The sequence below is a fragment of the Schistocerca gregaria genome, chromosome 2 (assembly GCF_023897955.1).
Source record: "Schistocerca gregaria isolate iqSchGreg1 chromosome 2, iqSchGreg1.2, whole genome shotgun sequence".
Lineage (NCBI taxonomy): Eukaryota > Metazoa > Arthropoda > Insecta > Orthoptera > Acrididae > Schistocerca > Schistocerca gregaria.
Genome location: NC_064921.1, coordinates 86,303,007 through 86,586,321, shown reverse-complemented (window position 1 = coordinate 86,586,321; position 283,315 = coordinate 86,303,007). Strand labels below are relative to the sequence as shown.

Genomic DNA, 283,315 nt, shown 5'->3' with positions numbered 1-283,315 from the left:
GATTGGTCGTGATGGGCCAACGGTTTGGCCTCCACGCTCTCCTGACATAACCCCATTATACTTCTTTTTATGGGGTTATGTCAAGGACGAGGTGTACCGAACACGTGTACCAGATCTTGAAACCCTGCCGCAACGGATAACCACAGTCGTTGAATCGATCCCTCCAGTGATGTTGGCTAATGTGTGGACGGAAATTGAATATCGCCTAGATGTGCTATGTGCTACCAAGGGTGTTCATGTGGAAGTTTACTGATGTGTGAAAAAAATTTGACAGTTTGTAAACAATTAGACACCAGTTTCATATTTGTATCTTACTCCTAGCCTGAGTTATCAATTAATGTAATCAGGGAAAGACTTTTCGGACACCCTGTACTTAGGTGATTTACTTACAGATATATTCTTATATTTAATTTAGCCATGGAAACTCATTAAGAAGCGGACAGGTGCGTGCCAGCAGGCTTTTCATACTTTTTTTTTTGTTGTTATTCGATGCTAACGATAATGCTACATCGTGTGGCTGTCAACATGCGCACAGTGCACGTAGAAAATCCGTCAATTCCGTTGCTGTTTCTCTACTCAAACAGTGACCGGTACCTCAGCTAGCGCTCTGGAATGCAGTACTGTTTTCATAGTGTATTTCCTTCAGTTGGTGTTGACAACAATAGGCTCTTCTACACAAAGTCCCTTAAGCTTTTTTTTTTTCTTTTTTGTATGGTTGTGACCGACGTAACGTTACTGGATGGGTGCGTAAGTTCGTAGCGTTTTCCCATACGTTTATTAAACACCATAGATACAGATAACACATACTTTAGTCATCAGTAATATATTATCCTTCAATATGAACAACAGACTATTAACGCCAGGTCAACTTTTCGATTCCACGACTGTACAAATCTCGTGGTTTTGAGGCGAGGAACTCGTTTGGTCATGTTCGGAGCGCATTTTCATTTTGAAAGGAAGTTCATGGTTGTTTTGTAGGGAGTGGAAAAGGTGAATATCTGAGGTCGCAACTAATGACTAGTGTTTTTTTCACTGTAGCAGAATGCAGGCGGGCATTATCGTGGAGTAGAATCACTTCACGCAGTCTTCCTGGTCGTTGCATCGGCAAGACATCTCAGTTATTGACAATAAATGTCAGCGGCGGTGGCAACACATCGGGGAAGCAATTCGTAGTAGACCACACCACTGGCGTTGCACCAGAAGCATAATATTATCTTTTATGTATGGGTACAGGTCTTGGTATGGGGGTTGGTACGTTGTTTGAACTCAAGCATTCCTTTCTTTTCCTTATGGTAGGATGAAGACACCATTTCTCGTCACCAGTAACGATGCAGGATGGGAATGGTCGGTGTTGTTTGCGAGGCATCTGATTTATTTATTTAATCGTGTGTGAGCTACATCTGTAATTAATTGATAGGCTATATATACTAGCTTATAAATACAACTAAGTTATAGTTATGGATTCATATATACATTCATGATCTTCACATATCGTAAGTCGTCATTATTGTGTATAGCAAGGCTCATATCTCTCTCCAGTGTTTGGCACACTTCACTGCAGCCCGCGAAAGGCAAAGGTCCCGAGTTCGAGTCTCGGTCGGGCACACAGTTTTAATCTGCCAGGAAGTTTCATATCAGCGCACACTCCGCTGCAGAGTGAAAATCTCATTCTGGAAACATCCTAAAGGCTGTGGCTCAGCCATGTCTCCGCAATATCCTTTCTTTCAGGAGTGCTAGTTCTGCAAGGTTCGCAGGAGAGCTTCTGTAAAGTTTGGAAGGTAGGAGACGGATACTGGCAGAAGTAAAGCTGTGAGTACCGAGCGTGAGTCGTGCTTCGGTAGATCAGATGGTAGAGCACTTGCCCGCGAAAGGCAAAGGTCACGAGTTTGAGTCTCGGTCGGGCACACAGTTTTAATCTGCCAGGAAGTTTCAGGTGTGTCATCGTTTGTTTTCCTCTACACTGGTAGGGCCCTTCTTCGGCATATCACCTCTTGAACAGGTTACGTTTTAATCTTCCCATTTGACAGATAAGTCTTTTTAGGCTCTTCCAGACTTTCCATTCAAACTGTGATCCAGCAGGAGTTTTATTACTTTTTTTTAATGTTCCAACTAGTCAGGCTGCCTTTATCCAATTTCTGTTTTCACTTTGATTCTCTGGTTGTAGATTGACTTTCGTTTAGTGGGCGTTCAGCCTCTATGAAATCTTTCCTAGATTTAAGACTTGCCACCACTGGCTGATGTGGGTACAAGCGATGTCTTCTATCTTCGCACTGCCAGCTTCGTTCGGCCGTCGCCAACGTTTGCCGTCTGATCCGTGGGGGGGGGGCTATTCCAGCGCACATGTAAAGCAGATCACGGTTTGTAGGCTTCAGGCATCCCGTGATTAATTGACATGAGTCATTCAGTGCTGCATCTAGCTTCTGGGCATGTGTCGATCTTCTCCATACGGGGCATGCATATTCAGCTAGAGCAAAGCATAATGCCAGGGATGACGCACATAGAATTTCAGGATTTGCTTCCCAGTGTCAGTTGGTAAGTTTGCGGATTATACCGTTCCGTTTGGAGTCTGATGACGAGCAAACACAGAGGTGCATATGGCCACCTGCTGATTTTTATGTTTTTGGCACGGACGACAGATTATGTACTTCACACACGATTGGGCCATTATGCGTCATATTTAACCAAAATTATCTCTTGTTAGAAAACTCTGACAGAGTTCCGGTTTGGAGTAGATGAAAATGTTATGTATTTCTAAGCTTTTGTTCGCACAATGTGTTCACCTAACTTCAATATAAAAAAGTTTCCCGCATGTCAACAATTCGGTAACATCATTAGAAAATGCATTTTCATAAACTGTCAGTGTGTCGACTTAATAATTTGTTTCCTCACGTAAAACTAAAATCGGAATGTAGTGCAGCTCTTCTAGAACACATTTATGCCAGTTCCATACTTGCATTTTGAATAGTTTGCCTGTTTGAGCGAGTTTAATGAAATACAATATTACGTGTGAGTTCTGTTCCAGACACAGGCAGAAAACCTTCTCAAGGAGGTGAGGTACTGTAGAAGAACTCGGAGAATATGCTTCAGATATTTTATTCATACGTAACTGAGAACTTTTGCTTTGAGAATCTACTCCGGATAATGTTCTATTTTTCTTCCATACGACTGAGTGTCAAAATGGCTCTGAGCACTATGGGACTTAACAGCTGAAGTCATCAGTCCCATAGAACTTAGAACTACTTAAACCTAACTAAGCTAAGGACATCACACACATTCATGCCCGAGGCAGGATTCGAACCTGCGACTGTAGAGGTCGCGCGGTTCCAGGCTGAAGCGCCTCGAAGCGCTCGGACACTATGGCCGGCGACTGAATGTCAAAGATATGACGGGTGATTTGGCATGTCAGTCATTAAAACAATGGCGTTTTCGTTGTGGCGAGATCTTTTCACGAAATTTTAGTCTCTAACTTTCTCCCCCAGATACGTAAATATGTTGTTGACGTCCACCTACATAAGGAGAAATGGTCATCGTAATAAAATAAGAGAAATCAGAGCATGCACGGAAAGATTTAGGTGTTCGTTTCTCCCGCACGCAATTCGAGAGTGGAACGGTAGAGAAATAGGGTGAAAGTGGTTCAACGAACCCTCTGCCAGACATGTAAGCGTGAATCACAGAATAGACATGTAGATGCAGAATTTGTTTATGCACTGTATCCTATGTTACGTCACTTTAGATAGAGAACATTTAAATATTAATTATTGCCTCACAGATTACAGTATTATAAAATAACGTCTTAATTTAAATTACACATAAAAGATTTATTTAAATATCTTGCCTTTTTAAAACTTTAACAAAGAAGCAGGTAATGTAACTAAACTCACCATTTTTTTAAAAAAAAATCTGATGTCCCATTGATGATTACAGTAACTTCACCAAAAAATCACAAACTTGGTAACTGATATATTCAAAAAAATGGTTTTCAGAACTAATTCTCTGTCTGGAATTCTGGTTTCTGTCATTGCGGTGCGCACGTCTTTCTTGGCGCTGGCGTTTGGAATATTTACGTGACACATTAACCTTCCGTTGTTAACGTGGCAACCATATACATTGTGAAATTTGATTAATTAATTAATTAATTAATTCAGATGAAGCACCTCCTTTCCGCAGCTGCTACCTCTTCTTGTGGTGGTTCGTCATTAGCAGCAGATGTTGATCCACTGGTTTATGGTGCCCTTTGGCGAATTTTTCTGGGTAAGCAATCCAATATTTCCCTCTTCTTTAGCTGTTTTTGTGCCAAGCCGAATCCAATTGCCCAAAGAAAATCCTTCCTTGCCATTTTAAGCAGGATAAGTCGAATCTGCACCTACTTATTCGACATCATCTTGTAACGAAAATGCTGATGTGGAGTTCTAGGAAATTCCCAGCCACTAAATAACAGTCAGACGCTAATAACAATGAGCAGCACAAGAACGAAAAACTGGTGACCCAAAATAAACACATGTGAGAGGCGATTGCTACATGGTAGGCAGTGTTGGCAACTTCGTTCATATAAATCTAGCTACACTAAATGTGTTGGGGATCTGTCGGACCTCATGTTAACAATTAAAGGTTATCCTGCTGCTGCGTGCAGACGGAAATTTATTTTGATTGTTGCTCGCAGGACGTCGTTGTGGAATGCTCGCTGTAATTGTTGTATGAAGAAAGGTATGATGAGTTTACCGGTATTGTCGTTTTTGTTTTCCATTATTTCAAGTACTTCGATGCAGAGCATAATTTGTATGTAAAGGTGACTGTAGAGTCTTAAGCAATACTAGGCTGTGCTTCTTTAAGCTATAATTTGCACGATTGTTACACAAAAGAAACTGAAATTTTATTTAATATTGCCATAGCATTCAATGTTGGAAGGAATTTTGTTGTTGGAATTATGTAGAAAGGACAATCTGAATGTAGCAAACCATTGTATTTGTGCTTACTATTTCCAAGAGTCTGGTTAAGTAGGAAACTTTCGTCGACCATAATCGATGAAGTTATTGTATGAAAGAGTGTTTCAAGTTCCTCACTATTCATTCAATAATAATAAAGTTTCAGAATGCGAACATTCATCCCTCATGCTGTCGTCAAAAACAAATACGAAAAGCAGCTCACCTCAGAAAAGAAGAACATGTTTTTTTTTGCTGCTAATAGGGAATAACTGGATAAAAATTTGGGGAAATAAAAGTGCTATAGAGAACTTCAATTCGCATCATAACTGTAATGCAAACAGCGTAGCTCTACTAAGGTGCGTGTATCCCTCTCTCAACAAATCCTCAACTGAAAATGTTGTACTATGATGTTGCAACACACAGTCCTTGATTGTGACATGCAGTTAATCTACATGTCTTAACAGTATTGTCATTGGCAACAGTTTTATAAAATAACCGAAACTGATCAAGGGCAAAATAAATGTTTAGGTGGAACTGATCGATGTTTCTTGTTCTTACAATATGGTTCCAATTGTTTCGCAGCATTACAAGGCTGATAATCCGAAAGATTGTCATTTTACCGCACTGCATGATAACGACGCTGAAAGGAAGGTAAACTCACATTGTTTTCTGTAGGTCGTAGCGTGCAACATTTAATTCCTTGTGTTAGCGTATTTCAATATGTTGTGTTCAATAGGTTGTGTCAACGGTTCGAATCAAAAGATGGGCCAGTTTAAAAATATTTATGTGATTTGATCTGCTACAAGAGTACAGGGATAAGTCTATCTTCGAAAATGAAACCTTATTAATATTTTTGCAGCAGGTAAGTATTTTATATTTAAGAAAGCTGGGAGAAATTGTTGTTCACGCTGAAGTCACAGTGCCTAGAAGTCGCAGAGCAGATTGCTTATTGCCAAAATTTATATTTTGATAAACTCCCCAGCCGACAGCCATTGCCGGCGATCTAAAACACTGGCATGGTGTCTGTGTGTGTGTGTGTGTGTGTGTGTGTGTGTGTGTGTGTGTGTGGGAGGGGGGGGGGACACAGGTCGACATAACGACATTATAAGAGGGCAAGTCAATTATCATCCGCAAGTTAGTTATATTTTTGTTTATTTTGGTAGTACTGTCGTTTTACGTTGAAGACGCATGCTTTGTTTATTTGTTGTTATATCTTTACAATTTTCAAGCTGCTAGGTTGGTTTCGTATCAGAGGCCAAAATTCATCGAAGACTTTCGGTACAGTACGGGAACAGTATGCTGCCACAACTGACTGTCTACAAATGGATTGAAAAAATCCGAAGTGATGCGCACGATGAAGGAGCCGGACGACCGTTTACTGCCACAAATGAAGGAAGCATTGAGTGTTCACATGAAATATTTCTCTTAGACAGACGATTAACTATTGACGAAGTGGCACAGCGTCTGCAAATTAGTCACGATTCTAGAATGAGATTTTTACTCTGGAGCGGAGTGAGGGCTGATATGAAACTTCCTGTCAGATTAAAACTGTGTGCCGGACCGAGACTCAAACTCAGGGCCTTTGCCTTGTGCGGACAAGTGCTCTACCACCAGAGCTACCTAAGCACGACTCACGCCCCGTCCTCGAGACGAGGTGCTGGAGGAAGTTAAGCTGTGAGGATGGGGCGTGAATCATGTTTGGGTAGCTCAGATGGTAGAGCACTTGCCCAAGGAAGGCAAAGGTCCCTAGTTCGAGTCTCGGTCCGGCACACAGTTTTAATCTGCCAGGAAGTTTCAGTCACGATTCTGCCTACGAAATCATCCACAACAGACTTGGGTTTCATAACATTTGTACAGGATGGGTCCCGAAACAACTCACACAGTTGCATAAACAAATGCGCGTGGACATCTTGCAAAAAACATTAGGATCGCTATGGTAACAGAGGGGACAACTTATTACACAGGATCATTACTGGTGACGAAACATGGATCCACCATTACAAGCCGAAGAGTAAACGGCAGATTATGGAATGGAAACATACAAATTCGCCGTGCAAGAAAAAGTTCAAGACCCAACCGTCTGCAGGAAAAGTGATGCTTACAGTTTTTTGGGATGCACAGGATCCAGTACTGGAACATTATGGGGAAAGGGGCACAACAATAAACGGTATACCGTACAGTGAGATACTTACTGACAGGCTAAAGCCTGCAATTCGAAGCAAACGCCGAGGATTGCTGTCAGAAGGTGTTGTGTTGTTGCACGACAATGCCCGTCCGTGAAATGCTGAAACGCTCCAGAAACTCAAATTCGAAGTACTGGATCATCATCCATATAGTCCTGATCTTGCCCCTTGTGACTATCACTTGTTTGGTCCACTCAAACAGGCATTAAGGGGCTGTCAATTTGCCTCGAATGAAGCAGTGAAAGAAGTGGTGCATTCCTAGCTCGCAGCTCAACCAAGAATCTTCTTTTATGAGGGCATCAGGAAGCTTGTATAACGATGGACCAAGTGCGTTGAAACGGAAGGAGACTATGTCAAAAAATCATGCTCTTCTAAGTTTCCTATTTGATTACAATAAAATTTTATAACTACATTGCAGATAATAATTGACTTATCCTCATAATAGGGAATGGAGATATATTATGCCCATTCCTAGTAATAAATGGTCTCGATGTGGAATATCTCCTCAGCATTGAATTTTTTAGAGAAAAGGTCGCATTGAACGATTTTTCCAAAGGAATTTTTTTTATGCATGAGGGTAAACAAATAAAATTTGATTTATTGCACATGCTTTAAGGACAAGGTACGTTTTGTCCGAAGACAAGGTAACTTTTCTCCAAGGTTAAAGGTATGGTTTCTCAAATACAGAAGCGGCCGATGTGAATACACTATGACTCAAAATGAAAGTAGTGTGAACAACAGAGAATACATTAAAGATAAGATCACAGAATCCACATATTTAAGTAAAACACAACGAAAAGAATGGAAAGTTGTGGTTATTAAACATTTACACATGTTTAACTAATAACCAGGAATAGTTAATATGTATCTGTATGAAACAAATGTCATACCACATGAAACATACCAGTACCATACTGTAGGAAATCATATCCCATTCTGTGGACCAAGTGAGAGGCTGTTGATAGTGAAATGAAGAAAATAATTATGTGGAAGATTATGGTACTGTCTACCTCCGTACTGTACCCACTGCTTGCAGTAGTTTAGCCTACTGCTTCGAGTAAACAAAGAAATGGACAGGTAAGACTCGTTTTAGACTGGAGCCTTTAATAAAATTATTGTACCAGTTCATACTCAACTGGAGAATTTAGACAAAAAATTACAAAAATTCTATGTTGTAAAATCTCCCACTAGCTTGGATCCCAGGGGTTCTTATTGGCCAGTAAAACTTCATGAAGAGTGAAGAAAATACACTGCTTTTGTTCATGCCAGAAGGAGTTACCAATTTTGTGACTAAATGTATAAGTGCAGCAATTTCCATTGCGACACTTGACACAGTGCTTGGTCCTGATCTTTTAGATAAAGTGGTGGTGGTGGTTGTTGGGATGTTTAAGGGGGACTAAACAGCTAAGGCCATCAATCCCCCATTAGATAAAGTAACTGTATATGTTGATGACATTCTCATTGCTACTGAAACATGATCAGAGCGTCTTGACAGAATTGTTCATAGATTCTTCAAAACACATGTTACAGCTAACTTACAAAAATCTAAATTTGATGAAGAAGAAATAAAATCAAATGTGATCCTGGTAAGGTACATGCTATAAGAAACTTCCTCCATCCTCCAACGAAACGGTAATTAAAAGCATTTTTGGGATTAACTTCATTTTTTCATAGTTTTGTTCCTAAATAACTACTAAACAGTCCATCACTTTTGAAAATCTTGCAAAAGAATGTCTTTTGGTGCTGGACAGACATTTGTAAAAAAGATTTTAAGGCTATAAAAAAGCCTTAGTAAATTCTAATATTTTATGCCATCCAAATAATAGTCTAATTAATCGAATAATTAACTAATTTAGTCATAAATAAATTAATAATAATTAATAATAAATAAATAATAGTCTAAATTGCAAAACTGTCTAATTACTGATTCTGAAGTCTTATTTAGGGTTGAAGTTTTATTTTACACTGAATTTTTTTTTCTTGTTTTTTGACTCTAATTTACTATACTCGATGTTCAGTTTATTAATACCTTGCACAACTGATTTATGTTATTTGCAATGTAAAAGTATAATATGCATTCTAAATCTTATCCCTCTCTTGGTACTGGTATCAGAACTTAATTTAATTTCATATTATTTGCCACAAATAACTATCACAATTAAGTGTGAATGACTCTGTAAAGAAGTGCTACCATGAAACTGTATTTCTTATGTATGTGTGTGCCACATTTCTACCACATGTAGTAGTTGATCAGTATGATGCAAAAAGCATATGTGTGTTCTCAGCAATGAGCAAGATGGTGAAAATTATTATTCCTGCATCGTTCCTCACCATTGCGACAGTCGTCACTCAACCTTTCTCATTCAGTAGAGGAACCCCTGTTCTGTGTGGTTACTAAAGTCAGCCTGTGGAATATTTGAACATGTCATTGTGTGTAATTTCTCACTTTTCAGATTACAAATTAGAAAACACTTGTTCTAGATAATCAACTTACTTAGCCTATTTCCTTAACAGACAGCATTTATGATTATTTTAGCTCTACAAAGCCACAAAATTTCAACACTAAACATTTCATATACTATTTTTAGGAACTATCATGTGGCCAAGAGCTCAAGAAGGAACTTCACAAGCACAAATTAAATTATTCTTTTAGAGTAAAATAGCAAACCTGGAATTACACAGTAAAGACATTAATGTGACGAAGATGTTAAAAATACAGGGAAATAGTTCTAACAATACCAGAGAAGGAAAGTTGCTACTCACCACATAGCGGAGATGCTGAGTCATGATAGGCACAATAAAAAGATGCACACAATTATAACTTTCGGCCATTAAGCCCTTTGTCAGTAGTAGACACACACACACACACACATCTGCAGTCTCAGAGAGCTGAGACCACACTGTGAACGGCAGCACCAGTGCATGATGGGAGTGGCGACTCGTTGGGGGTAAGGAAGAGGCGGGGGCGGGGAGGGGGAGGGATAGTATGGTGGGGGTGGTGGACAGTCAAGTGTTGCAGTTGAGATGGAGGGCAGGAGAGAAGATGCGGAGGGGGGGAAGGGGTATGTAGCGGAAAAGAGAGAAAATGAAAGACTGGGTGTGGAGGTGAAATGATGGTTGTGTAGTGCTGGAATGGGAACAGGGAGGGGGATGGATGGGTAAGGACAGTGACTAACAAAGGTTGACACCAGGAGGGTTAGGGGAACGTAGGATGTATTGCAGGGAAAGTTCCCACCTGCGCAATTCAGAAAAGCTGGTGTTGGTGGGAAGGATCCATATGGCACAGGCTGTGAAGCAGTCATTAAGATGAGGAATATCATGTTCAGCAATGGGGTGGTCCACTTGTTTCTTGGCCACAGTTTGTCGGTGGCTGTTCATGTGGACAGACAGCTTGTTGGTTGTCATGCCTACATAGAATGCAGCACGGAGGTTGCAGCTTAGCTCGTAAATCACATGACTGGTTTCACAGGTAGCCCTGCCATTGATAGGATACGTGATGTTAGCGACTGGACTGTAATAGGTGGTGGTAGCAAGATGTATGGTAGATACTGGCCATTAAAATTGCTACACCATGAAGATGATGTGCTACAGACGTGAAATTTAACTGACAGGAAGAAGATGCTGTGATGTGCAAAGGATTAGCTTTTCAGAGCATTCACACAAAGTTGGCGCCGGTGGTCACACCTACAATATGCTGACATGGGCGAATTTCCAACCGATTTCTCATACACAAACAGCAGTTGACCGGCGTTGCCTGGTGAAACGTTGTTGTCATGCCTCGTGTAAGGAGGAGAAATGCGAACCATCACGCTTCCGACTTTGATAAAGGTCGGATTGTAGCCTATCGCACTTGCCATTTATCGTGTCGCCACATTGATGCTCGCATTGATCGAGAACCAATGGCTGTTAGCAGAATGTGGAATCAGTGGGCTCAGGAGGGTAATACGGAACGCTGTGCTGGATCTCAACGCCCTCGTATCACTAACATTCGAGATGACAGGCATCTTATCCGCATGGCTGTAATGGAGCGTGCAGCCATGTCTCGATCCCTGAGTCAACAGATGGGGACGTTTACAAGACAACAACCATCTGCATGAACAGTTCGACAACATTTGCAGCAGCATGGACAATCAGCTCGGAGACCATGGCTGTGGTTACCCTTGATGCTGCATCACAGACAGAAGCGCCTGCGATGGTGTACTCAATGACGAAAATGGGTGACCGAATGGCAAAACATCATTTTTTCGGATGAATCCAGTTTCTGTTTACAGCATCATGATGGTTGCATCCGTGTTTGGTGAACGCACATTGGAAGTGTGTATTTGTCATCGCCATACTGACGTATCACCCGGCGTGATGGTATGGGGTGCCATTGGTTACACATCATGGTCACCTCATGTCCGCATTGATGCCACTTTGAACAGTGGACGTTACATTTCAGATGTGTTATGACCCATGGCTCTACCCTTCATTCGATCCCTGCGAAACCCTACATTTCAGCAGTATTATTTACGACCGCATGTTGCAGGTCCTGTACGGGCCTTTCTGGATACAAAAAATGTTCGGATGCTGCCCTGGCCAGCACATTCTCCAGATCTATCACCAGTGGAAATTTCTCCCGATCTATCACCAGTGGAAAACGTCTGGTCAATGGTGGCCGAGCAACTGGCTTGTCACAAAACGCCAGTCACTACTGTTGATGAACTGTGGTATCGTGTTGAAGCTGCATGGGCAGCTGTACCTGTACACTGCATCCAGGCTCTGTTTGACTCAATGCCGAAGTGTATCAAGGCCATTATTACGGCCAGAGTTGGTTGTTCTGGGTACTGATTTCTCAGGAGCTGTGCACCCAAATTGCGTGAAAATGTAATCACATATCAGTCCTTGTATAATATATTTGTCCAATGAATACCCGTTTATCATCTGCATTTCTTCTTGGTGTAGCAATTTTAATGGCCAGTAGTGTATATTAGGTTTAGAGGAAATATCTTCAAAGTGATGATACATCAAAAATGTTATCATATAAAAGTTGAAATGCAATTAACATTCTTGAAAACTGTATAATCAACTTTTGTAATAATTTGAAATGTTGCAAAATATCCTACTCTCTTTAATTAAATTTAAAAAAATTGAAACTTCTATTACAATATAAATTAAAGAAGCTTTCAATCCACATACATCCATGTGTAATAAAGCTGGTTTCTGAAACAGCATTTTTGAAAAATAGGTTGTAAACAGTGTATGTTCAACATACAGTCTTAAAATATCTAAAGATTCATGATTATTCTATTTAATTTACTTATATTTGTTTTACGTTTTAAACTATTGTTTTACATTTTAAATTCATGTTTTTTTTGTTTTTTTAAGCGTTTCATACATATGTATTTTGTTAATTGAAAACAATAAGAACTCATTATTGTGATACATTACAATAATGATAACCAATAAGAAAGTCTTAGAATTTAACGTTGTTGTACAATAAAATGAACGAAATTTCTTCATAATACACATGATGGAGAACACAATATAAAACAAATTTCAACAGAATTTTAAATTGTCATGGGTGATGCTCTAAATATCCTGATTTTGATCAGGCTATTTCAGTACATCAGTAAGCCATGCAAAGATAACCGATTATGTTCTAGTGACTGCAGCATGATTATATTATTTCTCAAGTGGAGATTAACATCATAATCATTAAACAGAACTAGATCAGAAAATCTCCTCACAAAATACTTCCGGCATCAAAAGTTGTATAGGTCCCATTGGGATCACCAGGAGAACAATGTTTTTGTCCTTTGGTATGACACTCAAAGCAGTTATTTCACACTGACCCACTGCCTTTTCATAGTTTGAAAAAAACTTTGAGTTTGGACTGAGGATTCTAGAGTCTCATCTTGATGCCTGAAATGGCCTTGTGACAGCATTAAAATCTGGTAAACAAAGGTGTGTCCAGGTCAAAAGATATTTGAAAGATGTTTTCTTTCGCAGTGACAAAGAAAAATCTGTACTATTGTTAGATTCTTGATGTGGTCAATGTGATAGAACCATTTAGAGCATCATACCAGAGAACATGGAACCTGTTCATCTAGTGATCCCAATGGACTCAATGGCACAGCCATAGCATGTGTACAGCTTTCGATGTTGGAAGAACTTCATGAATAGATTTTCAGATCTAGTGCTACTGAATGATTGTGTTGTCAATCTCCACTTGAGAAACAATACAGTCAAGCTGATACAAATCAGGAGATTTAGAAGATCACATATGACAATCCAAAATACTGCTGAATTTTGTTTTATATTGTGTTCCCCATTATGTATATCACCATATGTGAAGAAATTTTGTTCATTTTATGTGCATCGTGTAAAAAAGTTTATGTTTTAAGAATTCCTTTGCAGTTTATCATTATTGTAATGATTTTGTATCACAATAAGTTCCTTATTATTTTCAATTACAAAATACACATATGTATGTGAAATGGTATACTAAAAACAAGGAAAACAACATAAATTTAAAACAGAAGGTAACAATTTAAAACATAAAACAAATATAAGTAAAATAAATAATTAGAAATGAATGTTTACATATTTTAATTATGTATGTTGAAAATACCATTCCCCCCTGAACCATGGACCTTGACGCTCGTGGGGAGTCTTGCATGCCTCAGCAATACAGATAGCCGTACCGTAGGTGCAACCACACGGGATGGGTATCTGCTGAGAGGCCAGATAAACGTGTGGTTGCTGAAGATGGGTACCAGCCTTTTCAGTAGCTGCAGGAGCAACATGTTGGATTATTGATTGATCTGGGCTTGTATCATCCACCAAAACAGCCTTGCTGTGCTGGCACTGCAAACGGCTGAAAGCAAATGGAAACTTCACCCGTAATTTTTTCCGAGGGCATGCAGCTTTACTGTATGGTTAAATGATGCTGTCATCCTCTTGGGTAAAATATTCCGGAGGTAAAATAGTCCCCCATTTGGATCTTTTGGTGGGGACTACTCAGGAGGACCTCATTATCAGGAGAAAGAAAGCTAGTGTTCTATGGATTGGAGAGTGAATTGTCAGATCCCTTATGCAGGTAGGTAGGTTAGAAAATTTAGAAAGGGAAATGGATAAGGTTAAAGTTAGATATGATGGGAATTAGTGAAGTTCAGTGGCAGGAGGAACAAGACTTCTGGTAAGGTGAATACAGGGTTATAAATACAAAATCAAATAGGGGTAATGCAGGAGTAGGCTTAGTAGTGAATAAAAAAATAGTAGCATCGGTAAACTACCATGAGCAGCATAGTGAATGCTTTACTGTACCCAAGATACACACGAAGCCCACACCTATCACAGTAGTACAAGTTTATATGCCAACTAGCTCCGCAAATGATGAAGAGATTGAAGAAATGTATGATGAGAAAAAAGAAATTATTCACATAGTGCAGAGAGATGGAGTTTTAATAATCATGGGGGACTGGAATTCAATAGTAGGAAAAGGAATAGAAGCAAAAGTTGTAGGTGAATATGGAGTGGGGGTAAGAAATGAAAGAGGAAGCCACCTGGTAGAATTTTGCACAGAGAATAACTTAATCATAGCTAACACTTGGTTTAAAAATCGTGAAATAAGGCTTTATACATGGAAGAGGCCTGGAGACATTGGAAGGTTTCAGATAGATTCTATAATGGTACAACACAGATTTAGGAACCAGGTTTTAAATTGTAAGACATTTCCAGGGGCAGACGTGAACTCTGGCCACAGTCTATTGCTTATTAAAACTGAAGAAACTGTGAAATGACGGACATTTAAGGAGATGGGATCTGCATAAACTGAAAGAACCAGAGGTTGTAGAGAGTTTGAGAATGAGCATTAGGGGACAATTGACAAGAATGGGGGAATGAAATACAGTAGAAGAAGAATGGGTAACTTTGAGGGATGAAATAGTAAACACAGCAGAGGATCAAGTAGGTAAAAAGATGGTGGCTAGTAGAAATCCTTGGGTAACAGAAGAGATATTTAACTTAACTAATGAAAGGAGAAAATACAAAAATGCAATAAATGAAGTAGGCAAAAAGGAACACAAACTTCTCAAAAATGAGATGAGCAGGAAGTGCAAAGTGGCTAAGCAAGGATGGCTAGAGGACTAATGTTAGGACGTAGAGGCATATGTCACTAGGGGTGAGATAGATACTGCCTACAGGAAAATTAAAGAGACCTTTGGAAAAAAGAGAACCACTTGTATGAATATCAAGAGCTCAGATTGAAAACAAGTTCTAAGCAAAGAAGGAAAAGCAGAAAGGTGGAAGGAATATATAGAGGGTCTATATAAGGGTAATGTACTTGAGGGCGATATTATGGAAATGGAAGATGACGTAGAGGAAGATGAAATGGGAGATATGATACTGCATGAAGAATTCGACAGACCACTGAAAGACCTAAGTTGAAACAAGGCCCCAGGGGTAGACAACATTCCATTAGAACTACTGGGAGAGCCAGCCCTGACAAAATTCTACCATCTCTGAGCAAGATGTATGAGACAGGCGAAATACCATCAGACTTCAAGAAGAATATAATAATTCCAATCCCAAAGAAAGTAAGTGTTGACAGGTGTGAAAATTTCCGAACTATCAGTTTAATAAGTTATGGCTGCAGAATACTAACACAAATTCTTTGCAGACGAATTGAATAACTGGTAGAAGCCAACCTCAGAGAGGATCAGTTTTGATTCTGTAGAAATGTTGGAACACGTGACGCAATACTGACCCTATGACTTATCTTAAAAGATAGATTAAGGAAAGGCAAACCTACATTTCTAGCAGTAGTAGACGTAGAGAAGGCTTTTGACAATGTTGACTGGAATACTTTCTTTCAAATACTGAAGGTGGCAGGAGTCAAATACAGGGAATGATAGGCTATTTACAATTTGTGCAGAAACCAGATGGCAGTTATAAGAGTCGAGGGGCATGAAAAGGAAGCAGTGATTTGGGAAGGGAGTGAGACGGGGTTGTAGCCTATCCCCAATGTTATTCAATCTGTATATTGAGCAAGCAGTAAAGGAAACAAAAGGAAAATTTTGAGTAGGAATTAAAATCCAAGGAGAAGAAATATAAACTTTGCGGTTTGCCGATGATATTGCAATTCTGTCAGAGACAGCAAAGGATCTGCAAGAGGAGTTGAATGGAATGGACAGTGTCTTGAAAGGGGGATATAAGATGAACATGAACAAAAACAACATGAGGATAATGGAATGTAGTCAGATTAAATCAGGTGATGCTGAGGGCATTAGATTAGGAAATGACACTTAAAGTAATAGATGAGTTTTGCTATTTGGGGAGCAAAATAACTGATGATTGTCGAAGTAGGGAGGATATAAAATGTAGACTGGCAATGGCAAGGAAAGCGTTTCTAAAGGAGAGAAGTTTGTTAACATTGAGTATAGATTTAAGTGTCAGGAAGTCTTTTCTGAAAGTACTTTTATGGAACGTAGCCATGTCTGGAAGTGAAACATGGACGATATCTCGTTTGGACAAGAAGAAAATAGAAGCTTTCAAAATGTGATGTTACAGAAGAATTCTGAAGATTATATGGGTAGATCACGTAACTAATGAGGAGGTAGTGATAGAATTGGGCAGAAGAGGAATTTGTGGCACAACTTGAGTAAAGAAGGATTGGTTGGTAGGACATGTTCTGAGGCATCAAGGGTTCACCAATTTAGTATTGTAGGGCAGTGTGGAGGGTAAAAATTGTAGAGGAAGACCAAGAGATGAATACACAAAGCAGATTCAGAAGGATGTTGGTTGCAGTAGTTACTTAGAGATGAAGATGCTGCGCAACATAGAGTAGCAATGAGGGGCTGCATCAAACTACTCTCTGAACAGAAGACCTCTACAACAACATTGAAAATGGTCTGACAGTAGATTGTGTACATATTATTTTCAAAAAATGGTATTTCAGAAACCATCTTTTCACACATTGTCATTGCTGGAAAGCTTCTTTAGTTTATGGTGTAACAAAATTTTTCATTATGATTAATTAATAGTGCTGGGACATTTTTCAAAATTTCAAATTATTACAAAAGTTGTTTATATAGTTTTCAAGAATGTTAATTACATGTCAACATTTACTAAAAACATTTTTTATATATCATTATTTCAAAGATATTCCTTCTAGACGTAAAATCCCAAATTACCTCTTGGGGAGTGGTTTATCCCTTAAAAGTGAAATTAGGCATAAACAAAAAATATATTTATTGCATAACTTTGCCCCTCTACACACCTACCAGGTTTTATCATGGTAATTTATTTACAAATGGGAATGTTTGCTTGTGAGCCTGATGGGAAATACAATGATTTTTAGGAATCACTCAACAGGGTGTTTCAACACTTGACAGAAAACCTTCAGAAATGGAATCCTCATATAACAAGAAGGGAAAAGTCTAGTAGACATGGGCTCTAAAATTCATATTTTTGGAGGAGGTAGAATGGGCCAAAACAAGGAAAAAAGTGTCCAGTAAACATATGCTCTAAAAATGCATGGTTCTCAACTTTACTGGCATCATTACTTCTGAGTACCCCTCCCTCCGCCTCTACACCACTATCATCAATGGAAGCACCTAACAAAAGAAAGAAAAAGAACTTTCCATGAAGAAGACTTCCAGTTTTTAAATGATGAAACATAAATGTTATCTGGTCCTGGTAGATTTTTGCTAAACTGTCAACTAATGAGTCACTGAGACAATTGTTACAACTTATTTCTAATAACTTGTTTTATAAAATGATGAAGGCATTTTCAGTGCATTATAGGTAATATCTAAAATTTCCACCAAGAAAAGAAAGCTAATTATCCACATTGAGGGTAGATACTTGTTACAAAACATGAATCCTTTGCACCAATCGCCTTCTTAGCAACACTTGTTTTATCCACAACCAGCACCACCATTAAACTCAACCTAATTAAAATGTGTGCACTATACTTAAGCCTACTGTTTGTAAATAACTTGATTACTAGATCCGTACTTCTGAACTGGTGGTAATTTCTTTATGTCTGACCACTGCCACTAATAATAATAATAATAATAATAATAATAATAATAATAATAACTATTATTATTATTATTATTATTACACAGTATAGGTTCTGCAGCAGTGTAGTAGCCATTACATAGTTATTGTTGTACTGTTAATTACTTTGTTTATTGTTGTGAGGCGAATAATGAAGCAATTTCCTGTCAATTTTGGGCACTACTGTAACTCAGAGAAGGCATTTTCACGAACCATTTAAGCATTTGTGATGTATTTGTCTCAGTTTTACTGTCATAAATGCATAATACAAAGTATTTGTGTAGAGTGTCACTACATGAGGGCAATGTTTATACATTTGTTTCACAAGCTTTAATTTAACACCCACAATGTTGTCACACGTCGATTGCAGACATACAGTCCTAAAACATCGACTGCACACCAACCAGGGCAGCACTGCAAAATAGCATAAAGAAGGTGCTGATCCGCATGCCAGTGGAAAGAACAGGCAGTGCCAGCTGCCAATTACTGGTCAGGCCCAGTTTGGTTGCAGACTTCAAGGGCATCAGAATTGAGTAATAGGAACTTAGCCTGAGTTCTACTAGTAGTAACAGAGAGAAAAGTAATTGCATGTAGGAGATGCAGGAAGTACATCAAGCCATTTCGTAATGAGAAATCAAGTTATGTTTCTTTCCTTTTTAGAAATAAAGAGTTCTATTAATTTGAAAGTTTAATGTACAGATCATTGTGGATTCCTGCTACTGGCCATTACAATTTCTCTCCTTCTTTGTTTGTGTTGGTGCTGACTCATTTGAAAGAAGTGATTATTGGTAACTTATGTAATTGCTGATGATGAAGATGGTGTTTGGTTTGTCGGGTGCTCAACTGTGCCATCATCAGCACCTGTACAAAGTTCCAATCTTTGTGCAGTACACTCTAGACACTTTCATGAATGATGATGAAATGATGAGAACAACACAAACACCCAGTCCCCAGGCAGAGAAAATCCCCAGTCCAGCCAGGAATCGAACCCAGGACCCTGTGATCCAGAGGCAGGAATGCTAGCCACTAGACCACAAGCTGCAGAGTTATGTAATCGGTGTTACAGCCTTATGAAATAGTGATAATAGTAATCATTTTTAAGAAAGAACTTAGATTTGTTAACAAAACACAGTTGAGCTCAAAAAGTGGCCCTCTTCAGGAACGGGACCCTCTCGCCATGCAACACAGCACCAAATGCAGTCATAGAGCAAGTTCTGCAGTTGGCCTGACTGCACAATAGAGTGACAAACCAATGGGGGGAGGACTGTCTCGTTTCAGTCTTACAAGGGAATGGTCCAACATGTCAAAACCTACTCAGTAATTTTCCACACAGGAAGAATACACTGAAAGAAATACACTGTCAAGATTTCATCTGTATAGCACCTGCAGGTATTAATTAAGTTAATATGTTTTGCAACATGAAGAACCACTTATAACAGTGGTGTGTAAAGCCCTTCCTGCCCAGCATGCAATCTGGCCATTAAGCAGACCATGGTTGTCAAGTATAGGATCAAGATCATATGCATACCATAATTTCAAAATGGTTCATATGGCTCTAAGCACTATGGGACTTAACATCTGAGGTCATCAGTCCCCTAGACTTACAACTACTTAAATCTAACTAACCTAAGGACATCACACACATCCATGCCCGAGGCAGGATTTGAACCTGCGACCGTAGCAGCAACACGGTTCTGGACTGAAGCACCTAGAACTGCTTGGTCATATCAGCTGGCCCATAATTTGAAGTCCTTTATGATCCTAAGTTAAGGATTATATGTGAATAATTTTGGGAAATTTACTTTCTGAGCAAGAAACCATTGTGAAACAAATCAACTCTACATACATGATTAGATAACTATTATGAAATTATGAAGCATGTGCTCAACAATGAACTACACTCATGTCAAAATTACTTCTCGTCCAATCCACAAATGATGGTGGTTCACGCAGCTTGAGATGTGGACGGGGACTGCATTATTGTAAATTCCAAGTGACAGCTGTAGTAAGAGCATACACATACTCTGTGCTTGAAGAAAGCATGTATGCATCAAATCATGTCTCTTACTTGCAAGGGCACCCATACATATGTACAAGGAGGGGCTGAAAATTTTTATAGCTACTTACAGGTCGTCGTTTTTCTTCCAAAATATTAAAAACATACCATACCCCCAGGTATAGCAGGTATAGCCCTAGAACCCCCCACCCCTCCCCCAATATACTACGGTAATGGGCTCCCTTCTTCCTTGCTTGTGCATAATTTGTCGCTTACCACCACTATCAGCCATGACAGCTGAAAACAAGTGGAATAGAAATTCACTAAATAGCTCGCCACTATTACATTTAATGCTCACATTGGCTACAACATTGACAGCAGGGCATTGGGAACACTATTGAAAGCTCACTGGTTGTGCGAGAATGCATGACGTACATGTGCAAAACAATCCTAAACTCAACTTCTGTCTTTTGTGGTTCCAACTATAACCGAGTGTCAGAAATTTTTCCAATACATGCACCTCGGGGGGACCTTGTTGTGCAATAAGGTTCACATTAGTGCTGTGTGTCCATTACAGTTCGGCTAACACTTGATTGTTTAACTAATAATGGACTTCAACTATGTGCTTGTGTAGTGTATGATTTTCTTCATTACACATGCTTACACTGGCAGTTGCGCTGAGCTGTTCAAAGATCATTCTTAGCTCTTTGTGCTCTAGTTTGGTAGGTAGTATGCCTTGTCAAACAACATATATCATTAATATCTTGTCTTAATTTGTGTAAATTATTAAGAGGATGTAATGTCAAGTAGTGATGATGAGATGTGCAGTATTTCTACGCCAAAGAAAAGAAAATGCAAAGAGTGAGTTGCCAAAAAGAAAGAATCCTCACCGTAGCCTTAACAATATTGCATTGTGTGGGAGAAGGAGGCAGCATTTCGTTCATGCATAGCAAGTGATCCTAATAATTGCTATATGGCAAAATGCAAACTCTGTAATGATTCTAAAGCAGTTACTCTAACTATATTAAACAAAGATATGCAGTCACAAAAGGAAATTAACAAAATGAGTGTTATCACTGAGAAATCATGTGCAACTTTCCCAAAGTTTTTGTAAAAGGCATTACAATGCTCGACAAACTAACTACGGAACCCGAGCTTAAAATTGCAGTGTTCCTAGCATCTCATGAGATTCATTTTATTGCAGCTGACTGTTTGACAGCAATGTTGAAGTGTGTGATTCCTGATTCTAAGGTAGCACAAAATGTTTTTATTGAAAGGAATAAAAGTGCAACTATGATGAGAAATGCTGTTGTACTTTCTCATAAAAATGAACTTATTTCGAAGTTTCAAAACATAAAATTCTCCATTTTGATACATGAAAGTATTATACGTGCAAACAAAGTTGACACTCGATGCGGTGGCTGATGGGAGCAACCTGAAGCCATATCCAGTTTACAGTCCCTCCCATCAGCCACAGTGCTGAGTGTCAACTTTGTTTTTGCAAGTATTACAGATATTACATCAATCAGTCTGGATTGCATTGTTGTTTGTTATTATGAGAAAATGGAAGGCCAAATATTGAGTAAACCATTTACTTTGACTGAATTAATGACATGTGTGTAATTGGGGCTAATTTGTTTGAGAAACTCATGCAAGCCTTAGTACTACATAATATTCCATTAGAAAATGTTGTTGGTTTTGGGTGAGATGGTGCAAATGCTGTGGTGGAGGAGAGCAATACAGTATCTAGTTGACTAACACAGTTTCTTCCTGGAACCATATCAACAAAATGCATTTGTTATTCAATTCACTTGTGTGCTAATGACGGTTGCAAGGCACACATTTTGAGGAACTAACAAGAGATGTACATAATTACTTAAAACTAAGCTGCAGACAGCAATGTCAGCTAGCTCAATTTCCAAAATATTCACTGCTTAAAGCACATAAAATACCACATCCAATACAGACTCGTTTGCTTTCACTTCTTTCTGTCATCAAAAAAATGTTGGTGCAGTAGGATGGATTAATTATATTTTTTTGTTGATCAGTGGGTAACAGAAAAGGTAGTAAGTCTAAAGAGATTCTAAACTTGCTCCATGATCCCTTTATTAGACTGTATTTCCAGTTCCTAAAGGAAATTTTACTCAAATTTAATACAATGGATGCTTACTACCAGTCTTCGAAATTGTACTGTTACACTTAAAGAAATAAATGGAAAAATCTTTTAAAGACAATTGCTAACCTAAATGAAACAGGATAATGTTCACAAAGAATATTAGACAGAATTGTTGTGGATCCTGTAGTGGCTGTAGATAAGACTAATTTTTGGACATTAACAAAATGTATTTAGGTGTAGTAACCCTCCCATGAGACATGGACCTTGCTGTAGGTGGGGTGGCTTGCGTGCCTCAGTGACACAGATAGCCATACCATAGGTGCAACCACAATGGAGGGATATCTATTGAGAAGGGAGACAAATGTGTGGTTTCTGGAGAGGGGCAGCAGTCTTGTCAGTAATTGAGTAATTGCAGGGGCAACAGTGTGGATGATTGGTAGATCCGGCATAATAACACTACCAAAATGACCTTGTTGTGCTGGTATTGCGAACAGCTGAGAGAAAGGGGAAACTACAGCTGTAAATTTTTCCAAGGACATGCAGCTGTGTATGATGGTAGCGTCCTCTTGGGTAAAATATTCTGGAGGTAAAATAGTCTCACATCTGTATCTATGGGCGGGGACTACTGAGGAGGATGTCATCATCAGAAGGAACAAAATGCTCTACAGATAAGAATGTGTAATGTTATATTCCTTAATCTAGCAGGTAGGATAAAAATTTAAGAAAGAAAATGGATAGATTGTGGTATGTAGTGTGAATTGGTAAAGTTTGGTAGCAGGAGGACCAGGACTTCTGTTCAGGTGAAGACAGGGTTATAAGTACAAAATAAAATAGAGACAATGCAGGAGTAGACTTGATAATGAAAAAAAAATAGGAATGCATGTAAGCTACTATGAACAGCATGGTAAACATATTGTAAGCAAGATAAACATGAACTTCACATCCACCAAGTAGTTTATATACCAGCTGCCTCCACAGGTGATGAAGAGATTGAAGAAATGTATCATGAGATAAAAGAAATTATTCAGATAATTAAAGGAAACAAAAATTTAATCATTATGGGGGACTGAAGTTTGATAGTAGGAAGAGGAAGAGGAGAAAAAATTGCAGATGAATATGGACCGAGGGAAAGGAGTGAAAGAGGAAGCCACCTGTTGGAATTTTGCACAGAGCATAATTTAATCACCATTAACACTTGGTTTAAGAATCATGAAGGCAGACTGTACACATGGGAGAGACCTGGAGACACTAGATGGTTTCAGATTGGTTATATAATGGTGAGCCAGAGATATTGAAACAAGATTTTAAATTTTAAAACATTTCCAGGGGTGGATGTGGACTCTGATCACAATTTATTTGTTGTGAACTGTAGATTAAAACTGAAGAAATTGCTAAAAGGTAGGAATTTAAGAAGATGGACCTGTATGAGTTGAAGGAACCAGAAGTTGTTGAGAGTTTCAGAGAAGACATTAGGGAACAATTGACAAGAACAGAGGAAATGAATGGAATCCTTAGATAACACATGAGAGATTGAATTTAATTGATGAAAGGAGAAAATATAAAAATGAAGTGGGTAAAAAAGAATACAAATGTCTAAAAAATGAAATTGACAGGAAGAGTAAAATTGCTAAACAGGAGTGGCTAGAGGACAAATGTAAGGATTTAGAAGCATGCTTCACTAGGGGAATAATAAATACAGGAAAATTAATACTTTGGAGAAAAGAGAAGCAGCTGTATGAATATCAAGAGCTTTGTTGGAAAACCAGTCCTAACCAAAGAAAGGAAAGTTCAAAGGTGGATCAAGTATGTAGAGGGAGATGAACTTGGAGGCAATGTTATAGAAATGGAAGAGGACATAGATGAAGATGAGGTGGGAGACATGATACTGTGAGAAGAATTTGACAGAGCATTGAAAGACAGAAGTTAAAACAAGGACCTGGGGATAGATGACATTCTGTCAGAGCTACTGATAGCCTTGGGAGAGAGCCATCATGAAACTCTTCCATGTGGTGTGCAAGATGTATGAGTGGGGCAAAATACCCTCAGAGTTAAAGAAGAATGTAATAATTCCAATTCAAAAGAAAGAAAGTAGTTGCTGACAGGTGTGAAAATTACCAAACTATCAATTTAATAAGTTGTGGTTGCAAAATACTAACCCCATTTCCTCACAGAAGAATGGGAAAACTGGTAGAGCCTCAGGGAAGATCAGTTTGGATTCTGGAGAAATGTAGGGACATGTGAGGCAATACTGACTCCATGACTTATCTTGGAAGATAGAGTAAGGAAAGACAAACCTATATTTATAGCATCTGTAGATGTAGAGAAAGCTTTCGACAGTGTTTACAGGACTATGCTCTTTGAAATTCTGAAGGTAGCGGGGGTAAAATACAGGGAGTGAAAAGCTATTTACAACTTGTACAGAAACCAGATGGCAGTTATATGAGTTTTTGGGTGTGAAAGAGAAGCAGTGATTGAGAATGGAGTGAGACAGGGTTGTAGCTTATGCCTGATATTATTCAGTCTGTACACTGGGCAAGCAGTAAAGGAAACAAATAAATAAATAAATGAATAATAAATAAATTTGAGTAGGAATTAAAGACCAAGGAGAATAAATAAAAACTCTGAAGTTTGCTGATGACACTGTAATTCTGTCAGAAACAGCAAACAATTTGCAAGACCAGTTGAAGAGAATGGACAGTGTCTTGAAAGGAGGATACAAGATGAACAGATCAACAAAAGCAAAACAATGATAAGGAAATGTAGTCGAATTAAATCAGGTGATGGTGAGGAAATTTGATTAGGAAACAAGATGCTCAGAGTTGTAAATGAGTATTGCTATTTTGGCAGCAAAATAACTGAGGACAGCTGAAGTAGAAAGGAGATAAAATGTAGAGTAGTAATGGAAAGAAAAGTGTTTCTAAAGATGATAAATTTGTTAACATCAAATATAAATTTAAGAGTAAGGAAGTTTTTTCTGAAGGTATTTGTTTGGAATGTATGCATGTACAGAATCAAACATGGGCAATAAGCAGTTTGACAAGAAGAAAATAGAAGCTTCAAAAATGTGGTGGTACAGAAGAATGGTGAAGGTTAGATAGTAGATACATAACCAGTGATGAGATACTGAATAGAATTGGGGAGGCAAGAAATGTGTGGCACAACTTGACCAAAAGTGGGGCTCAGTTGATAGAATACCTTCTTAGACATCAAGAGGTCATCAATTTAGTGTTGGAGGGAAGTGTGGGGGATGAAAACTGTGGAGGGAGGCCAAAAGACGAATACAGCAAGCACTCTCAGAAGGATGTTGATTGAAAAAGTTATTCAGACATGAAGAGGCTTGCACAGAATAGGGGAGTTTGGAGAGTGGCATCAAATCAGTCTTTGGACTGAAGACCACAACAATATTTAGGTACAGAACTTCTGGAAGTAATGGAGTTGAAGAATTTTTTGGCCCTGCCTCAACTTATAAGAGAATTTAGGGAGAGATGCCAAAAGTTCTTATTATGGATGTAAGGGAATTCTGATGCAGCTTAAATATAATGACCCTCTGATAGAACATTTATGTGTACTATGTCCAAAAAGAGTCTTGTATCATCCAGAGAGAGAAGTCAGACCTGACGTTAATGGCACTGGCAGGTCTTGTACCACAAGTTTATGATGAATGGTGCTCTTTGCCCTTGAATGTGCTTCCAGAAAATGTTTCTTCTTGGCACAAGTTAAGTACAGTTTTTCATAACAATATGGTGTGTACACCTTGTTATTATGAAAACTGCTGTCCCTCGCTACACTTTTTCCAATCAACTCAAAAAATGTTGCTTTCAGTACACATTTTATTCACCTCTAGTTATGGTAGTTAACATTAGAAATCAAAAGCATGGAAGTAATGCAATAAACACATTAATGTGATCAGACATGAAGTTTTGTAAGCTCACAAAGAGTCACAGATGTAATCAGAGTTAAATAAGTCTTAGTTTTAGTTTGTTTATTGTTTCTCCAATTCGTGGAACATTAAAGAGGCACTTTTGGTTGGTTATTTTTGTTGAAATCCGACAGGATTTTCTCAGAAACTCTGAACTTTTTATATTTCATATTTTTAATGCCAGTGTCAGCCTAACATTATGGTGCAGGATTGTACAGTGGCAACTTGTGCAAAATTATACCAAAGTGCTACAATGTGGTGGCATATAGCTTATTGATTGACAATAGTAATAATCATAACTAAATTGACTATATTAATTTTACATCTGTAAACTGAAATTTGAAACATATTTAAATTTTATAATTAAAGACACGAAGCCCACGCCTACTACAGTAGTACAAGTTTTTTTGCCAACTAGCCCCGCAGATGATGAAGAAATTGAAGAAATGTATGATGAGATAAAAGAAATTATTCAGGTACTGAAGGGCGACAAAAATTTAATAGTCATGGGTGACTGGAATTCGACAGTAGGAAAAGGGACAGAAGGTAACATAGTAGGTGAATATGGATTGGGGCTAAGAAATGAAAGAGAGTTTTGTACAGAGCATAACTTCATCATAGCTAACACTTGGTTAAAAAATCATGAAAGAAGGTTGAATACAAGAAAAAATCCTGTAGATCCTAGAAGGTATCAGATAGATTATATAATGCTAAGACAGAGATTTAGGGACCACGTTTTAAATTGTAAGACATTTCCAGGGGCAGATGTGGACTCTGACCACAATCTATTGGTTATGAACTGTAGATTAAAACTGAAGAAACTACAAAAAGGTGGGAATTTAAGGACATGGGACCTGGATAAACTGAAAGAACCAGAGGTTGTACAGAGATTCAGGAAGAGCATAAGGGAACAATTGACAGGAATGAGGAAAAGAAGTACAGTAGAAGAAGAATGGGTAGCTCTGAGAGATGAAGTAGTGAAGGCAGCAGAGGATCAAGTAGATAAAAAGACGAGGGCTAGCAGAACTCCTTGGGTAACAGAAGAAATATTGAGCTTAATTGACGAAAGCAGAAAATATAAAAATGCAGTAAATGAAACAGGCAAAAAGGAATACAGACGTCTCAAAAATTAGATCGACAGGTAGTTGGTTGGTTGGTTGTTTGTGGGAAGAGACCAAACAGTGAGGTCATCAGTCTCAGAGGATTAGGGAAGGATGGGGATGGAAGTCGGCCGTGCCCTTTCAAAGGAACCATCCCAGCATGTGCCTGGAGTGATTTAGGGAAATCACGGAAAACCTAAATCAGGGTGGCTGGACGCGGGATTGAACCGTCGTCGTCCCAAATGCGAGTCCAGTGCGACAGGAAGTGCAAAATGGCTAAGCAGGGGTGGCTAGAGGACAAATGTAAGGATGTAGAGGCTTATCTCACTAGGGGTAAGATAGATATTGCCTACAGGACATTTAAAGTGACCTTTGGAGAAAAGGGAACCACTTGTATGAATATCAAGAGCTCAGATGGAAACCCAGTTCTAAGCAAAGAAGGGAAAGCAGAAAGGTGGAAGGAGTATGTAGAGGGTCTATACAAGGGCGATGTACTTGAGGACAATAATATGGAAATGGAAGAGGATGTAGATGAAGATGAAATGGGAGATACGATACTGCGTGAAGAGTTTGACAGAGCACTGAAAGACCTGAGTCGAAACAAGACCCCGGGAGTAGACAACATTCCATTAGAACTACTGATGGACTTGGGAGAGCCAGTCCTGACAAAACTCTACCATCTGGTGAGCAAGATGTATGACACAGGCAAAATAGCCTCGGAATTCAAGAAGAATATAATAATTCCAATGCCAAAGAAAGCAAGTGTTGACAGATGTGAAAATTACTGAGCTATCAGTTTAATAAGTCACAGCTGCAAAATACTAACGTGAATTCTTTACAGACGAATGGGAAAACTAGTAGAAGTCGACCTCGGGGAAGATCAGTTTGGATTCTGTAGAAAATTTGGAACACGTGAGGCAATACTGACCTTACGACTTATCTTAGAAGAAGGATTAAGGAAAGGCAAACCTACATTTCTAGCATTTGTAGACTTAGAGCAAGCTTTTGACAATGTTTACTGGAATACTCTTTCAAATTCTAAAGGTGGCAGGGGTAAAATACAGGGAGCGAAAGGCTATTTACAATTTGTACAGAAACCAGATGGCACTTATAAGAGTCGAGGGGCATGAAAGGGAAGCAGTGGTTGGGAAGGGAGTGAGACAGGGTCGTAACCTCTCCCCGATGTTATTCAATCTGTATATTGAGCAAGCAATAAAGCAAACAAAAGATAAGTTTGGAGTAGGTATTAAAATCCATGAAGAAGAAATAAAAACTTTGAGGTTCGCTTATGACATTGTAATTCTGTCAGAGACAGCAAGGGACTTGGAAGAGCAGTTGAACGGAATGGACAGTGTCTTGAGAGGAGGGTATAATATGAACATCAACAAAAGCAAAAGGAGGATAATGGAATGTAGTCAAATTAAGTCGGGTGATGCTGAGAGAATTAGATTAGGAAATGAGACACTTAAAATAGTAAAGGAGTTTTGCTATTTGGGGAGCAAAATAACTGATGATGGTCAAAGTAGAGAAGATATGAAATGTAGACTGGCAATGGCAAGGAAAGTGTTTCTGAAGAAGAGAAATTTGTTAACATCGAGTATAGATTTAAGTGTCAGGAAGTCGTTTCTGAAAGAATTTGTATGGAGTGTAACCATGTATGGAAGTGAAACATGGACGATAAATAGTGTGGACAAGAAGAGAATAGAAGGTTTCGAAATGTGGTGCTACAGAAGAATGCTGAAGATTAGATAGGTAGATCACATAACTAATGAGGAAGTATTGAATAGAATTGGGGAGAAGAGAAGTATGTGGCACAACTTGACAAAAAGAAGGGACTGGTTAGTAGGACACGTTCTGAGGCATCAGGGGATCACAAATTTAGCATTGGAGGGCAGCGTGGAGTGTAAAAATCGTAGAGGGAGACCAAGAAATGAATACACTAAGCAGATTCAGAAGGATGTGGGTTGCAGTAAGTACTGGGAGATGAAGAAGCTTGCACAGGATAGGGTAGCATGGAGAGCTGCATCAAACCAGTCTCAGGACTGAAGACCACAACAACAACAACAATTAATAGTTTAACATGTTAGGAATAAATCAAAATAAAATGGAAAAAATGGAAGTATCAGTGGGAATCAATGAGATCCACAAATTACCAGTTTACAGTATAGCTCACTCATTTTTTCAAAATTTTATTTAATGGAATTACGCTACACAAGCCCATCACAGCAACATAATTATGAGCAAATTAATTAATTTATGAACTGTTGTGCATATTGTAACATATAAGTGAGGATAGTTGTGAGAATACACTTTCCATTTGTTTCAATAGGGTTTGTGTGCATAAAGTATCATCAACTTTTAATGTATATCCGTCATCAAAGCCGGATGGCTTTTGAAATGCAGAAATAACTTCAGAGAAGTGTATTAGGAGCCTTGCTGTTTATGTTGTTTATTAATGACCTTGCAGACAATATTATAATGAAGTACTATCTGAGAGAAGTTGCATAAATATTCAGTCAGTTCTTGATAAGATTTCAGTATGGTGCAGAGATTGGCAACTTGCTGTAGATGTTTAGAAATGAAAACTTTGCACTTCACAAAATGAAAAACTAAGTATCCTATGATTATAATATCAACAAATCACTGCTGGAATCAGCCAACTGAGACAAATACCTGGATATAACACTGGATATAACACTTAGTAGGGATGTTGAATGAAATGATCACACAGGTTCAGTTGTTGGTAAGGCAGGTGGTAGACTTCGGTTTATTGGTAGAATACTGGGGAAGTGCTATCGGCCTACAAAAGAGATTGCTAACAGATCAGTCATGCGACATGTCCTAGAATATTGCTCAAGTGTGTGGGACCCATACCAGACAGGACTAACAGTGGATATTGAACAAATACAGAGAAGGGCAGCACAAATAGTCACCAGTTTGCTTAATCCATGGGGAAGTGTCACAGAGTTGCTGAAGGAATTGAAAGGGCAGACTCTTGAAGACAGACATAAACTATCCTGAGAAAGGCTATTAACAGAGTTTCAAGAACTGGTTTTAAATGATTACTCTAGGAATATACTACAAACCCCTACGTATTGCCCACACAGGGATCATGAAGCTAACATTAGAATAACTACTGCATGAACAGAGATGTTCAAACAATCATTCTTCCCATGCTCCATACATGAATGGAACAAGAAGAAACCCTAATAACCAGTACAATGGGACATACCCTTTGCCATGCTCCTCATGGTGGTTTGCAGAGTGTAGATGAAACTTTTCAAATTTACTTTTATGTACTTTTATTTTTTCTAGTCAGATTTGTGAACATTTCCTTATTTTTTTGGTTTTCCTTAGGTTGTGATGTTGTGTAGTTATTTACAGCCAAAAATCTTCATTGCTTTTATTTTCTTCTGTCAGAATGTAGTACACTGCATGTCCACTGAGCAATGGTGAAATCATAAGAATACCACGTTGAAAAACCCTTGTACTGTACATTTGCACAATACGCTACACACCATTTCAAAGAAAATACTGAGCTGGTGCTATGAGCAATGTAGCACTCAATAGTGCTGTAAAGGATGACATCACGTAAGAGCATGCACAGTAGAAGACAGGCAACTGCATCAATTTTCTGAGTTGATCGTAGTACTACTATAGTGGCACTCACCTGAAGATGGCCAGAAGACTGCACCGAAATATTGTGGCAGGACGTTACTGATATCTGACAGTTCTCCCGTGTTTTTGTGGAACAGCCATTACATATGTTCAGAATTTCTATGGGTTCTGTGAAATATCACTTGACAATATTCTACTACAGTAGTCACTGAAGGCATCACACATTGCTCTCTTGCAACCAAATGCATTTATTCAGAATCTCTCTATGTGTAGCCCTATGCTTTGTTTTACACCTATTATGCAGTTTCTTGTTTCTTTAGAAGTTTCTTTACAGTGTCTGTATACCATGGAGGTTCACACCCATTATGAACTGTTCTCCTGTGTACATATACATCCAGCACTTGATCAACTATTCTTTTAAACGTGACCCAGAGTTCCTCTACATGCTCCTGCCCTATGCTGAAAGTTTCAAGTTCCTCACTCAGACATGACACTACTGATTGTTTATCTAGTTTACTGAACATACACACTGAAGCACCAAAGAAACTGCCATAAGCATGTATATTCAAATACAGAGATATTTAAACAGGCAGAATACGGCACTGCTGACTGCAGCATGTTAAATCAGTTACTGCTGCTGCAATGGCAGGGTATCAAGATTTAAGTGAGTTTGAACATGGAGTTGTAGTTGGCACATGAGCAAAGGGACACAGCATCTCTGAGGCAGTGATGAAGTTTTATGGGCTTTTCCCATATGACCCTTTAACTAGTGTACCATGAATATCATGAATCTAGTAAAACATCAAATCTCTGACATATTTGCAGCTGGAAAAAGATGATCCCTCCAGAATGGGACCAACAATGACTGCATAGAATTGCTCAACGTGACAGGAATGCAAACATTCTGCAAACTGCTGCAGGTTTCAATGGTGGGCCATCAAGAAGTGTCAGCATGTGAACCATGGAATGAAACATCTTTAATATGGGCTTTCGGAGTCGAAGGCCCACTCGTGAGCCCATGATGATTGCACAACACAAAGGTTTATGCCTTGCCTGGGCCCATCAACAACAACGTTGGATTGTTGATGACTGGAAGCATGTTACCACGTCGGAGGAGTCTCATTTCAAATCGTATCAAGCGGATGGACATGTACAGGTACGGAGACAACCTCATGAATCCATGGACCCTGCATGTCAGTAGAGGGCTGTTTAAGCTGGTAGAGGCTCTGTAACGGCATGGGGCATGTGCAGCTGGAGTGATATGGGACCCCTGATACATCTAGATATGACTTTGGCAGGTGACATACATTGGCATCCTGTCTGATCACCTGTCCATTGTGTATTCCAAGGGACTTTGGCAATTACAGCAGGACAATGTGACACCCCCCCCCCCCCTCCCCCACATCCAGAATTGCTACAGAGTGGTTCTAGGAACACTATTCCACTGGCTACCCTACTCCCCAAAAATGAACATTACTGAGCATATCTGGGATGACTTGCAATGTGCTGTTCAGAAGAGATCTCCACCCCCTCATACTCTTATGGATTTATGGACAGCCCTGCAGGATTCATGGTGTCAATTCCCTCTACCACTACTCCAGACATTAGTTGAGTCCATGCCACATTGTCTTGCAGCACTTCTGTGTGCTCACAGGGGCCCTACACAATATTAGGCAGGTGTACCAGTTTGGCTGGCTCTTCAGTGTATGTCATTCTTCTTGATGTAGTTGTCTTTTGTACTTTGGTAATCACTGTTGGTTGCCACAACCGGGTTATCATCACTGATACCAATTTCAATGTGGACGTCCTCAAAGAGGTTGGGTATATTTGTTTTAATTAGATCCAATATATTTCCATCATATATGGGGTTGCTATCTGTTCTAGGTAGTTTTTAGAGTAAAGTTTCACAGGATGTCTTATCATGCCCACCACTAACAAAACTGTAATTTTCCCAATTAATTTTTAAATGATTAAAATCCTCATCGATGATTACAGTATGATTTGGGAACTTACTTACAAGTGAAATGAGTTTTGCTCTAATGTTTTTGGTTACATCAGGAGATAAATCTGGTGGGCAATAGAAGGATCCAATTATTGTGTTATGCCCACCACTGATACTGAGTCTTGCCCAAACAATCTCACATGCAGTTTCTATTTCTACCTTGGTGGATTCGAGTTTCTTGTCTACTGCAACAAATACACCACCTCCATTTCCCATTTGTCTATCCTTTTAATATATACTTAAATTTTCCACAAAAATCTCACTGCTATCAATTTCAGGATTCAACCAGCTTTTTGTACCTAGTATTATGCTGGCTTCACTGCTTTACATGAGTGCTTCAAACTATGACACTTTGTTGCAAATGCTTCAGCAATTTACCGTTAGGATTTTAATACTCTCACCTGTGGGACGCATTTCTTTCGATCTTACACTGATACTTCCATGTTTCCTACAGCTATCGTTATCTAGATTGGATGGGGTGTCACCTAAACTAAAGAACCCCTGTGTGCACCTCGACACAGTCAGCTACCTGACTAGGAGCCTCTATGCATAGTGCATATCTGACCCATTTAGGGAGACCTACAGTTCTCAACCCTATGCTGCAAACTGTGAGCTTTGTTGAAACTCCGTGCACAAGACTGTTCTTCTCAACCTTCTCTGCCAGTTGTTACGAGTGATCTTGGAGCCCAGACGACACACATCATTTGTTCCAACATGTGCAACAATCTGCAATTGGTTGCACGCTGTTCCCTCAATGGCTGCTGGAATACACTCTTCACCATGTTGAATGAGGTTGCCAGCCACACACACTGAGTGCGCCAGGTCTGGTGCCATGTATTATAAGACAGTGAACAAATAACTTTAAATTAAGCCTGCCAGTTATCTTTTAATCTGTTATGCTAAAAAGTTGCTAATTCGCTATAAGAATTGAAGCAAGTACACAAAATGAGATTCCCATTAATGTGAAACAAAAATATGTGGTTTAAACTGCTAGTTTCTTTAAATGTTTTGAGGTTAATTATAGTTGTTAGCAAACTTTAAAACAGAGTTAATTGATGATAAATGCAGATAATATAGAGGATACTCCTCTTTAAGGGAAAACTGGATGCAACATAATATGTTAGTTAAAAAATCTGCTACAGTAACTAAATCACAAATGCTGATTTGGTACAAACTACTCACAGATTACACAAAGGACAGTGGTAGCTTTCAAAAATTCTCAAAAATCCATGTTTATTTGCATTAACATTCTCTCCAGCATCTCAATATTTCTTGCCTATCAGTGAAAATGATGATACTTTCTGCATATTTCAGGAGCAGGTTATCTGACATCAGATAACCTATGATATTTTGGCCTTTTGGCATCATCAGTTGTTCTTGTTTTTGCTCTGTTTGGTCTGATATTTGTATTTCAATTCTACAAATTGTGTCTCTTTAATTATAGAGGATGGGTTCTTAGTTAAATAGAATTAGGATTCTCTTTTGGCATTGATATAGTTTGAAATTTCCCTATGGCCTTCAGTACTCTTGGATTTTCTTTTCCTGAAAGCAAATAATAGTTTTGTTGATTCTGCTATCATGTTTCAAGATTTGGTGCATTTCAGATTTAATTCTTTTGTTTGACTGCATATGGTTGGCCTACATAGTTTTTGTAGTGGGTTGTAATAGTTTTAATTTGAAGTTTTAATATGTGGAATTATGCACCAAAGAGGGTGATAAATGAGAATGAAGGTTTCGATGGATGAGTAAAAAGTCATTCTCCACAGTAATGAGAACATCTATAATGCGGAGTCTGACTGGAGCATGGCCATGTGGGGGTAGACCGAGGTACAGTGCTAGGAGCATAACTGTTTCTTTATAAATAATGGAAAATCCAGGTTGGAATGTAACAGTATTATTTATAGCCTACTTGCTACTCACCATTTAGCGGAGATTTGCAGATAGAAATAACAAAAAGGCCGTCACAAAATGAGCTTTCAGCCAACAAGGCCATTGTCAAAAATAGACAACACACACAAACACACACACACACAAAGGTGGGTGCACATACACAACTCAGACTCACATGATCACAGTCTCAGGCTGCTGAAGCCAGTTTGGCTGTGTGTGAGTTGTGTTTGTTTTGTGTGTGTGTGGTCTATTTTCAACAAAGGCCTCATTGGCCAAATGCTCATTTTGTGACAGTCTTTTTGTTGTGCCTATCCGCAACCCAGGATCTCTGCTATTGGGCGTGTAGCAACTATACTTTTCATAATACTGTTTCTTTTTACACATGTGACATGGCTTCTAATATGATAGGTGATTCTAAAATATTTCTCTTTACTGATGACACTAATTTGGTAATGAAGGATGTTGAGTGCAACACTATTAATGAGAACATCATTTGTGAGAAGACAATGATTTTTCACTGACCTCATTAAGGAAATGCTAGGATCACCAAATGGCCAAAGAAATGTTTCTGGGAAGCCATTGGTGGTTTGAGAAGTTCAGAAGAAGAACCAGCATCTCCAGTGTTGTGAGCATGGTGAAGCAGCCAGCTCCGACACAAAGGCAGGAGAGAATGTCATCATCAGTTTCAATATGCTCATACATTCTGGGGGTTTATCAGCTGCAACAGGTTTTCAGTTGTGGTGAGATGGGTCCATTCTGGAAAAAGATGCCAAAGCATGCCTTTATAGCAGCAAAGGGAATGCAATGGCAACTCACTGCTACTCTGTGCCAGTGCAAGCAGCAGTTTGAAAATTTGCTGCTTGTTTACCATTCAGAAACTCCACAAGCCTTCAAGAAGTGTACAGTCTGGAAGAGCAGGATAATGTGATGTGGAGGTCCACAACAAGACTTGGGAGACACTTGATCTTTTTTGTGCTTGGATCAATGAAGTATTCGGTCCTTCAGCGAAAAAATATTTTCTTGAGATCAATCTGCCACTCCATGTCTTGCTTGTTATGGACAATGCTCCTGCCCATTCTACAGGCCTACAAGACCACCTCCTTAAAGAATTTCAATTCATCAAGATCCAATTTCTGCCCCAAATGCCACCCCAGTACTTCAGCCTGTGGGCCAGCAGATTACTTCTAACCTTAAGAAGCTCTGCACTAAAGCACTCTTTGAACATTGCTTTTTGACTAAAGCTCCCAATTTCACTCTCAGAGAGTTTTGGAAATATCACTTCAAAATCGTTGCCTGTGTCAAGATGACTGAAAAGGCATGGGAAGGGATTACCAAGAGCACTCTCACTTCTGCTTGGAAGAAGCTTTGCCTGGAGTGCATTGTTGAATGTGACACTGAGGCATTTGAGTCAGTACTTGTGGAGGCTGTAGTTAACAAGATTATGTCTTTGGCCAAGAGCCATGATTTTGCGGAAGATCACAGCCAAGAAATTGCCATTGCAGAGTCTATGGAGTTGCACTGTATTTCACAGCAGGAAGTTAAGGAATTATTCAGAGGAGGAGGAGGAGGAGGAGGAGGAGGAGGAGGTGCAGGCTGTAACAGCAAAGCAGCATTCTTGTGGCACAATAAGAGAAATGCTGAAAGCATGGGAATGGGTTGCATCGTACATTGAAAATCAGGAGCTACATATAGCAGAGGCTAAATGTGCAACAAATTTATTTGAAGATAATGCTGTGTCGCACTTTCGCGAAGTGTTGCCAGAAACAAATGACTGTTGGAAGCTGCCTAGTAAAAAAAGAATTAGTTATGTATCATGAATAATAAAGTACATAATGCAGTATGTATTATTTTCTTTGGCTGAATGGCATTGATAAGATAAATCTTTTAGTACTTTTTCTACATAAAGCACGTTATCATATTTTAGTTTTTCTTCTGCATGGAGCACAGTAGCATATTTTACGTTGATTTATAAGGGATAAATTATTTCACTTAACTAGTGTTTTGCACTATGAGTAAGATTCTGGAACAAAGTATGCTCACTATGCGAGGTTCCACTGTATGAGTTTATTCCCATGAGTCAGCAGCTTTCACTTGGTTAACACTAAGCAGAAATCCTGTCTTCATCTGGATCACTCCTCCTTGACTCTCTTGGAGAAAGGAATCCAACATTCAGTATGCTACCACAAGAATTACACAATGTTTGCAGTAACCCACAAACTTTTAAGTCCAAACTGTAGAATTCCCTCCTGGCTCACTCCATTTTTTCTCCATTTCCTTGAGAAATTAAGCAAATTTCTATGTTATGTTATTGATTATTATAGTGTATTCTAAGCAGCTTTTCATCTGCATAGGATTTGTGAAAATTTTATTTTATCTATTATTAACTTTTCTGATGTTACTTTTATGTACTGACTCATTTCATGACCATGGAGATTTGCTCTTCAAGTTGGTCCTATGAAACTAAATGTGTAAAATTAAAACACAAAGAGAGATAATTGAAAGGAAGTTTGTGGTTTATCCAAAACTTGTCCATGTTCTTTCTGATCAGGATCAATATATTGTAATGTGATGGCCTAAACAGATAGATGCTAGTGTATAGAGTGTCGGAGTATTTTGAAACATTCTGGTAGAAGGAACTGGTGTTAATGATGAAATATCTGTGTTCAGTGTAACCAAGAAGTAGTGATTTGTTGGCATTGAAGTTTCCCTGCCAGTGACACACAGTCACCCCTTCTCCTCCCAAAACTGATTATCTTCTCCCTTACCAGCACTAAAAGCAAGTAAAGAAAACAGAATTTGTGTGTCAAGGACAGCTTGCTGAGAACAGTATAGAGCTGGTCAATAAAAATTGTTCTTAGAACATGTATTGTCATTAATGTGGGGCTATAAGGAACTGAGTATGTTGTTTGCAGAGAGAGGAATATGAAAATTTGTGATCTGTTCACTCTTCTCCTACATGAGCAAGGTGGTGTTCATTTTCCAAGATAGTATTCACTGCAAAACCAATTCCATTAGTACGACACTTTCCTTCTACCTTTCAAAAGGTGGTGTAGCTTGCACTGGTCTTAGTAATCCTACCTTTGCCCACCCAGTTAGCTGTGCAGTCTAATACATGGCTTTCAGGATTGGGAAGGAGTGTCTGGTCCCCGACACGAATCCGTTCGGTGGACTTGTTTCAAGGTCCAGTGAGCCGGCCAGTCTGTGAATGGTTTTGTAGGCAGTTTTCCAACTGCCTCGGCGAATGCGGGCTGGTTCCCAATATTCTGCCTCAGCTACACTATGTTGGCGATTGCTGCGCAAACAAGTTCTCCATGTACGTGTACACCACCATTACTCTACCAAGCAAACATAGCGGTTAGATTTGTCTGGTGTGACATGTTCCCTAGGGGGGTCCACTGGGGGCTGAACCGCACAATAAACCTAAAAGAGTGGTCGGTGTGGGGTGGCAGATGGTTGAAGGGGACTGCGGTAGTCGTTGTGGGGTTGTGGACCACTGCAGCTGTGGGAGGGATGGAGCCTCTCGGTGATTTCTAGGCCCCTGCTTAACATACAATACAATACATACAATACAATCCTACCTTTATCCAATAACTTAATTTCACTCAGAGCAGTGTATTGCAGTGTAGGTGTACTAAATCATGAGCTACAAGAGCTGTTCTTCTGTCTGATTATTTGTTGTTATCCACCAAATCCAGTAATTTTATCATATTCCATTTTCAAGTTATGATTCTGAATAAATTTGGAGAAAATATTAGATAAGGAAAGTTGCTACTCACCATATAGCAAAGGTGCTGATTTGCGATAGGCACAACAAAAAGATTCACACAATTATAGCTTTTGGCCACCAAGACCTTTGTTAGCAATAGACACACATACTCTCTCTCTCTCTCTCTCTCTCACTCACTCACACACACACACACACACTCACACAAATGCAACTTGCACAAACTGTGGTTTCAGTTGTCTGAGATTGCAGACGTGTGTGCAAGTTGCATTTGTGTGAATGTGTGTGTGTGCATGTGTGTCTATTGCTGACAAAGGCCTTAATGGCCAAAAGCCATAATTTTGTGAATCTTTTTGTTGTGCCTATCACGACTCAGCATCTCCTGTATATGGTGAGTAGCAACTTTCCTTTTCTAATATTGTTACATTCCATTCTGGATTTTCCATTGTTAAATTTGGAGTCAATATGATCATCTGGAAATGGCTGTCTAGCTGGACTTAAATGTGCCTGCTGATGTTTAGTACCCCTTTTACTGGGCTATCTCTGTGTGTAGCGAGCAGCGTTATTCCTAAATAAGCCTGCTCAGACACAGATGCCTAAATAGTCATACATCTCAAGGAGGTGACCACACACCTGCTGTCAAATTTCAGATTGGGACTATATACTCACAGCTTCATCCCATATCTCTTTCTGTTGGCCCTTATCATCCCAACATGTTTGACCTTAAGAAGCAGAAATAATGAAGGAAGGAAAGAGAGAAAGAAACATTTGGAAGGAACACCACTGCCTTGACTTTATTTAAGGCAGATCTTAAACTGGCAAAAGTAGCTCACACACCGTGATTGGGAATACATTCATTGTGACCCATGTAGCATGGAACAGGTTATGTCAAACTGAAAAACTGCAATGAACTCTGTGGAGTGTAGTAGGTTACATGACTTACTTCTTCGTACCAAGTCTATCTATCTGTATTCTCATACTGCACTCCATCTACTGAGAGCCAAAACACATCTAATAATTTAAGACTTTGATTTAATTAGCCCAAAAAATCCTGTCACCACATAAACCCTGCTGGTGTTACAAAGTTTCCCATCCCAAACTCTCAGGAAGGGTGATATCCAACACCTATTTATTTCAGTGCCTGGCCTTCAGGCAATCTGAGTGTACAGATATTCCACGAAGAAATATGAAAGATCCATCACCAAAAAAATATTTAAATAAATAAATAAATAAAATTTATTATTTCCTGTAATAAAAATTACATAAATCACATCATATAACAAACTTCCATAGCAAATTATTCATACTGTAGACTAGAGTACATGACGTCTCTATAGTTTTCTTACACTTGTAACATGTATTCTAAAGGGGGACTAAAAAACTCAGATTAACATTTTTTTTGTATAAAACATTTATAAAATGGCCATTTGACATTGAGACATAAAAACTGAACAAAACTGTTATGTAAAGGTTTCCTTGTCTGAAATTTTAATTTTGTCTGTGACTTTTGTTGTTGAGGTCATCACATCCCTGTCTGCAGTGGCATCTGATAAAAAACAAAGAAGCAACATCTACAACCAAAATCTGAATTTGAAAATTTGCACTCGGAATCATGTTCTGTGAAAATATTGTAACTGTAATATTATTTCCTTCCCTAATTTACTTACATGGTCATAGCAGAACCTATGTGATAGAACAGTATTAAAACTTGTAATAATACATGTGACATATCTGACAGAACAGACACCACACAAATATATACATTTCTATAAAAGAGGGTAACAACTCCTCGTCACTTATTTCAGTGCGAATGCACAGATACCATTTGAACTACTATGGGAATCAGGATTTGCAAGTAGAGGGTGTAATGAATGAGGGAGGCTACATTGCAGCATGTGACAAGTTTGAAATTTGGGTTGGTCAGGGATAGTATCTGGCTGACCAAAGCAGTTATGGCAACAGGTCATGAGAAGCGATAAATTTGGATTCCAATCCTGGTCCGGCACAAATTTTCAACTTCTGCATTGCATTACCACAATGCCCCATGAGGCTAGCCATCACAATTTCTCATCCAAACTTCCCCTTTCCTTCTCTTTCCCCTGCCTACATTTCATGTTTACATGTATGTACCAGCTCTGTTGGACATTCCCAACAGAACAGATACCACTTAGATATACACAAGTAATAATATGCTACACAGAGGAAGTTAAGCTAAACACAATATTTTCAAACTGAATATTTTCAATCAATGATTCTTTGAAACCAATGTTTTTAGTTTTCTTGTTTAATTACTTCTATAATAGACATCTTATGCAAGGCCTATACAAACATAAAACTGAATGTACAAATATTAGAGTCCAATGAAACCTGAATTTTCTTCCAAGACATTCAATTTTTTTAAAAATTAGTTTAATTTGAAAATTTTCTCATGCACAAACTTAGTCACAAAACATACTTATAAAATTACTACAGTTATTTTATTAATATTATCCTTGAATGAAATACTCTTAGTATCCTAACCAGGTCAAATATAAATTTACAATGTGTTTCAAGAGGCAAGTCACTCCTTTCCTTTAGGAAATTAGTTTTTCTGTGGGTGTATCTATGCAGATTACTGTTATTTCTGTAAGCCAGGATACTGAAATAAAAAGTGTACAATACATACGTCAACCTAAGGACACAATGTATCAACAGAGTTACATGTTTCATCAGTCTATGATCAAAGAAAGGCTATAAGGACTTCATGTTGAGTTAGTATTCGTTTAATTAATATGCTGTTCTCAGGAATCACTTAGACCTTGGTATTTGTCTACATTTATGTGATGTAAATGGTAATCCTGTTCTCAGAACTTAATGTAAATGAGTGCTGAACTGGGAGCAAATGCTGAGGTTGTAATATGGAACTTCAAATTCAGAGGCAGTGTTAGTGTGTGGAACAATCCATGTTCCACCTTGTAGTGTGACATTCACTCAAAGGTCCAAGCTTAATTTATACAAGATCCTATGCCCAAAGTTGTAAGAGAAAAGAAGGGGTTTCACAGATGGTGGATGTAAAAAAAGATGAATGTCCAAAGAAAGAGGCACAAAAAGGGTTGTCTGATCTAAAAACTTGAGAAAATTTAAAGTAGCTTACATGTATGTAGATCTTGGGAAAACATGAGCTATCTGTCTGTGTCAGCAAATAAGGAATAGTATTAGTATTTACCTCATGTTTACTGTTTTATCTGAGTACAAAAACAAACTATCCCTTGTGGAATTATATATTTCTCACTAATTGGACCCGTAAAATTATTGTCAATACAAGCAGTGTTTTTTCTGCTGTATATAACAGATTATTGCCTTGTAGCTTCATTTTATGCATTATTCTGCTGTACTTAATATGCAAATAATTATTTGCAAACACAGGCATATACAGTATGTAAGTAACACATTGAATGTATAGTTGTACCACTTGTATATGACAGGGGCTCTAGCTGGTTCACCTACATTCCAAATTCTTCATAACCCCACACTGACAGCATCAACCCAACAGCAACACAGACTACTGTCTGCATAAAGAATGACTGTGTGATTTCTTTGTCAGAAAATTATTTTAAAATCATAAAGAAGATGGAGGTAAACCTAACCAACTTGAAGGCCAACTCCAGTTTGATGTAATTAGAATGCTTAGAGTATTTAATCCAAGTTTTCACAAATACATTTTAAAATCATTGTCAAATCTAAGCAAATGTAAAAGAAAAAAATGTTGTATTAAGAGAAAGAAAACATTTCTGTAGTTAATGGAAATGACATGGCAAATTTATTTTTAGAAAATCATTAGCACAATCAAAGTTTTGGATAATTATTAACCAAACAACTGGTTTCAGCCACCATGGATCATCTTCAGAAGTGAAGTATTGCAACAGTGTGTTTGAATACACTGGCGATATGAAGATGGGCCACAGTGGTTGAAACTGATTATTTGGTTAGTCATTACACAAAGTAGTGACTGTACTACAGTTTTCCAAATAAATAAATTGTATTGATACTTGGTAATAACTCAATTACTGATAAGCACAAGAAAAAAAAAAAGAAAAAAGAAAAAAAAAAAAAACAGACGAGAAACGTTAAAATACTTAAAGCCCTGTGTGCTGAACCATCAAATTTTGAAATGACTCTCTTAACTAGTTTTATCCCACGCTAAAGTTTTAACAATACAAAAAGTTACAATCTTGTGTAGCACAAGCTAGTACTTAATATTTCAGTTTGTATTAATGTAGGTAAGTTAACTATCCGAACAGTATATTTACACCTTACACGACAAAGTACTACAGTAAACAATTTATGGATACATACATCCAAAACACCCACTTAATGCTTCTACCACAATTTTTTTTTTTCAAATTATAGCTAATTTATGGTTACAACTGTATAAAATATTATGGTATATACATAGATATCCAAAGCAGCAATACTCGGTGTAAACTTTATAGCTTAGCATTTAATCAACAGCACATAATTTACATTTTATAAGTATAAACAAAAAAGTCAAAAATATATTTATTGTTTAATTTTTGAAAAAAAGTGTGATTTCATATATTAATACAATAAGGGGCCTGTTTCTAATTATTGTGTATTTTAAACAAAATGCAATGCACAGTATTGACACACAACCATTTTTATTAGCTTTGTTGTGGATCCAGATCTCCTAATTAAAAATCAAAGGTAAATGATGAGTTCTCTCATGCATATTAACTTAAAAAAAAGGAATAGAGAGAGATTACTTACAGCACTTATAAAATACGAGAATGAAGTGTTTGAAGTGCCAATCAAAGAGTTATCCCATAACAATTAATGTTTGTGGATAGTGATCATTGAAAAATGTGTACTGTCAAAAACTGTCATTATTAACAACAACCCTATTGATATGTGGCTAGAATGTGTCACTTGGCTTATGCTGCCACAGGATTGGTACTTGGTAATAGCTGAATTACTGATAGGCAGAAGAAAAGACAGAAAAAAACAAGATGAGAAAACATTTACTTATATGCAAGTGTTCAGTACTGAAGAAATTGGATAATTTTTCATTTAATCTGTCTCAGTTGCACTGATATAAAATTGTGCTGCAGTGGTTACGGGTTTTGGGCTGACACGCCCATTCTCAAACCACAACGTATAATTGCAAAGTACATTTCCTATAATAATGTGTACATACAGTGTGTATGTCCGTATTACAGGTACTCATATGATTATAAACATACCTTGTTATTAACTGTAATTATTAATACAATAAGGTGTCAAAAGGCATGAACAGCTCCTGTACAGCAAAATATACTGTGAGCAACAGTTACCCTCATTCATCTTAGCCTATGTGTCTGTTTCAACTGACTGACGCAACGAAACTGACAAATGTTATCTACAGTAGTCAACAGGATACATTGGTAGGTGTCGCCCTCATATCAAAATTGACAAAATGTCATATAAAATTGATATTTATTCATGCTTTAAAAATGTTATCAAGAAATGATAATGGTTGTGGTAGCACCATAGAAAATTAATAGATAGCCATATGTGCATGTGCGTACTATTATGCAACAGCCTCCCTCAAGATCATTATGAACTGTCCAATACCACCTTTCTTATATGCATCCGTGTATTTACCATACAATTCAGTGATTTATAGGGCCTTTATGTGTATTTTTATAGGTAGCGTTCAGTTCAGTTTGCCCAAAAACCTATTCTTCTTTGTAAATACATATCGAATATTCTGAAATGATGTACATTCTCAATATTGTTAATAGATTGTTTTCATTAACAAAAATATGTTCATATGCCAAATTAAATATCAGATTGTGAAATTGAAGTAAAAATGTTTAACAACAAATATTAAGAGGCTGTGGAAATGTTAGCATAAATAACTAATGCCTCTAATTACCATAATTGCAATTTGTAAATTCGCTAACACAAAAACCTCATTACAATGCAAATCAAAATGAAAATCATTATCCAGTGACGTAATTTCATTTGTTATTCATTTTTATGTCATTCATTGTAATTTAATTTATGTAATCTGGTGAAACATGATGTGTATACTTTGAACAAATATTAGCAATAAAATCCATACAGTCACTAATTATAAAATTAAAGTAAAATGAAAATAATTGTTGACATCAGATTGTGAATTAATTTTCACACATAAAACCAAGATGATGATAAAAATATTATGATATTTGACATTATATTTTATAACCTGCACAAATATAACAGCAGTTAGTTTAGTTGAAATTGTTTTTAATTGTAAGTTACAATTTGTAATAAATTAAGTGGTAGTGATTGTTAAAATTGTATTTAAAGTGATGCGGCGATGCTGTGCAAGGCAGTCAGTCAAGTTTTGTTTACTTCAGGAGCTCAGTCTGGTTTAGCTCAGTTTCGTCAGTTGTTTTGCAGTTATGTCACTTTTGTTGATCAGCTGATGTCAATAAATAATTTGTCAGGCTTGAAATTTTTGTGATGTTCTCATTATTCGCAGAATCCACATCAATGAACCATAGGGCAATGCAAGTTAAGTAGTAACGTTTAAAGATTGTTACAATACATATGAAGGCAACACCTGACAAAGTGTCCTGTTGACAACTGTGGGTAATATTTGTTAGTTTGGTAGCATCATTTCATTGCAACAGACACATGGGCTAAGATGAATTAGGGTACCTGTGGCCCACAGTATACTTTGCTGAACAAAAGCTGATCATGCCTTTTGGCACCACATTGTACTGAATAACTGTGGTTAATAACAAGGTATGTCTATAAGCATGTGAGTAACTGTAATATGGAGATACACACTGTGTGTACACATTATTGTAAGACATGTACTGTGTAATTTAAGGTGTGCGGTTTGAGAATGGGTGAGTCAGCCCGAAACCAATAACCACTGAAGCAAAATTTTATATCAACAACTGAGATAGACAAAATAAAAATTATCCAGTTTCTTCAAATATATTAAATGACATCCACAACATATTTGAGAGTAAGCAGACATTAAAAGATAAAGGTCATTTTTTCACCTAATTTCCCTCTCATCCTGGAGTCTGAGTGAGTTGCCCAACTGCATCCCTGAAGAATGACATAATTGTTAGAAGATCTTGGATAGTTTTTTTTGCACTTTTATATGGGTCTGTTGGCAGTACACAGAATTTCACCTGCTGAAGTAAGCACTGACCAGTCATTCTGTTTTTTTGTAGTCATAGGCACTCATAAGTGACTTGTCTAAAGGCCACTCACAAAGTCCCATTAACCCCATATATTACACAGATGCTCATGAATTGTTGTTTTCTATTGTTGTGAGTGCTGATATACATCTAAATCATGGCTGGTAAGTCAACTTATACCATGGAGGAATGGACTGTAATGAGCAAGGGGGGCTCACAAATGGCCTCATGTGGCAAAATCAATGAAAAATATTCAGCAGGATTGCACTGTAAGGTTTTGAGAAACCTAACCCACCTACACCAACAATTTTGTGGCATGATAAAAAGCTCCTTGCAACTGGTTGCATAAAAGATAAGCCCCACGCAGGACAACCATCCACACAACTGGAAAAACTTGTGGAGGCTGCAATGCCTATCAAACATTCACCAAAAAAGTGGAGTTCATGTGGTCACAGGAATTGGTAGTCCCATACTCGACTTTACAAAAAACATATGATTAAAAGTTAAAGGAATTTAAACCTTCATTTGTAAAATTTAATTAATTGATTGATAATGATTTACGAAAATGGCATCAGTCTTGGGGGCAAATGCTTGATGTCTTTATGACTCTTCCTTCAAGGGGAAAGGTGTTTTTCTCAGATGAGTGTGCAATATATTGCAGTGCGAAAGGGAAACCATTTATTTCGGGAGTAAAGGGAACCCATATTTTTGTGAAGAACTTTCAACACAACCCACCATGTGTCACGATATGGACTGCAGTGCCTTGCGTTATGGGGTTTCATTAAACAAAAGGTTGCTACCACACATTATTAGATTTGATGAACTTAAGGATGCTGTTTGATGAGCATTTACCGCCATCAGCCAGCAATGTTGAGGATAATCATATTTGTATTCTGTTATGAAAACAATGGTGTACACACAGACACTCTGGAGTTAATAATCATACTACCTCAAAGTTGTCCTCTATCATGATCTCACAGTAATACAATGTGACTATCTGTAAACATGTGGACAGTGCCATAGGGGGTACTGGGACTTAGTAATCACTCCATACATACGTGATATTGATTTTTCAATTTTTATGGCACTCCATTAGCACTCCATTTTTGCCATAAATTAAGTGGATGAATGCAAAAGAAAACATGTAACATTATTCCAAACTTATCACCTATTGTACTAAATAGGAATGAGAGTTTTTCAATAATACTCCATCAAAAATTGTGTAAGTCACACAAAATATTTTGTTACATCTGTTTAATGTTGAGTCACTTAAAGTAATTGTGCACAAAAGGAACAATTTATCATCTGAAACATTTTAGATGAATGTAAATCTACTATAAGAAGCAATATGAAGTTTTGCTTTGTTCAGAATTTTACAGGATATTGCCGGTAATACTAACCCAAGAGTTTCCCATAAATTAATATTTTCTTTTATTTACAGTTGAAAAGCAAATAAGCAGAGTTTTCTTCTACTGATATATGTTTATTATGATCCAGTATTCAGCTTATTATAACTTCACTAGGTAACAACAGTTGTTATAAAATGTTGCCCTAATAAGGAGAAAACTGGTTCATAATAAACAAATATTGCTGTAAGAAAATTTCCTTTCTTTTCAATTTATAACTTAAATATGAATTGTTCTAACAAGAAATGATGAAAGAATCCATTAACCTTCACTTTCAATGGCTCATACGATTATAATGTAAATTTGGCATGTGCACTTATAATATAATATATTAAATTAAACAGCATATGCATGCATAAATCACACTTACTTAGCTTAGGAAACCTGAGATGAAAATTCTCAGTTTCTTATAACCTAGGGATGCAGAAAAAACAACTTTGAGGGAGCATACACACCAATTAATGTTACACCCACACTAAGAGTAACTGTGCTTTTGCATAGATGACACAGACACCTACAGTAGTTAGAAGCACAAAATGTAAATTGATATTATTGAATAGAGTTTTTTCTGCACTAGACTGACAGCTCAGCAGAATGAAGCACCATTTATGGCCTCCTGGAAAGTCCAGAAACTCTCCGTACAGCCAGAATATTATGAACTAAACACTCGCCAGGCATGTCAGGGTCTGCTAATTCATCCTCAAGTACTCTGTCTGGATCAAGTCCAAAGTGTTCACTGCAGTAGCCCCAAACAACTGCCATTTGTTGAATTCTGTTGTCCAGGTCTCGGAAACCTAATTTTCGTAGATCATCTGTTAAACTCTCATCTTCACTATCAGTGTCTGTATCAATGTCTGCATCAGATGAAATTTCATTTCGGCCCTGTAAACCACCCAATTATTATTATATTTGTTGATGCTTTGATCATTTCATAAAAACATATTGACAAGCTACAGTATGAGTAAGTATGCAGTCTGCCTCATAGTACATAAATAATAATTGAGTATGGAAACAAATGAGTGTATCTTAAATATGTAAAAATAAAATTAATCATTACTTTATTATATTTAATAATAACTATTATTATTTCCAAATCAGACCATTGGAATATATTTTGATTTTTTACAATGAAAAACCAAAAGTAAGTGGCATTTCAATATAAAAGCACAAAAAACAGTACTAAACAACACATGACACTGAGATATCCACTCTCATGTAATGTGTACTCTGATAAGATTCTTGCTGTAAAATGCCGATAGCAAGAAAATAAACTGAAAAAATTAATAACTCATATTAATGCATCTTTCACCAGCTGGCAAGGAGGGTAAATTTCAGATCTCATATCCAAAGTTTTAGGGTTCAGTCATCAATTAGTTCTAAGATTTTTTGCGTCACTTCTTTCTTAAAAAGATTTGTGTATATAAAAGCTGCTAAGCTGCATCTTGGTTCAGAGTACTGTGGTGTTCAAATCAAACTTAGGATTGAAGATACTGTTAGTTGGTAAGAAACAATTTACAACAGGTAATTTGAAAAGGCATGGTATTGGCATGTTTCATGCAACTCTGAGATATATTCTTGCATCATAAAAACTTGTGTGTTTAATTTGTTCATATCAGCCCAGTCTTTGAGGAAGAATATAACTTGGCACAAGCCACATTGTATACCAGTGTAGCTTCCCCCTTTTCCTATTCTGGTCACGAACAGTCGGCAGAAAGAACTGCTGTTGGTAAGCCCATGTGTGAGCCTGAATCCCTTTGATTTTACCTTCATAGTCTTTTCATGAGATATACACTGGAGGAAGAACTATATTGGTTGACTCATCTAGGAACAGTAAACCATGACGTGATGCACAACACTTCTCTTGTAGAGTGTGCCACTGGAGCTGACCGGGCTTCTTCATGCCAACTTCAAACTTACTAAACACCATGTAATCAAATGTGTTTATCTTCCCTATTTCCTCTCTCAGTCCCATCTGGTGTGGTACCCAGATGGTTGATAAATATTCAAATATTGAGCAAAAGAAGTTTTTGTAAGTTACTGCCTTCGAGGGTGAACTGCAGTTCCTGAAGATTCATGCTACAACTGTTTGTATGGCACCTTCTTTTCCAATGATTAGCTTCATGTTTTTGTTCAACTTAAAATCGCTCTATCTGCCTCTTCCTAAATATTAACATATATGATTGCTTCCAGTGATAGTTTGAAAGATGGCGGTGCCTTCCACGCAGGCCACTGCCATAATAATACCCTTCAGACACTTCCCCTTTCATTTTGTTTCAGTGATTATCATACAGTTTCATTTGTCTTTGGTGTATTTCCCCTGATTGATAGTAATATGAAATTTTCCCTGATTGATATTAACCTGATGGACTATTATGGTTAGGATAAACCACTAATTGATCTCACAGTACTTGTGTGGCTTGAGTAGCATTAGTAGAATTAAACTCGGCTGTAGAGAGAGATTTTTGGATGCTGGAGGTGACCATTGCATTAGGGGCAGCTTGAGAACTTTCCCTGAGCAGCAGGCAAGTTCTCAGGATCTTTTCATAGCTAGCCTTCCCTTTGTAGTAAGTGGCCATACGCCCTGCAGGGCCGGCATTGTCCTGTTGGCGCCCAAGCAAGGGACATTAATCTGCTAACTCCACAACTGTGACTGCATCTGTAACTGTAGTAACGTACCTACAAGTAAAGGCTTTTGTAATTCTGCTCATTGTATTAGCACTGTCTAATGCAGTTACTGAATAAAGTAACATATTTATTGCTATTTATTCTTTTTTATTTCATTTATTTTTATGTTTTTTGACCTATGTCCTCAGTTATTTGTTAGATCTATTCCAGTCTTTGTCTTCCTCTACAGTTTTTACCCTCTACTCCCTCTAGCGAGCGGTTCTAGTCGGGAACTGCGCTGCTGCCACAGTCGCAGATTCGATTCCTGCCTCGGGCATGGATGTGTGTGATGTTCTTAGGTTGGTTAGGTTTAATTAGTTCTAAGTCTGAGCGACTGATCACCCCAGATGTTAAGTCACATAGTTCTTAGTTCCATTTGAACCAGCTCCCTCCACTAAAACGAAAATTATTCACTGATTTCTTAACGTATGTCCCTTCTTCTTGTCAGTATCTTCCATATATTCCAGCGATTCTGCGGGAAAACACTTCATTCCTTATCTTATCAGGAACCAAATTTTCAACGTTCTTCTGCAGAACGAAATCTCAAATGCTTCACTCTCTTCAATTCCAGTTTTTCCACAGACCATATTTTATTACCTGTGCTCTAGTCATGCATTCTCAGGAATTTCTTCCTCAGACTAACGACTACGTTTGACACCAGCTGACTTCTCCTGGCCAGGAAGGCCCTTTTCTGCTGGTGCTGGTCTACTTTTTATGTTCTCCTTGTTCCATCCAAAATTGGTTATTTTCCTGCCTAGGTAAACAGAAGTGATTTCTGGCATTCGCCAAAGTAGTGTTATAGGCCCTTTGCTGTTTCTTATCTACATACATGATTTGGGAGACAATCTTCGGTTGTTTGCTGATTACACTGTCGTTTATCGACTAATAAAGTCATCAGAATATAAAAAAAATTGCAAAACGATTTAGAAAGATATCTGAACAGTGCGAAAAGTGGCTGTTCATCCGAAATAATGAAAAGTGTAAGGCCATCCACATGTGTGCTAAAAGCAATTGGTTAAACTTCGGTTACACGATAAATATAAAAGCCGTAAATTTAACTAAATACCTAGGTATTACAATAACGAACAAGTTAAATTGGAAAGAATACAGAGGAAATGTTGGGGAAAGGCTAACCAAAGGTTGCGTTTTATTGGCAGGGCACTTCAAAAACATAACAGACCTACTAAGGAGACTGCCTACACTACGCTTGTCTGTCCTCATTTAGAATACTGCCGCGCAGTGTGGGATCCTTAACAGATAGGAAAAAGTTCAAAGAAAGGCAGCATGTTTTGTATTAGTGCGAAATATGGGAGTGAGTATGGTAGAAATGATACAGGGCTGGAAATCATTAAAAGGAAGGCTTTTTCGTTGCGACGAAATCTTCTCACGAAATTCCAATCACCAACTTTCTCCTCCGAATGCGAAAATTTGTGTTGAAACTGGCATACATAGGGAGGAACCATCACCACGATGAAATAGGGGAAATCAGAGCTCATACGGAAAGATATAGGTGTTCATTCTTTCTGGGTGTTATACGAGACTGGGATAATAGAGAATTATGAAGGTGGTTCAATGAACCCTCTGCCAGGCACTTGAATGTGATTTGCAGAATATCCATGTAGATGTAGATATAGATATAGAGTGGGAACGCTGTGGCTGAATGCGAAATGACACTTCTTTATAGACTGGTGGCATCGGGCATCCTGGTGCCAGCCTAGCTGCTTTATTAGCGAGTGGATGTGGTGTGGGAGCCTGGTCTCCTTATCTCCTGTGTGGGTCCAGGTAAAGCGGGGTTGGGCTAGAGGCATTGGGCTGGCACCCAGCTAATGTGTTTATTACAAGGACAGCATACCTTGTAAGACAGGACGACGAATTTCTCCAGATGTCACATTTCTTAGATGCCGCCATGCCACACCCAAACGGCACCCACTAAATTGTTTCATGGTTGAGACACAGCTTGTTTTCACTAGGAAGCTTTCCTCGTCTAGCGAAATGTGCTGCGGGCTTGGCTGCAGGACTTCCAGGCATTGTGTGCTGTTGTTTTGGATAACAGAATGTGTATTGCACTACAGTGACTGGTTGAGGAAGATCAGGTCTCACGATTGACACAGTAATCACTGCTGGCCCATGATAGGTTTATTCAACAACATCAGGGGGGAATGGCTGTCTTTTGGAAGGTTTTGAACAACGAGAGAGAGCAGGACTTGCTTCTCGACCATCGCGGAGTACGGTCACTCTTCCATTTCTACGGAAAGAGCAGTTACTTGTAAACTCGTCTGAACACCCACGTGAAACTTTAATATTTTTGTGGACATGAGACAATCACTGGTAGATGTGAGGTCGTCTCCTGCAGTATGATGTGTCATCGAACCTACCAGCTTTGACAGCGACCGCACATGGATGACAGTGGCTTATCTTTCACCGGCTATTTCGGTAACATTGCACAGCTTCGGCAAATTCAGATGGTTATCAATCATTTTCATGGCCATAATATTTTACAGCAGCCTTGTAGTCGAATTTGATGTGTGAGACCAATCAGTGGAACGATACAGCAGTGTGTGCTGGCCTAGATTGGCATTCTTCCACTCACAGTAGCCAGTCTCATCTACACATAAATTCCAGTTAGGTTCCCCAAGTCTATTGCCAACCAACCTGAGTTTGTGTTAATGAAATGTTATACAGTTGAAGTTTCTGATTATATGTTTGTTCTCTCTTGAGCTTGATATTAGTTAATAAATCTCTTTGTGATACCGTAGGTTCTTGTTATTAATTTTTCAATGACGCCTATACTCATTCCCTAAGATGTCATTTATTTTGCTGTGGGTTTGAAGGAATTAAATTAATTTTATGCCAAGCTAGTCAACTCATTAGTTGATCCACACAGGTACCACTACTGAACAAATGTCAGATTACCTTGCGCTGTTGATAAACGTGGCACCTCTTAGGTGTAGTGGTTAGGACTTTTTAGTCTTTTGGCAGATAGAGAACTGCCATCACCATAGGCTAAGTAGCAAGTTCTGCAGTCACATAATCATACTAGAATGGGTGTTTCTGCCTACTTATGCACAATAAATTGCATTAGTTTATGGTGAGGGTCAACTGCCAACCCTGCACCAAACACAATCCCTCTGTAGGTCTTCACTCATATCATTACAATTTCTAGTGTTGCAACTTTGTTGTATACAACAACACAATACATGAAAAACCTCATTGAACTTCTGGTGTTATCCACTTAATTATTTACATATAGGGTCCAAAGAAACTGTTGTTGTTGTTGTGGTCTTTAGACCTGAGACAGGTTTGATGCAGCTCTCCATGCTACTCTATCCTGTGCAAGCTGCTTCATCTCCCAGTACGTACTGCAACCTACATCCTTCTGAATCTGCTTAGTGTATTCATCTCTAGGTCTCCCTCTATGATTTTTACCCTGCACGCTGCCCTCCAATACTAAATTGGTGATCCCTTGATGCCTCAGAACATGTCCTACCAACCGATCCCTTCTTCTAGTCATGTTGTGCCACAAACTCCTCTTCTCCTCAATTCTATTCAATACCTCCTCATTAGTTATGTGATCTACCCATCTAATCTTCAGCATTTTTCCGTAGCACCACATTTCAAAAGCTTCTATTCTCTTCTTGTCCAAACTATTTATCGTCCATATTTCACTTCCATACTTGGCTACACGCCATACAAATACATTCAGAAACAACTTCCTGACACTTAAATCTATACTCTATGTTAACAAATTTCTCTTCTTCAGAAATGCTTTCCTTGCCATTGCCAGTCTACATTTCATATCTTCTCTACTTCAACCATCATCAGTTATTTTGCTCCCCAAATAGCAAAACTCCTTTACTACTTTAAGTGTCTCATTTCCTAATCTAATTCCCTCAGCATCACCCGACTTAATTTGACTACATTCCATTATCCTCATTTTGCTTTTGTTGATGTTCATCTTATACCCTCCTCTCAAGACACTGTCCATTCCGTTCAACTGCACTTCCAAGTCCTTTGCTGTCTCTGACAGAATTACAATGTCATTGGTGAACATCAAAGTTTTTATTTCTTCTCCCTGGATTTTAATACCTACTCCAAATTTTTCTTTTGTTTCCTTTACTGCTTGCTCAATATACAGATTGAATAACATCGGGGGGAGGCTACAACCCTGTCTCACTCCCTTCCCAACAACTGCTTCTCTTTCATGTCCCTCGACTCTTATAACTGCCATCTGGTTTCTGTACAAATTGTAAATAGCCTTTCACTCCCTGTATTTTACCCCTGCCACTTTTAGAATTTGAAAGAGAGCATTCCAGTCAACATTGTCAAAAGCTTTTTCTAAGTCTGCAAATGCTAGAAACGTAGGTTTGCCTTTCCTTAATCTTTCTTCTAAGATAAGTCGTAAGGTCAGTATTGGCTCTCGTGTTCCAGTATTTCTACGGAATCCAAACTGATCTTCCCCAAGGTTGGCTTCTACTAGTTTTTCCATTCGTCTGTAAAGAATTCGTGTTAGTATTTTGCAGCTGTGGCTTATTAGACTGATTGTTTGGTAATTTTCACATCTGTCAAAACCTGCTTTCTTTGGGATTGGAATTATTATGTTCTTCTTGAACTCTGAGGGTATTTCACCTGTTTCATACATCTTGCTCACCAGATGGTAGAGTTTTGTCAGGACTGGCTCTCCCAAGGCCATCAGTAGTTCCAATGGAATGTTGTCTACTCCGGGGGCCTTGTTTCGACTCTGGTCTTTCAATGCTCTGTCAAACTCTTCACGCAGTATCGCATCTCCCATCTCATTCTCATCCACATTCTCCTCCATTTCCATAATATTGTCCTCAAGTACATTGCCCTTGCATAGATCCTCTATATACCCCTTCCACCTTTCTGCTTTCCCTTCTTTGCTTAGAACTAGGTTTCCATCTGAGCTCTTGATATTCATGCAAGTGGTTCTCCTTTCTCCAAAGGTCTCTTTAATTTTCCTGTAGGCAGTATCTATCTTACCCCTAGTGAGATAAGCCTCTACATCCTTACATTTGTCCTCTAGCCATCTCTGCTTAGCCATTTTGCACTTCCTGTCAATCTCATTTTTGAGACGTTTGTGTTCCTTTTTGCCTGCTTTTTTTACTGCATTTTGATATTTTCTCCTTTCATCAATTAAATTTAATATTTCTTCTGTTACCCAAGGATTTCTACTAGCCCTCATCTTTTTACCTACTTGATCCTGTGCGGCCTTCACTACTTCATCCCTCAAAACTACCCATCCTTCTTGTACTGTATTTCTTTATCCCATTCGTGTGAATTGTTCCATTATGCTCTCCCTGAAATTCTGTACAACCTCTGGTTTAGTCAGTTTATCCAGGTCCCATCTCCTTAAATTCCAAACTTTTTGCAGTTTCTACAGTTTTAATGTACAGTTCATAACCAATAGATTGTGGTCAGAGTCCACATCTGCCCCTGGAAATGTCTTACAATTTAAAACCTGTTTCCTAAATCTCTGTCTTACCATTATATAATCTATTTGATACCTTTTAGTATCTACATGGTTCTTCCATGTCTACAACCTTCTTTCATGATTCTTAAACCAAGTGTTAGCTATGATTAAGTTGTGCTCTGTGCAAAATTCTACCAGGCGGCTTCCTCTTTCATTTCTCTCCCCCAATCCATATTCACCTACTATGTTTCCTTCTCTCCCTTTTCCTACCACCGAATTCCAGTCACCCACGACTATTAAATTTTCGTCACCCTTCACTGTTTGAATAATTTCTTTTATTTCATCATACATTTCTTCAATTTCTTAGTCATCTGCAGAGCTAGTTGGCATATAAACTTGTACTACTGTAGTAGGTGTGGGCTTCGTATCTATCTTGGCCACGATAATGCGTTCGCTATGCTGTTTGTAGTAGCTTACTCGCATTCCTATTTTCCTATTCATTATTAAACCTACTCCTGCATTACCCCTATTTGATTTTGTGTTTATGAGCCTGTAGTCACCTGACCAAAAGTCTTGTTCCTCCTGCCACAGAACTTCACTAATTCCCACTATATCTAACTTTAACCTATCCATTTCCCTTTTTAAATTTTCTAACCTACCTGCCTGATTGAGTGATCTGACATTCCATGCTCCGATCCGTAGAACGCCTGTTTTCTTTCTCCTGATAACGACATCCTCTTGAGTAGTCCTCGCCCGGAGATCCGAATGGGGGACTATTTTACCTCCGGAATATTTTACCCAAGAGGACGCCATCATCATTTAATCATACAGTAAATCTGCATGCCCTCGGGAAAAATTACAGTCGTAGTTTCCCCTTGCTTTCAGCCGTTTGCAGTACCAGCACAGCAAGGCCGTTTTGGTTATTGTTACAAGGCCAGGTCAGTCAATCATCCAGACTGTTGCCCTTGCAACTACTGAAAAGGCTGCTGCCCCTCTTCAGGAACCACACGTTTGTCTGGCCTCTCAACAGATACCCCTCCGTTGTGGTTGCACCTACGGTACGGCTATCTGTATTGCTGAGGCACACAAGCCTCCCCACCAACGGCAAGGTCCATGGTTCATAAGGGGAGGAAGCTTGGACTATAGAAACATAAATGACAGGTATAATTGGCAGTATAAAGGGCAGAACACTCCTACTGATGCTTTAGTACTTCAGGGAAGACCTGATTCAGACAATAAGCGGCACAGTTGAAATGTCATAAAAAGAAGACACAAGTTGCTGCTGGAAAAAATTAAATTAAACATCATCAACTGCCTTTCACAACAAAATTGTGGTTTGATATTTTTGCTTGTAATCAGACCAGGGAGTGTAGATCACATGGGCTACTGAAGTCTCATCTGTTCTATATAACTGATTTTTGATAAAAATAACAACAGTTATTGTGAAAAGACATGCTCATTGATCTGACCAAGGGAAAGTGTAACTACAAACTCACTTAAACAACAAAGAATTGTAAAATAAGTTAGTACCTGACTACAGAATTTCTGTTTTACACATCAAACTAACGTTCTTTAGCTGTTATAAAAAAGCATTTGAGTAGCATAATAAATAATCTTCAAAATGAAATTCAACTGGTTTTTAAACGCACACAATTATTTTTTAACCTAATGGACAGCCTTATGGCATGTACCTGATGGTAAGTCACTCCCCTGAAGTAGCCACTGTCCCATGAGTCTGTACTGTCATCATCACTGCTCTCGTTGTATTCCCCATGGTCACTCTCTTCATCACTGCTGCTCGATCTGTCCAGTGTTTCCAAAGATTCCAGACTGGGTGGCCGATAAGCGGTATTGGTTGTCAAATATTGAGCCAGGCCTTCTTGTAGTGCTCCTGCCAGGTTGTTTATTATTGGTCCATTTCCCTGGAAAAAATTATGGATATCATAAGTTGTTTCTAGAAAAAAAATTAAATTTTGAATAACATTATTTAGTAAATCCAAACTGTAGCATATACAAATACTTCATGGTTATACATCATAGTGTAATGGAACACAACAACTACTTTACAATATTACTCACTGTGATTTTATAGTGATGTCACATCAGAAATGGTAAAGTTAATAGAAAATTCTCCATTCACATGACACTATGTTACGTAGACTCACAGATCACAGAATGAAGTTATTTTGAAACTAAACTGTTTGTGCTGTCTTTACACTGGCATTTATTATTTTGTTTACTTAAAGTGACAAAAGAAAATGCTGGGGAAAAGAAACCCAAAGAAACCACGGATTCAAGAAAGGAACAATATGACACTCAAGGAAAGATGCTATAAAATCCACAAGGAAATGTAACAAACCCTATGGCAGAGAGAAGGGAATACTACTACAATAGGATAAGACATGCAGAGGATGATTTCAAGCATTACATCACAAGTCAGATGTACCAAAATACACAATTGTTGTTGTTGTGGTCTTCAGTCCTGAGACAGGTTTGATGCAGCTCTCCATGCTACTCTATCCTGTGCAAGCTTCTTCATCTCCCAGTACCTACTGCAACCTACATCCTTCTGAATCTGCTTAGTGTATTCATCTCTTGGTCTCCCTCAATGATTTTTACCCTCCACGCTACCCTCCAATACTAAATTGATGATCCCTTGATGCCTTAGAACATGTCCTAACAACTGATTCCTTCATCTGGTCAAGTTGTGCCACAAACTTCTCTTCTCCCCAATCCTATTCAATACTTCCTCATTAGTTATGTGATCTACCCATCTATCTTCGGCATTCTTCTGTAGCACCACATTTTGAAAGCCTCTATTCTCTTCCTGTCCAAACTATTTATCGTCCATGTTTCACTTCCATACATGGCTACACTCCATACAAATACTTTCAGAAACGACCTCCTGACTCTTAAATCAATACTCGATGTTAACAAATTTCTCTTCTTCAGAAATGCTTTCCTTGCCATTGCCAATCTACATTTTATATCCTCTCTACTTCAACCATCATCAGTTATTTTGCTCCCCAAATAGCAAAACTCCTTTACTACTTTAAGTGTCTCATTTCCTAATCTAATTCCCTCAGCATCACCCGACTTAATTTGACTACATTCCATTATCCTCGTTTTGCTTTTGTTGATGTTCATCTTATATCCTCCTTTCAAGACACTGTCCATTCCATTCAACTGCTCTTCCAAGTCCTTTGCTGTCTCTGACAGAATTACAATGTCATCGGCAAACCTCAAAGTTTTTATTTCTTCTCCATGGATTTTAATACCTACTCTGAATTTTTCTTTTGTTTCCTTTACTGCTTGCTCAATATACAGATTGAATAACATCAGGGAGAGGCTACAACCCTGTCTCACTCCCTTCCCAACCACTGCTTCCCTTTCATGTCCCTCGACACTTATAACTGCCATCTGGTTTCTGTATAAATTGTAAATAGCCTTTCACTCCCTGTATTTTACCCCTGCCACCTTTAGAATTTGAAAGATGGTATTCCAGTCAACATTGTCAAAAGCTTTCTCTAAGTCTACAAATACACAAAACAAGAAAAAAACAAAAAATTCCATGAAGGAATTAGCCAAATGGGCTGGAAAGCAGTAGATGTGTTGTATGTGTAGACAAACAAATAATTACAACTTCAGAAAAACTGAATGGTTTATTCAAGAGAAAGAGCTTCACAAATTGAGCAAGTCAGTAATGCATTAGTCCACCTCTGGCCCTATGCAAGCAGTTATTTGGTTTGGCATTGTTTGATAGAGTTACTGAATGTCCTCCTGAGGTACATCATGTCATCTGCTATCATAGCCCATTAATGCCAAATGTTACAGTACTCTTCTAATGGATGCATTCATCACACATCTTACAATGATTTCTGTGCTTACTTCATGCAGTGTTGCTTGTCTATTAGCACTGACAAACGCAAACACTGCTGCTCTCGGCCATTAAGTGAAAGCCATTGGCCACTACATTGTCTGTGGTGAGAGGCAATGCTTGAAATTCGGTATTCTCAGCACACTCTTGACACTATGGATCTCAGAATATTGAACTCCCTAGCAATGTCTGAAATGGAATGTCCAGTGCATCTAGCTCCAATTACCATTCCATGTTCAGTGTCTTAATTCCCTTGGTGAGACCATAATCATGTTGGAAACCTTTTTACATGAAACGCCTGAGTACAAAAGAGCTCCAACAATGCACTGCCCTTTCATACCTTGTGTACACAATACTACAGCCATCTGCATATGCACATACTGCTATTCCATGACTTTTGTCTCATCAACACACACACACACACACACACACACACACACACACACACAAATTAAAATTCCAGGCAAATCAAACTGAACTCCCAGACAGCAGTAGCAGTGAGACACGTGTTAGGAGATTAAAATCAATGGTTACTAAATTCAAGGAATTCTTCCTGGCAGTAGCTTAAAGCACAGGGAAAAAACTTGTCCATTAAAAGCAGATCCAATACACTTACTCAGACAAGTAATGCATGCTCAATCACTAGACATAATTTTTGCCATCTCATGTGTGCTAGCTACGATGGTATCACAGGTGAAGTATTAAAATCTTGTACTAACTTGGTAGTGTTATCTTTGATTTGCTTTTGCATTCGGTCAAAGAGTCAAGGAGTGGATGTAAGCAACTGACCTCTAATTACAGACCAATCTTACTCCTTGATGTGTTCTTCAAACTTTTGCAAAACCAGCTTACAACAGTAAACTGAATCATCTTCCTCAGAATAAACTTTTAACAATAGCTCAGTTTGGTTGCCATGAAGGCTTCTTTACTGAGAGTGCAATATGTGCTTCCACAAACTCAGTTCTAGTATAACCAAACATCAAATAATTGTCCTGTTAGCATTCTCTGTGATCTTGTCAAGGTCTTGTACTGTACAAATCATAAAATTCTGCTATGGAGGCTAAAATTTTATGACATTAAATGTCTTCCCCTTGCACAGATAATCATATCTTAACAATTGTTCAGTGCTTGGCCAGCTCCTTTTCTTGGTGTACATAAGTAACTTACCAGCGATGTTGGGGCACTCTTCAAATACTGTAATGTTTGCTGATGACACAAGTGTATTACAAGGCCTGTTCAGAATGCAAGCACAATTTCATTCTACCAGCATCACAGTTCCACACATCTGCACTTGGCTCTCTGGTTCATTGTGTTTCCACTGATGCCATTACAGCCAGATTGTGTTGTGTTTACATTTCTTAGGTATCATACTAGATATTTATGACAGCCACTGAGTCCTCCAACTGTGGGGTGCATTCTGTAATACAGTTTTTGAATGTAAAGAATGTCAAGCCAGTTGAAATTCATCAACTTGTAAAGATTTATGGTGAAAATGTAACGATTGATGGAATAGTGAGAAAGTGAGAGAGACAGTTCAGTGATGGATGAACCAATCTTCATGACAAAGGATAGAGTAGACAGCCTTCTGCTGAATGAGAAAATTCTTTGTGATGAATTTCCACAAATTTCAAAAACTGTTTTCCATGAGACTGTCACAAACTGCTTAAATTTTCACAAATTATGTTTCCTTTGGGTTCCGAGAATGCCTACAGATGTTCACAGAATGAAGTGACTTGGCAGTGCTATGACATTTCTTACCCAATACAGTGATGAGGAAGATGAATTCTTAAACAGAAAAAAATGGTTCAAATGCCTCTGATCACTATGGGACTTAACATCTGAGGTCATCAGTTCCCTAGAACTTAGAACTACTTAAACCTACCTAACCTAAGGACATCACACGTATCCATGCCTGAGGCAGGATTCGAACCTGCAACTGTACCAGTCGTGCGGTTCCAGACTGAAGTGCCTAGAACCGCTTGGCCACACTCGCCGGCTCTTAAACAGAACATGACTAGTGATGAAACTTACGTTTGTCATGTTACTCCAATGTCTAAACAACAGTCGATGGTTTGGGGGCTCTCATAATTCCCCAAAAAACCAGAAGTCAAAACAACATTGTCAGCACAAAAAATCATGTGCACTGTGTTCTGGCATAGAAAGTGCATTCTGCTTGCCGAGTTCCTTCCAAGAAGTGAAACTATCAATGTGGGATGATACTGCAAAACATTGAGAAAACTTCAGTGGGCAATTTAAAACAAATGGCATTGGAAGCTCAGTCAAGGCATTGTGTTGTCTCATGACAATTCACATACCCATTCTGCTGGTGTCACTCAAAAGCTTATTCAACAATTCCGGTGCGAGCAGTTCAGCCACATATAGCATAGCCCTGATCTCTCATCTTCTGACTACCACTTGTTCTTGAACCTGAAGCATGATTTTGGAGGCTTTGACAGCGATGGTGATGCAACAAATGATGTTCAGCACTGACTGTCTTCACTGGTGGCATTTTTCTATGAAGAGATCATAGAAAAGTTGGTTTTCTGCTCCAACAAATGTCTGAACAATGGGGGCAACTATGTAGAAAAATAGTTTTAGAAGTGCTCTTTTTTAAAAATAAAATTTGATTTGAAAAAAAAATATTTTTGTGTGGTTTTTTTCCAAAACAGTACTTACTTTACAGACATGCCTCATAATAAAAGGTCCAAACAATACAAACCAGGCACAGCCAGGGGAATAATGGAAAAGGCTTACAACTGGTTCACAGCCAACAGTGTAATTCTAATCCTGCAAAAACTTATAATATGCAAATCCATATAAATAAAAACTACTTACAGGTACCAGAAGCAGATATCAGTGGGCATGCACTGGATGCCCCTGTATGTGACATTGCTCGGCATTCCGACAGATAATAAACTGAGGTGGAACGAGTTAACCAAAAAGCTTGGTTCTGCCTGTTTTGCACTCACAAATGTCTCTTATTATGTTGACCACAGGCAAGACTGCTAACATACTTTGCAAACTTCCACTCAGTTCCGCCTTGTGACATAATCAGCTGGAGCATAGCAGCTAAGGTGAAAATAGTTCCATTCTACAGAAGAGGGCAATAATGATACTACAGAAAGTTGATAACTGAAAATAAGTAGAAGTCTCTTCAGGCACGAGCATTTACATACTAAAACTTATATCCCACAATGGTATTTGTTGTTAATAACAAGAGCGAATTATGATGAACTCAGCAATTCACAGCCAGAAATAATTTCCACGTACAGCATGCAACTCTCTCTTCAGTTTAGAATGCAGTGTTACATTCTGAAGCAAAAGTCTATAACAGATTTCCTGTGGACATCAGGTACGAAAATGAAAATCTCTAGATAGTTAAACACAAAGTAAAATAATACCTTGTATTCCCTCCTCCTACAATATATCAGAACACTTTGACTCAAGAATGTAAATTCTGCCTAATTTTAATATTTTTATTCAACAGATCCTGATTTTGTTAGTATGTAGACAGCTAATAGTTGTCTGTGTAAAGACAAAATACTGTGCTTGAAGTATCAGATAGTAACAGCAGCTGTTGTGAGGAGCAGTGGCTATTTCTTTCTTTTTTTTTTCTTTTTTTTTTCAAAATGGCTGTTTCTCTCCTAACACAGATATATAAAGTAATCCAGAAGTATTACTGTAATTACCAATTTGAGTAGATTAATGTCATTCATAATTTGTTATTAGTATAATCAGACCAGTTATAGAACATTTTACCACATATCATTTAGCACCCTCCCTCCCCCCCCTTTCCCTCTGCCCCCTTCACTTTTGCAGACAAGTTGATTTGATGCCCCTCTTCCTTTCCCCAGGGAAATGTGTTGTTTTTGTTACTAATTACAATGAACCTGTGTATAAATTCTGCACTACGTGTGCTTTAGGGGCACACCTCAGCTTGGCACTCCAGGTGGCTGCTTGTGTCACCTGGGCCAGCCCTGAGTATAATTTACATAAATATCCAGAAGTCGTTGCCTCTGTCTCTTAATGTATAAGGGGACTCAAGGCTGTCCTTCATTATGGGATTACATAACATGTGACTGAACAAACAAATGAATTTTGTCAAAGTTTGCGATCTAGTGCTTGGCAGACTGAGGGTACAGCAAGAAGAGGATGCACTCCAAGAGTACCTGACCTACCCCACCCCCCCTTTTCCATCACACGCCACCCCCCCCCCCACTCTGCCCCTCTCTGCAGTGGTCACTGCTGAGGACTGATTACCGATAAGAATATATAGCGTTGTAACAGTGGATCAAGAGATCATTCCTCAGACAGTAACCTAAAGATGACAGCAACTCTCATTGCTGAAAGTCCATCAATGACTACAGCTAACTGAAAACCCAAAAAGAATGTAAATAATAATAATTATTATTATCATTATTGTTGTTCATAATAATAATAAGAAGAAGAATAAGAAGAACTAAAACTACTTTACTGCACTTCTACAAAAACTGAAAACTATCTCAAGACTCAAACAGGCTATTGTTAATTTTCATTTCTCCTGTCACTTGTGAAGTATTCACAAAACAAACAGTGTGTCACAGGGAATGAGCACTTCTAAATATACTTGTGTCACAAGTAAAACTGAAATACTGGGTGAATGAAGTAGAGAAGAATATATAGATACAAATAAGTTTTCTCTATTTGTTTATCTCCATTAATTATGAACTCTTCATTACATTGTTCAAATACTTCAAATGCCTTTCAGTGCTGTCTGGTTACATTTGGCAGCTCTGTACCTTCATATCAAAGTTTACAGGGACCAATAAATACAATACTGGGGTATAACTCCTCATGATTAGTAACATTGTTTCCTTTCGTGCAGTAATCCATCTATTTTGCACATATTGAAACAGGATATGAACCCTCAGTAATTTATTATTTACACCAGTGTCTCTGATCCTGCTAAGGAAGTATTAAGCACTCTGCCTACAGGCCACAAGTGGCCCGTCTGTACCATCCGACCGCCGTGTCATCCTCAGTTGAGGATGCGGATAGGAGGAGCGTGTGGTCAGCACACTCCTCTTCCGGTCGTTATGGTGGTTCTCTTTGACCGGAGCCACTACTATTCAGTCGAGTACCTCCTCAATTGGCATCATGAGGCTGAGTGCACCCAGAAAAGTGGCAATAGCGCATGGCAGCCCGGACAGTCACCCATCCAAGTGCTGGCCACGCCCGCCAACGCTTAATTTCGGTGATCTAACAGGAACCGGTGTATCCACTGCAGCAAGGCCATTGCCTTAAGAAAGTATTACACTATCATAAAAGGTTAAAGTTCTTGTTTTAATGTCGGCAAAATACATCAATTATCACCAATTTTCTGAAATTTTGTGAAAAACTGTGATATTTTATTATATAATTATTTTGAAAATCAATTGTATGGTTCTTACAAAATTGTTGTCATCTCATCTTTATTTATACTGTTGTCGTTATGATTGTGTATCCCTTGTATACTGCTCTTAAATAACTTCCAGTGGTGTGTTGATGCATTTCCATGTAGTGGCTGATTGCAGTGGATCCACAGCTGCACAGTTCATTTTACAGAGAAGGGAAACTGCCACGAAGGTATATCTTTTATGAAAATCATTAGCAGACTGGCTATAAATCTTTCAAACTAATCTGCTAATAAATTTCATAAAAATTGTAGCTGTTTAGTGGATTTCTTTTCTCCAAAAAATTCCAGAGTCTGGTTTAGCGTTCAAGCATCTTAGGAGCAACCATTATTTTCATATTTCTTTACCTGGTGTTGAGATGACTCCTCGTCAGAAAGTGAGGAAAAACCATGAAAAAGTTCCCTCTTCTCTGTTTCTATAACACTACAATCTATCTTTGAAGTCAGGTTAGCATCTTCTGTGTGCTTCCACAGCTGGCAACAATTTTCTTCTGAAAGGGGTTGGAGGGGTGCCCAAATATTGCTTTCTGGAGACAACGGATCATCCATTTGCCACTGCACTGCTTTAAACCATGAAGCAGCTATATGATCATCCACTGAAAGAAATATATGAAATCAGCTAAAAAATAACAATAAAGGAAATAAACAATAGTGTGACATACTGCCATTCATCATATACAGCGGAAGGAAAAAAACTGCAAATACCATGATAAATGCATGTTTGAACATAAATGCAGACATGAGCCAAACCTACAGTTTGCATTGTTGTATATGACTACAAACAGCAACTGTGCAATGCCCTCAATATGATACAAGTATTAGCCATGGTCAGACCTGTGTTCAGTGTAGTTGTGAGTGTATTATGTACTAGCAAAGTGACTTCGAACAAGGACAAATTGTTGGTGTTTGTATTGTGGGTGCTTCTATAGCTAAGATAGCTGAAGTGTTTGGTGATCCAAGTGGCGCCATATCTACGATTTCTGCAGCACGTGGGGAAAGTGGAAAAAAATCATTCACTAAATCACAACACATACAAAAACATGTGCTGAGTAATCATGACAAATGGTCATTGAAGAGGTTTATGATGAAAAATAAGAGTATGGCAGCTACAAAAATCACTGCAGAGCTAAATGTTGCTCTCGCGAACCCTGTCAGTACCACAAAGGAAGCTTCATAAGCAGGAAATTGCAGAATAAGTAGGAATTCCAAACATACAGAACAGGAAACTGTGGTACCCAAGCCATAAAACCTAGACTATGGAGCAAGGGAAGAATGTTACTTGGATCAGTCTTGTTTCAGAATGCTTCCACAGTTTATGTCCCAAGAGTGGGTAGGCATTTGGTGGTGATATGAGCAGCCGTATTGTGGTATTCTATGGGCCCCACCGTTGCTATGCGAGGTCACATTGTTGCCAAGTATCATGTGACCATTTTGGCCAGATATGGCTATCCCACAGGAGAAAGTTTGTTCCACAGTGGTGATCGCGTATTTCGAGATGACAAGGCACCAGCTCAAACAGCTTGCATCATCCAGGACTGGATTTGTGAGGACAAGGATGAAGTGCCTCATCTTCCCTGGCCACTTAAGTCACCAGATCTCAGTATGACCCTTTGTGGTCTACTTTCAAGAGAAGTGCACATGATCACTATCCACTTCCATCAGTATCACGTGGACTTGTCACTATTTTGCAGGAAGTATGGTATAAGATTACCTCGAAAAAATGTACGGGACCTGTATTTATCCATTCTGAGATGATTGGAAGGTGTTTTGAATGCCAACAGTTTTCCTACACCATGTTAGAAATGTTAACGTGTTGTCATTTTTCATTTTTAACGTATTTTAGTCCATCCATTGCAGAAAGTGTACTTACCAGCAACAGGCACATAATGAAGTGTTAATGAGTGCACTCAGCTATCGATCTGCATTCCCTGTTACAGCTCGTGTATGTTTTTGGAGTGTATTTCTGTTACTAATTTTATTGACACATATGCTACCACAGTCCATGTCTTTATGTTGCAATGATATATCTTGATATAGCTTAGCAACAGTTGTGGGTAAATGTTTTGATTTGTTTGGCATGTAATAGAATAGATGTAGAGCCAAAATAATGTTATGGAGAAGAAACTATTGATACTGGCATCTGTTATAGTTGGTACTGGCATCTATTACCTTCTATAGAAGCTGCAATAAAGCTGATTATGACAAAGCTAACTGTATTGGAAGTAGTTGAATCTAATGTGAATACATTGTTCATCACAGGCTCGATAAGATTAGATTAGATGTACTTTTCATTTCAATAAATCCATAGCAAGGAAATTTTACAGAATATAGAATATGTCAGAAAAACAAGAAAACACAGCAAATATTTCCAAAGAAAAACAAATATGACAATGTAGCTTCTACAGATCCCAAGTGAAAACAATCTTAGATACATTGTCAAAAATTACAAAACACTTTGATGCTTCCAGTGACTGAGATAGATAGATATTATGCAATTTGATGACTCTAAATTCAGTGAGTAGCTTTTTAATTGCTGCAAAAATATGAGACAGCAGCGCAATGGTGGCAACTAAAGCCAATAAAGAAAGAAAGAGAAGAAACAAGAAGGTCAATAGGGTACCACAGACAGACCAAAAAAGTCAATGAAGAAGAAAGAAAGCAATAACAAATATTTAAACATTACATTTATGACATGTATAATGTAATTGGACAGATAAACAGACTACTCACCAAGTGATGGTAGGAGAACACACACAAAAAAGAAGATTATACTTATGCAAGCTTTTGGAGCCAGTGGCTCCTTCTTATGGCAGAAGTTTAAAAGTGGAAGAAAGAGGGGTGAAGGAAAATGACTGGAGAGGTTAAGGACAGGGGATAGAGTTTGGAAAAGTCACTCAGAATCACATGTCAGGGGAGACTTATTGGGCGGGATGACAAGAAAAGACTGATTGTTGGAGACTGCAACGGATGAGACTTGAAAATGTGACAGCTTAAAGATGGAAGACAGGGTAATATACAAGATAGAGATTACTGCAAAAACATTGTGTAGAAGTTAATAAGATCAAAAAGCTAAGTGCATTTTACATAACATAGGCAGGAGGAGGATGACAAAAATAGGCAGGTCAGAAAATGAAAGATGTAGATAAGTAAAATGAAGAGAAAAAAGAAGTAGGTAATGTGAAGAAATGCTGAGACAGAAGAAGTTAATGTAAATTAAGGCCAGGTGGGTGGCGAGAACCAAGGACATGCAGTAGTGCTAGTTCCCATCTGTGGAGTTCTGAGAAACTGGAGTCTGGGGCAGAGGGGGGAGGGGGGTGGGAGGAGGAGGGGGGGAATTCAGATGGCATGTATGGTGAAGCAGGCCCTGAGATCACGACTGTCGTGTTGTAGAGCATGTTCTGCAACAGGATACAGTGTGCTGTCAGTATACACCCTCCTTCTATGCACATTCATCCTAATTGATAACTTGGTGGTAGCCAAGGCAATGTAAAAAGCCTAAAAATGTTTACATAACAACTAGTAGATGAGATGGGCCTCAGTGATAGAGATTGGATCACAGAATGTTAGATCCCTTAATCAGCCATGTAGGTTAGAATATTTAAAAAGAGAGTGCATATGTTAAATTTAGATATAGTGGCACACCTTGCACATCATAATAGTCAAGTTTGTTTACGAGAACTGAATTCTCTACAACATCAAAAGCCTGTGCCAAATCTAAGGAAATAAATGGGATTTTTGAGTGCTTGTTAATTGCATTTAAGGTGTGGTCGATAAGATTAAAAGTAGCCATGTCAATGGAACACTGTGCTCTGAAACCATGCTGACATACTGATGTTATATTATTCTGACCAAAAAAGTTTGCTAGCTGAGCTATAAAGTACTGTTCAGCATTTTTTGGAAAGCCAGACAATAGTGCTGCAGGTCTGTAATTTGACATTTTTTGAGTGTCTCATTTCTTGTAAAGAGGCATTACTTTAGTAGGTTTTAAAAGATCTGGGAAAATGTCTTCTGACAAAGAAGAGTTGCATATGTCTAATGAAGGATGTGAAAATTATGTTTTTGTAATGTGATCGGGGATCTCATCAACAGGTGCTGAATGACTATATTTTAAAGAGCGTATGTCTTTTAGTAGCTCATCTTGATAAACAGGACAGAGGAACACGCTATTTTGTTGGCTTCAAGATTTGTAAGTTCCTAGGTGTCTTTCACATCTAATTTTCTGAATTTTTCAATCCTTTGCAATTGTGGAAAAGTACTAACTGAATATGCTACCAGCTTTGGGTCTGTAAGAAAGCTGCCATCATGGGATAGAACAATACTGTTATGAGTTTCCTTCTTCCCAATAAGCTTTTGCAATGCTGTCCATAATACCTTAGTCTCGTTTGATGATATCCCGATATATCGCTAATTTTCACTTAATTTTGCCTCTGGAATTTCTTTTTACGAAAGGCTGTTTGAAAAGATTCACAAAATTTTGTTATGAAATGATAGAAATTGCCATTTGTATTAGATTAGATTTACAAAGAACACTATCCCAGGATCCATTAGAGAGCAATAACATAAAATATTCCATACTTCACTTAAAGAAGATCCTCTTATACAGAGCCATCCTGAGATGAAGGTCAGCTGAGGGGTGTTGTAAGTAGCTGTGTCAAATGATCACGATATCCCAAACTGAGCATCTATGTTGGCCACCTATCCAAATTGACAGACTTGTTTAAGCAGAGTGGCACAAGCTTCTATAATGCAGATTGAAGAGCTTATGGTTACATGCAGGTTATGACTTTAAAGGAAGTTAAGCAAGTTCTGTCTTTCTGTACTAATATTTGCAAAATCAACATTAAAATCACCACACAGTACCACAGTTCTTTCATAACTTTTACTTACAGCAAGATCAAGATACTTGAAAATATATTTATCTTCTGGCCAGAAATCTACTTATTTAGCAGCCTTTTTGTTGCACCCATCTATGACTCAACACCTCTGCCATATGGTGAATAGCAATATCTCCTTTTCATAATATGTATTGTCAGAACAGAGTAAAAGAATGGTAACCATGTGACTCAAGGTGAAGGCACTCCCACACCATCTAACCTGACCCCAACCAAACAACAGTTTAAAATATTAGATTTAAGAATAAAAATCACTTTCTCAGAGACAACAAAGAACCTTTTCATTTGTCCATACATCATCCATTAACATTAGAGTCAAAGAATCCATGCTTGGTGTTGAGAACTAGAAGTAGCCATAATGTGAGAGTGGCTCATTACATAAGATAAAACTAGGGGTTGATCTGGTATGACTGGTGTAGAGGCAACAAAGGACAGTGGACTCCTTCCAGGTGGTATGAAAAGAGGAATGACATGCAGCCATGATCTCCTTGATAGTGCAGATTCTATTAGAGGGGACAGTAGTCAATCAGAAATTGTTCCAACTCCAAGTAAATGCAGGCCTTATCTGAACCTGCGAATCCACATGAATGATGGATGAGTAATCACTTCTCTAACCAGATATTTGCCAGTTCAACACCCAGAATACCCACATGCCTCGGAACTCAGAGACAGAAAACTGAGCAGATAGTATGATAAAGGTCCTGGGAGAAGATCATGATAGGAGATACTGCAAGGTGACAAGAGTTACACTACTAAATAGCCTGGAGACTGCCCATACAGTCACTAAAAATGAAACTTGGTTGAGTCAGGTGTGTTTAATAAAACTTAGGACTCTGTTATCAGCTCTACTGTAAAAACACCACAAATTCACAGCAACAAATGTTGTTCCTGTTCAGTGGGTGATGTAAAAGCATATCCTGGAGAATCCATGGTTTTAGAGCCCTCAATGTAAATGACAGTAACACACTGATACTCCTGAAGAACTGAGAGGAACAGCTACTGTAAGATCATGGGGGCAACTGAGACTTTAGATCATTGAAATAGATCATTCCTAATTCAAAGTCTGGGCATTAACCGATGAGGGCGCAAGAACAAATGGGGAGCATGTTCTAAGAGGGTAGATAGAATCCTGGCAGAGGGTCTCAAGGTGCATTTCAAATAGTATATCTACATGAGGGCGACCGTCACAAGATTGATAACCCCTGCATGAAAAAAGCATTTGATACATCAGATAATAAGGAAATTGTCATATGATGATTGTGTATGTGAGCAAGAGTTGGTACTATCAGAACTGATAAAGGAGGATCCCTGCTTTCATGAGGAGACTGTCTATCAGACTAATCTGGAAGGTGCTGGCAGCCAGGCTTACTCCATGATTATGTACTGCGTCTGATAATTTTGTGGCTAAAGGAGCTTCTGAGACAGAAACAAGCAACAATATTCCATTGTGATGACACCAGAGATCAGTAATGGAGTACAGTGGCAGGAGCTGCATCACAAGAGGTGTGGAAGAGTAAACAAAGAGCATTAACCTTTCACATTCAGCCTATCTTAAGTTGAATAGATAAAAAAAGTATCACCAAGTGGCAGCAGGAGAACACACATATAAAAGGAATTATGCATGCAAGCTTTTGGAGCCAGTTACTCCTACTTCTGGCAGAAGGGTTAAAGAGGAAGGAAGAAGGGCGAAGGAGAAGGACTGGTGAGGTTTAGGAAAAGAAGTAGAGTTCAGAAAACTCACCCAGAACCACGGATCAGAGGAGTCTTGCCAGACAGGATGTGAAGGAAAGACTGATTGTTAGAGACTGCACTGAATGAGATTTGAAAACCTGAGGACTTAATGGCGGAAGCTAGGGTAATATGCAAGACAGTGACTACAGTTAGAACATCATGTACAACTTAATAAGAGGGAAAAGCTAAGGGCTTTGTGTGTGATAGAGGTGGGAGGAGGACAGCAAGAAATAGACAGGTCAGAAAATTAAATGTATAAAAAACTAAAACAGAATGAAGAAAGTAATAGTTACTGTGAAGAAACCCTGAGGGAAAGGAAATTAACACAAATTAAGGCCACATGGGTGGCAAGAACCCAGGACATATTGTGCCAGTTCCAAACTGTGGAGTTCTGAGAAACTGGTACCTGCGGAAAGAATCTAGGTGGCACGTGCACTGAAACAGGCACTGAGTTCAGGCCTGTTATGTTTTAGTGCATCCTGTGCAACAGGATATTGTGTGTTGGCAGCATAAAGCCTCTGTCTATGCCAATTCATCCTAATTGGCAGTGGTCATGCCAATGACACATGGGTCTCCCTTAAAACAAAGATTCCAAGACTTACCAAGCGGGAAAGCGCCGGTAGACAGGCACAATAAAATAACACACACACAAAATTTCTAGCTTTCGCAACCAATGGTTGCTTCTTCAGGAAAGAGGGAAGGAGAGGGAAAGACGAAAGGATGTGGGTTTTAAGGGAGAGGGTAAGGAGTCATTCCAATCCCAGGAGCTGAAAGACTTACCTTAGGGGGAAAAAGGATAGGTATAAACTCGCGCGCACACACACACACACACACACACACACACACACACACACACATCCATCCATACATATACAGACACAAGCAGACATATTTAAAGGCAAAGAGTTTGGGCCAAATTTTAAATATGTCTGCTTGTGTCTGTATATGTATGGAGGGATGTGTGTGTGTGTGTGTGTGTGTGTGTGTGTGGGCGAGTATATACCTATCCTTTTTTCCCCCCTAATGTAAGTCTTTCCGCTCCCGGGATTGGAATGACTCCTTACCCTCTCCCTTAAAACCCACATCCTTTCATCTTTCCTTTTCCTTCCCTCTTTCTTGATGAAGCAGCTGCCGGATGCGAAAGCTCGAAATTCTGTGTGTGTGTGTTTGTGTGTTTTATTCATTGCGCCTATCTCCCAGCGCTTTCCCGCTTGGTAAGTCTTGGAATCTTTGTTTTTAATATATTTTTCCCATGTGGAAGTTTCTTTCTATATATACTATCAAAGGGAGACCCCATTTATTGCCAGTTACAGGGCTGTTGTAGGTGGTGGCAGGAAGGTGCATAGGGCAAGTCTTCCACCTGGGATGGTCACAGGGATAGGAGCCACAGGGTAGGCATACGGTTGCAGAACGATCATACAGTCTGACAAGGATATTATAGAGATTGGGAGGGTGGCAAAATGCTATTCTAGATGTGTTGGGAAAATTGCAGACAGAATGGACCTCATTTCAGGTCATAATTTTAGGAAGACATGACCTTGTCGAACTAGCTGGTTAATGCATTTAAGACCAGGAATATACTGAGTGAGAAGTGATGTACACCTAAGTTGTTTATGAAGGGATCAGCAGTACCAGGACTGGATGTGATGGCCCAGGAAATCTGCTTTCAAACTAGGCTGGTGGAGTAATTATGTCCAGTGAACATTGAAGTGAGAAGCAGAGAGATTAAGGCCATGACTTCCTAAAATCACGTCCTGAAATGAGGTCCATTCTGTCTTGAGCTTTTGCTCACTACACCCAGAATAGCTTTTCACTGCCCCCCCCCCCCCCCCAGTCTCCACAAAATCCTTGTCAGACAGTATGCTCCTTCTGCAGCCGTCTGCCTACCCTGTGTCTCCTATCCCTGTGACCATCCCAAGTGGAAGACTCGACCTAGGCACCACTCTGCCACCACCTGCACGATCCCTGTCACTGGCAATATATAAACTATCAAAGGGAGATCCACATGTAAAATGAACACCTGTCATATACCATCTGTTACCAAAACACTGTTCAGCATTTTACATTGGCATGACCACTGGCAAGTTATCAATTAGGATGAATGTAAAGAGGCAGAGGGTGTATGTTGCCAACACACAATATCCTGTTGCACAGCATGCACTATAACATAACAATCATGAACTCAGTGCCTGTTTCACTACATGTGCCATCTGGATTCTTCCCACAGGCAACAGTTTCTCACAACTTCGCAGCTGGGAACTGGCACAATATGTCCTGGGTTTTTGCCAGCCACCAGGCCTTAATTTACATTAATTTCCTCTGTCTCAGCATTTCTTCACAGTAACTATTACTTTCTTTATTCTGTTTCAGTTTTTTACACCTTTTGTTTTCTCACCTGTCTATTTCTTGCTGTCCCCCTCCCACCTCTATCACTCTTATTAAGTTGTGCGTGATGTTCTAGTATTAATCACTGTCTTTCATCTATAAGCTCTCAGGTTTTTAAATCTCTTCCGGTGCAGAGGAGCCACTGGCACTAGAAACTTGCACACATAATACTATTTATATGTGTATTCTCCTGCTGCTACCTGATGAGTAATTTTTTTTAATCTATCCAATACATTACAGCTTCAAAAATTGATTATGTTCACTGATATAATCTTACGTAGAGGAATACAGGGCAGCCATGCCAGCTTTTTATCAAAGAGGAGAGAGTACTGGATACCCACGTAGAGTTTTGAGCTGGGATGAGCTGCAGTATGATGACAGAAATGCTTGACCTATGTTTTAGTGGGAGATAATTGGAAACACTGGGAAAGGCTCCAAGCAGAGGCCCTTTGAGTCGCTCCATGGCTTTCATCCAAGGCTACAGACTTGGAGCTATTAATGCAAAAGTCATCAACATACAGCATGGGCATATCTACTGATCTGATGGAGGTCACCAGCCGTTGATGGTGACAAAGAAGAGTGAAAAGCTCAGCAAAGGGCCATGAGGAAGTCCATGTGGTTATGAACAACATACCAGCTCTATCCTGAAACAATCAGAAGGATAAAAACTGACAAAAAAAGCATTAAGGAGCCTCAAAAGTCCTGGTCATGAAGGGTAAGTAAAATCATATGGCACCATGTGGCACGAAAGGGCTTATGTATGTCAGATAGGCTACTTTTCTCCCAGAAACCTTGTTGTTAGAGGGACAGAAGGCCCTTTGCTTCAAGAGCTCAGCGTAACTGTTGAGCTACCACCCTTTCAAGCAGTTTAGAGAGCATGAGGGTGAGGCTAATTGGTTGATAGCTGTTGATGAACAGTGGGTTTTGCCTGGTTTAATGATTGGGCTTTTGATACTACCTTTTTATTGTGAAGGGAAAACACCTTCTAATCATATAGAGTTGAGGAACCTGAGTAGATTGAGTCTGCAAGTTACATTCAGATGTTGGATCATCAGATTATGAATCAAATTAGCCTGGTGGAGTACCAAGAGATGAGTCAAGAGTGTGAAGCAGTTCCCATATAGTGAAAGGTTCATTATATAACCATTGTTGCATAGTGGGTAGTGAGGGATTCAGCAAGAACTGATGCAACAGTAGAAATACCACCACGAAGAAGGAGCTCCAGAACAGTTGATGATCTTTGGTGCACTAGTAGACTATGGAGCTTGTCCCACATCTGGGATTAAAGAGCAAATATGACTTTGCATGAAGCCACTTAAAAGTAATGAGTGATATTTGTGAAGAATGTTGCTTCAGGTGCTGCAAGGCCTACGACAGTCCTGAATAACTTTTGCAATGTCTTTGGTCCATCATGATACCAGCTGCTGGTGTAGGGTCTATCTACCCCATTGGCTAATTTGCTTGTGTGACTACCAGAGTTCAATGTTGAGGGAATTGACAAAGCATTTCCTCGACGTAAAGTCAATGAATGCAGTAGTGGCAAAATTAAAAATCTCTGGAGCAGGATATAAGCGATCATGCTTTTTCCAGGTTTAAAAACATGAGAGGTGTTCAGATTCTGGACTTTACATTCCTCGATTAAGGCAGCACACTTTGGGGATCTGCAAGGATGTCTTTCTCTGCAATTGACACAAAATGATGGTTGCTCACATGGTGAATTTTTATGAAGCTATCATCCACAGTCTCCATAAACTGGGTTGTTTGTCTAACAGATATTGTATATCCAATGCACTGGTGTTTAAAGCACCACATCAGGGCGTCGGGAATACAGCTTCATATCACAGCACCATGATATACACTTTCTTAGGAAGTGAACTCCCCTCAGAAGTAAGACGAATTCTCTGATGTCAACCTTGTTGTCCGACATGCCTCAATGTAAACAATACACAATGTGAACCCTTCACTGCAAATTTTTGCATAATTATTCATCCTTTTGCAGCATTAAGTTCCAGAGAGAAATTAAAACCCGTACTTTTTCCAGACTCCTATAGGAAGTTTCAGTGACAGTTACATCAGCAAGTTACTTGCAAGCAAATAACGCGAGGACTGGATAGAATTTGCTGTTTTAACTACGACAGAAACACTTCCTAGTTTACTGAGGAAAGAGATTTTTCTAAGTACATTTTTGATACTATCTACAAACAACAAAGACTTAGCAGATAGAAAGGAACATTCATCAATGCAGGTGTAAACCAGGTATATAGGGGAGCAAGTTTCAGCAGTCTGCTTGATTTTTGTTTCCTCTTACAGTGTAGTCAATTGTTTCCTCTTACAGTGTAGTCAAGGAAAAAAATTCATAGAGCCATTACAATCTGTAATGAAGAATACAATTCTGCTGAAGGGATTGAGTAGAGTCTCATGGCCACTGGCTGATAACTTAGTTTGATGGCTACTGCCCGTAATTCCGGTGCCCCCCAAAAGACACACATCCATTCTTTGGCAAATGTCTAGCTGTAACAGCTCAAGCATCAATAGTATTTCCCCACAGAGTCTTGATGCTACCATCATATATATATGTGATGACAACCATACTGAACAGCTACCACATTGGGTATTGGGCAACCTTTCCCCCATGACCTGCATATATGTAAAATTTTTGAGAAAATGGAGGTCAGACATGAGTAACTAAGAAGAGTGGTTGAAATATGTAAACAAAATGGGAAAAGCCATAACTGATGGCCTACAAACAATCAAGGTAATCAGCAGGGAATCGTCCCTATGGGCGAAGCTAAGAAAAGATCGTGTCAGAGAGTAAGATTACAGCACCGCGAAATGAAGAAGTACTAGAACGGCTCAGGGCTCCATGCCTGTATGATGTTCAAACTCCTACAGGAGTATAGCATGTATTCACAAAAGAGTTTTGAAGGCTAGGACAAGAGGAGGATGAGCAACAGAAGGAAGAGGAAAGTACAGAGCTTGTGAGACAGTGATATAACATACTGGCTTATATGTCAAATGAAAATTCAATTTTTCTCCATATTTACTTACCTTTATAGCTGCATGATGCCAATATTGTTTGCAAGTGGCGTTGAATGGCTGCAGAACAGCCTTCTATAAAACCCAAATCTGTAGAGCTAGTTGTACATGTGTCTTCAGCATAATAGTTGGTAGTTGTACATGAATCTTCAGAATCACTTTTGGTAGTCGTACATGCATCTTCAGCATCACATTTGGTAGTCGTACATGCGTCTTCAGCATCACATTTGGTAGTCGTACATGCGTCTTCAGCATCACATTTGGTAGTCGTACATGCGTCTTCAGCATCACATTTGGTAGTCATACATGCGTCTTCAGCATCACATTTGGTAGTCCTACATGCGTCTTCAGCATCACATTTGGTAGTCATACATGTGTCTTCAGCATCACATTTGCTAGTCGTACATGCGTCTTCAGCATCACATTTGGTAGTCGTACATGCGTCTTCAGAATCACATTTGGTAGTCGTACATGCGTCTTCAGCATCACATTTGGTAGTCGTACATGCGTCTTCAGCATCACATTTGGTAGTCGTACATGCGTCTTCAGCATCACATTTGGTAGTCGTACATGCGTCTTCAGCATCATATTTGGTAGTCGTACATGCGTCTTCAGCATCACATTTGGTAGTCGTACATGCGTCTTCAGCATCACATTTGGTAGTCGTACATGCGTCTTCAGCATCACATTTGGTAGTCGTACATGCGTCTTCAGCATCACATTTGGTAGTCGTACATGCGTCTTCAGCATCACATTTGGTAGTCGTACATGCGTCTTCAGCATCACATTTGGTAGTCGTACATGCGTCTTCAGCATCACATTTGGTAGTCGTACATGCATCCTCAGCATCACATTTGGTAGTTGTACATGCGTCTTCAGTATCACACTTGGTAGTCGTACATGCGTCTTCAGCATCACATTTGGTAGTCGTACATGCATCTTCAGCATCACATTTGGTAGTCGTACATGCGTCCTCAGCATCACATTTGGTAGTCGTACATGCGTCCTCAGCATCACATTTGGTAGTCGTACATGCGTCCTCAGCATCACATTTGGTAGTTGTACATGCGTCCTCAGCATCACATTTGGTAGTTGTACATGCGTCCTCAGCATCACATTTGGTAGTTGTACATGTGTCTTCAGTATCACACTTGGTAGTTGTACATGCGTCTTCAGCATGATATTTGATAATTGTACATGCGTCTTCAGCATCATATTTAATAGTTGTACATGCGTCTTCAGCATCATATTTGGTAGTCGTACATGTGTCTTCAGCATCACATTTGGTAATGGTACATGTGTCTTCAGCATCACATTTGGTAATGGTACATGTGTCTGCAGCATCACATTTGGTAGTTGTACATGCGTCTTCAGCATCACATTTGGTAGTTGTACATGCGTCTTCAGCATCATATTTGGTAGTTGTACATGCGTCTTCAGCTTCATATTTTGTAGTTGTACATGTGTCTTCAGCACCACAGTTGGTAGCTGTACATGCGTCTTCAGCATCACAGTTGGTAGTTGTACATGCGTCTTCAGCATCACAGTTGGTAGTTGTACATGCGTCTTCAGCATCACATTTGGTTACTGTACATGCGTCTTCAGCACCACATTTGGTAATTGTACATGCGTCTTCAGCATCACATTTGGTAATTGTACATGCGTCTTCAGCATCACATTTGGTAATTGTACATGCGTCTTCAGCATCACATTTGGTAATTGTACATGCATCTTCAGCATCACATTTGGTTATTGTACATGCGTCTTCAGCATCACATTTGGTAGTTGTACATGCATCTTCAGCATCACATTTGGTAGTTGCACACATTTCTTCAACATCATTTGTGCTAGCTGTATATGTTTCTTCAACATCATCTTTGGTAGTTGTACATGTTCCTTCATCATCATTTGTGGTAGTTGTACATGCTTTTTCTGCAACACTGGTTTTATTGACAATAACTGGTATATCCCATGAATCTACTGGCATTACTACATCACCTTCTGATGAATCATGGGGATCTCCAGTATCATTTGTTTTGTTTTCGATGACTGTTACATCCCATGAACCTACTGGTGTTACTACATCATCTTCTATTGAATCACTGGGTTCTCCAGTATCTCTTGATTTGTTTTCAATGACTGGGATATCCCATAAATTTACTGGTATTACTACATCATCTTCTGCCAAAGCACGGGGCAATTCTGGATGTTTATTTACAGCTGCTAGTGCAGAAGGCACATTCTTATCGTTAACAACACTTTTTGATTTTTTTAATGATAACTGTAGAGATTCTTTTGTGGGTCTGAGAGGTTTTGTTTTCAGTGACTTTCCAGATGAGGTTTCTGTGAACCATACTCCATCTTTTCCATAAGAATATATTGATAATAGTGGAGTCTGATGTTTATCTATTGTGTGAGGATGTTTTGGTGATGGTGAAGATAACTCAGAATTCTCTGTAATGTGGCAAGTGCTCACATTCCGTACACATTTGCCATTTGTTTGAACTGCCTTTGTGACCATTTTAGGCCACTCTTTGCATCCACTTTCTGGAGACTTTTCAAGTGTAGAGGAATGACAGAAAGGTTTATGTATGGATCCTCTGAAAATAAAACTTCCTCCAGGAGGTTCAGGATAATGCCAAACAGCACTTAAATTTCTGCCACTACCAACAGTTCGCGACTCTAAACTGAGAGTTGATAGTGGAATTGTATCAGTCTGTTTATTCTCTCTGTCATTCTCTGTGAGATTATCATATTGATTAGTGTTTCTAAAAACAGACCTTTCAGCCAGTGAAGTCACTATCTTTGCACTAGGGGTGCTAGAATTGTTGGCCCATAATGATTCAATTGCAGCCGGTGGAGTTAATGTTTCTGCTGATTCCTGATTATGGACATCTAATTGTGATGGATGAAAAACAGGTCCTTGTTGTTCTATCATAGCCTCCATTATGCCTGATACTTCTGCAGATATGTCTGTGTCACCAGAGATCTCTTCCACAATTGTTTTTTCCATGTCATCCATTGTGTCTAAACTCACCCGTAACAAATACAGGGGATATATCAGTACATACTACTATGCAAAGACATATTCATTTTCCATGGATTTTGGAAAGGGGATAAGTACCTATATTCCAGCTATTCACCAACCCCTGAAAAATTAATAATAATCATCATTATTTATCATTATGAGATGAGACATATTATGTCAGTTAAATGTTGAAAAGTCATTTATCAATGTGCATTCTAAATTATGTTGTTAACAGTAGGTGATGGTTTCTTGGTGAAACAGTTAAATAAAAAGACTGTGTTTCCCTAGGGTTGAGACTTATCATGGGAGGGGCAATATTTAACTACTTTCTATCAAAGTGCACCACACTTGTATTTGTATTTCTTTCTGCTTTAATACAGTACTGAGCACTGTCTGTGCAGAAAATGTTATGGAAATTATGACTATCTTCGTTAATTAGTGACTACAAGAACTAACCAAAAAGCAATGAAACTGTGCTGGAACACAGATATTTCAGTATAGGGATGAAAACAGATAGTGTGCACTCTACCAAATATACATATCTAAAAACAACGATGCTGTAACTTACCAAACGAAAGCATCGGTATGTTGATTGAAGACAATAAAAAACATACAAACACACACACAAATTTCAAGCTTTCACAACCCAAGGTTGCTTCATCAGGAAAGAGGGAAGGAGAGGGAAAGAAGAAAGGATGTGGGTTTTTCCCTGTCCTTCCCTCTTTCCTGGTGAAGCAACTTTGGGTTGCGAAAGCTTGAAATTTGTGTGTGTGTTTGTGTGTTTTTTATTGTCTCCTATCAACATACCAACACTTTCGTTTGGTAAGTTACAGCATCTTTGTTTTTAGATATATTTTTCCCACATGGAATGTTTCCCTCTATTATATTCCTACCAAATATACAGTATGACAAATTTTGTATAATGACTTGAATATGACAAAAAATGTCTGATTTGACATCATGGAATGATTAAAAAGAATCAGACTTCCTGTAAAATGTTCTCACACATAACTGACTGTGTCTTTTAAGTTCAACTTAGAAACAAGTTGGCAAGTGATGCATCATGCAAATTGTGTAAATACGAATTAAGCCAATGCTTATATTTGTTTAATATCAACAGTGTGAATCTTATTTTCAATGAATATCACAGAGCCAAGTAGTTATTAAGTACTTAATTAAACTGAAGAGGGATGTGAGAAAAGAAACAACTGTGGAAAAACAAATTATCGAGCCTGCACCAGGATGAAGTCCTCTTTGTAAAGCAGTTTTTGGCAGACAGGCACATTCCAGTACTTCAGCACCATCCACATTCATCATACAATGCTCTACATCTACACCTACATCTACATCTATACTCTACAAACCACCATGAGGTGCATGGTAGAGGTTACATCCCATTTTTCCATTTGTTAGGTTTCTTTCTATTCCATTCATGTATGGAGTGTGGGAAGAATGATTGTTTGAATGCCTCTGTGTGCACAGTAATTATTCTAATCTTATCCTCATGATCCCTATGTGAGCAATACATACGCGTTTGTAGTATATTCCTAGAGTAATCATTTAAAGCCAGTTCTTGAAACTTTGACTTTCTTGGGATAGTTTACATCTATCTTCAAGAGTCCTCTAGTTCAGTTCCTTCAGTATCTCTGTGACACTCTCCCTTGGATCAAACAAACTCACCCTTCTCTGTATATGTTCAGTATCGCCTGTTAGTCTTATCTGGTTCAGCAATATTCTAGAACCAAACATACAAGTGCTTTGTAAGCAACCTCCTTTGTAGACTGATTGCACTTCCCCAGTATTCTACCAATAAACCAAAGTCTAGCACCTGCTTTACCCATTTCATATCCCTATAAAGTGTCACACCCAGGTACCTGTATAATTTTTTTGTTTTGTGAAGTGTAAAATTTTACATTTCTGAACATTTAGAGCAAGTTGCCAATCACTGCACCATGTTGAAATCTTATCAAGATCTGACTGAATATTTATGCAGATTCTTTCAGATAGTACTTCATTACAAATATCTGCATCATCTGCAAAAAGCCTAATTTTACTATTAATATTATCTAAGAATGACACACCCGAAGTTACTTATACATTTGATGATGGCTCTCCATCCAAGATAACATGATGTGTCCTCCCTACCAAAAAGTCCCCAATCCAGTCGCAAATTTCACTTGATACCCCATATGATCATACTTTTGACAATAAGCATAGGTGGGGTGCCAAGTCAAATGCTTTTCAGAAATCAAGAAATACTGCATCTATCTGGTTACCTTGATCCAAAGCTTCCAGTATGTCATCTGAGAAAAGTGCAAGTTGGGTTTCACGTGATTGGTGTTTCAAAAAAGTCATTCTGTTCAAGATATCTCATTATGTTTGAGCTCAGAATATGCTCTAAGATTCTACAACAAAAAAATGTCAAGGACATTGGATGATAGTTTTATAAATCACTTATACTACCCTTCTTGTAGACAACCCATACTTTTTTCCAAGAACTGGGCACAGTTTTTTGTTTGAGAATCTACAATAAACTACAGTTAAAAGAGGGGCTAACTAAGCTGCAAATCCAGTATAGAATCCGATAGGCAACCACTCTTTGCCTCTCAAAATGAAAATCAAATTGACAGTTAAAGAGCCACAATGTAACTCTGAACAATGGGAGGCAGGTATGTGCTGCTACATTATATGAACAAATCAAAACAAAAATCATTTGAATTACAAAACTACAGTAATATCAGGTATCATCACATTACTACTGTTATTGCATCTGAAGTTGCAACTCTCCCATCACACATACACGTCATGCTGTACTCCACATTAAAATTTAGAATTAAATTTACCGAGTAGTCTTGCAAGTCTTCAACTGAGAGTTAGTTACATGTTCCATAGACCATTTGAATGTTTATGTCATTTGAATATTGCAGAATGAGTCAGTTTACAGGCTATACATACATGATTGGTTTTAACATACATGATCACATTTTTTTGTTCTATTCATGCAAGTAGTAACAAATAATTCTTTTTCTAGAAGTTACCAGTTAAACAAATCTGTGAAATAGAAGGAGTTGTAAAGAAGAAATGATTAAAAACTTGCTTTGCTACCTGTCAGTGAGAAATGATCAAAGCATGTAGTTGCTACAAATTGAACTATTTTCTGACTGACTGACTGACAGCTTCAATAATGGGTAACAAAGGTCATTTTTTCTTCTAATGTTATAAGTATGGACATCACTATCCTTCTCAAACTGAGGTGGATATACTGTGATGGTGCAGTTAAAATTCCCAACTCCCTGAAAAGGTGAACATCACATATTATTCTTACTGCTGGTTTTGTGCAATCAGTTCTTTCTTTCTAAGTAATGAGTTACCCCAGAAAATTATTCCATAACACACTATTGAAACAAAGTAGGCAAAATATGTTAGGAGGTTGATTTGTTTGTTTCCAAGTGTGGCAATTATGTGAATAACAAAAGCAGCTGAAATTAGTTGTTTGAGCAGCTCTGTAACGTGATTCTTCCAATTCAAGTTTTCATTAATGTGTATACCCAAAAATGTAGAGAATTCTAACTTGGTTACTGACTCCTGTTCCTGTGCTACATCAATTGTTAGTATGACTGTTTGTTGACCATGACTGAATATAATCTGTTTTCTCAAAACTTAGGGACAGCCCCTCTTCAAAGTACCATTTGATAACTCTTTTTTTTAAAACAAAAATATTGTTAACAATCTCTTCTGTTGCTTTCTCTTTAATGGGACTTATTATAATGCTAGTATCATCTGAAAAATGTACCAATTGTTCTTAATGAATGTTGAGTGAAAGATCATTCACCTACATAATGAATAAGAGTGAACCCAAGTTGAACTCAGTGGGATTCCTTTCATAACTACTACATAATCAATAAAATTTTCTTCCATTCAAACATGATTTGAATTATTCAGAACAACGTTTTGCATTCTGTTTGTTAAATATGATTCAAACCATTTTATTTGTAAAGTTGTCAATTTTCTAAGAGAGTATGATTATCTGCACAAGTACAAGTTTCTATTGACACGAGTGGGCCCAACAGAACTTCTACCCATGCAACTAAGCAGAGACTATCTCCGCAATCAGAGTACAAAAACCAGATATAACATTTTTTTATTATTCTTCATATTGGTTGATGGGAACAGAGCTACATGTAGTAATAATAATAAAAAATAGCCTCAGCCTGCAGTTATGTTGTTACAAGTTTTATTGCATGATTGATTTTGAGACCTCACACCTCATCCTCAGGTGCACGTTAGTTTGCATCTAATTGATGATTAGGTGTTAACTTCCCAGATAATCCAGGTTGTTAACAGAAATGCTGGTAACTACATCACATCCTACAGCCCACAGTATTAGTATCACTTGCACGGTGCTGCGGACGTAGGGTGTGGTTACAGATTTTTTGAGGGACAACCTGTTTGATGTAAGAAATTAACATATACCCTTTTTATTGCTAATGAAAACCACACATTGCATGCTGTACCACTGTACAGCAAGACCTTCAGAGGTGGTGGTCTAGACTGCTGTACATACGTGTACCTCTAATATCCAGTAGCACACCCTCTTGCATTGATGCATGCCTGTATTCATTGTGGCATATTATCCACAAGTTCATCAAGGCACTGTTGGTCCAGATTGTCCCACTCCTCAATGGCATTACTGCATAGATCCCTCAAAGTGGTTGGTGGATCATTTTGTCCATAAACAGCCCTTTTCAATCTATCCTAGCCATGTTCGATAGGGTTCATGTCTGGAGAACACGCTGGCCACTCTAGCCAAGTGACGACATAATCCTGAAGGAAGTCATTCACAGGATGTGCATGATGGGAACGCAAATTGCCATCCATGGAGACCAATGCCTCGACAATATGCTGCCAATATGGTTGCACTATTGGTCAGAGGATGGCATTATGTATCGTACAGTTATTATAGCGCCTTCCATGACCACCAACAGCATCCGTCTGCCACACATAATGCCATCCCAAAACAGCAGGGAACCTCCACCTTGCTGCACTCACTGGACAGTGTGTCTAACACATTGCATCCAAACACGTCTCCGATTATTGTCTGGTTGAAGGCATATGCGGCACTCATCGGTGAAGAGAACATGATGCCAATCCTGAGCGGTCCATTCGGCATGTTGTTGGGCCCACCTGTACCGCACTGCATGGTGTTATGGCTGCAAAGATGGACCTTGCCATGGACATCAGGAGTGAAGCAACCGTGAGCAACCAATTGCTCACAGTTTGAGTCATAACACGACGTCCTGTGGCTGCACAAAAAGCATTATTCAACATGGTGGCGTTGCTGTCAGGGTTCCTCCAAGCCATAATACACAGATAGCAGTCATCTACTGCAGTAGTAGCCTTTGGATGAACTGCGTGAGGCATGTCATTCACAGTTCCTGTCTCTCTCTATCTCCTCCATGTCCAAACAACATTGCTTTGGTTCACTCCAAGACGCCTGGACACTTCTCTTGTTGAGAGCTCTTCCTGGCACAAAATAACAATGCGGACACTATGAAACCACAGTATGGATTGTCTAAGCATGGTTGAACTAAAGCCATCACAAGCTGCATACCTCCTTCCTGATGGAATGACTGGAACTGATCAGCTATCAGACCCCTCCGTCTAATAGGCACTGTTCATACATGGTTGTGTACATCTTTGGGCAGGTTTAGTGACATGTCTGAACAGTCAAAGGGACTGTGTCTGTAATACAATATCCACAGCCAACGTCTATCTTCAGGAGTTCTGGGAACTGGGGTGCTGCAAAACTTTTTTTTGATGTGTGTAGATATGGCGCTTCACACTTACAGTGCAAGCACTTTTTCTCAGAAATGCTGTGTCCTATTTTTTATGTAAAATGTGTGTTAAATGTGCTGAGTCAATCTGCCTGCTGAGGATTTTAAACTCCTGCCACCTACTGTGCATTGTGCTCTCTGTAAAAGTGACACTCCGAGAAGCTGTTTTCGCCTACTTAGACTTGAAAAGCACCAGAGCTGTGATATTCTCCCTGCGTGACGTGCATTATAGTGGAAGTTGCCAGCAGCATGGGGTTCCTCTAGTGGTTGTGCTGATAGATTTCCCTTCTCAAATCATGGAGGTGTAAGTTGACATACACAGATGTTGCTGTGAGAGGTACCCATCACACTGTCATGAGCAGCAGAGTGGAGTTGCATACTATCCAGTGTTATCATAAGTAGCGGAAGTGCTTTGAGTATTTAACTCAGGTGTCTAATGACGTGGTTACTCATTTAGAAATTGTGAAATCATTGGCTATAGTTGCAGTGGCAGATTAATGACTTTTTGGCTGACGGTGGTTGCACAGAAGAGAAAGAAGATCCACAGGTTCTCCCGTTGAAAGTTAAGGAAAACAATCAACAAAAATTACTATTTTAAGCATGTTTAGTACTTACAAATATCAAATAATTACAAAAATGTGCTTTATTTGAGACAAAAAGCCTTTTTTTAAAGTACCTAACTTTATTCATACAATTGTTAACATGCAATCACAAGCTCTAAACGCCTTTCAACATAGAGCTGTTAAGCAAATTAAAATCAAATGAACTGAAATTAGAATAAAATACTTTTAAAATTTCAGTTTTTTTTGTTGACAGTTACATTTTTGCTAATTTACATCATATTACATTTTTAAAATAATAGCCTATTTGTGAAGTCTTGATTAGTTACTTAAATATTGTTCTAACTTTTATTTCAATAGTACTTACAATGATACTCATATTGAAGTAAACAAAGTGACAATGATCTTACACCATCACAATAAATCAAAAACTTACTTAAGATGTATAACACTGTAGTTTTGAATGTAATATTGTATTTTTTTATATACTGAGTTGTTAAAATCTAACTTAGAAGACCATTTTACAAAAAAAATTATCGTGTTTATATTTTTCAGTTTAGTTCTATGCCCATACAGAATGGTATACATTTGGCATACTTCATGCATATTAGCATCTGATTTGCATTTTTTACATAAAATTGTAAAGAGAAGTCTAAGTGTGTGAATACAAATTACTCTATCTTTTTTACATCACAGAAGAACAGTTGGCATTATATCATATATACTTAGGAAAACATATATTTTCTGTTCTTTCCATCCTTCTCAGTATACCTACCTATATTTTTACTTTGTTAATAATTGTCTCTGTGGACATACAACAAAGCAAGTCCTGTCATGTAGTTTTTCCAACAATTTTTTTCTGAGCCAACTCTTAATAAGTATCAGTGTCATGGCAGAAGTGCTTTGTTTAAATCTTCTTTTTTTTATTTTGACGCCCACAGCTTTATCTCTGTTTTTAGATCAGAAATGCAGTCTCTTGCATCCTCCCTGATTATTTTGTAGTACTTTGTAGCCAAGTTTCTGCATCTCTAATCACTCACTCATTAGGGACGGAAAGATTTTTTGTAGAAATGTGTTGAGATTGTAGAGTCTGAGACTTTCTTTAGAGAATCTGTTTTCTAGATCAGTGTTTATTGTGTCAAGGACAGGGATACAGACATTCAACCTAAAATAGCCCTCTATATATAAAGGGGCAGCATTATGCCTGTTACCTTGTTGAGATGTGATGCTGGGTGTTTGAATGGTGCTTCTCATAATACCTGCCAATTTTTTGGCTTGATCATACAGCAGGCTGAATTCTGTAACTACATTTTCTTGCTTTGCTTTCAAAATTGAGAAAGTATCAGTCAAGATATCAGTTGCTTCGGTAATAGCAAAAGTCTCTTTTCGGAAAAATCTACTTAGAGGCAATTTTTGACCTAGCACATCAGTGAGGCACATAAGGATTACAATGAATACTCCATTACAGATTGCATATAAAAGGGCCCTAGCTTCTGTTAGAGATGTCACTTGAAAAATGTGACCACTGCGAAATTTCTTCAAGGCACCATACAATTTGTGCAATGTTCTTTTTAGCAAATATGCTACAGGCAGATACCTTCCTTCCCTTCTTGTTTCACACAAGACTAGCCTGTTTTTGGCGGAGCTGTAAAAAAAGAGACAGTCTCTTTAATGATCCCAATTGAGTGTTGCACTCACTGCTCATCGGAGCACTTAGAAAGAGACAAGTTTAGAGAAAGATTAAAACAAGGTGTTCTTTCAGTATTATTATTCAGTTCACTTAGAAAGAGACAAGTTTAAAGAATGATTAAAACAAGGGGTTTGTTCTGTATTACTATGTGTTCTTTTTTTTCTTAATGACTGCTCCCACAACCTCTGAACTCATGACAGCATGAGCAGCCATCTGCAGCAATGTCAGTGCATTTACTAAGATGGAGACCGTGATTTCTCATAGTGATTAACACACTTTTACTTAATTTTATTCCAGTCACTTGGGGATGTTTACCCTCTTCATATGCTTTATATTTGTCACACATATTGTCATCTTTGTCATCTCCAAAAGACAGCTTTTAATCATGGTAACTTTCAGAAGCTGAAGAGAAATCTTCATTTACTTTACATTTACAATGAGCTTTGAGAATATTTCCACAGAGACTTTCCTGCCTCTTGCGGGCTGACAAAACCTATGAAATCTTCTCTTATCATATCTTGGCAAATAGTCTAAATAGATCTCATAAGGAACCCCTTGCGTGCAAGGTAACAAAAGGGCAATACGTTTATGGCATTCGAAGCCCCTCTTATTGTCTACTATGCAACCACAATACTGGTTGCTTTTGGCGATGGTATACAATGGTGAGCACAGCATGAGACTAAGGAGCGTAGCTGAACTGCATAGTGGATGAGTAGTTCACAATAGTACTAGTGGTGTTGATACAAAGTAGAGCAATGGCAATGATAAACAAAGCAAACATGCATTATATCCACTACAACAGTTGCCGAAGCTGACATTTCGTCAGGATGGAACCCAAGGAATTTTGCAGAGTGATAAAGAAGTGGCACAGAAATCTTAACCTTTCTGCAAGATGAGTCAGTGAAATGTGTGATGTTGCACACACATACACTCAACTGTGCAGGCAATGTGCATGAGAAGTACAATGATGATGATACATGCTTAACAAGTGAAAGTGGCACTGAAACAAGTGTCAAGCCGTGTAGTCCATCATCCTTGTCAGACAGGGAGCCGCACATCCTGTCTCCAGTACAATGTGGTAAAGAACAATCATAGTCAAGGAGCAGGTACTAAACATAATTATGTACGTGAAAGATAGATCATCCACAGCATAGTAAAAACAATTATTGACAGATTTTGAATAAGTCCACAGCAATATGATCGTGCACTTCATAAGAAATACTTTGGATATTCATGGGTGGACAAGGCACACTTGTTACAAAAACTGACATCTGTGCATTTCAAGACTGCTGGATACAATTTACTGGATGTGCTTGAGTGTGACCTGCTACATTATGCATATGAAATTGCACATGACAGATTACAGTGATTTCAAGGGAAGCAGTGGATGATTGCACAGCTTCAAATAGCGCTACAGAAGTGGAAGATATGAGATAACAAAAGTTCAAACAAAGTGTCAAAAAAATGGTTCAAATGGCTCTGAGCGCTATGGGACTTAACATCTTAGGTCATCAGTCCCCTAGAACTTAGAACTACTTAAACCTAACTAACCTAAGGACATCACACACATCCATGCCCGAGGCAGGATTCGAACCTGTGACCGTAGCAGTCCTGTGGTTCCAGACTGCAGCACCTAGAACTGCACAGCCACCGCAAACAAAGTGTCAACTTGACAATGCACAGCGAACTCCGGAATCAGTCGAAAAATTTGTAGATGATATAAGCAAAATTATCCCAACGTTTAGCAAGGAATTTGATTTGGAACTCTGATCAGTTGGGATTTGAAGAGGAAATGTATGTGAAAAGAACCCTTGAAATTAGAGGTACCAAGCATTGTATCAAGATGAACTAATATCAACGCCATAAAGCATTCACATACAATTATGCCGACTGTTAATCTGGATGGTAAACTCAATGGAAAGTTATTTATTGTGCTGTGAGAAGTTGGAGGTGCTCTGTCCCCTACAATTCTTTCTGTCATGCATGATCTTGCAAGGATAGTAGAGAATATTTATGCCACAGCAAGCAAGAGCGGGAAAATGGGTGTACGAGAACTAAAACTATGTTATAAGCAGAGCTTTTTGCCAATAGCTGTTCAAAATAACTTGCTTTTCCTTCATTCTTGGTATGCAAATAAAAATCATATTCCTTTACAGCAAACTATCCATCCTGTAAAGTGTATGAAATTACAGTTCATACCTGGAAACATTGGACAAATTCAGTCTCTGGATTGTCTTTTTTCGATGCCTATGAAACGTATTATCGCACTGTCTGCAACTACAAGCTAAAGGATAGCCAGTTTCAGGATAACCTCCATGACAGACTGTTTTGCATTCATTTGCATGCTATAACATTCCATAAGTTCTCATCAGCCCATTACACCAATATGATTTTACATGCATTCTTCAAGAATGGATATCTAGCTGAACATCCTGTATAGTTTGTAACTCACAAGGAGTTCACCTTCAATCCTGATGGTGCACAGCTGTTTGGTCACTATGGTGCACCATTTTCCATTTGGTGTTTGTGGTGCAAGGGGTTGTTCTGAACATTTTTTGAATGTTGACAATGTCCATTTTGTGAAGTGTAATAAACCATTGACCTCTGCACCTCCCAGACACTCATTTTCTGTCACCCTCCTCATGCATATGGTGAGTCATTAGCAGCTAATATTTTTCCTATCACTATCATTAACACAGAATTTAAGAAAAACTGTCATTATTATTGCTGCTACCCTTTTTTTGATTAAGTAGAAATATGGCCTCCAATCCACCATTCCCGCTCTTCCTTGCACTCTCCAGAGATTGTCTTGTTTGGCGAGCTTCATGGACACACATTATCTATTATGTATATCTGTGGCGAGCTTATATTAGCTGCATTTGGTCATTTTGTTATCCTGGATATTTTTGTACAAACACAAATTAAATTGCTCCTTCTTCTGACGTAATGCAAAATAAATTACCTCTGTTAAACTTTCATAAGTGAAAATCCTTTTTATCTGTAAGTACAAAATAGTTGTCCTCTCTTCTTGCTGTAAACCAAAATTGTACTTCTTTAGTATGTGCCATCACAAAGGAAATTGCTGTCTAATCCCTTCTTATTTTAAACTCTTCCTATACATTTCATATTTCCTGTGAGACAAAAAATTAAAGAAATAACTGAAAAGCAGTGATAAGACACTGAATTGACATAATGTTTTCTTATAAAATTTGTCACCTGAAATATCAAGGGCCAGTTTTTTTTTCTTTTGTAACATATTTCATCCAATTCCATGTTTCTCAAACAAACTCTGGAGCACGAAACTTCCTGGAAGATTAAGACTGTGTGTCAGAAAGAGATTCCAGCTCGAGACCTTTGCCTTTTGCAGGTAGATGCTCTACTGACTGATCCACCCAAGCACAGCTCACAATCCACCCTCACAGCTGTACTTTGGCCAGAGTCTCATCTATTACCTACCAAACTTCACAGAAGTTCTCCTGTGAAACTTTGAGGCCTAGCACTCCTGGAAGAAAGGATATTGCAGAGACATGGCTTAGGAAGTTTAAAACTGTGTGCCAGATTGAAATTCAAATTCGGGATCTTTTCCTTTCAAGAGCAATTGCCCTACCAGCTGAACCACATGAGCCTGAATCACAACCCATCCTGACAGCTTTACTTCGGCCAGTACCTCATCTGCTGCGCCCTATGCCATGTCTTCACAATATTCTTTTTTCCAGAGTGCGAGTCCTGCAAGTTTCGCAGGAGAGCTTCTCTCGAGTTTGGAAGGTAAAACGTGAGGTCCTGGCATAAGGGAAGCTGTGAGGAAGCCTTACAAGTCATGCTCCCACTGGTCAGTCGGTAGAGCAATTGTCCATGCAAAGTAAAGGTCCTGAGTTAGAGTCTCGGTCCGGCACACAGTTTTAATATATCAGTAAGCTTCAACAACTAGTGGTCAAAATATGAACTGTTATCCTGCCAGGATAATAACTGGCAGCCAAATAGGCAGTATGCATTGTGCAGACTGAAAATTTCATTCTGGAAAATCGGCTGCATATTTGCAAAATTCTTTTTGAAGTTCTGAAACCGTTTTACTTGGCAGCAGGCTTCTTCCATGTAAACATGAAATAAAATGATGTTACCTACACTGTTTCATCACAGCACTGGTTTTCGTCTGTGAATGGAAATCTGAGGCAGGGCAGAGGAGTATGTAAGTGTTGTAATTGGCTTCCGACTTTCTTGTGAGGAATGCTAATCTCTTCCTGACCCGTTTGCAGTTCATTAACTGTCTGCTGTACGTCCATCTATGTCGCACTTATCAACTAGACCACTTTTGGGCATTTGTCAGTGTCACTTAAACCAATATGCAACTGTATTGTCTGCGACTTTATACCACGTTGAACCCACTTCAGATGAATGAATTTGTGAGTTAATGCTTCGCCACAATCTCTTCCATGTTATGTTTGGATACTTCAACTCAATTGCGTTTGGGCTATCTGTCTTCTTCCGTACATAAACCAATTTTATTGTCATTATATCCTGCCTACTCGTCAAATATGGGGTGCCTAGGAAACCTGCTTTCTCGGTTCCTTAGACAACATTTTTTTCTTTTCGTTATTGGATTTCAATTCCCCCCCAAGAGAGGGGGCGGGCTGGCATCAGGGTAATAAGCTGCTCTACAGCCTACAGAAAAGTTAAAACATAGAATGAGAATAGAAACAAACAAGAAAACAAGGCGACAAATGGCGACATTGTAAAAAACTGTAAAATCGAGGAAAGTTGTGGAGTTAAAAATTTAAAAACACTGCACTGACGAAGCGGGTGAAGACACACAAGAAGTAGACAGGCACAATTAAAAAACACGGCGAGAGTCCGGTTTATGTTCACAGAAGATAGGCAGGCTAAAAACAGGATGGAAGGGGGGTGGGGGAGGGAGAGAGAGCCCAGGGAAAGGACAGAGGAGAGGAGGGGGAGGTGAGGATCAGAGTTGATGGGAGGGATAAGAAGATGAAGGGTGTAGAGGTGAAGGGTAAGGGGGGACACAATAGTGAAGTCGCGGCAGAGAGCAGGTGTTGGAGAGGAGAGGAGCAACCAGGGTATGAAGGGGACTAGATAGCATTTTTTTTTTTTCGTTATTGAATTTCAATTCCCCCCCGAAGGGGGCGCACTGGCAGAACCTTAGTATGCTGCTCTTCAGCCTACATAATTTGTTTTACAAAGATGATGATAACAAATAATAAAAAGAGGCAATAAAATCAGAGACTTAAATGGTAACATGGCGAAAAAATCGTGTAACTTAAAATATAGAACAAAGGGATGATGATGCTAATAAAATACATAAGAAGTAGACAGGTAAAATAATAGACAGACAATTAAAAAACATGGCGACAGTCAGGTTTCTGTTCGTAAAAGACATAAAATTCACACCCAGCGACAGCATGGTTTCTGTTCACAACACTTGGAAATACGAACAACACTGAAGATTCACTGGAACACTGCACTAAAAGGTTGGCAAATAAGACATACCACAGCCGAGAGCAGGTGGAGGTAAACTGGACAGATGATGGGAAAATAAAAAAGGGGGGAAGGAGAGGAAAAGCGAAGGGGGGAGGGGGAAAAGGAGCCAATGGAGAATGAGGGCCCATAAGAGGGGTGGGGGGTGCTGGGCAGACGCGATAGGGAGTGGAGGAGTGGGGAAGGCAGAGGAGGGGAATACAAAAGGACTCCGGGAGGGGGGGGGAAGGAGGTAGGAAGAGGTTAGGTGGGGAAAAAAAGAGGATGGAAGGAGGAGGGGGGGGGGAAGAGGGAGCCCAGGGGAAGGACAGAGGAAAGGAGGGGGTGAGGATCAGAGTTCTTAGGAGGGATAAATGGAGGGAGAGAGGGCACCATCCGGGAGGGGGAGTTGACGGAAGCCACCTTGGGAAAGGAGATGAAGGGTATAGAGATGGAGGGTAGACGGAACACAACAGTGAAGGCGTGGCAGGGGACGCGGACGGGAGAGGAGAGGAGCAACCAGGGGGTAAGGGGGGTCAAGGCGGCGGGAGGTGTAGAGTATGTCGATATGTTTAAGGAACAGGAGTAGATGGGGGAAAGGAATGGTTGGTTGGTTGGTTGATTGGGGTTGAAGGGACCAAACAGCAAGGTCATCAGTCCCTTGTTACAAAGACGGTCAGTTCCGACAGAGGGACAGCTCAGAAGAGTCAAAAACGATAAAGGTAAAAGGTAAAAGGCTAAAAAAAAAAGTGCAGTTGTGTCGTCAATGATAAAAACACAAGGAGGGAAGTCAGTAAATGGGCAAACTCAAGAGAGGAAATATCCCACCTGTGAAGCAGTACAAGCAAGACCACATGCTATTTAAAAGCGTTCAACCGCCAGAGTGTAAAAGGGCGGATTGTAAAAGGGATTAAACAAACCTAAAAGGCGATAAAAACAGTAAAAGGGAAAAAAGAAGGAACATGGCCAGGGAGGGGAGTCAGGAATCTCCAAGCACAGCCTACAGTGGGAGACATCCCAACCCTCACCGCCCCCCTACTGCAGAGGGAGATGAAAATCCTTAAAACTGAGAATAAAAACCACTTTCACGGAGGAAACTGAGAACCAGTTCAACCATCCGGGAATCGTCTGCTAATATTAAGGGTAAAGTGCAGGGAAGTCTGTACTTAGTACGCAGAGCTAAAAGAAGGGGGCATTCCACCAAAATGTGGGCCACTGACTGGAAAGCTCCACAACCACAAAGTGGGGGTGGCTCACCACGCAAAAGAAAACCATGGGTCAGCCTGGTATGGCCGATGCGAAGACGACAGAGGGTGGTTGAGTCCTTTCGCGAGAGGCGTAAGGAAGAACGCCATGGGACAGGTGTCACCTTAATCACACGAAGTTTATTAGACAAGGAGGTAGCCTCCCAGGATGTGGCCCATGATTGCGCAAAGTGGGATTTGAGATGAAGCCGTAAATCCGCCACAGGAGGGGTGGCAGGGAATGGGGGGTAAGTGACTGCTCCCCCAGCCAAACGATCAGCAAGCTCATTTCCTTGGATGCCCACATGGCCAGGGACCCAAAGGAAGCTAACAGAACAAGCAGCATGGTGGAGATCAGCGAGATGGTCATGGATGGAGGAGACCAAGGGATGACGGGAGAAACACTGGTCAAGTGCCTGAAGGCCACTCATTGAGTCTGTACATAACAAAACGCGATTGAGCTTGGACTGTTTAATAAAGGCCAGGGCCCGGGAGACCGCCATCAATTCCGCAGTGAACACCCCACATGCATTTGGCAGGAGATGATTTTCCATGCCTACAGAGGAGGTGAAGGCATAGCCCACACGATCAGCAGATTTAGAGCCATCAGTGTAAAAAACAACAGCATCCCGAAACTCAGATAAAATGCGGCGGAAAAAACAACGGAACACAATCGGGGGAATGGAATCTTTCGGACCTCGGCAGAGATCCATCCGAACTCGGGGCCGAGGAACTAACCAAGGAGGTGTGTTGGGGAGGGAACGTGGGATACAGGAAAAGGAAGGAAGCTGAAAATCACGGCGAAGAGACGCTAGGCGGAGCCCAACCGGTAAACCCGCCCGAGGGCGGGAGTCAGGTGGGCGACTTCCTTGGGCAGGGAACAGGATAGAATAGGAAGGATGAGTGGGAGAGGAACGGACAGCGATTGCATACGAAACCAAAAGCTGGGAGCGCCGAACGGAAAGGGGGGGGATCCCAGCCTCAACCAGGAGACTATCTACAGGGCTAGTCGGGAAGGCACCGATGGCCAAACGGATACCACGATGGTGGAGCGGATCCAAGAGGTGCAATGTAGAAGGGGCAGCTGAACCGTAAACTTGACAACCATAGTCCAAGCGAGACAACACTAAGGCCCGATAAAGGTGGAGGAGAGTGGAACGGTCAGCACCCCAAGAGGTGTGGGCAAGGAAGCGAAGGACGTTTAGTTTACGGAAACATCCTATCTTCAGGCGTCTGATATGAGGCAGCCAAGTGAGCTTGTTGTCGAAAAGAAGGCCAAGGAAACGAAACTGTGGGACCACAGGTAATCGTTGTGCATTGAGATAGAGCTCTGGATTGGGGTGGACTGTCACACGGCGACAAAAGTGGACCACTCGCGATTTTAAAGGAGAAAACTGAAATCCGTGTGAGATGGTCCATGCAGAGGCACGCCGTATAGCACCCTGGAGCTGACGCTCTGCAGCGGCCATCGAAGAGGAACTAACCCAAATGCAGAAATCATCCACATACAGAGCAGGAGTGACCAAAGGACCGACGGAGGCCACAAGTCCATCTATAGCAATGAGGAACAGAAGTACACTCAATACGGAACCCTGAGGGATGCCATTCTCCTGGATTCGCGGAGAACTTAAAACTGTACCAACCCTAACCCTAAACGAACGATGAAACAAGAACTGGCGGATAAAAATCGGGAGTGGGCCCCGAAGACCCCACTCATGAAGTGTAAGTAAGATATGATGGCGCCAAGCCGTATCACAGGCCTTGCGAAGGTCGAAAAATACAGCAACCAAATGGCGGCGCTGGGAAAAGGCCTGCCGAACTGCGGATTCCAAGCGAAGTAAATGATCGATCGGAGACCGTCCCTCTCGGAAGCCACACTGGTAAGAGGACAACAGACGCCGAGATTCGAGGACCCAAGTGAGCCGACGGGCTACCATCCGTTCAAGTAATTTACAAACAACGTTCGTCAGACTAATTGGCCGATAGCTGTCGACGAACAGGGGGTTCTTACCGGGCTTAATGACGGGAACCACGATGCTATCCCTCCATTGAGAAGGGAAGTCACCCTTGAGCCAAATACGGTTAAATACCCGGAGAAGATGTCGCTGTTGTGGAGCACTGAGATGTTGAAGCAGTTGGTTATGAATGAAGTCTGGGCCAGGGGCCGTATCATGAGAAGAGGAGAGTGCGGAAAGAAGTTCCCATTTAGTAAAAGCGTCGTTGTATGATTCTGACTGGCTGGGGGTAAAACATAAGGCGGAAGCTTCGGCCCGCTGTTTCTGGGGAAGGAAAGCAGCCGGATAGGAGGCTGATGCCGACGCTGTTGCAAAATGGGTCGCAAGGTGTTCCGCGAGAATCAACGGGTCCGTGCAAAGGCCATCCGGGAGGTGAAGACCCGGGAGGGTAGACTGCCGATGGCAACCTTGGAGAGAGCGAAGTGTAGCCCATACCCGCGACAGAGGGACAGCAGAACCGAGGGAAGAAACAAAGCGTTCCCAACACATCCGTTTGCTCCGTTTGATTAAGTAACGGGCCCTTGCGCGAAGGCGTTTAAAGGTAATAAGATTGGCAACGGATGGATGCCTCTTAAGGTGTTGCAAAGCTCGACGGCGATCACGGATGGCAACGGCAATGTCCGAACTCCACCAAGGGACCTGCCGGCGGCGAAATGGTCCAGATGAGCGCGGGATAGCAAGGCTAGCATCGTGAACAATCGCGTCAGACATGTCACGTATGACATCATCAATACCATCCGACAATGAGGGAGAAAAAACGACCTGTGCAGTATACAGAGTCCAATTGGCACGTTGGAAGGACCAACGAGGTGATCTGTCCATGGGGGAGCGGGAAGGGAGCGAGAGAATCAACGGGAAGTGGTCACTATCGCAAAGGTCGTCGTGCGGTGACCATTTTAGGGAAGGGAGGAGGGAGGGAGAAGAGAGAGAAAGATCAATGGCAGAAAAGCTACCATGACCGGCACTGAAATGGGTAGGGGAGCCATCGTTAAGAAGGCACAAGTCGTGGTCGGTAATAAACTGGTCAATGAGATGACCCCGACTAGATGGAAATGCACTGCCCCACAAGGGATGATGTGCATTAAAATCGCCAAGTATAAGGAAGGGAGGAGGAAGTTGCTGAAAGAGGGCACTTAAGGAGGCAGGTGTAGGAGTTCTGTCAGGAGGGAGATACAGATTGCAAATTGTGACTCCAGAGTCCAGGTGGATCCTAACAGCAACTGCTTCCAATGTAGTTTGGAGAGGAATCCACGTGCTGGCGATGTCCGTTCGGACCAACGTGCAAACTCCGCCAGACGCCCGTAGGGGGCCGACCCGATTTCGACAGAAAGCACGGAAGCCACGGAGGGTTGGTGAGTGACCACCAGTAAAATGAGTTTCTTGTAGAACCACACAAGCCGCAGAGTAGAACGAAAGAAGGGATTGCAACTCCGGTAGGTGACGGTAATAGCCATTACAGTTCCATTGGATAGCCAAAGAACGATGAGTCAATTGGGGGGTGAACAGGCTAATGTCAGTCATGCCGGTGGGTCACCACCCGTCACCGACAAGGAGGGGGCGACATCCATGAATAACAGGTCAGAGTTAGGTTGTGAAGATGGGGACGAGACCTCTGGCGATACCAGAGACTCCTTGTCCCGGGACTTGTGCTTCTTCTTTCTTTCTGTTTGGGATCGTGGAGGGCTGTGCAACAAAATGGAGCCAGCCACAGCAAGATCGGGAACAGAAAGAGAGCGGGCGATCTGAGGGCCCGCAGACCGTGGTTCTCGTGGTGGCCGCATGGCAGCAGACCTTTGGCCTGGAAGGTGCCGGGAAGGGGGATCCCGCGAGGGGCGCCCATGACCGGCAGACGCCGAAGAAGCAGGACACTTCTCCAGCCGGGGAGAGGAAGCGGTGCCCGGGGGGGATGGTGTGGGAACCGCAGGGGGAGGGGGGAGGAAAGGGGTTCGGGACTGGGGTAAGGAATGAGGAGGAGGGGGTGAAGATACTGCTGAAGCATAACTAGTTGTCAGGGTCACTGGATGAAGGCGTGTATACTTTTTACGGGCCTCGGTATAGGTGAGACGATCAAGAGTCTTATACTCCTGTATCTTTTTCTCTTTCTGATACACTGGGCAATCCAGTGACCGTGAAGAATGATTTCCACGACAATTTACGCACACAGGAGGGGGAACACAGGAACTTCCCTCATGGAACGGATGTCCACAGTCACCACAGAGGGGGGCCTGCGAACAGCGCGAAGACATGTGGCCAAAACGCAAACACTTGAAACATCGCATAGGTGGTGGGATGTATGGCTTCACGTCACACCGATAGACCATAATCTTGACCTTCTCAGGGAGGGTGTCCCCTTCAAAGGCCAAGATAAATGCACCAGTGTCAACGCGGTTGTCCTTCGGGCCCCTCTGAACCCGCCGAACAAAGTGAACCCCCCGCCGGCTTGGATTGTCCCGAAGTTCCTCATCAGATTGAAGGAGGAGGTCTCTATGGAAAATTACACCTTGCACCATGTTCAAGGACTGGTGTGGGGTAATTGACACAGGAATCGTACCAAGATGGGTACAGGCACGGAGCGCTGCAGACTGGGTAGCTGAAGCGGTTTTAATCAACAGCGACCCAGACTGCATCTTGCTGATAGAGTCCACCTCGCCAAACTTGTCTTCGATGTGTTCAACAAAAAACATAGGTTTCGTATGAGTAAAAGTATCCCCATCAGTTCTGGTGCAAACCAGATAGCGAGGGAAAGGTTTCGCCCCCAGCCGACGAGCCTGGCCCTCCTCCCAGGGGGTAGCCACGGAAGGGAAGGCGGAAGGGGCAGAGGAAGCAGCACGTGAAGAATCTTTTCCAGTCAAAGAGACGGCCGGAGAACGGCCAGAGTTGTGGACTCTTATGCGTTTCATGAGCATAGTGTCCGCCCTGATACCACCCACTCCGATCAGGGGCTCTCCTCATGGGCGCCACCCAGCCACAGCAAGGGCCGTCTGGCACGGCGGCCATTGCTGGGAGTTCCGATGCTCCAGGACGACAAGCAACCACTCCTAGGCTTACATGAGGAGGTCACAGCTCAGGTATCAGACGTGTGATCCCTGTGTTTTCAGGGGGCTCAACCAAAAGGGTACATAGCGACCCCACCACACGGGCTGGCTACCGTGCTGGCTATGGAACCTAGCGTCAAACAACGACGTAAAGGAAACGATGGAATCAATGATGATGGCACACGCCGGAGACACTAGGTAAGGTGCTCTTCCCCAAATGGCTCACACTAAGGAAGAAAATTTAGTGATGGAGGTCAAACCCCAGAGGGGACCAGAGAATACCAAAAGGATGAAGGAATTACAGAACAAGGCCCAATTGCAAGGTCAACAGAACCAGGAGAATAGCAGGGCCAACATAAGGAGGGACACCATAAGTAGGGACACCAAGAGAGGGAGAGGAGAGGTCGGAGGGAAGGATGAAGGACAGGAAAGGAGGGGAAGGGAAAGGAAATGCAGCCCGGAAAAAGAAGGAAGGCTGCAATAGCTCGGGGCCCCGTGCTCGCCACGCACGTACTCACGAAAGGACCGCGAGCCCCCTGGGGGGGGGAAAGGAATGATGTCATAGAGGATCCGCATGGGGGATGGGAGGCATATATGGATAGACACCAATTCAAGCAAGTCGTATTTGGTTCAAATGGCTCTGAGCACAATGGGACTCAACATCTTAGGTTATAAGTCCCCTAGAACTTAGAACTACTTAAACCTAACTAACCTAAGGACATCACACACACCCATGCCCGAGGCAGATTTCAAACCTGCGACCGCAGGAGTCCCGCGGTTCCGGACTGCAGCGCCAGAACCGCACGGCCAGCGCGGCCGGCGCAAGTCGTATTGATAAAGTTTATTTTACAAAAGAAAATGATTACAATACTTAATTTTGTGTTAAACAGATGTATTGCAAGCAAAGGGCGACAAACAAAAGAAATCTCTTCAGTACAGGCAATGCTACATACGAGGTGCATTAAAGTTCTAAGGCCTCGGTTTTTTTTTTTTTTTTTTGACTGGAGATAGAAACATGCGCATTGTTTTAAAATGAGGCCGCGTTCATTTTCAATACATCCCACAGATGGCAGCACCGTACGGCAGATGGAATTTTACCGCCAGCGGCTAGAATGAGAACTGTTTTAAATACTTAAAATGGCGACATTTTCCTAGCTCGAACAGCGTTTTCTGAATTTCCGTGGTGTGAAACCAATTGAAATTCATCGACAGTTGAAGGAGACATGTGGTGATGGAGTTGTGGATGTGTCGAAAGTGCGTTCGTGGGTGCTACAGTTTAATGAAGACAGAACATCGTGCGACAACAAACCGAAACAACCTCGGGCTCACACAAGCCGGTCTGACGACATGATTGAGAAAGTGGAGAGAATTGTTTGGGGGCTCGCCGAATGACTGTTGAGCAGATCGCCTCCAGAGTTGGCATTTCTGTGGGTTCTGTGCACACAATCCTTCAGACGACCTGAAAATGCAAAAAGTATCATCCAGGTGGGTGCCACAAATGCTGACGGACGACCACACGGCTGCCCGTGTGGCATGTTGCCAAGCAATGTTGACGGGCAACGACAGCATGAATGGGACTTCCTTTTCATCGGTTGTGACAATGTATGAGACGTGGATGCCATTTTTCAGTCCAGAAACAAAGCGCCAGTCAGCTCAATGGAAGCACACAGATTCACCAGCACAAAAAAATTTTGGGTAACAGCCACTGCTGAAAAAATGATGGTGTCCATGTTCTGGGACAGCGAGGGCGTAATCCTTGCCCATTGCGTTCCAAAGGGCACTATGGTAACAGGTGAATCCTACGAAAATGTTTTGAAGAACAAATTCCATCCTGCACTGCAACAAAAACGTCTGGGATGGGCTCGCGTGTGCTGTTTCATCAAGACAACGCACCCGCACATCGAGCTAACATTACGCAATAGTTTCTTCGTGACAACAACTTTGAAGTGATTCCTCTTGCTCCCTACTCACCTGACCTGACTCCTACTGACTTTTGGCTTTTTCCAACAATGAAAGACACTCTCCGTGGCCGCACATTCACCAGCCATGCTGCTTTTGCCTCAGCGATTTTCCAGTGGTCAAAACAGACTCCTAAAGAAGCCTTCGCCGCTGCCATGGAATCATGGCGTCAGCGTTGTGAAAAATATGTACGTCTGCAGGGCGATTACGTCGAGAAGTAACGTCAGTTTCATCGATTTCGGGTGAATAGTGAATTAGAAAAAAAAATCGGAGGCCTCAGAACTTGAATGCACCTCGTAGTAGAAAGGAAATGACTAGCCTCAATGCTATTCTTGAACTCGCTGCTGCAGAACTCGCAGAACTGAGTTGCAGCGGGGCTGCGCGGCACTTATGTCCTCTTCGTGTAGAGGGCGCCGCCGTCACGTTGTCGTCCTAGAGAGGGGTCGGTCCGTGTGCTGTTGGCTGGCGTCTTCTCCACAGCCCTCTCTGCTCCAACGTTCCCGCCACGCGTGCCGGCGCTTGACTTTACGCCGGAACAATTGTTGTTATTGTTATGTCCGCCTCCGTAGCTGAGTGGTCAGAGGGACAGGCGAGTCGGAGATTTTCTCCACTCCGGGACTGGGTGTTGTGTTGTCCTCATTATCATTTAATCCTCGTCGACACACAAGTTGCCGAAGTTCACTTGTGTTAGCGTGCCACAGCAATGCCTCTGCGACGCGCATGGCGTCGTCGCTGGCGGAGCAGTGTACCTGTGTATCGCAGCTTGAAGGCTATTGATATTGACCTTGCTGGTCAATTTAATAAGCTGCAGTTAATTGGAGGCCCGAATGTGTTTCGTGGACTGCATCTGAACTTTACCTGTGATGTACAGGCACTGTTTGGAGGTAGTACTTGGCTCACACTTGCTGTTGTGTGGGGCAATCAAGCAGATTATGGTGGCCTTGAAGCTTTTCCTGATGCTAATATTCTCACATGGAAGACGTGGAGTATTTCTGAGACTACAGGACTGTTGGCCAAAGGGCCTTATGGTACTCTAGTTCCAAGCATGCCATTTGTTCTGAGTACTAGGAAGAAGAAGAAATTAAATGCTGATGAGTACTTGTTTATATGGGCCAAAGTTGGTAATGGCAATTGTAAAATAAAGATTAACGGCGATTGTATGATATATTATAGACAAATTAAAACGACCTGCACCCGGAAACTGGTCTAACCAACGGGAGCCTCTAGCCACACACGCATTTCATTTCATTATTATTATTATTGTAATCTGCTGGGTGTCTATGCAGTCATTTCAACACTGGAGATGTTATACACCAATTAGTTTTTAGAATTCATAGTATACATGAGCAGTGATAGGCCAGACCAAGTAAACCAGTTTGAAGGTTTGCGTAAACCTAGTTCAAACATTCAACGCCATTGTCTCTTTCGCGTTTGCGCAGCTTACGATTCTATTTAGTTGACCAACCCGGAGCTTCTCGGTTTCCCAATCGGTGATTATATGTACAGGGTGAGTCACGTAAGAAGCAATACCCGTTTCATTTCGTGAACGGTTACACATATCGAAAAGCGGTTTTCGGAAAATGATAGAGCGTCCACGGGCACTTATTGTTTTTGGTGTGGTTAATATTTTTAGCGATGCTATCAACAGAGATATTGAAGCAAGTGCATTTTTTAAAAATGGAACCTGGATTTTTGTACTTTTTATAACTGCATTAGATAGCTCTTGAGAAGACAATTGCAGTGCTACGTCGATGTTGAAACCTGTCGTAAAAAAAATCGAGAAATGTACCTATGAGTGCACACACCAAGACGGGAACTCGAGAAATATCCTATAATTTGAGAGCACGGTGGCTGAGAGCGGCATTAGCGATGCAAACACCACCAAGCAGAGCCCTCGTGCTACGCTGTGCTTCAACGTTCGTTGCGTGCAGACATGTACACCACTGAGGAGAAGTTAGATGTACTGCTTTTACGAGGGTGAACGTAAAAGAAATCCTGTAAAAACAGTATAGCGGTAGAGGCCTATCTATCCGGATCGCCAATGTCCGACGCGCCAGGATATTGCACGAATTATTAAGACGCTAGTGCATACAGGCTCGGACAACGTCAAAAGAAGAACAAGAAAGAAGACTGCAACTGACAGAGAACACGAAGAAGCTGTTCGCACAGTGATACGAGACATATTGCCAAGGAATGTGGAATCAGCTAGGCGTGTGTCATTCGCATCCTGCATCGGGCACCCGAGGGCCGTGATTTCGAATGTCGTACAGAATTCTGTCAGCTTCCTCTTCAGCAACTGCGAGACAATCCTACGTTTTTCCAACACGTGCTCTTTACCGATGAATCAACGTTTATTAACCACGCTAATATAAATTTTCATGTTAATATAAATTTGGATAACATGCACTTCTGCCGGCCGCTGTGCATCAGTCTGGAACCACGGTGCTGCTACGGTCGCAGGTTCGAATCCTCCCTCGGGCATGCATGTGTGTGATGTCCTTAGATCTGGGGGACTGATGACCTCATATGTTAAGTCCCACAGTGCTTAGAGCCATTTGAACCATTTGAACATGCACTTCTGGGCAGCCAAATATCCACACTGGCTCTTTCGGGTGCAACATCAACGGCCGTTCAGTATAAACATAGTGCGGCATCGTAGGAAATTACATTGTGGGAGCTTACTTCATGCCAGGCGTTCTAAATGGACATTCGTACGCACACTTTCTGACGAACATTCCGATTATTCTAGAAGAGTTACCACTGGATATTCGACAGTGTATATGGCTACAAGGCGACGCTTGTCCAGCTCATTCGTCCAGTGCTGCAACGCAAAAACTGAACGACAACTTTCCTGAACGTTGGATAAGGCGAAATTGTGTTGTCAAATGGTCTACGAGGTCCCCCGAGTTCTTGATTTCTTTATTTGCGAAGAATTCCAAGATGAAGTATAAGACGAAGCCCCAACTACGCTAGACGATATGTGTCGCCGAATCACCAGTGTATGCCCTACTGTAACTACTGTACTGTTCATCATTCTCTCGAACTCTGATTACAAATGTGCCTTTATGTCCATGGTCAACAGTTTGAATAATTTTTAAAATGAAGGATAAAGTTTTTTTTTTTTTTGGAAGATAAAATTTATGTTATGTGATATTGATCGTTACCAAGTCATGGTTAGTAAACTGTTTAGTTCATATACGTGTGTACGAAATTACATTGCAATGTCAAATAAGTCGACAGCGTATATTGCACGTGGCTGGTAACACTGTCATTATGCGCTTTCGTTCAGCATGAAATGGCGTTGCGTTAAGAAGAATATTTGTTTTGCGGTGTACAAGTGGTCACCAAAGTATTTTTAATAACATCTACAGTTTAACGAAAGTATCCTATACGACAATTTAGAACAGTGCCCGGTAGAGACAGTTGTCCGACAGCATGTATTTAACCTCTAAGAAGCACACAAAAAAGCGAAAAGATAGGACAAGTCTTCCTTATAATATTTAGATATTTAATACAACAGTTGCTTTTCGCAGTGTATAAGACCTTCTTATTTTTGAACAATGAGCCGTTGATTTCTCTGTTTCAACTCACGTTAATCTGGGAGGATACACAAATGTGAAATAGTTTTCCTAAGCCCTTTGTGATTCGCTAGATTCCAGCCTATATCGTATTTGGTAGGTGAATTTGCATCTAGGTCGTAAGTTGGTTCAAGGGGAAACAATGCTTTATTCTCGTAGCGCAGGCCTATCTTACGGTTTACAACCATGCAGCCTCATCCGAGACGCCTCCTTGGTAGTGTTGACACCGCAAATGACGTTTGCGACCACTGTGCTCTCACAAAAAAAAAAAAAAAAATGGTTCAAATGGCTCTGAGCACTATGGGACTTAACATCTATGGTCATCAGTCCCCTAGAACTTAGAACTACTTAAACCTAACTAACCTAAGGACAACACACAACACCCAGCCATCACGAGGCAGAGAAAATCCCTAACCCCGCCGGAAATCGAACCCGGGCGGCGCGGGAAGCGAGAACGCTACCGCACGACCACGAGATGCGAGCGTGCTCTCACATTCTAGGGCATTTCTCAACATTTTTACGACAGGTTTCAACGTCAATATTAACAAATGCTGTATCACTGTAATTGCCTTCCCAAGGGTTGTCGAAGGCAGCTATAAAAAGTGTACGGTTCCATTTAGAAAAAAACGTACTTACTTTAATATCTCAGTTGTCAGCTGACACCAGCGCTAAAAACATTACCCAAACAAAAACAGACGTGCCCGTCGAAAACCTCTTTTCGGTATGTGTAAACGTCCACGAAATAAAAGGGGTTTTACGTCTTACGTGACTCACACTTTATAGTCACGAGTGTGATAGATACTACATAGGACGCAATTTTTGGTCTTTCGGCTTGAAATTTTGAAGGCAGATATGTGAAGAACCTGAAACATGCTGTTCAGACATTGACGGCTGTGAGGCGAGCCAAATGGCTGTTTACGATTATGACCGCATACCGCACTATAGGCCGGAATATTGGGTCTTTTGGTGTTGACACTTTGAAAATAGACTTGTAAAACATCCGAAATTCGCATTACAAATTGTAACATCCACTGGTCTATTGCAACGTAAACAAAGTCTGTTCACGAGAACGACTACATACCTCGCTACATGCCACAGCTTTGGATCTTTTGATATGAAATTTGGAAAATACACTTGTGAGTCATCCTACACTTCCAGTATAGATTTTGACAACTATCAGACGATCGTAAGGTAGCCAACTCCCTGTTCACAAGCATGATTGCGAACCGTGTTATAGGCCACCATTTCGCGTCTGTTGACAAAAAAATTTTGAAAATCGTGAACTATCCGGAATTTGCTGTAATGGTAAGGAAATCAATGCCTCGTCACGAGGATTAATGGATAGTCGCGCAGGATTAGCCGAGCGGTCTAGGGGACTGAGCGGCTGGTCCCGGCGGAGGTTCGAGTCCTCCCTCGAGCGTGTGTGTGTGTGTGTGTGTGTGTGTGTGTGTGTGTGTGTGTGTGTGGTTTTGTCCTTAGGATGATTTAGGTTAAATAGGGTGTAAGCTTAGGGACTGATGACCTTAGCAGTTAAGTCCCATAAAATTTCACACACATGTGAACAGTTTTTGATTAACAATGGATGCCAAATTACAGACTGAAATCTGAAAATATACTTACGAGACACTTTGAATTTGCTGCAAGACTTGGTCGGTGATCGGAGGATCTTAAGGTAGCTAAAAACCACGTCATGTGCGTGAATGGTTCTCGCGCTATAGGCCGCATTTCAAAAATACGCCCATAAGACACCCGGAATTTGCTCTACGGATTTTGACGATGGCCGATCTTAAAGTAGCCATGCTCGGGCATGAATGGTGTAAAATTACCGCTTCGTCATCGTTTCCCTCAGTCACTTTCTACTCAAAATTGTGATTCCCGAGTTGTCATGACGCCAATATTCTGTAATGAAATAAATCATAATAACTACTATACTTTTTAAGGATTACAGAGAGTGACGGCCGTTCTGTAGACATAGACTCAACTCTGATTCCCTTGGCGTGACGGCGGTAACTTCCAGCGCGAAACTGCCATCGACAGCGGCCGCCATTGTGCACCGCTCGAACACAATTCAAATTAATCTAACTCAGGTTGACATGAACTACCATCAACGCGGGTTAAGCCGGTTTGGTAACTTGAGTTCACCCATATTTAACCCTTAACTCGCGAGGAAACTTTTCTGTAACGTATACCACGAGGTAGTGTCTACGGGTCCCCTATGCTTAAACCGAGATCTAAGACAATATCATTTGAAATTTTTAATTTATGCTATATAACATTTCTTTTTACAATTATTTAAATGTTGCTTAAATGCTTCTAGTTTATTTTATTGCACTAAACAAAGCCTGCAGCATTTTACTATTTATCACAAAGTAGGATATAATTTTTTGTCCTTCTTTTACATAGTACACATAAATAGACCGTTAGAGTACTGAACTTTCCATTCTGAAAAATCATACAAATTTCCAAACAAAACTAAATTCCAGGGTTTAAAATTGCGCATAAAAATCCCACCCGAGAAGCACGAGAAAATTGACATTCATTCCTGGGAACTACATTTTTATCATCACTCAGAACACATTCGATTTTAATAGACACATTAAGTACTTCATTGAAGAAACACACATCCTCATCACAACTTTCCTGGATTTCTCCCTCTGAATGATACTCTTGTTCGATAGCAAAACTGTGATCACTGGCTAATGTTAAATCGCCGTCTTTTTCGTTTACTTCTTGATCTATATCACATAGACCTATATATATCGCACAGATCGACTAACAATTTCATCAAACTCTGGAAAGATAAAAACATTCGTGCCAAAACATTTTGAGGTGTATGGCACTGTACTGAAGAAAACAGCAACGTAGTTCACGAGGCGACGTCTAGGAGATTCCAACGCCTATGAATAACACGTGTCAGCCAGAATCTCGTGGCCGTGCGGTATCGTTCTCGCTTCCCACGCTCGGGTTCTCGGGTTCGATTCCCGGCGGGGTCAGGGATTTTCTCTGCCTCGTGATGGCTGGGTGTTGTGTGATGTCCTTAGGTTAGTTAGGTTTAAGTAGTTCTAAGTTCTAGGGGACTGATGACCATAGATGCTTAGTCCCATAGTTCTCAGAGCCATTTGAACCAATAACACGTGTCAACAATAAACACAGAAGGCGATAACGCAACTAACAATAAAAGATCGTCGGCTTGGTGATTTAAGAAGGGTACGGGGGGGGGGGGGGGGGGGGGGGTATAGAAGCATTCCACCGCAGTTGGCCTTTGAAAGGGATTTCGAAAATTTTCGCGCGGTATGAGAGACCACACCTCGTGAGTTAATTCGTAAGTCTTACTCTGTTACATAGTCTTCACAATGGAACCGACATAAAACAACTTTTACATCCGCAGTACACTGAAACGAGTAATCAAGAGAAAATGTAATACAGGATACACAGAGGTAGTATGCTATAAAAATCCTACTGGTAATACAATAAGAAATGATTAACCGCCATTGGTAGAAATTTGGGGTATTTCCAATTCAATCCATATTGATGATAATATATCTAAATTAACAATATAAATGTTCTTTTCTATTCTCTTTAAGAATTGTTTCAGAAGCCGCGGATAGACAACTGAATATTTGTCCGGGTCGAAAACTACTATATAGACTGAACATGAGAACAGTATATATGGGAACTAAATTAGGGTATTACAGCCATACCTATAGATACCGTATTATGCATTAACCAAGACATTGTATGTATTGTATTGTATATTAACCGGGGACCTAGAAACGACGGAGAGGCTCCGTCCCCGCCGCAGCCGCTGTGGTCCACAACCCCACGACGACTACCGCAGTCCACTTCACACCTCCGCCGCCCCACACCGCACCCAGGGTTATTGTGCGGTTCGGCCCCCAGTGGACCCCCCAGGGAACGTTTCAAACCAGGCAAGTGCAACCCCTATGTTTGCGTGGTAGAGTAATGGTGTTGTACGCGTACGTGGAGAACTTGTTTGCGCAGCAATAACCGACATAGTGTAACTGAGGCGGAGTGAAAGGAACCAGCCCGCATTCGCCGAGGCAGATGGAAAACCGCTAAAAAACCATCCACAGACTGGCCGGTTCACCGGACTACGACATAAAGTCGAGAGGCGGATTCGTGCCGGGGACCAAGCGCTCCTTCCCGCCCGGAAAGCCGTGCGTTAGACCGCACGGCCAACCGGTCGGGGCAACCAAGACCTTTGTTATTAAATAAGCCTTTAGATAAACGCTTTCACCTAAATAATTCACTTCAAGATAAAACTCAGTCACTCAGTTAGTTACTTGTTCCTTGTTCCCCAGATCATTTGGAGGATTGTTCTATCGAAATGATGTGGAACGAGTCTGTTTACAGTATAAGTACACAATATTGGCGTTAACATTTAATTAAATTATAAAAAATTGTCTATAACACTTTTAAAACTAAATTTTCCTTGTATTGTGTCAGACTTTTTAAAAAAAATTTGATTACCGGTTTCGGTAGCTTAACTACCATCTTCATCTTCAGATCTGAGAACAGACAAACCAAGAAAATGAAAGTAGCAATGTTGTGCGTAAAAATTATTTTTGGCTTACTTTTAAAAAAATTTCAGCTAATTAACATACCACATGTAGTATTATAAATGAACTCGTAGTGGACAAAACCGTTGCATCGTCCGTAACATTCCTCGCTGTTTGATCCCCTCTATCAACCAACCAACCAATCCATAACATTCGTGTTTTAAATCTTCATATAAAATGTGCTATGTAAAGCATAAAACGAACGCCATTGTGTAATGGCAAACAAGTAAGAATAAGAAATAATTATTTAACGAAAAGACTAGTTCGTTGAATGTACCACGCCATCTGTTACTCAAACAAAAAGCCTGTACAGCGTCGTAATTCTTTTTATAGATAGAAACGTCCATATAATTATTTCCGTTACAGTCATTAACTGAAAGCAGAGATTTTCCTATGAAAGGCAAGAAGCAAGTCACACATGTTTACTTTCAGTTAGCAGGACACAAAAGTAATATGATTATTCAAAGTAGTAAAATGTAACGTGAATGTATGCATATTGCAAAGGATATGAAACTACATTACAAAGTTAGCTATTTAACAGGACTGTAAATGTCGTGTGACTTAAATATACGAAGCAAACAAATGTTGCTATTCACTACCCGCATAATTCGTTGCCATTCAGTAGCAAACCATACAGATTAATAAATTTATTCGTCAATACGTAACATTAACAATTAATGACATATATTTGAAATTAAATGCAACTAAGGAGGACGACGCGCCATCGCGTGGGACGGGACAGCAGGAAGAGCCGTTGTGGTATTTACAGGCGCCGTTGGATGGAAGTTAATGGCATAATAGACAACGATCTTCAGGGTGCCGCTGTCGCCTTGCGATGATTGCTACCTGTTAGAGCAATCCGAACTATTATTTTAGTATCTATGATGAGGTAATTTAACTGGTGAGACGCAAGGCGACAGCGGTAGCCTCAAGACAGTGCGCTGTAATGCCAGCCACCTAGCGGCGCCTGTAAACTCCACAATGGCTCTTCCTGCTGTCGCGCTCCACGAGATGGCGCGTCGTCCTCATTAACTACATCTAATTCCATTGTCACTTCTCAGATATGAAGATGGAAGTTAAGGTACCGAAACTGGTGATCATTTGGTAAGAAAAAGGAATGTTGAATGCAACTGAGACAACACATAGAAAATTTTAATAAGTTTTATTTAATGTTTTTAAATTTTACGTTTGATTATTTGCTTCCTCTTATTCTGAAATGTCAGATAGACACTACTGGCCATTAAAATTGCTACACCAAGAAGAAATGCAGGTGACAAACGGGTCTTCATCGAACAAATATATTATACTAGAACTGACATGTGATTACACTTTCACGCAATTTGGGTGCATAGATCCTGAGAAATCAGTACCCAGAACAACCACCTCTGGCCGTAATAACGGCCTTGATACGCCTGGGCATTGGGTCAGACGTTGGATGGCGTGTACAGGTACAGCTGCCCATGCAGCTTCAACACGATACCACAGTTCATCAAGAGTAGTGACTGGCGTATTGTGACGAGCCAGTTGCTCGGCTACCATTGACCAGACGTTTTCAGGTTGTGAGAGATCTGGAGAATGTGCTGGTCAGGGCAGCAGTCATACATTTTCTGTATCCAGAAAGGCCCGTACAGGACCTGCAACATGCGGTCGTGCTTTATCCCTCTGAAATGTAGGGTTACGCAGGCATCGAATGCAGGGTAGAGCCACGGGACGTGACACATCTGAAATGTAACGTCCACTGTTCAAAGTGCCGTCAATGCGAACAAGAGGTGACCGATACGTGAAACCAATGACACTCCATGCCATCACGTCAGGTGATACGCCAGTATGGCGATGACGAATACACGCTTCCAATGTGCGTTCACCGCGATGTCGCCAAACACGGATTCGACCATCATGATGCTGTAAACTGAACCTGCATTCGTCCGAAAAAATGACGTTTTGCCATTCGTGCACACAGGTTCGTCACTGAGTACACCATCGCAGGCGCTCCTGTATGTGATGCAGCATCAAGGGTAACCGCAGCCATAATCTCCGAGCTGATAGTCCACGCTGCTGCAAACGTCGTCGAACTGTTCGTGTAGACGGTTGTTGTCTTGCAAACCTCCCCATATGTTGTCTTAGGGATAGAGACGTGGCTGCACGATCCGTTACAGCCACGCGGATAAGATGCCTGTCATCTCGACTGCTAGTGATACGAGGCCGTTGCGAACCAGCACAGCGTTCCGTAATACCCTTCTGAATCCACCGATTTAATATTCTGCTAACAGTCGTTGGATCTCGACCAAGGCGAGCAGCAATGTCGCGATACGATAAACCGCAATCGCGATAGGCTACAGTCCGACCTTTATCAAAATGGGAAACGTGATGGTACGCATTTTTCCTCCTTACACGAGGCATCACAACAACGTTTCACCAGGGAACGCCGGTCAACTGCTGTTTGTGTATGAGAAATCAGTTGGATACTTTCCCTCGTGTCAGCACGTTGTAGGTGTCGCCACCGGCGCCAACCTTGTGTGAATGCTTTAAAAAGCTAATCATTTGCACATCACAGCATCTTCTTCCTGTCGGTTAAATTTCGCGTCTGTAGCACGTCATATTCGTGGTGTAGCAATTTTAATGGCTAGTAGTGTATGCAATGTTATCATTGATAAATATATTTTTAGTCCTACTCGTGCAACTACACTAAAAACTAGTTTTATTTCAGGCTACCAGTTCTTTTCTTTAGATCGGTCTTCAGCAAGGTCCTGGAATCTATCCTCCATTATCTCCTCCTGCACCGCCTCCTTCCCATTACCCAGTGTGGCTCTCAGCCGTCCTTCTCTTCCGACGACCTTCTCCTTCACCTCACTCATCTCCTCTCCGACCAGCTTAATGCCCGTGGCTCCGCTATCTTCCTCTCCCTGGACCTCGACCGAACTTATGACCGCGTATGGCATTTCGGTCTCCTCTTCAAGCTCCAAACCTTCGCCCTTCCCATTAACTACGTCCGCCTGAACGGCTCCTTTGTCTCCCACCGTCCTTCCTATGTCACCATCCACAACACGGATTCCTACACCTTTTTTCCCTCCGCCGGTGTGCCCCAAGGCTCCGTCCTCTCTCCCCTTCTGTACCTTTTGTATACGGCGGACATGCCGCCGCCGTCACCCCCCGTCCACCTTCTCCAGTTTGCCGATGACACCGCCTTCCTTTCTTGCCCCCACCCTGCAGCGCTCCCAACACCTTCTCCAATCCCACCTTCACCAGTTCACCGCTTGTTGCAACCAGTGGTTGCTCAAGGTCAATACCTCCAAAACCCAGGCGATCACTGTAGGCAAAACCACCCCTTCCTTCCGCCTCCTTGATTTCTATCTCACCGTCTATGGCCGTCCTATCGCCCTCACCCCCACCCTCAAGTACCTTGGCGTCACCCTCGACCGTCGCCTCTCCTGGACCCCCCCCCCCCCCCCGGTCGCCTCTCCTGGACCCCCATCTCCGGACAATCCAAGCCAAGGCACACTACTGACTCCATCTCCTCAAGCTCCTTTCGGGCCGTACGTGGGGTCTGGACCCATCCACCATCCTCTGCACCTATAAATCCCTCATCCACTATATCCTTTGTTACTCCCATCAGGCCTGTATCTCCGCCCCCCCCCCCCCCCCCGTACATTTTATAAATCCCTTCAAATCCTTGAATGCCATGCTCTCCGCCTCACCTATCCCATCCGTCTTCCCTCCCCCACGCGGGTTCTGTACGATCTCATTCCGTTCCCCCACCTCCTCCTTTTCCTTGAAAGGATACAGATCCTGTACACCTCCCGCAAACTCGACCCTCCTCACCCGCTTGTCTCGCCCATCCTCTCCCACCCCCGCCCGCTGCCGCGCCTGTATTCCCATGTCCCACCCAGTCTCCATCTCTCCACCCTCCTTACCCTCTCCCAAGGTGGCTTATGCCAGCTCCCCCTCCCTGATGATGTCCTCCTCCCCTCCATATACCCCTCCTATCAACTTTGATCCTCCCCGCCCCCACTTCCTGAGTCGTTTCCCTTTGGCACCCTCCCTCCCTTCTCCTTCCTTTTCCCCCTGTCCCCTTCCTCCACCCCTCTTCCCCCGGGCTCCCCCCTTCCACCCCTCCCCCTATCCCCCCTGCCCATGGCATCTGCCCTCCCCTCTCCCTCTCCCATTTCCCTTCCTCCTCCTCCTCTCTTGGCAGGTCCCCGGACTCATACACGCTCAGTGAACATTTGCGCGCTGGAGATCATCGCCATCAGTGTCTCGTGTGTGTGCCTTCGTTTGAGTTTTGCGTTCTTTCGCCGTCACGTCACCACTGTTCACGTGTGCCGTCGCTGGCATCCATGTTCTGTGCGCCGTGTCAACTAGTGTTAGTGATAATTCTCGTCTAGTATAAACGGCTCCATGTTTTTTGTTTTTTAGTGACTACATTTTTTTGCCCGCCGTTTTGATTGTATTCTCTGTGCCTCCTATATGTAATACTTATTGTCAAACTCAAGGCTGAAGAGCGGCGTATTCTGCTGCTGACAGCCCGCCTTTGTATAAGGTGATCAAAATAACACTAAAGAAAAAAATTTCTTTAGAGGCTAGCAGTTTTTAAATAGAAATTCGTCTGCGGAATACAAGGAGTTGTCCTCTCTCTGACTGGTTTTTCGTTTAAAATTGCAGTTCTCCATTTATTCGCAGTTGCATACTTGCAGGCAGTAAAGCGAATAGCTTCCTGGTGGTGTTTTCCCCCTTGTTGACGATCATGATTTTTTTCCGAAAAATGCGTTCGCCTTCCTCCTAATGTTTGTTACTTTCAAGCCTCCCCACTGTCTTGATTTTGCGATCGTGTTGTAGTTGAAGATACTGCATTATCCTCTTGGCTTGCATTTTTCGCACTGGGATTACCTGAGCTACGAGGTTTGTTCAAAAATTCCGGAGCATTCGTAGTTTCGCGCCAACGGTGTGTTGGAGCGAAATGTGGTTGGCATCCTTGCACAGGCCTGTGTTTAATATGAAACTGCGGAAGTTTAATTGTTGTATGTTTGTTAGTTATTGCTGGGTGTTGTATTGAGTAAAACGTTGTGTGGCACAGTTTGCGAGTTTCGAGATGGCAGAGTTAGAAGAGCAACGCGTTAATGGTGACCCCCGTTCAGGACGCCCTTCGACGTCTACTGACAATGCTCATGCCAAGAACGTTAACGAAACTCTGCATGCTAGTCGAAGACAGACTGCCCGAGAGATTGCCAAAGAATGTAACATTTCAGTTGGATCATGTCATGAAATGCTGACACAGCAGCTTGGAATGCATCGTGTTGCCGCCAAGTTTCTTCAACGGCTCATGAGTCAAGGTTAGAGAGACCTTCGCCTCGCAATCTGAGTAGAGCTGGATCGCGCAGATGAAAACGAGATGTTCCTTAAAGTAATGAGACGTGGGTCTACGGCTATGATGTTGAGACCAAGGTTCAATCTTCACAATTTGTTGGGAAAGATTCTCCAAGACGAAGGAAAGCTTGTGAGGTCAGGTAAATGTCAACGCCATACCGATAGTTTTCTTTGACTTTGAAGGATTAGTTCATCATGAATTCGTGCCACAGGGACAAACTGTTAATTGACGGTACTATCGGGATATGTCGCGACACGTGCGAGAAAATGTGTGGAGGAGACGGACTGAAACGCGAGGCGACAATACATGGCTCTTGCATCACGGTAACGCACCCGCACATTCATCCCTGTTGGTGCGTGACCTCTGCCCAGAAAAGGAACTCTCTCTGCTGCCTCATCCTCCGTACTCTCCATGCCTGGCCCCTGCGACTTTTATTCATTTCTAAAGCTGAAAACCCATTGAAAGTACGAAGATTTGCAACGATAGAGGAGATGAATGAAAATTTGCAGACTGTGCTTCGTGGAATCCAGAAAGAGCCATACCAAGACTGCTTCCAGAAGTGGAAAAGTTCTGGAATTTTGTGAACAGACCTCGTATATAATATGCTTTACGGAATGCACAGCTGTTTATCACGCATCTCAATGCTTGTTTTGGAAAAAAAATTTGAAAATTTGTGGTAAGGTCGTATGGGACCAAACTGCTAAGCTTACACACTATTTAATCTAACTTCAACTAACTTACGCTAAGGACAACACACACACCCATATCCAAGGGAGGACTCGAACCTCTGACGGGGGAAGCCGTGCGGACTGTGACAGGACGCCACAGATCGCTCGCCTACCCCACACGGCCCTGATATAATTTGGCAGGTACATTCAGTGGTACACTATCTGTGAATACTGTCTTCAAAATGTGTTGTGAATAAAGTTGGTAGTGTCTTTCTTGCCCTCGCCCCTACTCTTTAACGGCCCCAATGCCTTCTCCAGAATCACCTTGACCTTTTTGGAACACGGTGTACCCAGTGGCTCCTCAAAATCAATTCTTTTAAGACCCAGGCAATCATCATAGGTCATATCACCCGTTCCTTCTGACTCCTTGACTTTTCCTTTATCATGTGCACACATCCTGTCTGCCTCTCCCCCACCCTCACCTACCTTGCACTCACCTGGATCCCTCATCTCCACTCCAGCCACTCCAAAGCCCACAACCGCCTCCGTCTCCTTAATTCCTCTCTGGCTGGACATGAGGGTTGAACCCCTCTACCATCCTTCAGACCTACAAATCCTTAACTGTCCCATCCTCTGTTATGCCAGTCCCAGCTAGATGTAGCCCCCCCCCCTCCAAATTCTATGTCCTTTAGATCCTTGAGGGCCATCCACTCCGCCTCATCTTCCATATACGCCTCCGTCCCCCAGGCGGATCCTCTATGACCTAATTCCTTTCCCCCATCTGCTCCTTTTTCCAGAAGGTATCCGAGTCCTCCCGCCGATTTCATCCTCCCCCCCATCCCCTGGTTGTTCCTCTCCTCTCCAACCCTCACCCACTGCCACACCTTCACAGTTGTGTTCCCCTTACCCTCCACCTCTACACCATCTCTTTTCCCAAGGTGGCTTCCATCAACTCCCCCTCCCAGATGATGCCCTCTCTCGCTCCATTTATCCCTCCTATCAACTCTGATCCTCACCTCTTTCTCCCTCCCTCTGCTCTTTTCCCGGGCTCCCTTCCCCCACTTCCATCCCGTTACTTTCACATTGCCTACCCTCTCTCTGACTTCTTTCCCCTTTCCCTCTGCCGAGTCCTTTTGCTTTCCCCTCCACTGCCTTCCCCACTCCTTCTCGCATCCACCCTGCCACCCTCCCCCCCCCCCCCGCTTTCTGTGTCCTCTCCCTCCAGTGGCTCCCTCCTTTTGCTTTTCCTCTCTTCCCCTTTTCCCCTCTCTCCTGTCTCGGTCCTCCCCCCCCCCCCCCCCCATCTGCCTTTGTGCCTGCTTTATAGTGCAGTCTTTAAGTGGTGTCTGTGTTGTGCATCCTGTTTTTTACGTGTTGTGAACAGACACCATCCTGTCACTGGGTGTGTTTTTTAACTCTTGCGAACAGAAACCAGACTGTCGCCATGTTTTTTTTTTATCTGTGCCTATCTCATTACTATGTGTTTTAATCAGCATCACCACCCCCTTTGTTTTTATATTTTAACTTCGAAACTTTTTGCCCTGTTACAGTTTTAACCAGTCACCGTTTTATTCTCTACTCATTATGTTTTTAAACTCTTCTGTTGGCTGCAGAGCGGCATATTACGCTGCTGACAGCATGCTCCCCCACCCTCTTGGGGGGTATCGAAATTCAATAAAGAAAAAAATAGAGTTAGCAGTAAAGAAGAATTAAATTCAAGTGGCATGGCTGAAGTTGAAGTTTTACTGCCTGGACATCGAAAACGTAGAAAGAGGTTTTTCTTCTTTCATTATTTTGTGCAACGGTTAGCGAGGAAAGTATCAAAAAGGTTGGAATTCTGTTAGTACTTGAAACAATGTGTTAGAGTTATTCCGTCAACAATTCAATGAAATACTGAAAATCAGATTTTTGTTGCCGAGGAAGCCGTTATATAGGCAACCGGCAGTTGTGTGTTCGTCTTAGCTGTTTAGTAGGCATCACATCATAAACCACTGTGCTCACTGCTAAGCGTCGTGACCCCGTGGACCAAGCATCTCTATACCGGGTCGCTACTAGCTTCTCTTAGAGCCTCCAGATGTAGACCAGAGATCTTTATTGATCCATCTGCACACTGCCCTCTCCTTCTCTCGTGTCCTACATTTTTGCTTCCACTATTATTTTCTCTAGGTTTTCTCCATCTCTTCTCACGATATGGCCAAAGAACTGGAGAACTTCGTGGCCGACATGAAAAAGAAGGCACTTGGTGATACTGGTCGCATTAGCCCTCCTTTCAGTCCATTTCATGCGCAGCATCCTGCACCGACACCAAAGCTCATAGGCATCAAAACGCTGCTTGTCTCTGGCTTTAAGAGTCCATGTTTCACAACCGTAAAAAAAAGACAGAAAACATGAGTGTTTCAAAAATCCGGATCTTTGTACTGTCGCTATCGCTCTGTCCTGACAGATCTTGGTGAGCTTCTTCATAGCTCCTCGATCAGTTTTCATGATTCTAGACTTGCTGAAGATGTCTAATGCACATGAAAGACTAATGTCCTTTGTTTGTGTTAGTAGCCATTCTAGTTCATTTCCATATAAGTTTTCTGTGTGGGTAACCACAGCTTAATCCAATACATAGTTAAAACATCTTTTAAAAAGTATCCTCCAAAAAACTGTAGAGTCAGAAAATCAACACTGGTAATCTGCTACTGTACTATGTTTAAAGGATTCTGATACCACGTTTCATGTTCTTCTGCTTCTCCATACCATTTCTCAGGTCCAAATTTGTACGTCCCTCAGTGATAAACCTGACTATCTAAAATTATTGATAGATCTTTCAACCTCCACTGCATCCGATATTGCCAGGACATGTGCCTTGTAGAACGCTGGGAGATCGTACTGGTTTAATAGCTTAATGTAATCCAGCCACGTGATTACCTTTAGATCTCCCTAGGTACTAGTAGTAGTTTTTCGTCTTAATGGCCTCTGATCCCACAATAAATGAAGATAAGCAGCTACTAGCGGACTCTACAATGTTTAGAAGATTTTACCACAATTTATAAAAAGAAGGTTTTTTAACTAAGTTCATCTTCGCAGCCGGCTAAAAAGCACGGTGCCATCAACAAATCGGAGGCTGTTAGTATTTCTTCCACCAGCTGAGATGTTTGGCATACGTGTTGTACAGTTGGAGGGCGGGGGGGGGGGGGGGGGGGGGGAATAGGACACAACCCTGTCCGATATTATTGTAAAGTTATTAATATCACGTTAAAAGAGGAGGTGACGTCCTGTTTAGTTGAGGAGGTGGAGAAATGGAGACAGTAACGAATTAAAGCTTTACATAACTGACTGACCATTCATACAATACAACACAAGTGTTTACATACAAGTGTTAAAACATTTAAAATGTGAAACTGAATGAAACGACCATAGTTCCCAACAGCTGTATTTGTTGAAGTCGATTAGATACCCATACAATCAGTTTCGCATCTTTTAAGTTGCATCTTCAGGTGTACATCTTCCCTTAACCGTCTCAGTATCCAGACAGCAACCACCGCAAACGCTCCGGCAACATACTGTGCATCTCATGGCTTGTGTTGTCAGCCACTACGATTACTATTATGTTGACGACACACGCACACATACGAGGGGGTACCCAAAAAGCTCGGAATTATTTTTTAAAAGCTATATATTTACAAACTGTATAGAAAACAACCTTATCTCCTTCGAAGCAATCTCCGCTACAACTAATACATTTGTCCCAACGGTGCTTCCAAATATTTGTTGTCTCCGGAAATGGCTGACACCTCCTCCCTCGTTTTTTCTTGACTTCTTCAATGTTGACCAGTCGGTGTCCTTTCTTGCCCCTTTTCCTGCGTAGAAATAAGAAAAAGTCGGACGGAACCAGGTCAGGCGAATAAGGTGCATACGCAGTGAAATCATGCCATTTTCAGCCAAAAGCTGTCAAATAGAGATGGCTGTGTGTGTGTACGTGCGTTGTCGTGGTGGAACAACCAGTCTTCTGTCGGCCACAAATTGGGTCCTTTTTGACTAACACTGTTGCGCAGTCTTCTTCAGATTTCCAAATAAAATGTTTGACTGACAGTCTAACAAGGGAGAAGAAACTCTGAATAAACTACGCCCTTGGCATCAAAAAAGCAAATCAGCATTGTTTTGTAATTTGATTTGACTTGACGACTTTTTTTTTGGATGGGATTACACTGACGTCTTCCATTGGCTTGACAGTTTCTGGGTCGTAACCATAACACCATGACGCATAACCAGTAATGACATTTGACAGAAAATCTGGATCAGTTTCGAGCTGTTGTTTCAAACCATTGCGTGTTTCAACTCGCCTTTTGATTGGCAGTCAGACCCCGAGGATTAAACTTGGCGGCAAGCCTTTTCATTCCCAAATCTTAGATTAAAATTCGCTGAACCGAGCTCCAAGATAACCCACTAACCTCTGACAGTCAATCAATCGTCTATCGACTGTCTGTGAGCAGAAGCTGTCGAATTTTTCAATATTTTCGTCGATTCGGCCAGTTGATGGAGTCCAGAAGGAGGTTTTGTCATCAATCGACATGGTGTCACTTTTAAATCGAGCAAACCATTCATACATTTGAATTTTTCCAGTAGAATGATATTGGTATGTTTTCAACATTAAAACAGTTTCAGCAGCATTGTTACCGAGTAGAAAACAAAATTTCATTGCTTCACGTTGTTCACGTAAACTTGCAATCATAAAAAAAATCAAACAAGAACGAAACGGCGCTATCATGAACAGTCACTGCAGATGAACAGAACTAGCGCGGTCGACAACACAGGCAGCCGGACGGGGTGGCCGAGCGGTTCTAGGAGCTACAGTCTGGGCCCGCGCAACCACTACGGTCGCAGGTTCGAGTCCTGCCTCGGGCATGAATGTGTGTGATGTCCCTAGGTTAGTTAGGTTTAAGTAGTTCTGATGAGCACAGCAGTTAAGTCCCATAGAGCTCAGAGCCATTTTTCGACAACACAGGCGGCACTGAACTGGCAATGAGTTGCGCCATAACGCCTATCGGCAGAAGTGTGTACCGCACAAGCTCCGCCCTCGGCAATGTGTGTGTTTTTGTGCATTAATTCTATTAGTTTTCGTCATTAACTTATTTTTATTCTTCAATCGGTCCAGGACACAATGCTTTCTTGAATAAAATGTACGGGGGCATTGTCCGTTGCTTGACACAGGCTGAGTGGCAGACATATTAATCGGTCCAGTGTTGACATTTCATGTGATTTTAATAGAGGTCAGTCCCGTATTTGCCATTCGTTCCACGTTACACAGGACTGTCCCCATCTATTTTTTATTTTAGTTACTCCTTCAAAGTTTTTTTGGTCACGGATCAGTTCCTGTTTCCTAATTGCACACCTTCACTTTTAAAGACTGGACTTCACTCACTGATGATGGTTTTAGCAATTGAAGGAGGCTGAGAAATTTACCTGGCCAAGCCAAATATTACTCTGCGGTGTTCTGTAATAGCTCCTCGTACTACACTACTGGCCATTAAAATTGCTACAGCACGAACATGACGTGCTACAGACGCGAAATTTAACCGACAAGAAGATGATGCTGTGAATGGCAAATGATTATCTTTTCAGAGCATTCACTCAAGGTTGGCGCCGGTGGCGGCACCTACAACGTGCTGACATGAGGAAAGTTTCCAACCGATTTCTCATACACAAACAGCAGTCGACCGGCGTTCCCTGGTGAAACGTTGTTGTGATGCCTCGTGTAAGGAGGAGAAATGCGTACCATCACGTTTCCGAATTTGATAAATGTCCGATTGAAGCCTATCGCGATTACGGTTTATCGTATCGCGACATTGCTGCTCGCGTTGGTCGAGATCCAATGAGTGTTAGCAGAATATGGAATCGATGGGCTCAGGAGAGTAATACGGAACGCCGTGCTGGATCCCAACGGCCTCGTATCACTAGCAGTCGAGATGACAGGCATCTTATCCGCATGGCTGTAACGGATCGTGCAGCCACGTCTCGATCCCTGAATCAACAGATGGGGACGTTTGCAAGACAACAACCATCTGCACGAAAAGTTCGATGACGTTTGTAGCACCATGGACTATCAGCTCGGAGACCATGGCTGCGGTTACCCTTGACGCTGCATCACAGACAGGAGCGCCTGCGATGGTGTAGTCGACGAGGAACCTGGGTGCACGAATGGCAAAACATCATTTTTTCGGATGAATCCAGGTTCTGTTTACACAGCATCATGATGGTAGCATCGCGGTGAACGCACATTGGAAGCGTGTATTCGTCGTCGCCATACTGGCGTAGCATCCGGCGTGATGGTATGGGGTGCCATTGGTTACACGTCTCGATCACCTCTTGTTCGCATTGAAGGCTCTTTGAACAATGGACGTTACATTTCAGATGTGTTACGACCCGTGGCTCCCCGTGGCTCTACCGTTCGTTCGAACTCTGCGAAACCCTACATTTCAGCGGAATAATGCACGACCGCGTGTTGCAGCTCCTGTACGGGCCTTTCTGGATACAGAAAATGTTCGACTCCTACCCTGGCCAACACATTCTCCAAATCTCTCACCAACTGAAAACGTCTGGTCAATGGTAGCCGAGCAACTGGCTCGTCACAATACGCCAGTCACTACTCTTGATGAACTGTGGTATCGTGTTGAAACTTCATGAGCAGCTGTACGGTTACACGCCATCCAAGCTCTGTTTGACTCAATGCCCAGGCGTATCAATGCCGTTATTACGGCCAGAGGTGATTGTTCTGGGTACTGATTTCTCAGAATCTATGCACCCAAATTGCGTGAAAATGTAATCACATGTCAGTTCTAGTATAATATGTTTCTCCAATGAATACCCGTTTTTCCTCTGCATTTCTTCTTGGTGTAGCAATTTTAATGGCCAATAGTGTATATGTCACAACATTGTAAATAACTATCTTTTGGTATGAAATTACAAATCTTGATTGTTGATCCGAATAAGCCCTTTCTTTGTGGGGCATATGTGATCCACACCTGGTTTGCTAACTAGATACATAATATTTTCTGCCTTATTTAAATCTATTCACTCAGTGCTTGAAAGTATCTCACAAAACTTTATTCTCTCATTATTAAGGTATTAATTTATGAAAATATCTGTACAGATATACACCACAAAATGAAATATAAAAAGCTGCGAAACTCGTGTGAGACTGTAGCCGACTTCAACATATACAGCTACTGCACATATATAGATGGCGGCAATATCACGTAGAGAAAGTAGAAAAGGGCAGTGCATTGGTGGTGCTGTTATTTGTACTCATGTGGTTCATGTGAAAACGCTTCCGACGTGATTATGGGCGCAAGTCGGGAATCAACACACTTTGAACGCAGAATGGTAGTTGGAGCTAGACGAATGGGACATTCCATTTCGGAAATCGTCAGGGAATTCAATATTCCGAGATCCGCGGTGTCAAGAGTGTGCCGAGAATACCAAATCCCAGCCATTTTAACTCTCACCACGGACAACGCAGTGGCCGACGGTCTTCACTTGACGACCGAGAGCAGTGCCGTTTGCATACAATTGTCAGTGCTAACAGACAAGCAACAATGCATGTGAAATAACCGCAGAAATCAATGTGAGACGCACGACGAACGTATCCGTTACGACAGTGCGGCGAAATTTGCCCTTCACGGGCTATGGCAGCACGACATTGCCTGTAGCGCCTCTCCTGGGCTCGTGGCAACATCGGCTGGACGCTAGACGATTCAAATACCGTGGCTTAGTCACATGAATACCAGCTTCAGTTGAAAAGAAGTCATGGTAGGGTTCGAATGTAGAGCTGACCCTACGAAGCCACGGACCCAAGTTGTCAGCAAGAGACTGTGCAAGCTGGTGGTGGCTCTGTAATGATGTAGCCTGTGTTTACATGGAATGGACTGGGTCCTCTGGTCCAACTGAACCGATCACTGACTGAAAATGGCTACGCTGGGCTATCTGAAGACCACCTGCAGCCAAACAACGATGAAATTTTTACGGATGAGTGTGCGCTAAGTCACCGGGCCACAATCGAAGACATGCGCGGAAAAACACGCTAACCCTCAAATGTAAAAGCTTGGAGTTAACCGTTGCCATCTGTCGCTATGTAAGGGTACTATAAAATTGACATTGGTCTTAGCACTCCGTCTTCCGGCCACGAGTGGCCTACCGGCACCATCCGACCGCCGTGTCATCCTCGGATGCGGATAGTAGGCGCGTGGGTTCAGCACACCACTCTCGCGGCCGTTATGATGGTAGTCTTGACCGAAGCTGCTACTATTCGGTCGAGTAGCTCCTCAATTGGCATCACGAGGCTGAGTGCACCCGAAAAATGGTAACAGCGCATGGCGGCCTGGATGGTCATCCATCCAAGTGGCGACCTCGCCCGACAGCGCTTAACTTCGGCGATCTCACTGGAACCGGTGTATCCACTGCGGCAAGGCCGCTTCCCTGCCATTGGTCTTACCCCTAATTATCCTAATGTGATATTTAGGGATCAGACCAGTGTCAAGTGGAGTGAAACAGATGGCAACACTTATCTCTAAGTTTTTACAATTTTAGGTTAGCCCGCTTTTCCGCGCATATCTTCTTTCGCGATTGGTTTGAAGAACGTTCTGGACAATTCGAGCAAATGCTTTGGCCACCCAGACCGCCCGACATAAATCCCATCCAACATTTATGGGGCGTAATCGAGAGGTCAATTCATGCGCAAAATCCTGCACTGTGACACTTGGCTATTATGGAGGGCAGCGTGGCTCATTGTCTCTGCAGAGAAATTTCGACTTGTTGAGCCCTTGCCGTATCAAGCTATCGCAGTACGCTGGGCAAAAGGACGGTATTAGGAGGCATCACGCGACTTTATGTGACCTCAGTGTCTTGAAGGAATGGTCAGTCGGTTACTGTAACTACTTTTTTTTTTTTTAGACAACAGTGTGGAGATAACAGCGATTAATTTACTTATAATCAATTATTCAAAATGACAATCTCATTATTTATTTTGCCGCCAACCAGTTTCAACCTGCGATGGGGTCATCTTCAGGGCAATTTATACTGTAAAGTTACAATATTAGTAAGTAATCATGTACGTAATCTACAAGGAATTAGCCAAAGTTACATAAATAAATAGATTTTTATACCCATTTGGTCGCTCCCTGGAGTCCTCACCCTGCCTGTGCACGGTTGGTAACCTTGCTTGGTTGGCTCTCTGCGTGAGCTTAAATAAAGGCCAATAACACGTGGGCAGACGGTAACGCCCTCCACGGTGACCAACGGTAGTTACATGCTTAAGCAAGAAATCGTAAATTTTAAAGTTTGTTCCGGTTGCAATACAAAGCATAGTAAATAAAGACAGGGAGAAATTTTAAAACTAGGTTCAAAGAACATACCACGGGAATAGCACGCAATAAATCGCTATTTGGAAACACACAGAAATTAATACAGAAGAGAATCTAAGGGTATTTCATGTGGCCCAGAAGGGACCCATGATGGACATCTTGTAACATTTAGAGATATTTCTTGTCCAAATCTGGAACAAACTTTAAAATTTACGATTTCTTGCTTACGCATGTTAACTACCGTTGGTCAGCGTGGAGGGCGTTACCGTCTGCCCACGTGTTGTTGGCCGTTATTTAAGCTCATGCAGATAACCAATCATGCATTCTTCGGCGGACCTCGGAAGAGTTCCGCCCTTCGATACCTTGCAGAGTACTGCTACGTATCGAAGTGCTAGGGCTTCGCAGAAGTCGCAGTCGCAGTCGCAGTCGCAGTCGCAGTCGCAGTTCCGGAACCGCCAGCAGCAGCAGCAGCAGCAGCAGCAGTTTCCAGTGCCGCCAGTTTTGCAGTAGCAGTCGTCGCCGGACCCTGCCGCAGCTTCCGGACCCAGCCGCCGCCGCCGCCGCCGCCGCCGCAGCTTCCGGCCCCCGCCGCCGCCGCCGCCGCCGCCGCCGCCGCAGCTTCCGGCCCCCGCCGCCGCCGCCGCCGCCGCCGCCGCCAGGACCCAGTGCTTCGTCTTCCTCTCCTGCTTTCGTTGTCGTCGCTATTCTCGTCTTCGTCTTTGCCTTCCTCCTTTCGCTCCTCGACGTCTCTCATCTGTCATCTGTAATCTGTTCCTGACTTTGTCCCTTGTCTGTCCCCATTCTTCTTTTCTGTGTTTCCAGTTTTCCTTACTGCCATCATGACCACCCCCACCACCACCGCCACTACCACCGCCATCGTCTATACGACGCCCTCCCTCGCTGCCACTACTCTTACTTGGTGTGCTCAGTCGCCCCCGTCCTACTATATCCCGCCCCTCCTCACCCTTCCCACCCCAGCTCCCTTTGTCGCCCCATCCCCTGCTCCTTCTCCCCAAGCCTCCACACACGACCCCTTTCCCCCACTCCCCCACACCACTCATGCGGCCCCTGCCAGGGTTGTGTCTCGTCGGGCTACGACCCATGCCGCACCATCGCCGGCGCCAGCACCACCACCTGCAGCAGCGCCACAACCAGCAGCAGCACCAACAGCAGCACCAACAGCAGCACCAGCACCAGCACCGACACCGGGACCTGCCGCTTCCCGTCATCTCCCCGTCACTCCTGTGCCCCACGCCTCCTCCCATCCTGTCCCCGCTGTTAAGCGTCCCAGTGGCACCCCCGCCTCCTCTGCACCCAAGAAATCCCAGCATCTTCCCCCTCCCCCACCCCTAGATGCCATGGATGTCTCCCCTCCAGCCCCCTCTACTTCCTCTTCTAACTCCCCCTCCTACAAGTATCTCCTCTCCCGTCCTGATCCCTCTCTCCTGGAGGCCCGCAACCTGACCTTGCTCCTCCGCCAATACTTCCCTGCAGCCCCCATCTCCCTTCTTACCCCCCGTAGGGACTCTGTCTTGATCACCTCCCCAAGCCCTACCCTACACTCCGACATCCTCTCCCGAATTCCTCTCACCCGATTTGGACCTAATGCCTCCCTTGCCCCTGCTCCTTCCCCTTCCTCCCCCCGTCAACCCCAACCCCCACGTCGCCCGCCGACCCTCACCGCCGTGATCACTCGGCTTAGCCCGACGATCACGGAGGAAGAGGTGCTGGCGGAGTTGAAGGCCCACCCGTACCTGGAGGTGCGAGCTGTTCGCCGCATTTTCAACTCTGCGGGCCCCACTCGCCTTATGCGAGTTTTCTCCGAACACGCTCCCTCCATCGACCATCTCCTTAAGGAGGGTGCCCTCCTCTTCCACCGCCGGTATAAGGTTGACCCCTCCCGCTCCCCACCACAATCCATTCGCTGCCAGAGGTGTCTGCGTTATAACGCACACCCAACATCAGAGTGCCGCGAGGCCCCAGTCTGCCCGCATTGTAAGCAAGCGCACTTCCTCCGGCAGTGCCCCAACCTTCAGTCTCCTCCCTCCTGCAATACCTGCAACCTCCAACACCCTACCTACTCCCAGAAATGCAAGGCTCGACCTCCTCCATCCGCTCCTGAACTCACTGTTCCTCTCCGCCCTTTGGATGACCCCACCCCTCCTGGCAATTCCCTCCGTCCTCCCCCCACCGCAGAGGACATCATCAGGTTCGTCACAATAGTGCTCCAGAACGTCCATCCCTTTCAGCGTCCCCACACCCTCAACCAGATTTCCCTCGCTGCCCGTTCCGTGTTCCACCTCAACACCTACGCCACCTATTCCCACAACCAGGCCCATTTCACCTTCTCCCGTCTCGACACCCTCGTTTAAATTCCCATTATGGCACGACAGCACCGTATCCTGTTCAATAACATCCGCTCCCTTCCCACCAACAAGCACCTCCTTATGCATACCCTTACGACCCACCGTGTGGATGCCTTCCTTCTGAACGAAACCTTTCTTCAGCCCCACCACACCGTCCACACCTCGCCCTACCTCCTTCACCGGTCTGACAATCCACTCCAGATAGCGCGTGGCGGAGTTGCCATTGGCCACCACCGCCAGATCCCTGTCCGGCTCCAACCCCTCCTTCCTGACCCCACAGAACACTTGATCCTTAGTCTCTTCTTCCCCGGCCTTACCCTTACCTGTGCCACCATCTATGTCCGCCCCGCTGCACCTATTCCTTTCGACTTCCTTTCCCACATCGACCGTACCTTCTCCTCCTACGTGATCGCCGCCGACCTTAACATCCATAGTCGTTCTGCCGCCCAGTTAAGGCGGTGGCATCGGTTCCTTGCCACCCTCCAAGGCGACGTCCTTCCAATTCCCCAACACACCCGCCCTGAATCCAATACCACTCCCGATGTCGTCCTAGCCTCCCCCACCCTGCTTGGCCGCATAGCGGTGGACGTCCTTGATCCCATTGGCAGTGACCATCTCCCTGTCCTCCTCACTGTATCAGACGGTCGTCGCCCCCGTCCCGACCCGCGCCATGACCCTCCCCCGAAATATGTCCATGACTACTCCCGTGCCAACTGGAATGCCTACCGGGACTCCCTTGCTCTCCAGGTCGATAGCCACCCCCTCACCTACCACCAACCTGATGACGTTACCCGTGCTGCCTCCTTTCTCCAGCAGACCTTGTCTGAGGCCGTGGAGGCCCACGTCCCTACCATTGCCATCCATCCGCACCGCCCCACCTTACCCCCACAGGCCGTCCTTCTCCTGCGTGAATCCCGCCGGCTCTACCGTGCCTTCCTTCACACACGTGACCAGGACACACTACGACGCCACCGGCAACTACAGCGACACATCAGGAACTTACTCACGGCAAAGAAACGCCGGGACTGGCGACAGACATGCACCCGTCTTAATGCCACCTTACCTATCACCTCGTCCAAGTACTGGTCAGCCTTCCGCCGCCTTACCGGATCTAAACCCTCTCCCTACTACCCCCTCCTTCATGATGACCACCCCTTCCCTGATGCCCTTAGTAAGGCCAACCATTTCGCCTCCTACCTCTCCGATATCCTTACCATCCCTGACGATCCCCAGTTCGATTATTCCCTCTTTCCTGATGTCCGTGATCGAACTGATACCTCTGTCCCCCCGCTTGCTCCTGGCTTCCAGTACTTGGACAACATCACACACACAGAACTAAATACCCCAATCACCACTCAAGATATCATTGCTACACTTCGCCCTAAACGCAACACTGCTCCCGGTCACGATCGTGTTACTTACCGTCACCTCCGTGAAGCTCCTGCCTCCTTCCTCTCCACATTGGCCAGGCTCTACAATGTGGTCCTGTCCACCGGCTACTACCCCGACCTGTGGAAAACCTCCCGGATCCTGATGTTCCTCAAGCCCGACAAACCGCCTTCCGCTGTCTCCTCCTACCGTCCCATCAGCCTTACCTCGGTCTTCAGCAAGGTCCTGGAATCCATTCTTACCCGCCGCCTACACAAGCACCTTCACCAACACCGCCTCCTCCCCCCTACCCAATGTGGCTTTCGGCCGTCCTTCTCAGCCGATGACCTCCTCCTTCACCTCACTCACCTCCTCTCCGAACAACTCAATTCCCGTCGTTCCGCCATCTTCCTTTCCCTCGACCTCGAACGCGCATATGACCGTGTGTGGCATTCCGGTCTCCTTTTCAAGCTCCAAACCTTTGCTCTTCCTCTCAACTATGTCCGTCTGGTCGCTTCCTTCCTTTCCCACCGTCCTTCCTATGTCACCATCCACAACACTGATTCCTACACCTTCTACCCCTCCGCCGGTGTGCCCCAAGGTTCCGTCCTTTCCCCTCTTCTCTACCTCCTTTACACGGCAGACATGCCTCCACCTGCACCTCCCCTACACCTTCTCCAGTACGCCGATGACACTGCCTTCCTTGCCCTCGCTCCCACCCTGCAACGCTCCCAGCACCTTCTCCAATCCTATCTTGACCGGTTCACCACTTGGTGTAACCAGTGGTTGCTCAAGGTCAATCCTTCCAAGACCCAGGCGATCATTGTAGGCAAAACCACTCGTTCCTTCCGTCTCCTTGATTTCTATCTTACTATTTATGGCCGTCCCATCACCCTCACACCTACTCTCAAGTACCTTGGTGTCACCCTCGACCGTCGCCTCTCCTGGAACCCACATCTCCGGACGATCCAAGCCAAGGCACGCTCCCGCCTCCGCCTCCTTAAGCTCCTTTCTGGCCGTACATGGGGTCTGGACCCTTCCACCATCCTCTACACCTACAAGTCCCTCATCCGTCCTATCCTTTGCTATGCTCATCCCGCCTGGATCTCTGCCCCTCCTACCTTCTACAAGTCCATTCAGATCCTAGAACGCCATGCGCTCCGCCTCGCCTATCGCATCCGTCTCCCTTCCCCCACGCGGATCCTCTATGACCTGATTCCCTTTCCGCACCTCCTCCTTTTCCTCGAACGGTTACGGATCCTCTACACCTCCCGCAAGCTTGATCCTCCACACCCTCTTGTCTCTCCCATCCTCTCCCACCCCAACCCGCTGCCGCGCCTGCATTCCTATATCCCACCTGCTCTCCATCTTTACACCCTCCACACCCTCTCCCTCGGTGGCTTCCGTCAACTCCCCCTCCCTGATGATGCCCTCCTCCCCTCCATCTACCCCTCCTACCAACTTTGAGCCTTACCTTCCCTCTCCTCTCCTTTTCCTGTGGGCACCCTCTCTCCCTTCTCTCCCTCCCTCCCCTCCCCTTTCTCCTTGGGCTTCCACTCCCCCTACCCTCCCCCTTCTCCTCCATCCCTCTCCTCCACTGGCATCTTCCCCTCCCCCTCTCTCTCCTCTTCCCCACACCTTTTCCCCTTGGCAGGCCACGACTCTGCTGTCTTCCATCAGTTACTTTCATCGTCCTACGCCGAAGACCATCGCATGTGTTTGTGCCTCGACTCTCCTGCAGTGTGTTTGTGTTTCGTCGTTTGTGCTCCGCTGGTTCACGTGTGGCCATCTGCCATCTGCGTTTGTGCACCGTGTTTCTCCGCTTTTATCCATTGTGCTACGCACGTGACCGACTCCGTTTTAACTCTGTTTTGTCTACTGTTTGTACCCCGCCGTCTTGATTGTTTTTATATCTCACTCATCTCTGTTCTGTGTATACTCTGAGGCCGAAGAGCGGCATACTTGGTCCGCTGCCGGCCTACCTGTTTGTCACAGGTATTAAAATCACAATAAAGGAAAAAAAAAAAAACCAATCATGCATAGCTACCAACCGTGCACAGGAAGGGTCACCTCCAGCGAGTGACCAAATGAGTATAAAAATCTATTTATTTATGTAAATTTGACTAAAAAAATATGTTCAAATGTGTGTGAAATCTTATGGGACTTAACGGCTAAGGTCACCAGTCCCTAAGCTTAGACACAACTTGACCTAAATTATCCTAAGGACAAACACACACACCCATGCGAGGGAGGACTCGAACCTCCGTCGGGACCAGCCGCACATTTCATGCCTGCAACGTCTTAGACAGCTTTTTTTTTTTTTTTTAAAAAATATCGCATTTTGTTCGCTTTCGTTCGTTGTATCTGCTCGGGGCGGACGTCCTAAGACACCCGTTTAAGTTCGTTGTTGATCGATAATTATTATTATTATTATAACAGAGGGCTGCTAACCCTCTGACCGAACACGCCGAGCTACCGTCCCGGCTGCTTTATTATTATTATTATTATATTATTATTATTTTGTTCGTTGCATCTACTCGGGGCGGACGTCGTAAGACATCCGTTTAAGTTCATTGTTGATCGATTAACTCAGTTTTTTTATTACAGACCAGCCCTGCAGTCCATGACTGCAGCGCCTTAGACCGCTCGGCTAATCCACGGCTAACTTTGACTAATTGCTTGTAGATTACGTACATGATAACTTACTAGTATTACAACTTTACAGTGTAAATTGCCCTGAAGAAGACCCCATCGCGGGTTGAAACCGGCTGGCGGCAAAATATATAATGCGATTGTGACTGCCAAATGGGTCAAATGGCTCTGAGCACTATGCGACTTTACTTCTGAGGTCATCAGTCCCCTAGAACTTAGAACTACTCAAACCTAACTACCGTAAGGACATCACACACATCCATGCCCGAGGCAGGATTCGAACATGCGACCGTAGCGGTCGCGCTGTTCCAGACTGTAGCGCCTAGAACCGCTCGGCCACCCCGGCTGGCTGTGACTGTCATTTTGAATAATTGATTATACTTACTTTAGCTGTGGCTGCCCTATTTTAAAACCTACAGCTCACCTCCCGAAGCGAGCCACGGATCGGAGCCATTCCCAGGCCACGGAGAGCGGAGCGGCGAGGCACTACACTACGGGATGTGTCGGCGGCGGCGGCGGCGTGCTAACTTCCCTGCGGGCGCTGCTGCCCCGCGGCTCGCCACGCCTCTATCGATCGCCGGCGAACGGCGAGACGCCCTCTCCCGCCTGTTGCTCAGCCCAGACCACCTGCAGTCTATGACGTCACGCTGTCCGCCCGTAGGGACCCTCACGGCGGCGGGAGGGTGTTGCCCGAAACCCCCAGATTGGGGTAGCACTCAGTTAACAAGACTTCAAGAGGCCCACGAGAAAGACAGACCGCGGCGCGTACGTCACAGTACGTGACACTGTAGCTCTTACGAGTGCTAGCAGAGTTCTCCGGCGCGGGCCGAGTAACTATTTCAGACGGGTTTAATAATTCTCGACTGCGCGTCTAAATGCGGGCAAGCTGTCGATAGCACGCGGGAAAGTTTGGACCTTTACCGGGTACCATTTCACTTACATATTGATTTCCCGTGGGGACTACACGGCACCGAGCGTTCGCGAAGTGGGGGCGGATAAGCCGACTCGAGGCCCACGAGCAACACAGACCGCGGCGCGTACGTCACGAGGGTAGGCCTAACGCTCCACTACACAGCACTGCATATCTGCAAAGCGGAATTACACGAAACTTTTCTTTCTCACTTGTCTTGGCGAGTGTAACCAAGTCCCCTTTACACAACTGCAATGCTGCGTATCTAAAACGGTGTGTAAGAATTTGTCACTAGTCCGCGCCACTATCGAATTATTCGACTTAAATTGATTGCGTGCACAGAAACTTCAGTTTGGCATGAACCGCCATCTTTTAAGTGTCTGTACAAGTCGGGTGGTGCTGAGGGAATTGTTTAGGAAATGAGACGCTTAAAGTAGTAAAGGAGTTTTGCTATTTGGGGAGCAAAATAACTGATGATGGTCGAAGTAGAGAGGATATAAAATGTAGACTGGCAATGGCAAGGAAAGCGTTTCTGAAGAAGAGAAATTTGTTAACATCGAGTATAGATTTAAGTGTCAGGAAGTCGTTTCTGAAAGTATTTGTATGGAGTGTAGCCATGTATGGGAGTGAAACGTGGACGATAAACAGTTTAGATAAGAAGAGAATAGAAGCTTTTGAAATGTGGTGCTACAGAAGAATGCTGAAGATTAGATGGGTAGATCACGTAACTAATAAGGAGGTATTGAATAGAATTGGGGAGAAGAGGAGCTTGTGGCACAACTTGACTAGAAGAAGGGATCGGTTGGTAGGACATGTTCTGAGGCATCAAGGGATCACCAATTTAGTATTGGAGGGCAGTGTGGAGGGTAAAAATCGTAGAGGGAGACCATGAGATGAATACACTAAGCAGAATCAGAAGGATGTAGGCTGCAGTAGTTACTGGGAGATGAAGAAGCTTGCACAGCATAGAGTAGCATGGAGAGCTGCATCAAACCGGTCTCAGGACTGAAGATCACAACAACAACAACAACAACGTGGTGAAAATGAAAATAATATATGCAGGGTGGTCCATTGATCGTGACCGCCAAATATATCACGAAATAAGCGACAAACGAAAAAAACTACAAAGAACGAAACTTGTCTAATTTGAACGAGGAAACCAGATGGCGCTATGTTTGGCCCGCTAGATGGCGCTCCTATAGGTCAAACTGATATCAACTGCTTTTTTTTTTTTAATAGGAACCCCTTATTACATACTCGTGTAATACGTAAAAAAATGAATGTTTTAGTTGGATCACTTTTTTCGCTTTGTGATAGATGGTGCTGCAATAGTCACAAACATGTGGCTCACAATTTTAGACGAACAGTTAGTAACAGGTAGGTTTATTAAATTAAAATACAGAACGTAGGTACGTTTGAACATTTTATTTCGGTTGTTCCAATTTGATACATGTACCTTTGTGAACTTATCATTTCTGAGAACGCATGCTGTTACGGCGTGATTACCTGTAAATGACAGATTAATGCAATAAATGCTCAAAATTATGTCCGTCAACCTCAATGCATTTGGCAATACGTGTAACGACATTCCTCTCAACAGCGAGTAGTTCGCCTTCTGTAATGTTCCCACATGCGTTGACAATGCGCTGACGCATGTTATCAGGCGTTGTCGGTGGATCACGACGGCAAGTATCCTTCAACTTTCCCCACAGAAAGAAATCTGGTGACGTCAGATCCGGTGAACGTGCGGACAATGGTATAGTGCTTCGACGACCAATCCACATGTCATGAAATATGCTATTCAATACCGCTTCAACCGCACGCGAGCTATGTGCCGGACATCCATCATGAGTCTGAGGTTGCAATACTTCAGTATTTTACAAGGCAGGGCGCGGTAAATATCGTTACAAATAACATTAAATTAAAATCAGTGCATAAAAATACACTTGGAATTGTCTATGTCGCCCAAAAATCGAGTTGATTAACAAAAATATCGTTCAAACGGCGATGGTTACATTTGTTTAAAAAATATGCTCTGTATTCTAGGAGCCCGAATAGCAAAATATCGCCCAATCTGGTCACCTAAGCGTTATTCAGTTATGAAAACCATTTCCGATACGGAACTATGAGAAGGGGTTTGTGGAGAGTGGAAAGGGTATGTGACGACAGCACATTCTATGGTCCGTTTCTAAAAGAGTTTTTCAGCGGACTGCTTGAATTCATCCAGCCGACTACGCTCTGTACACCTCTATCCCCCTTTCATCCCAAATCTATTTACGCTCTTGTAATACTGTAATACCTGAACCCAGCAATTTCGTGCACAGTTACATCTTAAAATATACATACATTCACGCAGTATCATATGACTAAACATGCACGATTAAATGAAAAAATTCGACATCAGAATTCAGTCTTTTGTTCAGATGCATTTTATTTTAAAGCAATGTACGACAGCCAGCTTTTCCAAATTTTCACCAACTTGGGGTATCTCTGCGTGATGTGCCGCTGAGCTAGCAATACCTGGATTCGGGAGGCGAGGTGATTTGAATCCATCCGCCAGCAGCTTTGAAAATAAAGAATGTGGTGTGACTAGGGCCTCCCGTCAGGTAGACCGTTCGCCGGCTGCAAGTCTTTCGATGTGACGACACTTCGGCGACTTGCGCGTCGATGGGGATGAAATGATGATTACGACAACACAACACCCAGTCCCTGAGCGGAGAAAATCGACCCAGCCGGGAATCGAACCTTAGGATTGATATTCTGTCGCGCTGACCACTCAGCTACCGGGGGCGGACAACTTTGAATATGCTTTTCTGTGGTTTCCCATTTTCAGTTTAGACAAACGCCGGGGTTGGTCCCTTACTATGGGTCACAGCCAATTCCTTTGCGAATACCTTTCTTTCCTGAAGAATTTCAATTCCCTTAAAGATGCAGTCCCTCTGCTTTTAAATGAAAAGAGTTGCATCGAAGGCGAGCCGAGCACGTCTTTGTAAACTCTCGGCACTAAAAGCCATATGGTAAATAAATAATAATCCAGATTCTCCTCATTTAGGCTCAAGCATTTGTCCGCTAGGACATTCTTTAACGCAGAAAATAATCTTCCTTAGATTGTAAGAAGTGAGAAGTGCATACATGAATGGGGAAATTTGGGAAAGTGTAAGGTGGAATAATTCCGGATCCTTTGGATTTTCGCCACCAAAAATTGTTCTAGCATCTCTGTCGAACAGAGATCTCTTAATTCCAAAAGCCCTGCCGATATTAATCAGTGGTGTAAAAAAATTGCGCTCGTCCGTTACTGATCACTTGCTCAGCTCAAATGCAGACTGAAAGACAAAGAGTGTAAAATGATTTCGGAAGCTGTGAAAGGCCGGCCGTTGAGGCCGAACGGTTCTAGGCGCTTCAGCCTGGAACCGCACGACCGCTACGGTCGCAGGTTCGAATCCTGCCTGGGCATGGATGAGTGTCATATCCTTAGGTTAGTTGGGTTTAAGTAATTTTAAGTTCTAGGAGACTGATGACCTCAAATGTTAAGTCCCATAGTGCTCAGAGCCATTTGAACCATTTGAATTTGAAGCTGTGAAGGAAGATTGGAGCGTGACTGCCTCCAAGTGGTTTGCCAAAATACAGCACTCCTAAATAACGAGAGTGTATCTCCGCTTGGTGAAACCTCCGAGATCATATAATTATGGAATAAAATAGTTTATCGTACTTTCTGGAAATTTTATGAATAACTTAAAAACATGTGTGTGTTTAAGGTCCTCTTTAACAAATCGGACCCAGACCCCCGTTTGACAAAATTCTGGTTCCGTCCTTCAGTTACGATCTGCAAAGTGTAAAGCACTGGTTTGCGATGTGCCACTTCCAAACCTGTTTTTCACGCTTCTAAAAGGTTCGGAGATTTTCCTGTTCATTTAATAGAATTATATTCTGTAATAATCTTGTTATGTCTCTCTCTCTCTATCGCGTTCTCTCTGTCTCTCCGACGTGCCGGGTAGGTACCTTGTACCTTGCACGATTCGCACGGCTTCCCCCGTCGTAGGTTCGAGTTCTCTCTCGGGCATGGGTGTGTGTGTTGTCCTTAGCGTAGGTTAGTTTAAGTTAAATTACGTAGTGCGGAAGCCTAGGGAAAGATGGCCTCAGCAGTTTGGCCCCATAGTCCTTACCACAAATTTCTCTCTCTCTCTCTCTCTCTCTCTCTCTCTTTCTCTCTCTCTTTCTCTTTCTGTCTCTCTGCCTTAAGAATGAGTTGTCATTGTTAGTAATTTACAAATTACGCATGAAACTCGCAAATGCGAGCAAATATTCAAAATACGTTCATCATCTGGTAAAACAAACTATCACTCACAATAAAAACCATAGAAACGACAGACATATTTCAAAAAGGATTAGTAGTCTCAGCGATTTATAAAATATAAAAGAAATTTTACGAGCTAGTTATTTACGATATTTCTTTTGCAAACGGGAATGTCTTCAATTAGAGTTCATCTTCAATCACCAATCGACGTCTTTCGTCTTTTATTTCAACTTCATGTCCGCTTCACGCGTTCTGAACCCGAAGAACACGAATGTCAGTTTTTTCAGTCTTCGATACAGCGTGTGAGGTCAACATGACATCACGTGTGCAAGAAGTCTTTTGAACTGAGCGGTGTCATATCAAGAGTTGACACCGAAGTGGCAGAGAATACGTAGACACAGAGACAGTGGCGCTTTATTCAGAGCACCCTGCGGTGCCACGCCGTACTACATTGGCGGAAAAAAATTGCAATACTATGGAGGAGTTGTGCGACATAAACGGAAACTGGCAGGCGTGTTTCTACACCTGAAAGACGATGTCCTTAAAAATTTTGCGCCAATCGCGTAAGAGTGGCGTTAGTGGCGCCTCTAAGAGGGTGCTAATCAGATCTGCTTTAAGTACACGCTGTAACGGTCGTGAGCGTTTGTTACCTCTGATATTGGACGTCATGAGTTGATGTTAGTCTAGAATGCCTTTAAGGCGATAAAGATATCATTGTTAACACCTCGCTGAGTTTAAACGAGGTCCAGTAACAGGGCTACGAGAAGCTGGATGTTCCTTCTGCGATATGGCAGAAAGACTTGGCAGGAATGTAGCCACTGTACATGATTGCCGGCAGCGGTGCTCAAAAGAATGGTCGGTCGCAAGAAGACCGGGACCCGGGCGGCCACGTGGCACTACCGAAAGGGAAAACCATTGTGTTCAGCATATGGTTTTCGATCATCGTACTGCATCTGCAGCAGCAATTTGAGCAGCAGTTTCCGACCCAACGACACAACCAACTGCGACAAATCGGTTACTTTCAGGACAGTTCCCAACCAGAAGTCCTGTAAAGCCGCGTGCACACCTACACTCCTGGAAATTGAAATAAGAACACCGTGAATTCATTGTCCCAGGTAGGGGAAACTTTATTGACACATTCCTGCGGTCAGATACATCATATGATCACATTGACAGAACCACAGGCACATAGACACAGGCAACAGAGCATGCACAATGTCGGCACTAGTACAGTGTATATCCACCTGGCCAGGGTAGTTGACTTACACCTTCTAGAGCACGTTGGGTGGCACGGGATACATGCGGACGTGCATTGTCCTGTTGGAACAGCAAGTTCCCTTGCCGGTCTAGGAATGGTAGAACGATGGGTTCGATGACGGTTTGGATGTACCGTGCACTATTCAGTGTCCCCTCGACGATCACTAGAGGTGTACGGCCAGTGTAGGAGATCGCTCCCCACACCATGATGCCGGGTGTTGGCCCTGTGTGCCTCGGTCGTATGCAGTCCTGATTGTGGCGCTCACCTGCACGGCGCCAAACACGCATACGACCATCATTGGCACCAAGGCAGAAGCGACTCTCATCGCTGAAGACGACACGTCTCCATTCGTCCCTCCATTCACGCCTGTCGCGACACCACTGGAGGCGGGCTGCACGATGTTGGGGCGTGAGCGGAAGACGGCCTAACGGTGTGCGGGACCGTAGCCCAGCTTCATGGAGACGGTTGCGAATGGTCCTCGCCGATACCCCAGGAGCAACAGTGTCCCTAATTTGCTGGGAAGTGGCGGTGCGGTCCCCTACGGCACTGCGTAGGATCCTACGGTCTTGGCGTGCATCCGTGCGTCGCTGCGGTACGGTCCCAGGTCGACGGGCACGTGCACCTTCCGCCGATCACTGGCGACAACATCGATGTACTGTGGAGACCTCACGCCCCACGTGTTGAGCAATTCGGCGGTACGTCCACCCGGCCTCCCGCATGCCCACTATACGCCCTCGCTCAAAGTCCGTCAACTGCACATACGGTTCACGTCCACGCTGTCGCAGCATGCTACCAGTGTTAAAGACTACGATGGAGCTCCGTATGCCACGGCAAACTGGCTGACACTGACGGCGGCGGTGCACAAATGCTGCGCAGCTAGCGCCATTCGACGGCCAACACCGCGGTTTCTGGTGTGTCCGCTGTGCCGTGCGTGTGATCATTGCTTGTACAGCCCTCTCGCAGTGTCCGGAGCAAGTAGGGTGGGTCTGACACACCGGTGTCAATGTGTTCTTTTTTCCATTTCCAGGAGTGTATATAGCAACAAAGTCGCAGACTTTGTATGGGGACAGTCGTGATACAATGTCTCGATGTCTGTCGATAAACAATGTCACGCGTCCACATGTACGAAGCCAGTTGCGATACAGAAATCAGAACGCGATGTCGCAAGAAATAGCTGTTCGTGTTGTTAATCTCTGTTTAAATAATGTAATGTTGTTAAGAAGCAAAAAGCGTAAACCTAAACAGTACTGCACGAGGAATTTATTTTCTGGTGGAGTTACTACAGCTTTGAATCCTCTTGAAAAACTGAAGCTAGAAGATGGCATTGGTTTCAGAAATTTTGTCAGAATGAGCCCTACTGATTTCGAAACCCTTCTGCAAATGGTTGGAGAAAAGATTTCGTAAGAAAACACTATATTTAGGGAAACCATTCCAGCCTCAGTCAGGCTAGCTATCACCCTCCGGTTCCTTGCTAGCGGCGAATCATTTTCCAACTTGATGTACACCTTTCGAGTGTCAATTCAATCAGTTTCAAGTATAGTTCCAGAAGTCCTCGAAGCCATAATTACTTCGCTGAAAGGGTTTGTAAAGGTAAGAAGTAACTCAATTTTTATTTATTACATTTTTTATTTTCAGTATGAATTAAATACAGGTACACAACTTTGTCATTTTTTAAATTACAGTGATTTGAAACTATAAAAAAAAAAACCGCTATGGTTTGGTCTTCTCTGGTCCCTTCATTTTGAGAAGGATGTTCCAGATCTTGCGAAGACGTTGAGGGTGTAAAGGAACAGTCTGAATGGTATGAGTTTTGGCCTTCTGCACTATGGTATGTTGATGGTGAAGAATGGAATGGAGGTGGAATTGTTTGAAGTGGAGTTAACTGGTTTGAACTGAGCTGGGGTGAATATCCTATCATACTGTACATTCCGATTTCCAATTTTAAGAATATGTCACCAATTTCACGCTTTGCTAAGGAAATTTCGATGCGACTTATACCGCAGTTTCTTAATTTATTAGCAACATGCTCTCCGTACACCGCATATTCATCTCGGCTCCTAACAGCCTCTGTTAAAGATTTCATGCAGCTTACTGTATCCCTTGTAATATCAACATCGCGATCTGCATTCTTCCTCCTTTTGGGTATCGGTGGCCTTCTGAATTCTTCTTTTGGTAGAGTGGACTGTTATTCATCATATCGCTCTTCTTCTGTTCCGTTGTCGTTATCCTCCTAGGGAAAAACCAACAATTTCATTGAACTTATTTTGTTTAACAGCTGTTACTTGCATTTATTGCTTTAATGTTATTGTATTTTGTTTAATATTTCAGATGCCAAAATCTAACTCCGAATGGACAGCAATAGCAGAACAATTCGCATCGAGATGGAACTTTCCTCAGTGTTTACGCAGTATAGACGGCAAACACATACAGATAGTGGCCCCAGAAAACAGTGGCAGCATTATTTCAGTTATAAAGGAAACTTTAGTATTCTGCTTCTTGGAGTAGGTGATGCCAATTATAACTTTATATATGCTGATGTGGGATGTCAGGGCCGATTATCGGGTGGCGGTGTCTTAAAATTTACATCTTTGTACAAGAAAATGGTGCAAAAGAAACTAAATATCCCTCCAGATAAAGCATTGCCAGGCAGATCTACCCCTGTTCCTTATGTATTTGTAGCAGATGATGCGTCTGCATTATCCACCCATGTGATTAAACCTTATCCAGGCCAGCGATTGTGTTCAACATCAGCAGAAAGGATTTTCAATTACAGGCTCTGTAGTGCTTGACGCATGATTGAAAACATATATGGCATTTTCAGTTCCAAATTCAGAGTGCTCTTAAAATCTATTGCACTGGATCCCGATAAAGTAGAATCTGTGGATATGACGTGTGTTTATCTGCACAACTTCCTAAGAAGAAATTCTGAATCAAGGAAGTTTTATACTCCTCCAGGATAGTTTGATTTAGAAGACATTGACAGAAGTTTGATAGAAGGACAGTGGAGATCTGAATCACCAAACAGTCTAATAAAATTGCAAAGTATTACTGTAAGAGCACCTACCAATGTACTCAAAATTCGAGATGAATTCAGAGGTTATTTTATATCTCCAGCAGGAGCAGTTTCTTGACAAAACAATCAACAGTAGGGACAATGGCACATATTTGCTGGGTAATTAATTTTTAATTACTTTTCCTCCATTGCCAATGAACATAATTATCTGATGTTAATAAAGTTAAAAATAAATTTAAAAGCTTTGGTAAATTATTTTTAAAATACTATAAAAGATACAAATATATAAAATAATTATGGTAAGAGTAAAAAAATGACTGTGTAAATTGTTAAATTAAATAAAGTTCACTTACTACGGTACATGTTTCTTCTTCCGCTTCATCACAATAAGTGTCCCAGCTTCCTCTGGATTCTGTTCCTTGTAAGAAAAACAGTAATGGTTTGTACCCAAACCAGTTGCACTTTTTGGGGGACGAGCCACTTTTTTTTTACTCGGATAACTTTTTATGTTCGCTCCTAAACTGTAATTTTAAACTGTGGATTTTTTTCTCAATTTCATGGTGTGACATCTGGTATTTTTTAGCTAGAGATTCCATAGCATCCCTCCTCATATTTCTGTTTTTATATTCCTCACATGTCACATCCCAAAGACAAGGGCAAGATTGAAAATCTTCAATTATTTTCATTGTTGTCTCCATTGTGGGCAGGTACAAAATGACGCACACTCGTCAAAATACACGTACAGACTGCGAAATGTCGCGCGACATTACATCATGGTCCCCGTTTTGACGGGGAACCTGAGACTCCAGCCTTTTATATAGCGACACTCTCGCAACACGAGAAAATGTCCCGGAACAACACTGAGACCTGTCTCGGGCCACGTGTTCCGCAACTTTTGTTGCTAGGTGTGTACGCGGCTTAATGAGAGCAGTGTGGAGGTCTGTTGTTTTTTCTGATGAAAAGCTACTTCTGCTTCGGTGTCAGTGATGGCTGTGTGTTGGCGAGAAGGAGGGCAATTGAGTGCCTGCAACCAACCTGACCACGTGCTACGACACACTGGACCTACACCCGGAGTCATAGTATGGCGTGCAAGGGGCACTCTCGTGGTTATCCCATGCACTCTGGTTGCAAACTTGTACGTCACTCTGCTGATTCGACGTGTTGTGCTGCCATTCATGAACAGCATGTTACGGGGTGTTTTCCAAGAGAACAATGCTCCTCGCCCACATACCGCTTTGTAACCCAACATGCTGTATAGAGTGTCGACATGTTGCCTTGACCTGCTCGATCACCACATTGGTCTCCAATGGAACACTAAGGGATATCAATGGACAACTCCAGCGTCATCCACAAACAGCATTAACAGTCCCTGTTTGACCGAGCAAGTGCAACAAGCATGGAACTCTATCCCACAAAATGGCATCGCTTTCATTCAACATTAGGGCGTTTACACCGGTTATTAATCTACCAGCATTTCACATTTACAATGGCTTATCTTGCGCATACACTAGTCTGTAATCTTGCAATGTTAATCACTTAAATATGTACCCTAGGGAAATGTACTCCCGAAATGTCATTACGTTAATCATTTTTTGGTGTTTCCATTTTTTTTACCAACTGTGTACTAGTCGCCATATTGTATGTCATCATTCCGCAGTTGATCTGTTGGCGGGAGAGTTGTATGGTTTTGTAAGCTACACAAAGCCTGAATTTCTTTTCGCAATGGTGCGTGGACTGTGCTCATGGACGTCCGCCAGAGGGGGGGGGGGGGGGGCATCGGGATACAAACTTTGTATTTCTTAAAGAACGTTAGAAACCGTCAATGAAATTTTCTGGGTTTGAGGCCACATTCTCATCTGTAAAATTCCGACGAATCGGCGATTGTTGCAAGGCGCCTTCCTCAGGGTGTATTACTAACTGCTGAATGAGCACTAGTTTGCATACTTACATACTATGGAGTAGTGATGTCATTGGATGTGCGGGTGAGGAGGAATAGTATTAGGAGTTCATTTTATTGGTCTTTGCATTGTGTGTTGTCATTGGCGGAAATGGGCGTTTTCCATTGGAGTTTCCTTTACTGCTTGCCATTGGTGGAAATCGGCGAATAGGAGACTGAGCGGCGAATAAAGTGTAGCGTTGCTTACTAAGTGCCTAGTATCGACCAGGCCGCGTCAGCGCTCTGTGCATCCTCCACCGCTGTGGCCCACCGCGCGCCTGTTGCTCTGCGAGAGCTGACCTTCCACAAAGCTGTCACAACTGGCAGCCAAGACGCTGGAAGTTGGTACTCGTCTTCTCTATTCACATTGCCGGGCCGCTTGGCTATTTCTCACCCTCACACCCAATGACAGCACTCCTCCATAGTATATAAGTATCCAAACTAGTGCTCATTTAGCAGCTAGCAACACACCCTGAGGAAGGTACCTTGCAACAGTCGCCGGAATATTACAGATGACGATGTGGTCTCAAACCCAGAAGAATTTTGTTGACTGTGACAACGGCCGCGGAATCCTACGTTTACATACAACTATAGAACGATTGACTACGATTCCATTAATGCGCAGATTTTGCATTGCCGAGTGCGAGGGGCTTTAGCAATCGCAATGTCACGGGTTTGTTTGGTCCTCATGCTGTTATGTCGTTCCTTTCGCGTCACGGCAATTTCGGCGCTCTCTCCTGCAGTCGCAATCTATTTTCGAGGGAACAAAAAATGGTTCAAATGGCTCTGAGCACTATGGGACTCAACTGCTGTGGTCATTAGTCCCCTAGAACTTAGAAGTACTTAAACCTAACTAACCTAAGGACATCACACACATCCATGCCCGAGGCAGGATTCGAACCGGCGACCGTAGCAGTCGCACGGTTCCGGACTGCGCGCCTAGAACTTAGGAGGGAGCACTACGTAGCGGGATCCTTATTTGAAGACTGGTTGTTTGTCAGAAGCTCTTGTTGAAACGTCTAGCAGCATATGTCGGAGTTCGATGGTGTGGCATCGCGTTGATAGGAATCCTACGATTGTCATGCGAATATGGAATCAACGGATTCAGGTGGGACTTTTTTGATGCGACTGCCACGAATTCCCTCCTGTGCCAACCCCTTGATCTCAGAGTAGCACTTGCAACCTACGTCCTCAATTATTTGCTCAATGTATTCTAATCCCTGTCTTCCCCTACAGTTTTTGCCCTCTACAGCTCCCTCTAGTCCCATGGAAGTTATTCCCCGATGTCTTAACACATGTCCTATCACTCTGGCTGTTCCTCTTCTCAATGCTTTCCATAGTTTCCTTTCTTCTCTGATTCTGCGCAGAACCTCCTCTTGCCTTACCTTATCAGTCCATCTAATTTTCAACATTCGTCTGCGGCGCCACTTCTCAAATGTGTCGATTCTCTTCTGTTCCGGTTTTCCTACAATCCACGTTCCACTACCACACAATGCTCTGCTCCAAACATACATTCTACGAAATTTCTTCGTCATATTAAGAATTATGTGTGATACTAGCAGAGATCTTTGGGCCAGGAATGCCCTTTTTGCCACTGCTAGTTTGCATTTTATGTCCTCCTTGCTCCGTCCGTCATGGTTATTTTGCTGCTTAGATAGCAGAATTCCTTAACTTCATCTACTTTGTGGCTATCAATCCCGATGTTAAGTTTTTCGTTGTTCCTATTTCTCATTACTTTCGCCTTTGTTTTGCTTACTTTCGGTTCATATTCTGTTCTCATTCTGTTCCATTCAGCAGATGCTGTACTTCTCTTTCTCTAAGGAGAGCAATGTCATCAGCGAATCTTATCAGTGATATCCTTTTCAACCTGAATTTTAATTCCACTCGTGAACTTTTTTTTATTTCCATCATTGCTTCTTCGATGTTAGATTCAACATTAGGGACGAACGACTACATCCCTATGTTACATCCTTTTTAATCCGAGCACTTCGTTTTTGGTCTTCCAATCTTATTATTCCCTCTTGGCTCTTGTACAAGTTATATATTACCCGTCTCTCTCCGTAGCTTACCCCCATTTTCCTCAGAGTTTCGAATATCTTGCACCATTTGACATTGTTGAACGCTTTTTCAGGCCAACAGATCTTTTGAATATGTCTTGATTTTTCTTTAGTTTTGATTCCATTATCAGCGGTAACCAAGAACTGCCTCTCTCATGCCCTTACCTTTCCTAATGCCGAACTGATCGTCATTCAACTGATCTTAAACTTTCTGTTCTTCTGTATACTATTGTTATCAGCAACTTGGATGCATGAACTGTTCCGCTGATTGTGCGATGATAATAACGTGGGTCCCTCAGCCTCTGAGCTATGAAGTCTGTCTTCACTAGCCGCCAAAAGGGCAGTGCAATGGCGGAGTTGTCATTTGTACTCAGTTGTTCATGTGAAAAAATGTCCGACGTGATCATGGCCGCACGACTTTGAATGCGGAATGGTAGATGGAGCTGGACGCATGAGACATTCAGTTTCGGAAATCCTTAGGTATTTCAGTATTCTGAGATCCAGAGTGTCAAAAGTGTACTGAAAACACCAAATTTCAGGCATTACGTCTCACCACAGACAACGCAGTGGCCAACTGCCTTCACTTAACGAGCGAGAGCAGTAGTATTTGTGCAGACTTGTCAGTACTAACAGACACGCAACACTGCATGAATTAACCGGAGAAATCAATGTACGACGAACGTATCCATTAGGGCAGTGTGGCGAAATTTGGCGTTTGCTACCAGCACAACATCACCTACAGCGCCTGTCCTATGCTCGTGACCATATCCGTTGGACTGTAGACGACTGAAAAATCGTAGCCTAGTCGGCTGAGTTCCAATAGCTGATGACGCAGACCCTACGAAGCCATGGACCCAAGTCACCAACACGGCAGTGTGCAAGACGGTGGTGGCTCCGTAATGATGTGGCCTTTGTTTACACGCGATAGACTGGGTCGTCTGGTCCAACCGAACCGATCACTGACTGGAAGTGGATATGTTCGGCTACAAGGAGACCATCTGCAGCCATGCGTGAACACCGCGTTTCGAAACAACGATAGAATTTTTATCGATGACAGTGCGCCATGCTGCCAGGCCAGAATTGTTCACGAGTTGTTTGAAGAACATTCTAGACAATTCGAGCGAATGATTGGCCATCCAGAACGCCCGACGAGAATCCCATCGAACAACGTACTCTGGAGGTCAGTTTGTGTACAAAATCCTCCAGGCAACACTTTCGCAATTATGGACATCTATTGAGGCAGCAGGGGACACCCAATCACTTGAGTCTATGCCACGTAGAGCTGCCGCACAGCTCTGGGCAAAAGGAGATCCGACACGATATTAGGAGGCACCACATGACTTTTGTCACTTCAGTGTGTGCTGTGGTGCAGTGTCCGCGTTAGCAAGAGTGTCGAGACAGGAGTTCGCCATCTCAGTTGGTCGCAGTTCTTAGTTGGAGCAGGTCGTTATCCTCACTGGCGCGGATGTTGCCGCCATTTTCTTGTCGGTGTGTGCACCTCCTGTTCTTGGTAGTAGCCAATGACCGCACAGCTCTTGCTAGGACGGCTTTGATCGGTAATACAGCCGCGAGTATTTAGGTTGTAATTTGACAGTCATGCAGCCGTTGTCATCTCGATTGGTAGGCGCGATAAAGCTAAGCGTGCTTTCTCTATAGTTAATTCGTTCTGCCCGTGCCTGGACTCAGTTCTCTTAGTATTATTCATTTTAACGTCACTCTTAGTACACTCCCTACTCTAAACAGGGGCTAGACGAGCTTTTCAGATGCTCGTTTATGCTTCATTTACTTGCTTTATTAGTCTTGACTTGCAGCAAATCATTTTCAAGTCATGTTTGGTTTAATTATGGGTAGCAAAACCGTTTTTAGTATTGTACATCCTACTTCGCATATCAGCGTGTTTTTCGAACAATATATTTAAATTTTTACCAGATATATCTGTCCGTTGATCTATAGAATTCCCCATTGTATTCTATAAACGTTCTTTTCAACTATATCCAACGTACGCTACACGAAACAGGTACCTTTGCCGGCCACGGACAAGACAACAGGAAATTAGCAGTGACGCCATGCGTTCCAACTAATTGGGAATCACGGGACAGACAGCTTCAATAATTCGTCAACATTACCGCCACGTTCAGTTAGTAAAAAACAATAACAAAGATAAATTGCAGTCCTCGGGATGGATTGGTGTACATAAAACCAGTTGGGTCAGTGAGGCAGAGATGTGGCAATTAGTCAAGGTGAATATGAGAGAAGCTGCGGACTAACGATAAAAGATCCAAACTTTGCTGATCATCTGTTAGCAGAAAACCATTCACGTGATATAGAATGAGGAGTTTTACATTCTGTGAAGATAAGGCGAAAGATGACACTACTGCAAATCAACGAACACTGGATACGGAATGCCAGCCTAGTATTAAATGATCACTCAATTTCCACTTCCCTTTTTGTTAAATTAATTTTCCGTTACAGATACTTCATTCGAACTGCAAATTATCTTATTTGGCATTAGTTGTTTAATATATTTCCACATAGAAACAACGATTATCCCCTTTCTTAGATAATGTAATTATTTCTATGCGACAAAAAATAATGTTTTCCTTTGTAAACACTCTGTCATTTTGTGTCTTCTATACAAACAATATCTGTGTAAGTCGCATATCACATTGATCCGTGTTTGCGACGTTCAGTTGTCACTGAAGATGGCCTGAGATGCCGAACAGCTGTTGGTGACCAAATAAATATAATTTTGTAGTACATTAGGAAGCGCTTTCGTTTCTAATATCGAAAACAATAGAATCTACAGGTGCATCCAACAAAAACGCTGGGCACAGATGGGGCACCACGCCGTCTTTTCAGGTCAGTCGCAATTCTGCGTACAGCATCGAGAAGAACGTACACGTGTGTGGAAGCTCTGACGAGAGCAAACTTTGCCAGATTGCTTTAGTAATCGTCATATGGACCCAGAACGTGGCGTGATGGTGCGAGTTGCCATTAGACATACTACACGAACATTATTATGCACATAGCTGGTAATTTTGTTAGCAGTGGTAACATTTCAGAAGTGTTTACTTCGGTGGCTGTACCCACACATCGAGGTCTTCGTACCATTACCTTTCAACAAAATAACGCAAGACCGCTTTTTGTCCGTGTTGTGCTGACCCATAACGATGCTGCGGGTGTTTGACTGTTGCCCTGGCCAGCACGTTCTCCAGATCTTCTGTCCACTGAAAGTATCAGGTCATGCGTTACCGAGAGGCTGGCACGCAAACGGTCGCCAGCCACTATGACTGATGACACCTAGGACAGGTACGAAGCAGTACGGAATGACGTTTCCATATCTGTGAGCCACGTTCAGTTTGACTCGATGCCTATCCGTTTGAGAGTCATTGTTGCTGCCAGAAGTGGTAGCCCTGTGTACTTTGAGGGGCAGTCAAAAGAACCCCAAACACCCGCCACTACGCGATCATCGTATGGTTCCATTCGAAAGTATCTGCACACGCATTCAGATAGTTATCCCACTGGGAGACAAAATGATCAGCTCCTGCTTCGTAAAACGAGGTTGGTCACTGAGAGCCGGCCGCTGTGGCCGAGCGGTTATAGGCGCTTCAGTCCGGAACCGCGAATCCTGCCTCGGGCATGTATGTGTGTGATGTCCTTAGGTTAGTTAGGTTTAAGTAGTTCTAAGTCTAGGGGACAGATGGCCTCAGGTGTTAAGTCCCATAGTGCTCAGAGCCATTTGAACCATTTGAACTACTGAGAGATCCACAACCGCACCCACTCTTGCACTTCCTCGTCAGACTGAAACTGACGTCCACGGATGTCTTTCTTCAATTCGCCAAAGTTGTGAAAATCACACGGTGACAGCCGGGCTGTACGGATGCTGTTGCCGTGTTTCCCAACGAAATCACTGATGTGTAGCCTGCAGTGTGGAGACGGGCTTTAGCGTGTAACAGGATGATTCCGTCCCACAACAGTCCTGGCAGAGGGTCTTCAAAGCGCTGTGCATTGATTGCGTTTCCAAGCTCGAGGAAATCGACAAGCAAAGGGCCCCTGCAGTGAAAGAAAAAGGTCATCGTGACCTTACCGCGACTTGTGGGAACAGCTCTGGATTTTTTTGGAGGGGAAGAAGTGGGATGTCTCCACTGTTGGCTTTCCCGTTATCCTCGGGCTGTCGGAAAGCAGTCAGAAAGAATCATCCCGTCGCAAGATAACGCCCGACCTCCCATTGCCAATCGGACGAACGCTACGCTTCTGCGATTCGCTTGGGAAACACTGCAACATCCTCCGTACAGCCCGGATCTCTCACCGCGTGAGTTTCACATCTTTGGCGAACTGAACAAAGAGGTGCGTGGATGTCGGTTTCAGTCGGAAGAGGGACCGCATGAGTGGGTGCGGTTGTGGATCCGTCAGGGGCCGACCGCATTTTGCGAAACAGGTATGGATCGTCTCCTCTTCCAGTGGAATAAATGTCTTAATGTATATGGCGATTACTTTTGAATGGAACCATTCTATGGTCACGTTGCGCCGTGCTTTCAGTTTTCATTTGACTGCCCCTTGTTCAAATGGTTCAAATGGCTCTGAGGACTATGGGACTTAACATCTGAGGTCATCAGTCCCCTAGAACTTAGAACTACTTAAACGTAACGAACCTAAGGACATCACACAAATCCATACCAAAGGCAGTACTCGTGCGGTTCCGGACTGAAGCGACTTGACTCGCTCGGCCACCGCGGCCGGCTGACTGCCCCTTGTAAACTGCGAATCCTTTAATATCCCAAAATCATCTTCAGGTTTAATCAGGACTTGCTACTATACTATGCATAATAAGTAAAATTTCGATGATCCCCTTTCTGATGCTGAGATTGTAATGGTCTTGAGTGTGTTTTTGTCTGGGACGTAATATACCTTAAATATAATTTTCAATGCGATAGGGTCCGCAGCTGCGATGAATTATTTGAATGATTTCTTGAAGCCTTCAGCTGTCATTTACTTTATTTCCCGTACGATTGTACAATTTCGGCCTTAGGTAACAGATTATGTCACATACGTCGTTGCTCCTATGACATCGAGCTCGAAAGTAACGTGCTCCTAAAATAGCGTAAGCACCTCGATTTAATTTATGAGCATGACACGATGTAATAGGAGCATCGGCGTATATGACATAATCTGTTACCAAAAAAATCATCCTTAAGATACTTGAAATGGATGCTGGTGTACTCCTTGACTGTTCCTTTATAGGATGTACAAAAATTTCCGCTACCAGTCACAATAAAAGGGTTTTTATTTGTCACACGACTGGTTTCGGGGTTGCGCCCATCCTCAGGTGTTCATACATTCATGTACATGTTTATATTGCTGGAGTTCAATTAAGATCAAGCATCATTATTACAGCTACGCTGTGGTGACAGTTTTTACACTTAGTTGCACACTTACTATCATTTTCGCGTCCATATTTCTTATGTAAACACAGTGTATTTCGCGAGTGCACATCGTAATAGTGAAATATGCAGCTAAACTTTATAAAATTGAAATATGGACGTGAAAATGATAATAATTGTGCAACTAAGTGGAAAAACAGTCACCACAGCGTAACTATAATAATGATGCTTCATCTTTATTGACCTCCAACATATACAAACATGTACACGAATGTATAAATACCTGAGGATGGGCGCAAGCCCGAAACCGGTCGTGTAACAAATAAAAAACCTTTTATTGTGACTGGTAGCGGAAATTTTTCTACACTTGAAAGTGGCCTAAGGCCGAAATTGGACAATCCTACAGGAAATAGAGAAAATGGCAGCAGAAGGCTTCAAGAAAGCATTAAAAAAACCTGAACTAAACTAAAAAAGTGGCGAGAGCAAGCATTGCCTGCATGGGAAACAGCGACTGTTGAAGTTAAGTTAATCTGGACAGCAAAACGTCGCTGAGAGATGGCTTAGCGATGGGTAATAGTTTATTAAACAACTTATCAGAAATTTTCTATAATGAACTGGAACTTAGATTTTTGAATAAATTCCCCGATATAAAGGAGAAGATACTGTTCTATGGAGGCGGTACTGTATAGGTTCAATGAATGTTAAGAACTGCATTATGCAATACACAGCTGTATATTTTATTAGAGATAATCGATTTCGGTCTAGGATTAGACCACCGTCGGATCCAAAAAACCTCTCAGTTATGCATCTGCGTAATTGCAATAACACTTACCAGATGTACATTGTTCCATCACTGATAGTAGCTGTATATACGTATGTTCATATATATATGTGTCCATTTAACCTCATACTGGTCTATTAGATTATATAATCATATTACAACTTTCTTGTTATGTGTTAAAACCTACGGCAAGGAAGAACACAAAACATCACTAAGTTGCGTATACAATTTTCATTTAAAATATATATAATTAGAAAGACTATAAATAGGAGAAACAACTTGTTTAATGGTTTAAATAACATGCTATCGTATTTGATACTGACTGCAAGAAAATAAAACGGCGCATTTTCACAGCACGTGTGATACAGCATTTTCTTTCTCGCAGAACTGTACATTGATGTTTTAAGGGATATGTACCCTATGTCCACCTTAACGTTCATTAAGTATCGTGTAAAACTTTGAAGTAAATCCGTGACGTACTTTTTGAGATGCTTGCAACAACGTTCAAGAACGACTTGTCTGTATATAGTAGTATAGAAAAGAGAAGTTTAAAGGAGGACTATGGGACTACCTCTTCGTACCGTTCCCCGGCAACGACACAAAACTGGCTAAATGTCTTTGCAATTTGTAAAATTTAAGGCTAAGGGGAGAGGTACGCGAAAGCTACCAAAACTCAAATATTTTTTATTTGATCTCCATTTACTACATGGTACTAAAATTTCAGTTCCTGAATATTACGTTCCAATTCGACTCCTAAGTGTGATAAAAATAATAATTAACAAAAGATTGCACGGGGCCACGCCCCTTTGCTGGTCTGTGTTTCCTCATATTATTTAGTCCTGCGGTGTTTTCTTCCAGTTTTATGCAATAACAACGTTGTGGAATGTTTCGGTGTTAAGCAGATCCACAACTTCTACTGAAGTGTGTGCGTAGAAAATGACAACTCTCTGATAGGAAAAAGGTGCCCCACGACAACATTTGTTTCCACAACTACTGATGAAGTTGCGACGTATAATGCTTGTTTAGTTTTTAGCTGTGCTAATCTTAGCAGACTGCGGACTCTACAGCCTAGGATTTGATCCAGTAGCTTTCACGCTGTCTATATTGAAGGAAATCGTTAGCGGGAGAACTGATGCAGCTGATATTATTGTAACTCAGTTCAAAAATCAGGTTAACCTGAGAGGACAACCAAAGAAAAGGCTGCTTGAGGATGAAGTGTAAAATGCATATGGTTTGCACTAGTTGGCCCAGATAAGGTAAGGCCTAATACAAACACTATGAAACCTTTGATTCAGAGGTCCCATAACTTACATTTTCGCAGCTTTATGTACCTTTTCCTCACACACCACTGTCATTATAGTACTTAAATTTGGCATGCAATTAGTCAGTAGTACAGTGATTCTGAGGAAGGAATTTTCATTTACTGCAATAGTAAGGCATTTAGGTAAGAGAAAAGCTCTGAGATTTGGTACTTTTTTTCGACAGAAATTTGTAGAGGCGTACAAATCTAAGACAAGAAGATATCAATATTCTGTTCCACAGATGGTTGTAATAATAGTAGGTCAAACTTTGTACAAAAATACGTTACTTTCGTTCTGACTAATTTTTCCACAAAGTTACATCTGTCCTCATCGTGTTGAAAAAATTTCAATTATTTATAATTAAAAACGTATGTCTTCAGCAAGAATGAAAACTTGAGTATATATCAATGTAACATTCCTTAACAACTGTGTTTACTTTAGTTACATAGCCTAGAAAACTTCGGACTTGATACGATTTTTGTCTTAGTGTTGCAATTTCGCATATACCACCCCCCCCCCCCCTCCCACCCCCTTAAGGCCACGCTTTTTCCAGGGAATCAAGACGGCTTTCCGACAGAGATTCTTAGAATCAATATCTGCGTGTGTGGGCACTGAATACAAATTGGTTGCAGCGGAAACGCACAAAATGACATTCAGCTACATCCATTCATTCGTCCTCTTTGTGAAGCCTGGAACACCAACCAGATCCAGGAAAAGACAGAATAAATTATCATAAAAAAAAGAGACGCATCGCAGTTTTTTCAACTTTTCGACATACATTAATACTAATTCGTTGTAACACGTGTCGTAGACTACGGCACGTTGTGCTACACCAGTAGACTTCTTGGTGTGCTTGTATGGTAGCTGCGAACAGCCGCTTTTTATCCCAACAGGAGCCCCAAGCTCCGCAAAAATATCCCTCCACGCAAGTGCTCCGACACCCTTTTGGGTTCCAGATGATACCAGATTTTGGAGATTGAAATATCAAAAAGCTGACCTGCTTTTCTTATTTTCATTCATTAAACGTCTCATGGGATGACATCTGGGGTAATACGTCACTGAGGACAAGTGTTTGTTGCACAGAAGCGCTTACTAAAAACGACAAGTAGTCTGACTTTAGAACCTCGAAACTTTTGGATGTACTAACAATTGGATCACAGCCTTGTGAAGTTTGTCGCCCACAATCACAGTCTGAAAACAATAGTAACATTCGTAAATATAATACTATAGGAGAAATGATTTGTACTACGCATCACTCAGTCTTAGTGTGGCACGGAAAGGAATGGGGTAATTAGCCATCACAATCTGTCACCACTTATCCTGTGATGTAAACTAGCGATGCAGGTCGTACCTACTTGACAGGTCCTTCTTCGACACAGAAGAATTTTTGGATGTATAATAATAGGGGGGAGTGCATATATACTGTGTATAAGCACGCCCACCTTATTGTTACACATCCAAAAATTCTCTTAGAACGAACACCCTGTATATAGTGCGTCCATCCTAAGAGTCATCAGGTGCATTTTCTCTTATGTTTCGGTAGGTATTTGGAGGCCAGTCCAAAGAAATACTGCGCATTGCGCCTTTCACAAAACGCCCAGTATCAACAGAAAGCATCGGTCCGTTTCGCTCTACAAGCAAAATGATTTTTAATGCAGCATTTCACGTGCCCATTCAATGAGGCGATCTCAGATTACTATAGTGCGATATTCGTTTTATCGATTGTATTAGTAGGGACAGTAAAAAGAAGAATAACCAGTACTGGCCGGCCACAATGGCCGAGCGGTTCTAGGCGCTTCAGTCTGGAACCGCGCGACCTCTACGGTTGCAGGTTCGAATCCTGCCTCGGGCATGGCTGTGAGTGATGTCCTTAGGTTAGTTAGGTTTCAGTAGTTCTAAGTTCTAGGGGACTGATGACCTCAGAAGTTAAGTCCCATAGTGCTCCCAGTTGAAACATTTTTTTGCTAAGGAGTTAACTTGTTATTCTTTGTGTTTTACTATTCTCATCTCCTACGGGGTGTTCAAAAAGTCTCTCCGCTGTGTCGTATGATTGTTAGCCGCGCGTGCCGTATGCCGCAGTGAATATACCGAAATGAAACTCAGTGAAATACAAGTTATTAATTTATTGAATATTCATTTTTACTAACAAATTTTGATATTAAATGTTGAAAGTGTCCCCCCTGTTGTTGAACGCACAATTCAGTTCGTCTAATCATGTTTCCAAACACAAGCTGTAACTTTTCTTCTGTAACAGAGGCAGTGACACTGGACATTGCAGTTTTGAATTCATCGACAGATTTTGGACGGTTTTTATAGACAGTTGCTTTCGCTGCACCGCAGAAGAAAAAGGCAGGTGGTGTCAGGTCAGGCGATTGTGGAGGTCAAACTCCCTGTGAAATTATATGATCACCAAAAACATCAGTAAGTAGTGACAGTGAATCGCGAGCGGTTGCACCATCTTGTTGAAAATAACCGTTCAGTATTTCACTTAACACAAGTTCTCCTATGAATGGGTACAGAATATCACTGCAGTGTCGTTGTGCGTTTATTGTTTCGTTGAAAAATGTGGGACCCACAATCCGACGTCTAGAAATTGCAATCCAAACTCCTATTTTCACAGAATGAAGTGGTTCCTCATGAATACACAATGGATTTGCAGTACTCCACATACGAGATTTTTGCGATTTCATTTACACGGATAAATGAAACCACACCTCATCAGTGAAAAACGTTTCATTAAGAATATCCCATTATGTTGAACGAAATTTTTGAACCACTGATAATAATGCAGGCTCTTGCCATGATCAGTATTTTTCAGTTCTTGCACGACTGTCATTTTGTATGGGAAAAGTTCTAATTTTTTTCCTTACAGCTGTGTAGGCCTTTCCGAGACTAAAATCTATTTCCTGGGCGAGTTTTCTTACTAACTTGTTCGGACTCAGGGATATTTTTATCGGAAATATCGAGTAGTTTATCCTCAGGCAAAGCGCTAGGACGACCAATTCTCGGTGCATCTGTCACTGAACCCGTACTTCGAAATTTGTTAATCAAATCTCGCACAGTATCGCGATGTGGAAGTGTTGTCTCTGAGAAAACTGAATTAAATGTTTGAAAATCTGAAACTGTGTTTACCGCCAGCTTTGAACATTTGTTCGACTAAAAACACGCGTTCTTCAATAGTTAGCATTTTAACAGTGACAAAAACGAAACAAACGAACAACGGAACTTCACGTCACACACCAACGATACTACTGACGCTGGCTGAGATAAACGAAACAATGGAATGTTGGGAGAGTCCACTTGAAGGTAAGTGACCCAGGCAGGTGAACAATCATATGGCACACCTCGTACATATCGATAAAACGAATATCGCACTAAGCTAATGTGCGACCGCTGTATTGAATGGGCTCCTGAAACTCTCTTTTAAAAATTAATTTGTTTGCAACGGAGAACAAACCGACGCTCTCCGCCGACACTGGACCTTGCATGAAAGACGCGGTGAGCACTATTCGTTTGGACTGACTTCAACTACACAGTGAAAATACGAAATTTCCGATATCTGCCGAAACATAAGACGAAATGCGCCTGGCGATCTTAGGACGCCAATCCTATGTATGATATGGCGACAGCAATGTGTCCCTTATTCTATCCTCTTATCGAGGTCCCGACTAGAATTGTACTAAAATCGTATTCAAAATATGGTTCAAATGGCTCTGAGCAGTATGGGACTTAACTTCTGAGGTCATCAGTCCCCTAGAACTTAGAACTACTTAAACCTAAATAACCTAAGAACATCACACACATCCATGCCCGAGGCAGGATTCGAAGCTGCGACCGAAGCGGTAGCGCGCTTCCAGACTGAAGCGTCTAGAACCGCTCGGCCACACCGGCCGGATTAAAAGCGTGTTGCCAATCCCGCTGAGATTGTCCTAAAATTGAGATTTCAGGATACGGTAACCCTAGGTTGTGATGGGAAGTCACAGTTAAGAAAAAAATCGATACGTTGCGCCTTTCCGAGTTCATTAGCAATTAGCCGGTCAGGGTGGCAGAGCGTTTCTAGGCGCTACAGTCTGGACTGGAAAAGCGCGACCGCTACGGTCGCAGGTTCGAATCCTGCCTTTGGCGTGGATGTGTGTGATGTCCTTAGGTTAGTTAGGTTTAAGTAGTTCTAAGTTCTAGGGGGCTGATGACCTCGGAAGTTCAGTCCCATAGTGCTCAGAGCCATATGAATTAGCAATGAAGTTAGTCAAACAGCAAACTGTGCGTGCAAATTCAAGCGACCCGCCAGAAGCGGTGTTCGCAAACGTGTTCGTCGCTTGGTTTCTTAAAACCGAACAAGAGAGCGATACAAAAATTATACTTGGGACGGCAGTAAGGGAAGATTTGAAATGAAACGACCATACAAAACTAATCGCGAGTGCGGTACAAGCCAGGCTGAGATTCATTGGAAGAATCCTTAGGAGATGTAATCATCCAACAAAGGAAGACGCTTACAAATACTCGTTCGACCAATAATTGAATATTGCTCTTCTGTATGGGCAATATGCAATAGGCAATAAAGTGTGCAAATTTTCTGGGGAGTTCTTATTCTCGCGGCCACAAATAATCCCACCCAGTATTAACTGAGACTTTCTGTTTTGCGTGACATAACATTAAATATAGGAAACATAAAAACAGTAAAGACAAGAGAGCAGCAATACAGTGCTCATTTTTTCAGTCCTTAGGTCCAGAATTTTTTCTCTCTAATCTTGCTACACTTTACACTCTTTGCTTTCCTCTGTGCGAAAGAATGTATTACCTCATCACAGTTCATCTAACGTTTTGCTACATGAAAAATCAATATGTCGTTGTCTAATACTGAAAATGCTGTTAGTACGAATAGTACCCAATACTAGTGTAGCTTCTCAATTTCATTGCGTGTAGTTTGTCCCTATCTGTTAGATAAAACGAAGCTGGCCTTTCTAATATTGCAGCAATTGTAACACACGCAAAATAAGCGAGACTGTTTTGGCACAAACGGTCATTTTTATTTACCTCATTTCATAAATAACAGGATAGAATACAACTGATGAAGTACCAATATCAAATGCCTATTATGTCTACAGCAAGCAAAAAGTTTTATGTTAGGAAATAGTTTTAGATCTCGTTCATAAGCTCCAGTTTCTTAAGCATTACATCGACAGGTAGTAGTGGTACGAAATTTTTATATAAATTTGGAATCGTCATATTCCTTCATACAATTTCTGTGAGGTCCCCCTTTCTTCTCCTTCCTCCTTCTGACAAACAATCTTGTCATCAGTAATTCTGTAACTATTCCTGCCACTGTCAAAACTTATTCTCCAGTTAACTCCACTAACCCTACCAGAATCACCGGTTCAGTCAAATGGTTCAAATGACTCTGCGGACTATGGGACTTAGCTTCTGAGGTCATCAGTCCCCTAGAACTTAGAATTACTTAAACCTACTAACCTAAGGACATCACACACATCCATGCCTGAGGCAGGATTCGAACCTGCGACCGCCGGTTCGGTTAACCCGCGTTTATTTTCCGATTAGGCGTTATTACATGTTCGTACAACGCGTTTCCCGCGCTATTCCGAGAAAAGGACTTAAAGCGACTGCTAACCGGGGACTGTACAACTGGTAGTGTAGTGATCTGGGAAAAATTTTCTATCAAAATTTCATTTTCTTGGATACGGCGAGAAGATAATATGCTGTCTTTCTTAACTGTTATTCCTGTTAGTCGTTTGTTTCTACTCTGCTAGCCTGAACCCATAGATTTCGCTAATGATTATGAGAGCGTTGATCATTTGCACACTCAATCAATCGCATCAACAAACAGCGATTGGCATCTACCCCTTCGGGTTTATTCGGTTCAGCTCGTATAGAGCTGTCTCCTTTTGTCAGCTGGGAAGTTTTTTATTTCTTGATGCAGCGGGCATTCCCCTGACAGAGACATCACGTATAGTATGCACCCATTCAAAAATCAACTTATGACCTTTTCAGAAATCAACTTAGAATGTGTTCAAAAAATTAGCAGGAATGCGTTTTAAAGTCATGTAAATAATCGATAGACCAACGTGCAGTGGGTGCTTGGCGCTTTGTGAAACAAGGTCTTTTTCCTTTGAGAATGTGAATTTGGCACCTCCTGAAATTGCCGCCCGCGGTAGATACCCTGGTTTGCCTCCCTCCTACATCCGGGACTGTATAGTGTAATGTCATAGTGTGTCGTGTGATGATCAGCGAAAGGAACGTGTGAAAGCTGGTGCAATCTGGTGACCGACTTCTCCCCAATTGCACCAAGGGGACCTTGAACTTAACGCCCCGATACTACAAACGGATCACCATCAGACGCCCTCAATTCATGTGAGCTTGTGTGATGGGTTTAAATAAGCCAGAGGCTAATTTATTTGTACTTTCAAAAACCACTTGCAGAGATCGCTAACGCAAGCCTGGGGATCGGGAATATATCGCAGTACCTCCCCTCCAATTGCCGGCCATATACTGGGAATGAACATTTCATCCCCCACCAAGATTCGAACTGCTGTACCACTAAGTTGAGCGCCACCCCACAGGCTTGCGTTAGCGATCTCTGCAACTGGTTTTTGAAAGTACAAATAAATTAGCCTCTGGCTTATTTAAACCCATCACACGACTGGGTTCCTTTCTTCCATCACGATGGAAAGTTTACATTTGTTGTTTCATCCTACAAGTCGACATATCCAGGCAAATGAAGGTCTCGTGTAAGAGTAGCTATAACACAGATTGTTCAGTGCGTTCCATGGGTAGCTTCAGCTTCCGACAGGCGCGGTTCCAGAGCCTGCCTCCGGTGGGGTCGGGAGGTCACCTTTAGTTGCCTTACACCTACCTCCACCACCACTACACACACAACTGTGAGTTTTTATAATGTTTTTTTTTTTAAGGAGGCACGACTGCGAGCAGGATAGGCACCACGAGGCATTTTAATTTGCAATGTGCCGAATATAAGTTTGATGGCTTTCGTTACAAAATATACGAGTTTGAATTCCACAGAGCGAAATACAGTGACGGAAGATAGAAGAATGCTCTGTGAAGAGGCCTGGCATTGTACAGGGTGAGCACAAAGTCTTGCCCTGATTATAACAATTATTACAGAATAACAGTTTGACATAATATGTGGTGTCACCGCCAGCCACCACACGGTAACCTTTAAATCGGCCGCGGCCCGGTAGTATACGTCGGACCCGCGTGTCGCTACTATCAGTGGTTGCAGACCGAGCGCCGCCACACGGCAGGTCTAGAGAGACTCCCTAGCACTCGCCCCAGTTGTACAGTCGACTTTGCTAGCGATCGTTCACTGTCTACATAAGCTCTCATTTGCAGAGACGACAGTTTAGTATAGCCTTCAGCTACGTCATTTGCTACGACCTAGCAAGGCGCCATGTTCAGTTACTATTCTGAACAGATAATATTGTGACTCATGTACCGTCCAGAGCGACGTTCATTCTAATTCCTTGTCATGTTCAAGACCTCACACCAGTATAGTCCTTCCCTCCTCACGCCAGCCTGCGTGAGCTAAAACGCGTGCATTTCGGCCTCCATTCGTAACACGGTGTTCGCTCTTCTACAGTGCCCACAGCAGCTTGTATCCTAGCCTTCAGTTCGTCGACGTCAGCAACTGGTGTGATGAAGACTCTGTCCTTGACATAGCCCCAGAAAAAAAAGTCAAGGGGCGTAATGTCTGGAGAGGGGAGTAATGTCCGGATAGGAGGACTGGAAGGAACGGTCCAACACCCTGGAAACCCCACTCTCCAGACATAGCGCCCCTTGACTTTTTTTTCTGGGGCTATATCAAGGACAGAGTCTTCGTCACACCAGTTGCTGACGTCGACGAACTGAAGCCTAGGACACAAACTGCTGTGGGTACTGCGACAGAACACATGTTACGAAACACCTGGCGGGTGCTGGAATACCGCCTCGACATTCTCCGAGCTACCAAGGGAGCACACGTTGAGGTTTACTAACGTAAATGGTATTAAAAAAAAAACCGAGTAACGCTAACCTATGTAACGGCATCAAATGTAACTTATTATGTCAAAGGGTTATTCTGTTATAAATTTTTATAATCAGAGCAAGACTTTGGGTCCCAGCGGAGGTTCGAGTCCTCCCTTGGGCATCGGTGGGTGTGTTAGTCCTTAGGATAATTTAGGTTAAGTAGTGTGTGAGCTTAGGGACTGATGACCTTAGCAGTTAAGTCCCATAAGATTTCACACACTTTAGAACATTCGAACATTTTGAGCAAGACTTTGTGCTCACCCTGTACTTTGGCGCACTTACGACCAAATGATATATCTTACAATTTCTCGAACATGTATATTTTATACAACAACCTCTTCAGAAAGATGTGCGCTACAAAATGAGCATGTTTTTGAAAAAAAAAAATTTATTTTTTATTTTTTGACGTCCTACGGCTGGGGCTGACAGTATACAGGGTGTTACAAAAAGGTACGGCCGAACTTTCAGGAAACATTCCTCACACACAAATAAAGAAAATATGTTATGTGGACATGTGTCCGGAAACGCTTAGTTTCCATGTTAGAGCTCATTTTAGTTTCGTCAGTATGTACTGTACTTCCTCGATTCACCGCCAGTTGGCCCAATTGAAGGAAGGAATGTTGACTTCGGAGCTTGTGTTGACACGTGACTCATTGCTCTACAGTACTAGCATCAAGCACATCAGTACGTTGTATCAACAGGTTAGCGTTCATCACGAACGTGGTTTTGCACTCAGTGCAATGTTTACAAATGCGGAGTTGGCAGATGCCCATTTGATGTATGGATTAGCACGGGGCAATAGCCGTGGCGCGGTACGTTTGTATCGGGACAGATTTCCAGAATGAAGGTGTCCCGACAGGAAGGCGTTCGAAGCAATTTATCGGCTTCTTATGGAGCACGGAACATTCCAGCCTATGACTCGCGACTGGGGAAGACCTAGAACGACGAAGACACCTGCAATGGACGAGGCAATTCTTCGTTCAGTTGACGATAATCCTAATGTCAGTGTCAGAGAGGTTGCTGCTGTACAAGGTAACGTTGACCACGTCACTGTATGGAGAGTGCTACGAGAGAGCCAGTTGTTTCCGTACCATGTACAGCGTGTGCAGGCACTATCAGCAGCTGATTGGCCTCCACGGGTACACATCTGCGAATGGTTCATCCAACAATGTGTCAATCCTCATTTCAGTGCAAATGTTCTCTTTACGGATGGGGCTTCATTCCAACGTGATCAAATTGTAAATTTTCGCAATCAACATGAGTGGGCTAACGAGAATCCGCGCCCAAGTGTGCAACCACGTCATCAACGCAAATTTTCTGTGAACGTTTGGGCAGGCATTGTTGGTGATGTCTTGATTGGGCTCCATGTTCTTCCACCTACGCTCAATGGAGCACGTTATCATGATTTCATACGTGACACTATACCTGTGCTGCTAGAACATGTGCCTTTACAAGTACGGCACAACATGTGGTTCATGCACCATGGAGCTCCTGCACATTTCAGTCGAAGTGTTCGTACGCTTCTCCACAACAGATTCGGTGACTGATGGATTGGGAGAGGCGGACCAATTCCATGGCCTCCACGCTCTCCTGACCTCAACCCTCTTGACTTTCATTTATTGGGGCATTTGAAAGCTCTTGTGTACGCAGCTCCGGTACCAAATGTAGAGACTCTTCGTGCTCGTTTTGTGGACGGCTGTGAAACAATACGCCATTCTCCAGGGGTGCATCAGCGCATCAGGGATTCCATGCGACGGAGGGTGGATGCATGTATCCTCACTAACGGAGGACATTTTGAACATTTCCTGTAAAAAAGTGTTTGAAGTCACGCTGGTACGTTCTGTTGCTGTGTGTTTCCATTCCACGATTAATGTGATTTGAAGAAAAGTAATAAAATGAGCTCTAACATGGAAAGTAAGCGTTTCCGGACACTTGTCCACATAACATATTTTCTTTCTTTGTGTGTGAGGAATGTTTCCTGAAAGTTTGGCCGTACCTTTTTGAAACACCCTGTATACAGTATATACACTCCTGGAAATTGAAATAAGAACACAGCGAATTCATTGTCCCAGGAAGAGGAAACTTTATTGACACATTCCTGGGGTCAGATACATCACATGATCACACTGACAGAACCACAGGCACATAGACACGGGCAACAGGGCATGCACAATGTCGGCACTAGTACAGTGTATATCCACCTTTCGCAGCAATGCAGGCTGCTATTCTCCCATGGAGACGATCATAGAGATGCTGGATGTAGTCCTGTAGAACGGCTCGCCATGCCATTTCCACCTGGCGCCTCAGTTGGACCAGCGTTCGTGCTGGACGTGCAGACCGAGTGAGACGACGCTTCATCCAGTCCCAAACATGCTCAATGGGGGACAGATCCGGAGATCTTGCTGGCCAGGGTAGTTGACTTACACCTTCTAGAGCACGTTGGGTGACACGGGATACATGCGGACGTGCATTGTCCTGTTGGAACAGCAAGTTCCCTTGCCGTTCTAGGAATGGTAGAATGATGGGTTCGATGACGGTTTGGATGTACAGTGCACTATTCAGTGTCCCCTCGACGATCACCAGAGGTGTACGGCCAGTGTAGGAGATCGCTCCCCACACCATGAAGCCGGGTGTTGGCCCTGTGTGCCTCGGTCGTATGCAGTCCTGATTGTGGCGCTCACCTGCACGGCGCCAAACACGCATACAACCATCATTGGCACCAAGGCAGAAGCGACTCTCATTGCTGAAGACGACACGTCTCCATTCGTCCCTCCATTCACGCCTGTCGCGACACCACTGGAGGCGGGCTGCACGATGTTGGGGCGTGAGCGGAAGACGGCCTAACGGTGTGCGGGACCGTAGCCCAGCTTCATGGAGACGGTTGCGAATGGTCCTCGCCGATATCCCAGGAGCAACAGTGTCCCTAATTTGCTGGGAAGTGGCGGTGCGGTCCCCTACGGCACTGCGTAGGATCCTACGGTCTTGGCGTGCATCCGTGCGCCGCTGCGGTCCGGTCCCAGGTCGACGGGCACGTGCACCTTCCGCCGACCACTGGCGACAACATCGATGTACTGTGGAGACCTCACGCCCCACGTGTTGAGCAATTCGGCGGTACGTCCACCCGGCCTCCCGCATGCCCATTATACGCCCTCGCTCAAAGTCCGTCAACTGCACATACGGTTCACGTCCACGCTGTCGCGGCATGCTACCAGTGTTAAAGACTGCGATGGAGCTCCGTATGCCACGGCAAACTGGCTGACACTGACGGCGGCGGTGCACAAATGATGCGCAGCTAGCGCCATTCGACGGCCAACAACGCGGTTCCTGGTGTGTCCGCTGTGCCGTGCGTGTGATCATTGCTTGTACAGCCCTCTCGCAGTGTCCGGAGCAAGTATGGTGGGTCTGACACACCGGTGTCAATGTGTTCTTTTTTCCATTTCCAGGAGTGTAGATCACCCACTTCACTCTACTAAACTCAACAGAACAGATTCAAGACACCGCAAGGGAGGGAGCTCTTAGGGGCAAAAGTCTTTCTGATTAGATAGTTTGTTCACAACGTCTAGAACGGATTCTCAGGGGGACATGGTGTGCGGACCGACCGCCAGCACATGGACAGCTAAGATAGGAGAGCCAGTGCATAGAACAAGCAGAGCTTACGTCATGCAGTGCTGGCACTATACGTGTGCTTACTGGTTTGGCTCGGCACTGCACGCCAAGCACTTCGTAAGGCCTACGGTACACTGATATGGCATGTTGTTATATCGTCAGTGGTGAAACCGGTAGTATAAAAAGCATTATCGGACGGATGTAGACTGACTTATCCTGCTCACAAACGAGTTCTGGTTCGCTCGTTACGAAGGTGCAGTGCAGCGCAGTGCGCAGTTACTAGATGGGCTACTGCTGCTACAGTGGCAGGTTATCAAGATTAAGTGAGTTTGAATGTGGTGTTATAGTCGGCGCACGAGCGATGGGACACAGCATCTCTGAGGTAGCGAAGAAGTGGGGATTTTCCCGTACGACGTTTTCACGAGTGTACCGTACATATCAGGTCCGGTAAAACATCATATCTCCGACATCGCTGCGGCCAGAAAAAGATCCTGCAAGGACGGGACCAACGACGGCTGAAGAGAATCGTTCAACGTGACAGAAGTGCACCCCTTCCGCAAATTGCTGCAGATTTCAATGGTGGACCATCATCATGTGTCAGCGTGCGAACCATTCAACGAAACATCATCGATATGGGTTTTCGGAGCCGAAGGCCCACTCGTGTACTCTTGATGACTGCACGACAGAAAGCTTTATGCCTCGCCTGGGACCGTCAACACCGACATTGGAGTGTCGATGACTGGGAACATGTTGCCTGGTCGGACGAGTCTCGTTTCAAATTGTATCAAGCGGATGGATGTGTATGGGTATGGAGACAACCTCATGAATCCATGGACCTGTATGTCAGCAGGGGTCTGCTCAAGCTGGTGGAGGCTCTGTAATGGCGTGAGGCGTGTGCAGTTGGACCCTCCCTTAATACGTATAGATACGAATCTGACAGGTGATTCTGTCGGATATAGCTGCATCCATTGATGTACATTATGTATTCCGAGGTACTTGAGAAATTCCAGCAGGACAATGCGAAACCCCGTACGTCCACAATTGCTACAGAGTGGCCCCAGGAACACTCTTCTAAGTTTAAACACTTCCGCTGGCCACCAAACTCCCCAGACACGAAGATTATTGAGCATGTCTGGGATGCGTTGCAACATGCTGTTCAGAAGAGCTTTCCACCTCCCCTCGTACTCTTATGGATTTATGGACAGCGCTGCAGGATTCATTGGCTCAGTTCCCTCCAGCACTACTTCAGACATTAGTTGAGTCCATGCCACGCCGTGTTGCGGCACTTCTGCGTGCTCGCGGGGACCCTACACAATATTAGGCAGGTGTACCAGTTTCTTTGGTTCTTCAGTGTAGCATATTTAAGACGTCTGCCAAGGAATAGTGCCATACGATTTTTCGATTCTTTCCCTTATATCTTTGGTTGTATCGATACAAGTATGTCATGCGTATGAAGAACACCATCTTGAGAGAGATGTCTAGTCGCACTTTCACGTAGAAAGATCTGTGTGACTTTCTAAAGATACGCTGCATCGCGGGCGCGCGCGCGCGCGCGCTCACACACACACACACACACACACACACACACACACACACACACACCGATACCGAGACTGTCTCCTCCGGAGGGATCCGCTTCAGGAATATTTCTAATGGATAACAACGGCATAGAACGTTGTTGCCTGTAGTCGGAACCAGATTTCAACTTCATATTTGATCTCTTCATCGTCGTGGAATGATTTTCCACCAAGATGTGACTTCAGGTAACGGAAGACATGGAAGTCGGTGGCGCAAGGTCCGGGCTGTATACGTCCCATTTGAATGGTTGGAGTAGTGCTTTGGTTACGAGCGCTGTCATCAAGCAAGCCGACTCCACTTGTCAGCATTCCCCAGCGTTTGTTTCGAATTGCCCTTAGAAGACGTTTCAAAGTCTGGCAACATGCAGCAGCATTAATTGTCGTTCCAGGAGGCATAAATTCCAACAGAAGTATGCCTTGTCTGTCCCAAAAAACAGAAGCCACGATTTTCTTCGCTGAAATCGACGTGTTGCATTTCTTGGCTTTTGGTGAATTCGAATGGCGCCATTGCATTGATTGTTGCTTGGATTCAGGTGTATGGTGATAAACCCACGTCTCGTCACATGTCACAATGTGATCGAGGAACTCATCACCTGCTTCAGCATAGCATGTGAGGAAGTCGAGTGCTAAGCCCACCCTTTTCTTTCTGTGTTCTTCCGTAACAGTTTTGGAACCCAGTGCGCACACAATTTCCTGTACCCTAACTTGACAGTCACAACGTCATAAAGAGTTGTCATTGACACATTTCCGGTATAATCTGACGCAATTCTTTCAATGTGAGACGTCTATTCGCACGAATTGCTTCCTCCGTTCTCCGAAGAAGGGCATCAAAGATCACAGATGGCCGACCTGTTCTTTGTTCGACACCATTTCGTTACATTTTGTCGATTCATAATGTTCCAATAAACAGAAACAATTTCTTTGTGAATATCCACTGGTCGCTGGCCTTTTGCACGAAGAAAACGTATGACGGAGCGCACTTCGCATTTGGCTGGTTTCTGAATCCGCGCACCCATTTTAAACACGACGTACTCCAACCAGAAGCAACATTCAACCACCGAACGGCCGCGAGGAGAAAGCTAACGGTTCAAGGTCAACACCATGTTGCCAACTTACTCGCCAAAGCTCTTCTGTTCCTCTGGCCTACGCTGTATCTTTACTTTCCGAAATACCCTCGTAGTTTTGTAAGAATGAGAGGATTCAATCCAAAGCCGTAACCTCGAGAGAATGTATCCAGTCTGTACATATGTTCGCAGTTACGATTAGAGAAAAGGAAACATCTGAAATTTTATTGTAATTTGTATTTCTGTTCCAAAGGACGTTAATATACTGGGTGCCCCAGAAGTCTTTCCCTGACTACAAACATTCATAAGGCATAAAATATGACACATAGGCAAATATTTATAACCTTGAACTGCATTGACGTGTTTAAGTTTCTTTGGTGATAGTGATGATATCTGGTTTGTGGGGCGCTCAACTGCCCGGCTAACAGCGCCCTTACAAATCCCCAATTTTTACATAGTCCAGCGGTGCCACTTTCCCCAATGATGATGGAATGGTGAGGGCCATACAAACACCCAGTACCCGAGCGCACAAAATCCCCGACGCCGCTGGGAATCGATCCTGGGACCCTGTGATCCAGAGGCAGCACCGCTAGTCATTAGACAACGAATTGCGGCTTTTAAATTTTCTTGTACATACATGTTTACTGTTACTTCATTTATTACAGGGCCCAGTGACGCAATAACAGCGTAATCGGACATCATTTGCAAACAGCATGTACTCATACCAGGAGCAAGCCTAATGTTTCCTTTAGTATCACGAGACACAGTCATAAAAAACAATTCAGTGAAACTTCCAGACGACCACCAGATGTTAAAAGCATCAAGACGTGGTACGCGATGTTTAAGGAGACAGGGAGCGTCTATGATCTCGCTATAACCAGGCAGGCCTGCACCTAGGGAGCACAAAATTCAGACAGCGAGGGTCGCCTTCGTGACAACACCCGAGAAGTCATTCCGCAGAGCCTCGCGTGAGATGCAGATTCCGAAGACGTTAGTGCACCGCATCCTACATCAACAACTTCTTTTTCGTGCGAACACAGTGCAGATCATGCAGCCCCTCAAAGTACTATGACAGTTAGGCGGGAGGTGAGAAAACTTGGATTTCATGGTTAAGCAGCTGTTCGTAAGCTACACCATCGCGCCAGTAAATGCCAAACGACGCCTCGCTTGGTGTAAGGAGCGTTCGTGCGACCTTGTTGGGATGATCACAGACGCCTTGCCTAACGACTCATCGTTATTTTGTTCACTCTGATGTCTCTGTAGACATTCTACAAGCCCCTATGTATATCTGCGATGCTCTGGTTTTCCGCCAAAAGAAACTAAGTGACAGCTCTCTGCTTGGGACGCACCTCCGTTACAGACACCATTTGGAAGGCTACGTATAGCGCCACCATCTATCGGAAATTCATGAAACTACAGGGAATATTCCGCGATGCCCCACAACAAATTCCGCGTTTTATCAACCGAAATTGGCCGAGCAAGAAAATGTCCTGCATTGCTTATTGAACGCTCCACGTATATTTCACAGCCACATTGCGTTGTGTGGCGAAGGGTACTTTGGGCAGCAGTTTCCTTTTCCAGTCGCGAATGGTTCGCGGGAAGAGCGATTGGCGGTAAACGTCCATGTGGGTTCAAATCTCTCTTCGCGTGACGTGCGTAGGGTACAGCAATGTATATGCTGACTCTGCTAGGAACGTATGCTTTGGGAACTTGTCAACAGTAACCCATACCAAGATGCAGAACTCTTGTCTTGCCGCATCTGCCAATGGCATTGCTTGATTGTCTCCGTAATGCTTTCGTGCATACTAAATCAACCTGAAACGAAAACGAGCTGCTCTTCTTTGGAACTTCTCTATTTCCTTCATCAGTCCTACGTCGTACGGATCCCATACTAACGATCAATATTCCATCACTGGTCAAACGAGAGTTTTGTAAGCTACCTCTTTTGTTGACTCGCTACATTTCCTGAGAATTCTTCCAATGAATGTCAGTCCGGCATCTGCCCTTCCTGCGATTAGTTTTATGTGGTAGTAGCACATTAAAGCACTTCATACAGATACTTTCACGGAAATAACAGCTTCCAGTGCAAACGTTTAATCATAAGACAGTTTATGCTGTTTTAAAAAATATATTCCTGTGGATACAAAATGTTCACATCTATAGTCAGTCCTTTTAGCATCATATTACTATCATTATTATTATTATTATTATTGTATACATGGAAGAAGCCTGGAGATACTCGAAGGTATCAGATAGATTATATAATGGTAAGACAGTGATTTAGGAACCACGTTTTAAATTGTAAGACATTTCCAAGGGCAGATGTGGACTCTAACCACAATCTATTGGATATGAACTGTAGGTTAAAACTGAAGAAACTGCAAAATGGTGGGAATTTAAGGAGATGGGACCTAGATAAACTGACTAAACCAGAGGTTGTACAGAGCTTCAGGGAGAGCATTAGAGAACGATCGACAAGAATGGGGGAAAGAAATACAGTAGAAGAAGAATGGGTAGCTTTGAGAGATGAAATAGTGAAGGTAGCAGAGGATCAAGTAGGTAAAATGACGAGGGCTAATAGCAATCCTTGGGTAACAGAAGGGGTACTGAATTTAAATGATGAAAGGAGAAAATACAAAAATGCAGTAATGAAGCAGGCAAAAAGCAATACAAACGTCTCGAAAATGAGATCGTCAGGAAGAGCAAATTGGTTAAGCAGGGATGGCTAGAGGAGAAATGTTACGATGTAGAGGCGTATATCGCTAGGGGTAAGATAAATACTGCCTACAGGAAAATTAAAGAGACCTTTGGAGAAAAGAGAACCACTTGTATGGATATTAAGAGCTCAGACGGAAACCAAGTACCAAGCAAAGAAGAGAAAGCGGAAAACCGTGAGACTGCTACGGTCGCAGGTTCGAATCCTGCTTCGGGCATGGCTGTGTGTGATGTCCTTAGGTTAGTTAGGTTTAAGTAGTTCTAAGTTCTAGGGGACTGATGACCACAGCAGTTGAGTCCCATAGTGCTCAGAGCCATTTGAACTAGAAAGCGGAAACGTGGTAGCAGTATATAGAGGGTCTATACAAGGACGATGTTCTTGAGGACAATGATATGGAAATGGAAGAGGATGTAGATGAAGATGAAATGTGAGAGATGATACTGCGTGAAGAGTTTGACATAGCACTGAAAGAACTGAGTCGAAAAAAGGCCCCAGAGCAGACAACATTCCATTAGAACGTATGAGACAGGCGAAATACCCTCAGACTTCAAGAAGAATATAATAATTTCAATCCCAAAGAAAGCAGGTGTTGACAGATGTGAAAATTACCGAACCATCAGTTTAATAAGTCACAGCTGCAAATTACTAACGCGAATTCTTTACAGGCGAATGGAAAACTGATAGAAGCCGACCTTGGGGAAGATCAGTTTGGATTCCGTAGAAATGTTGGAATATGTGAGGCAATACTGACCCTACGACTTATCTTATAAAATAGATTAAGGAAAGGCAAACCAACATTTGTAGACTTAGAGAACGCTTTTGACAGTGTTGACTGGAATACTCTCCCTCAAATTCTGAAGGTGGCAGGGGTAAAATACATTGAGCGAAAGGCTATTTACAATTTGTACAGAAACCAGATGGCAGTTATAAGATTCGAGGGGCACGAAACGGAAGCAGTGGCTGGGAAGGGAGTAAGACAGGGTTGTAGCCTATACCCGATGTTATTCAATCTGTATATTGAGCAAGCAGTAAAGGAAACAAAAGAAAAACTCGGGAGTACGAATTAAAATCCTTGGAGAAGAAATAAAAACTTTGAGGTTCGCCGATGACATTGTAATTCTGTCAGAGACAGCAAAGGACTTGGAAGAGCAGTTGAACGGAATGGATAGTGTCTTGAAAAGAGGATATGAGATGAACATCAACAAAAGCAAAACAAGGATAGTGGAATGTAGTCGAATTAAGTCGGATGATGCTGAGGGAATTGGATTAGGAAATGAAACACTTGAAGTAGTAAAGGAGTTTTGCTATTAGGTGAGCAAAATAACTAATGATGGTCGAAGCAGAGAGGATATAAAATGTAGATTGGCAGTGGCAAGGAAAGAGTTTCTTAATAAGAGAAATTTGTTAACATCGAGTATAGATTTAAATGTCAGGAAGTCATTTCTGAAAGTATTTGTATGGAGTGTAGCAATGTATGGAAGTGAAACATGGACGATAAATAGTTTAGACAAGAAGAGAATAGAAGCTTTCGAAATATGGTGCTACAGAAGAATTCTGAAGATTAGATGAGTAGTTCACATAACTAATGAGGAGGTATTGACTAGAACTGGGGAGAAGAGAAATTTGTGGCACATCTTGACTAGAAGAAGGGATCGGTTGGTAGGACATATCCTGAAGCATCAAGGGATCACCAATTTTAGTATTGGAGGGCAGCGTGGAGGGTGTAAATCGTAGAGGGAGACCAAGAGATGAATACACTAAGCAGATGCAGAAGGATGTAGGTTGCAGTAGGTACTGGCAGATGAAGAAGCTTGCACAGGATAGAGTAGTATGGAGAGCTGCAACATATCAGTCTCTGGACTGACTACCACAACAACATTATTATTATTATTATTATTAATTCCTTGTGTAAATAATTTGAAGGATATACTTCTAATGGTGAAATTATGGATCAATATTTGTAAAACATTGCAATTCATTGTACTGCATTTCAGTGAAATGAAAGTAAAATGATCGTATGGCATTTATTGGCCGAGATGTCCCCTTCAGGGTTCGGCCGCGATATTGCGAGTCTTTTTAGTTGACGCCATTTCAGTGAAAGATTCAGTTATAAAAGATGTGTAGGTTCTAAGTCTGATACTCGAACAGTCTCTGGTTCGAATCTAATTTTTTTCTTTTATTTCAGTTCTATATTTATACTCAAATGTACATCAAATTAAATCAATACTGAATCATAACAAGATTATCTGAATGAATAGCGTATTATGTCTTGTAAATCTCAACAGTAGCAACCTTTTTTGTATTTTTTATAAGTGCCATATTTATTAACAAATCGAAATGTTAATTAATAAACATTAAACCATATTTTTAACAAGAATAATATCTTTTGTTTTTAATTACTAATCGGATGAAAATTTATTGGCAACAAATTAAAATATTGTACAAAAATGCAGAACATCACACAGACATTGATATGCTCTTTTGTTTCTATATGTTGAACAGAACTGTGTTAATTATATATATATATATATATATATATATATATATATATAATTAATTTCTTTTTTTGTTTAACAACAAGGCATTTCATATGTTTGTATATAATTTTAATTTATTTTCATATGACTATTAATTAAAAAAGGCAAGATTTCTTATTAAAAATTACGATTCAGTATTTCCTAATTAACAGTTCCATTTGCTAATGAATACATAATTTAAATAAAAGAAAATTGCACCTACTAATGACAATCGAACCACTGTCTGTACAATGTGAAGACGTTTCACTCAGGTAACGGCAACTGTATTAATATTTCAGACGTATTTGGTATTTAGCAGCGCTCAGAAACGCTCTAACTTCGAAAAGCTATTTTTTTCGAGTTCTTTTGAAAGCTGTGTCGTACTGGTTTAGGATACTGATATCCGCGCGCAGACCTTAAAAGGAAATGAACAAAATCGAAGAGGACCACACCATCGTGAATGAAAATTTTCGATGGCTTCATCATCTTTACATAAATCGCAAAGTTTTTTAAGAGTTACTAATCTTTCGCCGGTGTGCGCTGTGAAATATTTCGCAGCCTTTAGGTATGGCTCTTCGTAGAGGTTACTAACTTTTGTTGCCATTCAAACGGTAAAACCAAGCACCGTCGGCATTCTCCCTGCCTGTAATCGGCCAGTGAGTCCGAACGACATTCAGCAGAGTAAGAGATGCCTCGCAGTCATTCCACTGGGGGCCGAAACGCACAATAACCCTCGGTTCAGTGTGAGGCGGCGGTGGGGTGAGTGGACTGCTGCAGCCTGTTGTGGGGTTGTGTACCACTGAGGGCTACGGCGGAGACGAAGCCTCTCCGTCGTTTCTAGGTCCCCAGTTCCTTACACTATTGTGCAATACAGTACAATCCCCAGCTTTCAGAAGTTTCGACTTTTCTACGAAAACAACGGACACAGTCGGTTGTTCTACATACTAGGAATGTCCAACAATTCAGGAAAATTGGAGACAGAATTGCGTTTTCTTCACGAAGATCAAGACAGCAATAGTTTGAGGTTTGGGTGATTGGTGACTACAAGACTGTGCCAACAGTACGGCTGTGACACGGACCAGCGTACTTCACCTCATAGTCACAAAAGACACTAGTATGTCGCCCTGGCCAATGGCCTGCGTCAACTGCGCAGTTGTCTCCGGAATCGAACAGTTCACCGTTCAGACAAAATGCGCAGTTAAGCTGTTAGGTGTGTGGTGTCACCGCTAGACACCACACTTGCTACGTGGTAGCCTTTAAATCGGGCGCGGTCCAGTAGTGTACGTCGGACCCGCGTGTCGCCACTATCAGTGATTGCAGACCGAGCGCCGCCACACGGCAGGTCTAGAGAGACTTCCTAGCACTCGTCCGCAGTTGTACAGCCGACTTTGCTAGCGATGGTTCACTGATAAAATACGCTCTAATTTGCCGACACGATAGTTAGCATAGCCTTCAGCTATGTTATTTGCTACGACCTAGCAAGGCGCCATGATCAGTTTCTATTGATATTGTAAATCATGTACCATCAAGAGCGACGTTCTTCATTAATGGATTAAAGTTAAGCATTCCACCAGCTACGTCCGTTTTTCTCAATTCTAATTCCCTTGTCATGTTCCAGACCTCACGCCAGCCTGCGTGAGCTAAAACGCGTGCATTTCGGCCTCCTTTAGGAACACAGTTGGCTCTCGTGCCAACCACAACAAGGTGTACGCTCCTTTATGCTCAAATTATAGCGCTTAGGTGTAGGTTCAAATGGCTCTGAGCACTATGGGACTCAACATCTGTGGTCATTAGTCCCCTAAACTTAGAACTACTTAAACCTAACTAACCTAAGGACATCACACACATCCATACCCGAGGCAGGATTCGAACCTGCGACCGTAGCAATCGCGCGGTTGCGGACTCAGCGCCTAGAACCGCGAGGCCACCGCGGCCGCTTAGGTGTAGGGCCCTTTATGCTAAAAGTATAGCAGTCATCGAAACCCAAACTGTTTTGAACACCACAGTGCTTTACTAGGCATCTTCATGTTGGAGTAGGTACGCCATTGCTTTATTCCAACCTCTGAACTGACTTACCCAGTTACAGGGGCTTGCTAGGAGAAAATTCTAATAATTACATGGAGCCTGCAGTTCAACGTGGATTCCGAATTTGGGTACAAGTCGGCATTTTTCACGTCAACAAACATTGTCACGGAGGAAAAAACAAGTAAGCAACAGACAAAAATCCTAATATCGAACAAGGATAGAAAGCGAGACCTTTGGGTTAGTAGACTAGAGCTTTACCACAGAACCATAGAGCCTTTTTGATGCCGAAACAGTTACCTGACCCGGCGGCGAGGAAAGGGGAAAAAAAAATCGCGAATAGAACTTCCGTCTTGCCCCGTCAGTTAGTATCACTTTGCAGAAAACCAGAGCATGCAGTGGATACTGACCAGTAAAAGTGTACTCGGAGCTGTTTCTCCTGATATTTAAAACTGTTGCTTAGGCATTATTGTGTCACGAAGAACGGGGCAAAAGGCACATGGAACAGCGTGTATGGATTTGCCGCTGCGCAGAATATCCACTACGACTACACTCTGCACGGATAATCTCTGTCCGTAGGTCACACGTCGCCTACCTCAATTATTCCACGACAGTAACATTTTTTCCCCTGTAGCACTTGTAGGAAGAAAAGGGAATTAAAGTTTTACATCCTATCGACATCCACTCAATCGGTCACGACCTAAACCAAATGACCATGGGCGCCGAAACGTGGGTGCGCCTGCGTTCGAGCATCCATATTCGTAACCTTGTGGGTGCGTCGCACCCACAAAATTTTTAGTTCGATAAAAGCAAAATAAAATATTTCTCACTTGCCTTCATCAAAAAGTAATGAACTATTAATGATGGCAGTTAAAATTTCTGACCTCTTAAGCATATGTTTGTTTCAGACATCTTTGTGCAAAGGCAACCAAGCAATACCTCACCCGTTCCTTACCTTTCCCTGGCCAAATCAAAGGCACTCCCCAGCATAATAGCTGCACTATATTGCGAATGGAATCCCGTCTTTTCGGCTTGCTTTTGTCTCCTTACAAGTGATACGCTACAACAGATCCACCCCATTCGTCAACAGTTGTTTTGTAATATCTGCTTGACAATATTGATCAATAATAAAGAATAATCTGAAATACAAGGAAGCCGATTTTTTTTATTTTTTACATAACAGCGGTGTGGTTTAAGCTTTCAATGAAACTGTTTTCACATAATCTGGATTGTTATCGTTTTGTTTGTTGAGACAATAACTTTGAAGGTCGTGGGAGCTACGCCATTGATAGACACCCAGAGAAATTTTGGAAAGTCGGCGCCCTTGCGTCTGACCGTGGTGTATGGTCCGGAACATAGTGCATTCGAAGTCCTAACAAACCTCTGGTTGTCAGACAAGCGTATGCCAATGTCGCTATTCTTTCTTTCTTTTTTTTTTCTGCCTGTGAATAAGACGATATTGTGGGAACATCTTAGTGCTAAACCTCATATGTAACTGAATCAGCGATCTCAACAAGTCATAATGCTATTTAACTTTCTTTGTTCCTGCCGCAAATATCGATCTCAAAGCAGTTTCGAAACGTCACTATACAGAGAACAATATGTACTATATGAAACAATGATTATGTTGAAAGTGTTGAAACGGTTATAAATAAAGATACGCATTGAACATCAACGGAAGAGTAGAGGCTGTGCACTGTACGCGGAACATCATGCCCCTCAGAAGGGTATTTCTTTTGACATGTTGCGACAACTGTTCGTAGTGAAACTTTGTTATTACCGTGATTTCCTCACGCGAAAACGCTACTGCGCAACGGTATGTTCGCGACGGATACCTCCATTGAGTGTGGCATATACTCGAATCGGCTTCGGCTTTCAGCGATTTACAAAAAATAAGGAAATAGTTTTGGACGTAAGTGGGGACTGAAACATGGACGCAATTTCTCACAATGCAGAGTGATATCCAACCGCTATGATTTCGCTTGCCTGCATACGTTTGACGTATCATTACGTATCAGATTCAGAGAAACACATGGAGCTGTTTACACAGTTTATAAATTGATGTCTAGTAGATTACATATGCTGCAATTTACTAAATGTACTAAGAGCTTAAATCTGTTTGAGAGAAAGTCGCGACTGTTATAAACATTTTATGATGCTCAAAAGACAGGTATTTAGATTCCAGATTAAGTTGCGTAAACTGGATGTTCTGCTTTTCCTCCTGGTGCCAGCCCATACACAGTCGACTTTGAACAGGTACATTAACACCATAATGTAGTAAATACAACCTTTCAGTTTTCGTCTCTGCACATTTAAATTTTTGTTATGATTGAAAATACATTAGCGTTCGGAAACGAAGGCAACGATGACGATGAAATACAGAAATTCTTTCGTAAAAATGGGTCTCTGTGGCCTTGTCTCCTTTAAACAATATCGATAGTATACAAATTTAGAGCGAAAGGTTTCATAGTCGCCAATGCGCGAGCACACACAAACATACACGAGCTGCTGTACTATGGTGAACGCACATTAGGATACTGACTGAACATTACTGAAATAGCCCTTAAAAAGTTAGCTATCCTCGGTGCGTGATAGTGACTGAAAACATTTTAGTGCTGCTCATTCATTAACACATTCGTTCATTCATCGTGTCATGTAGATCCCACCACAATAAGTAGACTCTTCCAAGGATGTGGAGAAAGTCAAGGCACTAAACAGGCGTTCTACCAAACATGCGCGAGCGTACAAATACTTAAAACACACAGAGCACTTATTATAACTACTAACAAAATTTTATTACTAAACTGTTGCGTAAAAAAGAAAAATTAGAACAGGCAACAGGTACTTTAATTACCGTACTTAAGTTCCTTGTTTCATTATGCTGAGGATATAATCAACAGTCTTTCTAGTACAGCACATCACACAGGCACAGTTAGCTTGGCACTTTAAACATAAGAGCAAACGCAATATATTATTTCGAAAGTGTTCATGTGTGGCGCACGCCTTAGCTGCCGCAAAACTCACGTGCACAACTTCATGCTGCCTGGAACGCCGCAAGGAGTACAGCGGCTGGAGACGGTCTGGTTTTGATTTCGATCTTCTCACTCCCAGTATTATACTTTAATCAGGCGCTCTAAAGAGTAATAACGCCCAAGACGTGATGCGATGTGTCTTCATAGAAGTTCGCTCGGGCTGAGGTCGACTTAATTCCTATCGATTTGCACGGCGGCCTTTCACACTCCGCCGCCAGAGTGATCTTCAACCGCGCCGCCAACTGCGCTGCCATCTGGTGACTAAGTTACAGAACTATTACGCCGTTCGCAGGGGCTTCGCGCCATTTAGCCATTCAAACAAGTGTGTCTCCTGTCGTAGCGTATTGTTGTTACAAGCAGATACTGCCACTACATAAGTGTTACGATCTGTACATTTATAGCATATATCAGAATAGAATGACCTCCACTGACCGAATGTCTTGAGGTATGTACTGGACATATCGTTACATAAGCAAGAACTGATTAGAGTGACTAGGAAAACAGTTTTCTTTTTTTTCTTTTCTTTTTTTTACGAAAATATAAAGAAAGAGGATATTCTGCGTATCACGCACGGTATTTATTGAACCAGAAGCAGCGGAACCGTGCATAGTTTGACATTCTGTATACTGAGTATGATATTCACTGAACATAAAGCAGTCTGTCAATTATCCGTGTGGAATGGTTCTATTATTGATTCTATTAGCATTTTTTTTTTTTTTTGGTACCTGTACGAATCACCGGCGCGTTCCGTCACGATTCAAGCACTGCTAATGTTTATGTTATTTACTATTGGAACAGCCAGCCTGTGTACTTAGCCCTTTATAATAATACTGCAATATTGCTGCAGCTTGCATCTTTCTCTTCATCCATATTCGTTTCATGCGTAATGTGATCTTTGTTCCCGTAACTCTACGATGTTTTTCAGGCTAGTTTCGTTCTTCGTCCCTGAAGATCACTTCCTAATTTTTTCCCCTAAATAAATCCTCTGGTGTGTGTCCATTACCATGTTGGCTTCTTGAAGTCATTTAGTGTCTGTATGAACCATACTGATTGTCCTTACAGCTGTATAGTTTTATTAAAGATTTGCGCCCTAACTCTGCCGTCATCCTTTCTAACCAAATGTTCAAAGAACGATACTCTTCTTTTGTGCATTTGTAATATATCTATGGTCTTGTTATTGCGATCAGTAATGTGTATCACCTATCAGACATTTACTGACTATTGTCGCCAAGTTACAATAACTGTAAATGACACTTAAATCTAAGCTACACATCTAGATGGATGCACAAACGCACAGTAAATAACATCTTTGATACTGTGGTGGTAATGCATTGTAAAAAGTTGAACAGTAAATAAATATAAAGGAAATAAACAGGAAAAAATTTTAACACAAAAGTGGAAAAGCATGCCTACATAACAGTTTATATTAATAAACAAAACCAATGGAATGAAATAAAAAGAGTGCTTGACATGACTACTTCAAGAGACATAAAACATGGAGAGTGAAAAGCAAACCAAATAAAAGAAAGAACTATCAATTGCAACTACTGAATGTATGAAGACATTTAGAAATATCAGTAAGACAAACAGAAATGAATAAACCCAGGAAATTGAGGGAACGTACAGTAAATGTCATCTTTGATAGTGTGGTGGTACTGCATGTTAAAAGTAAGAAGTTGAACAATATACAAATAACTGGAGCAAACAGGAAAACACCAATCTGTTTTAATTGGTTTATGTTCCACTCTCCATGTTTTATACCTCTTGAAGTAGCCTTGTCAACTACCAATTTTATTTTATTGGTTTTGTTTATTAATACAAACTGTTATATAGCGATGCTTTTCCACCGTTGTGTTAAAGTTTGACCTGTTTACTCCATTTATATTTTTTTATTGTTCAACTTTTTACAATGCATTACCACCACACTGTCAAAGATGTCGTTTACTGTGCGTTTGTGCTTCAATCTAGGTGTGTACCTTATTTTCTAATGTCGTTTACAAAATTGCAACTTCCTTAGCGACAATAATAAGTAAACGTCTGATGATGGCCTTGTACACCGAAAACCGGCTAATACAATATACTAATACTGTATAAAAAAAAGCAAACTAACACATTTCATTTATTATAATGTCGTTCTACCAAGAACCAACGGAAGATTCAGTTAACATGTGTCACCGATATTGTGCAATCTGGCTCTCTAAAATACAGGGTGTTTGGGGAGGAAAGGTCAATATTTTAAACAGTGATAGTATAAATATTTCTGAACAAAAAATGTTGTATGAACATAGGTCCGCATATGCTTCGTTATGGAGGTATGGGTATTGAAAGGAACTTTAATTCTGCAAAATTGATGTACACAACGTGAACGTATAGGTAACACAACTGGACCGTAACGTGATTTTCTTGCAAACAATGCACGGGTACATGCCATGTTTACGCAATGCAACCTATCATGTATTATGGTCATGTGACGTACGTAGTACAATCAACCGTTGTTTAGCGCAGTTTTGGCGTGTGAGCCGCATTGTATAGTGTACCGGCGACGGATCTTTAGCTGTGTAATGTATGGTGTAACTGTGTTCGTACAAGCGCTGCTAACAATGCTACACGTCTACAGCAATGAGGAATACGCAGATATGGTGTATGTTTATGGCTTCTGCGACGGTAGTACTGCTGCTGCAAGAGAAGAAGACCACAGGTGCTTTCCGACTCGACGATTACCTGATCACAGGGTGTTTACCAAAGTGTTTATCACATTGCGTGCAAGAGGCTCTCTTCCAAGTTGACATTGTTCGTCCGAGCGTCCACGTCAACAATCTTTGCAAGAACAGGAAGAAATTATCGTAACTATTGTGCGAAGCCTCAGTACGAGCATACGATGATTGTTCCTGCGTATGGATGTCCCACAGACACGTGTATGGGAAACATTACATGCGAAAAACCTATATCCCTTTCACATATAGCGTGTCCAAAATCACCACGTTGGCGACAATGCCCAACGACTTCAGTTCTGTCACTGGCTAATTGCGAATAGTCATTCGCTTCCATACATACTATTCACTGACGAAGCCCAGTTTTCACGGCATGGAATAAACAACACACGCAATAATCATCGATGGTCACGGGAAAATACACACGCTTCAGTGGACAGCAATTTCCATGTTCGTTTTGCCATAAATTTTTGGTGCGGCTTGACCGGTAACCTTTTGATAGGTCCATTTATTATCAATCAGCGATTGACGGGAGAGAGGTACCCGCATTTTTTGGAAAATTCATTTGTGGAACTATTGCAAGACGTTCCTTTAGTCAAGCGAACTGGAATGTACTTTCGACACGACGGTGCCCGTGCACGTGTTTCCTTACACGTGAAGGACCATCTCAAAGGCACCTACCATAATCGCTGGATTGGTGTGGCGGTGCTATTAACTCGCCTCCAAGATCACCTGACCTTACACCTTTAGATTTCTGTTTATGGGGTTGGATTAAATCAGAGGTGCACAATGTCAAGGTAAATACTAGAGATGAACTGCTTTGTCACATCATGCACGCTGCTGAATTGATTAGGAACCAACCACAGGCAAGTGAACAAGCAACACAACATGTTATCGCTACAGCGCAAAAGTGCATTGACGTTCATGATTCTGTGAACTATACGATAAGGTTAAAGTCGTTTGTAAAAGACGTGGTACGTCTTTTTCAACGAAATACATGTTGTAATGCATTATGCACTAAATGAAAAGTAAATAAACATTATGTAAAAATGTGTAACACAACAGTACTTGTCTGTAACATTGTTTTCAATCACGTTATGGTCCGCTTGTATTGCGTATACGTTCAAGTTGTGCACATGAATTTTGCAGGATTAAAGTTCGTTTCAACACCCATACCTCCCTAACGAAGCATTTGCGGACATATGTTCATATAAAATTTTTTGTTCAGAATTACTTATACTACCACTGTGTAAAATGTTGACCTTTCCTCCCCGAACACACTGTATAATGAGGCAAACTCTCCATAAGAACTTCGCCGGCCGCGGTGACCGAGCACATTCTAGGCGCTTCAGTCCGGAACCACGCGGCTGCTACGGTCGCAGGTTCTAATCCTGCCTCGGGCATCGGCGTGTGTCATGTCCTTAGGTTAGTTAGGTTTAAGTAGTTCTAAGTTCTAGGGGACTGATGACCTCAGCTGTTAAGTCCCATAGTGCTTAGAGCCATTTGACCATAAGAATTTCGAAGGGATCAAGATAGAAGATTTAAAAAAAAAAATCCAATCTCACTTCTGTTGACGATGTGTCCCAGTTGCCTAACTCTATAAAAGAGCGTGCGGGTGAGAATTGCGTAAAGGCGGCAGCGAGCAAGATTTGTCTCCTTGTGAATGAATCCAAATTTCTGGTGATGGGGCAGGAGTCATACCTATTGCAGAGACTCACTCCGGCCACTGGCGGTTAAAACCCGATCCTACAAAAGGGTCTACAACAGCCTTGATATTGTAGGCCTGGTGAGAATCAAATAGCTTGTACGGGCAGGTAATGCCGTTCGGATGATGGATACGCACCGATAGGCTTTCTGATCCATGGTTTTTGTCCCCGCAGAAGAAGACCTCTAGGTAGAACAAACAACAGCCGGAGAGATGAAATCCACGAGAACTTGCTCTTGATCGGCACAAGGGCGATTGGCGGCAGGAAGTAGGAAATTGGAATGCAGCGAAAGAGGAGCATTTTTAGCCGTGTGCGGTCCTCTGTGACTCATCGCGTGTAGCGAAGAAAGTAAAGTGAAGTAAACCATGAATACTGACTGCAGTCGATGCTGTGCGTTATACCACACCGCTTTGTTCTTCAGGTTAGTAGTTGAAGAGACGTTGTTGTTGTGGTCTTCAGTTCTGAGACGGATTTGATGCAGCTCTCCATGCTGCTCTATCCTGTGCAAGCTTTTTCATCTCCCAGTACCTACTGCTACCTACATCCTTCTGAATCTGATTAGTGTGTTCATCTCTTGGCCTCCCTCTACGATTTTTACCCTCCCCGCTGCCCTCCAATACTAAATTGGTGATCCCTTGATGCCTCAGAATATGCCCTACCAACCGATCCCTTCTTCTAGTCAAGTTGTGCCACAAACTCCTCTTCTCCCCAATTCTATTCAATACCACCTCATTAGTTATGTGATCTATCCATCTAATCTACATCTACATCTACATGATTACTCTGCAATTCACATTTAAGTGCTTGGCAGAGGGTTCATCGAACCACAATCATACAATCTCTCTACCATTCCACACCCGATCAGCGCGCGGGAAAAACGAACACCTAAACCTTTCTGTTCCAGCTCTGACTTCTCTTATTTTATTTTGATGAGCATTCCTACCTCTGTAGGTTGGGCTCAACAAAATATTTTCGCATTCGGAAGAGAAAGTTGGTGACTGAAATTTCGTAAACAGATCTCGCCGCGACGAAAACCTCTTTAATGACTTCCATCCGAACTCGCGTATCATATCTGCCACACTCTCTCCCCTATTACGTGATAATACAAAACGAGCTGCCCTTTTTTGCACCCTTTCGACGACCTCCGTCAATCCCACCTGGTAAGGATCTCACACCGCGCAGCAATATTCTAACAGAGGACGGACGAGTGTAGTGTAAATTGTCTCTTCAGTGGACTTATTGCATCTTCTAAGTGTCCTGCCAATGAAACGCAACCTTTGGCTCGCCTTCCCCACAATATTATCTATGTGGTCTTTCCAACTGAAGTTGTTCGTAAATTTAACACCCAGGTACTTAGATGAATTGACAGCTTTGAGAATTGTACTATTTAGCGAGTAATCGAATTCCAACGGATTTCTTTTGGAACACATGTAGATCACCTCACACTTTTCGTTATTTAGCGTCAACTGCCACCTGCCACACCTTACAGCAATCTTTTCTAAATCGCTTTGCAACTGATACTGGTCTTCGTATGACCTTACTAGGCGGTAAATTACAGCATTATCTGCGAATAACCTAAGAGAACTGCTCAGATTGTCACCCAGGTCATTTATATAGATCAGGAGCAGCAGAGATCCCAGGACGCTTCCCTGGCGAACACCTGATATCACTTCAGTGCCGGCCGCGGTGGTCTCGCGGTTCTAGGCACGCAGTCCGGAACCGTGCGACTGCTACGGTCGCAGGTTCGAATCCTGCCTCGGCATGGATGTGTGTGATGTCCTTAGGTTAGTTAGGTTTAAGTAGTTCTAAGTTCTAGGGGACTAATGACCACAGCAGTTGAGTCCCATAGTGCTCAGAGCCATTTGAACCATCACTTCAGTTTTACTCGATGATTTGCCGTCTATTACTACTAACTGCGACCTTCCTGACAGGAAATCACGAATCCAGTCGTACAACTGAGACGATACCCCATAGGCCCGCAGCTTGATTAGAAGTCGCTTGTGAGGAACGGTGTCAAAATAGCTTTCCGGAAACCTGGAAATATGGAATCAACTTGAGATCCCCTGTCGATAGCGGCCATTACTTCGTGCGTTGCACAAGAACGATGTTTTCTGAAACAATGCTGATTACGTATCAATAGATCGTTCCCTTCGAGGTGATTCATAATGTTTGAATACAGTATATGCTCCAAAACCCTGCTGCAAACCGACGTCAATGATATAGGTCTGTAGTTCGATGGATTACTCCTACTACCCTTCTTAAACACTGGTGCGACCTGCGCAATTTTCCAATCTGTAGGTACAGATCTATCGGTGAGCGAGCGGTTGTATATGATTGCTAAGTAGGGAGCTATTGTATCAGCGTAATCTGAAAGGAACCTAATCGGTATACAATCTAGACCTGAAGACTTGCCCGTATCAAGCGATTTGAGTTGCTTCGCAACCCATAAGGTATCTACTTCTAAGCTAGCAGCTGTTCGTGTTTCAAATTCTGGAACATTCCATTCGTCTTCCCTGGTGAAGGGATTTCGGAAAACTGCGTTCAATAACTCCGCTTTAGCGGCACAGTCGTCGGTAACAGTACCATTGGCACTGCGCAGCGAAGGTATTGACTGCGTCTTGCCGCTTGTGTAATTTACATACGACAAGTTTTTCTACCAAATTTCGAGACAATGTTTCGTTGTGGAACCTTTTAAAGGCATCTTACGTTGAAGTCCGTGCCAAATTTCGCGCGTCTGTAAATTTTAACCAATCTTCGGGATTTCGCGTTCTTCTGAACTTCACATGCTTTTTTCGTTGCCTCTGCAACAGCGTTCGGAACTGTTTTGTGTACCATGGGGGATCAGTTCCATCTCTTACCAATTTATGAGGTATGAATCTCTCAATTGCTGTTGCTACTATATCTTTGAATTTGAGCCACATCTCGTCTACATTTGCTTAGTCAGTTCGGAAGGAATGGAGATTGTCTCTTAGGAAGGCTTCTAGTGACACTTTATCCGCTTTTTTTAAATAAAATTATTTTGCGTTTGTTTCTGGTGGATTTGGAAGGTTAGCTACAACGACCTTGTGAGCACTAATCCCTGTATCAGTCATGATGCTCTCTATTAGCTCTGGATTGTTTGTGGCTAAGAGGTCAAGTGTATTTTCGCAACCATTTACAATTCGCGTGCGTTCGTGGACTAACTGCTCGAAATAATTTTCGGAGAAAGCATTTAGGACAATCTCGGAAGATGTTTTCTGCCTACCACCGGTTTTGAACAACTATTTTTGCCAACATATCGAGGGAAGGTTGAAATCCCCACCAACTATAACCGTATGAGTGGGGTATTTATTTGCTGCGAGACTCAAATTTTCTCTGAACTGTTCAGCAACTATATCATCGGAGTCTGGGGATCGGTAGGAGGAGCTAATTATTAACTTAGTTCGGTTGTTAAATATAACCTCCACCCATACCAATTCGAACGGAGTATCTGCTTCAACTTCACTACAAGATAAACCGCTACTGGCAGACACAAACACTCCACGACCAATCTTCAGCATTCTTCTGTAGCACCACATTTCGAAAACTTCTATTCTCTTCTTGTCCAAACTACTTATCGTCTATGTTTCACTTCCATACATGGATACACTCCATACATATACTTTCAGAAACGATTGCCTTACACTTAAATCTATGCTCGATGTTAACAAATTTCTCTTCTTCAGAAACGCTTTCCTTGCCATTGCCAGTTTACATTTTATATCCTCTCTACTTCGACCACCATCAGTTATTTTGCTTCCCAAATAGCAAAACTCATTGACTACTTTAAGTATCTCATTTCCTAATCTAATTTCCTCAGCATCACCCGATTTAATTCGACTACATTCCATTATCCTCGTTTTGCTTTTGTTGTTCCATCTTCTTAAATTCCCACCTTTTTGCAGTTTCTTCAGTTTTAATCTGCAGTTCATAACCAACAGGTTGTTGTCAGAGTCCACATCTGCCCCCGGAAATGTCTTACAATTTAAAACCTGGTTCGTAAATCTTAGCATTATATAATCTATCTGATACCTTCTAGTATCTAGTATCCAGGCTTCTTCCATGTATACAACCTTCTTTCATGATTCTTGACCCAAGAGAAGTGACACATAATCTCTCTTGCGATATTTAAAAAACAGAGAAGTAGGGAATGGAGGAATTATTATTAAATCCCAAGCAACAGAAATTATCGACAACGCTCAATTCCATCCCGCCGTATTTGCTACATAGGTACTTGTGATTTAATTTTATGTCGATATTGCAGTGCTTGTGTTATTGAGAATTACGATGCGCAGCGAATACAGCCATTATGAAGTAGATAAAATGTATTTGCAATTGCGAATATGGAGAACCGTCAGCTGTATAATGGAATGACCGCAATGAAAATTTGTGCCGGAGCGGGACTCGAATCCGGAATTCCCGCTTATCGCGAGCGGTCATCTTGCCATTTGCGTATCCGATCACGCATGTATGTCCGAAGGAACTGTGCACCGGAATTCGGAGTAATAGACGATCTGTAATATCGTGTTTATCCAGACACAGGACAAGCGACTTTCATGTACGAGGGTCAGTCAAAAAGTAATGCCTCCTATTTTTTTTTCTACGTTTAATTGTCAGGAAATTTAAATGCAATTACATAGGTTGAAAACCACAACATTGAGGATCATTTTGTCATTTTTCAATGTAATCTCCGCCCATCTCTACAGTTTTGGTCCATCTTTGAACAAGAGCATGTATCCCAGCACGGTAAAAATCACAGCTCTGCTTCCTAAGCCATTGACGCACGGATGTTTTGACGGCCTCCTCATCTTCAAAATGAATCCCACGATGAGCTTCTTTTAGTGGCCCGAACAGATGGAAGTCTGATGGTGCCAGGTCAGGGCTGTATGGGGGATGAGGCAAAACTTCCCATCCAATTTTGACAGTCTCGTCAGAGGTGTGACGACTGGTGTGTGGTCTTGCATTGTCATGCAAAAGAAGAACATCTGCCATTGATTTTGTTGGGCGAACTCGCTGAAGACGTGCTTTAAGTTTTTTGAGGGTTGTGGCGTATTGAACAGAATTTATTGTGCATCCCTGCTCCAAAAAATCAACCAGAATCACACCCTCTGTATCCCAGAAAACTGTTGCCATAACTTTCCCTGCCGATCGCACAGTTTTGAATTTTTTCTTCCTCGGCGAGCTTGTGTGACGCCACTCCATTGACTGCCTCTTTGATTCAGGTTCAAAAAAATGCACCCATGTTTCGTCCCCGGTCACAATTTTTTTCAGAAACTCATCTCCCTCCAAACGGAAGCGCTGCAAGTGTTGGGAGGCTATTGTTTTCCTCGCCTCTTTATTCTAATCGGTTAACATTCTTGGAACCCACCGTGCACAAACTTTTGAGTACCCCAATTGTTTAATAATCGTGATCACACTGCCTTTACTAAGAGAAATAATGCGACACACTTCATCTGCAGTCACGCGACGGTCACCACGAATGATGTCATCAACTTGCTGAATGTTGTGTGGAGTCACTGCACTCACCGGCCTGCCGCTCCGCTTTTCGTCAGTCAACGGTGTTTGCCCTTCAGCTTCCTTACAACGACGAACCCATCGTCTAACAGTGCTGACATCCACTGTCACAACACCATACACCTTCTTCAGTCTTTCATGAATGCGTATGGGCGTTTCACCTTCTGCATTCAAGAATTCAATCACACAACGCTGTCTCAAACGAACATCGATGTCGGCCATCTTACAAACTTCTGCTGTGCTGCCACCTGTTGACACAGAAAGTTACTACTGCAGTGGATTGCAGAAGAAGGTTTGAGGAATGGCGCCAAATTCAAATTTTTCACTTAACTTAATTTTTTTAAGTAGAAAAAAAATGGGAGGCATTACTTTTTGACCGACCCTCGTAAAATTACTTCTCTGTACGGTAATACCTAATGGATGTTCGAATACAAGCTGTAGAGACATGGCTGACGACATATGGAAGTCCGGGGCTGGCGGTGAGTCGTGCTCGGGTAGCCAAATGGTAGTAGCCTTTCGGCAGGCTAACGGCACCGACACCTTTTTTACTTCCTCGCCACATAGGTCGCTGGTGGAGTTATGTGATTCTGCCGTCTTTGCACGCTATATTTCCTTCGAAAGAAAATGGTTTACGCCCACAGAAAATCGACACTGAAGATCAGCTTTTCACCTGAATATGCTCGAACAAAAGCACTTGAAATCGAACAGTTTATCAGAGAAGAAGTGAAGATTTATTGCAACGATCTTGTTGGCACCCACCTGTCTATAGTGAGCAGTGTGTTGTTGTATGTGAAACCAATTAATGAAAAAGTCTGTGACAGAATTCTACGTGCAACTATAAGTAGTCTTAAGTTACATCATTCGAATGGACGCATCAGTGACGTAACTGTGGAACATGCAGAATTTAGACTGCGGACGATCCCTGTATTTGAACTCCCTTTCGAGGTGCCTTCAGAGGTAGTAGTATGTGACTTCCGCCCATATGGAAAGGTAATTAGTCATACAGCTGAAAAGTAAGTTCAATTTATCACATACCTGGTTCTCAATGGAGTGCTACAGATCCGAATAGAGCTAACCAAACATGTGCTGCTGCCCTTCTTATACAGGGCGAGGCATTTAAAAATGTTTGTCTGAATACTTGGCGAAATACAAATCGGATTAAAAAAAATGGTTAAACGTTTTTCACCTCGAAGACGGACATCCATTAACGGAACGCTCGACCCCCCCCCCCCCCCGCCACCCCCACCCCCCTGCACCAGCCCTTAGGCGGGAGGCGGGATGGGTGACTTTGAAATCTTAAATAGGAACCCCTATTTTTTAGTGTAGATTTTGATTCTGCATCAAAAAATATGTAATTTTTGTATGAAACATTTCTTTCGTTTCATGGTAAATGGCATTGTAATCGGGACACATGAATATGGGGTGATAATTGTTGCAAAACGGTAATATCTGACCAAAATACACACCCGATTAGGAAAATCAAAGTACATTATCTGATATTTGGAGAAATTCTATCATGTGACACCATCTATCCTCCCGCAGTGCATACTTAGACTACATTTAGCGTTACCCACGAACAACGACGTGAACGTAGTAGTGATGTGTTCCCTTTGGGGTGGTTGACTTTGGTGAGTCCCCTTGTCTCTCACCATCTCGGGATGCTTGATTACTGTGAGTCCCCTCGCCTCTCACTATCTCGGGGTGACAATGAGGATCGCACCTTTCAAGATGTTCACCCAATGGACGATTCTGTGGTGGAAGCGCCAGCCTGCCCTCCGTCTTCGTTTGCACCAGACACTGTGCCTATGGACGTTGAACAGCAGCTGAGCCAGCTCCACTCTTCCACCGCCGACGCGACAGTGCTTTCGGACTCGATAGGTACTCCATTGTAAGCACACCATCCATGCACGTTTGTGTGGTCTGATGATGTAGAAGACGAAAGATCCATCGTCGGGACAGCAGCAAATACTGCTGCTCCAGTCCACGACTACTAATCGACAGGAGTTCTGGATGGGGAAGTGGAACCTACTGGGACGACATTCCTCTTCGCTGCCGCTTTGCCTGCCTCCATGAGCGTCCCAGTAGTACCAATTCCTCGACAAGCTTATAGGATTGACTCCGTCAATGTCAATACCATTGACACCCCGTCAAACTACAACTCGTCCGCAAAATGTTGAGGATGTCAGACCTCGATGTTGACCTTCTGCAGGAAGTTCGCCTAGCAACGTTTCCTATTATGTATCACTATTTTTCTTACCTCACATCGTGTGCTGACAGTGGCAGTGGGACGGCTATCCTTTTAAAGAAAGGCATTGAGGTAGACGAAGTGGTTTACCTGTCATCGGCTGAGGGTCTTGCTGTGAATGTCTATGGGGTCCAAATCACCAGTGTTTACACTTCCTTAGGCACAGTCAAGCGCCGGGAATGGTCGCGTTTCTATTCAGAAGAGATCGTTCCTTTGTTTGTGGTCCGGCACGACCATATTAGCCTTGGTGGTGACTTCAGATGTTTGTTATCCCAGAAGGACCAACATCCCCATTTCATATGTCAGGAACTCAAGCTGCTCACGCAGGAACTGAACGTCACTGATATCTGCCACTGGACGCATGGTGATCGGCCTGGATATACGTATGTCATGAGCCATTCAGCAAGTATCTATGTTTCCCATTGAATCGTAATTACCACACTTGACGCTGAGGTGTGGCCTACGGCCTTCTCTGACCACGTCGCCTACATTTGCATGACTTCCCTCCAGAGGCAGGAAATGTGGGCAGTCGAGGCCCGTGGAGCTGAGTATCGCCCATCTCAAGGATCCGGAGTGCAGACAGGTCGTGGAGACGACGTAGAACAGCTGTGTGAAACGCCTTCCTGCATATGCTTTAACACTCTGGTGGTGGCTCGACTGCACCAAGCCAGCTTTATGTCATTCGATGATACATTACGGGTGCAACAAAATGCTGTGGCAACGACATACTATGGAATATTATTTCACAATTTTCCACGAACCGTCAGGCCATGCACCCCTTGTTCAACGACAAGTTGAAATTCAACGGATTAAGGCGAAGATAACTTCGTTTATGCGTCGCCACCTTGAGGACACATTAGTACAGGCAAGATGTCACGATTGGGTACTAGCAGAACTCCCGTCCAGGCATCATATTATCTACATCTACATCCATACTACGCAAGCCACCTGACGGTGTGTGGCGGAGGGTACCCTGAGTACCTCTATCGGTTCTCCCTTCTGTTCCAGTCTCGTATTGTACGTGGAAAGAGGGATTGTCGGTATGCTTCTGTGTGGGCTCTAATCTCTCTGATTTTATCCCCATGGTCTCTTCGCGAGATATACGTAGGAGGGAGCAATATACTGCTTGACTCTTCGGTGAAGGTATGTTCTCGAAACTTTAACAAAAGCCCGTACCGAGCTACTGAGCGTCTCTCCTGCAGAGTCTTCCACTGGTGTTTATCTATCATCTCCGTAACGCTTTCGCGATTACTAAATGATCCTGTAAAGAAGCGCGCTGCTCTCCGTTGGATCTTCTCTATCTCTTCTATCAACCCTATCTGGTGCGGATCCCACACTGCTGAGCAGTATTCAAGCAGTGGGCGAACAAGCGCACTGTAACCTACTTCCTTTGTTGTCGGATTGCATTTCCTTAGGATTCTTCCAATGAATCTCAGTCTGGCATCTGCTTTACCGACGATCAACTTTATATGATCATTCCATTTTAAATCACTCCTAATGCGTACTCCCAGATAATTTATGGAATTAACTGCTTCCAGTTGCTGACCTGCTATTTTGTAGCTAAATCATAAGGGACCTATCTTTCTATGTATTCGCATCACATTACACTTGTCTACATTGAGATTCAATTGCCATTCCGTGCACCATGCGTCAATTCGCTGCAGATCCTCCTGCATTTCAGTACAATTTTCCATTGTTGCAACCTCTCGATACACCACAGCATCATCTGCAAAAAGCCTCAGTGAACTTCCGATGTCATCCACCAGGTCATTTATGTATATTGTGAATAGCAGCGGTCCTATGACACTCCCCTGCAGCACACCTGAAATCACTCTTACTTCGGAAGACTTCTCTCCATTGAGAATGACATGCTGCGTTTTGTTATCTAGGAACTCCTCAATCCAATCACACAATTGCTCTGATAGTCCGTATGCTCTTACTTTGTTCATTAAACGACTGTGGGGAACTGTGTCAAACGCCTTGCGGAAGTCAAGAAACACGGCATCTACCTGTGAACCCGTGTCTAAGGCCCTCTGAGCCTCGTGGACGAATAGCGCGAGCTGGGTTTCACACGACCGTCTTTTTCGAAACCCATGTTGATTCCTACAGAGTAGATTTCTAGTCTCCAGAAAAGACATTATACTCGAACATAATATGTGTTCCAAAATTCTACAACTGATCGACGTTAGAGATATAGGTCTATAGTTCTGCACATCTGTTCGACGTTCCTTCTTGAAAACGGGGATGACCTGTGCCCTTTTCCAATCCTTTGGAACGCTTCGCTCTTCTAGAGAGCTACGGTACACCGCTGCAAGAAGGGGGGCAAGTTCCTTCGCGTACTCTGTGTAAAATCGAGCTGGTATCCCATCAGGACCAGCGGCCTTTCCTCTTTTGAGCGATTTTAATTGTTTCTCTATCCCTCTGTCGTCTATTTCGACATCTACCATTTTGTCAACTGTGCGACAATCTAGAGAAGGAAGCACAGTGCAGTCTTCCTCTGTGAAACAGCTTTGGAAGAAGACATCTGAGAGAAGCAGTGCTGTCAGAGAAATCTGGTCAATGCCCTCGACATACCACATGGTGGCTGATTGAGTCCTACAATGGTATTGCAGACCCCTTTGTGGATCACTACAAACAGTTTTATACAGCAGAGGACCCGAAAATTGCAGCAATGAATGATGTCCTCCACTGTTTGAGAGGAATCCTTGATGGAGCTGTTGCAGAGATTCTCACAGCGACGATTACGACTGATGATGTCGCTGATGCTCTACATAAGGGGGCGGCAAAGAAAGCCCCAGACCCTAACGGCTTTCTGCTGGCGTTTTAACGCACATTCCACGACATCGTGGCTTAGTGCTGGACTGCAGTGTATAAAGAACCGACCAACCCTGATCTTCCCCTCCCATCGAGAGAGCGAGAAGTTGTACATTATCGGCTGTTGACCACGTTAAATAGTGACTCAAGATTCTTATCCGGATTCTTGCCGCCCTCAAGTCATCTCTATGGCCCAAATGTGCTTTGGTGGTGACAGTAACACTCAGAGAGCGCTCAGCGATTACCATGACGTCATAGCCCTGGCAGCGACCTGATGCAGTACCTTAGCGACAGTGGACTTCGAAGGTCCATGTTGCATGTGCCGGTCAGTGGCCACGTGATGGGTCATTACTATTATGCGATCAGTCCACCAGGGATGTTCGGTGTCAATGCTCCTTTAAGCCATCTCCCTTGAGCCACTGTTACACGGTTTGAGGAGCTGGTTGACAGGGATAACAATGAAGGCATCTACTTTCGTCTGCCCTGCGTATGCAGATGACGTGGTGTTCTTATTTCCATCAGGGGATGAAGTGCGTGAGCCACTGGAATGGATCAATCAGTATGGGACTGCTGCAGGAAGCCGTGTGAGCCTGACGAAATCTGGTGCTATGTTCGTTGGTTAGAGGTCTTCCAGCAAGGGAGTGTGGCTCCGTTGCCATTAGTGGACAAGCTCAAATGACTGGGGATCACCTTCATCTGCGGTATCTATCTCATTTAACTATAAATGCCTACTTCAAGCTATCCGCACAAACATATGTAGCAGCCTCCTGAGAGCATTAGACATTATACAGTGGGTGGATTTTGTTAACACTCGTCTGGCTTCGTGACTAACCCACTTACCAAACAATGAAACGATAATTAAAAGGACACCCTAGCTGCAAACAGGCGTTGATGTACTTCATTAGGGACATGTTGAAAATGTGTGACCCGACCGGGACTCGAACCCGGGATCTCCTGCTTACATGGCAGACGCTCTATCCATCTTTTTTTTTAATAGCCAGCTATCCTAGGCACTTTTTTAAACAAAAATGAAAAAAAGGAAAAAGGATTTTGGAAGGTTTGTTTTTCTGCTTTTTTACTTTTATTTCATTTTATTTTTATACAAATGGATAAAAGGAAGACCATTCCTCTTCGGCTACATAAACAGAATAATAGGAAGTCGTCCCGTTACGACAAAAAAGGATGCTCCATACTATAGCCCGCTGCGAATTTTCGATGACTGCCTTCTCGTTACTGTGTTGTTCCCGTAGTTTGTTCAATCTCATAAAAAAAAGGAACTGGGAAGAGGTGCTATGGTTATCTTCTCATGTCATCGATAATCCAGCTGCGAGGCGGATTATGGAATGCGCTCCAAAGGAAATTACAAAAATATTGCCTATATTTAGGGTTCTTGACGATAGCACATGTCGTTCGTTGAGGTAATACCAAAAATCGGGTACTGTCTTTTCGCCATTACCGAAGAGGTAGTGAACAGCGTGGCCGCTGATCCTCGTCACAGAGTTCGTTTTTGCTCTTGGGAAATAAATCTTATCGGGGAAAAGAAATGATCGGGTAGTTATCCTGTGGGGAGTCGTGCGTGTGAGAAAAGCCAATATCTGAGCACCAAATACCATACGTCCTTTGCCGACCCGCATTCGAAACGATGTTCATCCGTGTCAATCACTTGGCATGTGGCACACAAGGGGGAATCAGAGAGGTGGATGTGATGTAGGCGGGACTGGCACAACTGTTTCCCATTAACAGTTACGTACCATGCAGATTGCACGTCAGTATCAAGGGTGATGGCATTCACTACCTGCCACTTTGTATTGGGGTGTTTGCTTTCAATCACATTCGGCGTCCTGTTCATTTGCATGGCAGCATATATCGCCCTCGTCATCATCAAGCGTGTGGGTAGTAGTGCAGTGCGGATGTAGCTTAATTCAAGGAAGAATTGGCTGATGTAGAAGAAAGGTGCTGGGATGTCCGATATCATCACAGGGGGTGCGAGTGAGGTTGGTCGTAAGGCTTCCAGTAAGAGACTTGTGAGGCACGTCGGACTTCGTCGCCACAGTTGCAGGTGACAGCTGACGAACAGGGCCTTTGCTCTGTTCTGAACATGACAGAGGCCTAACCCCCACTGCTCCTCGGGAGGGTTAGGGATTCGTAACGAATCTTAAATAACATGCCCGTATTAACAAAGGATCCCAAAACCGCCAACATGCGGTGAGCCAGGGTAGGTGGTATGGGGAATATCTGTGCAAAATGGGGGATACGTGACGCCAAATAGACGTTGCATATCGTGTCCGTTGCAGGAGGTCTAGATGTCGCAGATGGTGGTCACTTATTCCTGCTCTCATCTGATTCAATAAACGTCTGTAGTTAAGGACTGTTGAACGCTTCATGTCAGGTGTGAAATCAATGCCAAGACAGCGGATTGTGTCACTGATTCGTAGCGGTGCGACGCTCTCGTCGGGTAGTCCTCTGCCTATAGACAGAGCGTGTGATTTGTGGAGATTGAGATGGCTCCCCGATGCTGCGCCGTAGGTCGCCACCCATGCCAGTGCTGCACGAACATCGTCATTATTGCGAAGAAGGAGTACCAGATCATCCGCATAGGCAGTGCAGCAAAAAGTGTGTCCACCAAGGGACATCCCAGTCAGGCGTTGTCGGAGGCCGCAGAGGAGTGGTTCCAAGACGAGGGCGTACAATATCGTCGAAAGAGGGCAGCCTTGTCGCACCGATCGTTGGATCTGTATCGGCGGCGTAAGACGGCCATTATATAACACCTTGGACGTCGCGCCGCGTAGGAGACGCATCAGTACATTAACTATGACGTCCGGATACCCCATGTGTCGCAGTACCTCCATCAAAAATGTGTGGTCGACTCTGTCAAAGGCCTGTCTAAAGTCGAGTGAGGCCCAAACTCCTGGCAGTTGGCGAGCTTTGGCTAGCGCGATCATATCTCTATATCGGCACAATGCAGTGCGAATATTATGGTCACCACCTAACGATGCCTGGTCCTGCGACACAACACATCGTACTGATCGCTTTAGGCGTGCCGCCAGAAGCCGGGTGAAAATCTTCAAGTCACTGTTGAGTAAGGTCAAGGGCCGATAGTCACTGATCCTTGATCCGCCTCGTGGTTTGTGTATGGGCACAAGCAGTCCTTCTAGGAAGGCCCCAGGTGTCTGCGTCGTGGGAGACATAAGATCGCGGCAAATATCAGTCCATGCTGGTGCCAGCAATTGTTGATACGTCCGGTAAAATTCCAGAGGAAGGCCATCAGGTCCCGGGGACTTATGATCAGCTCCAGCCTGTATTGCTTCAATGATTTCCTCTTCCGTTACATCTGCAGTCAAATCCACCGCAACTGTCGGAGAGATCGAGCCATAAGTGAGTTGAGAGACTTCGGCGATCACCTCTGGGGAATGTCGATGTTCCGAGTACAGCATAGTGTAGTGAGCATGAAGGGCGTTTCCTATGTCGCTCTGGGTATCAAGGCGTCGTCCGTCTTCCGTCGTGATAGCTTGGATCATTGTCCTGCGTCGGCGCCGTCGTTCTGCAATGACGTGGTACATAGACGGTTCCTCCTGGGCCACTCTGTCTTGAGTGCGCGCTCTGACGATCACACCCTCAAGGTGGCAACGTGTTAATCTGATGATCTGTGCCTTGGCACGGTTCACCGTCACCTGCCGTGCAGGTGAGTACGGCAGTGTTGCACATTCCCTTAAGATGCTGTAGTAAAAGTCCATGGTGTCTCTCTTCCATGCTGCAACATCTCGGCCGTAGCCTATCAAGGCCTTCTGGGGGGCTGGTTTGGCGCAGAGTAACAACCACGACAGTGTAGACCGGTAGGTGCCACGCCGGCGGCTACAAGAGTCCCACGTGTTCTCTATAAGGCGGCGGCATTCCTGAGAAGCTAGGTGGGCGACGTTCAACTTCCAAGGACCACGGCTGTGCCATATCTTCTGGTGGCCGAGGGTAATGGCGCAGATGTAGGCCTCGTGGTCAGAAAAAGCTGTGGGCCAAATTTCGGCAGCTCTTGTCCCCACAGCTATGGGGCGCGAGATGTAAATCCGGTCGATGCGGCTGGAGGAATGGCTGGTGTAGTGAGTAAATCCGGGCCGATCGCCACAAACATGTTCCCACGAGTCCACCAATTGAAGATTATTTATAATTGTCGTAAGTTCTACGCAGGGAGAATGATGTGGTAACTGATCCTTAGGTGCTTGGCTACAGTTGAAGTCCCCTCCCATTATCAAGGCGTCCTGACGGCCCATAAAGAGGGGAGTGATTGTATGAGCGAAAAAGGTGGATCGTTCGCGACGCCGACCAGATCCTGACGGTGCATAGATGTTAATAAGTTTGACTCCTTGGATAGTAAGAGCCATGCCTCTGGCGTCAGGGAGATACTCGACGTTTTCTGCGGATATACCGTCGCGGAGGAGGATCGCCACACCACTGCCATTGGCAGACGCATGTGAGACCCAAGTCTGGTAGCCATAGGATCCCTTGAAGTCGGCGACATACACCTCTTGAAGGAGCGCAATGTCGATGTCTGCTGCGTTGAGTAGATCCTGTAGCATCGCTAGTTTATGTCGGGCACGTATATTGTTGATGTTAATCGTCGCTAGACGATATGTTTGGTCAGCCAGGTCGGCAACTGGGTTGTGTAGAAGGCCAGGTGTGGGTGGCAGGGGCGGCCCCACAGAGGCTGACGATACAGCCGTAGTCACTGTTGTTGGCTGGTGCTGGGTACAGCCGAGGGAGCATCTCTGCCTTCGGCATCCTCCTGGTGCTGTGGCTCATCCTCGACATCATCCGCCCAAGAATTAGATGCAGCAATTGGTAACTGTTGATTAGTGCTGTCAGTAGAGCGCTTGCGCGTGTGTTCAGTAGCAGAAGTGATGTTGTCAGACCGAGGCTCAGAAATTGTATCCGCCGTAGCATCGTGATGGGAAGGTTGAGTTGTGGTGGTAGAGTCCTGAGTGTCGTCCGACGCCGGATATTCGTCTGGGTCACACATCCGAAGCAGGCACTCATCGGATGGCGTATGGCGCCGTTTCTTGCGTTTTCGAGGGGACCATTGTTTCCGGACATGTTGCTCTGTGTCAGAGAGCGGGCGAAAATCATCTGATGCGGTCTCCATTGGTAGGAAGGCAGAGGTCGGGTCAATTTTATTTTCTACTTCCATCTTCACTTTAGGCTCGTCTTGGTGGCACAATTGATACCCGTCTTGAGGCAAGTCTGCCGAAGACGTCGTAGATGGGGATATGCTGACCGCCACACTGTCATCGACCACTGACTGCAATATGGTGTTACGATCCTGGGCAGGAACAGCTGCTGCGGTTGCAGCCGCTGCATACGTCATGGGGAGTGAAGTAGGCGTCGCCCGGGATGGAACTTCACCAACCGGTGTCTGAGTCTGTCGGCGTCGAATGCAGGCCGATCGGACATGTCCTTCCTGGCCACAGCCGGCGCAAGTACGCGGTTGTCCGTCGTACATGACAATGGCACTGCAGCCGCCAATTACTAGATAGGATGGCACATGCTTCGTCAGTTCAATCTTAATTTGTCTCACTCCATTTAAGACGGGGTACGTCTCAAATGTTTGCCATTTTTCAGCCAAGTGGCTTAGCACGGTGCCGTACGGTTTGGAAGCTGTCATCACAACATCTGGCGGGACTTCGAATGGCAGCTCGAAGACCCTCAGAGTGCGAAGGCCTAATCCAGCGTGGTTGATCGTGACAGTTCCTATGTGACCATCAGAATGCTTAATTTTAAGTCCATGAGCGTGTCGGCACACAACATCATTGCACGCCTTTTCATTGATCACTTTTATGTAGACGACACTTTGTGTTATAGAAAAGTGGATCCAATGATGTCTTGAGGTGCAATATGAAGTTCTTCTCGGATGAAACGTGCAATGTCAAGTGCTCGAGGTCTTGCATAGTCCGCTTGAAATGTGATCTTAATTGTGGACTTGCGATACGAGTGCGCCATGGCACTACCGAGACACGGACGCGTGACACTCGCCGCAGTGGAAGGTAAACAGTAAACACTGGCGCGCGCGGTGCGCTGACAGGGGGACACGGGCATGGCGACCTTGCCCCACCGCTGCTAACAGCGGACTGCCATCTGAGCCACCGAGGCCACAGAGGATAGCGCGACTGCAGGGGCTTATCCCTTGCAGGCTCCCCGTGAGACCCACATTCCCAACATGTCCACACCACTACATTCGTAGTGGGAATGTGGGTCTCACGGGGAGCGTGCAAGGGATAAGCCCCTGCAGTCGCGCTATCCTCTGTGCCCTCGGTGGCTCAGATGGATAGAGCGTCTGCCATGTAAGCAGGAGGTACCGGGTTCGAGTCCCGGTCGGGGCACACATTTTCAACATGTCCCTAATGAAGTACATCAACGCCTATTTGCAGCTAGGATGTCCATTCAATTATCGTTTCATTTCTAGCAAATCTGCATGGTCATCTACGGTAACTGTTCTTTCGGGAACAGATACTATCGTCATGTACACTCACCAAACACTTTATCGACCCCAAAGGCAATGGCACACAGACTGCAGGAGGTGTCTGGCTACTTTGTAAGTGTGGGTCTTACCTTCAGAGTCCACTATGACACGGTGACACTTCCTCCTCGAGACTGCGGCCTTGGTCTTGTCATCGTTCAGGCGAGAGCAGCTGCCCTTTATGTAAGTACGATTGTTGAATCTTGGAGCTGCCACCAAATCAGATTATTGGGAAGCCTAATTGATGAATTGGCCCCTCTCTCCTGGGTGGCATCCATTACAGTAGGACATACTTCTTCCTCTCTCTCACATGGCAGGACATATTTCATCGAATACAGTTTTGTCCATGCCAACTTGCCCGATACCAGGAACCCTAAGGCACGTGCTGTTTATCGCCTGATGATGAGAAATCATACTCGAATGCTGTGAAATGCTGATGTCCTACAATCACATAGCCCGTGATTTGGCGTTTGTGCACCATGACATCCTTGACATAAGCGCTCGTGCTGCCTGGTATCTGGTTGTTAATGGGAAATACTTGGCACAGTTTTGTCTACATGCCATTAACATGACAGATTCGTCAGTTCGCCGTCGTTATCGCATGCTTGATATGGACGAACATCTGATATGTAGATCTTCTTCAGAGATGTGCCAGCTGATTCAGAAAATGCTTGCCTTTGTCCTGCGTACTGATCCCCATGCCATTACACTGAAGACATTTTGATTCCCACATGAGATTTGTTTCCCACGTACAAAGACCAACGCGATGATCTGGATAAAAGGCCTCTCGATCTCTTATTTGTTCCATTTAGGCGATAAGAGAGTTCCTGAGTTTTGGACATTCCTGCAAGGTTGCTTTACTTTTCTCATGCACAATTCAAGGATACTGTCGGTATTATGCTAACTTTTTTGGTAGTGCCTTCTTCAACCCCCCTGCAGTTGGGATGTCCCAGGCATGAGAAGGTGTACTGGCAAAATGAAGTATTCTTTGTGAAGGTGGGCCTGGAACACAACTGGCTGTTTTGAGATTCTTAGTATGTTTACCCACAAGTTGGTGAGGCGAGGATGCCATGTTGTTTGTTTTGCCAGGAGGGTGTTTTTAATTCCATTTATGTTTTGTTTGTCGTTGATGCTAATTGCACATCATTATTTTTCGCCTGAAGGGCGTCGTATGCAATCTAAATAAATTTAAAAAACAGAGAATATAGAAAATTAAGAAAAAATAAATAAGGAATAGCAAAAAAGGGGTTTAAAAATAAGAAAACAAAAAAATAAAAATAAAAAATCGAAAAAGTTAGCAAGGGGTCCTGGGTTCAAGAACCGGTCTGGCACACATTTTCACTTCTATGCGCTAATTCCACAGAAAGTCCTGACGCAACTGGTATCATTAGTTCCTTCCCTGTCCTTTCTTCTCTCCTCATCTTCCCTTTTAATTTACGTAGTAAGAAAAATATTACATAAAAGAAAAGGAATAAATTTGTAAGGCAACCACTCGAGATAAGCAGGACGTTTGGGTTCAAGTTCTGGACCGGCACAGATTTTCATTGTCCTCGTTCCATTATGCAGCCGATGGTTTTCTATATTCGCAGCTGTGAATTCCATGTACTCAATTTTATGACTTACATAACACAAAATATTCGTTATAATGTATATTGCATTGATTAACATATCCATAACACATAAAAACACACACAGACACAGCCATACAGAAAACAGAAATAATGCACAGCAACTGTAGAATATGTCGTTGGAAGTCACTGGATGCGTTCGAGTAGAATGCTATACTATCCTGTCGAACCAGAAAAATAGGGCATTTGCGCTAGGTGTTGAAAACTGCTCTAAATTTACAAGCAAATTTTGGAATACTTGGCGAGAAGTGATGTCATCATTACACGGGTAGAAGCGACATAAAATGGATAAATTTACGAAATTCGATAGAAAATAGGTGTAAGTAGTTACGCCGTAAAGTCAAACGCTGCCGCGCCGGTCAGGAACGACAGGAAAGAGAAGGCTGTGAGAAGAAGTCAGCCAATCTCACGCTGACCAGACCTCCCTCCAGGACAACAACGCGGCAGCAGTGGCCCCTATATAAAGAGGACATAAGCGCCACGACCGACCGGTGGCAGCCAGTTCAATAGCAGCAACTCTGGACACTTCGCTTGTGCTCTCTATGTAGCACAGACTTGGAATTGTTTATAGTGAGGAAGATTGAGCATTTTATACGTCGCTCTTTGCTTGCGACACATCTGTGTAACTGTAAAAGTTAAGTATTGTAATTTTCTTTTAGTAATAAAACTCATTATACGACTGGTTTGATTGTTTGTCTGGCGATATGAGTCCGCAGGCTCCCTACACGTCACATAAACTGTGGGAAAATACGCAAAAATATGGGGAAATTGAGGGGGAATAAGGGAGCACTTGCACGCCTTCTGCTCGGTACAGAGAAATTCATGTACATGTAATGAGTATGTGACAGCAAGAGGAATAGAGAAAAGGTTGACATGGCAGCACCAAGAACCATGGAAACAGTCATTTTTCGTCGACAACGATAAGATGGTTGGATGACCACGAAATGCAGAGTAATAAATTTACGTACACCGTATCACAGAACCAGTTGTTACACCAAAATTATTGGCAGCCACTTTATACATATTTATAAAGCGCCCTTAGCTAAAGAGCATTGTATTACCAGCTAAGGTACTTCAATATACAACTACATAATGGATCGCGTGTTTGACCCTGTGCAAGACTGTTTAGGTGTTTCAAAACCCAACAAATAGTATTTACCATGTGCTTCTCTGTGCTCTCCACCAATAACAACCATGCAGAGTCAGCTAACAAATACCTTACAGAACAGTTGCTGTTTGGCTTTTTAACAACATCTTACTGCATGTCTATTGAGGTAATAGTGATACTTGCAAGTTGACTGCTGTCTTTTATATTTTCCTGGAAAAGAGCATGATCTGTCTCTAAACTGACATGGATCTGCATTAAAAGATGACGTAAAGTAGGTGGAGTGATTGGTTGCTAGCGGTTGTACGAGCTATGATTTAATGGTAGGCTGATTATGCATTCTAGAGAGAGGGAGATGTTGCTGCAGGTCATTTATCATGCATTTTTTCAATTGTTCTCTTGGGGTGCTCCAGTTGTGTGGTATAACTTGCGATCAACTTGTATACAGTTACGTGCTCTGTGTGTGACTTAGAGCGCTATCTACATGCAGTTATTAACAGCACATGTCTCCATACCACAGTCAGCAGAGGGCTTCCAGCGTGTTTGTGATGAATCATGTTCGTCGTTGAAAAACCTACTTCGGTGCCTCCCTTAGATGAACGAAGATGTATGCGAAATACTCCAGTTCTCTGCCCTATCTTGGACATAAATCGCGTCTTCAGCTTCATAACTACAGTGATTCTAATTGGTGACAGATGTTTGTAAGGTACTGCAAATCCTATGTATACATTTGCTCGGTAGTTGTCCTGTTTACGGAATTAGAGCAGCATAGTCTGTAATTTCACAGATCAAACACCACTGCTATGCATTTGTCTGTTTCCTTGTTCGAGGCATTTTCCATTTTGACGATTATTTTTTAAGACTGATGCGAGTGTAGTATAATTTCTGATTCGTAACTGAATGTGAAGAGTGGGCGCTTTATATCACCAGAAACCTATATTGTGCATGCATCACAAAGAATCTGTTTTTCTTTGGTGTAAAAGGAAGTAGATTTATCATCTTAAAGTTTGTCATAATAGTAAGTGGGACAGAATCTTGCAGGTTGGATGTATGTCAGATGTCGGACATATATGTTCTGCATTAGAGTATTAAGAGTGTTTTACTCTGCTTGACTAATATTTTGGATACCATATGGCTGTAAGATTATATCATGTTTAAGAGACAAATAGTGTAGCCTAGGGAGTGTTCATGTTCTATCATTTCTCTCTTGCTGATATCTTCTTGCAACTGACCCAGATACTAGAATATTACTTTAGAATTGACGGCACAGTTGACTTATGTAAACTGCTTCAAACTTCGTTCATCTGGAGCTCCATTATGCACAAACCACATGCTTCTTCTTAACAGACTGTTATATTATCACAACACTGTCATAGCTACTATACACCGATAAGGGTTGCTAACCTCCTAGACAAGTGTTTATCTGGAGAGATCTTGTGTACTTCATTGGGTGCCATGAGTAAGATTCCTGCAGAACATTGTTCACTGAACAGCAGTTACGGAGTCAGCTCGCTCTGTTCCTTCACAAGATGTGGAATGTAGTGGGTATAGTATCCCCCCTACTTCTGGTCATCTGCAAGTTAAATCGCTGATAATACTTCGGGGAGAACTGGTCAAAGACAATGTGGGGAGATCTTTCTATCTCCTACTTTATCCTAAGAATGCGGATATGCTGTGTGGCTCCCTTCCACATAGGGAAAGGTGGCCAATCGTATGATCGAAGTGCTGGAAATATGTAGATAATGTAACTGCATCAGTATACAACACTGTCTGGTATAATTTAGTGTATGTGATCGAGAATTAAATATGAATGGACATACTGCACAGTAACTTATCTATATTCGAAATCTTATATAAGGTACACACAAAGAAGTGGAGGGGTGTTTAGTGACGACACAGAAATTGGGAACCAGTCTGCCATGTCATTGGTTGGTGTACAAATCACAGAAAACTGGTAAAATTGATTGCACTGACAACTCTGGTGCTTATTACAGTACATTTTCCCATTTTGACAGTGTCTTTTCTATCCTCTCCATCTACTGGTATATTGTTGATTGCCGCATAATGATTGACTGACATCACTTGTTTGAGATCGAGAGAGTCTTGATGGAGGCAATACCTTCAGCACCGAAACAATGATTGCATACATGACTGCAACATAAGGAATCAATGGAAATGGAACACCGCTACCCCATGATTGAGGACGACGAGGTTAAATGTAGAGGTGATCACATGTGGTCAGCTGGCTGGAAACACTCCACAATGCTGCAAACTCAGTTTCCAAGTGTTGCTATGTCTTCCTCATTTTTGTCAATAAGAAACACCACCTCCGTCTTTTATTTCAACCATCCTGTGTGTAGTGAGAGCAGCAGCAGCATAGTTTACACCATGTGATATCCAGCTTTCAGTCGGAGCCAATGGATCAAAACATGATAATGTCGGTTTAGCACCTGTCTCACACATTGAAGTCGTGGTGGAAAAACGAGATGTAGGCTGGTGTACAAAGCTGTAGTCAGGCACTGCTTGGATGTGTTACAGCAGAAAAAAAACAATGTATCGAACTGCTTATGAAAGAAAAACACAGGGACACTCTCTTGCAATTGATAATGGTCCACCGACAGTATAGGTGAGGAAACTTTACACTTGTCAGTACAAGGAACTTCGATTACTGGCTACCTGCTCCAGTGGATCAGTAACTGTATATAGGATTGTCACATGTGCTCGATGTCAGCACACAGACAGTATTTGTTTTCGATATATCGAAAGAGAGCGATGCGATAATGTCTTATCGACTTCTCTGCTGGGTGACGTTAGTGAAGTTTTTATAGTTCATAGTTTTTTCTGTTGGAGGGTTCAAATTAAGAGGGCAGAGAGAATGTTTGGCTGGCAGACGTGAATGCATCCTGAGGGACGCAAATCTCCTTTGGACTGCAGTATCAGTATGTAGTTTGCAGATGCACCACAACACGGTAGCAAAATCCTCATCCTTCTTCCAGTTCCTATATGATGTGGTGACTTCAAATATTATCTGATACGAAACACCACTGTAACTGCTCATACTGTCTTTCCCACTACCTCGTGTTGCAGGAGAAAGCCTCATTTGGCACTGGCCTTACGCATTGTACATGGTTGGCGGAGCTGTGACAACATGTTCTCATTTTCGGCGAGTGGTCAAAACACGGTCCTGTCGTATTAACTCAGCTCACCCTGTTTCTCCATGGGATTCAAAAGGTCTTAGATATAGGCTCTTTCCGAATTTCCTCTCCGTACTGGCTTGAATTGGAACAAATTCATGGACAAAGCTGCAGGGAGGGTGCGGCAGACGCTGAGGAACAGTTGCAAGATGCAGAGGGACTGTATAAAATCATTCTGGAGTTTTACTGTAAGGGGTCCTTAGCAGATATGTTCGAAAAGGGTGACTCGTTTCGAGATATGAGAGTGCCACGAGTATGGTTCACCAGTGCCTGTAATCATTAAAAGACATAGCATCCAACATAAATATGTGGTTGAATGGAGATACTTGATTCCGAATCGCAGACAGCATTTCTACCAGAAAGTGTAACACTGTAGATCTGAAAAGCCAGTGTATTGATCATATGATTTTGTGCATTTCTTACGACCTCAGTCTAGCATTGCATTTTTTAAGTGATTCTTCACAGAGCACACCATTTAATTTATGTGATCATTTTCAGCCATGCATCATCCCCCCCTCGCCTATAACCCACTGGATATATTGTAGAAACTCTGTTACACTGTCTACATGATATCGAGATTGAATGCATTACAAATGCTGTTTGTTAGCATGGGAAATATCTAGCTGTGTCAACAGGTAGTTTCAAATATTCTTTTAATACTACATTCATCAGCTGAATAACTTTCTAAATTCGGTTATAAGGATGAATTTATTGCGAGCTGACACCATTGGCGACGTGCACCCGCACTTTCGGTCTGTTAATACACACCCTGCAATCACCGTCTATATTCAGTATCGTGGTATCTGTGTGAAAGACCTCTCTTTCGGAAGCAATACCATACCTCGATTTATAAAGCATGTGTAGTTTTTAAAATGAATATCGTCAGTGACTCTTGTGTATGCCTGTAGGACCAAGACCACTTTTATGCACGGTGACAATGACATAGTCGTTTTTTAATAGCGCTGTCCTTACGTGAAATGTATGTTGCCAGCGGCAGAATCCTTCTGTGGTCAGCTTAAATTATCGCTTCTCAGTAATGAACCGCGAAAAGAACGTCAACTTCCCTCCAGGGCATTCCAATTTCAGCTAACTGATTAGTATACTCTGACTGCTGAAAAAAAAAAAAATACTCGCATTGCAAAGTGACTCTCATGATCAATGTAATTAATTAGCCTACCAATTTGATACCAATGACGTGCCACCTAGCAGGTATAAGCGATTGCTAGGGTACCACAGATATGATTGAGAACGGGGGAGGGTGGTAATGAGTCGTTTTTTCATTGCAGCGATATCTTTTAACGAAATTTCAATCTTCTCCTACACAGGGAGACACAAGCATTATGATAAAATCAGATGCATTACCGAATTTATAAAGTGGTTTGGTTTGTGTTGTCGACTGTTGGATGTTATTGGCGAAGATCGAATGTTATTACCAACTTTGGAGCATAATTTCCGAGATGTGTATGATCTGTTTGTGTATCATGTGTGTGTACCTGTTTTTTTTGTGAAATTGTATTTGTTTTGGTGAGCTTTCTTTTTGTATGCACGCGCGTATGTTTGTGTGTGTGTGCGGGGGGGGGGGTGTCCAAATGGCAAAGGGAGAGGGGGGGGAGGGAGAGGGAGAGAGACAGAGAGAGAGAGAGAGAGAGAGAGAGAGAGAGAATATATGTATTTTTTGTGGCTGCTTGTGTGAAAGGGATGATTTTTGTCTTATAATTTCTTTTATTAAGTGCAGTAGGGATTTTTACTAATGTGTGTGTGCTCATTTATCACATATTTGCTTTCAGTGATGGCTTTCTGAATGTGGAAGTTTTCTTCCATTTGTGTAGGGTATTTGTCATGGTTATTTGTTCTCAATGTTTTCATTTCTTGTTCCGTGTTTGTAGGATAGTGGTTATGGGTTTCTAAATGTTCTGAAAGTGTGGAATGGTTTGTTTCGTACTTCCAGCACATGAAATGGTTTTTGTACCGTGTTTTAAAGTCCCTGCACGTCATGCCTATGTATACTGCATCACATCTTTGACATTCAGGTTTATTTATATGTTCCTGATCGCTGGAATTTATCCCTCTTGGTAGTTGGTTAGCTTAGATGTGATTGGAGAGTTTGGCCACTCTTGTTTGCTATTAGGAAGCCCTGTCTCTTTGGTATGTTTGCCACTGTGTGTTAATTTATGTGTGTAAGTCATAGTGTACCATTTCCGTTTTTTCTGTGTGATGTTGTCATTGTGTGTGTTTGTTGAGTTTGTTTGTGAGTTTGTAGCTTGTGATTTATCTGTATTCTGGAAGTGTTGTGTTTGTCTCGTATTTGTGTTTTTATTTTTTGATTGGCTTCCAAATAGCATATAAGACTGGCCAAACCCTCCAATCACACCTAAGCCCACCAACTACCAAGAGGGATAAATTCCAGGGATCAGGAATATATAAGCTTGAATGTCAAAGTTGTGATGCAGTATACTTAGGCATGACGTGCAGGAATTTTAAAACACAGTACAAAGAACACATCAGGTGTTGGAAGTATGAAACAAACCATTCCACACTTGCAGAACATTTAGAACACTATAACCACTATCCTACAAACACGGAACAAGAAATGAAAATATTAAGAACAAACAACCATGACAAATGCAAGAAAACTTACACATTCAGAAAGCCATCGCTGAAAACAAACACAGGTACGATGATTGATCAGCAGTCGTAGCACACATACCCTGGCGTTATTACACTCTTGGATATAGATACGACTTAATGTATTAGATATCTTATTACTACGCCACTGTATATGAAATTTTGAGATATTCTAATGTACCAACAGCCATCAACGTTGTTCTTAATCACACTTTAGTTCTGTAGCTTTCATTTCAAAAATCGTGTACAGTCGCAGCATGTAAATGCTAGTTGTACTCCGATTGTCTACGCTGTTAATACCTGTAGAAAAAATGACAGAGACTGTTTCCTGTTTCGTAGTGAAACACACGGAAATTCGATCTTTTATTGCCTTTTTGAAAGGTGTCTGTGACTAGAAAGTTGGGACGAAAAGGTTGTTCAGTGCGTGCGTTACAAAACTTTCTACAGCCCATTGTTCGAAGCAGTTTCACTGACGCTGTGGGGCGCTGTCAGCTGAAGACGGCCGGCTGAGGTAGAAAACTTGTGCCGTGACGTACGTTCAGAAAATGGTTTATATTGCAGTATGCATGCAAATGTATTCGCCGAAAAAGCTGACGAACAACGCGTGCAGGCTGGCGAACGCAGGATATCTAGCTCAGCCAGATCGGCTTTTCTCGCCAGGAAGAACCAGGGCATTGCTCTCTAGAGAAAGGGTTGGCGGATACGGTCCTGGAATTGCAAACTGGGTAACGAAAACATTGTTGTTGGTCTCATTTTGGTCTAAATTGGTCAAAACGTAACTTTTGGTCCACCATATTGGATTAACCATTTTGAAATTTGGAAATCTAACTGTAGATTTGTGTTCAGCGACATCAAAAATATATAATAACATGTAGTTTTATGCAAATTGAATTAATAATACATATAAATGTTTTCCCGAAACTTGAAACAGATTTTTCTCGTGAAACGATTTTTGACAACTACATGTAGCATAAAATAAAAACGGTTCAACGTATTAACTTCTACCTTTGATCCCCGGAAAGTAAACACTTTTCTTGGGAGCGTATACCTATAATGTATGAAATTTGTTGATATTAACTATCATTTTTAAAGCCATACAGAGTGAAAAAAAGCAAAAATCTGACTCAAAGCTCGAGTTGTTACCATATCGTCAATTTTTTTCGTTGTAGTTAGGTTTAAGCTGTCATAAATTTAATGCTGTATCGACTGATGTTGTCTACATTTTATTTCTGACAACACTGCACGCAGTCTGTGTACTTCAGACTCGCAGGCCCTTGATCAAATCATAATTACGGGCACCATTTTTTTATTGAAAATCCAAAATAAAATCTAAGTATGACCCATCATAATCCACAAACAGATCCTTTGACGTCTTTTCATTGTCTCAAAAAAATCCAAACTTTTCCTGCTTTTTGCGCATTTGAATGAGAATGTGGCGTTAATGTTTTTCACAGAATTACAGAGAAAATGGGCTTTGAAGGTTTTCGAGACGAAGTACTTACTAAATAAAAAGCGTACATGCGTATGAGATGCGTGGTTTAATCGGTAACATCGGACTCTGATACTCGCGTGTGGAGTGAGTCGGACGTTCGAATCTCCCTGCAGCCTTTGTTATTATGTTTTCGGTCATACTTTAAATATTGATTGAAATCAGTTTTGGTTGCAATTTTAGATTTTTATTTTTCAACGACGCGTTTCACCTTATTTAGGTATCTTCAGGTTATCTACATAGAAAACAGAGAACAAATGCATCTATTTAAGAATCGCGATCGCGTTGTGCAGACTTGGATAACCTATAAGCATGTATAAACAGATCAGATATTGAAAGAGCAAATACGTTAAGTTGGTATTTCTTAGAAGAATCCTTTAGTCAGTGTAGTCCAAGGGCATCGTCGAGTGTATCAGGCCAACATCGCCTTCGTTAAACTCAGTAAAAACTAGAAATATAAAATAGTAAAATCTTTACCTTTTCTAGACAGACGCGAAAGGCACCAAGATCTGCATAAGGCGTTCCCGTTCACAGGAGCGAGTAACAGAGTGAGATGGGGGCTCAGATAATAAGCATAATACAAAAAAATGTTTAAATGTTTGTGAAGCCTTATGGGACTTAACTGTTAAGGTCATCAGTCCCTAAGCTTACACACTACTAAACCTAAATTATCCTAAGGACAATACACACACCCATGTCCGAGGGAGGACTCGAACCTCCGCCGCGACCAGCCGCACAGTCCATGACTGCAGCGCCTCAGACCGCTCGGCTAATCCCGCGCGGCCAAGCATAATGCACCACAGCGTCGTGTGCTAGTACTGAAGCCTAATACAGAATCACCTCAATAGGTGGCGCTGCGATGCAGCAGTGATAAGAATGAGAGATCGTAAACTGGATATACATACCCACTAAAACTTTATAAATGTATTGCACATAAAACATTGATAAGATGGAATTACTAGGGGCAACATCTGTGCAATAACGTATCCTAAAATTCTGACGAAGTAAAATATAAATGAAGGCGGTAAATCTAAAATGAGAAAACAAGGTGTATAATACAACACACAGATGCAGTACATAAACAGATTTTCCATATCATATACCACTAGAACGAGAACATTAAAATCACAGGACCGTAATTTCAGATAAAGAGGCCGCCCATATAACATTCAATACAGCGTCATTCGTGGCTAGATTTTAAATATGAAGTTCATAAAATATGTGCTAATTAACACATAGTTCATCATAGTTTTTGACGAAAAATGCAGGTCTTCTCGTTTCTAGTTACGTATTTGACGCAAAATTCTAGTTTTCATTGCAAACATTAATTTTTAATTGCGAATGTTTTATAAAAGATTGTTAATAAATATTATTTAAATTAATAAAACATAACTTAGTTATATTTTTCGGAGAAAAATGAAAAATCAAATATTCCTTATTTGGACTATGTCTATTGTTTTATACCACAGATGTGCTCTCATGCGAGCCAGAGTGATGAGCCTTGTAGAAACATGGAAAATAATAATTAGCACGGCATCGATCACACTGTTCAAATCTATTTTTACAGTTACCACAAAATAACTGCAGTCAGGATCCAACAGAATTGATCTTGGATCGAGTTAAGGGATTTGTCGCGAGAAATAACAAAAAAATTAAGCTTCTAGACGTACTGGAACTAATGTACGAAGCTTTGTCATATGTCACTGCCGAACGCTGGTGAAATGCACAACAGCGCGTCATAAAAGAAGGGGAGCAACTGTGGTGTTTTGAATGGCTTTGTGGACTCTGTTGTTTATTGCCAACGTAGCAGTTGACAGTTCCAGTACTAAAATGTATTGCTCGGATTCGGATGTGGACGGAGTTAAGAGATTATCAGACGACTGACTATAAGTAATACAGCCAATGGCTTCAGAATTTAACTATGTTGTGAAATCACTGCAGTACACTTTAACGTCACGCATAGCTTACAAAGAAAAATTACCCTGTTTAAGTTAGGAATTTTCATCACCATTGTTTTTAATTACAGCACCACGTTAGCTAAGAACGAGAGAATGGTATGTTTTCCGTCCTGTCAACCAAGAAGCGTATTGCCGGAGTTCTGCCATATTTTATTTCATTCTGTTTGAGAATGAAATGGCATTCGAAGCTATGTTGCTCTCGTCTCTTTTTACTTCTTAACCGCAACTGCTCATATCACTGCACATTATTTGGTCCACTTGTTTGTCCATCGATGTCCAAGTTAAATGTGTCGGTAGAGCTGTTGCTCCGTATCATTGCTGGGTCAATATACGCGTAAAGCACAGCATACGACGTGTCCTTACTATCATACTTGATTGTAGACGAGACAGCTTTGGCAAATCCAATGAGGTTCCAGCAAACGCGGAAGAGTACATAGTTTAATATTTACGTCAGATTTATTCTTACGATGAATGCAGTATAGTCGATATCAGTTACATGTTCTGGCTTTCTTTAATCTGATACTAAATCCGCAGACTTCCAGTATGCTGGATTTTGTGGGACAGCAACTTTTATTGAATATAAAGCAAAAGACAGCCAAACTTGCGAGTAAAATATGTGTTTAATAAGTTGGTGGCCGGTTTCGGATTAATACCCATTTTAGACCCAACCAGGGCTTGTAAAGTCAAATGTACGCCCAAAATAACAGTAAATAATGCCGTTACATTCATTCACGAACTTCGGTGATGTTCACTTGGGACCGTACGTATCTGTATCGGTATTATTTACTGTTATTTCGGAACGTACATTTAACTTTGCAGGTGTTAACCCGAAACCGGTTATCTATTGAATAAACATTTATTTTATTCGCAACTCTGGCTGTCTCTTTGCACCATGGTACTGAATTGATACGTCGGTCTGTGTGGCGGGTTATAACGAGAAAATCATAACAATTTTGTTCTGGGTGCGGAGAGAGGGGAAGCGAACTAGACTAGAGCTTCCACCGCCCCTTGAGGGAGTTAAGTTTTTCGTGGCGAGTATACAGTGCATCAATAGTTATTTCACAAAACATGTAGGGTAGTATGCCCCGGAATCTTGTCTCACGAATAATGCACAGTCTCTGAAAGGGTATTAACACATGAATAACGGTACAAAAGCTGATGCAAATCATAGCACAGAGTGATTAGGTAGAGCCGACCGGAAGGAGGTCATCGTTGGGGTAACCGCGTCATAGACTTATCGATTCATCTGCACGGTTGCCAACCTAAATCACCTGCATGTCGAGCTGCTTTTATACTATGCAAAATAGCCACGCGCAACTATTTTGCATAGCGTAAACACTTCTTAACAAACACATTTTATTAATACACGGGAAAAAAAGTAACTATGAAGGTATATCACCAAAAATAACCTACGTTCCCGCGATTGGTAATGCGCTATTTGCTTACTTGGCTTACATCCATACCAGAACGACAACAGCGACGTTTGAACAGTACATCATACCAATTGCCAACAGATGTCCGGCCGTTCGACATTACTGAGTGCACGATATTATTTGTGTAGTGGGGATTGCTGCTCTAATCTTTTACTGTCCATTTTACACCCATCTCGCAAATCAAAGTAAAAAGCGCGGCTAGGGCACTTTAAGTGTAACGAGGGATTTCGTCCCGTTCCAGTCAGGGTTGATGCGTGGGAAGAACGATTGCTTCTATGTCACTACAAGTTTTCAGTACCCCATAAAATATTGTACAGAAATGAAACACAATAACTAGTAACTATAAAGCTTTTGTTATTTTCCATCAACAGGTGGTCCATTTTCGATTACTACATTTAGTCTGTGCTTTGCCGCGTCAGGGCAACACAAATTCATGTCTCCTGTATAATGTCCACTCGTGCTGTGGTTGTAGAACAACGCCCATTTTCAAAAAAGAGAAAGTTGCCAGCTTCCAGTGTTGTGCACGCTCACTGACTTTAGTCGCCATGTCTGTCGTTGTGGTCTTCACTGTGAAGACTCGTTTGATGCAATTTCCACGCTAATCTAACCTGTGTAAACCTCTTACATCACTGCATAACTATCATAACCAACAGTCATTTAAATCTGTTTTCTGTATTCTTACTTGGTCTCCCTCTCCAATTTTCAGTCCCCCCCACATAAACACACTCTTTCTTCCATTAGCAAACTAGCAAACTGACAATTTCTTGATGACTCAGGAGTGTCCAATCAACGGATACCTTCTCCTTGAAAAGTTGAGCCATAAATTTCTTTTTTTTTTTTGCTCAATTTGATTCACTACCACCACATGTGTTATTCGATCCACCCACTTAACCTTCAGTTTTCTTCTGTAGGACCTCATTTCAAAAGCTTCCATTCTCTTCTGGCCTAAACTCATTGCCCACGTTGCACAACCGTACTTGAATTTCTATCTGATTTTAACTAATTCCTCCTTTTCAGAAATACTTAAAAACTTTTCTTGCTATTGCCAGTCTCCATTTTACATTTCTACTTTGGCCATCACAAGTTTTTTGCTGCCCATATACCAAAACTAAGCTTCTACTTTTAGCGTCGAATTTTCTAAACTTGCTTCCTCACCATCACCTGATTTAATTCGATCACAATCCATTACCCTAGTTTTGTTTTTGTTGGTGTTGATCTTATAAACTCTTTTTAACACACTATCAGTAACGTTCAGCCGCTCTGCGATCTTCTTTGTCGCCCCTGACAATTACAGTGTCATCGGCGAACCTTAAAAGTTTTTTTATTTCCCCATGTTTCTATTACATTTCGAAATTTCTGCTTGGTTTCCTTCACAGCTTACTGAATGTGCAGATCGAACAACGTCGAAGACAGATCACAGTATCTCACTCCCTTCTCAACTACAGCTTCCCATTTTTGTCCTTAGACGTTTATAACTGCCATCTGGTTCCTCTGCAGGTTGCAAACAACGTGTCGCTCCCTGCTTCGTACAACCATCAAAATCCCAAAGACTGCAGTCCAGTCGGTATCGAATCAAATGATGTTTCATAATGGCAGGAAATTTGTGGTAAGTTCCAATGGCACCAAACTGCTGAGGTCATCAGTCCCTAGGTTTACACACTACTTAATCTAACTTACGCTAAGGACAACACACACATCTATGCCCGAGGGGGCACTCGACCCTCCGACGGGGTGGGGGGGGGGGGGGGGAGCCACGCGAACCGTGGCAAGGCACCGTAGACCAAGCGGCTAAATGGCTCTGAGCAATATGGGACTTAACATCGATGGTCATCAGTCCCCTAGAACTTAGAACTACTTAAACGTAACTAAACTAAGGACATCACACAACACCCAGTCATCACGAAGCAGAAAAAATCCCTGACCCCGCCGGGAATCGAACCCGGGCGCGGGAAGCGAGAACGCTGCCACACGACCACGAGCTGCGGACACCAAGCCGGCTACTCCGCGCGGCTTTCATAATGGTAAAGATAAGCAGTGCCAGCGGCCTTGCCGTAGTGGTAACACCAGTTCCCGTCAGATCATCGAAGTTAAGCGCTGTTTGTCTAACACTTGAATGGGTGACCGTCCGGTGCCGAGCGCTGTTGGATAGCTAAGTGCACTCAGCCCTTGTGAGGCCAATTGAGGAGCTACTTGACGGGGTAAGTAGCAGCTCTGGTCACGAAAACTGACAACGGCCAGGGGAGAGGGATGCTGATTACATGCCTTCCACATCCACATGTAGTGACGCATGTGTTGAGGATGACACGGCGGTCGGTCGGCACCGTTGAGCCTTCACAGCCTTTTAGGACGAGGTTTAATTTAAAGAGCAGCAGCCAGCCGTTGTTTCCGTTCTAGCTTTATTAGAGTAGATCCAGATGTCGGTTAATAACTATCAATTATCATTGCAGTATTGCAGAATTGTTATACGAGGGGTTGGAACTTAAATAATGGAGACTATTTGTTCACAACCGATGCAAAAGAGTTACATGTTTGCACTTGTTACTGTCATCCAAAGTAGTCACCCGCGTTGTGTAGAACCCGTTGCCAGCGATGTAAAAGGCATAGTACACTATTAGCAGAGCCTGTTCTGTTGATGGTGGGAGCGATGGAGCGGTCTACTGCCTGTCAAATCTCTAGAACAGTTCTGAAGCGAATGTCCCGAAGTGGTTCCTTCATCTTCGGAATCAAATCAAAGTCACAAAGACTTAAGTCCGGGGAGTATGGTGGATGGTACACTACTTTCCAGTCCAGTCGACCGAACCAAGGCAGCCACAGCTTGCGCTGTATGCGCCCGCAGATTGTCGTGCAAAATGATGGGTGAGTTGCGCATAAAGTGTCGACGTTTCTTTCACAATGCATTATGGGTCGCCGGGAAAGTCGAAAGTGCGTCAGAGCCCCAGTATGGTGAAAGTTATGGTGATTCTCGTGTACGACTGTAATGGTGTTATCCTAGCGCATTACGTTCCTCCACGGCAGACCGTCAATGCACAGTATTCCTGATCCTTTTTGGAGCATTACCTGCGATCAGCTTTGCCAAAAAAGCGACGACATTTTCTGCGCAACCCACCCACTTTGTACGGCATTGCGCGGGCGCATACAGCGCAAACTGTGGCTGCTCTGTTCGGTAAATGGGACTGGGAAGTACTGTACCATCCACCATACTCCCCGGACTTAAGTCCTTGTGACTCTGATTTGATTCCGAAGATGAAGGAACCACTTCGTGACATTCGCTTCAGAACTGTTCCAGAGATTCGACAGGCAGTAGACCGCTTTATTCGCACCATCAACAGAACAGGCTCTGTTAACGGTATACTACGCCTTCCACATCGCTGGCAACGGGTTCTACACAACGCTGGTTACTATTTTGAAGGACAGTAACAAGTGCAAACATGTAACTCTTTTGTATCGATTGTGAATAAAATACTTGCCACTATTTAAGTTCCAACCCTCGTACATGCCCTAGTACATCTACATCTGTTGTTCGGGCTGCTGTCACAGTCGCACTAATCTGGCAGTAACCCGAGAAACAGATGTAGAAGTACTAGGGCATGTATACTAAATCTGGAATACTGCATTGACAATGGAATATAATAATTCCAATCCCAAAGAAAGCAAGAGTTGACAGATGTGGAAATTACCGAACTATCAGTTTAATAAGTCACAGCTGCAAAATACTAACACGAATTCTTTACAGACGAATGGAAAAAACTGGTAGAAGCGGACCTTACGGAAGATCAGTTTGGATTCCGCAAAAATGTTGGAACACGTGAGGCAATACTAACCTTACGACTTATCTTAGAAGAAAGATTAAGAAAAGGCAAACCTACGTTTCTCGCATTTGTAGACTTAGAGAAAGCTTTTGACAATGTTGACTGGAATACTCTCTTTCAAATTCTAAAGGTGGCAGGGGTAAAATACAGGGAGCTTAAGGCTATTTACAATTTGTACAGAAACCAGATGGCAGTTATAAGAGTCGAGGGACATGAAAGGGAAGCAGTGGTTGGGAAGGGAGTGAGACAGGGTTGTAGCCTCTCCCCGATGTTATTCAATCTGTATATTGAGCAAGCAGTAAAGGAAACAAAAGAAAAATTTGGAGTAGGTATTAAAATTCACGGAGAAGAAATAAAAACTTTGAGGTTCGCCGATGACATTGTAATTCTGTCAGTGACAGCAAAGGACTTGGAACAGCAGTTGAACGGAATGGACAGTGTCTTAAAAGGAGGATATAAGATGAACATCAACAAAAGCAAAACGAGGATAATGGAATGTAGTCAAATTAAATCGGGTGATGCTGAGGGAATTAGATTAGGAAATGAGACACTTAAAGTAGTAAAGGAGTTTTGCTATTTAGGGTGTAAAATAACTGATAATGGTCGAAGTAGAGAGGATATAAAATGTAGACTGGCAATGGCAAGGAAAGCGTTTCTGAAGAAGAGAAATTTGTTAACATCGAGTATAGATTTAATGGTCAGGAAGTCGTTTCTGAAAGTATTTGTGTGGGGCGTAGCCATGTATGGAAGTGAAACATGGACAATAACTAGTTTGGACAAGAAGAGAATAGAAGCTTTCGAAATGTGGTGCTACAGAAGAATACTGAAGATTAGATGGGTAGACCACATAACTAATGAGGAGGTATTGAATAGAACTGGGGAGAAGAGGAGTTTGTGGTACAACTTGACAAAAAGAAGGGACCGGTTGGTAGGACATGTTCTGAGGCATCAAGGGATCACAAATTTAGCATTGGATGGCAGCGTGGAGGGTAAAAATCGTAGAGGGAGACCAAGAGATGAATACACTAAGCAGATTCAGAAGGATGTAGGTTGCAGCAAGTACTGGGAGATGAAGAAGCTTGCACAGGATAGAGTAGCATGGAGAGCTGCATCAAACCAGTCTCAGGACTGAAGACCACAACAGCAACAATGGATAGTTACTACCCGAAATCTGGATCTCATCTAATAAAGCTAGAACGGGAATGACAACTGTTCGCTGCTCTTTACCGTTTTGAAAGTCATCTCACAGCCGTTTAGCACAGTACACTTTCCTAATGGAAGGTGACCTGATGTAGATGATATTTTGTGGTACCAACAGCGGTTTTACAACGCACCTCAGCATGAACACTGACAGCCGTGGTGCAGCAGATACTGGCGAAGTGATTAGTCTTCAGCAACGACACAGCCTGCAGTAAAATGCCGCCTTGCTACATTGAAACACATGTCACGTCGAAAGGACGAGAGCTTACGTAGCTCCCGGAGAGAAATTCCAAGCAAGAATGCGGCGCTATGCCAGGTCTCGAGCCCGAGTGCTTTTTGGCAACGCAGTTGTAGACCGAAGAATGTGCTACTGCTTAGCGTAATGTGTTAATCAACCAGGCGACGATTAGGTCAGTCATTAAATGTATTCGCAATTACGAATATGAACAACCATCGGCTGTAAAATGGAATTACCGACACTGAAAATTTGTGCTGGACCGGGCCTCGAACCAGGACTTCTCGCTTATCCCGAGCGATCGTCGTACCATTTGTCTATCAGTGCACGGCCCAGAGATCACGTGCAAACGTCCGTATGTCGCCAGCCATGCGACCACAACCTGTACTCGTACTGAATTACGATGCAAAGTTCCTTTGGTCATGCATGCATGCATCGTGATTCAGGATAACGCAGACACTGCAATATCGTATTTATCTGCCAACACCGAGCAAGCGACTTTCAAATACGAAGGTAATTCAATTAGTATCCGCAAAGTTGTTACAAAATTTTATTGTAATCAAATAGGAAACTTACAAGAACATCATTTTTCGACATAGTTTCCTTGCGTTCCAACGCATTTCGTCCATTGTTGTACAAGCTTCCTGATCCTCTCATAAAAGGACGTTCTCGGTTGAGCTGCGAGCCAGTAATGCACCGCTTCTTTCACTGCTTCGTCCGAGGCAAATCGACGGCCCCTTAATGCCTCTATGAGTGAACCAATAGTCAGAAGGGGCAAGATCTATGGAGGATGACCCAGTACTTCAAATTTGATCTTACTGAGCAGTATGGGCAGCAGTATGCGCACGGGCATTGTCGTACAACAATACACCCACTGAAAACAATCCTCTGCGTTTGCTTCGAATTGCAGGCAGTAAGCATCTCACTGCAACGTACACTGTTTATTGTTGTGCCCCTTTCCCCATAATGTTCCAGTAATGGACCTAGCGCGTTCCAAAAGACCGGAAGCATCAGTTTTCCTGCGGGCGGTTGGGTCTTTAACTTTTTCTTGCACGGCGAGTTTGGATGTTTCCATTCCATACTCTGCCATTTACTCTCCGGCTCGTAATGATGGATCCATGTTTCGTCACTAGTAACGATCCTGTCCAAGAAGTTGTCCCCTTCGTTACCATAGCGATCCAAATGTCTTTTGCAGATGTCCAGGCGCGTTTGTTTATGCAACTGTGTGAGTTGTTTTGGGACCCATCTTGCACAAACTTTATGAAATCCAAGTCAATTGTGGATGATTTCGTAGGCAGAACCGTGACTAATTTGCAGACGATATGCCACTTCATCAATAGTTAATCGTCTGTCTTAGATAATCATTTCACGTGAACGCTCAATGGTTTCTGCATTTGTGGCGGTAAACGGTCGTCCGGCTCCTTCATCGTGCGTATCACTTGTGCGACCGTTTCGGAATTTTTCAATCCATTCGTAGACACTCCTTTGTGGCAAAACACTGTTCCCGTACTGTACCTAAAGTCTTCGATGAATTTCGGCCCTGATATCCCTTCCAACCACAAAAACCGGAACTCTGAACGTCGCACTTCTTTGGTGCAAAGAGACAGCGAAGCAGCCGTGATTAACAGCACGGCAGCGATAACGAAACTAACCCAGCATCTTGAAAATAGCAAAGATATAACAACAAATAAACAAAGCATGCGTCATCAACGTAAAACGACACTACTACCAAAATAAACAAACATATAACTAAATTGCCGATAATAATTGACTTACCCTCGTAAAATGCACGGGAATATACACAATACTTGGACGTGTACAGGTATGGAAGGTTGGGTGTGGCCGTGAGGCGTGCTTGGATAATCAAATGGGAAGGCGATCGCTCGCGATAAGCTTGAAATCAGGGTTCGAGTCCATGTCTGGCACAAATTTTCATTGTCATCATTCTATTCTACAGTTGATAATCGTCCATATTCGCAATTGCGCATGCATTTAATGTTTCATAACGTCTGTAGTCGCGGCAGTGCCTGTTCCTTTGGACATCCGTGCGTATCCAAAGGAATTTAGCATCGTAATTCAGAATAACATAGGCACTGCAATGTCGTATCACGTCACCCAGTTTATAATATCTACACCTACATCTGTACTCCGCCACTGTCGTATCCCATGTCCTCTGTTACAGTCGCGAACGGTTCGCGGAAAGAGCGATTGTTGATAAGCCTTCGGGTACGTTCGAGTTTCTCTAATTTTACGTTCATGGTATTTCCACAAGGCACGCCTAAGAGGAAGCAATACATTGGCCGATTCTTCTAGGAACGCACGATCTCGAAATTTTCGCAGTAAACTACACAGGAGTTGGTTGAGCAGCTCCGTAATGCTTTCGTGGTTAGTAAATGAACCTGTAACAATATGCGCTGCTCTTCTTTGGACCTTCTGTATTTATCAAGCCTATTTAGTACGCATCCCACACTAACGAGCAATATTCAAGTATTGGTCAAGCGAAGGTTTTGCAAGCTAACTTCTTTGTGGATGGACCTCACTTCCTGACAATTCTTCCATTCTCTCCAACGGGAATTTGTCTCACAACCGATTAGTTTCATGTGATCGTTCCACTTCAAATCGCTCTTCTAGCCGGGCGATTATTAAAGGTACCACGTGTACACGATAAACGCAAGGAACACGACGCCACTCGCGAATGTCCTCTGAGAAAACAAGAGACAGTCATCATGTCAGAGCTCACAAAAAGAGAAAATATTTTTAGATCGCTTGAAGAACTTGATAACGTTATGAAATGTCGTGTGACGAGGGCCTCCCGTCGGGTAGACCGTTCGCCTGCTGCAAGGCTTTCGATTTGACGCCTAAAAAGATGAAAATAAATATAACGATATATTGACTTGTAGATGTGTTTAGGTCCACTGAATGGGCTTACACCACTTTAAATAGAAAAAAGGAAACTAGATACATAGGTTGGATGAAAAGTAGCGGCAACACTACCATAAGATGAAGGATGTGCGTCACGTGACATTCCCGCTGTCTGTAGCTGATAACAGATCAGTTGTAGTAGTGCAGAGAACGGCGATGGTTGTATTTGGGTCAGCTGATGTGTGTACTGTCAGAAAGTGTGGGAGGCCAGTTAGAGGTCCTTACTTGTATGTTTAGGAGACACGAACAACATGCGTGGATCGAGGCTGAAGTGGCACGTGGTCGGAGTGCACAAAAGTGTTCCCTTCTGGAACTGTATCCCACCATCCTTCATGACAATGCACGATCCCACACGGCAAATCACGTGCAATAGCTGCTACATACGTAGGGGTGCGAGATACTGTAACATCCATTGTATTAATTCGATTACGACATGTTCGCCAAAATGAAGGAACCTCTCGTGGCATGCGCTATAACACTAGAGAAGAGATCATGCTTGCCATAGGGTGGTCCTTGCAGGACATCCACAGAGAGGGATGCTCTGACGTTGTATGACGCCTTCGATCGCTATGGGGGAAAAGTGATCGAGATGCGGGGCGATTATATTGAGGTCGTGTAATACGATGAAGTTATTATGAATTATAGCCCTGTTGCGGCTACTTTTTATCCAATCCATGTACGAGGGTCATTCAATAACACTGGCCAACGATGTAAAAACTTTTTTGCTGAAAATACCTTATTCTTTTTTTAGGGTGAGAAATCCAAATATGATACTTAAAAAACTGTATTTCCACCATTTCTTCACATTTTACAGTTAAATTTATTAAATTTAGGTATTTTTTGAAGAATTTAACAGCTTTTATATAGTTGAAATAATTTAAAAAGGAGGTATAATGAGTGTAGATGACGTTGGTAGCACTGCTGAAAAACATTTTCTGGCAAAAAAGGTCGATTATGTTGTTGTGTTAACAGATGGTGTTTTGTTTACTGTTAACCTAACCTCATTTTCCCATTTCCTGTAAATGTGCTCAGTACAATGTCTAATCGTGGTTGTAAATCTCTGCTGACAGTTTTTGTTATATTTGTGGTGAATTTTCTGATTAAAAAACACCAAAGAAATATTACAGACTTTTGTGAAAAAGGTTTATCTGTCATACTTTTGACCTAAACCTGGTGATCAAGATACGAGGAGGCGCACGACATTTGTTACCATTTTGTTTTTGAATATAAACTTTATTGTCAATACAATCTGAAAGGAACATATACTACAATGAAGAGCCGCCCATGGAGGGTTGTTGTAATTCAGCACATGCTCAATATGTCCACCATTTCGTTTCCTAACTTCCTTCAAACTAACACTGAAGTTAGTGATTACCCTACGGCACATGTCCTGCGTAATTTCACTGCAAGCTTGAAGAATAAGTCTTCTCAGCTCCATTAAATCAGGTGGACGTTTCGGGAGAATTTTTTCCTTTAGGTACCCCCAAAGAAAAAAGTCACATGCATTGAGGTCTGGACTATTGGGGGGCCAATTTTGTGCGTCATTGAAGCGACCTGGATACCTGAGTGAAATGCTCGTGTAAAAACTCCAACACAGTGTTTGCAGTATGTGGCCTTGCTCCATCTTGCATGAACCACTGCGTGTTGAATGGCAAGACAGTAGCAAGAAGCTGTGGAATGAAGATATTGCGAAGCGTGCTCAAATAACGCTCGCTGTTCACAGTTTCTTCAAAGAAAAAGGGCCCAATAAGTCCGTGACTGGAAATTGCTGCCCATGCTGTAATCCTCGGAGCACAATGTTGTCGTTCGTGAAGCACTTATGGGGTTTTAGTGGCCCAAAGGCGTACATTTTGTTTGTTAACCACACCGTCTAAATGAAAATGCGCCTCGTCTGACAACCAAACGTTGTTGAGAGTTTCTTCCCTAACCTCCGCCCACTGAGCAAATTACTAGTCTGTGCTGCTTGTGTTCTTCAGTGAGCTTCTGTGCACATGTCATCTTTTATGGGTGCATATGGAGGTCACTTTTAAAAATTAGTTGAACGGATATTCCCACTGCTGCCTTTCTACACGATTTCCTGGGACTTCTCTGTACAGCAACTCGTACCGCTTCAATATTCTCCGGCGAACAAACAGGCTTAGGCCGAGGTCGCTTCGCTTCCAATACTGTTCCTTCCTTTACAAATTTATCGTACAACCTATGGATGGTCTTCTTGCATGGGACCCATCGTGTGTTAAACTGTTCTCGAAAACGCCTTTGAGTCACAACAAGGCTTTTCCTTTCATGAAAAAGTAACACAATTGCCGATCGTTGCTGTGTCGTCAGTCTTCCATATTCAGCCATTGCTGCTTACTAGTCTCCTAGCGGCAGTATCGTGACTTACACGTCATTTCGTAACTCATTTGTTTTTCCAAACTCTGCTGGTACTGCTGTAGAGGTCCCAGCGGGATATCTAATGTGCGTCGTAATTTGTGGAAGAAACAATTGGTAACACATTTCGTGCGACTCCCTGTAAAGCTTGGGCGCCGCATTAGGTATGTTATGTATATGTTGAAGATCTGAGAAAATGGTCCAAAAAGGAAAAAAAGCCTTTAGATTTGCTGTTCCTCTGATATGGGAGAGCCAAGAAATCATTCCGATGATTGCTACTTTTGCTGTGTTGATATTACTGGTCATAATTCGAAAAACAAGAAGGTAATAAGCTACTCTAACCTTCCGCCCACCATCCGACCAGTAGGACATGATGTAGATTTGCCGGTTCCTGAACCACCAGATGATTTAAATTCTAATCCAACAGAAGTATTTTCTTATGTACAATGTGATTTAGATGAACCAGATGATGATGAATTCCATTGTAATACAGAAGATCTAGAACCCAAATTGTTTACTCAGGCCGAGCTTAACGATCTGGTTAGGGATCTGGCCTTAACGAAAGAAAAAGCTGAATTGCTTGGCTCTAGATCAAAAGACAAGAACGTATTGGCAATTGGAACCAGCATATACATGTATAGAAAGAGAGAGCAGCAATTTTCCAAGCTTTTTCAACAAGAAGGTGATTTACTGTGCTGCTCAGACATTCCCAGTCTGATGAATGAGTTTGTTATTGAATATAAAAAGGAAGACTGGAGGCTGTTTATTTACTCATCCAAAACTAGTTTAAAGGCTGTTTTATTACACAATGGTAGCATGTATGCATCTATATCGGTTGGACATTTTGTACATATGAAAGAAAGCTATGAAATCCTAGAAATAGTGCTAAATAAAATAGTCTAATCTGCTCATGGTTGGAGGACATGTGGTGATATAAAAGTAACATGTATGTTCCTTAGTCAGCAAGGTGGCTTTACCAAATTTCCATGTTTCTTGTGAGAATGGGACAGTAGGGCTAGGGATCAACTCTGGTGCAGAGGGAACTGGCCTGTGAGGGAGTCTTTAAAACCTGGTGAGAAGTACATTTACGCAAAAGCCTTGTAGATACAAAAAACGTACTCCTACCACCTCTACATATAAAGTTAGGCCTAATGAAACAGTTTGTAAAGGCTTTGCCTAAAGATGGACCATGATGTAAGTATCTCTGCCAAAAGTTTCCACTCCTTTCAGAAGCTAAACTAAAAGAAGGCGTCTTTGTCGGACCTGACATTATAAAATTTATGTTTGATGGTAACTTTGAATCTACAATGACCTTAAATGAGAAAGAAGAATGGATATCATTCAAGCAAGTCTTTACTTAGTTCTTAGGACATGAAAATGACCCAGAATATGTTTCTATTATAGCTACAATGTTAAAGAAGTTTAAAATTTTAGGATGTTTAATGAGCCTGAAAGTTCACTTTTTGAACAGTCACCTTGATTACTTTTCGGACAATATGGGAGATGTTAGTGAGGAGCAAGGAGAGCGTTTCCACCAGGACATTAAAGTGATGGAAAAACGCTACCAAGGCCGCTGGAACACCAACGTAATGGGGGACTACTGTTGGTCAGTTCACCGAGAAGTTCAGCAAGCGACCCATCGTAGGAAAAACTACACAATAAGCTTCAAAGAAAAAAGCCTCTATTAATACTAAAATAAAAAAGCATGCTTATGTTGTAACAAAGCGTTTCATTAATTTCCCCACTTACCGTATACTATAAAATAAAAATCATACAAAAGCTATTGGTGATACAAAAGAAACTAAGGTTAGATTTGGATTCAGCTCATAAAAATTCTATAAAGATCAGCTATCAAAGTAAAAAAAAGTTTCTCAAAAAAAATTTTCGTTGGCCTGTGTAATTAATGAGACAAATTGGCCTGGAGAAAAAAGCATTTATTTTTACAAAACAATACTTTTTCTACTTTTCAACATAATCCCCTTGAACACATATGCAATTGTTCCAATGGGCTACAAGCTTTTTTGTTCCGGCTGCAAAGAACTCTTTATCTTCATGTTTGAACCAATTTCCCACAATCTTTTCCACGGCCTTGTTGTCCTACAATCGCTTCCTACGTTATGCTTCCTTCAGGGCACCAAACAAATGGAAATCACTAGGTGCTAAACCATAACTGTAAGGGGGATGAGGCAGTACTTCCCAGGCCATTTTGTCGATGGATTCAAGGGTTAGTTGAGCAATATGAGGACGTGCGTTGTCTTTCTGCAGAATCACACCTCTCCTCTGAGACCCGCGACGTCTCTCTCTCAAGGCTGGCCTCACCTTGTTTAAAAGCAAATCCTGGTAGTAATGGCTGTTCACTGTACGCTGCTCCTCGAGATAATCACAAAAAACTGGACCTGCAGCATCGCAAAACACCGTCAACACGACTTTTCCTTCTGATGCTTCGGTTTTGAATTTTTTCTTGACAGGTGAGTCGGTGTGCCTCTACTCCATGCTTTGTGTTTTTGATTCTGGCTCATAACAGCGAACCCAAGTGTTTGCCCTTCACAATTCCTACAAAGACAATACTCCTGCAAAGACATTTTTTAAGAAGCTTGCAAATTCTTTGGTGACCGAGCGGTTCTAGGCGCTACAGTCTGGAACCGCGCCACCGCTACCGTCGCAGGTTCGAATCCTGCCTCGGGCATGGATGTGTGTGATGTCTTACGTTAGCTAGGTTTATAGATTTTTGTTGTGTGTAATTATAAAAAATGGCTCTGAGCACTATGGGCTCTCAACAAGGGAAGTGTCCAGGCGTCTCGGAGTGAACCAAAGCGATGTTCTTTGGACATGGAGGAGATACAAAGAGACAAAAGAGACAGGAACTGTCGATGACATTCCTCGCTCAGGCCGCCCAAGGGCTCTACTGCAGTGGATGACCGCTACCTGCAGATTATGGCCCAACAACATGCGCCTAGGAATGAAACAAAGAAAATTCACAAGGAGGCAAAAACTATCGAGATTCGGAAAAGATTAGAATGTATACACACGCAGTCGCAGGCACACAAACATTCACACTTAAACGAGGGCGCACTTCCTACGTGAGATCGCTTCAGTATATGGAACACCTTTGTGCTAAGATCTGCTTACGGAACAAATTCTGCATTAGGAATCAAACTGAAAGTCTGCAAAAGCCCTGCATTCCTCGCTGCAACCCAGCAAAACAAGCTCTATAAGACAAAACGTGAGGCCAAAAGCTAAAAGCTCCCCTTTCGCTATGCGACAATGGGCCACACGGTTAAATCAATTCACCTTTCTTCGAAGAGACCTCGGCTGAAGACCCTCCGAGAGCTGGAAGCAGATTGCCCATCTCACACTAAAACTTCTCCCACACAACCCCGTGGCCAGGAAAGCCGAGAGATCAGGCTTCCGCCGCCAACTAACACTGGTAACTTTCACACAATGGGAACAAACCTCTTTGCCTATCTGAAAACTACAAGGGTTGGCCATTCCGTAAGACTACAGCTGATTCTCCACAGCAGACTAAACCACTGCACAGCAAAATGAAACAACCCACATTCATTCACTCACGCATGCCAGAGAGTTTTGGAATAGGAGAATAAGGGCTAAACATTCTATGGTATCATAGTCGTAAGCTGGGTTACAAATAAAAACATGGAAGGTTCAAATGGTTCAAATGGCTCTGAGCACTATGCGACTTAACTTCAAAGGTCATCAGTCGCCTAGAACTTAGAACTAATTAAACCTAACTAACCTAAGGACATCACACACATCCATGCCCGAGGCAGGATTCGAACCTGCGACCGTAGCGGTCGATCGGTTCCAGACTGTAGCGCCTAGAACCGCACGGCCACTCCGGCCGGCAAAAACATGGAAGACATATAATGGTGTTATAGACGCATTTTCGTCTGACAAGAACCAACATATCAGCCATATGATGCTTGCAAATCGTAGAAAGAAATAGGATACGGCTAGAGTGAATCATAGCTCAGCCTTCTCTGGTACGAAATTTAGCAACGAAAACTTATTATTCTGTAGGATGTAAAGTGCACTGGAAAGAAAATAAAGGGGACTATAGGACCCTTTCAATATGTTGCTGATATGGTTGCACTATCTTCGGAGTATGGCATTCACGTATCGTACAGCCTTCCATGACCACCAGCGGCGTTAGTCAGCCCCACATAATGCCATCCCAAAACAGCAGGGAACCTCCACTTTGCTACACTCGCTGGACAATGTGTCTACGGCGTTCAGCCTGACCGGGTTGCCTCCAAACAGGTCTCATTTGGTAATCTAATCCCCTTGGTATACATTGCTCTTGTTCTATTTGGTTAATGCTCAACTTCTTGTTCAAGATAATATTCATTTCGTTCAAGTGATCCTCCATGCCCTTTGCCCTCTTTGATAAAATTACAATGTCATCGACAAATGTACGAGTTTTTATTTCTTCTCCTTGTACTATTATCGATTCAAAATAAACAACCAAAAATAACAATGAATACATCTGCAGCAAAGACACCTGACTATTTAATCAAATGTATTCACTGATTAAAAGAAATGCAATCAACATCAAGACTGAATCGAAAACCTTTATAGCATAACCCCAGTCCCAGAACTACTGAAAATAGACGTTGACTGTGCAAATTGCATCACAGACACAGTCCCTTTGACAGTTCAGAGATGTCACTAAACCTGCCCAAAGCTGTAAACAACCATGCATAAGCAGCGCCTATTAGACGGAGAGGGTCCGTCAGCCAATCAGTTCCAGTCATTCCACTAGGAAGGAGATTCACATCTCGTGTTTGTAGTTCAATCATGCCTAGACGTTCAATACCTCGGTTCGATCGCGTCTGCATTGTTACTTTCTGCCAGGGACTTAACTTCTGAGGTATCAGTCCCCTAGAACTTAGAACTATAGCATTTATTATTTTATAGCATTTATTCTTCCAATGATGACGTAGGGTTCCAGACTGTACCGCGCGTTGCATGGTGTCGTGGTTGCAAATATGGACCTCGCCATGGACGTCGGGAGTGAAGTTACGCATCATGCAGCCTACTGCGCACAGTAATCCATAGGCATGGACCGCTCAGGATTGGCATCACTTTCTCTTCACCGATGATTTTCGCATATGCCTTAAACCAGACAATTGTCGGAGACGCTAAAAGTAGTAGATGAGTTGTTCTACCTGGGCAGCAAATTAACTGACGATGGTCGAAGCAGAATGGATATCAAATGCAGGTTTGCAACAGCAAGAAAGTCGCTTCTGAGAAAGAGAAATTTGTGAATATCGAATATAAATTTAAGTGTTTGGAAGTGTTTTTTCAATGGGTATTTGTCTGGAGTGTAACCTCTTCACGGAAGTGAAATGTAGGCTATAAACAGTAAAGACAAGAAGAGAATACAACCTTCTGAAATGTTGTGCTGCAGAAGAATATTAAAGATTAGGTTAGGTAGCTCGGATAATTAATGAACAGGTAGTGAATCTAATTGGGGAGAAATTTACTTCAGAGCTTGACTGCAAGAGCGTCGGCACGTGATTTTGTAGGGGTGATGGTATGGAGTACTTTTAATAACTCGAAAAAAGAATAGCGAGGTGTAAGTAGTCATTAAAAAAGTTCCAGTTCTGACCCTGTTAATAACCTGCGTAACAACGACTTTTAAATCATTTTCTTGAAAGAAAAACACCTTATAATACTACATTTTTTTCCTTTCCCTGGCAGCTAGGGGGGGGGGGGGGGGAGCTGGTACAGTCCTCCTTGTCTCCTAGTATGGGTACCCTTGTTTGACCGTACCAAGGGACAGTTTGCTAAGACACATCCTGAGCGATCAAGGAATAGTCAGTTTGCTAATGGAGAGAATTGTTGGGGGTAAAAATCGTAGAGGAAGACCAAGACTTGATTGCAATTGTCAGTTTCAAGTGGACGTACGTTGTAGTAATTATGTAGAGATGAAGAGGCTTACATGAGATAGGCTAGTACAGAGCTGTGTGAAACCAGGCTTTGGTCTAAGACCATAAAACAAAAATTAGGCCTCTAGACCGATTAAAATTACTTGATAGCTGACACTAAATACATTGTAGGTGGTTTCTTACAATCAGAGCGCCCAACGTCACGCCTGAACTGTTCACCGTTGCCCAACTACCACAACAATTTGTTCACTTCCAGTTTCTTGTTCGGGATTCTTTCTTGACGTGCTTCGATCCCGAATCCTGGTTCTGGCCCTTTTATTTCTCATTACATCAACTACACACACAAACACACACACAAACACACACACACACACACACACACACACACACACACACAACTATACTAACGAAATACACATGTTTCATACATTGCACTAACCAAACTGTACTGGGTCCTTCCGCACAAGACGTGATTCGGCGTCATTTGTACAGTTATTATAACCACAGAGATCGGCTTGTATTAGGTAAGCCGAATTTTTGAATTACCTATTGCGACTAGGACACCTGAGTTACAAATACAGCACCATTTTCTAGTGTACTATCATAGAGTAGTGGTTAGCGTATAAACCTTACATGTAGAAGGTCAAAGTCTCCGGTCTTGTCAAATACAGCTTTTTTTATTTTTGTAACCCTAATCAAAAGACATCGATTATTATTTTAATCAATTAATTGATTCAAATGTATTTTTTTTTTATTTCTAATACTTTGCCGTGTCATCTTCAGAATTGTATTGACTTTTATTTGCTCCTAGTTTTCTTCGTATCACTCTTTTTTCGTCTGGAACCTGGTTTGTGTTTTCAGGGCTGCTCATAGGTTGGTAACGCTGCATCCCGTGTAGCCAGTGTGGGGATAATTGCAGGTAACCAATGACAGCAAGGAATTAGTTTACCTTTACCGTTAAAACTGAAAGTTTACTATGGAAGATGGCCACGCAAATAAAAATATTATGAAATTTTTCTGTTCTGAATTCGCTCGTAGACGTTAGTTGTACACGCCGTGAACAAAGCGAACATGATTCTAGTTCTGCTGCAGATTGTTGATCGCCGTTTCCTCGGAAACATTACCCATCACGAGGTTGTGGTTAGGTAAGAAAACGAGTTTAAATTTAGGGCTACAAAACCTGTCGTCTGCCGCAGTTCAGTTGTTGCTTACTTATGTTGTTGTTGTTGTGATCTTCAGTCCTGAGAGTGGTTTGATGCAGCTCTCCATGTTACTCTATCCTGTGCAAGCTTCATCTCCCAGTACTTACTGCAACCCACATCCTTCTGAATATGCTAAGTGTATTCATCTCTTGGTCTCCCTCTACGATTTTTACCCTCCACGCTGCCCTCCAATACTAAATTGGTGATCCCTTATGTCTCAGAACATGTCCTACCAACCGATCCCTTCTTCTGGTCAAGTTGTGCCACAAACTTCTCTTCTCCCCAATCCTATTCAATACCTCCTCATTAGTTATGTGATCTACCCATCTAATCTTCAGCATTCTTCTGTAGCACCACATTTCGAAAGCTTCTATTCTCTTCTTGTCCAAACTATTTATCGTCCATGTTTCACTTCCATACATGGCTACACTCCATACAAATACTTTCAGAAAAGACTTCCTGACACTTAAATCTATACTCGATGTTAACAAATTTCTCTTCTTCAGAAATGCTTTCCTTCCCATTGCCAGTCTACCTTTTATATCCTCTCTACTTCGACCACCATCAGTTATTTTGCTCCCCAAATAGCAAAACTACTTTACTACTTTAAGTGTCTCATTTCCTAATCTAATTCCCTCAGCATCACCAGATTTAATTCGACTACATTCCATTATCCTCGTTTTGCTTTTGTTGATATTCATCTTATATCCTCCTTTAAAGACACTGTCCATTCTATTCAACTGCTCTTTCACGTCCTTTGCTGTCTCTGACAGAATTACAATGTCATCGGCGAACCTCAAATTTTTTATTTCTCCTCCATGGATTTTAATACCTACTCCGAATGTTTCTTTTGTTTCCTTTACTGCTTGCCCAATATACAGATTGAATAACATCGGGGAGAGGCTACAACCCTGTCTTACTCCCTTCCCAACCACTGCTTCCCTTTCATGTCCTTCGACTCTTATAACTGCCATCTGGTTTCTGTACAAATTGTAGATAGCCTTTCGCTCCCTGTATTTTACCCCTGCCACCTTCAGAATTTGAAAGAGAGTATTCCAGTCAACATTGTCAAAAGCTTTCTCTATGTCTACAAATGCTAGAAACGTAAGTTTTCCCTTCCTTAATCTAGCTTCTAAGGTAAGTCGTAGGGTCAGTATTGCCTCACGTGTTCCAACATTTCTACGGAATCCAAATTGATCTTCCCCGAGGTCGGTTTCTACTAGTTTTTCCATTCGTCTGTAAAGAATTCGCGTTAGTATTTTGCAGCTGTGGTTTATTAAACTGATTGTTCGGTAATTTTCGCATCTGTCAACACCTGCTTTCTTTGGGATTGGAATTATTATATTCTTCTTGAAGTCTGATGGTATTTCGCCTGTCTCATACATCTTGCTCACCAGATGGTAGAGTTTTGTTAGGACTGGCTCTCCCAAGGCCGTCAGTAGTTCCAATGGGATGTTGTCTACTCCGGGGGCCTTCTTTCGACTCAGGTGTTTCAGTGCTCTGTCAAACTCAATACGCAGTATCGTATCTCCCATTTCATCTTCATCTACATCCTCTTCCATTTCCATAATATTGTCCTCAAGTACATCGCCCTTGTATAGACCCTCTATATACTCCTTCCACCTTTCTGCTTTCCCTTCTTTGCTTAGAACTGGGTTTCCATCTGAGCTCTTGATGTTCATACACGTGGTACTCTTATCTCCAAAGGTCTCTTTAATTTTCCTGTAGGCAGTATCTATCTTACCCCTAGTGAGATAAGCCTCTACATTTGTCCTCTAGCCATTCCTGCTTAGCCATTTTGCACTTCCTGTCGATCTCATTTTTGAGACGTTTGTATTCCTTTTTGCCTGCTTCATTTACTGCAGTTTTATATTTTCTCCTTTCATCAATTAAATTTAATATTTCTTCTGTTACCCAAGGATTTCTACTAGCCCTCGTCTTTTTACCTATTTGATCTTCTGCTGCCTTCACTATTTCATCCCTCAAAGTTACACATTCTTCTTCGACTGTATTTCTTTCCCCCATTTCTGTCAACTGTTCTCTTATGCTCTCCCTGAAACTCTGTACAACCTCTGGTTCTATCAGTTTATCCACGGCCCATCTCCTTAAATTCCCACCTTTTTGCAGTTTCTTCAGTTTTACTCTACAGGCCATAACCAATAGATTGTGGTCAGAGTCCACATCTGCCCCTGGAAATATCTTACCATTTAAAACCTGGTTCCTAAATCTCTGTCTTAACATTATATAATCTATCTCATACCTTTTACTATCTCCAGGGTTCTTCCATGTATACAACCTTCTTTCATGATTCTTAAACCAAGTGTTAGCTATGATTAAGTTGTGCTCTGTGAAAAATTCTACCAGGCGGCTTCCTCTTTCATTTCTTCTACGGTTCCTTCTCTCCCTTTTCCTACACTCGAATTCCACTCACCCATGACTATTAAATTGTCGTCTCCCTTCACTATCTGAATAATTTCTTTGTTTTATAATACATTTCTTCAACTTCTTCGTCATCTGCAGAGCTAGTTGGCATATAAACTTGTACTACTGTAGTAGGTGTGGGCTTCGTATTTATCTTGGCCACAATAATGCGTACACTATGCTGTTTGTAGTAGCTTACCCGCATTCCTATTTTCCTATTCATTATTAAACCTACTCCTGCATTACCCCTATTTGATTTTGTGTTTATAACCCTGTAGTCACCTGACCAGAAGCCTTGTTCCTCCTGCCACCGAACTTTAACTAATTGCCACTATATCTAACTATAACCTGTCCATTTCCGTTTTTAAATTTTCTAACCTAGCTGCCCGATTAAGAGATCTAACATTCCACGCTCCGATCCGTAGAACGCCAGTTTTCTTTCTCCTGATAACGACATCCTCCTGAGTAGTCCCCGCCCGGAGATCCGAATGGGGGACTATTTTACCTCCGGAATATTTTACCCAAGAGGACGCCATCATCATTCAATCATACAGTAAAGGTGCATGCCCTCGGGAAAAATTACGGCCGTAGTTTCCCCTTGCTTTCAGCCGTTCGCAGTACCAGCACAGCAAGGCCGTTTTGGTTATTGTTACAAGGCCAGATCAGTCAATCATCCAGACTGTTGCCCTTGCAACTACTGAAAAGGCTGCTGCCCCTCTTCAGGAACCACACGTTTGTCTGGCCTCTCAACAGATACCCCTCCGTTGTGGTTGCACCTATGGTACGGCTATCTGTATCGCTGAGGCACGTAAGCCTCCCCAACAGCGGCAAGGTCCATGGTTCATGGGCGTGGGGGTGGGAGGGGGGGGGGGGGTTGGTTACTTAAATTTAGAAAAATGCTGTAGAAAAATTTCCACTACCAGTCACAATAAAAGATTATTTACTCGTCACACGACCGGTTTCGGGCTTGTGTCCATCCTCAGGTGTTTATACATTCACGTACATGTTTATCTTGCTGGATATCACTGTTTAAATACAAAGAAAATTATTTGCTGGTGACTAAACAGATACTAGTGGAACAATTGTCAGTGGCAAGGACGCATTTGTCGAAAATATATCTGTACTTTAAAGACGAAGCGTCCTTAATAAAATCATGCTGTGGTGACAGCTATTCCACTCAGTTGCACCTATAACAAATGTGCTCGTAATAACAGCAGATGGTCGCAAACTTCCCCCTTTCTTAATTTTCAATCGGAAAACAAGCCCCAAAACCCCTAAAAACGAAGAACTTTTTCCCTGATGACATTATTGTTCTAAATCCATGCTTAACTGGCTCCGAAACATATGGGAACTCCATCCTAGTGGTCCTTCCAAACAACTATCAATGATATGTCTTCACGCATTTCGTGGTCATCACACTTACGACGTAAAAAAGAAGATCCACAGCCTAGCCGGTGACCTTGTAATTATTCCTGGCAACAGTGCGAAAAATGGTTCTGCGAACCAAATCATGAAGTGACTCCGACAGAACAAATGAAGCGTGCTGCACTCCACATGACTGCACACTGGGTTTCGGCTGCGTGGAAAAACGTCGAAGCACCAATGATTGTAAAATCATTCAAGGGATATTTTATTTCAAGTACTCTGTACGCCAGTGAAGATGGTGTGCTTTGGAATGTAACCGAGAATGGTGGGAAAAGGAGGAAATGAGTCAGTTTCTGATGTAGATTCTCCGATGATACAAGTAATCATGACATTAGTGAATAATGTAATTTACAGTATGTTTGTGTGCATGACATGAAGATAATCAAGTTAGGCGTTCTATTTAATAATGAATATGTCACTTAACAATGGGTCACTTAAAATTGTTGTTTTGATAGTTCATGTCTACATCCACTGTTGTGAAAAATAAATTTAGCCTGCCAGAGACGTAACAACAAACCCCTTTTCTTATGATTTTAATTTTTAAAATTGGGGTGCGCATTACTTTCAATGGCGCATTAGATTCGCATAAATACGGTACCTCCGTTTCAGCGCTAGTCACGTGGACCTGCAGAGATACTGCATGGCACTGAGTATGTGGCCCGCGTGAACCAATGAAACCTTTAAGGCCTATGTGTTTCTTTCATCTGATGCCTGCATCACTAATTTGATCACTGACGAGTAACAATGTTAAGCAAAAAAAGAAAGTAGGCATAATTTCAAATCAATCTCCTTCTGAACTAAGCAAATGTCTATATTAATCAAACTTTTTCATGTTGCCATTGCTATCACCTCTGCCATCTCAGTGCAAGATTTGGTTTTGGAACCTTTATAGGTTTTTCTGTTGTATGGTAATTTTCAGTTGTCATAAGACATTTGATTGAAGGTACATTTCATATGTTTAATCGTAAAGGCTGGAAAGATCTTAGAGTACATTCGTGAAAACAAATAGTGTACCATGGATGATGAAATATATATTTTCAGTTCACTTTGTGATACAAAATATGGTATTCTTTGTATAAAATATAATATGTTGGAATGCTCTGTAATTCTTGTTACACTGGTATTTTTTTTTTAAAAAAAGAAAAAAGTATAAAAATGGAATAGGTCAGTTACGTCAATCCATGCGGTGGTACTGCTGCTCTCTTCTATCCTGAATGGTTTCATATTCTTATCGTTTTTTCTCATGTAGACCACCAAAAGACGACTAATGCATTTTTATAGTCATCCTTCATTTCTTTTCCAAATGACATTTTTAGTTTCACGTTCTCTGAGACCTGAACTAGATTTTCCCACATTAAATAAGAATTTCTTCTTTCTGGAATGTTTCACTGGTACTTTCCACACCTGTCTTGTACCCAATGCAAACATGGACCCTTAGCATTATAAAATTAGTTATGGACTTGAATGTTACTTTACGGCTCGTGTAAGGAGAACATTTTCTAACAACATACAAAGATAACCAAAACATAGCAAATTAACACTTAATTCTAACAAATAGTTAATACATATCCAATTTATTTTATAAAATAGTGTCCATAACACCATTGTCTTTATTTTATTTGAGCTTAATCTTCTAACCTCCTATACTCATTCGGATTGTGAAAAAACATTGTGGAATGTTTATGAAACATCCATTATGTTGCATTTGTTTCCACTGCAGCGAACATACCAGTATGCCCCAATATAGTGAGAGATCACTGTGATCAGCCAGAACTTTTTCACCCCTAAAGTGTATGGATTTATTGAGATGGTTTTTGTGTTTTGTTTTACATTGCATACTCTTGCTTTGGCACCTTTATCAGGATGGGTGCCTGGCTGTAATATTTCTTACAAATGAATCCAGTGTATGCCATCAAGTATGTGTGCCACAGAATTAGATTTTTACCTTCACCTTGCAGTATTTTCAGCTATCTTGTTTGAAACCAGAAAAGTCCCCTACAGACAACTGCCATTGTGACTAGCATGTATAAGAATGAGACATTGGAGAATCTTATTCCACACATTCAAACCACCAAACATTCATTTTGGATTATGTTAAGGTTTGTGTATGTGCTATCCAGGGAGAAGAAATAAAAACTTTGAGGTTCGCCGATGACATTGTAATTCTGTCAGAGACGGCAAAGGACTTGGAAGAGCAGTTGAACGGAATGGACAGTGTCTTGAAAGGAGGATATAAGATGAACATCAACAAAAGCAAAACAAGGATAATGGAATGTAGTCAAATTAAGTCGAGTGGTGCTGAGGGAATTAGATTAAGAAATGAGACCCTTAAAGTAGTAAAGGAGTTTTGCTATTTGGGGAGCAAAATAACTGATGATGGTCGAAGTAGAGAGGATATAAAATGTAGACTGGCAATGGCGAGGAAAGCATTTCTGAAGAAGAGAAATTTGTTAACATTGTGTATAGATTTAAGTGTCAGGAAGTCGTTTCTGGAAGTATTTGTATGGAGTGTAGCCATGTATGGAAGTGAATCATGGACGATAAATAGTTTGGACAAGAAGAGAATAGAAGCTTTCGAAAAGTGGTGCTACAGAAGAATGCTGAAGATTAGATGGGTAGATCACATAACTAATGAGGAAGTATTGAATCGGATTGGGGAGAAGAGTAGTTTGTGGCACAACTTGACCAGAAGAAGGGATCGGTTGGTAGGACATGTTCTGAGGCATCAAGGGATCACAAATTTAGCATTGGAGGGCAGCGTGGTGGGTAAAAATCGTAGAGGGAGACCAAGAGATGAATACACTAAGCAGATTCAGAAGGATGTAGGTTGCAGTAGGTACTGGGAGATGAAGAAGCTTGCACAGGATAGAGTAGCATGGAGAGCTGCATCAAACCTGTCTCAGGACTGAAGACCACAACAACAACAATTGTGTATTTTGGTACATCTGACTTGTGATGTGATGCTTGAAATCATCCTCTCCATGTCTTATCCTGTTGTAGTAGTATCACTGTTGTGCAGAATGATATTCTCACTCTGCAGCGGAGTGTGCGCTGATATGAATATGGGCCTGTGATTTAGTGGATTTACCTTTCTCGAATATTGGTGTGACCTGTGCAAATTTTTCAGTCTTTAGGTACGGATCTTTCGTCGAGCGAATGGTTGTGTGTGATTGTTAGGTGTGGAGCTATTGTATCACCATGCTCTGAAAGGAACCGAACTGCTGTATTGTGTGGACCGGAAGACTTGCTTTTGTTAACTGAGTTAAGTTGCTTCATCACTCCGAGGGGACATCTGCTTCTAGGTTACTCATGTTGCCAGCTGTTCCTGATTCGAATTCTGGAATATTTACATTGTCTTCCTTGGTGACGGAATTTCGGAAGGCTGTGTTTAAAATGGTTCAAATGGCTCTCAGCACTATGGGACTTACCTTCTGAGGTCATCAGTTTCCTAGAACCTAGAACTACTTAAACCTAACTAACCTAAGGGCATCACACACATCCATGCCCGAGGCAAGATTCGAACCTGCGACCGTAGGGCTGTGTTTAGTAACAATGCTTTGGCAGCCCTGACTTCGATAGGATCTCTATTGCTATCGCGCACAGAAGGCATTGATTGTCCCTTACCGCTAGCATACTTCACGAACGACCAGAATTGCTTTGGATTTTCTACCAGGTTTCGAGACACAGTGTCGTTATGGAAACTGTTATCAGCAACTCGCATTGAAGTCCACGCAAAATTCGAGCCTCCGTAAATGATCGTCAGTCTTGGAGATTTTGCGTCGCTTAAATTTTGCAAAAGTTTTTCGTTGTTTGTGCAACAGTGTTCTGACCCAGTTTTGTGTACCAAGGAAGATCAGCTCCGTCGTATGTTAATTTATTTTGTATAAATCTCTCAATTTCTCCCGTTAGTATTTCTTTGAATTCAAGCCACAACTGGTCTACACTTACCTTGTTAATTTGGAAGGAGTGGAGATTATCTCTCCGGAAGATGTCAAGTGAATTTTTATCTGCTTTTTTGAATAGGTAAATTTTTCGTTTATATTTTGGAGGATTTGGGGGTTAGAATATTCAGTCTCCCTACGACTGCCCTGTGTTCACTAATTCCTGTATCCGCAGTATATAATGACATTTCATCTACCCGTATGTTACGTTCTTGTTAACATACAATCTTTTTTCTGAACCACGAAGGGCACAAAAGCTGGGTCTCTAAAAAAGCCACAGGTCATCCTCATATCACACCGAAAGTTGATTAGTGACACAGTTCCTCCTATACTTTTTATGATGGTATCCAATCACCATATCAAATAACAGTAAAAGATTTTTTCTTAATTTTAGATGAGCGTTTAATCTTGCAAGAAGAAATTGTCACTACATGTAGAAAATCTCTCACTAACACATTATTAATGCAGTATTAATTAGACTGAAATACTATGTATCCATTAATACATTAATTATTGTATTCATTTGTTTAATTATTTATTTCCTTTATTGCCAGTCGAAGGATCACAATAAGTCTACAACCATTGTGACAATTGTTCTCAATTTTTGTTGTTTTCGTTGAAGGCTGTTTTCATCAATGGATTGCGTCTGAGATGGCACGCATCTGACTATTTGACAACAGGTTTTCGTTTCTTGTCTCAGAACGTCCCAAACAGCATTTCAACTGTTCTGAAGATGTCCAGCTTTACGAGGCCTCCTATGGTATACCCTTTTCTTCTAGATCTTTTTAACACTCTTGTGCCACGGAATTCTTGCTTTCAGTTTAGAGTAAAATATGTTGAAGACGATGCATTTCATACACTTGTAAACATTAAGTATTCTTGCGTGGTTATAAAATCGAAAACTATATTTGCACAAAATGTCTGTAAATTTTCGGTTTTAGAATATATTTCTTGTTTTCTTTTACGTGGATACCTTTTTTTTTTTTAAATTTTAACCTCGTATGTTGAGTAACATTTTTATCTCATTCTTATCCATTTACTGCTAATAAACAACTCTCAGATGATATAAGACAGATGTCCAGGTTTTATAGCAGTGTTATAATGATGATTTTTGGTAATTATCGAAAAGTACTTGCTATGAAAGTTTAGTGTGATTTGGAATGCTATTTCATTTTTCTGTCATTTTCACGTTTCTTTTTCTGCCCACTGACTGAAATCCATTCGGACAGTTATTTGAATTTAGGTAGATTGTGCTGTGGTTCGTGGTGTGGGTTCCTGTTGTCATGTCCTAGTTCATGAACCACGGGCAACGTATGAGTGGCCAAGTAAGTGGTCCTGACAGTCGGGATACCAGTTACTTTGGAATAAGGCTGGGCATCTCGGACATATTCTGAGTCGTGGTCACCTTTGTGCTCAGACGGCAAAGACTACCAAATCCACCGGTTAGTCCCTCAACCGTTAGGGGTAAAATTCAATGGGACTCGGGGCAAGTAAGGCTAGCAACCAGCTTCCCCGATACTTTAAATATGATGCTGGCAACAATCAGAGCAAAATGCCTCGGACCTTTAGAGGTGGCGGAGTCCCACCTCTAACTGACAAACCAGGGACTCCTAAGATACGACTTGGCAAACAAATGGTAATGAGATGGGGAGCTATTAATGTCAATGGGGGCTACTCTGGGAAGAAGGTAGAGCTGGCAGAGGCTGCAAGTAAGATGGGGCTGGACGTTTTAGCTGTTAGTGACATTCGGGTAAGGGGTGAGAAAGAAGAGGAAGTGGGAGAATACAAGGTCTACCTGTCAGGAGTCAAAGCAGGAATGGCACAATGGGGTGTAGGGCTTTACATCAGGAAAGAAATGGAACCCAGCGTAGTTGCAGTAAGGTATTTAAACGAACGACTGATGTGGATAGATTTGACAGAGTCTAGCAAGAAAATTAGGATTGTGTCAGTATATTCGCATTGTGAAGGGACAGATCAAGATAAGATGCATAGTTTTTATGAGGCACTCAGTGATGTAGTTGTTAGAGTAAAGGACAAGGACAGTGTTCTGCTCATGGGTGGTTTTAATGCCAGGACTGGAAATTGAACAGAAGGGTATGAAAAGGTTATGGGTAAATTTGGAGAGGATATGGAGGCCAACAGGAACGGGAAACAACTCTTGGATTTCTGTGCCAGTATGGGCTTAGTAATCACAAACTCCTTTTTTAAACATGAGAACATTCACCGGTATACTAGGGAAGGCAGGGGAACCAGATCTGTCATTGGCTATATAATAATAGATCAGGAACTCAGGAATGCTGTGAGGGACACACGTGTATTCACGGGATTCTTTGATGACACTGATCATTATTTAATCTGCAGTGAAATTGGGATTGAGAGGCCGAAAGTGCAGGAGGTCAGGTCCATATGTAGGAGGATAAGAGTGGAGAAACTTCAGGATAAGGAAATCAGGCACAAGTACATAACAGCGATCTCAGAAAGGTACCAGTTAGTTAAATGTAGTCAATTACAGTCATTGGAAAAGGAATGGACAAGTTACAGGGACACAGTACTAGAAGTGGCTAAAGAATGTCTTGGAACAGTAGTGTGTAAAAGTAGGATGAAGCAAACAGCTTGGTGGAATGACACAGTCAAGGCAGCCTGTAAAAGGAAAAAGAAGGCGTATCAAAAATGGCTACATACTAGAAATCAGGTAGACAGAGAAAGTAATGTTGAAGAAAGAAACAAAGCCAAACAGATAATTGCAGCATCCAAGAAGAAATCTTGGGAAGACTTTGGAAACAGGTTGGAGACTATGGGGCAAGCTGCTGGAAAACCATTCTGGAGTGTAATTAGCAGTCTTCGAAAGGGAGGTAAGAAGGAAATGACAAGTATTTTGGACAGGTCAGGAAAACTGCTGGTGAATCCTGTGGATGCCTTGGGCAGATGGAGGGAATATTTTGAAGAGTTGCTCAATGTAGGTGAAAATACGATCAGCAATGTTTCAGATTTCGAGGTGGAATAGGATAGGAATGATGATGGAAATAGGATCACATTTGAGGAAGTGGAGAAAATGGTCAATAGATTGCAGTGCCATAAAGCAGCTGGGGTGGATGAAATTAAGTCGGAATTCATCAAATACAGTGGAACGTCAGGTCTTAAATGGCTACACAGGATAATTGAAATGGCCTGGGAGTCGGGACAGGTTCCATCAGACTGGACAAAAGCAGTAATCACACCAATCTTTAAACCTGGAAACAGAAAAGATTGTAACAACTACAGAGGTATCTCTTTAATTAGCATTGTGGGTAAAATCTTCTCAGGTATTGTTGAAAGGAAAGTGCGAGTATTAGTTGAGGACCAATTGGATGAAAATCAGTGTGGGTTTATGCCTCTTAGAGGTTGTCAGGACCAGATCTTTAGCTTACGGCAAATAATGGAGAAGTGTTATGAGTGGAACAGGGAATTGTATCTTTGCTTTATAGATCTAGAAAAGGCATATGACCGGGTTCCTAGGAGGAAGTTATTGTCTGTTCTACGAGATTATGGAACAGGAGACAAACTTTTGCAAGCAATTAAAGCCCTTTACGTGGATAGGCAGGCAGCAGTTAGAGTTGACGGTAAATTGTGTTCATAGTTCAGAGTAGGTTCAGGGGCAAGACAAGGCTGCAACCTTTCTCCACTGTTGTTCATATTATTTATGGATCATATGTTGAAAACAATAGACTGGCTGGGTGAGATTAAGATATGTGAATACTAAATAAGCAGTCTTTCATATGCAGATGACCTTGTTGTGATGGCAGATTCGATCGAAAGTTTGCAAAGTAATATTTCAGAGCTAGATCAGATATGTAAGGACTATGGTATGAAGATTATCATCTCCAAAACAAAAGTAATGTCAGTGGGGAAGAAATATAAACGGATTGATTGTCAAATAGGAGGAACAGAGTTAGAACAGGTGGACGGTTTCAAGTACTTAGGATGCATATTCTCACAGGATGGCAACATAGTGAAAGAACTGGAAACGAGGTGTAGCAATGCTAATGCAGTGAGCGCTCAGCTACGATCTACTCTCTTCTGCAAGAAGGAAGTCAGTACCAAGAGTAAGTTATCTGTGCACCGTTCAATCTTTCGACCAACTTTATTGTATGGGAGCGAAAGCTGGGTGGATTCAGCTTACCTTATCCATAAGGTTGAGGTTACGGACATGAAAGTAGCTAGGATGATTGCAGGTACTAGTAGATGGGAACAATGGCAGGAGGGTGTGCACAATGAGGAAATCAATGAAAAACTGGGAATGAACTCTATAGATGTAGCAGTCAGGGCGAACAGGCTTAGATGGTGGGGTCATGTTACACGCATGGGAGAAGCAAGGTTACCCAAGAGACTCACGGGTTCAGCAGTAGAGGGTAGGAGGAATCGGGGCAGACCTAGGAGAAGGTACCTGGATTCGGTTAAGAATGATTTTGAAGTAATAGGTTTAACATCAGAAGAGGCACCAATGTTAGCACTAAACAGGGGATCATGGAGGTATTTTATAAGGGGGGCTATGCTCCAGACTGAACGCTGAAAGGCATAATCAGTCTTAAATGATGATGATGATGATGTAGGTTGTGTTTTCCCTGATATTGGACATCACTTTCGTTTCTCTTTTTTTTTCAAAAGTCAGTTTGTTCTATTACTTCCTACAGTATATTAATTTTTTATGTTGCTGTTTCAAAATCGTGCGTCATTGTGGCTATATCATTTCCAAAAGCTAAACGTCTACTTCACAGCATTCTTCCTAGACCAGATTTTGAAAGGTTTACGAAAAAAGTCAAATTTCAGAACCAAGAAGAGCTGCTGATAAATAATATTTATTAACCACACGTTTCGATCATCTTCATATTGATAACAGTATTTACAATATCTGTAGGACAACGTTCTTTCTGTGGTGTCAAATAATATTTAAAAAATCTTGGGTCACTAGTAAAATGCATTGTACAGTCAACTTTGAAACTCACTGATATAGTTTCTTATTCTGACGTACCATCCTTCTGCGTGGAGTAAACTCTACATGCTGGGTTCAGAAGAGGCAGCAATGACAGTAGAAGATAGTGTTTGAGAGACTGACTGAATAATTGAAGAAATTACGCAGAAAACCGAAAATTAAGAATGATACATTGGCCGGAGCCCGCACGTAATCCTCGCAGAATGTGAGCCCTCGCTGAGTTTTCGCCTTTCCGCAATAAACACTGTGTTTAGTTTGTTAAACAGTAGATAAATACTTAATGGTTGTTCTCTAAAGTTTAATGTGACTGTGCGTGTGTGGCGAAATAAGCGCTGTATCATTTGAGAGATACAAAAGCTTGCGAATGTGTCGGGACTTACCCAGTTCACTGCTACTAGCGCCTGTGCGTAACACACAAGCAATGCGACATAATTTAAGAATGGAATTAAAAATTAAAGTTGCTCTTCCATACCTTGTCAACATATGCTTCAGTATATGAATGTTTGAATTGTGAAATCACAGAGTGATCAGATGAGCATCTTTCCCTAAATACATCGTTTTAAGAAAAAAAAGTAAGTGGCTCTAAATAATAAAGCTATAAAGCCAAAAATCGGTTAGAATGTGCAAATGTATGTCAAAATTAAGTTTTACAAGTTTCAACTTGATCGAAATAAAATTTTAGTCAGAATCCACGTTTTTACGAAAAATAAGTGGGGCTAAATAATAAAGCTAGAAAGTCCAAAATTTGTATGAAGGCCTTAAGTATGTGACCCCATTGAGCTACCTCTAATAGTTTTCGAGTAGTTTACTGAATGCTAAATTTGGGACAAAAACGTCCTTTTTGTAGAAGACTAAGTATCATTTACATTTATGATAGCAAGTTGTGATTACTGCTCCTAATGACACCCATTGAATAACAGAGCTGTAACAAGTTTCAAGTCCTTGATGTAAATAACAACCAACCAACGTCTCTTAAAGTTGTAGTTACGAGGTCATGTTCTACTGTCAGCTCCGTTCTAAAAATTCTAGACGGCAAAGTTTGAATGCAGTCGAGCTGAAACTTTTTCCGTGATTAAATCATACTGAACTCCACTCATACAAAAATTGCGAAGATTCTAAATTAATACACAACAGCGTTATAAAGTATTATGTGGCCGAAAAAGCGGCCATTCACATGCTGCTACTTGGGGACAGAGCGGATGAAGGAAGGTGCTTCCGTCGGCCGTCCGCTGCGCCCATATATAAATACGGCGTGAGAGCTGACAACATTTCATTTCGCACCCAGTTACCTTGAGGTCTGCGTCAGTCAAACGCCGGCTTATACGCGCTGTCTCGGGTGACGTCACGACCTGGCCACCACTAAACGCACATTTTCAGTAATAGTAGAAAGTGAACCCGCGAGGACTGTACACCGTCCTGGATCGTTTAGATTTCTGAAAACACTTCCCACTCAGCTACCATACCGTCCGCGTCAGACAAACGCTGGCTTAAGTCACAACCAACCTGCAACTAAGTGCATGTGTTCGGTACAAATGAGGAAGTGAACTCGCGATGACTGTACACCGTCCTGGATCGCTTAGATTTCGCGGAAGTAACTGTTTGTGTGACGCCCGGAAGTAACTGTTTGTGTGACACCCGTAATGTTAACAAAACCGCGTGGCAAGTGGTGACATTATTTTCCACTTTCGTGGCGAGCAATTGTCTCTATCAGAATTCAGGGAGAAAGACCATTTAATGCGAACTTCTGTCGCTTCTGAACTGCTCATTTATGACAGAAATATCATATTTATTATTATTACTTTATTATTATTATTATTATTATTATCAGGAATATTACTGTGTTGTGCGTGTGAAAGTTGATCAAATGTTTCCAGAATGAAATTTTCACTCTGCAGCGGAGTGTGCGCTGGTATGAAACTTCCTGGCAGATTAAAACTGTGTGCCGGACCGAGACTCGAACTCGGGACCTTTGCGCTTCGCGGGCAAGTGCTCTACCAAATGAGCTACCCAACCAGAAGGTAGGAGACGAGGTACTGGCGGAATTAAGGCCGTGATGACGGGTCGTGAGTCGTCCGTGGGTAGCTCAGTTGGTAGAGCACTTGCCAACGAAAGGCAAAGGTCCCGAGTTCCAGTCTCGGCCGGGCACACAGTTTTAATTTGCCGGAAAGTTTCTTGATCAAATATATCTATCAATTAAAACTCAAAATCTTCATTTATAATCATAGTTTCTGCTCCCGATGAGTAAATAGAGAACAGAAATATTTCTTTCGGTGCGCTGGACAATAACATGGACTTGCAAACTGGAAACTATGGTCAGTGTGTTCTCCATCCCTTTCTGGCTGACCACATAAATGGTTTTCAGGCTCTCGCAAAAGAAGGCAAACAATATTTGCAACGTAATTCTGTATTTCATATTATAAACCTGCCGCCCCCACACGCGACAGTCTGGTGTAACCGATGTGGTGGGCAGGGGAGGACAACTGTTGCCTCCCCCCCCCCCCCCCCCACGCCCTACAATCCATCTTCGCATATCGATTTCACATCTTGCTCAGCCGAACAGACCGACATTTTAATTCAGTGGCAATAATACATATTTACTGCTGCTATGCGTAGCCATAGTTATTTGTGTGAAATCTCAAAAATGTTTTTCATCATTCACAGCGAAACTAATATGAGTCCGCCCCCCCCCCCCCCCCTGTCCCAATACTTGCTCGGACGCGCATGAATCTTAGTGTGTCAGACAGAGTGAATTTATGGATTATGCAATCTTGGGGAGAGGATCCACATGATCGGTTTCATAAAGAATAATCTTCAGGTAACAGACTTACTTTCATGAACTTACATATATCCTTAATGAAATGTCATGCACTGTTCTGTCTGGTCAACGAGACAATTTTTCCATCATCTGAGTATACTCATTGGTCTGTCTAGCAGTACTACGGTTAGAACCATAGTTTCATTCCTGGGATAAATTTGTTTTTAAACGGTGAATGCAGAAAGTAAGAGCAAATTGTTCACTCTAGCTGCAATGTTGATTGTTTATAATTTTGCAACTTGAACACAAAATTTATTCGCAGTACCACAGCTTACAACTGAATCGAAATTTGATATGAAAGACAACCTGACACAAGTTGTGAAACGCGTAGTTAGAAGTGACGAAAAAGTCGCGAAACGAATTGCAGATCTTTTACATGTGTTAAAACCATTTTTACACACAGTTTCGATTTTTGCAGTCAACTATGTATACGTAATCGATTACATAAATGTAAAATATTTCGACGAGGATGGGATTCGAACCCACGCGTGCAGAGCACATTGGATTAGCAGTCCAACGCCTTAACCACTCGGCCACCTCGTCATATATCAAAATGTAGCATCGAACAGCTATCAGATATGAGCTGGGCTTTCATCCTTAATATTTGTGTTTTTTTCGTATTTTTCTTATGTTTTAGTTTTATAACAGCATCATATGATGCTAATAGCACAAAGTCAGATCTGATGCCTTGCTCAGGAGCATAAAATTTCATTCAGTGAAGACAGTGAGTGGCGTTTTTACGCAATGGGGCCTTGATAATCATTAAAAATCGTTGAAGAAGTTCAACTAGTACAGTTCCTCGACGAATAAAAGGCAAAAAAACGACACTTGTCTGTGTGTCTTAAAAGATAATAAAACTGCACTATGTTCATCCAACGCTTTCAGCACTGACGGAAAGCAGAATTTCGCAAGCATACCGTTACAAATATTTTAGTACTGAATTACGCAATATATGAATTACAACAACATGTGATACAACGTAATAAGGTAGGTTTATGTATATGAGTAGATCTTATTCTGGAGGAAAATTTATTTATTTAAATTTTTTATATGAATTCATTGAATTGATGGTGTTTGCACGCGTCATTCTTACACACAACAGTATTGTAATATTTATGTGCTTTCTTTTTTAAATACTGTAAGTGCATTATCAAATATTAATGGATCTTATTTCTAGTACTGCATCAGGCTTTAGTTCAGTTGCTACTATGTTTCTGATAATGTTGTTCAAAATCTAAGCAATATATTAACGTTAATGAGGAGGTAGTCTTTGACAGAATACAAACCGTTTCCTGCCAAACGATTTGGTTTTCAAATATTAGACATGCTTCCTTTCTCCTTAAGCCCAATAAAGCAACACTAACATAAAATTTTCTTGATAAAAATTACTTTAATTCTCTCTACGCATTGTATGAATTTTCTATACGGATTATCTTTATATAATCAACTCTTCTTACCTTTATATTATACGTATAACCTAATCGTCTCGGGTCCATAGTCGAGTTACTCTGTTATACTGCAGGACAACACTTCATTTATGTTTTTTTACTGTTGTCAAAGAAGTATAAAGATGCGTTTTTTTACGGCAGTGTCTAGAGACGGTAGTGTTCCTGTTAACAATGCTGTAGCATGAATACAATATACAACAGTATTGTGATATGGGTGGGCAGTATCGCTGCCGTAGTAGACTCTTGCACATTGTTGCCGACGTATTTGCGAGGTATTGTCGTTTCGTAATATCAGGCTTTATATGTCATAGAACACCAAATTATAAGAAGTGCAGAGCCTGTGTTGAGACGGAAACTGAGACAGTAGTGATCCTAGTGGCCAGGCAATGAATTTCGAATTTAGTGAAATATGCCTCGAAAATCCGTATTCTTGATTTGTAAAATACAAGTATTAGATGATAATATTTTTTATTTGTATTTTATGGGTGACTATCATTGTCTGATGGTAAAGAGTATAGTTGGAAACGTTTTGCGACCATACAAAGTAACATATCCAAGGAATCTTAATCAAAAAGTACGATTAATTCTAGCAGCTGGGGTTCAGTCACGTAAATTTTGTAAATAACGTCGTCGTCGCTTTTTCATTGCAATACCATTTATTTGTAAAACACGGTATTGCAGTTTTGACTGTGTGGCCATTATTAGGAGAAATAATTGTGCTGTATCACTTGTCAAAACCTGAAAATCATTTGACATTGTATGACACTGAAGCTGGTTTCATCGTATTCTATTCCTGATGAAGACTTTATTGTGTGTATTGCACTCTTCGGATTGCATTGTAAATAAATTCCTGGTATTCTGCTTAATTTTTGCTCGCATCACTAATACAGTATTGAGTGGGGTAAACGGTTCCATTTTGCTTTTGTTCCATACAAAACAGAAGCTAGTTTTGTCGCATGGTATTCTGTGTACTCATATTTAACTGCTACTGCCTGTTCGTATTCCGCGTTATTTTTGTTCACATTTGTTTTTCTTACTTTCTGGTATGTAATGGAGTTCTCTGGTATTTTCTAGGGTGAGCTGATGATTCTAGTACTGTACATTGATTTCTGCTAAAACGTGTTGTTGGTAGTACCTCTTATAACATACGGCTACAAAGCATGTTCATCAACATCTACATCCATACTATGCAAAGCACTTTGATTTGCGTGGCACTCAGTGACAAGAAACAACACCATTCAATACAGTATTATATACTCATTCCTTGACAGGACGTAATAAAGGCTGTCAAAAGCTACTCACATGGAGATCTCTATTAAATGCTACGAAGTGCAGAAAACGTATGTAAACAAAAATAAAGTAGTACAAGAGAATATACTTATAATGTATTTACATCGAGCAGTTCACACACGGGTTCTTGAGCAGTAACAAATATATGTTCAAGTCCCCACAACACCATCCGTCGAAACCAGTTTCTGTTTCGTATGAAACAGAAACAAATACAGAATCGATTACCCGAAGTTGTAAACCGAAATCAGAATGCGATGAAATAAACATCTGGTTTCTCTGAAAGAAAAACAAGTATGAAAGACTTTAAATCATATAATAAGAAAACGAGATGATGGATTGATGAAATTGCAGCGCTCCAAGTGGCCTGGCAGCGAACCAAGATCTTGTTACGAGATATACGTTTCACCCTTGGAGGTAAAAGTAGGCCAGAACATTAGGTTCGCGGTGATACTTCCCCGTGACGTCAGTCTTACGTGGCCACGCCCAGGTTAGACCGTGTTCGGTGCTTTGAATGTGTGGAGACGTCGTTGTTTCATGAAAAATGCCTGCTTGCGTTGTTTACAAGTATACTAATCCGATCGTAATTTAAAGTTTAAAGGAATCACATTTCATCCGTAAGTGGAGCCGAACGTTCCGACGTACGAGCCACACTGCATCAACCATCTCGTCTCCGCTCAACACACGGCTACTTAACCGCGCCGAATGTTGTTCATTGTTCACATGTCCTCCCTCTTAAAAAAAAGATTCTGGCTAGAACAGCCAGAGACAGCGGTAATTTGTATATAAGTTTTGTGTGTATGATTAAAGGAATATGTATGTGTGGTTTGCTTCCTTTCTGAAGAAGGCTTTGGCTGAAAACGTGTGTGAACACACTTTTCGTCGTGCCTGCCTGCCGCTCGGCATGTCAGTAGCTGTCTATCCGTTTCATAGTATACTAGCTATTTCTTCATTTTGTTGTAAATAATCCACTACATTTCGACAGGAACAATGGTGTACATAATTACAACACCATAAGAAAAAAATGACATTCATTATGTCACATCACATTAAAATTGTCCGTAGCATAAACAGGGGTTCACAATCAAAAGTTTTGATCACTTACCCATTGATACAAAATGACTGACAGACTGCATAGTAAAATTTGGAACGAATCTGAAAATTTTTCTCTTCAACCTCTCCTTTTATTCCGCAGAAGATTATGAAATTCAAAAGTAAAATCAATCAGATGATCAACATAGGCGTACATTGCAATTGTGCTACATTTGGGTATTCCTGAAAAGCTAACCTGGTTATTCCTGCAAAACTGGCAGAGATTCTAGCGACAAATATTCCGAGAAAAGAAGCAAATAGTCTATGTTGGAAAGGTAGCCCAACATCTTACACAGGTTAGGGCACTACTAAACAAAATTACTTACATAGATATTAAATGTCCATTTTAGGGGGTCTTCAGCGGTTGAGACCATTCCCTTAACCACATTTATAGCATTCCACAGTGCTGGAAGATGTTTAAAAAATCTTTTTTTTTTACCCTGTAAATTGCTGTTATTTGCCACACACTGAATGAGTCATGACAGGTAAGATTTCAAAGTGAGAAGATATCAAAACTACAGTGAGACTAATGCACTGACAGTCTAATAAATTAACCATTTTCTATTGAGACTAGTGCACTGACAGTCCATTAAAGTAAAAATATTCAGCATCGAGGTATAGCTCTATACAGTTCTGTTTCTTTGACATTTCAATAACCGTTCACTTTGTTGACGTCCACAAGATACAATAGTATCCCTTGCTTGTTACCTCATGCACACGTTTATAGGCTAACAAAGCACACATTGGTAAATTTCTTTCAAACGTGAAATTAAAAACGTTGTGCACACTGAAAATGTAACGAACAAGAAGCAGTTGGTTTTGGAGTTCCAGCTTCGTTGCTATCGACGCAAATAGTGGAATTATATGGATTACAAAAGCATGTTTTTCACATCCCTTCCTTCTCGGTTTTTCGAAATGTATCACAAAAAACAAGTTTCATTAACGAGGCCAAACGTGTTGCATTACTAGAGCAAACACGCATTCAAGAACAGAAAAACTTTCGAACTTGCTTTCCTGGCACTATGCTTTTATGTACGCACTGTAATTTTTAGCATTTGAATGAAACAGCTGTTGCATTCACAGGACAGAAACAGTTAGCAAGAAGCAATCGTCAGCAGTCGTTTGCTGATGTTTTGGGCAACTTAAAATGGCGGCAGACCCCGCCCATTCTGGCTTCAAAACAAAGTACAGCGTAAGTCCCTTCTTTTTTTACCTCCGTGGTTTCACCCACGTGATATCTGTTCTATCCTTGACTGTAAATGCTTCCGTCTCTGTCTCACCTTTGTTTCTTATTCTCTCACCGATAGCGCTGCAGTCCCGCGTCTGAAAGAGAGACTCCTTGCATAAAAAACGTATCTATAGCCTCCCTAGCCTGGAGGGCTGTTAATCTGAAGAGTAACCTATTTTTTTCTCTTCTGTTCGAAAGTTTGTGTGGGAACACATTCAATTTTTTTTGTTTTGTTTCCTACAGTAGTGGTGCAGTGGACAAACCATAAATGCAGTACATCCACAGCCAGAGCATTGGGTTGTAAAAAGTAATATCACAGTCTAACATAACAGTCGCGACACTGACTGCTGTAAAAGTTGTTACAGTTTTACAGATGGAGCGACACTAGCGCTCCACGCGGCGCGTAAGGTGAACATCAGACGCGTCGTAAGTATAATGTTTGTTTTGCATCCATTTCCTAAGTTATTTACGAAATAAATGAGTTATTTTCTTGCCTCCAAGGCTTTGTATAGTATTAGAAGGCATATATGTTTCTAAAAATGATTCTAAAATAAGCACAAGTATGGACAAAAACCATGAGTCGAGTGGCAAGCTACAACACATACATGAAGAAACACATGTGACGTTAGATAGAATTGAACCTTACCTCGTTGATATCAAAAGAATATAAACACACAGATTCACACATAAGAAGCACAGACGTGTACCTCAACATCCAAAAGCGATCGACAGCTCATTTGTCGTTCGGTAGGCATACTGTGTTTGTCATTGTCACCTGTTGCGACAAGTTTCATCGTTATATTATTCTAAGTGGGACAAACAACTGCGAAATAGTGGGTGAAATAGGTTGAAAACGGTATAATGAGCTTATTACATTACATTTCACGCAAAACCAAATATTTGAATAATTTTCAAACAATGTCAGTGAACAAGGTGCTTACAAAATAATGTCATCACACGAAGGAAGCAAGGAAAATTAAGTGACTAACAACAGACGAGAATGAAATACATACCAAACATTACGCTTTTGTACGACACGAATAACTGCACTTAATCTAACCATTTCATCGTCAAAGCACGTCTGTGTTGACGACTCACACGAATCTGGCGCTGATACATGGAGAGTTGAACTGATTGCTTTTGTGTCATAGGACTGTTTTACAGCTTTAGATGGATTGTCGAATCTTTGTGGCAGTTCCTTCTTCATATTCACTTGAGGTGCCTTATTTGAGATGTCAAACAGTGTGGGTACTGCATTCCACATGAGTTTATTATTGTCTGCGTTCATAAACTGGTTTTTTTTGCGAAATGTAGCGAACAAAAGTCTAATATTATTATACAGGTAAAGTTGGTCTTTTTTCATAAGGTCTTCTCGTCTGCTTTTAACTAGCCATTTTCTGCTCCTAAAATGAAACATTAGTCATTAATACACGTTAGTTTGCAAGTGAATCCTGACGATACAGTTTAGTAACATGATGGTATATAGCTCTCAAGATCCTTAGGAAACCCAAAAAAGACACCTGTGGTGTCTTCTTCCTGTTGTTGCTGTAATTTATTGTGCTACAAACGCCTCCGCTTGTAAAAAGCATTGTAGAAATCAAAATAACCAACCGTTATTCGCGTTCATGATCGCGCCGAACTCAGTTTAAGTTACTGGCCGCTTGGGGCGCTGCTGGAGCGGTAGGCAACAAAATCGAGGCAAAGTGTCGCGACTGTTATGTTAGACTGTGGCAAGGTCGGTATTACACTATCAAATTTCTTTATCAAAGATTTGATCTAAGATGTGATCAAATATTCCGTCAAATATATTTGACTAAGATCTTTGACATAGCGCTAGAAGGGGTGTTACACTGTCACCAAATTTATCGTGAGAGTTCAAGATGGCTGACAACAACTTGTTATTAATCACAGCAGTTGCATGTACCGCAATTGCATTGTGTGCACATGCGGAAAAGAACTGGGGGAAAAAAGGAACCATACATACGAGGTTGACAGTCTTAAATTTCTGGGATTACAACTTGATAATAAATTCAGTTGCGAGCAGCACATCACAGAACTGCAGAAACGCCTCAACAAATCTGTATTTGCAATTTGAGTGTTAGCAGACATAGGCAACATAAAAATGAAAAAGTTTACATACTTTGCCTACTGTCACTCCATAATGTCATATGGTATAATATTTTGGGGTAACTCTTCAAAAGTAAAACAAATGTTTTCAGAGTCCAAAATCATGTGATACATATTATTTGTGGAGTAAATACACGGACGTCCTGCAGAAACCTCTTCAAAGAACTGGGTATACTAACTACTTCCTCTTAGTATATTTACTCCTTAATGAAATTTGTCATAAATAATATATCTCTTTTTCCAACAAACAACTCAGTTCATACATACAATACCAGGAACAAAAATGATCTGCACAATGACTTAAAAGCACTTATTTCAGTTCAAAAAGGGTCCACTACTCAGGAACACTTAACTTTAATAGTTTGCCAGCAAACATAAAAAATTTAGTTACGAATAAAGATCAGCTTAAAAGGAGCCTGAAAGACTTACTAGTGGCCAACTCCTACTCCATTGACGAAATTTTTAATAGAAACAAATGATGTATTGTATTTATTCATACTATTAGTATTGTTATTTCAGCTTTAAAAAATTGACATGTTCCACATCCACGAGGATATCCTCAGCACGGATCTACGGAACGAAAAACTAATCTAATCTGGGGGAAGCCGTGGGTTTTACGACGACACGATAAAAGCATTCAACAAAACTTGTTACGTGAGCTTACAGTGGAAGACGTCAAGTCGTACATCAATTACTTAAGAATGGATGAGGATACATTTCTGTATGTGCTCAGTGAAGTGTATCCTCATATCACAAAGCACAATATTCACTTAAGAACTGCTACATCTTCAGAAGACAGGCTTACTGTAACACTCCGATTCCTTGCTACAGGAGAGGGTTATGTTAGGTTAGGTTAGGTTAGGTTAGGTCAGGTCAGGTCAGGTCATGTCTCCAATCTTCATAATCTATTTTTGTATTCAGGGTACCTAACTTTGTAAAGCGCCACATCAGCTTCATACATCTCTATTAATTTTGTAGTTGTCGGCACACACCAATTGTATTTACCGGCAATGTTTATAAAAATACTACAGACGTCAGAACGCTGCAGCGATGCTAGCGCTCCACGTGGTAGCATGCCACATTGCAGTTAACAGAAGACAAGCGATTTCTTTGATCAAATCTACAGCGAGGCTCTAGATGTTATCAAATATTGGACGACATTTGACAAAGTTCCTACTACACCATCAAATGTCTTTGACAAAGATTTTTGACAAAGAAATTTGATAGTGTAATACCGGCCTAATATACCGGTACACAAAGATCGCAATACGATAAAGGACTGTCGCCAAGCTATTGCCGCTGGGCAGGCTCGGAATCATGCTTCACGAAGCGTAAAAAAATTCTGGAATCTTTGAACCAATGCCAAATGCGAGGCAAAAAAAGTTGCATAAGAAAAACAGAAGTGCTCATGGCTGTTTCTCCACGTGGTTTGCTTTTAGTGTCATGAGTTCCATATTACACCGAGACAGGAGTTGATAGTGCCAACACAACTTAAGACATAAGCAAAAAGTTTTATATTATATGTTACAATACGTAATCAGTAGAATGTAACTGCCGGCCAGAGTGGCCGAGCGGTTCTAGGCGCTACAGTCTGAAACCGCGCGACCGTTACGGTCGAAGGTTCGAATCCTGCCTCGGGCATGGATGTGTGTGATGTCGTTAGATTTAAGTAGTTCTAAGTTCTAGGGGACTGATGACCTCCGAAGTTAAGTCCCATAGTGCTCAGAGCCATTTGACCCATTTAGAACGTAACTTTTCTGTACATATCTTTCGGAGGTAACCGAACACGATCGCTTATAAAATAACTCGTAAATCGTCAATTACATCTTCAGTTCATGCACTTGCATTTGTAACTATTTCTTTTAGACATTGTAGATCTACACTGTTGCTTCGCCAAGACCATGGTAATATACTCCTGTGTCACTAACAAAAACCACTGGAAGGTGAATGCAGCATCTGACTTTGTGGACTATCACTCAAAGAACTATGTAAATATGTACAACTCAAAGCACTTTTGGCAGCATTTCCCACTTTCAAATACATAGTTTTTGGAAGATTCCAGCAACTGACACCATTAATTCAAAAGTATTCTCCACTGCTCTTCATTCTGTATACAGAGTGAATCACATAAAACTTGCACCGAAAATATCACGGAAACGAAAAGTGCTATTGGTGTGCGGTTTTCATAGAATTGTTGGTAGTTAGGGGCTCGTATTTTCAGCCAATCAACAGATTCTAATAATATTTAGAAAGTCTATTTTTTATGCAGATACACACTTTTTAAAATGGAACATTAGCAAACTAAAAATAGGGTAAATTAGAATGTCAGGTTTCTAGGGCGAGTCGTTTATGCGATATCATGTTCTGAAAAGTTCCCACACCGGCAGTTGGTGCAATACCTGTGGTAGCACTCATTAAAGAATAACACAAGCACATACGCTAATCATTTGGGTTAATCAGTAGTGAGAACAATTGATCAGTACTCGTTGTGTTCAAAATGACGACTGGCAGCGGCAAAACACGCTTCCAGTCTGGTGTGGAACGTGCTAGCATTCCAGTGGATATGTCCCAGCAGGCTGCAGTAACATGTCATTGCGTATCATCTGTAATAGTTGGTATGTCCATGTCCTTGTAGACAGAATCATTCAGATTTCCCACAGAAGAAACTGTAAAGACGTAAAATCTGGAAATGGGAACGCCAAAGTACAGTTCCTCTGCGTCCAATCCAACGATTGGGAAACAATTTGTGAAGACATACCAAGCACTTCGTACACCATGGGCTGGACAGCCATCATGTTGATACCAGTCTGCAGAGGAATTTCTTTTAGTGGAAGATGGTCTGTTAGGAGGATGCAATACTTGTGCATTTCAGTGTTACGTCTATAAAACACGTGCTTATCAGCTGATAGTTCACTATGGTACACCACACGTTTAGGTAACTTTCCCACACCACAGGTTTACGCTTCATGGACGATTATGTTCCACCTGACGAAGCCAACGGTGATTGTCAACAGACCAATAGTGCATGTTTTGGCGTTTTGCCTGTCCATGATTGGTAAATGTGGCTTCGTCTCTAAACAAGATACATGGCACGTCTGGAGTAGCCTGTCTGCCCATGTGCAGAAGTTAAAACGATTCTGATATTCGTTTCCATGCAGCTCTTGATGGAGAGAGATGTTATACGGATGGAGCCTATGTTGATGGAGAATGTGTAGGGCACTTGCCTCACACATGCCACTTCCACATGCGATTGCACGGGAGCTAACGTGCGAAGCACCTGCAACAGTAGCAAGAACATCTGTCTCCCGTCTTTTGTCGTCACTTGTTTCCTTCTGTTACGTTGTCGAGGTGTTAACACTACCACTTTCACGTATCCGCTTGAAGAGGCTGATAAATAATTGTCGAGGCAGTTGATGTCTGTTGGGATACCATGCGGCATACACCGGACAGGAACAAACTTCATTCTTCCTACACTCTTCATACACCATGAGCATGTCGGCTTTTTCGGCATCGGCAAATCTCAAAATGGTTCTGAGCACTATGTGACTTAACGTCTGAGGTCATCAGTCCCCTAGAACTTAGAACTACTTAAACCCAACTAACCTAAGGACATCTCACACATCCATGCCCGAGGCAGGATTCGAACCTGTGACCGTAGGGGTCGCGTGGTTCCAGACTGTAGCGCCTAGAATCGCTCGGCCACTCTGGCCGGCTAGGCAAATCTCATCGCCCACTCACGAACTACTGCTTGGACTCTCATACACTAACTGACTAGCAAGTCGCAGTGCACTCAAGGAATACACAAGGGCACTGTAAGCAAACATAACAACATCGTACTACTCAGGTTGAATGGCAGAAACAAGTGCGGATGTGGAAACTTTTCAGAACACGATATCTCGTAAACGACTCGCACTGGAATCCTGCAACTAACTCCACCGACATTCTAATTTTCGATAATTTTAACTTGCTAATGTCAATAGGCACTGTTTCATTGAAAAAGTGTACGTTTGCACATAAAATACACTTTCTAAGTATTATTACAACCTGTTTTTTGGTTAACCATATGAGCTCCTGACTACCAATTCATTCTGTGAAAACAATACACCAATAGCAGTTTTCATTTCCACAATATTTTCGATCGAAGTTTTAGGTGATTCATCCTGTGTATTCTGTAATTATGAGCATGTTTTGGTGAATTTACACTTAAATCAGCTAAAAACTGTTTCGTGATATTTCGAGATGCTTGGTCTGCAAGAAATACACATTGGATTGGCAAATCTGTCACAGGAAGAGGTACAGCTCCAAGTAATTTTAGTGTCTTGTTCAAAGGCAGTGTACCTAAAAACTCCACCATCTGATATCATCCGTTGACTTCCAGCATGCACATAAATGCCATTTACGGCTGAAAGTCTTTGCCAATGGTTTTCCATTCTTCACTAGATCATGGAATATAGAAAAATAAATACAAAAGCTAGAAATGCATAATTTAAGACTTAATTCTGTATTTCAGTTCCTGTCTAATCTATTGCATGCCATTTTATGCGTTGCATAAACTAATGATTTATACTTCTTGTTTTCAGACCAGTTCCAGACTGAGCTTATTCAGGAGGAAGAATGTGGGGCATTGACCCATACATACAAGCAAGGCTTTCCAGAATAAGCCACAGTAAACACATGAAAGGTCTCCAGTCAGATGAACAAATGGAAGCAGTATTAGAAACCCTGATCGGAGAACACTGAAAGATATTATTCAGGAATGCGAAAATTGTGTCAAGGATATTAACAGACAGCTGAGTTAGGAAAGATGGAAGAAATAAGTGCGACTGAAAATGCCACAATATTGAAACAGTTTCTCGATTTTCCTATTGGACGACACCAGGCCAAAGGAAGAACGATATGAAAGATGTAGAAGAATATATATGGAAATACGAAAGTTGTCACAAGGGTAAGCTGACTAGGAAACACATGAAGATGCTTCTAGAGATCACGAAGACGCCTGAGCAAATTTTCGAAAGATGTGACATTGACATAGTAGGTACATTATTCCAGATGGACAGTGGGAACAAGTATATCCTTACGTTTCAGGATGCGCTAACGAAGTTCGTGGTAGCTGAACCCACTGAAAGGCAAGACACCGATACAGTAGCGATGGTGCTAGTTGAGAACATTATACTGAGACATGGAATACCGTCAATATTGTTAAGTGACATGAACAGTAATTTCATAAGTGACACTGTGGAAAGATTATGTAAATTACTGCGTACCGAGAATATACAAGTTACCACCCTCAAACAAACGGAGCCTTAGAGAGGTGGCATCGAACATTAAGAGACATGTTGCGACGCTATGTAAATACAGCGCTGACAAACTGGGACAGCTGGGTTCGATTCGCTATTTTTATGTACAATACAGCACCAGCACAGCACAGTGCGATAGGCTATACGCCACATGAATTGTTCTGTGGAAGAACATGCAACATTCCAGGGATAATACAGAAAGATCCGGCTGGAGCGAGGTATAATTTTGATGATTATGTGACTGAGGTGAAGGAGGCACACAAGAAATACATCGATGTGCAAGAACACCGAATCCACAAAGTAAGATAAAAAATAAAGAATACTGTGATAGGGCCCAGAATACAAGGAATTTCGTGGTGGCGATAAGTTTCCGTTGTTAGATGAGAGCGTACGATGAGGCGGATCACATACGTTAGATACACAATGGGGGCCTAATGTTGTCATCTGTCTGAAACGAAATAAATTTCTCACAGTTCATGTAAACAGACTGAAAGAATTTTTCCAATTCCGGATGTCGGCGTCATACTGTTCCGTCGATGTTATCCTCTTGCTCAGTGAAGTTGAGCACACCAGACAAGAACAGTAAACGCAAGTAACGAAGCTCCAGTCTATCCTAGACTGTATTATGACAACATGGGTCGAGTGAAAATTTACAGTGTAACGTAGAAAATTGTGAGTTATTTTAATGGAACCGAGAGAGGGATTTGAGCGCATTGAGGTCCTTGCGTACCGAGCAATCGGATATAGTAAAGACAGGTTGGCATTATTGAATATGAGTGTAACATTGCGGAACTTGCGTTAAGACAGCACGTAGAGAAAACAGAAAAGGAACTAGGTCTGTTTGGGCAATTGGCGCTGCATGAATCCTGTGTAACGAAAAGAGAGGAATCAAACTTCGTGGACGAGGTCAGTAAGATTCTGTTCGGAACACTAAGACGAAAATGATGTCATATACTTTGAGGTGAAGATAGATGTCTTAGACGAGAACAGAAACAGCTACTCTGACTTTCGAAGGAGCAAGTGACAATAGTTAAAGCAACCTTCACTAGTTTTAATCAAACGGTAAACTCCATTGCGAAAAAACAAGAAATTTTCACACATGGAATGAAGCTATTAAGCCACCACATAGTAGAATTTGGGAACAGTACTGACAAACAGTTACAGGGAGCCGTAATTTTGATCACCACTAATGAATTGCTGATACAAGCGACGGGCATTCTCAGTGAGCTAGAATGGGAATACAATCTGTTAATATCAGCGATCGGCAACGCTTAGAAAGGTATTCTGGAGCTGCACCTGATCAGTCCAACCCAGATAGTAAAGTATCTAGAAGTAATAAAAGGTAACATCATAGAGAAGCGGTTCCCTATCGATCTTATGGTTGGCAGAGGCAACCAATTAATCAGAGTCGTTGATTTGGATGGCTTCATTGCTGAAAACATCTTAAGTTACGTGTTAAATGTCCCGCTAGTGGAGAGCGACCTGTATAACCACAACAAAATACTACCTTTACCGTCAGAAGTTGAGGGGTTGGGTTGTTTGGGGGAAGAGGCGAAACAGCGAGGTCATCGGTCTCATCGGATTAGGAAAGGATGGGGAAGGAAATTTTTTAATAGAATACGAGCCATGCTTCACACATGGTCAACATTTCATATCTGTTCCCACTGGTCGATATCTGTGGTGCAGCTTCTCCTGTCTTAGCATTGTCATCCGTGGTGATCCCACATCCTATTGAGAACCATGTCCCGCCTTATGTAATGTGCAGTGAATCATCACGAATCGTGGTGAGTTCAGTGTATTTATTGTCTGTGAATAAAAGTGTCATTTCTATTCGTCTCATCGCGTATTTCTTTCAGTTATCTTACGTACCATGCTCTAATACTGGCATGATTAGTGCGTATATGTACACTCCTGGAAATTGAAATAAGAACACCGTGAATTCATTGTCCCAGGAAGGGGAAACTTTATTGACACATTCCTGGGGTCAGATACATCACATGATCACACTGACAGAACCACAGGCACATAGACACAGGCAACAGAGCATGCACAATGTCGGCACTAGTACAGTGTATATCCACTTTTCGCAGCAATGCAGGCTGCTATTCTCCCATGGAAACGATCGTAGAGATGCTGGATGTAGTCCTGTGGAACGGCTTGCCATGCCATTTCCACCTGGCGCCTCAGTTGGACCAGCGTTCGTGCTGGACGTGCAGACCGCGTGGGACGACGCTTCATCCAGTCCCAAACATGCTCAAAGGGGGACAGATCCGGAGATCTTGCTGGCCAAGGTAGTTGACTTACACCTTCTAGAGCACGTTGGGTGGCACAGGATACATGCGGACGTGCATTGTCCTGTTGGAACAGCAAGTTCCCTTGCCAGTCTAGGAATGGTAGAACGATGGGTTCGATGATGGTTTAGATGTACCGTGCACTATTCAGTCTCCCCTCGACGATCACCAGAGGTGTACGGCCAGTGTAGGAGATCGCTCCCCACACCATGATGCCGGGTGTTGGCCCTGTGTGCCTCGGTCGTATGCAGTCCTGATTGTGGCGCTCACCTGCACGGCGCCAAACACGCATACGACCATCATTGGCACCAAGGCAGAAGCGACTCTCATCGCTGAAGACGACACGTCTCCATTCGTCCCTCCATTCACGCCTGTCGCGACACCACTGGAGGTGGGCTGTACGATGTTGGGGCGTGAGCGGAAGACGGCCTAACGGTGTGCGAGACCGTAGCCCAGCTTCATGGAGACGGTTGCGAATGGTCCTCGCCGATACCCCAGGAGCAACAGTGTTCCTAATTTGCTGGGAAGTGGCGGTGCGGTCCCCTACGGCACTGCGTAGGATCCTACGGTCTTGGCGTGCATCCGTGCGTCGCTGCGGTCCGGTCCCAGGTCGACGGGCACGTGCACCTTCCGCCGACCACTGGCGACAACATCGATGTACTGTGGAGACCTCACGCCCCACGTGTTGAGCAATTCGGCGGTACGTCCACCCGGCCTCCCGCATGCCCACTATACGCCCTCGCTCAAAGTCCGTCAACTGCACATACGGTTCACGTTCACGCTGTCGCGGCATGCTACCAGTGTTAAAGACTGCGATGGAGCTCCGTATGCCACGGCTAACTGGCTGACACTGACGGCGGCGGTGCACAAATGCTGCGCAGCTAGCGCCATTCGACGGCCAACACCGCGGTTCCTGGTGTGTCCGCTGTGCCGTGCGTGTGATCATTGCTTGTACAGCCCTCTCGCAGTGTCTGGAGCAAGTATGGTGGGTCTGACACACCGATGTCAATGTGTTCTTTTTTCCATTTCCAGGAGTGTATATTGCGACATTTATCTACCATCATGTATCAAATAAATATTGAATTGCTTGCTTATAATGAGAAATGCGGCCTCCATTTCCCTCAGTACAAGCGGCGGACGACAAGATACTATTGCTGCAATGCATAGCTTGGCGAACAATATTGATGGAAGATGTTCACATCTCTACTGAACTATTGTGAGTAATATAGAGTGACAAACAGTTTTGATTAGCCTGGGTCAGAATCTGATTTAAATAAGCTGCATTCTGTGACCCTGTAGGCTGCAGATTCCTTGACTTGCGCCATCAGGTGGTGGGTTTCTGGGTTCCGCTTATTAGGTCAGCAGTGCACCAAACACCGGAGGTGGCTACATGGGTAGCGGGGGCTGTGTGGAAGGAACTGGGCGGTTTCTAGGTCTGAGGGTCTTAGGGAACCACGGAAGGGACGTCCGTCTAAAAGTAGGCAGATAAAGTACAGTAAGGTAGCTGTAGAAACGATTGGTATTTTAGTTGTAAATTGTCGTAGCGGTGTTGGGAAAGAACCAGAGCTCCAAGCCCTAATAGAAGGCACTGAAGCTCAAATAGTTGTAGGTACAGAGAGCTGGCTAAACCCGGAAATAAGTTCAGCTGAAATTTTTTCAAACAATCTAACAGTGTTAAGAAAGGATAGATTAAATACATTTGGTGGTGGAGTATTTATTGCTTTCAGAAGTAGTTTGCCTTGTAGTGAAATTGAAGTAGAATATTCCTGCGAAATAGTATGGGTTGAGGTTATACTTGACAATCGGACTAAACTATTAATTGGATCGTTTTACCGAACCACCCGACTCAGAAAATATAGTTGCTGAACAGTTCAAAGAAAACTTGAGCCTCATTTGAAATAGGTACCCCATTCATACAATTATAGTCGGTGGCGACTTCAATCTACACTCGATATGCTGGAAAAAATATACGTTTAAAGCCGGCGGCAGGCATCAAACGTCATCCGAAATTGTACTGAATGCTTTTCTCAGAAAATTATTTTGACAATTAGTTCATGACCCAACTCGAAGCGTAAATGGTTGCGAAAGCATTCTTGACCTTTTAGCAACAAATAATCCTGGACAAATAGTGAGTATTGTGACGAATACAGGGATTAGCGACCTCAAGGCAGCTGCTGTTAGTCTGAATACCGTAACACCTACAACCATAAAAAAGAAGCGCAAAGTGTATCCTTTTAAAAAAAAGCTGACAAAAATGCTCTTAACGCCTTTTTAAGAGACAGTCTTCACTCCTTCCGATCTGATCATGTAATTGTAGAAAAGTTGTGGAATGTTTTCAAAGAGATAGTATCGATAGCAATTGAAAGATATACACCACATAAATTAATAAGTGATGGTATGATCCCCCGTGGTACACAAAACTGGTCAGATCGTTGTTGCAGAAGCAGCAAAAAAAGCATGCCAAATTGAAAAGAACGCAAAATCCCCAAGATTGGCAAAGTTTTACAGAAGTTTGAAATATGGCGCGTACTTCAATTCGAGATGCTTTTAACAATTTCCACAACGAAATTCTGTCTTGAAATCTGGCAGGAAACCGAAAGACATTCTGGTCCTACATAAAGCACACCAGTGGCAAGACGCAATCAACATCTTCACTGCGCGATAACAACAGTGAAGTCACTGATGACAGTGCCACTAAAGCAGAGTTATTAAACACTGTTTTCCGATCTCCTTCACCAAAGAAGACGAAGTAAATATTCATGAATTCCAGTCAGGAACAACTGCCCAGATGAGAAACATCGAAGTAGATATCCTCGGTGTAACGAAGCAGCTAATCACTTAATAAAGGCAAGGCCTCCGGTCCAGATTATATACCAGTTAGGTTCCTCTCAGTGTATGCTAATAAAATAGCTCCATATTTAGCAATTATATACAACAACTCGCTCACAAAAATATCCGTACCTGAAGACTGGAAAATTGCTCAAGTCATTCCAATACCCAAAAAGGAAGTAGGAGTAATCCGCTAAATTACAGGTCTACATCACTAAAGTCGATTTGCAGTAGGGTTTTGAAAAATATACTGTATTCGAACATTATGAAGTACCTCGAAGGAAAGGTTTCAGAAAATATCGTCCTTTTGAGACACAACTAGCTCTTTATACTCATGAAGTAGTAAGTGATATCGACAGGGGATGTCAAATTGATTCCATATTTTTAGATTTCCGGATGGCGTTCGACACCGTTCCTCACAAGCGTCTTCTAACCAAACTGCGTGCCTACAGAGTATCGCCTCATTGGTGCGACTGGATTCGTGATTTCCTGTCAGAAAGGTTACAGTTCGTAGTAATAAACGGAAAGTCATCGAGTAAAACAGAAGTAATATCCGGCGTTCCCCAAGGAAGTTTTATAGGCCCTGTATTGTTCCTGACCTATATTAATGACATATAAGGCAATCTAAGTAACCTCTTAGATTGTTTGCAGATGATGCTGTCATTTACCGTCTTGTCAAGTCATCAGATGATAAAAACGACTTATAAAATGATTTAGATAAGATAACTGTATGGTGCTAAAAGTGGCAATTGACCCTGAATAAGGAAATGTGTGAAGTTGTTCACATGAGTACTAAAAGAATCAGCTAAATTTCGATAACGCGATAAGTCACACAAATCTGAAGGCTGCAAATTCAACTAAATAGTTAGGGATTACAATTACAAATAACCTAAATTGGAACGATCACATAGATAATATTGTGGGTAGAGTAAACCAAAGACTGCGATTCATTGGCAGAACACTTAGAAGGTGCAACAGGTCTGCTAAAGAGACTGCTTACACCACGCTTGTCCTCTCTATTCTGAAGTATTGCTGTACGGTGTGGGATCCGCATGAGATGGGACTGACGGATGACATCGAAAAAGTACAAAGAAGGGCAGCTCGTTTTGTATTATCGCGAAATAGGGGAGATAGTTTCACAGGCATGATACGTGCATTGGAGTGGCAATCATTAAAACAAAGGCGTTTTTCGTTGCGACGGGATCTTCTCATGAAATTTCAGTCACCAGTTTTCTCCTCCGATTGCGAAAACATTATGTTGACACCCACCTACATAGGGAGAAATGATCATGACGATAAAATAAGAGAAATCAGGGGTCGCACACAAAAATTTAAGTTCTCGTTTTTTTCCGTGTGCCGTTCGAGAGTGGAACGGTAGAGAGACAGCTTGAAGGTGGTTCATTGAACCCTCTGCCAGGCACTTTATTGTGAACAGCTGAGTAATCACGTAGATGTAGATGTAACTCGTAACCTAACTAAACAACATCCATGCTTCGTCCACCAAACGAATCGCTGCATTTTTGTGGGTATCACGAATATTTTGTGAACGAAGTCTTTGTCTTGCCATGCTGTAGATAACAACTGGTTCTCGTAACACTGAATCTGTGCGTTCATGTCAGATGATTGAATTGTGGATTTGAACAACGGTGAATTGACATGAGATCATTCCGTATTGACCAATGTACCTTTCCTGAACGACCCTTGCAGTGTTTTCCAAACGTTCTTTGGGGCGCCATTACGAGTGCGGAATGGGAGAGACATCCTCATGTTGGTACCGCACTGATTGCTCTATGTCCAGTGGGGTGCTTTCCAGTAACTGTGGGAGCAGCATATTTTAGGAACTCGAGATACTTCAGTGTATTTAGATCCCCAGCAATAAAACAGCGACCAACGATCTGGGTTATAAAAAACACGTATCAAATGGTGATAGACCAAGATCAGGTCAGAGTGGATTTTCAGCTGACGATTAATGCATATTGCAAAGACTAATTTGTCCACGGTTTGTACCCGATGATTCTTCATTAAACAAAATTTTTCATAGATATTATAGTGCCCCCATGTCAATGGATATATTAAATAAAGTAAAATGTAAACGAATCCCAGTGAAGAACATTACATGTGGCATATGATTATTATTTTTAATACGTGTTGCGATGAAAATGGGATAAACACTTTTTATGTGAGAATAATTGTAAAAGAATTTTAGTTATCTACGCAAAGAATAAATAATATGCCGCAAAGTTTTTGAATAGTACATTGTGTAATAAACTCAGAGGTTTTCTTCGTGAAATGATGAAAAAGTCGGACAGTTCTTGATTTCTTCTCTGGATGTAGCCGAAAGTAGACCCTTATTACTTATGCTGTTGTTGTATACAGGTCTGTGCAATGAGAAATAAGAATAAATATGTATTAAGCAGTACCTTTGTGGTTATTTACGTAATAATGGCAGCCTTCATGTCAAAAATTTAAGTATTTTCAGATTTTACTTAAGATTGCAGCTCTGAGAATTACATCGCCTGCCCATAAGAATACACCGCCATTACGCGGCACATCCAAATTTCTTTAAATTGTCATAAAGGCACGCAGTCCTACTAAAGAAAATTATATATCCTGATTATCAGCATATTAATGAATGAGAGCGGCGGAATTTAAAGTCAGTTTCTTAATGAGTATTCTCGCAGTAGGCTTGACACTGCAATGTTTGCAAATGCAGATCGTTACTGGTTAGCGCGATTTGGATACCCTTCAGCATACAACCACAGCGCTGCTCGAACACACTGAGGTGACAATAGTCGTGGGATACCTGTTAATGTCGTGTCGAACCTGCTTTTACCCGGCGTAGCACCGAAACTCGACGTGGCATGGTTTCAACAAGTCGTTGGAAATCTTCTGCAGACATATTGAGCCATGCTGCCTCTACAGCCGTCCATAATAGCGAAAGTGTTGCAGGTGCAAGATTTGTGCACGAGCTGACCTCTCGATTACGTCCTATAAATGTTCGATGGAATTCATGTTGGGCGATCTGGATGGCCAAATCATTCGCTCGAACGGTCCAGAATGTTCTTCAGACCAATCGCGAACAATGGGCTGGTGACATTGCGCATTGTCATCCATAAAAACTCCATCGTTGTTTTGGATAATGAAGTCCATGAACGGATGCAAATGGTCTCCAAGTAGCCGAGTGTAGCCATTTCCAGCCAGTGGCCGGTTCAGTTGGACAAGAGAACCCAGTCCACTTCATGTAAACATAGCCCACACCATTATAGGGCCACCATCAGCTTGCTCAATGCCTTGTTGATAACTTGGGTCCATGGCTTCGTGGGGTTTGCGCCGCACTTGAACCCTACCATCAGCTCTTACCCACTAAAATCGTGATCATCTGGCCAGTCGTCTAGTCCAGTCGTCTAGGGTACAACTGGTATGGCCACGCGGCCATTAGGGGAGCAGCAGGCGATGTTGTGCTGTTAGCAAAGGCGGTCCCGTCGGTCATCTGCCGCCATAGCTCATTAACTCCAGATTTTGCCGTACTGTCCTAACGGATACGTTTGTCGTATGCCCCACATTGATTTATGTGGTTTTGTCACGCAGTGTTTGTTGTCTGTTAGCGCTAACAACTCTGCGCAAATGCCGATGCTCTCGGTTGTTATAATGCCTGAAGTGTGATATTATCGTCACACTGTCGATCTTTGGATCTCGGCGTATGGAATTGCCTAACGATTTCCGAAATGGATGGAATCTCCCATGGGTCTAGCTCCCAATCTATTATGAAACTAATAAAAATGACGATTGGATTCAGTGGTCCACGACGATTAACATTTGATAATAAGAGTAACCACTGCGGTGAGAGAAAGACTGGCTGATGCCTTAACAAAACAAACATTTCATTGGAAAAGCCATTATTCAATGAAGATTTATAATAAACTGCTGAAATTCTTTGGGACTAAAACGTTTAATAGTATAATTCTGCAACCGTTGCAACGTATTCCAAACAAAAATATGAAATTTTAATTGACACTTTCATTCATGAACAGCCATTTTCATACGGTCCACCTCTCCCAGTAAGCTGAGCCATTTCACACTTACGCCTATGAGTGAGAGGGGCCATTCATGTATGTTTTCATTTTATCATATCCTCTGTGTTTCAAGTGGCGATGTCTCAATAATATAAAATTTTGGTAACATTTATGGGGAACAGCGATCTTGTAAGCTATATTAAGTTAGTGAAAAAACAGTCTAGATCGTGAAAGTTTTTTTTATTTAAAAAGACCGGTTTCGGCCCAGTCTTAGACCATCTTCAGAATAGTACCACCAACTGAAGTTGACGATATCCAGAACAGTCAGTAGACATCAGTCGCTGAAATTGTTTCAGTACACATCAGTCGCTGATACAGTTTAAGTAGACATCAGTCGCTGAAACTGTTGAAGTAGACATCAGACGCTGATACAGTTCCAGCGACTGATGTGTACTGACTGTTCAGGACATCGTCAACTTCAGCTGATGGTTCTTCATCGACTGAGGTCTACTTACTGTTCTGGACATCGTCAGCTTCAGCTGATGGTGCTATTTTGAAGACGACCTAAGACTAGGTGGAAACCGGTAATTTTAAATAAAATAAATTTTGGTTAAATACCTCAGTAATATGTTGTACATTACTTTATATTACACTTTTTACGAGCATGCTGCCAAAATCCCAAAAAATTTGAAAAATGCGCAAATTTTATGCAAAAGAAGAAAAGTGGCCCCACTCTGCCGGACTTACCCTACCTAAAACGGGAAGTGTGAGACACGATGCGGCGGTCTCCGACCCAGACGGGCGTGGGAGGTCGGTCAACGGCTTTGGTTTATTATGGTCATCGTCGGGTGCACTCCGCACTCAACGCTCTTTGTGCAACAGCGTGTAGGCGGCAGTGGAGGCGTTGCATAACGACCTGTGTCGTTTATAGTCCCGTGTATAAGAATCAGTTAAATGGACGCACATGATTCGACAAAATTTCCACGACAGGTTCTATCGTCATAAAATTGTTCTTAGGAGCTAAAGTAACACGTATCTCCTACTGGAAAGCAAGTGCTGTCAGATAACTTGCTGCTAAAAAATGTAGTTTTCTGAATTATATGTGGGTCTTAAACATCGAGCAGTTGGACTACTGAGGGGGTACTGCAATTAAATGTCTTTGAATACTGATAAATGGCTTTGTTCTTCACAGCTACATCAGTTGCACAGGCGGTTAGGAACGGTGTCCTCGTTGAAAAAAATTAGCGGAAGCATTATTATTTTAAGTTAATCTGTTTCCAAATTTCTCAATTAATTTTCGGAAAATAAGTGGTATGAAAAGTAAGAATCTCGAAAACGTCATCAGTCCCTAGGTTTAGACACTACTTAATCTAACTTAAACTAACTTACGCTACGGACAACACACACACACACACCGATGCTTGAGGCAGGACTCGAACTTCCGATAGGGGCAGCCGCGCGAACCGTGGCAAGGCGCCCGAGACCGCGCGACTACCGCACGCGGCGAAAAGGGTGAGGATCCCTACGTTTAATACAGGATACTTATCAATGTGTGCATGTGAACTTGCTCATGTAGATGGTGTTATGCGCTAGCGGTAACTCTCCAGCTAAGTAAAGGAGCACATTCACACGCTCTCGACAACAAATCAGACACTATTCCTGAGTCCACACAGCCACACGTAGAACCGCCCACATATTGCGAAGATACTTTCGACTACGCTGCAAAAGTTTCGCTGGGGAGACCTTACACGTCCTCCACACAGTCCCGATCTCAACCCATACAATTTCCTTTTTCTTTGATGGGATAAATGTAAGTAATGGCGATTACTTTTGAAATAACAAAGAGTTTATTTTCTTTCAGGGTTCCATACCTCAATCGGTAAAAACGGAAATCATGTAAAATCACTTTGTTATCCATCTGACTGTTACACTTAACACCCCTTTTTTCTCAAGAATGGGTAGAGGTATCGAGCTGAAACTTACGTTGCATTCTAAGGTCTTTGGTACCTTAGCTATGTGAAAATTTTAACGTTCTACGTCAATGCAATCAAAAGATATGGCAATTTGGTGGACATAGTTTGATGTTCGCAAGCTCACGTATCCAAGCCTATAGACGAATACCTACATACATGGTCTAGCGGTAAAGCATATGTCTGGAAACAGAGGTCGTAGGGTAGAATCTGGGTCGAGCCATGGATTATTCGGGGTTTCTTTTGAACCTAGCCTTGACCTCTCAACGATGTGAGGAGACCACGTTAAACAGATGGTCCCTTTTCACCAGTTGGATAACTTGGGTAAGAAAGGCATACCCAAGTCGCCGAAGTGGCGTCCAATAGAAAGACTTGCACCAGGCCTTTCAAACAATCGAAAATATTGTTATTATCTCTGTACATAATTAAGTTTTTATAGACAGAGATTCTAAAATAAGATATTAGATTGTAGGCGTGCCCAGGAGTAGATATGGACTCAGGTTACAATTTAGGAATGTTGAGGAATAGGCTGAAGTTAAAAAGACTAGTCAGGAAGAATTAATCAGCAAAAAAGTTGAATACTGAAAAACTAAGAAATGAAGAGATACGCTTGAAGTTCTGTGAGGCTGTAAGTACTGTGATAATGAATAGCCCAATAGACAGTTCAGTTGAAGAGCAATGATCTCTAAAAAGGACAATTGCAGAAGCTGGAAAGAAAAATATAGGTACAAGGAAGCTAACTACGAAGAAACCATGGGTAATAGAAATACCTCAGTTGGTCAACAAAAGAAGGAAGCACAGAAATGTTCAGGGATACAGAAATATAAGTCACTTTAAGAAGGAAATAAACAGAAAGGGGAGGGAAGCTAAGGCAAGACGGCTGCGTAAAAAATGTGGGGAAATAAGAAAGCAATGATTGTTGGAAGTCAAAACAACCTTCGGTGAAATTAAAATCAAAAGCGGTAAGATGAAGAGTGTAATGGCAATTCCACTGCTAAACGCAGGAGAGAGAGCAGATAGGTGGAAAGATTACAGTTAAGGCCTCTTCGACGGGGAAGACTTGTCGGATGACGTGATAGAAGAAGAAACAGGAGTTGACATAGAAGAGATAGGGGTTCCGGTATCAGAATTAGAATTAAGAGAGCTTTGGAGGACTTAAGATGGAATAAGGCAGAAGAAATCGATAACATTCTATCAGAATTTCTAAAATCATTGGGGAGGAGTAGCAACAAAACGACTACTCACGTTGGTGTGTAGAATGTGTGTGTGGCGACATGCCATTAGACCTTCGGAAAAACGTCGTCCACACAATTCCGAACATTGTAAGAGCTGACAAGTGCGAGAATTATACCATAATGATTGCTCTTCCATCCAAGTTGCTGACAAGAATAATAGAAGAATGGGAAAGAAAACTGAGAATCTCTTAGATGACGATCAGTTCGGCCTTAGGAAGTGGAAAGGCACCACAGAGGCTGTTCTGACGATGTTGTTGATAATGGAAGCAAGTCTGAAGAAAAATCTAGACACTTTCATAGGATTTGTCGACCTGGAAAAAGCGTTCGACAATGTAGACGCTCGGAATTCTGAGAAAAATGGGAGTAAGCTATAGGTAAAGAGCGTAATACGCAATATGTAGAAGAACCGATAGGGAAAAATAAGACTGGAAGATGAAGAACGAAGTGCTCGGATTATAAAAGGTGTAGGCAGCGACGTAGTCTTTCGCCCCTACTGTTCAATCCCTACGTCAGAGAAGCAATGATGAAAATAAAATGAGGTCCGAGACTACATTGCTGTAGTCAGCGAAAATGAAGGAGAATTACGGGATCTGTTGAATGGAATGAACAGTCTAGTGAGTACAGAATATGGCTTGAGAGTAAATCGAAGAAAGACAAAAGTAGTAGGAAGTAGCAGAAGTGAGAACAGCGAGAAACTTCACAATTGGTGATCTGCAAGTAGGCTAAGTTGAGGAAATCTGCTACCTAGGCAGCAAAATAATCCATGATGGATGGAGCAAGGAGGACATGAAAAGCAGATGAACTGGCAAAAAGGGTATTCCTGGTTAGGAGAAGTCTACTAGTATCAAACATAAACCTTAATTTGAGGAAGAATTTTCCGAGAGTGTAGTTTTGGAGCACAGCATTGGACTGTGGGTAAATCGGAACAGAAGAGAATCGAAGCGTTTGAGATGTGGTGTTACAGAAGAATGTTAAAAATTGAGTGGATTGATAAGGTAGCAGAATCGATGAGGAGAGGTATATATGAAAACAATTGAAAAGAAGAAGGGGCAAGATGATAGGACGTCTGTGAAGATATCAGGGAATAACTTCTATGGTGCTAAAGCGAGCTGTAGGGGTAAAAACTGTGAAGGAAGACAGATATTGGAATACATGCAGCAATTAACTGAGGATGTTGGGCGCAAAAGCTACAGGAGAGGATTTGGTGGCGGTACGCATCAAACCAGTCGGAATACTGATGAAAAAAAAAAAAAAAAACCGAAACCTACTCTCACTTACCTGCCCCATCTTTTTCCCTCAGTTTTAGGGCACTGTTGACAGACATAGTGCTTAGTGAAATATTGATAATTTCGAATGGACAGTTCGATTTTATATGGTGTGTATTATGACGTAATGCAGTTTGTGAGACTTCGTTGCTATTATTGTATTTAAACTAGATACGTGACTCCTGTACTTCTCATATCTTCCCACGTATTCTTTTCCAAGAATAGCAATTTCTGAATAACAATTTCTTGGACGTTATATTAAAACAGTTTACTACTGCTGCCGAGAATTCTTCCGGGTTGTATGGCCGTGCTCCATGGATCTCTTCTATCCCTGACGTTTCGTCACAAGCTACGGTGGACATCTTCGGAGGTGCTCCTGGTTGTGCTGAGTCTTGCCGACTGACGAGTCGAACGTCGAAGAACGGCCTCAATACCGTAGAAAGTGGGAGTGGCCTGGATTTAACGTGATAGCAGAGATAAACCTTGCCAAGGATAAAATATAACTATCGATCATAGTACGTCAAAGATAAAAACTTCACATCGATTCTGTAGCGCCACAGTCCACATGTCGCTGAGTTTCATAACTTTGAAACCTTCCCGTCTAATATTGGATGAACGTTTGCTTGCTGACTGAACGCTGCGTCTCTTAAAATCTTTTAACTGCTGCTCTGTCAAGACTACCTGCTGATTATTACGACGAAACATAAAATGTGTTGTCGCCGTGGCCCTCAGTCGTTACCTGAAATTATTAAGACTGATTCTTACCTTTAATTATTTATACTGGATCGCCATCTGACTGCTACAGCAAACTGTGGAATGAATATACTTACTTCTCTTTAACATAATTATAAGCTGCTGGTGGAGTTTCATAATACTTTGTGACTGGAATTCTTTAAGTTGAAGTTAATTTAGATTTGATAAAAGCTGAAGCTCAGTTTAGACTTTTCTTTTAAGATAACAATAAATTCCGTAAAGCATTTACGTGAATGATTTTGGGATAGAAAATTCTTAATGCATTTAATCTGGTAGAAGTTAACTATATTCTGAGAACGATCTTGACAAACAATTACAAGGGGTATAGTTCTTTACAAAAATTCTTAAAAAGTAGCGTTGCGCTACATACCTAATTTTCCATCAAAATTACATAACTATATTCTGAGAACGATCTTGACAAACAATTACAAGGGGCATAATTCTTTACAAAAATTCTTAAAAACTAGCATTGCGCTACATATAGCGAGTGGCTGGCGAGCACACCGCTTCTTTCAAAGTGTTAATTCATACCTCGCTTACAGCGACCTCCTCTCATGTCTCGCTAGCTACGACTGCCTCGTCTCACATCTTACTCGCAACTGCTCGCTTCCAACGCTCAATGCTACAAAAGTGCGGTCTCGCCGCCAGCAATGGTTTTTGGTGCAGACAATCCCTGCTACCATTACAGATGTATTACTGCGCGCTGTTTCCCGCTCTTTCTCAAAATGTATCTATGCGCGGTTTCCCGCTCTTTCTCAATAATACACAATGCAATTTAATTAACAAAACAATTTAAATAAGAAACAGTTCAGATAATTACATGCCACATCAGGATTAAGTTCCATCTCCAATGGTCCATTAAGGTTGGTGGTGTGCATCTTGGTATGCAAACACCTATTGTCGTACATCATACTGTGGTGTGTATCTAGGTATGCAGGCACCAATTGACATACATAGGGCTGTGGTGTGCATCTAGGTATGCAAACACCTCGTCGAGAACATCATTGGTTGAAGTCACGTGTTTCACAATTCACTGATTCTGTGCTCAATAACCATGGGGATGCACAGGAATTAAGGTACGGGTAAAATTGTTTTGGCAATGGGTTCACGGACATTGTTGGTACCATAATTTGACTACGAAATAATTTTCCCTATGACAAAATATGTTGTGTCGTAATTTGTAACAATATGTAGTTTTAATTTAAGAATTCTTCCAGAAAATTATTCCCATATATAAAAGACATAAAAGTTCCTACTTATTCAGTATTTGATAGTATACAGATTTGTTATAGACAAGTACATTATTACTTATTCTGTATTTACATATCTTAGTTTCTTACATCATTAATTATAAATTTTGTTGACAATGCATTTCTTGACTTACTGTCCTAAAATTTTATCTTCCATTCAGGGGTGTAGTCGTCAGTTATGAGTCGTCAAATGTCAGGTCATAATATACAATAAAATTACTGTCATAAAATTATTTAAAGTATTCTTTTGCAGCTGAAAATTAAGGTAAACATTATTCTGGTTAGACATTGTAATGTGTGGTCCCCATCCATAGTGTTGCAATGTGTCACATGCTAGCAAAATTATTTCTTAACATTATAAATTTCTTATATACTAACATAACATACACATTCTTCTTCTGCATCTGTGTCAACTCTCTGCATAACCTGTTATAAACATTCAGCATTAATTAACGTCAGCGCACGGCATGACTTATTATAAAACATTCAGTATTAATTATCGTCAGTGCACGGCATGACTTCAATAAACATCTTCTGGTACTTCTCGTCCGCTCCTGGCATGACCTATAAAACACTTTATCATAATATTAACTGCTGCAAAATCACGTCAGCTCCCGGCATGACCTATAAAATTTCTGTAATGACAATTAGCGTCAGCTATCTGCGTGACCTAAAGATTCACATCCTTATTCTAACTAAAACTACGTTTCATTTTGATGACGTGTGACAACAATGCTGCATTCTGGAATAAAGAGTACATGTTAATGTTACCACTAAAATAATTGATTAATGAACGATCTATATTATCAGTTTAGCTATTGCAAAAATCGACATTTTCTTAAGTAATTATGTCACGTTATAAAAAAAATTTCTTTCATTTATGAGCTCTCAGTGCACAAATTCATACGTCGTGTCGTTGTCTGCATGTTCTCTTTAAGTTAGGAAATGTTTCTCGTGTTTTTATTTGTCTTGGCTGGCGTAGCATCATTAAGTACTGCTGTGTTCTTTAAGGTACGGTGAAATATTAGCGGCCCGCTGCGTGTCGCGGCTTTGTTTGTTACTGAAGCGCGCTGAAACTACCATTGTTGCATACTTACATGTCACGCCGTCCTTTCGTCAGCTGAAATGCAAAAATTTAAGTCAAGAAATGTTTCACGTTGGATACATGATGATTCCCTAATGATTTCTTCTTACGTAGCGTTTCCACATGCACTACATTAGCGTGTGGAATATTACGAACTCTGTAAGGGCCTGCATACAGAAGTTCGAATTTACGGCATCTGTGCTTACCTTTGTTGGAAAGAAAATGAGTGCGAATCAGTACTTTGTCGCCAATCTCGTACTTCTGTAGTCGACTTACCTGCTTCTGTTGTTTCTTCCGCCGATCTGCAGCTCTTTTAGTGTTTGCTAATGCTGTGTCTATTATTTCACAATGTCGAAGCCTACGCGTCTTAGGAAAAGTAATTAGTTCGATAATTTTGTTCGGTGGGTCTTTATTTGTCAGTATTACGGTTGGTGATAGCATCGTAGATTCATTGGGTATTGCATTTATCACTTCTTGAAACTGTAAAATATATTTATCCCATGTTGTATGTCTTTTATGACAATAAATTCTGCATAACTTCCCGATCTCTTTCATTATTCTTTCTGATGGGTTGGAAGAACTGTGATATCTTGATATGTAAATAGGTGTCATGTTCTTACTTTCTAACATTTTCTTCCATACGTCTGACCTAAACTGCGGACCGTTATCCGAAATAACCTTCTGTACACGTCCTACTACTGATAGAAAATCTCTTAGATCCACTGCTGCCATGTGTCTTAACTTAACCGGTATGATGGGATACAATGGTGGAATGTGTGACACTGTTGATGATTTAGCTTTTTGACATATCTTGCATGATGCTATTACTTTTCTTATGTGTTTTTCCATGTTATTAAAGTGGCAATTTTGTCGCAGAATCAGAAAGCATTTCCTCGCTCCGTAGTGTCCATAACTTAGATGTGTATACCATATCAGTTTATTTACGATCCCTTCCGGAATGCATAAAAGCCAATTATTACCGTCTCGGTATGATCGAATAAAGAGTATATTTTGATGTACAGTGTAATGAAGTCTGACTTTAGCGTTACTTCTGTCTTTCAAAAGCGTTACAATCTCTTTCAGTGTTTCATCTTTCTGCTGTTCTCTCTCTATATCCTGTAATGCTGCTGATATAAAGTTTTCGAAAGCTACTTGTTTAATATACATAATACTATGGTTGTTGTAGCAAAAGGTATTTTCTTTCTCCATGCATTTATTGTGAATGGACCTCGACAATGCGTCGGCAACAGTATTCTGCGTGCCTGGAATGTGTATAATGGTAAAATCAAACTCTTGTAAGTATAATTTCCAGCGGCTTAATCTATCGTGCGTAAGTTTTGCTGACAATAAAAACTGGATTGCTCGGTGATCGGTATATATTGTTGTATGTCGGCCATATAGAAAATGACGGAATCGCTTAAAAGCGTAAATTACACATAGTGTCTCTAATTCTGTTACAGAATAATTGCGCTCTGCTGGAGAAAGTATCCTGCTTGCAAAAGCAATGTGTTTCACGACTGTCTTATCTTCTTCCTTTATTTCTTGGAAAATATGTACTCCTAGTGCTGTGGTTGAACTATCTGTTGCAACGGAAAAGTTTTGTGTTGGGTCAGGGTGTGATAACAAAGGTGCTTTTAATAATGCTTCTTTCAAGTTCTCGAATTCAGCTTCAACGTCTTCATTCCATGACCAAAGTGTGTTTTTACTTGTAAGCTGGTATAGCAAGGGCGTGTCTAATGCTTTGTAGTGGATAAATTTTCTAAAATAATTGATAAGACCTAAAAAGCTCCGAAGTTCCTTTTTGTTTGTTGGCACGTCGATGTCTTTCAGTGCTTGCAATTTGTCAGGGTCTGGTGCGATACCTGTTTGTGAGATAATGTGCCCTAGAAATTTTATTGACGCTTTACCAAATTCAGATTTACGCAAGTTTATAGTTATACCATTCTGCTCGAATGTATTCAGTAATTGTTGAAGAGTATGATTGTGTTGTTCCCAGTTTTCTGCTGCAATTAAAATGTCATCGACATATGTGGTATTTTTGTTTTTCAGATCTTGTGGTAGAATAGTATTCATGCCTCGTATAAAGGCGGCAGACGAAATCGTTAGTCAAAACGGAAGTTTACAAAATTGATAGCATTCCCCAAAGCAAAGGAATGCCGTATATTTTCGGCAATTTGGGTGTAGTTGGATTTGCCAAAACCCTGATTTGAGGTCGAGTGTAGTATAAATGGAGGTGCCATGAAATTTTTGCAGTAACTCTTCTAGCGTCTGTGGTCGGTCGGTTTCTGTAATGATTATTTTATTAACTTGACGTGAATCTAAAACTAAACGTAGTGATCCATCCTTCTTTTTAACAATGTGTAGTGGATTTATATATTGGCTGGCTGCTGGTTCTATTATTCCTTGATCGATCATTGCTCGTAATTCTTTCTTAATTGCTTCTGTGTGTATGTGTGGGATTGGATAATGCTTTGCTTTGAAAGTCTCGTGTGGTTTCACCTGAAATTCGTACATAAATCCTGTCATTGTTCCTGGAACATTGGCAAAAACTGCTTTGTGTTGTACCAGAATATTTTCAAGTTCTGTGCGTTCTGCGTCGCATTTTGCTACACTATTGTCTACCTTGCGTGTAATTGTCTCGAACATATTGTACTCCTGTTCCTCTACCAAGTCATTATTAAGTGTGTTCGTGTATAGTGCGATATAACAATCGTTATCTTGAGAATCAGTAATAATCTCGATCCCGTGCATATTTTGTTCTTCGGAGGATACTGTGTTTTGAAATCTTACGATCACTTCCCTGTTTTCCTTTTGTAGTGTGAGGTATGACGATTTGAAGTCAATCTTCGCATCGTACTGAACAAGAAAATTTATTCCTAATATCATGTCTGTTGTTAAATTCGGAACTATCCAACAATCACTGTGGAACGTTTCCCCTGCAAAAACAAATGTTAATTGTGTCTGTCTTTTAACTTCAATGCCTTTTCCTGCAAAAGCTCCCTTGACCTTCGTTCTGTTTAAAGGAAATACTGGGTAATCATTATTGCTATTGCATCTGTTAAATGTGTCTTCGTTAATTACGCACATAGGTGAACCTGAATCAATTATCGCTAAAATATTGTGCGACTGTAAATTTATCTCTATTATTGGGTGATATATTGTTTTCTGTAGGATTGGTTTTTCCTGTAACAATGTGTCTCTCACGTCGTCAAATGTAATGACATTTTCGGTCGTTATGTTTTCTCTGTGTGATTTCATAGTATCGACATTAAGAGATTCATTGCAGGTTTTCTCTAGTCATAATTCTTCCGATATGTGATTTTCAGCTTGGGAGTTTGGTATGTGTTCTATCAACTGTACAGTTCTGCCGTTTTGATTATTAGCAGTGTCTGGTGGATGAAATCTGGTGTCTGGTACATTCATACGGTAACGCAGCTGTTGGGCCCTGTTGTAGTTTCCGTTAAAATTGTCATTGTGGAACGTCCTCGGCGGTCTGTGTTCGTTTTCTTTTCTCCTGTCGTTATAACTGTGACTGTACGGCAGCCCACCTGCACCCCGTAAAAACGTTTGTTTTTGTTCATTTTGCGGTCGACCCGCGTAATGGCCTTCCCCGGTCGCATTATCTGAGCGATGATTCATATGGAAATTTGACCTATTCGGTTGCGTGTTAAGTCTCGGATTCTGTTGCTGTCCTGAATATAAATTTACCGTGTCAGTATAATGTTTTTCATTACTCCTGTTTTCGTTGTCATTTTCGCTGCGAAAGCGTTTACTCGGATTGTTATTACCAAATCGTGTTTGTTCAAAAGTAGCTGAGTTTGTTTGTTTTCCGTTCTGTCGTGAAAAATTTTTGTTACCAAATGCGTAGTCTGCCTGGTGTGCTTCTAATAGTTGTAAGATGTCTCTAAAAGCGGATACATTGTCCTTTTGTTGCCCTGTCAGTAATGACACTTTCAAAGCTCTGGGCAGTTTTGAAATGCAAAGCTGTATTAATGCCGATTGACTGTATGGCTCGTTGAGGTACTGGTTCTGTTCCACCATGTACTCGAAAAATTGTGTGATTGTTGGAAAGGTAGAATTTTCAAAGTTTGGCAAACTAAATAGCCGATCTTTGATGCTGTTTTGTGTAGTGTCAGACCAATATGCTGATAAAAATGCTTCCTCAAATGCTTCTACGGAAAAACATTGTCTAGCAATTGGTCGCATTCGTCGTGCTGGTTCTCCTTCAAGAAAACTGACAATAAATTCTAACTTATGTTGTACTGGCCATGATGGTGGAAGTGCTCCCCTGAACTGTTGGATAAAATCCAACGGATGTATTTGCGCCCTGTCGTTTTTAAATGTTTTAAACTTTCTAACTGAAAGAAAATGTTTGTGATCAAAACTGTCATGTCTGTGTGTGTAAGTGTTGTCGTATTGTCTTGAATATGGATTCGGGTGTCTTTCTTCCTGGGTAAAATCTCTTACTCTCTGAAGTCTACCAATATTATATGTATTATGGATCTGAGGCATTTCGTAACGGTGTGTGTTCTGTTGAAAATGATTATGTGCGGCGGTTTCTTGTGCGTCCGCTATCTCTTGCTGTAGAGAATTTATTTGCTGATGCAATGAATCATTACGCGATTTTAGATCTGTGATAGTTTGTTGTATATTTGTCAATGGCGTGTTATTACTATTAGAGTTCTGTTGCACTGGGACTGGTGCAGTGTCGTCTGATCTCTCGTCATTGTTAGTATCTAAAAGATCTATTCTTGTAGTGAGTTCATTGATCTTTTCTGTCAGTTCGTTTCGTAATTTACGGTTGCTTTTGGTGACTTTCTTAAAATCTGCCTTTAAATTTTCTGTGTCATGGTTAATTTCTATGTGTTCTATTTTGTCAGTTAGTGTCTGAACGTCCTCTGTTAATTTATCTTTAACATTCTGGATTTCAGTGTCTGTAGAAGTTTTCACATCGATTGTCTGTGTTTGGATTTCTGTAAGCCTGTCTTGTATTTGATTATTTGTTTCTTTGACCGTTTCGATTTCTTCCGAAATCGACTGTATGTGATTGTCTACATATGTTTTGCCCTGGGCAAACACTTTCTTTTTGTCGTCCTGACGCTGTTTAGTGATTGTTTGTAGTAATTCTTTTCGTTCTTTATCCTGCGATCGCACCAGTTTACGGTGACGTATCAAACAGTTTTCTGTGTGATTGTTAAAACGTTCATCAATCTGAGCGTTTTGTTTAGCAAAGTTTTGTCATTGTTTCCCGTATACTAACTGCAAATGTTGCTTGGTTATCGGATATTTCTTGAATTTTGTCGCGTAATTCTTGTGTTGATTGTGAACATTTTTCAGCGACTGTTTGAATTTCTACTTTGATTTCGTGTTTTAGATTTTGGTACATGTTGTCTAATTTCTGATCTGTGTGTGCGTGTTCTGCCTTAATTTCGTTTTTTAGATCTTGTGACCTTTTTTCTAATTCTTGTGACCCTCTGTTAAAGTTTTGATTCATGTCTTGTCTCATTTGTAGCAAAAATGCCATTATTGGATCCGTTTCGGATTGACTTCTGTGTGTATTTGTATTCGTTGTTAAAGGCTGTAGATCTGTGTTCATTTGAACATCCTCAGATGATTGTGACTGCGTCACGTTTTCCGTAATTTCGGAATTTTGGTCATGAGAACTGTTGGATCTGCTACGCAGGTTGTGTAGCTGTGTACCGTTTGAATCTAAATCAGTGCTTAATGGAGTCTCTCTGTCTGACTGCATTGTAGTGGTTTCGTTACTGAAACTGTTATGTCTACTATGCGGAATTTGTGACTGTGTACCGTCTGTTGCATTTAATGCCAAATTATTTTGCACTACCGTTTCATTGTCTGTGGGCATTTCTGAAGTTACTTGTTCGTTAAACGCTTCCATATTGTTACAGTTATTAAATGTCTGTTCACCTAACGTTTCAGAATCAGGGTTTTCACACGTATTATTACTGCCTATTCCAGAAAAGAATCTCTCGTCAGTATTTTGTACAGTTTTATCAGTTTGAGAACGAGTAATTATTCTGCGGGACATTGTCTATAATCATCACACGCAACAAAAAGTTTTATCAGTTTGAGAACGAGTAATTATTCTGCGGGACATTGTCTATAATCATCACACGCAACAAAATATATCACTGTTCAAAGCGGATTCAACACTGAACAAACACTTTTCAACGCCGAATCAATAAAGCAAACAGAATTGCCGATGACCTGTGAATAAAAGTTATACACTTTAGTATATGCGTTGCGCCACTTAACAGTAACTTATTCACACTATTATCAAAGTCAGTATATTCATATCCACAGTAGATTCACTAAAATGTCGTACTGAATGGATATCGCCAAGTGAAACCTTCCCGTCTAATATTGGATGAACGTTTGCTTGCTGACTGAACGCTGCGTCTCTTAAAATCTTTTAACTGCTGCTCTGTCAAGACTACCTGCTGATTATTACGACGAAACATAAAATGTGTTGTCGCCGTGGCCCTCAGTCGTTACCTGAAATTATTAAGACTGATTCTTACCTTTAATTATTTATACTGGATCGCCATCTGACTGCTACAGCAAACTGTGGAATGAATATACTTACTTCTCTTTAACATAATTATAAGCTGCTGGTGGAGTTTCATAATACTTTGTGACTGGAATTCTTTAAGTTGAAGTTAATTTAGATTTGATAAAAGCTGAAGCTCAGTTTAGACTTTTCTTTTAAGATAACAATAAATTCCGTAAAGCATTTACGTGAATGATTTTGGGATAGAAAATTCTTAATGCATTTAATCTGGTAGAAGTTAACTATATTCTGAGAACGATCTTGACAAACAATTACAAGGGGTATAGTTCTTTACAAAAATTCTTAAAAAGTAGCGTTGCGCTACATACCTAATTTTCCATCAAAATTACATAACTATATTCTGAGAACGATCTTGACAAACAATTACAAGGGGCATAATTCTTTACAAAAATTCTTAAAAACTAGCATTGCGCTACATATAGCGAGTGGCTGGCGAGCACACCGCTTCTTTCAAAGTGTTAATTCATACCTCGCTTACAGCGACCTCCTCTCATGTCTCGCTAGCTACGACTGCCTCGTCTCACATCTTACTCGCAACTGCTCGCTTCCAACGCTCAATGCTACAAAAGTGCGGTCTCGCCGCCAACAATGGTTTTTGGTGCAGACAATCCCTGCTACCATTACAGATGTATTACTGCGCGCTGTTTCCCGCTCTTTCTCAAAATGTATCTATGCGCGGTTTCCCGCTCTTTCTCAATAATACACAATGCAATTTAATTAACAAAACAATTTAAATAAGAAACAGTTCAGATAATTACATGCTAAAACAGTTTAAATACGCCTATTACATAATTACAACTTCTTCTTTTCTGTTAAAATTATCCCCATGTTTATATATTTCGATGGCTTCTCTATATAGCCGTGGATGATAGTTCGTCATAGTACACAAAACTTCAGTTTCCGAAAATTTCAATACGTGATCACCCGACGGAAGAGCATGTTCCGCCACAGCTGACTTGTATGTTTTCCCTAGTCGGCAAAGAAATTTAAGTTCCTTCAACCGTGTATTCAGACTTCGCTTTGTAGTTCCAATGTAAACCCTACCACATGTACACGGAATCTTGTATTAACCACTTACAGAGTGACGGGGATGTTTATCCTTAACGGATGGTTCAAATGGCTCTGAGCACTATGGGACTTAACATCTATGGTCATCAGTCCCCTAGAACTTAGAACTACTTAAACCTAACTGACCTAAGGACATCACACAAAACCCAGTCATCACGAGGCAGAGAAAATCCCTGACTCACCGGGAATCGAACCCGGGAGACCGGGCGTGGGAAGCGAGAACGCTACCGCACGACCACGAGCTGCGGGCTATCCTTAACGGAACTACGAACTATTATCTATGGCGAACTATGACGAACTATTATCCACAGCTATATAGAGAAGCCATCGAAATATATAAACATGGGGATAATTTTAACAGAAAAGAAGAAGCTATGAAACTCAGCGATATATGGACAGTGGTGCTACAGAATCGATGAGAAGTTTTTATATTGGACGTACTATGATCGATAATTATATTTTATCCTTGACAAGGTTTATCTCTGCTATCATGTGAAATCCATACCACGCCAACTTTCCATAGTATTTAGGCCGTTCTTCGACGTCCGACTCGTCTGTCAGCAAAACTCAGCACAACCAGGAGCACCGAAAATGTCCACCGTAGCTTTGGACGAACAGTCAGGGATAGAAGAGTTCCATGGACCACAGAACTATTCTCAGTAGCTGGAACATCCGGTCGTGAAACCTTTCGTTGTATGAGTTTACTGCTAACTGATGTAAAAACGTCATCTCCTTGAATAAAGATTACAAAACCAGTGATTATATTTGAATGTAACGTCGTTTATTCCCTTTTAGCACATGCTGCCCGTTTCACACCACATGGCGTCATCTTCAGGTTCCAGTATGGCTGGGATTGTTATTGCCACAGAGGGTGCGCAATCTAGTTAATTTTGGCCCTCTGTTTTGCACTTTCCTTGATGGATTACCAGAGACCTTAGTGGTGTGATCTATCTATGCAACGACACAGGCTGACAAAAACAAAATGGATCATCCAGAACGGGAGGAGGAAACGAGATTACACGTCACGCGTTGCGAGGGAATGAACAGAAGAATGGCTTGAGACAGGGAAGTGCACTTTCACGATTACTCTTCATTGTAATGATGAATGATATAATGAGTACAGCAGCACAAGTAATTGGTGAAAGGAAGATGAACGCTGTGGTGTTTGCAGATGATCTGATGATTTAGGGAAATAAGGAGGAGGAAGTACAAGAGCAGTTGGACGTATGGGAACGAACAGCACAAGAATATGGGATGAAATTTAGTATAAGTAAGAGTGAGATGATTATCACAGCAAGAAAGAAGAAGAGAGGAACAACTGAAATAACAATTGGTGGGAAACGATTGAGGAGAGTGGAGAGTTTCAAGTATCTAGGAAACCTGATACTGGAAGATGGAAAAAACGACAGGGAAATAAACGAGCGGAGGAGAAAAGCAGAAGCATTTCGAAAGAGTGTCAGAAACCTGATACAGAGCAAAGATGTACCTCAAATCAGTAAAAAGGTTATATATTGGTCATACTATGT

General features: G+C 41.9%; 1 protein-coding gene and 2 non-coding genes across 5 annotated transcripts; 1 reads left to right on the top strand and 2 right to left on the bottom strand.

The window, feature by feature from the left end:
- Positions 1–39,734: 39,734 nt before the first annotated feature.
- On the bottom strand, positions 39,735–177,007 carry LOC126336374 (uncharacterized). 3 transcript variants are annotated; one of them, XM_049999981.1, is made up of 5 exons: positions 176,793–177,007; positions 76,563–79,699; positions 64,855–65,102; positions 56,890–57,120; positions 39,735–47,988 (listed from the first exon to the last, which is right to left on the bottom strand). In XM_049999981.1, the coding sequence occupies exons 2-5, from the start codon at positions 79,570–79,572 to the stop codon at positions 47,713–47,715; spliced, it is 3,765 nt and encodes a 1,254-aa protein (XP_049855938.1). In that variant the 5' UTR covers positions 79,573–79,699; positions 176,793–177,007; the 3' UTR covers positions 39,735–47,712. The 3 variants fall into 3 exon arrangements, with proteins under 3 accessions (XP_049855938.1, XP_049855939.1, XP_049855940.1); XM_049999982.1 differs by lacking the exon at positions 176,793–177,007 and adding an exon at positions 176,623–176,722; XM_049999983.1 differs by lacking the exon at positions 176,793–177,007 and adding an exon at positions 131,727–131,742.
- Positions 177,008–198,098: 21,091 nt separating this feature from the next.
- Positions 198,099–198,173, top strand: Trnat-ugu (transfer RNA threonine (anticodon UGU)). The gene has a single exon. It is a non-coding gene; the product is annotated as a tRNA-Thr (tRNA).
- A 47,248-nt stretch (positions 198,174–245,421) lies between these two features.
- Trnas-gcu (transfer RNA serine (anticodon GCU)) lies at positions 245,422–245,503 on the bottom strand. Its single transcript has one exon. It is a non-coding gene; the product is annotated as a tRNA-Ser (tRNA).
- Between the last annotated feature and the right edge of the window lie 37,812 nt (positions 245,504–283,315).

Excerpts from the sequence above, each read along its gene's own strand:
- LOC126336374 (XM_049999981.1), bottom strand. The coding sequence starts at position 79,572 with ATGGATGACATGGAAAAAACAATTGTGGAAGAGATCTCTGGTGACACA. Across the intron at positions 65,103-76,562 it reads GGCATCATGCAGCTATAAAG|TGGATGATCATATAGCTGCT; the intron begins GTAAGTAAATAT and ends TATTTCTTTCAG. Across the intron at positions 57,121-64,854 it reads AGGAGTCATCTCAACACCAG|GGAAATGGACCAATAATAAA; the intron begins GTAAAGAAATAT and ends AATTTTTTCCAG.